This window comes from Tamandua tetradactyla, chromosome 25 (genome assembly GCF_023851605.1).
Source record: "Tamandua tetradactyla isolate mTamTet1 chromosome 25, mTamTet1.pri, whole genome shotgun sequence".
In the NCBI taxonomy this organism is placed as follows: Eukaryota; Metazoa; Chordata; class Mammalia; order Pilosa; family Myrmecophagidae; genus Tamandua; species Tamandua tetradactyla.
This window is the reverse complement of record NC_135351.1, coordinates 38,248,518-38,507,519: the sequence shown is the minus strand read 5'-3', so window position 1 is coordinate 38,507,519 and position 259,002 is coordinate 38,248,518. Positions and strand designations below refer to the sequence as shown.

The 259,002-nt window shown below is 44.8% G+C and overlaps 2 protein-coding genes, 1 long non-coding RNA gene and 1 pseudogene across 3 annotated transcripts; 3 read left to right on the top strand and 1 right to left on the bottom strand.

The window, feature by feature from the left end:
* Positions 1–37,280: 37,280 nt before the first annotated feature.
* On the bottom strand, positions 37,281–196,440 carry ARFGEF3 (ARFGEF family member 3). The gene is made up of 34 exons (XM_077143279.1): positions 196,310–196,440; positions 191,558–191,609; positions 156,466–156,547; positions 154,039–154,170; positions 139,430–139,498; positions 127,085–127,207; positions 123,962–124,004; positions 121,707–121,785; positions 107,201–107,305; positions 106,151–106,484; positions 101,935–102,047; positions 100,256–101,166; positions 93,006–93,172; positions 91,871–92,036; positions 90,252–90,359; positions 89,708–89,923; positions 89,451–89,561; positions 86,711–86,861; positions 84,962–85,279; positions 84,323–84,456; positions 80,420–80,565; positions 78,349–78,528; positions 75,983–76,127; positions 74,695–74,817; positions 71,910–72,013; positions 69,255–69,399; positions 66,767–66,895; positions 62,814–62,990; positions 61,184–61,298; positions 60,324–60,426; positions 59,950–60,081; positions 53,591–53,712; positions 45,208–46,396; positions 37,281–43,917 (listed from the first exon to the last, which is right to left on the bottom strand). The coding sequence occupies exons 1-34, from the start codon at positions 196,392–196,394 to the stop codon at positions 43,726–43,728; spliced, it is 6,501 nt and encodes a 2,166-aa protein (XP_076999394.1). The 5' UTR covers positions 196,395–196,440; the 3' UTR covers positions 37,281–43,725.
* Positions 43,772–45,148, top strand: LOC143668724 (uncharacterized). Its single transcript, XR_013168537.1, has 3 exons — positions 43,772–43,894; positions 44,874–44,936; positions 45,029–45,148. It is a non-coding gene; the product is annotated as an uncharacterized LOC143668724 (long non-coding RNA).
* LOC143668722 (small ribosomal subunit protein eS4, X isoform-like) lies at positions 133,298–134,092 on the top strand (annotated as a pseudogene).
* Positions 196,441–238,323: 41,883 nt separating the features above from the next.
* PERP (p53 apoptosis effector related to PMP22) lies at positions 238,324–251,270 on the top strand. The gene is made up of 3 exons (XM_077143276.1): positions 238,324–238,655; positions 247,020–247,160; positions 249,792–251,270. Exons 1-3 carry the CDS (start codon positions 238,442–238,444, stop codon positions 250,016–250,018), a joined length of 582 nt encoding a protein of 193 aa, XP_076999391.1. The 5' UTR covers positions 238,324–238,441; the 3' UTR covers positions 250,019–251,270.
* The last annotated feature ends 7,732 nt before the right edge of the window (positions 251,271–259,002 follow it).

Genomic DNA, 259,002 nt, shown 5'->3' with positions numbered 1-259,002 from the left:
CATACTGTTGAGCATTGTTTAAGGCACGGCAATTGAATTCTCTTTTAATGGAGTAAACTTCAGCCTCAAAGACTTACTCAAAATGTTAGAACCCAAAGTTACACCTACCCACATCTTAATCTGAGTTACCATTTGTGTTTGAATGATTGTCAGTGATGCTGAAACAAGATTTCTTAAGTAGGATCCTTCTCTCTCACTCTCTCTCTCTCTCTCTTTTTTTTTTTGTTAAACCGGAATTCTTACCACTAAGCCGTGATGGTTTTTGGATGGGTTTCAGGGTGTGGTGGACTCTTAAAATTAAGTGCAACGTTGTAGATACATATGAGCATTTTTCTTGGGAGGAGCCATAGCTTTCATTACTTTTCAATGATGGCCCCTTCCCCATAGAATTTAAATATCAAGAAGGAGGAATTGGGCAGATTGTCAAAATGGTTGTTCGTGGTTCGAGTTTTCAGGATGTTTCTCAAGGCTGGTGTCAGTATCCCAGGGCGGATCTCCTTTGCCCTTACATCCTTTTATTTCTTAGTGTGGAGTGAGCTGAGTTTATACTTCTGTTACAGTGTTCTCTTGTCTGCTGACAGGCTCCTGTGTTAGGTAAACCCCGCATGCACACATGAGCAGCATCCGGCCGCTGGGCATGAATCTGCTTTCCAGCCTGGTCATTAATGTCGCCAGGGTGGGGGCCTCAGCACGGACCACCCTGCTCCCCCTTGACTGTTCATTTAAATGCATTCATTTAGGGAGAGGCAAACTGGAAGTCTGGATCAAGAAGTCTGCATGAGAGGATGCATCTGTAATCTTCCCCTCATCCAGCAGAGAATAAATAAGCGGAGATTCCTGTTTTGATTGATATATTTTTTGGGGACCAAGATAAATAATCAATTACACACACAAAAAATAGATAATAGATCAGAAGGTGATAAATGCTATGGAGAAAAATAAAGCAGGAAGGGGCAGTGGCTATGTGGAGGGCATTTTTAAAAGAGGAAGTTAATTAGGACCACACCACACAGTGAAAGTGATATTTGGGCAAACACCTGAAGGAGGGGAGGAAAGAATATTCCAGGTCATGGGAGCAGCCAATGCAAAGGCCCTGAGGCAGCCACATGACCAGTGAGTTCAAGGAATGGTTGGTAGGTCAGTGTGGCCGGAGCAGTGAGCCAGTAGAAAAATAGGAGGTGAGGTCAGAGAGGGTATGGGGACTGAGGGCTGAGAGGACAGCATGGAGGGCAGTCTTCACAGGGCACAAGATGGATTCTGGCTTTTCCTCTAAGCAAAGTAGAGAAACCATTCCAGAGTTTGTGCAGAAAGGTGACAAAGCCTGACTTCTATTTTAAATGCATTGCTCAGGATGCTATATTGGAAATAGATAGAGGGGTTAGGGGCAAAAACAGAGAGAACAGTTAGGGGCTCTTTTAATAATTCAAGGGAGAAATAATGGACCAGAGTAGTGGCAGAGAGGCACTGAGATTCCACATTCTAAATATGTTTAAGGGCCCGAGCCAAGATTTTTTTAAGACTTGAAGGTGGTATCAGAGGAAGAAAAGCCAAGAATGACTTTTAAGGTGTTGGGCTTGAGCGGCAGGAAGAGTGGCCGTTGTCATTTACAAAGTGTTGGTGGGGAGGGGAAGGAATTGGGGGCAGGTGGTTTTTACTTGTTTGTTTGCTTTTTAAGGAGGAGAAGTTGAGACCTGGAGTCAAGTTTTGGATATGGTACGTTTGTGATGTGCGTGAGTCTGGATACTTGGGTTTGGAGTTTAGGAGAGACGTCTAGACTAGAGATTCCAGTTGGGGATCACAGGCAGGGAGATGGTGTTCAGAGCTAGAAGACAAGGAGATCATCAAGTAAATGAGAGTCGACGGGAAGAGTTGAGAGTGAGGGGCCAGGGAAGAAGGAGAGAAAAGAAGAGACGAGGAGGTCCTGAGAGCCAAGAGAAGATATTTCTAGGAACAGGAAAGCATCATCTACCTCAAAAGCTACTGTTGGGTTGAGTAAGGTCAAGACTGAGATTTAACATCAGATTAAACAAAATGGAGGGGGCATCATTGGTTATTTGAACAGGAGGGGTTTTAGTGGGTGGCTGGGAAAAAGTCTGGCTGAAATGGTTTTAAATGTAAAGGGAGGAGAAGGATTGGAGAGAGTGAGTATAAACAACTTGGTTATTTTGTTTGAAAGGGGAGCAGAGAATTGGCTAGGAGCTAGACCAAGAAGTAGAGTCAAGCTGGTATACGCTCAAATGGAGCAAGTTGATAGATTGCAGAGAAAAGAAACGATAGTATACATCAACCCTCAGAAATTCCACTTCTAGGAATTTCTCCTAAAGAAAGAATTGGATGGGTACTTAAAAATATCGTACAATAAGTATTCAAAGATACATATTGCTGAAGGATGTTTTAACACAACATTGTCTAACATAATGAATAATTGGAAATAAAATCTGTTCTCAAAATGAGAATTGGTTAATAAATCAAGCTATACACAATATAAAATATTATCATCCGATAAATACTAGAAAATGTAGATGCATTCACAAGCTATTAGGAGGAACCAATCAGAAAATATCATGTTTGTTACAAATTTACATGCCTCTGCATGAGGGAGAAAAGTTAGTGTTTGCTGGGGTATATTTTACAAGTGGTGGGATTGTGGGTTGTTTTTAATAGGACTATGAGGTCTTCTTTTCGCTGACCTACCTTTTGTGAGTTTTCTATAACATGTTAAATGAATGAGACATAATGGTTTCCACAGTCTGCCTGTTCCTGAAGCTGCACATCAACCCACGTGTCTCCAATACTCTGGCATTTCCTGCTCTCCACCCAAATTAGAATGAATCACTATTTGCTCCTGAATTCCCATAGCATATTGTTTGTTCCTCTATTATAGCATTTATTTAAGTCTGCTTTGTATTATTTCAAAAATAAATAGGGGGTTATATTGAATAATGATCAACTGCTGTGTCTTACAACTTACTGAGATTTACTGCAGATACGAGCCAGAATTTGTTTAACTACTTAGAAAAATGTAATGTTTCAACTCTAAAAGTGATATCCATATGGATTTTAATGATCTAAGACTTATTTTATGCCTCACAGTATATGTGTATATATATATATATATTCATTGTTTAATTTTTTCACACTTAAAGATGGATAGCTTCTTTTTATTTCCATGGACTTTTTAGCTGTCTCACATTGTCCTGTTTCAGACTTTTATAGTTTGATGTTAATTAACAATAGGCTGAAAATCTGATCAGTTCCCTCTAAAACATCTCTAAATATTTCAGAACTGACAGTAGAGCAGTATTTCCATGTTCTACATTATTATTTTTTTTTTATTTCTCTCTCTCTCTTTTTTTAATTGAGGTCTTCATCCATTTGGCTGCTTGTTTTTCCCTTAATTCCCTGATGTCAACAGAGTTAATTTGCTATTATATCCTTTAGGAAGTACCGAGACTTTGAGTTTTCTGGTTCTACCCGTTTGTGGATCAACTGAGCATAGAGGAGTTTGTTTTAATTTTGGGGGTCACTTTGGGTCAGAAAAACATCCCTGAAAACTAACAGTCAGAGAAGATTCAAATAAACCAAGATGCCCATAAAGTGGTAGCATTTTTTTCACATTCAATTTCTAAAGTAGTAGATACATTTGACTTTTTCTAAGCTAGTGAATGTACTGCCTCATGATCCTATTTTAAGAGTTAAATCAAATAAGCTTAGATTTGATTAGGGTGACTGAGAACTAATTGGATGATTGCAGGGGCCTGTGACAACTCAGCCTGCCTGCCTAAGATTTCTGTGGAGACCCGTGGGTCATTTACAGGTCAGCAGATATGGTCTTTGTTTTGTCAAACCTGGGCCCTGATAAATACAAGGGAAGAGATAGAAACAGCTTGACTACTAAATACACTAGAACTATGGACAGAAAGAGGAAGATACCCCAGAATGATTTTTTAAAAGCACCGAGAGGAGAAAATAAAAAGGAAAAATAAAATAAATAAATATAGTAACCAAGAATGACAATAATAAAAGAGTAACTGAGTGAAGTTTCCTTTGGAAAAATGTGAGCAAACTGAAGATTTCAACAGCAAATATTTTCAACTTTTAATTGAGGAATAATTAACATAAAATAAAATGCAAAGATCTAATGTGTTAAATTTGATGAGTTTTGACAGTTTTATTCACTCCTGTAGTTACCAACCAAAATAAAATATAGAACATTTCCATCACACCAGAAATTTCTCTCATGTACCTTACTGGTCATTTTCCCCTTCTCCTTAGACAACTATTTTCTGATTTCTATCTACAAATATTGAAGGAATATTGAAGTGGAGGAATATATTTAACAATCTCAGTTCTTCAGAAGAATGAAATGGGCAAAGGATATGAAATTTATAAGGTTACAATACTTTCTGGTTGTGAACTCAAGTGTTTCCAAACACTTATCCTTCAGTTTTCTATACCTGGTATCAAGGAAACTCTAAGCATATTCAAAATAGAATAATGGTCACAAATGTTGCTAAATGTTATATATAAAATGTTATATTAAATTGATATTCTTACATTTAAAACAGGGACTAGTGGGCAGACTCATTTAGATGAAAATGTGTAATTTTTCCATGCATATTTTCTTTATTCATACAGTTGATTCTCATTATTCATCATAGTAATGCTTTATAAAGTTGCTGCCAACACTGAATTAATGATACTGAACCAATGCTCCCAGGGATATACCAGGTTAGGTTCCCACAAGCCTCTCGTCTCAACATATTCATCAAGTGATCAGTATACACTCTTGCTTTATGTGCGTTTCTTCTTGACACCTTACTATATGTATATATCATTAGCTTATTAACATTGTATTCACAGCCAACAGCTCTCTAACGTCTATCTGAATGGGGCTTTGCTAGTGCATGTATTTTCTCCATGAAGCACGTTGCAACCTCCTTGTATTTAGGAACTCTAGACAGCACTTCAGCACTACCCTTCTGGGCCATTATAAACAGCAAATTCACTGCAAAAGGCAAAAAAAAAAAAAAGCAAAAAATGTAGTACTAAATATCCAATGTAAAGAACACTTGTTGACGGTCTGAGAGCTGCAACATGAAGGCGGAGCAGCACCTTGTTTGACCTCAGCTGAGAATGTGTATGTCAGGTGACTCAGATCTGTCACATCTCTGCACATATCCACAAATGACCACCACAGTGTCACAAGTGTTAATTTTAGTTAGTCATTCTTTCCTCAGCTAAGTCTAATCAGCTGTGAAACTCATCCTATCCCTGAGTTTTAAATTTTAACAATGATTTTTAAAATTTCTAGATGTTTTAATTTTTTTCCCTCAAAAGTACTTGGCATTTTTTAATAATCTCTTATTGCTAGAATTATTTTGGTTTTGGATTCTATTATTCATTTATCTAAATATTTCATACAACTTCATTTCATTTTCTTTATCTGATATTTAAAAATCTGAAGTCCTTTAGAGTCAAATATTTTATTTTTGCTTCTTCTCTCTCAGGAGCATGAGGATGCCTTTTCCCTTGTCATTTTAAATCTGGGAGTCTATATCCTATCGAACCTGAGAGATGATATTTCCCTCTAGGGGAAAATTTGCATTCAGCAGTGCTGGGGCCGCCACCCAAACTGGCACCATGTTAGCCCATTTGAGCATCCTAGTTTTGAATATGGCAGTGACTATGGATTCAACTTGTCCAATCCCATGGTGATATCTTAGCTTCAGATTTAATTATTTAGCATAGATACCATATAGCTGAAAATGTTAGAGTTTATCTAGTTCATGGTTGACTCCAAAGGCAATCCACAACTTGTTAATGCTTCGGAGTATTAATAAATATGAGGAAAAAGCTTATGTGGGCAAATAACTGTGGGAAGCACCAGATTATAGTTAGAAAATGTTCTTTACTGAAGAAGCTGTCAGATTCTCAAGTATCCTGCTGTGCATTGCTATGCGTGGTGGTTTGGAGTTGTGTTTACCCCAGAAAAAACGTGTTCTTAAACTTAATCCATTCCTACGCGGGTGAACCCATTGGAAAAAGGAGCTTCTGATGAGGTTACTTTGGGTAAGGTATGACTCACCTCAGTTAGGACGGGTATTAGTCCTGTTATTGGAGTCTGGCATAGGCAGAGTAAAATTCAGGCACAGAGGGAGTAAACCACAGAGGGAATGGCCGAAGCTGAACATCAATGGAACCTGGAAGAGAAGGGAGAGTCCAGGAGACTCTGTCATGTGCCTTGCCATGTGACAAGCTAAGGACCAAGGATCGCCAGCAGTCAGCCCCAGAACGCAAGTCTCCAGAGAGAAAGCATTGCCTTGGTGATGCTTTGATCTGGATTTTTTTCTTAGCCTCAAAGCCATAAGTAAATAATTCCAACTTTTTAACCTGACCCATTTCATGGAATGAGTAGCCAAGGAAACTGAAACAATATGGTATAAGAGCATTTCTTCGTCTTATTTGACCATGAAACTTTTTTTGAGGACACATTTTCAGATCTAGTTTTCCAAAGAACATTCCTTTGGAATGTGCAGTTCTAGCCCACCCTTCATTTTGTAGGTGAGGAAACAGGTGACAGCATTTCACGATGAGTTGGTATCAGAGCCAGGTCTTACCCCCAGTATGCCTTCTAATACTGGAAAGTTCTGTAAGTGGAGCGTCCATTTCTTCCCTGGGGAAAATGTTTCTGCATGTGCTGTGTCTCATTATCAGAGAGGTTTCTAGAAACAGACTAGATTGGGACAGATTCATGGAAACTTGTTCAAGATAGTTAAGTAAAAATCTTCAATATTTGGGAGGACAGTGGGATTACCATTATCGAAATGAAAGCTGTTGGTCTTGGTTAAAGGTACATACTGTGTCATCGTCCAATTGGCAGACTCGGTGGCTTAGAAATAGCTTTGTACACCCTAGGGCACTGCTGTTGAAATAGAGGGCAAGGCATTAATAGCAAGTTCATGGCCCACTTCATCCAGATGAAAGTCTTTGAATTGAGATGTGCATTATTTAACAGCCCTCTTCTTTGACGTATAATTGGGATAGTGGTGATTTGATTTGGGGACAGTGGATTTAAAATGCCAACTTAAACCTGCATTCTCCTTGTAAGCCTCATTCTTTATAAAAATGGTATTTACAACTCAAAATTTTGTTGAATTAAGTTTTTGTTTTTGTATCTTTTGATTATACTTTACAGATATTTTTAAGGCTCTGGTAGTTTTTTCCTGCAGATAGTCATTTGTTATCCCTGTTAGAAAATAATGAGCAGTCTGCATGGAACTGAAATTTGAAGACTGTTTATCTCTCACTCACTGAGTCATGGAGCACTGGTGTTTGGAAGGTTCTTAGGTTATAGATACAAGTTCAGGGCCTCAAAGTCTGAATTAATCAGAAAATTGAGTTAATCTATACCACAAACAGGTGATTCATGGCAATCTTTTTATGTCATTTATTAAGCAAATATTTTTATTGGGTATCTATTTCTAGGCATTATGATAGGCATATATAAAACAGCTGCTGCCCCCAAAACTTATCATCACTTGGGAGAAACACAAACATATGTGTGAGTCAATGTGACTCACACTTGGGCAGCTGAAGTCTCAAAAGTAAGTGGAATCCCGAAGGGGCATCTAAATCAAATAGGAGTGCAAGGCAAGTTCACCTGGAATGCCTATGTAGTCAGCTCTTCTCCAATCCCTTCAAACGTTTGCCTCTCTCTTTAAATCCTTGGCCATTTCCCCTTCTTTTCTTTTTGGCTCAATTTTTCTCTGGTTAACAATTGCTGAGCAAGAACTCTTTCTTTTTTTTTTTGCAATTCTTTTTTTTTTTAATCAAAAAAAAGAAAAGAAATTAACACAACATTTAGAAATCATTCCATTCTACACATGCACTCAGCAATTCTTAGTATCATCACATAGATGTATGATCATCATTTCTTAGTACATTTGTATCGATTTAGGAAAAGAACTAGCAAAACAGCAGAAAAAGATATAGAATGTTAATATAGAGAAGAGAATTAAAATAATAATACTAATATATATATAAAAAGGAAAAAGAAAAAAACAAAAACAAAAGATACAAACAAACAAACAAACAAACAAAAACCTATATTTCAGGTGCAGCTTCATTCAGTGTTCCAACATAGTTACATTACACTTAGGTATCACTGTGCTGTCCATTTTTGAGTTTTTGTATCTAGTCCTGTTGCACAGTCTGTATCCCTTCAGCTCCAATTACCCATTATCTTACCCTGTTTCTAACTCCTGCTGGTCTCTGCCACCAATGATATATTCCAAGCTGATTCTCGAATGTCAGTTCCCATCAGTGGGACCTTACAGTATTTGCCCTTTAGTTCCCGGCTAGACTCACTCAGCATAATGTTCTCTAGGTCCATCCATGTTATTACATGGTTCATAAGTTTAGTCTGTCTTAAAGCTGCATAATATTCCATCATAGGTATACGCCACAGTTTGTTTAGCCACTCGTCTGTTGATGGACGTTTTTTTTCTTTTTTTTTTTTATTAATTAAAAAAATTAACTAACACAACATTAGAAATCAATCCATTCTACATATGCAATCAGTAATTCTTAATATCATCACATAGGTGTATGGTCATCATTTCTCAGTACATATACATCGATTTAGAGAAAGAAATAGCACGACAACAGAAAAAGAAATAAAGTGATAACACAAAGAAAACACAAATAAAAATAAAAAGTACAAAAATATATAAGAGAAAGAAAAAAAAACAAAAAAAACTATAGATCAGATGCAGCTTCATTCAGCGTTCCAACATAATTACATTATAATTAGGCAGTATTGTGCTGACCATTTTTTTAGACATCATACCATTCTACATATGCAATCAGTAATTCTTAACATCATCACATAGATGCATGATCATAGTTTCTTAGTACATTTGCATCGGTTTAGAAGAACTAGCAGTATAACAGAAAAAAATATATAATGTTAATATAGAGAAAAAAAATAAAAGTAATAATAATAAGAACAAAACAAACAAAACAAAACAAAACAAGAACCTATAGCTCGAATGCAGCTTCGTTCAGTATTTTAACATGATTACTTTACAATTAGGTATTATTGTGCTGTCCATTTTTGAGTTTTTGTATCTAGTCCTATTGCACAGTCTGTATTCCATCAGCTCCAATTACCCATTATCTTACCCTGCTTCTAACTCCTGCTGAACTCTGTTACCAATGACATATTCCAAGTTTATTCTCGAGTGTCGATTCACATCATTGGGACCATACAGTATTTGTCTTTTAGCTTTTGGCTAGACTCACTCAGCATAATGTTCTCTAGGTCCATCCATGTTATTACATGCTTCATAAGTTTATCCTGCCTTAAAGCTGCATAATATTCCATCGTATGTATATACCACAGTTTGTTTAGCCACTCGTCTGTTGATGGACATTTTGGCTGTTTCCATCTCTTTGCAATTGTAAATAACGCTGCTATAAACATTGGTGTGCAAATGTCTGTTTGAGTTTTTGCCCTTAATTCCTTTGAGTAGATTCCCAGCAATGGTATTGCTGGGTCGTATGGCAATTCTATATTCAGCTTTTTGAGGAACCGCCAAACTGCTTTCCACAGTGGTTGCACCATTTGACATTCCCACCAACAGTGGATAAGTGTGCCTCTTTCACCGCATCCTCTCCAGCACTTGTCATTTTCTGTTTTGTTGATAATGGCCATTCTGGTGGGTGTGAGATGATATCTCATTGTGGTTTTGATTTGCATTTCTCTAATGGCCAGGGACATTGAGCATCTCTTCATGTGTCTTTTGGCCATTTGTATTTCCTCCTCTGAGAGGTGTCTATTCAAGTCTTTTTCCCATTTTGTAATTGGGTTGGCTATCTTTTTGTTGTTGAGTTGAACAATCTCATTATAAATTCTGGATACTAGACCTTTATCTGATATGTCGTTTCCAAATATTGATTCCCATTGTGTAGGCTGTCTTTCTACTTTCTTGATGAAGTTCTTTGATGCACAAAAGTGTTTAATTTTGAGGAGTTCCCATTTATTTATTTCCTTCTTCAGTGCTCTTGCTTTAGGTGTAAGGTCCATAAAACCGCCTCCAATTGTAAGATTCATAATATATCCCCCTACATTTTCCTCTAACTGTTCTATGGTCTTAGACCTAATGTTTAGATCTTTGATCCATTTTGAGTTAACTTTTGTATAGGGTGTGAGAGATGGGTCTTCTTTCATTCTTTTGCATATGGATATCCAGTTCTCTAGGCAGCATTTATTGAAGAGACTGCTCTGTCCCAGGTGAGTTGGCTTGACTGCCTTATCAAAGATCAAATGTCCATAGATGAGAGGGTCTATATCTGAGCACTCTATTCGATTCCATTGGTCGATATATCTATCTTTATGCCAATACCATGCTGTTTTGACCACTGTGGCTTCATAATATGCCTTAAAGTCAGGCAGCGCGAGACCTCCAGCTTCGTTTTTTTTCCTCAAGATGTTTTTAGCAATTCGGGGCACCCTGCCCTTCCAGATAAATTTGCTTATTGGTTTTTCTATTTCTGAAAAATAAGTTGTTGGGATTTTGATTGGTATTGCATTGAATCTGTAAATCAATTTAGGTAGGATTGACATCTTAACTATATTTAGTCTTCCAATCCATGAACACGGTATGCCCTTCCATCTGTTTAGGTCTTCTGTGATTTCTTTTAGCAGTTTTTTGTAGTTTTCTTTACATAGGTTTTTTGTCTCTTTAGTTAAATTTATTCCTAGGTATTTTATTCTTTTAGTTGCAATTGTAAATGGGATTCGTTTCTTGATTTCCCCCTCCGCTTGTTCATTGCTAGTGTATAGAAATGCTACAGATTTTTGAATGTTGATCTTGTAACCTGCTACTTTGCTGTACTCATTTATTAGCTCTAGTAGTTTTGTTGTGGATTTTTCCGGGTTTTCGACGTATATTATCATATCATCTGCAAACAGTGATAGTTTTACTTCTTCCTTTCCAATTTTGATGCCTTGTATTTCTTTTTCTTGTCTAATTGCTCTGGCTAGAACCTCCAACACAATGTTGAATAATAGTGGTGATAGTGGACATCCTTGTCTTGTTCCTGATCTTAGGGGGAACGTTTTCAATTTTTCCCTATTAAGGATGATATTAGCTGTGGGTTTTTCATATATTCCCTCTATCATTTTAAGGAAGTTCCCTTGTATTCCTATCTTTTGAAGTGTTTTCAACAGGAAAGGATGTTGAATCTTGTCAAATGCCTTCTCTGCATCAATTGAGATGATCATGTGATTTTTCTGCTTTGATTTGTTGATATGGTGTATTACATTAATTGATTTTCTTATGTTGAACCATCCTTGCATACCTGGGATGAATCCTACTTGGTCATGATGAATAATTCTTTTAATGTGTTGTTGGATACGATTTGCTAGAATTTTTTTGAGGATTTTTGCATCTATATTCATTAGAGAGATCAGCCTGTAGTTTTCTTTTCTTGTAATATCTTTGCCTGGTTTTGGTATGAGGGTAATGTTGGCATCATAGAATGAATTAGGTAGTTTTCCCTCCACTTCGATTTTTTTGAAGAGTTTGAGGAGAGTTGGTACTAATTCTTTCTGGAATGTTTGATAGAATTCACATGTGAAGCCGTCTGGTCCTGGACTTTTCTTTTTAGGAAGCTTTTGAATGACTGCTTCAATTTCTTTACTTGTGATTGGTTTGTTGAGGTCATCTATCTCTTCTTGAGTCAAAGTTGGTTGTTCATGTCTTTCCAGGAACCCGTCCATTTCCTCTAAATTGTTGTATTTATTAGCGTAAAGTTGTTCATAATATCCTGTTATTACCTCCTTTATTTCTGTGAGGTCAGTAGTTATGTCTCCTCTTCCATTTCTGATCTTATTTATTTGCATCCTCTCTCTTCTTCTTTTTGTCAATCTTGCTAAGGGCCCATCAATCTTATTGATTTTCTCATAGAACCAACTTCTGGCCTTATTGATTTTCTCTATTGTTTTCATGTTTTCAATTTCATTTATTTGTGCTCTAATCTTTGTTATTTCTTTCCTTTTGCTTGCTTTGGGGTTAGCTTGCTGTTCTTTCTCCAGTTCTTCCAAATGGATAGTTAATTCCTGAATTTTTGCCTTTTCTTCTTTTCTTTTTTTTTTTTTTTTATTAATTAAAAAAAGAATTAACAAAACAATTAGAAATCATTCCAATCTACATGTACAATCAGTAATTCTTAATAACATCACATAGTTGCATATTCATCATTTCTTAGTACATTTGCATCAATTTAGAAAAAGAAATAAAAAGACAACAGAATAAGAATTAAAACAATAATAGAAAGAAAAAAAAACAAAAAAAACAAAAACAAAAAACCTATACCTCACATGCAGCTTCATTCAGTGTTTTAACATAATTGCATTACAATTGGGTAGTATTGTGCTGTCCATTTCTGAGTTTTTATATCCAGTCCCGTTGTACAGTCTGTATCCCTTCAGCTCCAATTATCCCTTCTCTCTTTTTTTTTTTTTAATTAACGGAAAAAAAGAAATTAACCCAACATTTAGAGATCATACCATTCTACACATGCAATCATTAATTCTTAACATCATCACATAGATGCATGATCATCATTTCTTAGTACATTTGCATTGGTTTAGAAGAACTAGCAACATAACCGAAAAAGATATAGAATGTTAATATAGAGAAAAAAATAAAAGTAATAATAGTAAAATCAAAACAAAACAAAACAAAACAAAACAAAAACCTATAGCTCAGATGCAGCTTCATTCAGTGTTTTAACATGATTACTTTACAATTAGGTATTATTGTGCTGTCCATTTTTGAGTTTTTGTATCTAGTCCTGTTGCACAGTCTGTATCCCTTCAGCTTCAATTACCCATTGTCTTACCCTGTTTCTAACTCCTGCTGAACTCTGTTACCAATGACATATTTCAAGTTTATTCTCGAATGTCCGTTCACATCAGTGGGACCATACAGTATTTGTCCTTTAGTTTTTGGCTGGATTCACTCAGCATAATATTCTCTAGGTCCATCCATGTTATTACATGGTTCATAAGTTTATCTTGTCTTAAAGCTGCATAATATTCCATCGTATGTATATACCACAGTTTGTTTAGCCACTCTTCTGTTGATGGACATTTTGGCTGTTTCCATCTCTTTGCAATTGTAAATAATGCTGCTATAAACATTGGTGTGCAAATGTCCGTTTGTGTCTTTGCCCTTAAGTCCTTTGAGTAGATACCTAGCAATGGTATTGCTGGGTCATATGGCAATTCTATATTCAGTTTTTTGAGGAACCGCCAAACTGCCTTCCACAGTGGTTGCACCCTTTGACATTCCCACCAACAGTGGATAAGTGTGCCTCTTTCTCCGCATCCTCTCCAGCACTTGTCATTTTCTGTTTTGTTGATAATGGCCATTCTGGTGGGTGTGAGATGATATCTCATTGTGGTTTTGATTTGCATTTCTCTAATGGCCAGGGACATTGAGCATCTCTTCATGTGCCTCTTGGCCATCCATATTTCCTCTTCTGAGAGGTGTCTGTTCAAGTCTTTTTCCCATTTTGTAATTGGGTTGGCTGTCTTTTTGTTGTTGAGATGAACAATCTCTTTATAAATTCTGGATACTAGACCTTTATCTGATATATCATTTCCAAATATTGTCTCCCATTGTGAAGGCTGTCTTTCTACTTTCTTGATGAAGTTCTTTGATGCACAAAAGTGTTTAATTTTGAGGAGTTCCCATTTATTTATTTCCTTCTTCAGTGCTCTTGCTTTAGGTTTAAGGTCCATAAAACCGCCTCCAGTTGTAAGATCCATAAGATATCTCCCAACATTTTTCTCTAACTGTTTTATGGTCTTAGACCTAATGTTTAGATCTTTGATCCATTTTGAGTTAACTTTTGTATAGGGTGTGAGAGATGGGTCTTCTTTCATTCTTTTGCATATGGATATCCAGTTCTCTAGGCAGCATTTATTGAAGAGACTGCTCTGTCCCAGGTGAGTTGGCTTGACTGCCTTATCAAAGATCAAATGTCCATAGATGAGAGGGTCTATATCTGAGCACTCTATTCGATTCCATTGGTCGATATATCTATCTTTATGCCAATACCATGCTGTTTTGACCACTGTGGCTTCATAATATGCCTTAAAGTCAGGCAGCGCGAGACCTCCAGCTTCGTTTTTTTTCCTCAAGATGTTTTTAGCAATTCGGGGCACCCTGCCCTTCCAGATAAATTTGCTTATTGGTTTTTCTATTTCTGAAAAATAAGTTGTTGGGATTTTGATTGGTATTGCATTGAATCTGTAAATCAATTTAGGTAGGATTGACATCTTAACTATATTTAGTCTTCCAATCCATGAACACGGTATGCCCTTCCATCTATTTAGGTCTTCTGTGATTTCTTTTAGCAGTTTTTTGTAGTTTTCTTTATATAGGTTTTTTGTCTCTTTAGTTAAATTTATTCCTAGGTATTTTATTCTTTTAGTTGCAATTGTAAATGGGATTCGTTTCTTGATTTCCCCCTCAGCTTGTTCCTTACTAGTGTATAGAAATGCTACAGATTTTTGAATGTTGATCTTGTAACCTGCTACTTTGCTGTACTCATTTATTAGCTCTAGTAGTTTTGTTGTGGATTTTTCCGGGTTTTCGACGTATATTATCATATCATCTGCAAACAGTGATAGTTTTACTTCTTCCTTTCCAATTTTGATGCCTTGTATTTCTTTTTCTTGTCTAATTGCTCTGGCTAGAACCTCCAAAACAATGTTGAATAATAGTGGTGATAGTGGACATCCTTGTCTTGTTCCTGATCTTAGGGGGAAAGTTTTCAATTTTTCCCCATTGAGGATGATATTAGCTGTGGGTTTTTCATATATTCCCTCTATCATTTTAAGGAAGTTCCCTTGTATTCCTATCTTTTGAAGTGTTTTCAACAGGAAAGGATGTTGAATCTTGTCGAATGCCTTCTCTGCATCAATTGAGATGATCATGTGATTTTTCTGCTTTGATTTGTTGATATGGTGTATTACATTAATTGATTTTCTTATGTTGAACCATCCTTGCATACCTGGGATGAATCCTACTTGGTCATGATGTATAATTCTTTTAATGTGTTGTTGGATACGATTTGCTAGAATTTTATTGAGGATTTTTGCATCTGTATTCATTAGAGAGATTGGTCTGTAGTTTTCTTTTTTTGTGATATCTTTGCCTGGTTTTGGTATGAGGGTGATGTTGGCTTCATAGAATGAATTAGGTAGTTTTCCCTCCACTTCGATTTTTTTGAAGAGTTTGAAGAGAATTGGTACTAATTCTTTCTGGAACGTTTGGTAGAATTCACATGTGAAGCCATCTGGTCCTGGACTTTTCTTTTTAGGAAGCTTTTGAATGACTAATTCAATTTCTTTACTTGTGATTGGTTTGTTGAGGTCATCTATGTCTTCTTGAGTCAAAGTTGGTTGTTCATGTCTTTCCAGGAACCCGTCCATTTCCTCTAAATTGTTGTATTTATTAGCGTAAAGTTGTTCATAGTATCCTGTTATTACCTCCTTTATTTCTGTGAGGTCAGTAGTTATGTCTCCTCTTCCATTTCTGATCTTATTTATTTGCATCCTCTCTCTTCTTCTTTTTGTCAATCTTGCTAAGGGTCCATCAATCTTATTGATTTTGTCATAGAACCAACTTCTGGCCTTATTGATTTTCTCTATTGTTTTCATGTTTTCAATTTCATTTATTTGTGCTCTAATCTTTGTTATTTCTTTCCTTTTGCTTGCTTTGGGGTTAGCTTGCTGTTCTTTCTCCAGTTCTTCCAAATGGATAGTTAATTCCTGAATTTTTGCCTTTTCTTCTTTTCTGATATAGGCATTTAGAGCAATAAATTTCCCTCTTAGCACTGCCTTTGCTGCATCCCATAAGTTTTGATATGTTGTGTTTTCATTTTCATTCACCTCGAGGTATTTGCTAATTTCTCTTGCAATTTCTTCTTTGACCCAGCCGTTGTTTAGGAGTGTGTTGTTGAGCCTCCACGTATTTGTGAATTTTCTGGCACTCTGCCTATTATTGATTTCCAACATCATTCCTTTATGGTCCGAGAAAGTGTTGTGTAAGATTTCAATCTTTTTAAATTTGTTAAGACTTGCTTTGTGACCCAGCATATGGTCTATCTTTGAGAATGATCCATGAGCACTTGAGAAAAAGGTGTATCCTGCTGTTGTGGGATGTAATGTCCTATAAATGTCTATTAAGTCTAGTTCATTTATAGTAATATTCAGATTCTCTATTTCTTTGTTGATCCTCTGTCTAGATGTTCTGTCCATTGATGAGAGTGGTGAGTTGAAGTCTCCAACTATTATGGTATATGAGTCTATTTCCCTTTTCAGTGTTTGCTGTGTATTCTTCACGTATTTTGGGGCATTCTGGTTCGGTGCGTAAATATTTATGATTGTTATGTCTTCTTGTTTAATTGTTCCTTTTATTAGTATATAGTGTCCTTCTTTGTCTCTTTTAACTGTTTTACATTTGAAGTCTAATTTGTTGGATATTAGTATAGCCACTCCTGCTCTTTTCTGGTTGTTATTTGCATGAAATATCTTTTCCCAACCTTTCACTTTCAACCTATGTTTATCTTTGGGTCTAAGATGTGTTTCCTGTAGACAGCATATAGAAGGATCCTGTTTTTTAATCCATTCTGCCAATCTATGTCTTTTGATTGGGGAATTCAGTCCATTGACATTTAGTGTTATTACTGTTTGGATAATATTTTCCTCTAACATTTTGCCTTTTGTATTATATATATCATATCTGATTTTCCTTCTTTCTACACTCTTTTCCATATCTCTCTCTTCTGTCTTTTTGTATCTGACTCTAGTGCTCCCTTTAGTATTTCTTGCAGAGCTGGTCTCTTGGTCACAAATTCTTTCAGTGACTTTTTGTCTGAGAATATTTTAATTTCTCCCTCATTTTTGAAGGATAATTTTGCTGGATATAGGAGTCTTGGTTGGCAGTTTTTCTCTTTTAGTATTTTAAATATATCATCCCACTGTCTTCTAGCTTCCATGGTTTCTGCTGAGAAATCTACACATAGTCTTATTGGGTTTCCCTTGTATGTAATGGATTGTTTTTCTCTTGCTGCTTTCAAGATCCTCTCTTTCTCTTTGACCTCTGACATTCTAACTAGTAAGTGTCTTGGAGAACGCCTATTTGGGTCTAATCTCTTTGGGGTGCGCTGCACTTCTTGGATCTGTAACTTTAGGTCTTTCATAAGAGTTGGGAAATTTTCAGTGATAATTTCTTCCATTAGTTTTTCTCCTCCTTTTCCCTTCTCTTCTCCTTCTGGGACACCCACAACACGTATATTTGTGTGGGTCATATTGTCCTTGAGTTCCCTGATATCCTGTTCAAATTTTTCCATTCTTTTCCCTATAGTTTCTGTTTCTTTTTGGAGTTCAGATGTTCCATCCTCCAAATCACTAATTCTATCTTCTGTCTCTTTAAATCTATCACTATAGCTATCCATTATTTTTTCTATGTTTGCTACTTTATCCTTCACTTCCATAAGTTCTGCGATTTGTTTTTTCAGTTTTTCTATTTCTTCTTTATGTTCAGCCCATGTCCTCTTCATGTCCTCCCTCAATTTATCGATTTCATTTTTGAAGAGGTTTTCCATTTCTGTTCGTATATTCAGCATTAGTTGTCTCAGGTCTTCTGTCTCATTTGAGCTATTGGTTTGTTCCTTTGACTGAGCCATATTCTCAATCTTTTGAGCGTGGACAGTTATCTTCTGCTGCTGGCGTCTGTGCATTTATTCAGATTTCTCTGGGTGTTGGACCCAGCAAGGCTGTAAGATTTTTCTGTGAAATCTCTGAGATCTGTTTTTCTTATCTTGCCCAGTAGGTGGCGCACGTGGCACACGTTTGTCTCAAGTGTTTGGAATGGGTCTCCCCCAGTCACCGATCTCCGTGGCCTGGGGATTTCGGATCCAATTCTCTCTGTTGGTTCAGGGGCCGCGCGTGGTGGGGGCGTCAGCTGCCGCGGCTTGAGGGGACCCTGTGGCTGGTTGCGGGCCACAGCGGGCCTGGGGGATTCCCCACCGGACCAGGAAGCCTCCCGTGGGGGGGGCTACCGCGGCTTGGATAGCCCTCCTATCCGAGACTCGTATCCGCGGACTCGAAGCAGAGACTCGAAGCCGCCCACAAAAGAGGGGTGCCGCCTGCCTCGGCTTGGGAAACTTGCTTCTCCGATACTCTCAGCCAGCCCGGGAAGGAGGGAGGGATTAGCTCGGACCCCCGCCGCTGCGGCTGCTCGGCAAATCGCGCGCTGCTTGGGGGTCTCGCCGCAGCCAAGAGTCGCAGTCAGACTTGCCAGCCCAGACTTTGGATAGCCCTCTGATCCGAGACTCGTAGCTGCGGACTCGAAGCCGAGACTCGAAGCCGCCCGCAAAAGTGTGGCGCCAGCCGCTTTGGCTGGGAAGCTTGTCTCTCCGAGTCTCTCAGCCAGCCCGGGAAGGAGGGAGGGATTAGCTCGGACCGCCGCAGCTGCGGCCGCTCGGGGGTCTCGCCGCAGCCAAGTCTCGCAATCAGACTTGCCAGCCCAGACTTTGGATAGCCCTCTGATCCGAGACTCGTAGTCGCGGACTCGAAGCCGAGACTCGAAGCCGCCCGCAAAAGTGTGGCGCCGGCCGCCTTGGCTGGGAAGCTTGTCTCTCCGCGTCTCTCAGCCAGCCCGGGAAGGAGGGAGGGATTAGCTCGGACCGCCGCAGCTGCGGCTGCTCGGGAAATCGCCCGCCGCTCAGGGATCTCACTCACCGCAGCCGAGTTTCGCAGTCAGACTAACCAGCCCAGACTGGGTTACGCTGTGTGTCCATTCCCTGCTGTAGCCCCGGGAGCTGTTGTGTACTGTTTCTGTTCACCTATTTGTTGATTTGGAGTCGGAGGAACTGAGACGCATGTACCTTACTAAGACGCCATCTTGGATCCTGTTGATGGACATTTTGACTGTTTCCATCTCTTTGCAATTGTAGATAATGCTGCTATAAACACTGGTGTGCAAATGTCCGTCTGTGTCTTTGCCCTTAAGTCCTTTGAGTAGATACCTAGCAGTGGTATTGCTGGGTCGTAATCCATTCTGCCAGTCTATGTCCCCTGATTGGGAAATTCAGTCCATTAACTTTTAGTGTCATTACTGTTTGGATAATACTTTCCTCCACCATTTTGGCTTTTGTATTATATATATCATATCTGATTTTCTTTCTTTCTACACTTTACTCCATACCTCTCTCTTCTGTCTTTTCGTATCTGACTCTAGTGCTCCCTTTAGTATTTCTTGCAGAGCTGGTCTCTTGGTCACTAAATCTTTCAGTGACTTTTTGTCTATAAATGTTTTAATTTCTCCTTCATTTTTGAAGGACAATTTTGCTGGATATAGAAGTCTTGGTTGGCAGTTTTTCTCTTTTAGTAATTTAAATATATCATCCCACTGTCTTCTAGCTTTCATGGTTTCTGCTTAGAAATCTACACATAGTCTTATTGGGTTTCCCTTGTATGTGACAGATTGTTTTTCTCTTGCTGCTTTCAAGATCCTCTCTTTCTCTTTGACCTCTGACATTCTAACTAGTAAGTGTCTTGGAGAACGCCTTTTTGGGTCTATTCTCTTTGGGGTGCGCTGCACTTCTTGGATCTGTAAATTTAGGTCTTTCATAAGAGTTGGGAAATTTTCAGTGATAATTTCTTCCATTAGTTTTTCTCCTCCTTTTCCCTTCTCTTCTCCTTCTGGGATACCCACAACACGTTTATTTGTGCGCTTCATATTGTCATTCAGTTCCCTGATCCCCTGCTCCAGTTTTTCCATTCTTTTCCCAATGGTATCTGTTTCTTTTTGGAATTCAGATGTTCCATCCTCCAGTTCACTAATTGTAGCTTCTGTCTCTTTAGATCTACCATTGTAGGTATCCATTGTTTTTTCCATTTTTTCTTCTTTGTCCTTCACTCCCATAAGTTCTGTGATTTGTTTTTTCAGATTTTCTATTTCTTCTTTTTGTTCAGCCCATGTCTTCTTCATGTCCTCCCTCAATTTGTTGATTTGGTTTTTGAAGAGTTTTTCCATTTCTGTTCGTATATTCAGCATTAGTTGTCTCAGCTCCTGTATCTCATTTGAACTATTGGTTTGTTCCTTTGACTGGGCCATATCTTCAATTTTCCGAGCGTCATCCATTATTTTCTGCTGGTGTCTGGGCATTTGATCAGATTTCCCTGGGTGTGGGACCCGGCTGGTTGAAAGGTTTTTCTGTGAAATCTCTGGGCTCTGTTTTTCCTCTCCTGCCCACTAGGTGGCACTCATGGCGCTCGTCTGTCTGCGGGTCCCACCAGCAAAAGATGCTGCGGCTCCTTTAACTTGCCAATCCGAATCTCGCAATCGGTCCAGGAAACCGCGCATGGAGGAGGGCGTCGCCGGCTGCCACGGCTTGGGGGAGTGCGGGTCCAAATTGCCCAGCTGGCCCAAAACGCCAAGCGTGACGGGAGGGCCCCGCTATCCAACGTTCCCAGTCAGACCGGGGAGCCACGTGCGTGGAGGGGACCCCAGTTGCCAGCCGCCCCGGCCGGGAAAACGTGTGCCCCTCGGGTATCTCACCGCAGCGGATTCTCCCTGCCCATTCAGCCGTTCCAGAATGGGGTATGCTGTCTTTTTGGTCTCTGTCGTGGCTCCGGGAGCTGTTTCGTACTGTTTCTGTTTCTTTAGTTGCTGTTCTGGAGGAGGAACTAAGACCCGCGCGTCTTACTAAGCCGCCATCTTCTCCGGAAGTCAAGAACTCTTTCTTATTCTCACTTTTGTCACCTACTCATCTTTTCTTCTCCAATGTGGTGGGGTTGTGCTGGGAAAAGAGTTGGTCTTTCTGTCCAAAGCTAACTCTGCTTGCCCGAGACCCACTCCAACCTCCCACCCAACCCAGGATCCCCTTCCTGGGTCCTGTCCCTCTACCCCCAGTATGCACGCATGTAACTTGTTCTTCCCCACCACACTACACTGCCACCCCAAGATCCCATCCTGTTCCCATCTTGCCCACTTCCTATTCTCCTATTCTCCTCCTTTAAATTATTTTCCTTCCACCCGTAGATGGGGGGTTACCTCACATCTCAAAATAAATACCACAAAAGCTTTCACCTTTTCCTGAGACCTTTCTTCCTATGTGTTGGCATTTTCCTCTCTTTCTCTCCACATTTAAAAATGGCCATCCCCGCTGCCTTGCCTTGCCTGGTGGTTGTTCTTCTCCCTCTTGACCTTCACGTCAGCGAACCCCACGGCTATTTCCAGTCTTCATTTTACTTGATGTTCACGTGGCATCGGTCCCTGTGAACCTCCCTTCCTGAGATGCTCATCTACGGTGACCTTTGCAGCACCCTATCTCTGTTCTCCAGTGTTGCTGGTTCATTCTCAGTCTCCTCTGTGAGCTCCTCTTCTTCAGGCCTCTCTCCCTACACCCGTTTCCCCTTCTCTCTCTGAGCCACCCAGTGATTGTCTAGTTTATGAGCTGCTGGAAAGCCTGTAGTGCAGCATTGCCTCTTCTATGGGCTCTACTTATCCTTAGCTCTCTGTCACTGGCTCCCCCTTACTGCCCTTTAGATCCCTCTCTTTTCCATATGCTGTTTCACATTTGAACATTCACTCTTTCCACTAATAAGGCCTAAATGCCCTCTCTGATTGTGTATACCCTGTAAAGAATGACTCAAGTGGAAAATGCAGTTGAAATGTCACCGCTAGGTAAGGCCACAGATGACTCCCATGCTAGGTAGAAGTGTTCATTCCTTCCCCTGTTCACCTACTGAGAATACACATGGTTCACTTTATAGAGAGTTAAATTTAAACACTATGGGAGAGAGGACTTCCACGTATACCTATGAGGGTTAATTGCCATGGAAATTGTTCACCAGCCCCAAATAATACCAACTAGACAATTAGAGAACTATGACTATTTTTGGACATTGGATAGCAGATGACACAAGAATGGGATCCCTACGTGTAGGACGTTGCTGGGGAAGTCACAGATGCATTTAGTGGACATCTCTCAGCCATCATCTGCCCCCTGCCTCCTTTCCTATTTTGTGCAGATATTTCCATTCCTGAGCCTGGGATAAATGTTGGGTCTATTAAAATGCCTACCTTGCCTTCAACCTAGAAACCAGGAGCAGCAACCCTAGCTGCTTATCAGTATGGGAAATCTCAGTGGCAGGGTTCCCTCGCCTGGGGTTATAAATATGCTCGATGCTAAAACACCATAGGGTCCTAGCCCCTGGAACCTGTGAAGGTAACCTTATTTGAGAACAAGCCATATGACTGCTGTCTTTATAAGAAGGTGAGATTTGAATATGCAGACACAGGGGAGAATACCCTGGGACAACTAGGCAGAGATTGAAGCCCAAGAATTGCTGGCAAACCACTAGAAGCTAGGAAGAGGCAAGGACGGATTCTTTCCTACAGATTTTAGACTTATGGTCTCCAGAACTATGAGACAATAACTTTCTCTTGTTTTAAACCCTCCAGTTTGTGGTACTTTGTTATGGCAGCCCTAGAAAATGAGTAGCCTCGAATGGACTATTATCCTACCATAAAAAGGAATGATCACAATACATGATAGGACATAGATGACGCCTAAAAATATTTTCACTTACTGAAAGAAGCCTGTCACAAAAGACCACATGCTATATGATTCTATTTATATGAAACACCCAGAATGGGTCATTCTAAGAGACTGAAAATAAGTCAGTGATTTCTTAGGGCGGGGGGGCTGGGAAGAGAAAGGGGTGATAGCTAAAGTGTATGGGGTTTCTTTTTGAAGGATGAAAATGTTCAAAAATTTACTGTGGTAACAGTAATCACTGCAGAAGACTTAGACAATTAAACATAATAAAATAAAAAAATAGGAAGCTAAACATAGAAGAAAATTTAAAAGACCAGGAATTCTATCAATGATGAAATTTTAGTATGAAATTTGTATGTGTTTGCATGTGTGCATGCTATTGTCTGTGTAGTTTTTTAAAACAAATATGAAGGCTGGATTTTAGAAGTTTTGAAGTTAGAAAACTGCAGTTTTGGGGGCTGTACGTAGTTTCTGTTTTCTAGGCTAGATGCTCTCACTGTGCTTAGAGACACTCTGCCTTTGGAGGAAGATTCTGAACCGCAAGGATTAACCCAAACACAGATTTTTTTCAGACTGAGATGTTGGGTTCTGTTTAGCAAAAAAATTGGGGTAATTGTGGTCATGTAGTTTGTCCCTTTAGACCCCAACATGCTCTTTTACGTAATTAGGAGTTTAATCTCCTTGTGACGGCACATGGCTGGTGCCCATCCCCAGGTCCTGGCACGGGCATTTGCCCAAAGGAACGGGGTGGGTGCAGCGTGGCCCTGGAGGTACCCAGGCCTGGGGCACGTTCTCTGGATCCTGGTGACTGTTTTCACCTGGCCACTGCCAATTTGCTACTCCCCTCCGGTCTTTCCGGGTCTGAAATGAGATGAAGCTTCAAAGAAGGGAGAGAAAGATGACCACACCTGAGGAGCAAGGTGTCCAAGGACATAGTTATCCAGTTGTCCACGGACATGGTTGACAATGAGAGAGTCGGACCATGGCCTGGAGAAAGATGGTGAGCCTGGAGGCTTCCTCTCGCTGTTTTGGCCTGATTCCTAGAGGGTTTTAAGGATCACTGAGCAGGGGTGGATCACGGAGCAGGGGTGGATCATAGAGCAGGGGTGGATCACGGAGCAGGGGTGGATCACAGAGCAGGGGTGGATCACGGAGCAGGGGTGGATCACGGAGCAGGGGTGGATCATAGAGCAGGGGTGGATCACGGAGCAGGGGTGGATCACGGAGCAGGGGTGGATCATGGAGCAGGGGTGGATCACGGAGCAGGGGTGGATCACGGAGCAGGGGTGGATCACGGAGCAGGGGTGGATCACGGAGCAGGGGTGGATCACTACAATGGTAAAGGGACCCCAGCAATGCCAGTACATGGCTACAAGACAACCCAAATCCATGAGCCAGACGTGGGGTCTATGCATATGCAGACAATTTTCTAGAAAACCTGAATCTGTTTCTAGACCAAAAAGTATTTAGACCACCTAATGTCACTAAGAATTAGATAGTCAATTAATATATCATACTGAATTAGCATACACTTTTAAATTAAAAAAATTTAAACTTAAATCTACTTGGGCGCTGTAGCTTGACAAGTTCTATATATTTTGAGGTTACTTTGCCCCGATGGGTTCTGGGCACTGGGCCCAGACTGTCGGGTTCAAATCCTACTTCTACCTCTGAAGGTGAAGGATTTGGAGCGAGCAGTTTCTTTAGTCTTCGGGGTCCAACCAGATCAAGTGGGAGAAGGCGTCCCTCAGAACTGACGACTGTGGAGAGAACCCTGGAAAATGCCTGTGCCTGTCATCGCCCGGTGTCAGCCGCCGTGATGCCAGGAGATGCTCTCTATGCCTTGAGGGGGATGGGACAGCCGCAGACACTTAGCCCTGAGAACTCTTGCATCACAGCCCCTACCCGTGGCTAGTCTCAGCTCTTCCGACAGAACATATTGTCAAGGGAGAGGGTGACCCGCTGCTGCCCCTACACCGCCCTGGGTGCTGACGGACGGCTGCTCAGATCCTGGGGGGCGCGGACTGGGGCACTGGGTGCCTGGTGCGGCCCCCGAGTGAGCCGTTAGAGCATCTGCAGGACCTGGGCTGCTAGCACAGCGGCAGTTACAGCCTACCTTTCTCGAGGAAGAGACATTTCTTTTATTTATATATGATTTATATATTACAGTAAGGCTTGATCATTGATTGATTTTTTTATTTGTTTATTAAAAAAATATGAAAGTAAAACAAAAGAGCAGGGGGCTGGGGGCTCGCAGGGGGCTGGGGTGGAACAATTCTTCCAACATGGTAAAAAGCATGTGAACTTCGATGTAGACCAGGGTTCAGATGCTGAACATTTTCTAGTGGGGAGGGGTTGCTTTGGGGGAGTCCCAGGGATCTCCCCTGTATAAGGTCCGGGAACCCCTCGTGGAAGTGCCGCCTGGGTCGGCCCAGCCTGGGCCCCCACCCCCAAACACCCATCTCTACTTGAGCCTGATCTGAGCTCTAAGTTTCCTGGCAGCTAAAGCAAAACACAAAACCAACGCCAGAAACAAATTACCAAACAAAGCCACCTACTTTTAAAAAGGTCAGTATCCAGTTCAATTTCAAATAATTACTATCCGAAGACTCACGCTTTCCCCGGCTTTGGATTCTGGAAGAATTGATCTCATGGCTCCTTATATAAGGAAAAAATAATATAATGGACACCCACTATCAATATAGATTGATGGAAGACTAGGAAATTTGGTGGTTTCTTACACGGAGCCCCTTTAAAAGTGGAGAGCCTCTCAGCCAATATGGCAAGTGAACTCACTGCCCTCCTGCCTGTAGGTGGGACATGACTCCCAGGGGTGTAAACCTCCCTGGCAACGTGGGACAGAAATCTTAGAATGAGCTGGGACTCAGAGGATTGAGAAACCTTCTTCAACCAAAAGGGGGAAGAGAGAAATAAAGTGTCAGTGGCTGAGAGATTTCAGAGTTGAGAGTTTATCCTGGAGGTTATTCTTACTCATTATATAGATTTCCTTTTTCGGTTTATGGTGTATTTGAGTAGCTAAAGGGAAGTTCATGAAACTGTAGAGCTGAGCTCCAGTAGCCTTGTTTCTTGAAGATGATCGTATAATGATAAAGCTTTCACAATGTGACTGTGTGATTGTGAAAACCTTGTGTCTGATGTTCCCTTTATCTAGGATATGGACAGATGAGTAAAAGATATGAATTAAAAAAATAAACAAATAGGGGAACAAAGGTTAAAATATATTGAGTAGATGGAAATACTAGTAGCCAGTGAGAGGGAGTGGTAAGGGGTATGGTATGTATTTTTTCTTTTTCTTTCTTTTTCTGGAGTGATGCAAATGTTCTGAAAAATGACCATGGTGACGAATACACAACTGTGTGATGATATTGTGAGCCATTGATTGTACACCATGTATGGAATGTTTGTATGTTAAGAATGTTTGTGTTTGTATTTTTTTGTCAATAAAAATATTTTTTAAAAAAGTGGAGAGTATAGCATTCTTAACTCAATGAAAGTATTTCTAAAGGGAGCCGCGATAATTTGGACTGAATATATTGCTTCTCAACAGCATAACTTAATGCAGGAATAGAATTAAAAGCTCAAGAAATTGTTACAATGACTTGGCAAATGCTAAATCATCGGGTTGAATATAATCATCTGTGAATTGAAAGCTGTGGATTCCTAACACAGATGAGCTCATTCCGTATTTTCCATGCTTCTGACACCAGACTTAGTTTCTCATGGTATAAAACAATTATTTGGAGAGTATGGACTAAGAAAAGGTTTGCATTTAGGTTTGTGGATAACCTCGACTGGTTGAGGTTGGGGAGGCTGCCTCTGCCCTGCTGATAGTTTCATGTTTATTTATTATGTTCTAGTGGAGAGAGCAGGTCTTTGCAGTCAGATTGAACTAGGTTTGAGTTCTGGCTTCCACCCTTCTAGCAATGGGGCTTCACAAAGTGGTTTACCTTCATTTCTAGATGGCTTTTCTTCCTCCATCTGCAACACATAGTCTGGAAACCTTACCCTGGGGCAGAAGGAAAGGACAGACTGCTGGGCACTGGCACAGTGAGCGTGTGGACCTGGGGCTTATCTGGGTTCATCTGCAGCTGAGAGCCCCTCCGTGTCGCACAGAGCCATTCTTCCTGTGACATTCAACAGGGAACAGCAGCGAGTCCCATTCCTTTAGGAAGTTCTGGCCTCTCACGCTCAACTTGCTTAAGAAAATGATCACTTCCTACCCATTTGTTTTAAAAATGAAGATAATGAATGAAGAAATGATTATGAATTAGCTAACTCTGTCCCATTGTTGGTGTTAGAGGTAAATTCTCCTAGACTGATTTCAGAGTCTGTTGATTCATAGTCTAAGATGGTGAGGATACATGGGTTTTGCCGTTTATCCATCAGAATTCCTTGGTAGAGTCATTGCCAAAATTAGTTACTGAATAGTTTTAACAGCTTAGTATTAGCAGTCATATTGGTTAATAAGAAGATGAATCTGGATAAGAAATTAAATTAATATGTCTGATTTCTCACCCATTTTCTTTAAAAGTTGTTAGCTCTATTTTTATTTTTGAAATATTCCTAATTTGAAATTATTTTAAAAAACATTTACATGAGATGAGACTTTCTTTTTTATTATAAGAAGCCAATCTTGACTCAGAAGTGTGGCGTTTTCCCATTTTTTAAAAATGGGGGTGGGAGAAAGTTTTAGGACATCCTATTTTTCTTGATGGCTTTTAAAACTCAAACCAAGTGGAATTTTAAAAAGTGGATACGCTTCATGAATACATACATACAGAACTGTATTTTTAGTAAGCTTCACTCTATAGCAAGGAAACATTTCTTCTTACTCGGAACAATCTGGGCCCCACCCCTCCTTAAGCTGCCTCCAAAGAAGTCGCCTCTGGAGCCCCCGTGCCATTAGGGTTGAGGGACTTGGGCAATCGGTCCCTCCCGGTGCCTCTGCATGACAGGGGGGGCCCGAGTGGGGAAGTAATTTTCTCACGACCGCATGGGGCTGAGCGTTAGGGCCTGCCCGAATGCACTTGCCACAAAAATAATGTGATCAGTATACCCTGACTTACAGCCACCCTTCCTTCTGATGACCCCAGGACAGGGTTTTCAGAACCTAATTCTGTGCCAAGGACTCCTTGGTCTGGTGAGTCTATGAATCCCTTTTCAGACTAATGTCTTTTAAATATGTAAAAGAAATTGCATTTTATTTCAGAGGAAACCAGTGCAGTCATGAAAAGGTGCATCTTGCAATGGAGACTTGCACCTTAAGCAGCAAGCTCTAGAGATGGCGCTGAGAGTGACTCCAGTATTTTCCAAGATCAAGACATCTGGGGAGATGGGCAGGACGGGAAGAGCCGCGACTCCTGTCCCTAAGGGGCAGAGGTCCTGCCCAAATCACTGTGGTCTGTGGCCCACATTCAGAATGGAAGGACCCGTCCAATTTCTGTCTGAAGTCGTTAGTCAAACCAAGGCTGGAACTGTTCCCTTTCTTGTTCAGGGGCCCCTTAGTTCTTTCTGCACCCCAAATTACAAAGCTCTACCCTACAGTGATGCTACCTTAGTAGCTGAATGCTTGAACAACTTCCCCCTCTTTCTGAATCTCCACCTAAACACTGTTTAAAGACCAAATCTATGTCCTTTTCCTTTTAGGTAAGGTCATAGACTGTTAGAATCGAAGAATCAGATTCTTAGAATAACTTTCAAAGAGTGATGCTTAGATTCTCTCTCAAAATCCTTTGGAAGGTTTGTCAAATGCAGATGGCCACAGCCTGTGCTATATTAACTGGGTCAGAAGTTCTGGGAAAGACTAGGACACACACAAGAGGCATTCATAAATGCCTCTTACAGATGTTACAACTTGAAGCTGCCCAGGATAGCTGAGCTGGCTTGGTGGCCCAAGGGACTGAACGATGGGCAGAAGGGAGGTGTTTTTTTAATAGAGGTCATCACTTAGGAAGCTGGTTACATTGCCCTGCTCTATTCCTTATAAAGATTAGATAAAGAAGCTGTTTGCAGTACTAAGGCTGACTTTGGCGAGTATCCAGTGGAGTGGGAGGTGTCATTTGCTGGTTGGCCAAAATACGAAGGGGGCTATAGAGGTTCCCGGCAGAAGGGTTGAGAGGGGGTCTCCATGCTCACTGTGAAGCAAGCAGAGAGGAGCCCACGGACCAAGTGGACGCATATTTGAGGTGTGTGTAGCTATGGGGTCCTGCCCACTGGGAGGAACCAGACTCCATGCTGTCAAAATGGCCCTCCAATGCAAGGCGGGAGCATCTGCGGCCCGGATGGAAGATGAAACAATGAGGTGACCTTGCTCTGGAGAGGACAGACAGCTTCCTGAGGCCAGAGGCCATCGACAGTGGACTTGGAAGTCCATCCATTACCACCTCTGTCAGCACTTCCTTGCAAAGTGAGCACAACTTTGCTTTGTGAGCACAACTGTCCTTTTTTGGTTTGGGTTTTTATTTTGTCATTCCAATTGCCTTGCCAAATCAGACATAGGGTTTTACAATGATTTTTAGATCATTTACTACAAACAAGTACTAATCTCAGCCCACAACTTTATGTATCACATTTTAATTTTCTTTACTTTTCTCTCCTTCAACTAGTGTTCTGGGCCTCTGTTCTGCCAGAGTGGTACAAACCTAATATTGTTTTTGTGGGATTTCCACAATACTAGGAGTCTAGGCAGTATAGGCCCTTGTGTCCTCAGTCCATGCACACTTTTGCTGAGATGTCCCTTGACCTGGTCAGCAGCCCTGCAGGTTTAGCTGCTCACTCTGCTGCTTCTATACCAGGCACTGGGATGTAGTAATTGTTCTGCTGCTCTGTGCCATGCCCAGGGATTGAGGTTCTTCTCCAGGCTGTCTGGCCAGCATGTGGCCCAGGAGCACCATGCAGGCTTTCTTCTCCAGAGGCCTACAGGCTCGCCAGTGCAGGGGTCCTCTCTGACCTGCAGCCTTTCTGCTGTTTTACCCTTTCTCTTTCCTACTTCCAGCCAAGGGGATTATTTTTCTGTTCAAGAGGAAAGAATTCTTTTTTCTTCCCATTTCTACCCTAGATAGTTTGTCTATACCTCTTCTTTCAGTTCGCTAAAGCTGCTGCAATGCAATATACCAGAAATGGATTGGCTTTTATGAAGGGGATTTATTCACTTACAAGTTACAATTCTAAGGCCATAAAAATTTCCAAATTAAGGCACCAAGAGTATACCTTTACTCATGAAAGGCTGACCAAGTCCAGGGTGTCTCTGTCACAAGGAAAGGCACATGATGACATCTGCTATCCTTCTCTCCGGGGCTCTCTCAACATCTTCAAGTGTCTGGTCTGAACTTTCTTCAAAATGTTTCCCTTTTAAAGGATTCCCATAAGCGAATTAAGACCTACCTTGAATGGGCAGGGTCACATCTCCATGGAAAGAACCTAATCAAGAGACCCCACACACAACAGATCTGCACCCACAAGATTGGATTAGAAGAACATGGCTTTTCTGGGGTACATAATAGTTTCAAACTAGCACACCCCTCTTCTGTCCCAGCTTTTTCCCAAAACAATGTGTATAATATATACACATACACACACCCATACATATATACAGACACACATATATAACCATATCTATATACACATCTATATATACACACATCACAAAGGGTATACATGCATACACACATATATGAAGGATATGTACACACACTGTTCTAGTTTGCTAGCTGCCAGAATGCAATATACCAGAAACGGAATGGCTTCTAAAAAGGGGAATTTAATAAGTTGCTAGTTTATATAGTTCTAAGGCTGAGAAAAGGTCCCAATTATAACAAGTCTATAGAAATGTCCAATCAAAGGCATCCAGGGAAAGATACCTTGGTTCAAGAAGGCCAATGAAGTTGAGGGTTTCTCTCTCAAGTGGAAGGGCACATGGTGAACACAGTTTCTCTCTCATCTGGAAAGGCATATGGTGAACATGGTCAGGGTTCCTCTCTCAGCTGGAAGGGCACACGGCAAACATGGCATCATCTGCTTGCTTCTTCTCCTGGCTTCCTGATTCATGAAGCTCTCTGGGAGACATTTTCCTTCTTCATCCCCAGAGGTCACCGGCTGGTGGACTCTGCTTCTTGTGGCTATGTCATTCTGCTCTGCTCTCTCTGAATCTCTCTCATTCTCCAAAACGTTTCCACTTTTATAGGACTCCAGTAAACCAATCAAGACCCACCCAAATGGGTGGCAATGCATCTCCCCTAATTCAGTTTAACAACCACTCTTCATTGGGTTACATCTCCAGGGAGATGATCTAATTACATACAGTATTGAATAGGGATTATTCTGCCTCTACGAATTGGGATTTTGATTAAAACATGGGTTTTCTAGGGTACATACATCCTTTCAAACCAGCACACCTCTGAAGTTATTTTTCCTCTAATGTGTTCCTTTTCTGAGACCCCCAGTCCAGACTGGCAGTGGCGCTGTTTATACAGATCCCACAGCACTCACGTTGGCTTTCTATGCAGTAGCCTTGGATTATGCCCATCAGACATAAGGAGTTTCCACAAATCCTTCCTGGATAACTCCATGTCCAATCTTGGCTTTCTCTGAAATAGCTGACTGGTTTCACATTTGGCCAAATCCTCAAATGGAGCACTATTCTCTGGGGTGTCCCTTCCTTGAAGCCCAGAATTTTCCAGAACATCAATTTCTGGTTTCCTTGTACCCAAGAGTTAAGTTCTCAGTTTATCTCTTTCCTGTCGCCTTTCACTATAAACTGTGAGGAGAAACCAGGTTACACTTTCCACATTTAATTTGGAGATCTCTTCTGCCAAATATCCAAGTTTATGGCTTTTAAAATCTGCCTTCCAGACAAAGCCACTAGTCAACTTTGTCAGATTATCTAGCCATTTTAAAACAAGGATCACCTTCTGTGTTAGTTAGATTCAGTTGTCAACTTGGCCAGGTGAGCATACCTAGTCTTGTTGCTGCGGACATAAGCCAGCAGTACGTGAACCTCATCTGTTGCCAATTATATCTGCAGTCAGCTAGGAGGCATGTCTGCTGCAATGAGTGATGTTTGACTTAATTGGCTGGTGCTTAAATGAGAGATTGCAACGTAGCACTGCTAAGCAGCTCGGCATTCCTCATCTCAGCACCTGTAGCTCAGCCCAGGCCTTTGGAGATGCAGAAAGAAGTCACCCCAGGGAAAGTTGTTGGAACCCAGGGGCCTGGAGAGAAGACCAGCAGAGACCGTCCTGTGCCTTCCACGTAAGAAAGAACCTCAGTGGAAAGTTAGCTGCCTTTCCTCTGAAGAACCAACAAAATAAATCCCCTTTTATTAAAAGCCAATCCATCTCTGGTGTGTTGCATTCCGGCAGCTAGCAAGCTAGAACACCTTCCTTCCAGTCTATAATGACACGTCTCATTTCTGTCTAGAGCCTGGTCAGAGGTATCTTTAGAGTCCACATTTCTACCAAGATTCTCTTCAAAATTCTAGGCCTTCTCTATCAAGCTTCTCATAATTCCTCCAGATTCTTCCCCTTATCCATTTAAAAAGCTGTTTCAACATGTTTGGTATTTGCAAACCGCAGCAGCAGCACCCCACTCTCCAGTACCAAAATCTGTACGGTAGACTGTGAAGCCGACGATTCCGATGGAGGGTCTGGATGAACTCCACAGGAGAGGCTCACAGGCCAAAGCAGGAAGAGAGCCTGTCTCTTCTGAATCCTCCTTAAAAGGCTTCCAGTGATTAGATTAAGCATCACTCATTAGAGAAGACACTCGCCTTGGCTGATTGCAAATGGAATCAGCTGTGGATGTAGCTGATGTGATCATGATTTAATTCTATGAAATGTCCTCATAGCAAAAGGCAGGGAGCACATGCCCAACCAGACTAATAGGTACCACCACCTGGCCAAGCTGACACATGAACCTGACCATGACACACACGTAGACACATACACATATATACTTATGGGCACACATACATACACACACATGTATTTTTAGAATATGTATGTATATATATTCATACAAATACATGTATACACAAACATGTATATATTTATATACACATGCAGGCACATATGTAAAGGGTGAAAGGGATACAAGAGCCTGAGAATCTCGTGGGTGATCTCTGGCCTTCTGCCCACCACCTCCCTCCCCTGAACAATGAACCCTTGAGCCAACCACCTACTGAACAGGGAGAAGGAAAGGGGAAAACACTGGGAGAAAGAAAGAACCTAGACTAGTACCTCAAATATACTCCCCAGCCCTAGCGGTCTATGTAATATTTCTGAGGACAAAGTAGTTTTAAAGCCACCAGCATTTGCCTGCAATTGTTGGATCAGTTCTGGTCTGTAAAACCCATCTGCACCCATTTAGGAAGCTTGGCTGGCTGGCAATCTGGGAGAAGCACGGTGCAAGTCATTGTCCTGGTAACTGCAGGGTCCTGTGCTCCCTGCCCATGGTGGCCTTGGCAACGTCTCCCATTCCTGGAGGAGCAGGGACAGTCAAGGAGGCGGAGACAGAGGTGTATTCAGCTGGGTGGGCAAGGGGCAGGTTTAGGACCTGGGCCAGCAGAGCAGGGGCTAATGGGAGACCTGGCCAGGAGAGATGTTTTTATCCCTGGGCCATTCTTTAATTTCCAAGGGTTTTACAGAACTTAAAAAAAAAAGAAGAAACAATCCACAAAAATAAGAGCTAGTTAACATGGACCAATTTTGCAATCTAAACTTTAACCATCTAAAACTACTAATGTATAATTGTCCTTTTAGGGATTCCCATACACTAATGAAGACCCACCTTGAATGGGCGGAGTCACGTCTCCATCTAATCCAAAGGTCCCACCCACAACTGGGTGGGTCACATTTCCATGAAAACAACCTAATCCAAAGATCCCACCCACAATAGCTGTGAACTTACAAGACTGGATTGGAAGAGCATGGCTTTTCTGGGGTACATAACAGTTTCAAACCAGCACAGGCCCATTTCCAGAAGGTCTTGATCTGAGAAAGCTGTAATAATATATTTTCCTTCCATTTGAAAACTGAGTCTATTTTAGGTTTTTAGAAGAGTGTTGGTTTTATTAAACCATCCTTATATCAGAAGATCCATCAAGTACTTACTTATTCCACTTATTCCACAGCCACCACAGGAGCAAATTAAAACACTTGGAATATTAAATTTATGACTATTAAATGACCAGCAGTATCTTTCCCTTTAAAATTGTTAAATTAATACTCATTTTGTCAATTTAGTCGTAATCGAGCCTTCTGAAATGCAACATTTTGCATGTAACTAATTTTGATGAAGGTCATTCTCTCTTAGAGAAACTGATGAAAAAATGCTGTTTTAATTCCTTAAATCATTTGTACTAGTCAAAACAATAGTTCAATTTAGCAAATAACATACTTATATGAGGAAGACTAGAAAACCGTATCAAAGCCAAGTGAAGTCTAATATTTGAATTCTCTGTTCTAAACTGCTGGGTGTTGATCTTTTCCTGTTGAAATAGAAGGCGCACAGTAATTTTTTTAGGATTTAGAAACTGCTTATAAACTTCTTTGGGATTTTTAACTGTGCTTTTGCAATCTCCGAGCTTGCAATCTCCCGAGTTTGAATGAGATGATTACACTAAATAGTGTGTTTCTCTGACAACAAACCATTTTGTGCCAGCAGATTAAGTTAGCAAGGCAGGCCAGGCACCAGCCACTAGGATTCCATAAATAAAAACAAACAAGGAGGAGATAAGAGAAATGCAGAGAAATGTGTCAAGTACCCTTTCAAAGGCTCTAGGCTAGCAGAACTCTGGTCAATATGGGAAAACCATGACACTGCATTATGCTTCCATTTTACCTTTGCTTGCTTATTGAACTTACCTTTAAGCCATATGGGTATTTTTTTACTGAGTGATATAAAATATTTATCAAAGCTAATCATAAGCCAAATAGTTGGCACATATCAAGTTTCTGCTTTAACAAAATATGGATTTATGTACATATTGTATTTACTGCTGGCTGATAATAATTGAAGAATTGGCCACTGACCATGAATTTATTTCCAAAATGCTTGATTAAAGAAATCTGCTTTTGAGTGGCTGATCTCATCTAAAATTGCTGCAAAATGCTCAGCTTTCCATGTCGTAGAGCGTTTGTGGATAGTAATGTCAAGGATACGTACGTATCTGATCTCAAGTATAACTCAGCTTGCAGAACAGCAGGACTGTTTACAAAACGAGTTCTTCTCCTGTAAAGAGCGGTTGGCAGTGATTAGACCATGATGCTTACCGAGTGCAACATCAAGGCTTCATGCTATCTTCAAATAACCTCTGAGGAGAGTTTATTTGTGCTTGGTGGAGCAGGCACTTGAGCTCTGGACAGTCAAGAACTGTCTCTTTCCCCCCTCCCAGGAAGGGCTAAGCTGGGATGTGAGCTCTGCTGTTCTGGCCAAGGTCCAAGGCCCTCTCCCCTGCCACAGCCACCTTCCCCTGCGAACAAGGGGGTTCCTTGTGTGCCAGATCCAAACACGTGTGCTGGGGGCTGTGGGTGTTTTATTTCATCCTTATCATGGAGGTAGTCGAGTTTCAGTGGTGCGGCTGTGAGAGTACAGGCACAAAGATGGAATGGTAGTCTCATGATTTGAGAGCACACACGTAGATTCCATTTCCACTGCATTTTGTACAACTTTTACCCCTCTGTTGGCCAAACGGCTGTATTCTATGATTTGGGCATACTGATTCCAAGGTTAATCCTATTCCAGACTTCTGAAACTCTCACCCTTAAAACCTTTCATCTGATAACATCATGAGTTTAAAGTTCCTTTGTTTTTCTTTTCAATATTATCGTTTAATTTTAACAATATACCTAATTATGGATTAAAAGACATTTTATGGACAAAAAAGGAAACATTCTAATTTTTCAAATGACTACATCAATATCTACTAATAGGAATTTGATATCTATTCTTATGAAGAAGAAATGAAAACAATATTGTAGAATAAGGCTTTTTCTTTTAAAAGTAAACAATAGAATATGTATATTTCTCCAAATTTCTTTCTTGGCATATACCAAATCATCAGTGGTGATTTCATCCATGTTACAGGATAGGAAGGGGGCCTTTTTGTGTCCAGAGTTCTGAAGTGTTGTGGGAAGGGACTTAGCTCTTTCAGCAGAATTCTGTGACTACAGGATAAGTACATAAAGTATTTTATTTATTGAAAAATCGTTTCACATATCAGATCTTTTAATGCATTTGAATCTTTATTCTACAACACAGGCAACATAAATACAATATCTTTTAAAATATTTTCTCTTTAGAATTTTCATTTCACCTCAGATAAAATGTACACAAAGTTTAACATTTACGAGCTTACTTGCAGGGTTCTGTTAATGAATGAACAGATGACACCAAATCAAACAGTTACAGCAACATATAAAGGAAATAATTTTCAGCTTTTTTTTTTTTAAGTAAATGTGATCAAGTTGACTAAATATGAATGCAAAACAAAAATGTACTTCCTCGACAGGGACTGTGGAGTCAAGGAATGCATCAGGCTCCTGGCCAACTGACTGCAGGGATGACCTCTGCATTTCATCGTAAGGGGGACAGAGCCTCAAATTATATGGCCGCGCTGAGCTTCCTTTATTCATAATTTTCAATAAAAAGAAGTTGATTCTTTGGTTTAATACAAGAAAGGATAAAAGGGTGCTTTACCTTCATCTAAAGTGGGAGATGGTGGTAGAGAGCTGCTTAGCATGTAATTTAAGTTTATTCCTCTTAGAAAAGCAGGAATAGGTCATCTTGAACAGTAGTCTTTTGGCATGATTCGGGCAATAAATCTTCTATTCTCAGCCCCTCCCCCAACACAAAGGAAGAAACCAAATGACCTTTTCCACTAGGCACTGCCTCTGCCCGTCAGGCTGAAGCTGGATATTCTACCCCAAGGTTTCAACTAAAGTGGAACCAAAGTACCGGAAGTGAAAGGAACTTTCGTTTGTCCAGTTTTGCTCATCTTGTGGGAAACCACTTTTTATGAGCGAGAACCACTTCTGACCAGAAGCAACCAGAGGACAGCTGCAGAGGGAGGGAGGCCCAGGAGCCCACAAATAGCCATGAGGGAGCCACAGAAGACCACAGCTGATTAGGAATGCCAGGGGCTTGACCACCCTAAATTTCCGAGAAAACATGATTTTTGCCATTTAGTTCAAAAGACTGGCTTTTAGATTCCTCCCTCTCCGTTTTGGCACTGGCTAGTCAAATGAATTGAAAATAAATTAATCCTCGATACTGATTTTTTTTTTTTTTTGCATGGGCAGGCACTGGGGATCGAACCCAGGTCTCCGGCATGGCAGGCAACAACTCTGCCACTGAGCCACTGTCGCACCGCCCTCAATGTTGATATTTTTTTTTTTTTTTTTTTTTTTTTTTTTTTTTTTTTTTTTAAGGAAAGACAGAGAGAAGGAAGGAAGGAAGGAAGAAAGGGAAACATCTTTAAACATTTTCTTGTTTTATTGTATTTTGTTTTTCGGTTTTTTGTTACATGGGCTGGGGCCGGGAATCGAACCGAGGTCCTCCGGCATAGCAGGCAAGCACTTTGCCCGCTGAGCCACCGCGGCCCGCCCTCAATGTTGATTTTTAAATGTAACTTTAAATCAATTATTATAAAAGAACTAAATACATACATAATTTTCGCACCATGATTGTGGGAAACAAAAGTGAAATAAAAACTCTCCAACTGCTTCCATCAACAGAGGCAAGGATTTGAATCGCTGATACTACTGACAGTGCAGTAGGCTCTCTGATCCCACTAACTCTAGTAAATGTAGTTACTACTTTCTCTTTGCACAATGGCCTAAAGTAATTTAAATAATGCCCAGGGTATTTAGTATGCAGAAATCCTCAGAGACACCTTATCAAATTGGTAAGAATTATGTTTAATTAATATAGTCTGTAAATTTGTAATGAGTTTAATGTAATTATTTTTCCCTCTTAAATAATAAAAATCATTATTTAAGTAATTAGGGGACTTAAGCATATTTAAGTTATTATAAATCATTATTTTCTCTTAAATAATACAAATCACTATTTATCATTACGACCTCTATGGCTTTTTTTTTCTTTTTAAATATTAAAAGGATTTCCCAAGATAACTAATAGTATAAAAAGTTAGGAGATAAACTAAGGCTCCATAGCTAATTGAATCAACATGACTTTATTGTAGTCCCAAAGTACACTGATGTACTTTGACATTTTCCCCCTCACTTGGAAGATAAGATAATGAATGTGGTCTCCTGTGAACAGATACGTGCACAAACACAACGTATTTACTGAAAAGTTCTTAAAGCAAGCACGCTGACTGCGAAAGGAGTAGGTTCAGTTTCCACATTTCTGTGAAGCCATTTGGTAGACTCCTTACAGATATACAATAAATTAAATTATTAATTTACACTACACAGTTAAGGGAAAGACAAATTCACATCAAGTTGTGTCATATCATCTCAATGTACTAATATTTTGGTAACCAGTGAGAGATGCAAAGCAACTGGCAAGTGAGTACACGAAGTCTCTGAGAGCCAGGAAGCTCGGCTGTGTGATGGAGACAGCTCGCGAAAACCGCATGGACAGAAGAAACCTGAACACTACACACTGAAATTTAGAAATCATCTTCAGGACAAGTCCAAGGGTCAACACGATACAAATGATTGTATATAGAATCAGTGTTTCCAAATACAAAGACGAGAAGCTTACACTTATTTCACTGTTCCATAGAACATATACATTCATTGTCTTTTTTTCTTACAAAACCCAGTCGTTGGTTTAATTAACCTGGAAACTGGGAGAATGGAGCAGGAAATGCTGTAGGGAACCGAGTCCCAAGTAGCCCGCCCAGGGTTCAGTTCAGTTTTTCTCTAGTGCTTGATAAGTCAGGCTGATTTCAGTTGGAAATTTTCCAAGCAGGGGTTCTCAATCCCAGGCAGTGGTTCTCAAAGTGTGGCCCTCACCTGGGAACCTGTTAGAAATGCAGATTGCCAGCTCTACTGAATCAGAAACTGTGAGCATGGGCCCAGCGAGATGAAGTCCAGCAAGAACTCCACGTGATTCTGATGTATGGTAAAGTTTGAGAACCACCAGATTAAAGGAAAACCACTAGTTAAGCCTTCGGGATGGACACTATCAACTACTCCTGGTGGTTGACAAGGATGGAAGGACCAAAAATGGACGAGAGCCCAGCAGGTGACTGTGTTTTATCACCAGTCTCTTGTCCAAGAACCCTCTTGCCTTATTACCCAAAGCCATAGGAAAAGGACGTGTATGGTGCTAGTGAGTCCCCCCCATCCCCCAATTAATAAGTGATGCCACCATTTATCAGGAGACTCAGTATTGTTTTCAACCGAGGGTTTTTGTTTTTTGGTCTATCTTCCCTGAAATAGATTTTGGAAATCTGAAGTGTTCTAATCCGAAAACTCAAGTTATTTGTTACTTCCATGCCATACAGCCAGAGGAAAGGGAGCTCCAAAATGATGTTTTCTAGATTGCTCCCTTAGTGAATGAGTCTTTACTCATTTCATCAATCTCGCCCAATGACAAGTTTATATTTCCAAAAAGGAGTGTTTAAAACTGCCCTCTTGCTTTTCTCAGGCCGCTAAGCCTCGCAGGCATCACTTGAGTGCTCGCCAAGCAGGCGTAAATTCTGCCACTTGCTGCGATAGGGGGTATTCTCCTGCCTGTTTCTTTGTCTGTGAAGCTAGGAAAGCACCTTTGGTGTACTGGGAAATACTGACCCGGTGCCCTCGGAACCTGGGAAGTTCAACCATGTGCATTTTGGAAAATAGCGTTTCTTTTGCATATTCCCAAACTTTGATGAACACCTACAAATTTAGTATCATGTACTTCCAGGCAAGCAGGTAGAGAGGCACTGTTGGCCACAGGGCACTTTATTCTGAGTATGCAATGGTACTTGACAAGGGTTATAAATCACGCATGGCATTCCAGGGGAAGACTGCCATGTTTTTTTCCTGCATAACTGCTGACTATGAGTAGCCTTAGTCCATCATGTCTACATCATTTGATTAGTTTTCTAAATTAATACTGAATTAAAACTTAAGGCAGGTGCTTTAAGATTAAAGTTTAGTTTTTGGTCTCCTTGACTTTCAAACACTTAGAATATTATGTTATATAAGATCTTTCTGTTTATAAACATCATTTTTTTCTTTTTCTGACGCTATTCTAAAAATCCCCCCAAAATCACAAACTTGACCCCTGAATCAAATATTCTCAACTCATTTCCACTGTGTGATTCCTTTCTCCCTCTCTCTCCCACCTGAGTGTTTAGTCTGGGGACCTGCAGCATGGAGAGAGCCTTTGGATTCAGGAACACTTCTTTAGAAACTGACAGTCTAGAGTTAACTAACCTCTCCGGGTCTGTGTCTTCACCTGAAAAAATAAAGAAGACAACACCTGTCTCATGAGGTTATTGTGAGAATTAAAAGTGATAATCAGGTAAAAGTTCACATGCACAGCTGTTCCCAGTGAATGTCACCTCCTTCTTGCTGTAACCTCCTGCTCCAAAGGTCTTGTTTCTGTTTCCTTTCACGGAACTGACACGGATGGCTCTTCCTTTCTGAAGAAGAGCACGTTCCTCTATGAGCAGTAATGAGATGTATTTGGAGAAGGCAAATATGTATCATATAATTGCATTACATTACTTTCTCACCATTCAAGGCTATTTGACTTTTTAAATTGCCTCTGTATAAGCCTTTTCCTTAAAACAACAAAGGCCTAGTTATCATTGTACCTAGAAGTTTCCATTTAAAGCTACTCGTGAATTATATTAACATTTTTTGTCATCTGCAATTTAAAATATTTTATCTGGGCTACCTATGTGTGTTAGCATCTGCCTTGGTCCTTATCAGTTACTAAATAGTCTAAAAAATGTGCCTGGTGCCCTAGTTTTGCAGAAACAGAGAAGACTGAGAAAGAAGCTTTAAAGGATGGGATTTTTAGATGGTGTGAAGGGGAGGCCTGGACTTATTTAAAAAGCTGAGCAGGAGGTGCAGGAGCCAGGAGAGAGCTTCTCTACACTTGCTGCTCCCATCAGGAAAGCTGTGGCCCCCTGAACAGCAGAGAGAGGCGTGGCCCCCTCACACCTCATGCTTTCCAGTGGCTTGTTTCATGATGCACGATTTATCAATATGTAAGCCAAAGAGAGTCAAGCTCATCCTTCCAGGAGCACACTTTTGGCAGTAGATAGAGACAACTAAAAATGTGCAAAACGTGCTCTGCCGATATCTGTAAACATATAGAGACACTTTTCACCTACAAAAGGTGACTCTGACCTTGGTCTGACTGGTTGCACAGGATGACTGAGGAGAGAGGGGTGGACGCGCTCAGAGAGTGTGGGAGGAAGTGCAGGAAGGGATGGGAGAGGCAGGAAGGGAAGGGCCACGTGGCCAGCAGGGGCTCAGGGTGCCTCCTTTCTTCTCCTCCCACCGAGAGGGCTCTTCACCCACTGGAGTCAGAAGTCCTAGTCTTTGCATTAATCAATGTCCTTTCTGAAAACCACAAATACCTCAAGAAAGTGTTAACTGTGACTTGACTGACTTTTTGCTTGAAAACGAAAGTGGGTGGGGTGGGAGGGTATGTGGAGTCTGGCACCTGTTGGGAATGGAGGTGAGGCTTAAGGGCTGCTGGGGGCCTCTGGGGTGCACTGCAGAAAAGAGGCCAGAAGGAAACCAAAACACTGCTCACAAAATTGATGGAAAGGAGCTATATCAACTTTCTCATCTTTTTATTGTTGGGGCACCTGAATGCGGCAAGTACTGGAGCAGTGTTTGGACACTAAGGGGTAAATTATTTTTAAGAACTAGCCTTAGATCTGTGGGAGACTGAATTCTGATTTCTAAACAACTAACTAATACACTTCTGGAACATGACATTTAAAAATTGAGAGTGGTTTCCTTTGAATTTGTAAACTTTATAAACATTCACTTTATACTCATTTTTAAGTACTCAATTCGTACTGAAGTTTGTTTTTCAGTAAACTGGCATCTTCACAAGCTTACAAAGAAGAATAAACCACAGAAAGGATGCAAAAAGTCACGTTTAAAACAACATGGTACTGTTTCTGTTTAAAAAATGTATCTACCTGATTTCTAATTTCATTTACAAAGTATGACAACTCAAAAGTCTAAAAAACAGCTCATTGCCATCCTAACAATTTCTTGTCTGCTAAGACCAGAGAGTTGACAACCTATTTCTAATGTTCAATTATTTTCTAATAAGTAAGAACTGAAGGCAAAGAGAAAGCTTTGTGGAATTGGGCAAATTTCTAGATTCTGTGATTGCTAGATAGTAGCAATGCCCCAATGAACTGGAGAAACTTGCCTTTCTTTTACCCTTGCAGATAGTTACTGTTCCTCAAGAAAGACAAGTTTTACAAATTCCAGCACTGAATAATGCTCAATCAGCTAAATCCTTAATTTAATACTGCAGAGTTGATGTTTTATTTTTAAAGTATTATGTATTAAATTATGAAGACTTTTTGGAGTCCAGAGGAAATCATAATGCATATTTTAGCAAACAATTCTACTATCTAGAATGCATATAAGTGGGCATGATTCAGGAAATTCAGTCATTATTATTAGAGTTTAAAAAATCTAAAATATACTGTAAATAATAAGATAGAAGTTCTGGATTCATTTTCTAGTAATACTTAGGAAAATAAATATTTTAACAGCCTTATACGCACTTAAAATATTGGTCTGACTAACATAGGATAAAAGAAAGATCTTAAATAAAACATAGGATAAAAGAAAGATCTTAAATAAAAAAAAACTCTTTATTTCATTCTCTATCCTCTTCTCCTTTAGTTTTATTTTCTTCTGAGACTAGGCATGTATAACTGACATTATAATTTCATATAATTGTTTTTTTATATTTTAGAATTAAATTGTCCAGTTTCTTAAATCAAGATGTAAAATGATTTCACCATCATCTTCTTCCCCACTCTTTCCAGCCGCCTCCCTAATCAATATTTCCTGGCCCTTCCCTGAGAAGTCTGCTTACTGGATGGGGGACTCTGAGTTCCTTTCCTCTAAGAATGTTTGATGCATTCTAAGTGAGCGTGAGTTGTATAAATGTTTTGCTTTCTTAACACCCAAATGTACCTTGTGTTCAGATAACTACGGGGCATAGAAACATCTGTGCCACAAGGGACTAAGGCACCATTTTTTCTTTCCTTTCCTTGGGAGCAGAAGCAAAGGTTAAAGGGACAGGCTGTGGGCTGGCCAGTCTTACATTTCTTGGCAATCCCAGTAGCAGCCACTATCACGGGGTACTGTGCATCAAAGCTGCCACGCCACAACTTAAAATCCTGCCAGGGAAGAGTGCTCATCCTCCAGAAATAGGGAAATAAAGGCACACGGTACCTTACACAGGGAAGCTGGTGAATACCAACCTGAAAAGTTTCACAACCTAGGAGCAATTCTGAAATGTTCTGGAATATTTTGCAGCAGAAGCCAGTCCTTTCTGCACTATTACACTCAAGGATATATTGTTGCAGCAGCTTCCTTCCCCACCAAACCTATAATCCTAATCGAAATCTTCCTCCCGATTAATTAATAATGTCTGGTACTGGATGTCTGAGTGGCTATACATCAGCTTGACTTACCAGCAGGTGTTTCCAAAGCAAACTGCATTTATTTTTAAAACGATGAACTCAAATGGGCCAATGCAGCGTCTCCAAGGAGCGCTCCTTCAAACTGGCCCATGTGAGGACAACACGGCAAGCAAAAGCACTGGGAAATAAACTTCAAGAGTTAGAAAGAGGGGCCAAGGGATGGACACACGTCTGAAGTGCTGTGCAAAATCTGAAGACTGTTCATAATCTCATACCACCAGCGTCCAGTATGGCCCGGATGCGGCTGGTGAGGAAGGGGTTGGAAATGCATTTCGCACTGAGGGGCTGTGCTCTCCGAGACGCTAGCTGAGTGGGACTGGTGGGGACGGGGGGGAGGGCACTGGGACCCTTGTTATCCAGTTGGGGGGGGGGGAAGGGGGTGTCAGTCCCTACACGATGATGTCATAGACGCGGCCCACCCGGCCCAGCCACTCCCTCACCGCCTGGCGGACGCGGATGTCGGTGACGTGGCAGGTCAGCTGGCTGAGGCAGGGGAACACGGCCGGCTGCAGCGCCGTGAAGGTCTGGTCGGGAAGGCTCTGGACCTGCGTCAGGACGGTTAGCACCATGTTGCTCCACGCCTGAGAGAGACAGGGGTTGGGAGCCTGAGCGCCATTCTCCCGTGGGGCCACCCGCGCCCTGAGCGGGGCTAAGCCCTGCCGCCTCCTAACTGGATCCTCACTAATTCAGATATGCCTGTGATAACCTGTCGTTTTAAATTCACACGATCACTTATAACATTAGGAACTCCTTATTTTCAGATTTCACAGCCTGCTGAAATGTTACTGATTCCTTTAAAAAAAAACCACTTCTCTCTCATCTTCTCATTCTGAGCTTTCCACAGGTCATATAGGACAATTTAAACCTGCAGTCTTCCTAATGCCTACATATCTTGTAATAGGCTGCCTTAGTGTAGGCTAAACTTTAAAAATCAGAAGCAAAGCCCCAAGATGTGAAAAAGCAATTCACATACAGGATTTGCAAAGAAGGTTCTCTGTTAAATAAGCATATTTCTCAGTTTAATGGGATACTCTCAAAAGATCAGTGCTCAGATAGTTTTTGTGGATCTCGAATTAAGAAGTTTATCTAAGTTCAAGATCCTTCAGAGGACAACACGGCATCTTTATTAAGACTCCTGTTAATTCCATGTTTGTGTTCATGCTAAGAACATAATCCTGTATAGGGTCAAGATCACCTGACAACTTCTGCTTTAACATAAATATTCAATTTATTTTGAAAGGGCTTTCCACGTCTTTGGATCCCTCTTTTCTTTCTCTTCCCACCTCCTCTCCTCAAACTGAACTTAACAGCACCAACATTGTTTTCTTCTCGAATTCAACCCACTTTTTGAACTGTAGAAAGAAAAACTTTAAATGTAAGAAAGAACAGGCACATGACACCCTTTGAAGAATGGGGGGCGGGGGGTTGTGCGCAGGAGGATGCAGTAGGAAAACATGAGATGAAAACAAGTCATTGGCCTAACCACTCCATCCGACTCACTTTGCCTTTCTGCCTTCTTTGGGATTCCTACCTACAGCATTTCTTCCTAGCTTCAAACGACAAACTCGGGACTCAAATCCAGTTAAAAGCCCATCAACTGGTAAGCTCTGGCCTTATTTATACAGGCTTATTTATATATACAGGCTATAAATAAGGCTCTGGCCTTATTTATATCTGGTCTTATTTATACAGGTGGGGTCCTACGTCTCAATTCGTGTCACAAAACCACAACGGCAGTTCCTTAGAGGGACCGAGAGCACAGTTCCGCCTCCCCGGGCTGCAGCGGGGTCCCCCGCGCCTGGGGTGGCTGGCCCGCAGGCTGCAGGGCGCCCGCAGCGCGGGGTGACGGCGCGGCCCGGGGCCGGCCCTACCTGGATCTGGGCCTCGGCGTCGCGCACCGACACGCTGCGGGAGCTGCCGGTGGAGCCCGAGCGCGGCCTCTGCTCCTGGCGCAGCAGCTCGGGGCCGGCGCTGAAGGAGTGTCGCATCTGGCCCTGCTCCACCAGGCGCTGGGGCCGCTGCGGCAGCGGCGACGCGGAGCCCCGGGAGCCCAGCGGCTCGCTCTTCTCGCCCTTGACCTCCTTGGGGAAGGCGGGCGGGCTCTGCTGCTGCTTCCTCTTCTTGTACTCGGTCATCAGCTTGGAGATGGTTCTGTCGGCCGCCATGGTGTAGATTCTGTTGCCCGCGCTCTCCCACCACTCCTTCCTGCGGCCGGGGTCCTTCCTCTCCACCTGGGGGCTCGGCGGCGGCAGCGGGTCCCCCGCGGCGGCCTCCCGCGTCTGGCTGCGGTCGTCCTCGGAGGGGGTGCCCTTGCCCGAGAAGCCCCCGGTGGAGGGGCTGGAGGACTCGGACTGGAAGGAGGGGAGGCCGAAGGCGGCGTCGGCCCTGGGCGCGGGCGGCTCCTCCCAGCTGCTCTGCAGGTCCAGGTGCACCTGGATGTAGTTGGCGCACAGCTCCAGGCACAGCTTGTGCAGCCGCTTGACCAGCCAGGCCCAGTCGGCGTTGCTGACCGGCTGGGCGCTGAGCGAGGGCAGCCGCGCCCGCCAGCGCCGCTTCTCCTTGCCCCGCGGGGGGCTCACCTGGGCCGTCTCCTCGAAGATGTCCTCGTCCTCTGAGGAGCACGGCTGGGAGGAGTCGGAGCTCCTCTCGTCGTCCTCAAAGAGGACCTTCTTCACCTGCTCGGCCGTGATGGCGTCTTGGTGGGTGAGAAGCGCGCACACCAGCGCGTGGAAGTACAGGTTGAAGCTCATGGCCGACTGGCGGTAGAGGTTGGCTGCGCCCCCGATGCCAGACACCTTTTTCAGCAGGCACTTCAGGCCCGGGCTGGTATCGAACTCGCGGGCGGTCCTGTAGGAGTCCAGCAGCAGGTCGAAGATGACGGCCAAGTTCTGCATAGAGATGTAGCGCAGGAAGCCTCCCAGCCTGGCCTCGGGCACCTGCATGTTCTTCTCCTCGCCAGGAGAGGGGCCTTTGACAAACTCTTCCAGCAAGATGTCATATAAGTTCTGTAGCAGCACTTGATGCGACAGCAGGCTCACCACGATTTCCCTGAAAGAAACACTTCCAGTGCAAAGAAAGGGGATGATTAGGAACTTCTGCTTGACATCATCTGTGGCAAAGCACTTTGGCCTAAGTCAGGTAAAATTACCAACTGGAACCACCTGGGTTCTCTCTGCCTCAACCAAGGGCCAGCTGTCTGGGGGCATGGCATGGTAACCATTTGGACCCTGAATTGAAGAATTCCCAGCACTTTTTAAAATTCTGGAGCTATACAGTTAGTCTGAATTATGATATTGAATTGACACGTCATCAAGTCTTAGGAAACAAGTAGAACAAAGAAAACATTCAAACCAGAAACAGTTACGGGATATGACACAGTTCATTTTTTGTCATAGTTATGAGTAATAAAATCTACCAAATCAAAAGCAACAATTTCTATTGGGTTCTGCTCGTTTTAATTTGCCTTTTTCATTGCCCTTTACTCTTTTTTTATGAATCAAACTTTTTAAACATCGGACTGAAGTTGAGCTTTGTAGGGACCAAACCTGTTATCTAGGATTCATTGTTAAGCCTTTAAGAACTCATAGGTGAAAACTTCAGTGCTTTTGGGTTTTGAGAAACTTTAACGCTGAAGGCTTTATGGGGTGCACCATTGCAAGGTTAGGCGATACAATGAAAATTTAGTTTGCAAAATCAGACCAAGCTAAGAAAGCAGCAGTCAGTCAGTCAGTCAGTCAACAAATTCTAATTCCCTTCCTGTGCCTTCCTGCCAGTGTGGCCCAGGGATTCCTTGATAGGTCTTCAATCTTCAGCTCTTCCATCAAGTTGCCCCCCAAGGCAGATACCTGGGATGGGGGCTGGGAGGTGGCCAGGAGTATGAGGGAGTTACTCATCCTCCTTGGACCTCTGGCTGGGAGCCTTGGCTGAGAAGTGGGTCAACCCCCACCTGTCCTGGCACCTCCTCTTGCTCTTTTGGAGCCTGGATAAGGGAGCTTTAGAAGTGTATGCTCAGATACCTGATGAGTCGGCCCCTTCTGTTTGGTTGGATTCTTGTACAGAAAAACAATTTCAATCCCAGGTACTACATCTACTGAACATTCTAATTCATCAATGCAGTTTGGGGTTTATTTTCATTGCTCTTAGGATCTTGTGAAAATAGCTTATCCATTAAGTTGCAAACTAAATCAATAACTGGATAAGTATAAAATGATGATGTATTTTATTCATGACAGTGATGTCCAAGGTCTAACCATTATGTTAATAATTTTTTGCTTTATTCTCAATGTTTAGTTATGGTCTTAAATTTAAAAATTATTATTTGTTTTAGCTAGCAGGAAAAGTACTTTTTTAAACTAACAGAAAAGAATAAAAGTCCTCCCATAAATTCGAAGACTGATTTTATTTTTTGTGCAGAGAAAACACTGAGCTGTCTGATAAAGAATAAATGAGTAGCAAAATTCTGTCACTTTCTAATACATCATGCAAGTAACTTGAGTAAGTTCTGTGGGGTACTGGGAAACCTGAATATACATTCTTATGAAGAGCAGGGCTTCAAAAGCTAGATGGACACTGTGGCCCCCTGTTCCAGGTACACAACTATATGATACTAACAAAGAAGGTAAATCCATCCAGTATCACACAGGTTTGTTGACTCGTCCATCATCCCCTCTCTGCTTAAAGGTCCTCTGAGGACAGGGCACTCTCTTACCCTGGTGCCTGGGCAAAGGCAGCCCTCAGGAAGCCTCAAAACAAAACAATAACAAAACAGACAGCCTGGCTGCAGGGACCAGAATCTGAGGGTGGGCTTCCCCACCAGGTGGCTGCCTGGGGGAGCTCTGACCTTCAGCATGTGCTCTGGAAGCCTGGACTCCTGAATTCCTGACGTGGCGAGTTGGAATCAGCTTCTGAAAGGTTGGACTCAGTTTCTGAAAAGTCTAAGACCCTTAGCCAAAGGATCCTTTCTCCTTTCCCTGAAATGGAAGGCCATGCCACCCTTTCTTGCAAACACTTAAACAGAAAGTCTGCAAAGCATTCATTTGACTTGGGGAAGATCATAATCTACTAAGATATTTCCCTGGATGTTTTGTGATAAAGCATTGCTAACTGTGCATGGAAAAAAGGGTAGAAAAACCCCCTAACTTCAGGTTCCTGACACAGCAATAAAAAAAAAAAACAACAACAAGAGAGGGGAGGGGGAAGAGAAACTGAAAAGGTCAACATTTCTGAAAGATATGGAAAAAGTAAAATAACTGTTTATAGAAATGCAACTCAATCATCTATGTTGAGAAGAAATAAAATCTGGAACAAATGAAAGCACAAACAATTTTCCTACTGGCACCCATGTGCTTTTTCCTCATCATGCTGTTAAGGGGATATTCCCTTCCTGCTTCTGATGCAAGGTGCAAAGAAAGGCAACCATCCAGAATTCTGATCATTAACTGATAATAAGTGGTAGGCTGAAAATATGCTAAAGTCAGTGTCAGAAATGAAGGGATTTATATAACTACATCTTAAAGCTCTTAGTAAGAATATGTGGATTGTGTAAAGTTAGGGTCTACCAATGTCAAAGTGATTTAAAAACAAAACTCAGATTTCTCTTTTTGTTGTAATCTGTTTTTAGTTTAGTTTTTTTTTTTCCCCTCCATGAGTGATTTGAATGTGGACTTTAAGGATGCACCTGACAAGCATAGAAACAAACTTTTCTCAGCTCTAACTAATCTTCCACAGCATCACACTATAAGTTAAGGATTGCCCCTGCTAATAAAGACTGAAATCCAAGAAAACAAAGCATGCAGCATTTGGATGAGTGCTCTCAAAGCATATTAGGGTATGGAATGTGGCTCAGAGAACTTGACTAAAGAGCTCAATGTACTTGTATGATAGTTTTATTTCACTATATTAAGGGAGCAATCATCTACTAAAAGTGCTAAGTAAATTTATGAGTCATGTTGATATATTTTTAAATCTTAACCTTTTAAAACATTTTACCAATAATATAAGAATGATTTATAATTTAAATGCAGTCTATTATTCCTTCTTCTATTTTTCCTATTTTTACTTAAAAAATATTCCAGTAAGAATAATAGGTTGCATGGCAACTAGAAATATAACGAGATGAGCTGGTTAGAATCTGTTATGTACCCAAGGTAAGACCATGTTCTTTTAATCCAGTCTTGTGGGGGCAGACCTATTGTGTGTGCGACCTTTTGGTTAGGTTGTTTCAATTGAGATGTGACCCAGCCCATTCAAGGTGGGTCTTAATCCTTCACCGGAGTCCTTTGTGAAGTGAATAAAAGAGAGTAAAAGTCCAGAGAGTTTAGAGAGAAAATGCCCTGGGAGAAGCAAGAACTCACAGGAGCTGAGAGAGCCATACTGAAACCAGAACCAGTAGAGAAGGACCAGGAGATGTAACCATGTGCCTTCCTATATGACAGGGGAACGTAGGATGCCAACAACCTTTCCTCAGAGAAGGTATCTCCCTCTTGATGCCTAAATTTGGACATTTTCATGGCCTTAGGGCTGTAAATTTGTGACCTAATATATCTGCATTGAAAAAGCCAACCCATTTCTGGTATATTGCAGTCTAGCAGCTTTAGCAAACCAAAACAGATTTTGGTACCAGAGAAGTGGGGTGCTGTGATTCACAAATACCAAAAATGCAGGAGTGGCTTTATAAATGGATTCTGGAAGAATTCTGAGGAGTTTGAAAAGGTCTGGACTGCTTTGAAGAAACTAATGGTAGAAGTACAGACTCTAAAGATACTTCTGATGAAGCCTTAGACAGAAATGATGAATGTGTCATTAAAAACTGGAAGAGAGGTGACCCTTGTGTTAAAGTGGCAAAACATTGAGTCCTGGTGTTGGACGGAAGGTAGAATTTAAAAGCAATGAGGTCTAACTGAGAAAATTTCCACACTAAATGTGGAAAATGCAGCCTGGCTTCACCTTGAAACTTATAGTAAAATGCACAAGGAAGGGGATAAGCTGAGAACTGAACTGTTGGGTACAAAGAAACCAGAAACTGATAGTGTGGAAAATTCTCAGCTTTTGGAAAATGAGTCCCCAGTGGCTTGTGCTCCATGTGAGGATTTAACCAAACATGGAACCAGTCAGCCATTTCAGTAAAAGCCTGGACTGGAGATAGAGTTATCCAGAAAGGATTTGTGGAAAGTCCTACTGTCTGATGGCTGGGACTCCTGCATGCTGCATGCCAAACTGAAAAGTTTTTTGAAGGATTTATATGAATATAACCATTGCCAACCTAAACTAACAGGAAAGAAAAGGGACAGATTGAAGGAAAAATGACTTCAAAGGCAGAACCATGGAAGCCAAGGTCTAGAGCCAAGAAACTTCAGGCCAGGAAAATGGACTCACTCATGCATGTGGAAAGGGTGAGCTTGCGCAGGAGTTTTTAAGAGGGTGGACCTTCCACCCACTTTTCAGGAAGAGTATTACCGTGCTGAGCTATCAGATGCTTGGGGAATTAAGAATAGCTTGGCCATCCCATTGTTCATGAGGAATGTTGCTGCCTCAGGCCTCAGAGAGAGTGGAGCACATTCCCTGGGGATTAGGGAGAGCCTTGCCACCACTCTGGTGTTCTAAGACCATTGAGAATATTCCTCAAAGAGGAAGAGAGTCTGGCTGCCAGCCAGATGCTTGAGGAGGGTGAGGCCAAGAACAAGGTGGTCTCCTCAATGCTTGGAAATGGTAGAACCCTCACCTCCATGTTTAGAGAGAGCAGGGCTGCTATGTAAGCCCTTAGAGAGGGTGGGTCTGCTGCTTTCTCAAGCTTCAAGGATAAAACATCATTCTATAAATGACTCTTAGACTTTGAAATCCAATGGAGTTTGCTCTGCAGGTTTTTGGAACTGCTTGGGAACACTGACCTGTTTTCCTTGCAATTTCTCCCTATGGAAATGGGAACATTTATCCTATAACTGTCCCTCCTTTATATATTGGAAGCAGATAACTTGTTCTAAGTTTCACAGGTCCACAGCCAGAGGGGAATTTGCCTTAAGACAGACCACACTGTAATGATTTTGTTAAAACTTAATATTGTTACTGAAATGATTTAAGACTTTTGTGATATTGTGATGGAATGAATGCGTCTTGCATATGGAAAGAACTTGTCTTTTGGGGATTCAAAGGGTGGATTGTACTGGTTTGAATCTGTTATGTAACAAAAAGACTATGTTCTTTTACTCCATTCTTGTGGGGACAGACCTCTTGGTTAGTCTATTTCAAATGAGATGTGCCCCAGCCCATTGAAGGTGGGTCTTAAGCCTTCACTGTAGTCCTCTGTAGAGAGGATAAAAGACATTAAAATCCAAGAGAGCTTAGAGAGAAATACCCCAGGAGAAGCAAGAAGGACCCACACGAGCTGAAAGAGCTATTCTGAAACCAGAATCAATAGAGAAGGACCAGCAGCCATTGCCTTGTGCCTTACCATGTGTTTTGGCTTGCTAAAGCTGCAAGAGTGCAATATACCAGAAATGAATTGGCTTTTATAAAGGGGATTTCTTAAGTTCCAAGTATACAGTTCTTAGGCAATGAAAATGTCCAAATTAAGGCATCCAGAGAAAGATACCTACACTCCAAAGAAAGGTTGAATGGTGTCTGAGATTTCTTTGCTATCAGGGAAGGCCTGTGGCTGACATCTGAGGCCCCTGCTCCTGGTTCACTGCTTTCTGCTTCTTATTCCAGTGGTTTCCTCTCCAAGCACCTGTGGCCCTCACTTAGCTTCTCTGGGACAAAACTCTGGGTTCTGACTTCCTTAGCATTTCATGGGAATGCACATGACAATGTCTGCTGGGCTCCTCTCCTGCTTCTGTTTCAAACAGCTCTTGTAGATTCTGTTGGTTCTGCTGGCATTTTCCTCTGCATTTCTAGATGTCTGTGTCTATGTTGGCTCTCTAAATGTCTGCATCTGCACTTTCTCCAAAATGTTTCCCATTGTAAGGGACTCCAGTAAACTAATTAAGACCCCCCTTAAATGGGCGGAGTCACATCTCCATCTAATCAAAAGGTCACACCGCAATTGAGTGTGTCACATCTCCGGGAAACAACCTAATCAAGAGGTCCACCCCTACAATACTGGATCAAGATTAAAAGGACATGGCTTTTCTGGGGTACGTAACAGTTCCATGCTAGCACACCACGTGACACAGAAAGCCGAGATGCCAGCAGCCTTTCCTCAAAGAAGGTATCTTCCTCATGATGCCTTAATGTGGACATTTTCATGGCCTTAGAACTGTAAATCTGTAACCTAATTATACCCATTTCTGGTATAATTGCATTCTGGCAGCTTTAGCAAACCAAAACGTGAGGGAAAACAGAAAATTCTCAAGCCGTGTTTAAAGCTGTGAAAAGGACTGTGCATTCTGGTACCTAAAACATATGAAAATGACCAGCACTTAAAAACCGGCAACTGGAAACTGAACTTCTCAGGAGCAAGGATTTTGGGGGAAACCTGTGGGACATTGAAAAACCTTGATTTCTTAAGTTGGGCGTCAGGTTTGTAGATGTTTTAGCCATTATTCATATCATACCTTTTGCATATTCTATATACTTTTTACTAAAAACATATTTCTTGGAAATTTTACCCAAATTATATTAATCACACTGCAGTATTAATCAGCTAACTTTTGAACGTCACTTGGAGCCCTTAAATGTTACCCCCCAACTTCCTAAAAGCAATAATTGTGATGGGCACAGGCCTGAGTGCAATGGCCCAGTTTGGTCTCGTTCCCCCGCTGGGCAGTGTGCCCCCAGAGAGCTGACCTAGCCTGTCTAAATGCATCCCCATGGAGACAGGGGGAAAGTCTTCATCAGAGTGTACAAACACTTGCCATCATCACTCTTCAAGGGTCAGAGGGTAAAAATTAGGAAAGTTCAGCCACTGCTTCATCGTCAACTCTAGGAAGAATGATTTTCAGGCAGGACGATCCTACCTGAACAGTGTGGGACTGTTGTGGCAGGTACACTTAACCCCTGGTGGCTGAATTGCTCATGAAGGAGTTCACCTGTTTCTCACTGAAACAAACTGAATCAAACCTCAAATTATAAAGATTTTTTTTAAAAGATTACAATCTATATATGTAAAATGTGAACAGTTTCTTTTATGAAAACTTTTGAACATGATAACAAATGTTTTCAGGATTTTGGGCCTAAGCTTGGATTATGATGCCAAAGAACTGGGAGTAAATTAGCTTTCTTATTAATAAGTACCCTGTGCACTGAAGCTGAGCAGCTTACCTTTTCTTGGTGTGTCCATTTGGTTTCTCATCTGGAGGCAGCTCAATGATGAGCTGACAGGACTGAGCGTGATCGAAGGTGTTTGGAGTCTTTGGTGAGCTCTGAGTGTCCAACATAAACACCTGTGACAAATGAACATACATGCTCAGAACTCCACCAGCCTCGACCTGCCTCCACCCAGGAGAAGCTGACTGTGGACAGCTTACTCTTTGACGTGGTTTCCTCACCTATAAAGGGGTGTGATGGTTTCCTACCTGCAGCGTTTGTTTAGAGACTTAAGCGAATCATTATGTGCATTACATGTGCAAAGCATTAGAAAGAGTAAATGTAATTAGTGCTGATAACAGAACTAATTACACAACTCCTGCTCCTTGATGGATCCACAGCACCTGAATAGTAGGTGCTGACGTTGAGTGTCACTGAAGGGTCCCTAAAGAAGTGGGGTGTATGTAAAGGTCGTCCTTGACTTTGACATTTATTTGGTATGATATTTTATCCAATTTAGGAAAAAGAACTTAATTAGGAATTTTGCCATTGGGACTATGATGTGGGTGTGATACTTTGCCAGATGATGGGAGAAGCAAGGTGTCAAGAAAGTGGTTCTGCTCCAGGACTCTGAACTGAGCGACTTCGTTTTATATGCTTCAAGACCTTTACTACTTTCCTTTGGAAACATTAGGGTATTTTAAAAGAACCTTTTTCCTTCAGAATCTTGTAAGAATTATCAGACTACTTAATACTGTGTTAACTTAAGAGTGCATATAGGAGGAGGGTTTGGGACAGAGGAAGAAATAGAGAATTATTTAGAAGAGAAAGTATGATGAAATGGTTTTCTGTGGTTCTTCTCCATTAAGGAGGTATTTCAGAAGGGGGTTCCATTGACATCTGAATCCTTCTTTATGGTGGGATGTGTTTGAAAAGACCACTATATGCACATAGGAAGATTCTTTATCTGGTAGGTGTAATGGCTTCCCATTTAGAGAAGCGTCCACTCTGCAGGCTCGTCCTCATGGTTCTCAGCTTTAGTTCCTGCCCAGACTTTTGGCTCTGGCTGTGTTCAAACACCACACTGCTAGATGTGGCACTTCTTTGCAGCCTTACCACATTGCTTCTGCCCCAACGCCTCCCAACTAGCCATGGATGTTTCAGGGTAGGTGTTCTCTGCATTGAGAACCAGTGGAGTTGCCATGTCATGGGAGGTTATGAACATTTCCAGCAGACAAAGAGAAGCTAGAGATGGTAGGCTCTTACCCGACCACCCGAGGACAGCTGGAGAAAGCCCTGCAGAAGCCAGACCTGGCCGGGTAACCTCTTGTCTGACAACATGAGAGGGAGTGAGTCCTTCAGTTTATAACTGGGGCATCTTGGACAGTGGGGTAAGGGCATGTTTTATTAAGAAGTTAAGCATACTTTATAGGGAGATGGGGCCTTTTGAATATGACTTCCAACTCTCTTCATTTTTCTAAAGTTAATTCAAATCTGACAGTGCATAATTTGCAAAAGTTGCTAAATATTTTACACATAGATCACACATATACAATAGACAGAAGATATTTTCTGCATATGAAGACATAGCCCAAATATGTTTCTTGCTTTTACATTAAAGAGTGTTTTGGGAAAAACTGAAAACTTTTCCCCTAAGATCAGGAACAAGACAAGCATGTCCACTACTATCACCACTGTTATTCAACATTGTGTTGGAAGTTCTAGCCAGAGCAATTAGACAAGAAAAAGAAATACAAGGCATCAAAATTGGAAAGGAAGAAGTAAAACTCTCATTGTTCACAGATGATATGATACTGTATGTTGAAAACCCTGAAAAATCCATAGCAAAACTACTAGAGCTAATAAATGAGTACAGCAAAGTGGCACGTTACAAAATCAACACTCAAAAATCTGTAGTGTTTCTATACACTAGTAATGAACAATCTGAGGGGGAAATCAAGAAAAAAGTTCCATTTACAATTGCAACCAAAAGAATAAAATATTTAGGAATAAATTTAACTAAAGATACAAAAGACCTATACAAAGAGAACTACAAGAAATTGTCAAAAGAAATCATAGAAAACCTAAATAAATGGAAGGGCATACCATGTTCATGGATTGGAAGACTAAATATAGTTAAAATGTCAATTCTACCTAAATTGATTTACAGATTCAATGCAATAGCAATTTAAATCCCAAAACCTTACTTTTCAGAAAAAGAAAAACCAATAACCAAATTTATCTAGAAGGGCAGGGTGCCCCAAATAGCTAAAAATATCCTGAGAAAGAAAAATGAAGTTGGAGGCCTCATGCTACCTGATTTTGAGGTGTATTATGAAGCTATAGTGGTCAAAACAGCATGGTACTGGCATAAAGACAGAAATACTGACCAATGGAATTGAATAGAGTGTTCAGATATAGACCCTCTCATCTATGGACAATTGATCTTTGATAAGGCAGTCAAGCCAACTCACCTGGGACAGAACAGTCTCTTCAATAAATGGTGCCTAGAGAACTGGATATTCACATGCAAAAGAATGGAAGAGGATCCATATCTCACACCCTATACAGAAATTAACTCAAAATGGATCAAAGACCTAAACATTAGATTTAAAACCATAGAACTTTTAGAAGAAAATTCAGGGAAATATCTTATAAATCTTATAATAGGAGGCAGTTTCCTAGCCCTTACACACAAAGTACAAGGATTGAAGAAAGAAAGAAAGAAATGGGAACTCCTCAAAAGTAAACACTTTTGTGCATCAAAGATCTTCATCAAGAAAGTAAAGAGACAGCCTACACAATGGGAGACAATATTTGGAAATGATATATCAGATAAAGGTCTGGTATCCAGCATATATAAAGAGACTGTTCAACTCAACAACAAAAAGACAGATAACCCAATTACAAAGTGGGCAAAAGACATGAATAGACACTTCTTAGAAGAGGAAATACAAATGGCCAAATGGCACATGAAAAGATGCTCAACTTCCCTGGCTATTAGGGAAATGCAAATCAAAACCACAATGAGATATTATCTCACACCCACTAGAATGGCCATTATCAATAAAACAGAAAACAACAAGTGCTGGAGAGGATATGGAGAAGGAGGCACACTTATCCATTGTTGGGAATGTTAAATGGTATAACCGCTGTGGAAGGCAGTGTGGCAGTTCCTTAGGAAGTGAAGTACAGATGTGCCATATGATCCAGCAATACCATTGCTAGATCTCTACTCAGAGAACATGAGGGCAGGAATACAAACGGACATTTGCACACCAAAGTTTATAGCAGCATTATTTACAATTGCCAAGAGATGGAAACAGCCAAAATGTCCATCAACAGAAGAGTGGCTAAGCAAGCTGTGGTACATACATACAATGGAATATTATGCAGCTGCAAGACAGAATAAAGTTATGAAGTATGTAACAACATGGATGGACCTTAAGGACATTATGCTGGGAGTAAGATTAGCCAGAAACAAAAGGACAAATACTGTATGGTCTCACTGATATGAACTGACATTACAAATGAGAATTTCAGTTGGTAACAGAGACTACCAGGAGATAGAAATAGGTTAGATATTAGGTAATTGAAACTGAAGGGATACAGATTGGGCAACAGGACTGATTGTAAAAATTCAGAAATAGATAGCACAATATTACCCAACTGTAATATGATAATGTTAGAACACTGAACGAAGCTGAATGTGAGAATGATAGAGGGAGGAGGCCTGGGGGCACAAATGAAATCAGAAGGAAAGATAGACAATAAAGACTGAGATGGTATAATCTAGGAATGCTTAGAGTGTATAGTGATAGTGACTAAATGTGCAAATTTAAAAATGTTTCTGCATGAGGAAGAACAAAGGAATGTCAATAATGCAGGGTGTTGAAAATAGATGGTAATATTTTAAAACTTTAATGTTATGTGTGAGACAAGCAAAAAATGTTTATTTGGTACAAAATTTATATTTTGGCTAGTGCGTTTCCTAATATAACTTATGTGGATAACTTAATCGAACACCATAGTACTTGAAACCTTGGGTAGGGCATAAGATTTTGTAGATTTGTCCAGAGTGATGCCCAGATAAATCCCACAGCAATTTGAACAGTGAATAGGGAAGTATTTGCAGAGTACCCTAGGGGGAATGGTGAGAAAGGGGGAAAATTCAATTTCCCCAAGTGGAGAATTCTTGATATTCTCACAGACAGTGGAGACAGCCAAAGCAATAGGCTGAGCCTCCAATCTTGGGGTTTGTTCATATGAAACTTAATCCCATAAAGGATAGGCTATGCCTACTTAAAATTAGGCCTAAGAGTCACCCCCAAGAGGACCTCTTCTGTTGCTCAGATGTGGCCTCTCTCGGCCGACAACAGCAAGCAAACTCACTGCCCTCCACCTCTGTAGGGGACATGACTCCCAGGGGTGTGGACCTTCCTGGCAACATGGGACAGAAATCCTAGAATGAGCTGGAATGCACCATCAAGGGATTGAGAAAATCTTGACCAAAAGGGGGAAGAGTGAAATGAGACAAAATAAAGTGTCAATGGCTGAGAGATTCCAAACAGAGTTGAGAGGTTATCCTGGAGGTTATTCTTACACATTAAATAGATATCAGCCTGTTTAGTTAAGGTGTAATGGAGAGGCTGGAGGGAACTGCCTGAAAATGTGGAGCTGTGCTCCAGTGGCCATGTTTCTTGAAGATAACTGTATGATGATATGGCTGTTGCAGTGTCACTGTGTGGTTGTGAGAGCCTTGTGTCTGAGGCTCCTTTTGTCTACCTTATTGACAGACAAGTAAAACATATGGATTAAAAATAAATAAATAATAGGGGGAACAAATGTTAAAATAAATTTAGTATACTGAAATGCTGGTGATAGGTGAAGGGGGCGGGTAAGGGGTATGGTATGTATGAATTTTTTCCTGTTTTCTTTTTACTGCTTTTTCTGAATTGATGCAAATGTTCCAAGAAATGATCATGATGATGAATATACAACTATGTGATGATAGTGTGAGTTATTGATTATATAACAAGAATGGAATGATCATATGATAAGAATGTTTGTGTTTGTATGTGGTTATGTATCATAAATTTAAAAAAAAAAGAGTATTTTACCAGTCAATAATTGTTGGGAATTTAGCCCATTTTCATTTCTTCACTATTACATATAGCATGGCCATGAGTCAGTGTGGCTTCGGGGTCAGTGTGCGGTTGCAGAGCTGATGAGAGCCCCACATGGGATCTCTTAGAGGCAGTGTGAAATGGCACCTAAGTATCTGGGGCATAACTGAAGCTGGTGCTAATGCTCTAAGGCCTTCTGTGGTTCATGTAATTCATTGATTCCACAGGTGCTTACTGAGCCCCTTCTATTTGCCTTGCTGTAGAAATAGGGGGGTAAATACAGGACCTCACAAGCAATTTCTGTGACTTTTTATGCAAGTGTCTCAGGAAGCAAAAGTCACTGGGGCATGGGTATTCCTGCCTGGGTGAATCAAGTTTAATTATCTGTTACTTTCAACTCAAATATATGATGCTCTTTGCTATATCTGGGGGATAAAAGGAAAAATCAAATAAGTTTGCCCTCTGTAGGCACATTTGGTCTAGAAGAAACAATAATATTTAAGCAAATGACTATAACATAAGTAGTATAAGCAGGTGAAGGGCAGAGGACAGCTGCAGAAAGGACTAGGTTTGATCTGGGCACTGGAGGATGCAACAAGCAAGAGGTGGCAGACAGGAGGTGCTTCTGCTGATTGGGCTAAAGTCATTTCTGGGAGACATGGGAGAGCAAGATTCGGCTGCAGGAGGTCTATGGGGAGGAAGGCAGTTTATGGTCAGGAGGGATCACAGCATGTGCTTCAGGCTTCTTGAGTCCCTGAGAGGCTCTGGTACTGGGGAAGAGTGCCCTTACCTGTTGGCTCCCACCCTTACCTGCTGGGCCCACCCTTACTTGTTGGGCCTGCTGTACCTGCTGAGCCCCACCCACCTTACCTGCTAGGCCTGCTTTACTAGCTGAGCCCCACCCTTACCTGCTGGGCCCCACTCTTACCTGCTGAGCCCTACCCTTACCTGCTGAGCCCCACCCTTACCTGCTGGGCCCCACCCTCACCTGCTGGGCCCCGCCCTTACCTGCTGAGCCCCACCCTTACCTGCTGGGCCCTGCTCTTACCTGCTGAGCCCTACCCTTACCTGCTGAGCCCCACCCTTACCTGTTGGGCCCCACCCTTACCTGCTGGGCCCCGCTCTTACCTGCTGAGCCCTACCCTTACCTGCTGAGCCCCACCCTTGCCTGCTGAGCCCCACCCTTGCCTGCTGGGCCCTGCCCTTACCTGCTGGGCCCCACTCTTACCTGCTGAACCCCGCCCTTACCTGCTGGGCCATGGCTCTGATGCGCCAGTACTCGGCCTCGGCGCTGGGGGATGAGGAGGGGGCCGCCACCCTCACCTGGCAGCCTTCCCCGCTGAGGCTCTCCGTCCCACTGCGGAAGCAGCCCAGCAGGTCCTGGGAAGAAACGCAGACGCTCACTGCAGGCGTCCTGGCTCATGGTACCAGCCGTGGCTTGGACCCAAGACGGCCGCTGCCCTGAGAACAAAGGTCCTGACCCCGCAGTGCCATCCTCGCCCTCAGCAGGACTCCCAGGGAGAATGCCTGCTTTGCGGAGGGCAGCATCCAGCGCCCGGCCTGACGACACCCTGGGAGCAGAGGGGCTTAGCCTGCTGTGCGCACTCAGCAGGGCGAGTTACCTTCACGGGCTTGAGTGTGGCTGAGAAGGCGTCCTGCAGCGCGCAGCAGGCCAGTCTCCACATCTCCTCGGTGAACACAGGCCCTGCTGTCACCAGGACATACCTGCCAGGGGAACAGAAAGGGCGAGGCTGAGTCCTCTGCTTTTGTGGTCCCCCAGGCCTGGGCTTCATGCATAGATTTAGCAAGGAGCTTCCTCACAAGTCTTCTAACTCTTTCCACTCTTGCTTTTGGTCCATTTGGAACTGCATTGTCAATATATTTCCGGAACCATTTTAATACAAAGATGTCAATGGACCCCATGACAAGTGAGTCAACAATTAAGTTTAGATGTGTGCTTAAAATAATAAATTGCACACCTTCTGTTCCAATTTTTCTACTTTAACTCCATTTTTCACTACTCACCTACAGCAAAATCCCTATGTTGTCCCTTATCATCACCCCTGTCTCCGTGCACCTATACCTGCTGTCCATGAACTTGCCAAAGCTTATCCATCTGAGGATCTGTCAGCATCACCTCCCCGTGAAGACCCTCCCGGCCACCCACTGCCCAGAACTCCTGGGCTTCCCGGGCATGACCAGCCACCCCTGCCCACGAGGTCGTTCCCGTGGCTCCCTCTCTACTGGATTTCTGAGTAGACTATCAGGGCAGGTGCCTCAGTATACCTCTCTCTGCGCACAGCACACATGCCTTACCAAATCAGTATTTGCTGAATGGACACTGAAATGAAGAGGAGGTTTTGGCACTTGGACATTTTGACTCACAGGAAGGCTAGTTGCTTCCACAAAAGATAATGTCATGCTCCTGGGTTTCATAATAAGGATTCCAGCCTTGTGGAGCGCCAGGGGGCCGTCTCCTCACCTGATACACGAGCAGCCCACTCTGGAGATGGCTTCCGTGGGCTTGGCCACACACGCCACCAGCAACTCAAAGAAGTCCTTCAGCAAGGTGTTGATCAGGCTTTCGTACCGGACATCTGTGGGAAAAGCACACGCGAGCTTCCACCCCTCTCCTCTAAGGGAAGAGATGGAAACAGTTGTTCACAGCAAAGTCTGCCTGATGGAAAAGATATGGAAATACTCGAGGAGGAGAAATAGAACAATGGGCAGATGGTTATACCAAAAAAATTCAGTAAAACAATTTTCTTGGATTTTTATCCAATTTTAGCTTATTTCATCCATTTTCAGGTATATCAAGATGAAATATTTGGCTTACTTTCATGTGATGATGAACAGACTTCAAAGTTAGGTATGTAATTCATCTACTTAAGCAGAATAGAATATGTAATGTTAGTTAGCCTGCATATTAGCTGATAAAAAATTTGAAATTTTTTTAAAGGGAAAAAATAAAGTGTTTATACTTCCTTACTGTTGATAGCTGAATTAAATGCTCCTGGAAAACAAAACTAGACTCTATTTAGTGCTACCATCTCTTGAAATTCCTCACTCTGGCTTCAGTCTGCATGCTGCCCCAGACTAAAGAAAGCAAGTCTTCCAAAGACTGCATTTTCTTTGCTCAACTCCAGAGATAGTTTTGCACTCATTTTCTCAAACTTCTTATGACATCACTGAATCATTTTCAGCAGAATCCTCCAGGTGTCATGATGTTCAAACCAATGAGCTGGAAAAGAACATCTACCCCTCAGGTATACTTACCACCTCCATCTGGAAACACCCACTGGCTTTCTTTCTCAATGAGTTTTCCTTTTGGCAGGGCAAACTGCCCTTTCTCATCTTTTTTTTTCTGTGACCCTCCTTTAGTTTCACGCACCCAGGGCACCTTTCTCCTTTTATTTCTGTGTGCCTTTTCCCTTGGTGTATTAGCTCTGGGGCTGGAAGCCATGGTTCTTCTGCTCCAAAGCCCCCAGATGTCCCCGTGGCAGGTCATGAGCAAGAATCTTTATTTTACAAGTGCCACTGCCTTGGTGCCTCAGTTGACCCATTTGTCCTGCCGTCAACTCCCTCTCCACCCACTCACTTCAAACCTTCTATGAATTTTCTTTCCAATTTTTCCCAAAGTGCCCCAGTGCTATGAATCTTCTCCTCATCCCCAACCGGTTAAGCAATCTTTTGCCCATAACTGAAGTCTTTCCTAAGACCCTATGTCCTCCATTTAACCTCCTTGGATGCAGGACAATAAGATGTACCTCCTGTCCTCCAGCCTAGAGGGTTATTTCTTATTGCTCTATCACACACTTGAACTTGCTTCCCCCCTCTCCCAATGCAGATACCCTAGGCTTGCTTGTTATGTATTTTATTTTGAATCACACTTGTATTTTGAATATTCTGTTTGACAGTTTTGCAGAGGACACACAGGTATCGAATTTCTTTGATGGTCTATCCCTAGAAGGCTGGCACTGGACATGCAATTCTATTTTAGTAATTCCCAGGACAAAGATCATACACCAGTGGGCACTTCATGAGGGGCTTTCCATCCATATGTGGCTTACTAAAGAAATCCTCACAAGGAAAGGCCCGGATACCAGACATACCTGAGTGTATAAAGCTCTGGACGTGCTCCACCACCAGCTCGCAGGACAGGCCGATGGCGTGTTTAAAATTAGCAGAGGCCACATCCCAGTAAGAATGGTCTTTATGACTGCGAAGGAGCCAAAGGGACATCACTGGGAGCAGAAGGCGGACCACCGCGTAGATGCCAAACCCTGGTCCTGGGACAGAGAAGCGGAGTCGGGACTGGCTCTCAGCCCCAGCCCAGGAGGAAAGGGAGCCAGCTCCAGGCCAGCGTTGGGCACTGCCAATCTCTTTCAAAGGCTCTCCCCATTCTCCAAGAAGGTGCAAGGAAAAACAATTCACCACCGATTGGAGAGTATGTGGTCTTTGGTGGCATTTCTTTTTCTTCTTTGTTTCCACCTGACTTTAGTTATGCAATTAATACATGCATGCATTTGTCTAAAAAAATAAAATAATTCCGAGAAAGCTACAGTATCACTCGACCAATTTATGAGTACACATACATATGTATGTGAGAAAACCATCTATAAGATGTAAAAGTGTATATCTTTGTGAAACAGAGAGAAATAGTTAAATGTGTTTTTTTAATGACTTTTATATAAACAAGGTAATATAAACACTGGTTTGCAGCCTGATTTTTCTCACCTAATATGTGTTAGCAATGACTCTGTGTCAGCAAATTCAGATATTCCTTATTTGTATTGCCACACATTATTTGCACTGCCACACATTAGAAGTACATTGCAGCAGTTTATTCATTTTCTTACTGATGGACATTTAAGATGCTTCTAGTGTTTTGCTTTGTAGAAAGTGCTATAATGAAAATGTTGGTTTTTGTGAAAATGCTGATAGATTTTTCTAATTCTGATTAGAATTAGAAAAGCAAAGCATGTTTTTTTATAATAAACATGGAAAATATATGAAAATACAAAGGGAAAAAACCACCCACAATTATTACCCAGAGATAATCCCACTTTGATGTATTTCCTTCAAGTACTTTTTGAATGTACATGTGTGTGTATATTTTATAAATGCATAAATTTCATATAGTTCAGATTGTACTCCACAGTACATACATTTCAATATAATGCCTTGTAAACAATTATTCGTGTCATTAAATATTATTTACAAATATTAATTTTAATGCCTGCAGAATACTTACATGGTTTTATCCCAGTTCACTTAACTGTTTCATATTTTGGAGATTGAAAAGGGTTTTGGTAATTGTCATGGTTAGGGACACGTGTCAACTAAGTTGTGGTACCTGCTTATCTGATTGGGCAAGTGCTGGCCTGTCCGTTGCAATGAGGACATTTCATAGGATTAGGTCATGATCAGGTCAGCTCCATCCACAGATGATTCCATTTGTAATCAGCCAAAGGGGAGTGTCTTCTGCAATTAGTGATGCTAAATGCAATCATGGGAAGCCTTTTAAGGAGGACTCAGAGGAGACAGGTCCCATTCCTGCTTTGGCTGGTGACCCCCTCCTGTGGAGTTCATCCAGGCCATCCATCGGAGTCGTCAGCTTCGCAGCCTGCCCTGTGGATTTTGGACTCTGCATTCCTGCGGTCACGTGAGACACTTTTATAAATTTTATATTTGCAAGTGTTCCCTGTTGATTCTGTTTCTCTAGAGAACCCTAACTAATACATCTTGGTACCAGGAGTGGAGTGCTGCTGCGGTTTGCAAATACCAGATATGTTGGAACGTTTTTTGGATGGCTAAGGGGAAGATTTTGGAGGAACTGTGAAGAGAATGATGGAGAAGTTCTGGAGTGTTTGAAGAGACTTGGTGTAAATGGAACTACTACCAATCTTGACAAAGGAGGGCATAAAAGGGAAAAATTGGAGTTTGCAGAGTAAGAACCATGGAAGCTCGGGTCTGAAGCCAAGAAACCTTGGCCAGGAGAGTGGACCCACCCATATACATGGAGAGGGTGAGTTTACCCTGAAGGGCGAGGATGAGTCTCTCCTCTCATTGCAGTGGAAGAGTTGTGCAGCCTCGGGCCTTGGAAAAGGTGTAGCATGCACCTTGGGGGACTGGGAGAGCCTGGCTACCACCACATGGAGGGGTTGAGCATGCGCCCCAGAAATGGCAGGGAGCCCAGGGGTGGCCCTGATGCCTGGAGAGAGTGGAGCTGAGAAAAGGGTGGTCTCCTCAATGTTCCCCAAGGTTGATTTGGAAAGAGGCCGGCCACTGCATAGGCCCTTGGAAGGGGTGGGACTGCCACTTTCTAAAGCCAAAGGATAAATGACTTTCAGACTTTGAGATCCCACAGGGCTTGCCCTGCAGGTTTTACATCTGTGTTTCTTCCAATTTCTCCCTATGGAAATGACAATCTATATCCTGTGAATATCCTCCTTTGCATCCTGGCACCAGACAACTTGTTTTGAGATTCACAGGTCCACAGCAAGAACAGAATTTTTTGCATCTGTTTAAGGTGATGCTTGAAGTTGCCAAGTTGACAAAGGGTGGACATGTGTTAGTTAGATTCAGTTGTCAACTTGGCCAGGTGAGCATACCTAGTCTTGTTGCTGTGGACATAAGCCAATGGTACGTGAATCTCATCTGTTGCCAATTACATCTGCAGTCAGCTAGGAGGCGTGTCTGCTGCAATGAGTGATGTTTGACTTAATTGGCTGGTGCTTAAATGAGAGATCGCAACGTAGCACAGCTAAGCAGCTCAGCATTCCTCATCTCAGCACTTGCAGCTCAGCCCAGGCCTTTGGCGATGCAGAAAGAAGTCACCCCGGGGAAAGTTGTTGGAACCCAGGGGCCTGGAGAGAAGATCAGCAGAGACCATCTTGTGCCTTCCATGTAAGAAAGAACCTCAGTGGAAAGTTAGCTGCCTTTCCTCTGAAGAACCAACCAAATAAATCCCCTTTTATTAAAAGCCAATCCGTCTCTGGCGTGTTGCATTCTGGCAGCTAGCAAACTAGAACAGTAATCAAGATGTTTCAGCCAACATCCTTATATATGCATTTTTGTCTGCATTACTGTCCATTTACTTAGATGACAGACTCCAGGAATAGAATTACTGGGTTAAATATTCTTCACATAGATTTAGTGGCAATGAATGTAAAAGGAGAAAATGGTATTGGTCAATAAAACTGACTTAGGGGCTTATAATTAATGCTATAAGAATACCTGCTTATTTTTAGATAGAAGGCTTTACTTTTTAACTTGCAGGAGAAGCTATGGTGGTTTTTCTGAAAAAAAATTCTGATTTAACCTTTGCTATGGATTTTAAAACAGTATGAATCATTGAGTCTGCCTGAGTTTATGAAGACTGCAGAACTCCTTTTCTTAGAACAGAATTACCTAGTGGTTTCATTTAGGGTTCTGATTCTGTTCGTAAAACTGAAGATTTCTGTAAAACTGTCTCTTTGATTTGAGGGAAACTGGAATAAAGATGTGTGCATGGTAAACCTGATGATTCAGAACAACAAATAAATTCCTACGGGTCATCCCTTTTCCTGCACCATGGTGATGGCTAAAGGTCTTTTTTCCAATGTAATCGCCCTTGACCTTTGTACAAATGAGATGCTGCTGCCCCACGCTGCCTGTGCTCCCATGTGGTTTCCTTAGGTTAGGAGTAAAACTGGGTGGTGGTGGGAAGGGGTGGGCCCTAATGACGTCCCTGGGGCTGAAAGCAGGTGATGAGAGATGTGGCCAAGGAAGAAGAGAAGGAAGCACTCATGGAGCAGAGGGAGGTCAGTGGGCCCATGGGGACACTGACGGTGGATGGACGTGGGGTTCCAACACACCCAACTTACCCACCACCCACAGTGAACTGGCAGGAAGACACAAAGACTTGTGTCCATCACAACACTCAACAAATATTTATTGAGCATCTAAAATGTGAAGCACGGCGCTACGTTCAGTTACTGCAGGGAAACAGGTGACACCCACAGAAAAACCTCCCCAAAGAAATGTGGTATGTTCACCAAAAGACAGGTGTAGAAAGAATTACCGGGAACTTTGGTGACATCCCTCAACAGCTCAAAGAGTAAGTCCAAGGTGGGTGGTTGGTGCTGGCGTGGACAGTTGGACACGGCCGCTGTGAGCTGCTCGAGCAGGATGATCCAGACCTCGATGAGACCTGGAAACCAGAACGGGAAGAATGAGGAATCTCACACGATGGAGTTAAGCGGGAAATGTGGAAGGTCCACATACTGTCCAGCATGGGGCAGTACTTGTGGTCTGTCCACAAAGGCAGATGATGATTTCCACGTGCCAACAAAGCCAGGTGGAAGACGCTCAGGTTTCTTTATTCCATTTCAAGAAGACAATGTGGGTGGTAAATTCTACGATGTTGAAATGATTGTCAGATTTCTTGGGAGCTGATGAGAGCAAAATAGTAAAATATGCTTTGCCTTCCTCTGCCTTCTTTTCTTCCTAGGGTCCCTTTTTTTTTTTTATTAATTAAAAAAAACTAACTAACACAACATTTTTTTTATGGGTCCATCATTCAAGTCCAATTTATTTTCTCACAATCTACAAATCATTTGCAATTTACTGGTCCATGTTTCTGTTTGAAACTCTGGTGCCCTCAATCCTGCACACGCCCCAAGTACTGAACCCTGTGCTCACAGGGGGTGAAATGTGCTTAGAGTTTCAGAAAGGGGTCCACCCAGAGAAGTAAACCCTCTCTTCTTTCTCCACTTCTGAGAGACCTATTTTTTTCCTGAATTTTTTTAACTTTTTTTTCATTGTATAGTATAATATATATACAAAGCAAAGAAATAAAGCAATAGTTTTGAACACACTCTTCAACAAGTGGTTACAGGACAGATTCCAGAGTTTGTCATGGGCTACCATACGATCCTCTCATATTTTTCCTTCTAGCTGCTCCAGAACATAGGAGGCTAGGGGGCTTAAGTATTTTTTTTATCATCACAATCGACTTTTTTTTCCTTCTTCTTTTGTGAAAAATAACATATATACAAAAAAGCTACAAATTTCAAAGCACAGCACCACAGTTAGCTGTAGAACATATTTCAGAGTTTGACATAGGTTACAATTTCACAATTTTAGGTTTTTACTTCTAGCTCCTCTAAGATAATGGAGACTAAAAGAGATATTAATTTAATGATTCAGCATTCATACTCATTTGTTAAACCCTATCATCTCTATATAATTCCACCATTACCTTTGATCTTTCCATCCCTCTCTTTAGGGGTGTTTGGGCTATGGCCATTCTAAATTCTTCATATTGGTAAGGTCTGCCACTAATATGGGTTAGGGTGATGGAACCTACTTGTAGGTTTCTGGAAAGTTACTCTAGTGCATGGAACCCTTGTAGAATCTTATATATTGCCCTAGGTGTTCTTTAGGATTGGCTGGAATGGTCCTGATTGGGGGTTGGCAGGTTATGGTAGGTAGCAAAGTCTACCTGAAGCTTGTTTAACAGTAACCTCCAGAGTAGCTTCTCGACTCTGTTTGAACTCTCTCTGCCACTGATATTTTATTAGTTACTCTCCTTTTCCCCCTTTTGGTCAGGATGGAATGAGAGACCTATTTTTAAAATAAGATGTTAACTTTGAGTGCTGCTCATAATTGGATGAGGGAAAAGGCCTGGGATTCCTCTTTTTTGGTCCAAACAATTCTATTTTTGTTATTTACTCATGTATTATGTGAACCAACATGTCTGCTCAATGCAGCTTTTTGAAATATGTGAGCCTACATCTCCAATAACTGATATAGAAAAGGGAATCAATGTTTCTAGCTTTATACCAAAGGACTTGGAGGTAAATGGAATAAAAAATAGTTCACCCTACATTTTTTGGGAGGGTGGGGCGCATGGTCCGGGAATCGAACCTGGATCTCCCACATGGAAGGTGAGCATTCTACCACTGAACCACGGGTGCACCCTTGTGAGTTAAATCAGCTGAAAATTATCAATGAGAAAACCAAAGCTGCTAGACTGAACCCTAATTAAAAGGAGATTACAGGGCACCTAACTAGAAAAAACATCTTTGAAATGTATTCTTTTAATGAGACTTCAGCTTCATAGTCACAAGTAGAGTCTCTCTTCCATAATTAATTTCCCCAGTCTCTAACCAAATAGTCCTCCAGTAGGAAGCTGTATGATGACTGCGTTTCCTGAAAGGTATTAAAGACAATTGCTTGCCAATTTAAGTACCAATGCACCTATGCAATCCTATTGCAGTTTACTGAATTTCAGCAAACTCAGAAACTACTTTTAGTGGAATCTGCAAACCACACTAGGTTTAAATGGAGGCAATCATCTAATTCTGGGCTTGGAGCCATCAACTATAAATTGATGGTTTTGGAGAGTCTATGGAAATGCAAAGTTGACTTGTTCTGATAGAATAATACGCAACAATAAGATAAATGCATGATCATTCTGACGATGGAAAAGTTACTTAACTCATGGTTGATGCTTCTGGGAGTATGAACACAGCAACAACTTGGTTTAGTCCAATGGATTAACTTACCTGTGTCATCATCAAAATCAGACAGGACCGACTCAATTCCGTCTTCACTGCTCGCTGACTGCTCCTGAAGCCTCCGTGGCAAGCTGGCCAGCCTTCCGCTGAGAAAGATGGGCTTCGAGGACATTTTGTAGATTTTGGCTAATAACTAAATTAAAAAAAAAGAAAAAACCAAACTGCAATAACATATTGGACAAAGCTGCACTCTGGGTTTTAGAACAACACAACTATGCAACATTAATAGAAGAGGGACAGGAAACCAGCAAAGCTCATGATCTATGGAAGCTTTGAAGTTTGGCATATCTGACGTGGATCTGCAGGTGCTCACAGGAGGTATTCAGCTCTGAAGCAGATGAAGTGACATTGAACGGGCAGCACAGGGGGAGAGGGAAAAGCTCTTATGGATAGTTCTTCTGTGTCTCAACTGAGGATTTTTCCAGACTTTATAAGCCAACTGATGGAACAAGAAACTCGTCAAGAATGCCTGCCCATGGGGAAGAGAGTTCCATGGCAATCATGGAGAAGAGAGTCTGTGGACAAATGGACACCGCCCTCTGATTTTCATTCCCTGACTCAGTCTCTAAAAAAACATTGTAGCAGACCTGACCTGTTTCTCATATCATCCCCCACCCCACCACCTTCCAAAGCCAGGCCTCTCTGACTAGGTTGCAAATTTTCCACTTCTCTTTTCTCCGATCTCTGAAATCCTCACCTACACACCTCATAAATAAGTGCTTATTTTTAACAGCTCCAGCTACATCAGCCTACAATGGCTTAAACCACCAAGGTATGCACAATTAGAAAGAAAGTTAACCTAAAGGAAAACTTTGCCTACTTATAATAGCAAAAGTCACACTCACTGAACTGTAACCCAAGTGTTTTGTTTTGCTGATGCAAGGTTTTGAAACTGCACCCTGTAAACCGGCTAAATTGCACACCACTCAACGACTGGCCTGGTCTGTCTCCCCGATCTTGTTTCCAACCCTGAAGTTGGATGTTCTTGCACGGAGTGCCCTGAAGTTGCGTCCCCTTGCACAGAGTCCCTTCTTGATTAATATAAGTCAGCAGAGAACACGTGAACTCTTTAACTCTTTTTCTGAACCAAGCCAGTTCTAACCCAGGTTAGCCCATTTGACACGCACAGTAGCCTAAGCACATCATCACTTTGTGCATACTCAGGAATTAGACTATCTCAGACCTTGTTATCTAAAACTGCCTTGCTCATTATCCTAAGCCTGCCTGCCTTTGTTTGAATGCTATAAAACACTGAAGTTTTCTCCAGTTCAGGAGACAGATTTGAGGAATCTGCCCCTTTCATGAGGCTAGCCTTTGCTAAAATCTTCTCAAAATCCCAGCCTCTTCTGGTTGACTCTGTGCCTGGGGTGAGGTCTCGCTTTTGAGCCGTGACAAAGTGAGCCAGTAGGGAGATGACGGCTGCTGCGGGGAGGGGGAGAAGTGTGGGGTCAGAGCACAGCTAAGGAGCCCCAGGCTCTTGGTTTCCAGGCTGCAGGCCCTGTCCCCAGGGGCTGCAGTGGCTGGGCAGGTCTCCCACCCATCCTCAGCCTCCTGGATCGGGGCTGTGCCTGCCACGCCCATAGTGCACAGATATCCGGGAAGCGGGGTGAGTGGGCTGGCCACGACGCTGCCCCCATGGGCCATGCGGGCGGGGATGCTTTCACTAATGGGGAATGGCACTTCCAACCTAAACGCTCTGGGAAGCAGCTCGCAGGCCACCCCGACAGGCTGAGTTGTATGTGTGTGTATGTGTGTGTGTGTGTGTGTGTGTGTGTGTGTGTGTATGTGTGTGAGGGGGGGTCAGCAGGGAGGGGGCAGGGCCTGCACCCTGGTCTCTCTAAGGACAGGGTGTTTCAGGTGAGTCCTCGGTGACAAGGAACACCACCCTAAGACCTGGGAAGAGGTGTCCTGGGCAGAGAGGACAGCAATGGCCCCAGGGTGAAACGAATACCGAGGAGCTGAAGGACAGAAAGCCAGTGAGGCTGGGACCCAGGGAGGAGGTGAGTGCAGGGGGAGGCTGGAGGAAGAAGGCAGCACCTGAGGCAGGACTGCGGAGGGAGACGAGAGAGACCTGGGGGTGGCGGGGCACAGGCACTGGGGGAGAGCTGGCCAGGGAAGGGGGCAGCGGGACGGGGGCACGCTGAGATGGTGGAGGAGACACGGGGGCAGCACTGCAGGGCCACGAGGAGAAGGAGCTTGAGGAGGGGGTGGCCTGTCGGCAGCATCTGACAAGGAGGGGAGACTGACAGGACTGGGCACAGAGGGCACTGGTTCACCAGCTCTCTCTTCTGCAGCGTGACAGAACACACCCCGTTCATCCCTGCAGGTTCCTTGCCACCATTCACCCCGGCCCCTCCACGGTTGGGTGCCATCTCAGAACACTCCCATGCCCTCGCTAACCCCCACCCTCACCCCACTGCCCCACGCAAATACAGGATTAAGGTGGTGCTCGCCTGGGGGTGAGGTGGGGGGCTTCGGGGGCTGCAGGATTGCAGGGTGCATTCAGCTCATTTTCAACAGTTATACCCCAAACCTCAGCCCCATGTCCTCAGCGACAGCAGAAAGTGTTTCTCTTGGACTCCAGCTACACGTGCCCCTGATGTCTTGCAGATACCCCCGGAGGCAGGTGTGGGGTCCCCTCACCTGAGAGCAGCGCCGGAGGTAGCCCAGGGCGGGTCGGCACAGGTCGGTGGCCGCAGCGCCGGGCCCGGGGATGCAGTCTCCAATCTCCTTGCAGTCCGCCTCCCCTGGGGCGGCATGAGGAGGGGACAAGCACAGTTAGCCTCTTACCTGCCCCGCGGGCCTCCTACTTATTCGGTCAGCGGTAGCTCTCCAGAGAGCTACTAAAATAGAGGGAAAAAATCAAAAGGCCCCCAGTTTCCACAAACGACATTGTGCATATCCCTCCAAGAGGTTCCCCTGCATGTACACAGGTCAGGGACAGCCAGGGCCACTCTGTGCCCGTCACTTCCTGGGTGACCATCGGTGCTGCCTCATGCTGCCCAGCACATCCGGACGCAGCCCGCCGGCACCCCAGCACAGCGCTCTGGGCGCTGAAGGGTGCTGCTAAATGAGGCAGAGGGACGATTCCACCCAACTGGGTGTGGGGCAGACACTGTTCAATTGGATTTAAATGATGCTTTTTTGCTTCCTTCTTTTTTTTTTTTTGCATATCTAGAGGTTGAACATGTCTGTAGAGGGGCCTCTAGGTTTTCTGGAGGTAAACTGTGGTTGAGATTTATAATTTTTCTTCTCTTATAATGAATGTGTTTCTATACTTCTAATAAAAACATTTTCACAGTACTGTAATTATTTTTTATTATCTCCAGTTGTAGCAACTAGCACCCTTCTCTGTGGGTAAACAGGCATAATTACTAGGTATGAGTTAAAATTCAGAAACAAAGAGGCATATTTTTCCTTAAAAAAAAAGAAATGCAAAACTATTTCTTATGCTTTAGATCAGTGGCTGGCAAACACTCTTTGATAAAGGCCAGAGACTAATACTTCAGGCTTTGCGGGACATACTTTGTAGCAAACACTCACCTCTGCCTTTGCAGCACGAAAGCTGCCGAACAAATGCTCAGGGCTGTGTTCCAATAAAACTTTATTTATAAAAACAGTTGGTGGGTGGATTTGGCCTGTAGTCCGTGGTATGCTGGCCCCTAGTTTACACTTATAATACAAAGACATCTGCTAAGAGCCAAGACTTTATTTCCAAATAAGGACACACCAACACACGCACAGGTGCCTAGGGGCAGGATCTCAACCTCTTGTCTTATTACAGTGTGCGCTCCCAGCACCAAGTGAGCAAAGCTGTACTGGTTCTGGCGTCCCCACTGCCCCAAGCCCCATGCACACAGCTCCACCTTATTTACAGAAAACAGTAGAACTTCTTTGCTTTAAATAGCCTCCATGTGCATGCTGATAATTCTGCCTATAGATTTCCAGGTCCCCACAAACGCCCTAAGAGGAAATCTCAGTTTCACATATGCAGCCAGGCACCCACGCCTGGATGTGTCACAGACATGTGACTATTCAAACGTCCGAAGGAGAACTTGTTGCTTCTCGCTCTCTTCCTCACCTAACCTGCTCTCCTGGATTTCCTAACTCTGGAGGACATCTGTCCTGGTGGGGGCAGGGGAGGGGGAGGGGTCTCGTAGCCCCATGCGGGGGTAGCCCGGGCAGTGCAGCTTTTGTGTTTACAGTGCTGCAGAACCCATGCATTTTAGAAAGTGAACCTCCTCCTCCAGGAAGCCCAAAGCCACGTCTGTGAGGCCTGCAGGCTCCTCCCACTGCTTGTTTATTTCCAGCTTAATTGGTCTTTATTTAACCAACTCTATTGGTGTCCACCTTACTGAGCTGTGGCCGTAGATTTATGTGTCTCTTTCCAGGAGGCTGGGCGCAGGCACCAATTTTGTTCATCACTGGAGCCCCCAGCATGTGCAGCCCTGCACCCCACCCCCCACCGCCCACCCCGTCCTGGCAGGGCAAGTAAACTCTTCATCATCAAATGATGATGGCTCTTAAATGAAACCCGGGTCTGCATTTTCTCCTGTCAGACACTAAGATTCACACCTAAAAAGCCTCCTTATGAAGGCTGAATCATCTGGCTTCTTTGAGTCTACTTTTCCTTTGCAAAATAAATGCCTGTTATTTAGCAAGACATAAAAGAATCTTATTGACTTTGTCTTTTCACGATCAGAGAGGTTCTCAGGTTCTAGGTCTAAGAAGATTCCAAGGTGAACCTCTCAAGTTACCTCTTAGCTTTTGGTTTAACTAGCTGCCCTTCTGGTCCATTTCATCCAGGTATACCTGTGTTGCATAAGCCTCTGCTGCAGCGGGTCACGCTGTTTATCAAGACTTCGCTTTGTTTAAAGTATTCCTAAATTAAGCCTAACATTGGCTAGGTAGTTCATGAAATACACGAGGCCTGAAAGAAGTGGGGCTTCTACTCTTCCAAAATATATTTTATATTTCAACAGGCCTAGGGGAGGCGTTCTTGATATTTACTTAGGAGCTGGGAAATTAAACTGAGGCTCCTAATTAGGTGACACGGAAGAAGTAGTTTCTTGCATTGTGTCATCAAAACTACAATTGAAAATATTAATAAATTAAACATCAATGCCATTATTGAATATAATTTCAATATTTTAGGATTCGAAGAGAACTTGGAGTAAATTCATAGGGAGACTGAAGACATGTTAAATGACAAGATTATTCCGTGGACATAATGAAAAATATCAACCCTGGATATTTCTTTCACAGAACGCTTTCTGCTCCGTGCACACAACACGTGCCATGAGCACCAGCTTTTGAATCACTCCATCCCCCAGGGGGCCACTGAGGGCTCTGCCACCAGGGCTTTCACACAAGCCCCCCCGAGAGAGCCCCCAGGGGTCCCGCGCGTGGGGGTGGGGCGCCCACTCACCCAGGCCTTTGACGAACTTCATGAGGCACATGATGTAGCTGGTGGCCGCGTTAGCAAAAACCTGGATGTTTTCCGTGCTGAGAAAAGCTTCGAACACATCAAACACCGGGGCCTGGCCTCTCCCTGGTGGAAGGAGAGTGCGGGGTTTTCAGAAAGTTAAGTTTTAGTCGTCAGTAAAAGCCCAATACCCCCAGCACCTCCCGCAAGGCCTGGGGAAAGATCCCCTGGAGAAGGCGGGGTCTTTGGCCTGGGCCACTGGGTCAGGGGGCCAGCTCTTTAGGTTTTGCTGGCAGGGAGCTGCTGGGAGGCTCATGGGGGAGAGCTGGGTGGGGAGCTGAGGGCGTGCTGGCCGGGGGCAGGGTGGAGGGCAGGGTGGAGGGCAGGGCCGGGGTCCTTGGCCACACTCCCACAGAAAGCTGCACGCCCCCTGTGGAGGCGAAACTGCCACCATCCTGAGGCCTGCTGGCAAGGTTAGCCCTTGGCTGGTACCCAGAGCACCTGGTGCCCATGTCCCCGTCAGCGGCCAATTGGTAAGGTGCTTCCCTCGTGTCTGGACTGTGTGTACAAACCACCTGGTTTACGCTGACCTCCTATTTTCCTTCCGGGGAGTCTGGGATTTTGGTGGGAGCCAGGCAGATCTTTCTCCGGGCCTGTCCCTGGCAGAAGCATCATATGCATGTATCTTGGGGAAGAGGGAGCTCTACATGACTCCTCATGGGAGGGGCAGGGTGTAGGAAGCCATGGGAATTCCTGCCGATTTCACCTGTGCCTTTCCCCTTGCTGTCCAATGTTGAGTCCTTCCACCTTGCCGCAGTAAATCTTAACTGGGAAGGCAGCTATACGACAAGTCCCATGCGGCCTTCTGGTAACTCTCTGATTGGGAGTGGGGGGCTGGGGAGCCCCCCGACACAGTGTCCCTGTTCACTATCCATTTCCAGCCACCCTGGTCTCCCTAATTCCGATTCCCCAGTGTCATGCTATGCCCCTGCTGCTTACTAGCAAACAAATAGCATTTTTCTTTTTGGCTTTAGGAATGCACTTAACACAGGTGAGTATGAACGCAACAGCAGAGCTCTCTCAGCCTTCTGTCTAATGTGTCGGAAGAGTAGGACATGGCAAGACTCGGGGCTTAGCCTCCTGGAGGGACTCAGGACACAGATCCTGCTGGTAAGTCAGGGCTGGACATCCGTCTGCCCCAACGTTCCACTGCTCTTCGCATTCTTTTGACAGCGTGGAATCTGCATAAAGAACTGACCTTCTACAGCAAGGACCATCCAGGCTCCCTTACCCATGGAGTAGTCACCGACCAGATAGTCCTTCAGCTCAGACTTGTTCCCGCTGTGCACGGTCTCCAGGGCACTGAACAGGGGCCTCCAGCCCGACTGGATCTGGGTGGAGCACACCTCCACCAGCTCACCAATGGACGTGACCACCTGCGGAGGCAAAGGAGCCCGACAGGCAGAAGCTCACTGGGCTTTTGGTTCACATTTCCAGGATGGCTAATGATGTTGAGCAGCCTTTCATCAATTCATAATTACACCATTTACAGTTGTCCTGGTGTTACCTGTTTTCTGTATATCTCATGTCTTTTCTAGTCCTCTGTTCCTCCTTTACCACCTTCTTGCTTCCTTTTTTAAAGTGTATCACTTTAATTCCTACTTATTTTTGTAACTTTTTGTGTTTATGATTTTCTTGCTTGTTTTGCTATGTGTGTCTAACTTATCACCATCTACTTTAAACTAATACAGAGTTGATTCCAGCATGATATAGCAATGCTGCTTCTATATAGTTCCATTTCCTCTCCCTTTTTTTGTGATACTGTCTTTATATTTAATAAGCCCAATACTACAGTTAGTGTTATTGCTTTAAACGTGTTTAACTCAAGGCGTGTCCAGCTTTTTCTAATTTTTGTCTATGGGAAGGTAGACCTGAATTGCCTAGTCCACTGTTATTAGAAGACACCAGCCTAATCTTTTGGGATTAAATAATGTTTTCATTTCTTTCTTTTGATTCTTTAAACTTATTAGACTTTTTTTTTCTAATCCATCAAATGAAGTGTACTAAAGGCCGGTTCTGTGTCAGACACCCCAGGGTAAGCTCTAAGTACTTTAACTTAGTCACAGTCTTTCAAGTGGGTGACATTCTTCCCATTTCACAGATGAGGATATAGAGCTTCAGAAAAGGCAAGTAGAAATTAGCACGTGCATATGCCAGGCACTGCCCTGCGGAATATGGAGATGAATAAAACCCACTCCTCTCCCTAAAAACCCTACTTGTATAGAGTTGTTAGCCCTGAAAGCAAATGATTTTAAACATTTTTAATCATTTTTAACAATGGGGTAACTGCAGTGTTTGTAATGTGCGCAGAGTATTACCAGAATACTAAACAGGGGGACCTAACTACACATGGGGGTTGGTGAAAGGGTAGACTGAGCAATCCAGGAAGGCTTCCAGGAGGAGATGGATGCCCAAGCAAGGGCTGAGTATGAGTGTGGGGACTGGAGGGAAAGGCATCTGAGGCTGAAAGGGTGAGCTGTGCAGATACGTGTCCTTGCATCAGAATGGAGAATGAGTCTGAGCTGGGGAGGGGCAGGGGCAGGGTGAGGGTGAGGAGGTGGGGTCTTTACTAGGATGCAGGTGAGAGATGAGGTCTGACCCAGCACAGGGCTGGGAGTGCAGGGAAGGAGGGGGCATTCTGATTTAATATTGTTTGGAAAACACCAATATTTCAATCCTCTCTAAGTCTGACTATGCCATCTTTTGTCTTAGCAGCAATCTCTGTTGCCTTGCATCCCTGTACGTTTTGTGATTTTTTTTTTTAATACTGTGAGCTCACATATCTTGGAACTTTATTAGTGAGAATCTTTCATGCCTGAGTTGAAATGAGTTTTTCCAAGGGAGAGTTCTGTTGCTTCTGTATAGTTTTCTGGACCACTGAGGTGGTAAAATTTCACACACTGACTACATGAAAGGCCCAGCTTGTGGTGTCCAGCCCCAAGAGGTATTTTTCTCTCCATGAAGAATACGTATTAGAAGCAGGGGTGTCACATCCTCAGGTAGGTGGTAGGTGGGTTCATTTTTAAGTCACCTACACCTCAGGGAACTCCCTCCTTTAAAAGGTTCGCCTTGCGATCTGGCTTCTATTCCTGTGCCCTGAGAACATGATAAGCAGAAAGCAAAACTCAGCTGTGGGTTTTGATGGCAAATGCCCACCAGCTTTGGGGCTCTGCTAACTTCTCTGACTTCCCATTGATAGCCAATTCCAGCATCTCATTAGTCTTTACTTTCCTGGCCAGTTTGCCAATGCATCTGGAAGCAGTCTTGAATCTTTCAACATGTGTTGTGGATTTCACTGAGAGAGCACATACGTGCCACTAGCTCACCTCCGAGCTAGACACGCACAGGCCTCCAGTGAGCCTCTCTTTCATTTGCCGCCCGGTGGGGCCCGTGGTGCTGGGGCCAGCCTGCCCAGGTTCAAATCACAGTGCCACCCATGGCAGTAAGGCAGCCTGAGCTGAATTGCCTACCCTCCCTGTCACCCACTGCACACGGGGTTGTCGTAAAGGTGAAGCCAGGCACGCGCACAGAAGGACCAGTGCTGGCCGCTCCACGAGGCCACCTTGGAGGGGTGGCATTGGGGTCCGGCACGCTCACCTGGTCCTGGACGTCCTCGTCGCACAGCTCCAGCTGCATGATGCGCTCAAAAGGCCGGAAGAGTGCCTCGTTGAAGTGGAAGTGGGGCGGCTCGCTCCAGTCCGTGAGAACCTCCGTCAGGATGTCGTGGATGAAGGCCACGGCCTTCTGGGAAACGTGCCTCTCCTTATGGCAGGCAGCCTGCAGGATTCGTGGGGAGAGGGGACAGTGTCAGGGCTCGAGGCAAAGGGACTCGTTTCTGGAGGATCTCCCAGCCCACCTGAGGACCGTCGGAGGAGGGGGAGGTGGCAACTCTAAGAGTAGAAAATGCGTGAGGGACAGGTGTAGAAAAGCTACACACTAAGGTGCATTTTAAACACATTTAACACACTGATCAGGCCCACCCTCAATTTCCCTTCAACGTTTCTGGAAAAATAAGTCCTTCCAGCAATTTCTTTCTTTTTTTCTGTAACAGGACAGGTTTACAGGAGTGGGAACCCCACACAGTATTATCCTTAGCCCTGCCCCAAACATCTGAAGAACAGATGAGGCATTTGTCCCTCAGTGAGGGCAGTTAATGGGTTCACACCTCCCTGTGCCATGCCTTTGTCTCCTTCATAACTAAAGCAGTACGAACTGCTTTAGCTAAAAAAAAAAACCCACAGAAAAACATTATACAAGCAGAAACTTATAAAGTACTTATAATTAGGAGTATGCCCTCTTCCTGTTCTTTGGAATCCTAAGAATGCATGCAGACAAGCCCAGGTGAATGTGCTGGAGAGTGAGAGACCATGTAGAGAGGTCCATTTGTCCTGCATCCCAGGCCAGGCCATCACAAACCAGCCAGCTCCAGTCTGTAAACCAGTTGACCACACACGTATGACTGAGGCCAGCCAAGATCAACCGTGTCTGGCCCAGACCACAGGAACCACCCAGCTGAGCCCGGCACAAGTTCCCGACCCACAGAACCATGAGCTAAACAAACGATGATAGTTTAAGGCAATAAGTCTTGGGGGTAATTTGCTTCACTGCAATATATAACACATATACTATGTCTCATATACTCTGTCTCCCCATAAACTGGGCTGCTATCTTCTACCATATTTTCTTCCTACAATGTTCTCAGGTTAGTAAATGGAGCTCTTAAGACTTTGCTTATGTTATGCCATATCTCTACCTGATAAGTGTAAAGGGCTCTGTGTAAATAGTTATCACTGCGAAACTGGGAAAAAATATTCCTTCTCACTGGAGAATTAGCTGTCATCATTTATTAAGAGGCTTAGATGTTAAATTACCATAAAGTTATCATACCAACTGTTTTCCTTTGGGAGTCGAAGGGGGCATGGGTATTCACTGTGTTGGGGGAGCCAGGACAGATGGTCCTTCCTTGAGGACACTATCCTGAGCATATTGGCCTTTTAAAAAAGGGAGATGACTTTGGATGATTACATGGTATGTGAATATATAATATATATCAATAAAAGATAAATAATTTAAAAAAGCGAGATGGTGGGAAGAAAGGCATTGTTATATTCATGTATGAACACAAAGGTATCGGGAGCTCTCTACTTGGCCTTGGGCTGAGTGGTTCAGGTCATGAAGAATGAGACATGGGCATATATGGGGCCCAACTGAGCCATGTCATTGTGGAGAGAGAGGACCAGAGTGAGGCCAGGGTGGCATGCCCTTTGGGTGATTTCCTAAGTGCCATGATGCAGAATCAGGGAGCAATGATGTTTGTGACCAGATGACATGCTCATTGCTGTGTAGCTGCAGACTCTGCACCAATTACAAAACCCTGTGTGGGGCGGGCCGCGGTGGCTCAGCGGGCAAGAGTGCTTGCCTGCCGTGCCGGAGGACCCCGGTTCGATTCCCGGCCCCAGCCCATGTAAAAAACAAACAAACAAACAAAATATAATAAAAACAAGAAAATGTTTAAAAATGTTTCCCTTTCTTCCTCCTTTCCTTCCTTCCATCCTTCCTTCCTTCTCTGTCTTTCCTTCCTTTAAAAAAAAAAAAAAAAACCCTGTGTGGTCTCGGTGGCAGGTGCTCACTTCCATCAGGTGTGCTCACCTCCGTTAGGTGTGCTCACCTCCACCAGGTGTGGGGCCACTATGCTCCAGCAGCGCATCACGTGCAGCAAGGGCCGTGCTTTGCTCCTGACGACCCTCAGCATGGCATCTCCCAGGCGGAACAGGTGGAGTGCACTTTTTCGGTCATGGGTAGATTTCACTTCCCCTACAGGAAGGCAAGACCAGAAAAGCCATACAAGTCTAGTTGAGAAATCACCTGACTTGTTCATATTTAGCGAGAGGATGAAAACCTGGGTACTGCACAGCAACAGCAAAATTATTTGTGGTGTGGGGCCCAGAGAGGATGGAACTCTGCAGCCAATAAGACGGGGCAGCCCACCCAGCAAGGGCAGGGACAGCACCATGTTCCCCAGTCTGCCCAGTGCTGGGATACGGCACGTGTGGGCAATGTTTGATGCATTTGTAGTTGTTGATCAGAAGGAACAAGAGTTGTGGTTAAGTATGAGGCTGGGGAGTCAGACTGCTGGGCTCTGGTCTTGGTCCCCCACTTCCCAGCTATGTGATGTTGGACCAGGAATGACCTTTTTCTCCACAGTCCTCACATCTGTGATGCTGGGAACAATGATGCCTGATTCCTACAACCTACAGTTGCTTCGACGGGCACCCGTGATGATGCACACAGAATGCTAGCATGGAGCCGGGCACAGAGCACCTGGTCAGCTCCCGAGCCATTGATCTCACTGCTGTTATTATTCTCTATCTTGACCACAGTAACTGTCAGCTCCTCAGAAGTTCTGGCCACATGGACCTTGCCCCTCTGCTGTTAGCCCACGCCCACTGTACCTCAGCACCACCCTGGCCTGCTCTCTGCAGGGGGACAGACACCACCTGTATCTCCAGCCAGCTGGAGATGGTCCTTGTCAAGGACCAGTTTTGCAGGCCAGCATTGCAGCTCACGGTGAGCACACACCCATACTCACACACATTGGGGCACATACTCCCACTCACAGAGGTGCATACACTCACAGGCACATGCTCAGTCTCTCCAAAAATGCTCACAAAAAAGAATACTGCAGCTGCTATGTTTGTGCTCTCTGAAAAGTTAGGTGCCTTTTCCATCATCTGGCCCTTGGCTAAGGTAAGTTTTACGGGGTGAACTGTGCTCCCTGAAAAGATACGTTCAAGTTCTACACCGAGTACCTGTGAGAGGGACCTTATTTGGAAACAGGGGCTTTTCAGGTGCAGTTGAGTTAAGGTAAGGTCACACTGGAGTGGGATGGGCACTCATCCAACTTGACGGGTGTCCTTATAAGAAGAGGACATGTGGACAGAGACAGAGGGACACGAGAGAGAAGGAGGCCATGATCAGAAGCAGAGGTTGGAGAGCTACAGCTACAAGCCAAGGACATCCAGCCACCACCGGAAGCTGGAAGAGGCAGCGAAGGATCCTGTCCTATAGGGTTTGGGAGTATATGGCCCTGCAGACACCTCGATTTCGGACCTCTGACCTCCAGAACTGTGAGAGATGAATTTCTTCAGTACTTAGAGCCTTTCTAGGAAAGCGAGGCAATGTAGGTTTACTGTTAAATATGAAGGACTCAGAGCAGATGATGCTGAGACATGGCCATACAATTTCCTTTGAAGCCCTGGGGCAGCCAATGGCTTCTGCAGCAGAGGTGGCCCCCCCTCCCCGGACCTGCCTCCCTATCAGCGTCAGGGCAGGAGACCGCCCAGCTGAACAGGATGATCCTTAGTCAACAGGCTCAAAAGGGACTGGGACCATTTCTGAACAGTCCTCAAGACACCCACACCTGAGACGGTGGTAAAATCTTTGTGTTGGTTCGAAAGTGTTGTGTACCCCAGGAAAGTCATGTCTTTTAATCCTCATTCAATATCGTAGGGTAGAAAATCTTTGATTAGATTATTTCCATGGAGACTGACCCACTGAACTGTGGGTTTGACTTTTAATTATATTACTTCCACAGAGGTGCGACACACCCGATTGTGGGTGTGGCCCGTTGATTAGATGGAGATGTGACTCCTCCCATTTAAGGGAGGCCTTTTGATACAGCAATGTCTTCTCAACTTGCTCTTTATTTGCCATGAGGCCCTAGATCACCGAGGATAATGTCTAACCCCTGGGCTAGGGAGCTCGGCTTTTCAACCCGGCACTCACTTCTCGAACTGTCTCATGGTTTTTTAAGACTGCCTTCTAAGACTGACGTGAGGTCGAGGCTGTTCACCTTCCTTCCTCGTAGTGGTGCTGAGAAAGCTCGGGAAGTGTTTGCTAATCCTGTTTCTTCTGCCTTTGCCCTGGGGCATCACACAGGAAGGCGAGGTTGAATTCTGGGCCCCCAGAAAGCAATAGAGAAAGCACTCCCTTACTTTAAGTGGAATTGCAAAACAACGGGAAGAGAGCGCTTCCCCTTTCCCTGGCTGGCAAGGTGAGAGAGGAGGTGCATGGTGGGGGTCCCTAGACCCCTAGCTGGGGCCAGGCCAGGGTCCTCTCTCCATGTCCCCAGCTAAATGGGCAGGTGGGGTCACTGTCCCTCTGTCCTGGGGCACTGTGCCCCCACTGTGCAGGCCACTGCACCTCCCAGGACAGGCGGACAGGGTAGGGCCGACAGCTGGCAGGCCCCGGGCTCTACAGAGCTGAGTGAAAGAAAAGGTCTGAGTTGGGGTCCCAGCAGCAACACCCAAGGACCCAGCCCATGGCCAAGTGTGAGGAAGCCCGGCCTCCAGCGATGGGGCACCTTGGGACACTTGGAGATTTGGACGATGAATGTGTCAAGTTTGAGAACTCCATTCTAACCATCTGGGAGCAGAAATTCATTGGGGGATACTCCAACACCCCTAGACTGCTCTTCTTAGGCTTTTCCAATTTATCTTGCTGCATCAAAGAAATGTCCTGCCAGCAGCCTCCATAACTCCTGACATCCAATGGATGCTCACTGCACACAGCAGGGTGATGGCACTTGGCAGCTCTGATCAAGCAACCTTAGTGGGTTAATTTACTTATTGCCATTTTACAGACTAGAAAAGCAGACATCAGAAAGGTGGGCAATTTGCCAGAGATGGTGCATGGGGAGCGGTGAGGCCAGCGTTACTGACCCCAGAGCCCCTGTAACTCTCCGGCCCCTACTGGTGGGCTTTCCGGAAGCTTAGGGGCTGCAGAGGACTCTGAGGCTCAGAGGTGCTCAGGGCGCCAGGGAAGCCTGAGACAGTGGTTTCACCATCTGTTAAAACCTAGTGGGGAAAGGAGTGTGGTTCCCAAACTGGAATCTGTGACAAAGACCCAGGGCCACTGCTCAGCACTGAGAACTTCTGGTTTCTGGAGGTGGGAGGGAAGGGGAGGCAGGACTGTGTACAGTCCAGCCCGCCCTGGGTGAGGCTCCAGCCCACTGCTCATGGCTAGGCTTGAGCCTCTGGGACAGGCTGACCAGCTTCAGGGATGCCATGCTGGGGGTGGACAGTGGCATTTGTGGGCCACCTACATCCACTGGGGACCCTCTCCCAAGGTGAGCCTCTTTGCCCGGCCACACCCAGGAAGACAGACCGACAGCAGCATTCCCAGGCATGAGATGAGGCTGTGGGTCTTCTCACATCCCTTTCCTTCCAGTCCCCGGGGTATCAGTGGTTCCCTGCAGGTGGTGGGACTGGGTGGGGGTACAGTGTTTGTCACATGGAAGGGCCCCCACACTGAGGCCCTCTGCACCCTGAAAAGGAGCCACGTCGACAGTACAAAACAGGACAAAGCCACCGTGCCCAGCTCAGGGCACAGCACAGCAGGGGCAGCAGCAGCTTCCAGATAGCAAGGCTTCTGCAGCTGGGCTGGCCCCCGGTCACGGAGCTGGATGACCATGCGGACCAAGGGTGGCAGAGTCGCCTCTGCAGGCAGGCACCAGCGGCCCAGGCTCTTCCCTGCTAACACCAGGGCCCCGTTTCTTCAGGGAGAGAGTTACCTGGCATTGCCAGCGAGTAATCTACTGTATCGGTAACGGAATGGAAAAGCTGCGACTGCGAGGCCTTCTTCAGCTGGCACAGGAAACCTCCCAGGGCCACCAGGTTCAGCTTATCAGTAGCATCTTCGAAGAGCCTGGTTGCAAACAGAAAGAGATCTGCTACCGGGGAGCAGCTCACCTGGTCCCCATGGCAACTGACTGCGGTGGTTTGGTTGGATGTGAGCAATGCAAAGGCTGGGAAAACCCTGATAGTGAAGAGAGGGGAGGGCGGTGTCTAGGATGACCGCATGCAGGTCTGCTCCAAATGCTGGACTTCAATCCAAAGGGCACAAACCATATTAAATTTTTTTCCCAGGGGAGGCACTCATAAAACACTTGGCAAAAACTTGAAAAATGGCATAGCATCCTTCCCAGAGGCTGGATAACTGGAAATGAAACCTCAGAATTAGCTCCAATTTTGTAAAGCATTTTTTTAGAAGCTAAACCCAGTTCATCAGGAGGCTTCTGTTTGCAACAATCGACGAGTCCAAAGTTGGGTTTGGCTCAGAGGAAGCACAGCCCTTCCTAGCCAGAGGCAGCGACGGGACAAGGGCCAGCCACCACCTGGTCGGGGGTGGGGGCCTTGGGAGGGGTACCCACCTGTCGGCCTGTGTGGACAGGGTGAGAACCGCCGCAGCGGCCCGGGCCCCGCTCAGGAGGCTGCCCCCACGCAGCTCGCCGGCCCGGCCCCGGCTGCCATCCCGGATGAGCTCCTGGACTGAGAGCGGCTGGAGGGCGGGGGCTGCGCTTGGGCCACGTGTGGGCCCCAGGCCTGGCTCCGGGCTGGTGTCCTCGGCCTCAGGGACCCCCAGCAGGCCGCAGCCCCCCGCCTTCGGGGGCTGGCTGACAGTCAGGGCAGGCCGGGAGGCCCCGTCGCGGAAGTGGGTGTGCTCCAGCGTGGCCACGTACTCGCAGACCCTGCAACAATAACAGCAGGCCATCCATCCGTCTGTCGCGGCCTCAATGACCAGAGGCGCCCAGCCTGCCCCCACCACCTCCTTAGTGCCGCCAGCCCTCCTCCTGCTCCCAGGTACACCTGACTTTATGCTGATTCCTTGAATCAGACCCGGCAGCCTGGAAACACGGGCAGATCCTGCACACCGGGAGAAGGGAGGAGCGGGGCAGCCTGGCCCCCCAGCGCCCGCCTGCCCCAGCTCCCCCTCAGGCCTCCTCCCTCCAGCACCTTCTCTGCCAGGACCGGGAAGCCCTGCCTTGGCTCTTGGATCCCAGAATGAGGACCAATGGCCTGTAGGCCCTCTGGGCACAGGGGGCATCTCTCGGGGGACCTGCCCCACCACACCGTGCCTGGGGACAGCTCCAGAGGGCCAAAGGGGAGGGAGTTTTCCAAACTCTGGCACACAGAAAAGACTCAACAGCTAGTGCGACCTCTCACTTCCACATTATTTGCTCCGTCTTTCCAGGGAAAGTCTGGTGGTGGACAAAGAGCACCCCTGATGATTCCCTGTGGTCAGGGAATTTTGGGCCCTGTGTGAGCTGCTTGGTGATGATCTAAGCCCTTGTCTTTTTCCCTCCTTTCTTGGGGGAAAACAAGGACCAGCCAGTCCCCAGCCTCTGCCCTAGAGCCCCTCTCGGCCAGGTCCATTCTTTATGCTTCTTTCCAAGGTTCCCCTCTGGATTGGGAAAACCTGTGTCCCTCCCTTGAAACTCAACAACTTACTTTTGGCCTTATTTGCATTGGGACAACAAATCGAGCCCAGACCTGCTGGTGCCAGGAGGGGGTCCAGGTGGCCTGGAAACCGGGGGCCATTGTCCAGCATCCACCATGGACCACGACAGCTCAGCTGAAACGAGCTTGGTGCCAGCCTGGGCACAGCCTATCCCCTCCCTCCTGAGAGTGCTGTGGCACTCGTGCACCCCGTGCAGCACTGATGGGGGTTTCTTTTCACCATAAGGCCTAGAGCCACATTTGTGGTCTATCTTTTGCAAGAATGCACTGTTTTTTTTTTTTTTTTTGCAAGCTAATTAAAAGGAGGCATTTTGTGCTTTATGTATTCATGTAAACGACCCCAAATCCTTCTTGAAACAAGACATTAATACTCGTAAGGCAATGTTGCAGTGCTGCCATGTGCCCGGCTTTGGGCCACATGGCACCCACTCGCTGCTGTGAGGGGGCTGGCCTTTTTTCCTTGGTGTGACACATCTGCCTCTTATAGGAAATGCCCAGAGACCCAACTGTCTGCCCCAGTCCGGCTCTGTCCCTCTGGCCCCCGGGGTCTGTTCCCTCCCCTCTCCTAGTCTCCTATTTGGGTCTTGGCCAGGACCTGTGGCTTGGGGACCCCCAGTCCCCCTGAGGTGGGGTGCCTTCAGGGTGGGGAGCCTGCAGTGCACCTGAACACGTGCGGCCAGCAGTCGGGGTTGTGGCTTCCCATCTCCAGGCCCACGCTGAGGATGGCGTCCATGCACAGCAGGTGTGCCGTGTGCAGCGACACCCCCGGCGCCTTCCCCATCTGCTCCAGTTTCTGCTCCACCTTGAGCTTCACTGTGCGGGAAAGACACCGATTACAACAACAACGAGGAGTGCCTGGGTGGTTCAATGGTTAGAATGCCCGCCATCCATGTGGGAGACCCGGGTTCAATTCCCAGACCATGCAACCCCCCTTAAAAAAAAAACAACACTGAGCGGGGCGGGCAACGGTGGCTCAGTGGCAGAGCTCTTGCCTGCTGAGCCGGAGACCTGGGTTCGATTCTCGGAGCCTGTTCATGTCAAAAACAAAAAACCCCAAAACACTGAGGGAGGGAGAGGGGCAGGGTGGGGGTCAGGAGAGAAATGCAGTCTGCCCTGTTGTGTGAGGGCAAAGGGGGAACGACAGAGCATGCTGTCGGGGTCCTGCAGTCCGTGGTGCCCTCCCCCACCCTGGGTGCCGGGGATGCAGCTCTGCGGTTTTGGAGCTGGTGGGTCAGAGCTGTGGGGGGGCTGCTGCTCCCAGGCCATGAGGGATCCGGGGCGGGCATGGCAGCTCAGATGGACTCCTCTGCCAGGTCCAGCCGAAGTCTTCTGGAGTTAGCCCCTGCCCTCCCAAACTGGTACTCAAATTGGTGAAATGGGAGGATGATTGGCAATGTGCCAAGAATTGCTGTTTTTTTTTTTTTTTTAATGTTTTGCTTTCCTTATGAAGATCATCTAAAACACATTCTGAGCACTCTGTGAGTCCTTTATAACTGAAGATGATCATACCGTTTGTATTTGTCATTTCCTCATAACGCTTCTTTATCGGGGTTGACTATTGAGAAAGGGCACAGAAGGTGACTGAAGGTGTAAATTGTGCCAAGTGCCAAGTCGAGGGCAGATGCCACAACATCCCCCATGAATGGACAGTCTGGCGGGAAAACCGAGGGTGACCCCAGAACCCAGAAACCCAGTGAGCGGATGTCAAAGGGACTGCTCCACACTGCGGTGGTTGCAGGCAAACTGATTTTTAGCAAAACATCATTTGCCTCATGAAAGTGATAATGGCTTTATCTATTATTTGTGTGTAATTTGAGTATTCAAACTATAAGTGATTCTGTACTTCCTGGTTGCACATGCTAAAGTAGAATTGCAGCAGCTGTAGCTGTTTTTCAGTTAACTCGGGCAATGTGGGAGGACAGCTTTACTCTGAAATGGGCCTCTGTGTAGTGCTCAGCTCTGAGGACCACTGACCTGACTGGCTTTTCTTCTAACAGTGGCCCCACTGTCCCTGTGATGACCACCTGAAACACCTGATGTACAGGATCAATATAAGTCCCATTATGCTTCCCATCTCTCCTCCTGCCCGCCACCTGCCTTCTATCATCCACTTCCTGCCCGCCGCCTGCCTTCTATCATCCACTTCCTGCCCGCCGCCTGCCTTCTATCATCCACTGCGATTAGGATTAGGAAAGCTGTTCTCTGTCCTTCCATCTAGACACTCGCCAGCTTCACTGACCAATCGATTTTAACGAGTTAAAAATCAACCCTTTCCTCTAAGTCGGCAAAGCCTGGGTTTTTCTCTGATAAGAGTGATGTGTTGAATTCCTCTCGCTGACTTTCTCTATCCGTGTGGCTTCCCCCTTCAGAAGGCTGGCCTTTCTGCCTGCCCCGCCATAACCCGTGGGTTCTCCCGATCTGTGCTCCCACTAAGCACAGAGCTGGCAGACAGATGGCGATGCAGGTGTGACTCATCAGCTGGCTGGGCCTCTGGTGGCAAGCATGCCTGTGGGTGTGGTGGGTGCAAGAGTATGCACCCTGGTATGTGTGTGCGTGGGTGTGGATGTGCTCAGGAGTATCCATACTATGTGTGCCTGCGGGTGTGTGCAGAAGTGTACACACAGATGTGCATGTGGCATGCATGCCTGTGGGTATGGGTGTGTGCAGGAGTGTGCATATTGGCTTGCATGCCCGCAGGTGTGGGTGTGCACAGGAGTGTACACACCAGTGTGCATGTAGGTGTGCATATGAGTGTGCACATCAGCATGTGTGCCCATAGGTGTAGGTGTGTGCAGGAGTGTACACACTGGTGTGCTGTATGCCTGCTGTATGCCTACGGGAGTGGTATTGCAGAGGTGTGCACACCAGCTTGCCTACACATAGATGTGGGTGTGTATGGGAGTGTGCTCATTGGTATGTGTGCCTAAGTATGTGCAGGAGTGTCAAACCAGTGCCCATGAGTATGGGTATGGGAGGGCATGCACACTGGCATGTGTACCCATGGGGTGTATGTGTATAGGAGGGTGCACACTGGCTTGCGCGACTGCGGGTATGTGTGTACATGCCTGTGGGTGTGGGTATGCATGGAAGTGTGCACGCCAGCATGTGTGCCCATGGGTGAGGGTGTGTGAGGGAGCGTGTACACCGCCTTATGTGCCTGTGGGTGTGGGTGTGTGCAGCAGTGTACACACCAGTATATGGGTATGCACAGGAGCATGCACACTGGCTTGCATGCCTGTGGGAGTGGCTGTGCGTGGGAGTATGCATAGTGGTGTGTGTGCCTCTGGATGTGCGCAGGAGTGTACACGCTGTGTGTGGCTTGCATGCCTGCAGGTGTAAGCGTGTGTGGGAGAGTGCACACCAAGTGCCAGGCCCCAGGCCATCCCGCCCTCCAGCTGCTACCTTGAGCGATGGCGTCGCTGGGTTCCTGGACGTCCCTGTCCTCTCTCTCTTCCTGGACACAGGAAGCAGCGGCCATCTGGGCAAGGGCCGAGGCACAGTTGGCAGCAACGCCTTTAGAGGAAGCACATGGCATCCGTTATGTCTTCCCTGACCACACTCCCTAGCCGTTCACCTCGCAGCACCGAGGCGTCCCTCTGGGTGATCTCCCCGTGCTTTGGGGGCCGCCGTGCCCTGTGCCCGCAGACACCACCCAGTACCTAGCGCACAGCTCAGCCGCGCGGCTTTCCGCAGCCCGTCGAGGCTCATGCAGATGGCGTCACGCTCCTTCTGGGTCTGTTCTCTGGCGCCTTCGGCTCCCAGGATGAAGGCCAGCCCTCTGGAGCTCCCCGCCATCCGGCCGGTCAGCGGAGTGGACAATGTGTCGATGAGGTTCTTCCAGCAGCCAACGAGAATGTAGCGTGCAAATGCAACGCCTGCAACACGAAGGGGCGTGGGCTGCTGGGCAGGGACAGAGGCTGCGTGGCCTCTGCACCATGCGGGGGGCAACCCTGAGTCACACCCACAGGAAACATCTATTACGGAGGGGACAGGATTGTGTTTCACTTTGTGCCCCTCAATCATGCATGTCGCCTCCCCAGCCGGAAGAGACTAAGTAACCTTCTGCAGTTACTTTTTCTACCAATGCAGAGTCTTAATTCATTTCTATCATCATGGGAAGTGGCTACATAATAATTTAATTCCTGGTAGGTGCACTTATCGGATGTGTCCTGGCAAACCGGAGACCCAAGCCTCGGCACATACCTGCCACCGTGGCATCATCGATTCTCCTGCTCTGTGTGAAAGGAGATTCTGCGGACGCTGAGGCCATCAGCTGGCCCCCGATGGCGCTGCTCTCTAAGCCGTCAATGTCTGTGGGGGGATAGCAGGGGCCTGAGCAGGACTGAAGCCAGATGGACAGGTGGCCAGCACCATGTCCATTCTGCTAACAAATACTCATCGTACCTAATGTGTAAGAGGATGCAGCAATTTTTTTATCAGAATAGTATAAACATTTTAATCCACTCAGCCCATTTTCAGGGGATTATTCTATTATGCTGATGTCTGCTGTTTATCTGAAAAGGTAGATAAATTGTTACCTCTGTTGTTAGAAAAATCAACTGACTTTGAATAGTTTGATCTTTAAATAATCCTTTCATTAAAAAACATGGCATTATCCCCAATATTTATTTCTTATAATTCTATACTGCACACCTATGTATTTCTAGACAGAAAGAATTTCCATGGGTACAGATTACCTAACATGGGTTTTCTCTTTGAGAGCTTGCTCATAAGAATGAAGAAGAGAATAAGTCTCTTTGGACAAATAATCCTAAATTCTGATTCCAAACTACAATAATAATGCCTTATGATTTTCAAAGTGTCTTCACATACTTTCTTTTCATCGGATCTTCCAAATGACAGGGCAGGTGTTATATTTCCCTTTTCACAGAGGAGGAAATAAATATTCAAACAAATTAGGTAAGTGGCTCAGGGCCAGGAGGCTGCACGGGAATAGCTGAGTGGGCATTCCTGCTTCCTGCCTCCCAGGCCAGGCTGCTCTCCACTGTCCAGCTCAATTCATCATGCTTACATTTTTGTTAAAACAAACTTTTGTCTAAGAACTTAGCTTAATGAACCACTTCCTAGCATTCTGGAGAACAGTAGGTCAGGGATTGAGGAGAATGAACTGAACCTTGGCTCTGAAACTGAGGGGCCACAAGGTCCTGGGTCCAGCCTTTCGTTTGCTGGACCTCCACCTCCTCAGGCTAAAGGACACTGCTTACCATGGAGACATGACCCTGGGCTGAGGGTTAGACACAAGGAATGCACTTGAATCCTGCATAGGGAGGGGACGGAGGGGCCAAGGCTGTGGCTTTATGACTTCACCCCCACCCCAAGAGGCTGCTATTTCTCTGCACAGTGTTTGAAAATTATTTCACTATATCTTTGAATTTTACAGAAATTCCTAGGAGCCTGGAGCCTCTGTGCAGCACATGAAAACAAAAAGCAGGGAGAATGGGTACCAGCATTACCAGTAAAGCTTCAGGAGCAGTGAATACAGCAGGGAACCATCAGCACGAGAGAGCACCCATCAGCACGGACCTTGGGCTCTGTGCTCAGAAAGGGCCTGAGCTCCACAGAAGGGGCCTAGAGTTTTACACTGACAGACAAAGGTGCCAGTCCAAGGGGGCCCCATGAGCCCGGCAGACTCCCAAAGCCAAAGTGGGCAGAAAGATCTGGCATGATGAATTCATGACACCTCCCTGGCACTGCCTGGGAGCTGCTTCAAAGTCTGCCCAGAACACAGCTGCTCCTTGGAAAGGGGTTTGAGTGTGAGCCCCCTACCCCCCAACCCAGGGCCATGACCGTGGGGCACTGACCAGTGAGCATGGTGATGAGGGGGAGGCTGACGTCCTCCAGGCTGCCCCAGTAGCCGGCATCTCCCAGCATGTTTCTGTCAAGCACCTGGTGGTAGAGCTCCTCTAGCCAGGCCTGGGACAGGACCATCAGTGCCCCGGTGCTCTGTACCTGCTTCATGAACTCTTTCTACGGAGACAGAGCCAATTTGAGGGTGGCCAGACACAACCCTGAGCTCGCTTGCTTCTCTCGGCTTCACTCACCCTCAAATGAATCAGCACTTTGAGGAAAACAAAACCTTAGTTATCTGGGGTAGGGAGGCTGCAGGGTCGTGGGAAGCTGAGACGGAGAAGTTTCCAAACTTCGTGAAGTTTTTTTCACCTATGATGTCTTTAAAATGCCCTGTAGGAAGGTTAAAGATATTGCATTTTATATGGTTACCATTCAACCTAGTGGGAAGGTTAGAAATGGCCTTGATATCTGGAGCAGTTTTCCCTTCTCACTCCCCAGACAGGGGCAGAGGTGGAATGTGTGTCCTGAATGAACAGGTGCACTTCACGAGACACCTGTGCTCAATGGTACTGAGGACGCAAACACTCACCTGGGAATTGACTCTTTCTATCAAGGAAAGAAAGAATTGCTGACTTACTTCCTGCAGATCTGTGGACTCAGTCCAACCCTGGAGGCCTTGGACTGGTCAGGGGACCAACCACCACATAACTGACCTCCTTCTGCTCACTCCACATCAATCAGGGAGTGGAGGTTCAGGGATGTTTTGGAATCAAAGGACAAGGTTTTGTAACAGTATGCCTTCATTTTCAGCAAAGGGGGTTATTCTCTGTTTACTCTCCGACCCCAAGTTTCTGGATGTGTCTTGCACATGTGTGCTTAATGAGATGAAATGTGAGGTTTGCCCACAGGGAGCCACTTTGTCACTCGCTGGGGCAAGGGGGCAGGTCTGTGGCTCGCTGTGCCCTGCATACTGCACCTCTGTGCCCTTCTTTTGTGGTCTCCTTCCATTCTCTGAAGTGTCATGAGGCACTACCCACGCAAGCACCATGTGGAACAGAACGCATCTGACCCAGGTGCATGGCTGCCCAGCCCTGAGGCCTCCCCCTGCTAGAGTGTACAGCTCCCTGCATACACTCAGTCACTCACCATCACACCAGGCACAAGGGCTGGCCTCTTCCTGTAGTAGTCACCATGGGAGAGCTTCAGGTTGAGGAGGAGGGCGCAGAGAGAGGCTGTGTACAGGCTGTCTGCATTCATGAGCATCTGGAAGCTGAGACTGCTGTTCCCATCACAGCCAGGAGAGTGCATCATGCCTGAGTAGAGAAGTGAGGGCAGGTTGGGAGACTGGCCAATGGAGAGAGGGAGCCAGCTCAAGGAGAGGATGTCCTGAGAAGCAAGGATGTTCACCAGCAGCATCCTACCACCAGATATTCCCTATTGCATGGTGTGAAGAGTACACATCTCCTGGGTTTGGGTCTTGATATGTTACTTATCATCCATGACCTTGTTAGTGTCATTTAAGCCCTCTACATCTCAGCTTCCTTACCTACAAATAAGAAGGAAAGTCAACTGCATTCTGTCCCCTGCTAAACACCTCAGTGGATGCCCACAACAATATACTAAAACCCTGGCCTCACCACCCTCCTCCTCCTCATGCCCTCCAGCCACCCTGACATGCCTGCTGTCCTGGACCTTCCAAGCCCAGGGCCTGCCTCAGGACCTTTGCACTTGCCTTGGTCTCTCTGCAGGATGGTCTTCCCCTGGTGGACTAGATTGTGGACCCCAGTTGGGACATGCTCTGGGTCTTGGGTCACATTCTGGTGATTGTGGACCCATTGCAAATAAAATCTCTTCAAATGTCACTTCATTTAAGGTGTGGACCCACTGAATCAGGTCCAGCTTTAATCCAGATTACTGGAGTGTTTAACAAGCAGAGTGAAAGTCAGACAGAGAGAGATGTTGCAGGGAGCAACCAGAAGCTGGAAGTCAATGGAACCCCAAAGAGAAAGAGAAGAGCATTTCCAACTGATGGAAAATCCAAGGAACCCCCAAAACTGCTGGCCTCCAGCCCCAGAATATCAGTCTTTGGAATAAAGCATTGCCTTGCTGGCACCTCAATTTTGGAATTCTCCTAGCCTTGCAACTGTGAGCAAATAAATTTCCATTGTTGAAGCCAACCCATTAGGTGCTATTTGCTTTAGCAGCTGGGAAACTAAAACACTCCCCATTTGGATGACTTGTTTCCTCCATTCTTCCAGGACTCTGCTCAAATGCTGCCTCTAAAAACAGACCTTCTCCTTCAAGTCTGTCTGAAACAGCATCCCTACTTGCTATAAGGCTCTGTCTCTCACCCTGAAATTTTCCCCTTTGATGTCACATTTTTCTTCCAAGCATTATATTAAAATATATTTGTGTATTATCTGCTATAACTGCTAAGATGTAAGGTCTATAAGAGGGGGCAGATTTGTTAGTTTTTTTCGCTGTAGAAGATCCCCAGTGGCCTAGAATAGTACCCAACACACATAAGACCCTTAGTAAACACATGCTGAATAAATGAAAAAACAAGGATTGTTACATCAAGGGTGATTAGAAGTCACGCGAAGGTAAGAAGCTTGCAGCAGGATCTCGTAAACACAAACTTTCGAAGAATTAAGAGTGTTTGTTATTTCTCCCATTATTTTCAAACATTCTTTTCTACTTGAGAGTGCTCTTATTTGGAAAGGCTTCTGGTGCTTTATACAAATAAACTGAAAACAAACTACACACCCTGTTCTAAAAACGGGACCACCCTTCGGTGCTCTCCTGCAGGGAACATGGGGTGGCAAGACCCTTGAGTTCGTTTGCCCCTGTGAGTGCTCTGAGGTGGGTGGACAGCTTTGGAGGAAAAGCCCCATCCTAAACACACTCTTCAGACCAATTCTAACTTTATCCTTTTATCAAAAATGTACCTCTTGTGAAATGTGAACGTTTTCAAGAATCAACAAAATAAATTAGAAAGACAACTTGGTAACTAGAAAGTTTCCCTCTATCCCTGTGATTTTTTTAATGAACTTGCTAGTTAGAGGACACAGAGCAGAAAAAGCTTTTGAAGATAAAAAAGATTCAAGACCTTTGCTGTATTTGAGACATGTATACACATTTTGATGGGAATAAGTGTATGCAATTTAACATTAGTTCTCTCATTTCACTAATAAAAGAATAAAAACCACCTTAAGCAATCAAAGGTTAGACCATAACTTTGTCTTGCCTTCTGCAGATCCATAAGAACTATCCAGATTTTTCACTGGGATTTCCACTGTGGGGATTTTGTGATCCTGGTCCCAGGTACATTTATAAAAGGAAGATCGGGTTGAGAGTGGGATTTGTTAATGATGTGTGGAGTGAGTTGGGTGGTGACCCTGGAAAAGATTTGTCCCAGTCCTAACCCCTGGGACCTGTGAATGTGAACAAATTCAGAAACAGGGTTGCAGATGGAATTAAGAGACTCGACACAAGCTCATCCTGGGTTAGGGTGGGCCTAAATCCAATGTCCACTGACCTTGGAAAAAGAAAGGCAGAGAGAGATAACGGCACAGAAACACAGCAGAGAAGGTCATGTGAAGATAGAGGCAAAGACTGGAGCTGGTGCAGCCACAGAGCCCCAAGGATTGCTGGTCTCTGCCAGAAGTCCAGAGAGAGAGGCCCAGAACACATTCTCTCTTAGAGCCTTCAGAAGGAACCAACACTGCTGACACCTGGATTTTGGGCTTCTGGCCCCCCAAAGTGTGAGAGAATAGTTTCTGTTGCTGTAAGCTGCCCCGCTGGTGGCAATGTGCCATGGTGGTCTTGGGAAGCCAACACGACATCCCTCCATCAGAGTGTGAGCAGTGAGCCTCAGCCCCGATGGCCCAGATGCCCCAGCACCCCTAAATCCTGCTGGGGTGCTTGCAATCACTGGAGGAGAAAAAGGGCATGGGATCCTTCTCCTTTGCTAGCAAAAGGGGGTGGGAATTTATCTATTCCTGATCATTGATGAAAGGTACACTTGAGTCTGTGAACCAGGGAGAAAAATAAAATAAACAAAAAAAATCCTACGAGTATCTTTGACCTTAGAGATACGTAATCTTTTAAATTTTAGAAAGAACTACCAATTCCTTAGAACATAATTCCAAAATCTGAGCACATGTCCAGTTGCAGAAAGTGAAAAAGGCATCTATTGGAGACGCAAATCATTAGGTCTAACGACCTCCCCAGAAAGCACTTCTCATGGGTGTACCTGGCTCTGACATAATTCATCAAACTTGTTAGCAACAAGCTGTTGTTTCTGGACTAGAGCTGGATGCAGATTAATTTATTAAATTGCAAATTTTGAGAATACAATGAAATGAGGTATAATCTACCATTTTAAGGAAGACAAGCATTTTTTTTTTTTTGGCTGTACCAGCTATAGCTCCCTGGAAATAATATTAGTAATAAAAAATAACACAACAGCTATAAATTACTAACTTTCTAGAATAAGTCTCTTTTCACACAGTATTTCATTTGATCCTGCCGAAATTCCTGTTGCACTGGTAAGGAAAGCAGTTTGAAGAAGATAAGTAATTTGCCAACTTGAACAACTAGAAATTGGCAAAGGTCTTAGGGGCCCAAACTCCAGGACTTTGCACAATGCCATGCTGTCCTTACTTTTAATTTCAGGACGAGATTCCATTATAGAGTGTCCCTCTCTAATAGATGTTGTTTCCCACTCATCCTTCTGACTTCTCATGGAAGTATTAGCAAATTTGGAGTGAGAACTTATAGGACTCCCTACTTTCAACATACTCTGGCTCTTTGTTCTTCCCAGTTTTCAGTAACGAAAGTTCCTTCTCTCCCTCTATAGTCCAGATGTGCTCTGTTGTCAGGAGCTGGAAGAAGGCTTGCCTGTCTGGTCACCCATGAAGGATGGGGCATGAGATTAGGATAAATGGTGTCTTCCATGTCTGAGGCTATATAGCAGTTTTTCTTTTGTTTTAGTAAAAGTAATCACTACTTGATGTTGAACATCTAACTGTTCTGAAGAGTATAAAAAAATAAGACCAATAGCCCCTGCTTCTCCCAAGCCCCTTCTCAGCAGACACCCTGGTGCATGGGGAAATAACATTTACCACAGAAAGGGGTCATAATACCTACACTGCATTGCAGCTTGAGTTTTTCTAGACCATACATCTCAGACCTCTCTTGATCTTGGCACGTTGTGTTTTCCCCCCTTTTTAATGAGGGTGTGAATCCAGCTGCACAGCCATGTGGCACATTTGATTACTGCTCTACTGATGGGCATTGAGGTAGCTTCGATTGTTATAAAAGCGGAAATGATGAAATAACTTTTGTTCTTCTGTAAGCACCTAAGGGATAAATCTCTAAAAGCAGAATTAATACATACTCTAAGTTCAATAGCTATAGCCCAAGTATCTTTGCATTATTCTATAATCATTTTCTTCCACCAACGGTGAACACCATAAGCCCCCTCTCACCCATACTGAGTATGATCAATTTTCTAGATCTTCGTAATAAGATTATATGATTTTGCTTATTAACGGATGTCTTCAATTCAAGTCTACGGTTCTAGTTTTTAGATAAGTTTATGCAATGGTTTGGAGGTGGATGTACCCCAGAAAAACATGTTCTTAAATCTAATCCATTCCCGTAGGTGTGATCCCACTGTACCAAGGATCTTTTGATGAGGTGACTTCAGTTAAGGCATGGCCCACCTCAATTGGGATGGTCTTAATCCTATTACTATAGCCCTTTATAAGCCGAATGAAATTCAGAGAGAAAAAACCATGGAAAACAAAAGCAAAGGTCAGTGGAATTCAGAAGAGAATGAGGAGGCCAGGACGGAGGTCGCCAGCAGCCAGCCCAGAATGCCACAAAGGAAGAACTTTTATGATGCCTTGATTTGGACTTTCTTTTAGTTCACTGCCCTCCCTGCTACATGGGACATGATGCCAGGGGATGAGCCTGGGGGAAAGTGCACTGAGGGAGTGGGAAAGTTTTCCTGACCAAATGGGTAAGAGAATTGAAACTAAATAAAGTTTCCGTGGCTGAGAGATTTCAAATAGGGCCGAGAAGTCATTCTGAACGTTATTCTTACGCAGTATATAGATAAGACTTTTCAGTTTTCGGTGTGTTGGAGTAGTAGAGAAAAACACCTGAAACTGTTGAACTGTGTTCCAGGAGCCTTGATTCTTGAAGATGATGAATAACTATAGAACTTTTAAGGTGTAATCGTGAAAATCTGCGTCTGACACTCCCTTTATCCAATGGATGGACAGATGAGTAAGAAAAAAAAAACAAAAACAAATAAATAATAGGGGATGAGGGAGTTATGGGATGTTTTGGGTTTTCTATTTCACTTTTATTTTTGCTTTTCTAATTTGCATTTTTTTTGGAGTAATGAAAATGTTCAAAGATCGATAGTGATGAATGCACAGCTATATGATGATACTGTGAACCACTGACTGTACAATTTGGATGATTATATGGTATGTGAATATATATAATATATCTCAATAAAATTGCTTTGCAAAAACATGTGAGAATAAATTCCAATTGTCTAACCCAATGCACTTCATAGTATTTTCTTGAGAAACCAAAGAAACTCAACTACACTACTACCCTATTTTCTGATAGAAGTTATTAGAATTTTTTTAGAAGTTTGGAGAAAGGTACAAAGAAGAAAATGATATTAATTTGCAATTGTTCAATCCTAAGATAAAAACTATTAGCATTTTAATGCCAATTTTGAATTCTTTTAAAAATTACGGTATGACCATTTTCCACATCATTAATATTATTTGAGAATAAAATTTTAGATAGCTACATAATTTCATAAATGGATGAATTATAACTCATTTAGCCTTTCCCTTAGTTTGGGACATTTAGGTCATTTCTAATATCTTTGCTGTTAAATGATGCTACATATACATTTCTATCTATAAATCTCTGTTTGGATATCTGTGTCCTTAGTACCAATTTTAGGAACCAACAAGATGCCAGGTTTCCACTGGTGTCTGTCCACCATGACTGGGAAAACAAACGCCCATTTGCTGGGCTAGTTTTTTAGCCATCATGGTCTGCTCTTTCCAGGGAAACTCAGCTCCAGGGGCTTTTGCATTCTTGCATAGCATCTTCTAAATGATGACTAAAAGTTCTTTAGCAAGAGCAGGTACAGAACACTGCAAATGTCCAACAAACGGGGAAATCAAGTATAGCATGGTAAGTTAATAAAAATGAGTTTCCTATAGACATCATAAATCAATACGTGTGAGAACATTTCTGCATGCCTGTGTGCAATATTTTCCTTGCTGGAAGATAAGAAATGAGTTTGACAAGGTCCCAACTCTCAAGGAGGTGAGACTATGGAGAGAGGAAGGTGGAGGTGTGAACAAACAAGTTAGCAATAAACACAGCCTGACAGATAACCATGATAAATGCAGCGAGTGAAATGACAAACATTCGTTCACATCTCTGTGTAGGATAGGCAAAATCAGTGAATGTGGCTTAGACTGACTGTTGGTCCCCAAGGCTATTTTCTATTCCTGAGCACAGAGCCAGGCATGCAGGGGCCACCACCTCACAATTCTGGGCTCAGAAGACCCCTTCACTTGAGGGGAAGGCACAGTTGACCTTCCTGATGCCAAGCCACCACTTACTCCACCATAAATGTTATGCATTTATTCACTGCCTTCTCCCTGAATTATCTTTCAAGAAAACTATCTTTATATTCCTTGCTCACTGTGTGAAGTGCTACTTCCCATTATTCTGGTTTGCCTTCCTACCAAAATTCTGGGCGATTATCTCCCACCCTTCAGTAAGACTGGCATGGCCTTCAGGTGGCTCTGGCCAAGATGACCAAAGCCTTTCTTTAGATGTGGTCTGGTCTGGGTCACAGAGCCGACATCCCATAGATGGGAAGGGTGTGATGCTGCCAAACGACATGGACTATGGCCATGCCCTGTGGTACCCAGTGGAATGCAGCATCTACCCAGCCCACATCTGATCCAATACCTCAATCAAAAGAGTCTGCATATTAATATGCCAAAGTGCAACGCTCTTTGATTTCAAGATGCCAAGAAGCAGCAGTACATTGAGAATCACGGATTGCCATCTTGTCTCAGCAGCAGCAGCCTTCTAGAACACAGCTGCACACCACATACATTTATCAATCTCATGGTATATTCCAGCCACCAACTGCTGTAGAATCCAAGCAACCCACCACCCTAAGTCTGTTACATTGCTCTCTATAAGGTCAGGAATCCAAAGATTCACGAAGATACCTGGATCACTGCAAACCACAAGCATTCCACGAACCGCCCACAGAGGTGAAACGCTCTGCATATTTTTGCCAACCGCACAGCAACAGATGGTGTACACACCTGAGCAGAAGGTGGAGGCCAGGTTCTGGAGGGCGCAGTCCACCTCCTCCACGCTGGGGAGAGCCAGTAGCCGGGGGAGGAGGGTCTCCAGGGCCTGCACGAAGAGCCTGGCGCTGTGCTGGTCAGCCTCCTGGTTCTTGAGCAGCTTCAGGGACAGGGCGGCCGTGCGCAGGGACCTGTGGCCCAGGCAGTCCTGCGGGGTCTGCTCCTCGTCGGCCAGGGAGCAGTTGTCAGACCCGATGTCCGACACGTCGGAGCGGCCCGAGTCCTTCTCTGCCGCCATCGAGTACTGGTCGCAGGAGTCGAACTCGGTCCTGGAGAGGTCCTGGTCGTCGACGCTGAAATTGCTCTCGCTGTACCTGGAGCCGTAGGACCTGGTCCTGCAGTCAACCGAGAGGAAGTTGGTAATGTCGGGGTAGACGACCGTGTGGCTTCTTTGGACCACATCCGGCTGGTCGGCCGCCTCGGGTTCCGACACTCTGACCAGGGCCTCTTTGCCCTCCTGGACGGCGGGCGACTTGAGGCTGCTCTTGACATCGGCGGGAGGCTCCTCGGGCATCGTCCGGCCCAGCGCGCCCTCCAGGGTGGTCTGGCCCGTGTCGGTGGTGACGCTGATGCTGATGTCGGGGCTCCTCTCCGCGCCCAGCTCCCACGGCGTGTGCTCCGAGGACAGCACCCTGCGCTGCCATCGGAAGTCTGCCTCGTTGATCTCCATGGAGTCTCGGCTCGACTCGGCCCCGTCCCTCAGCTCCTCCAGGCGCAGCAGCAGCAGCCGGACCTGACCCTCACTCAAGCCCCGGCCCTGGCTGAGCTCGTCCAAGGCGCCGAGCAAGGAGCACACACAGGAGACAGCGGCGTAGCAGGCTTCCAGGCCGCCCTTGACACATGCTTCTGTCGTTCCATCCATGATGCTGGGCAGCGTGCAGGGGAGAAAACGGCACACGTGAAACAGAGAGGGACGTGCTCGGAGGAATGAGAATGGCTTGACTGGCAAAGAGTACAAGGGTCAGAATAGCCGCGCAGAGACACACACACCCCGAAATGGTTTGCGAGGCAACTGGGTTACGCTCAGGCTAGCAGAGGGCAGCTCCAGGCAGAGGGCCCGCCTGCCGTCCCACACCCTCCTGCTCGGCTGGCTTATTTATTTGGGTCCAGAAATACTTCTGATGGGAATTTATAATCTTCCCTAGGACAGGCACTTGGGTAATTTCACGCTTGCATCATGCCCAGGTTTTCATCCATAAGAGAATTATATGAGCTTCACAAACACATGGACCTTTCTCTAGAAAACAAACCTATTCCTGAAAAGAAGCACATGACTATGACTACTTCAAATTGATAATATTTCCATTTTCCAGGGGGCTACATATAAAGGATTCCTGTAGTTTCAGACTTGTAAATCAAAAAAGCTCTTCCCTACTATAACTTCAATGAATAATTGCTGCAAAATTCATTTGGCTCCTTTCTATTTCTTAAAGTTAATACAAAAATATACCAATTCATACTATTATAAGAAACTGAGATGTTAATCACATACTGCTTACTGGCACATTATTAAATAGTCTCATTTCATGTAAGGCATATTCATCAAAATTTTAGGGATTTGAAAACCAGATTAAAAGCGGTCAGAGAAGCAGCAATCACCAAGCAATATTGACCTACAAGGAAATATATCTTACAGTTTGAGAAGATCCAGATGTGACTTTCTTTTGGAAACTGATCTCTTTCTAGATTCTGTCTCAGTGGCGCTGGGTCCTGCCAAATCACAGAGACGCTGAGGGCTCCCGAGTATCTTTAAGAAAAAGGGAAGAAACAATAACAGAAGAGTGAATATCATTAAAAAGCAAAAGGTTTTAAAAGTATGCAATCAAGTTTGCTATGGAATGATGAAATCTAAAGAGAAACTCAATTATTTGAAACTATAATTCTTAATAAAATGGCTCAAAGTTTCCTTCTGACATATAGTGTGTACTGCATTCCTAGCTCCTTAGCTCAGGGCTGGTTTAGACAAAGAAAATGCTCCAAGAGATGACGTGCTTCAACGAAATGTTGTTGCATGATATTACAGAGCACGTGCATTTATGTCCTGTAGTGAGACTGGCCTACAACTTTCCTCTTCTGTACTCTTTGTCTTACTTTGTTATCAAGTTGGCTAGGCTCAAATACTGTCAATCCAGTTGACACGTTTTTCTGCTTTCTGTTCTCTAGAAAGTTTACATAAGAATGGGCTTATCTGTTCCTTCAGTATTTGATATAACTTGCTTTTAAAGCTGTATGGAGCAGTGTGTTTGTTTTTTTTAAAGAGAAAATTTTTTAACTACTGATTCAATTTCTTTCACAATTATAGGCCTATTTAGGTGCTCAATTTCTTCTTGAGTCAACTTTCTAAAAGTTGTATTATTTATTAGGGATTTTTCCATTTTACTTAGTTTTTGAATTTAAAGCCTAAGGTTGTTCTCTACCCTCACCCCCACCCCCCATATATAAATTATTGTGGTAACATATATATATATAACTAAAAATTTCCATTTTAATCATTGTTAAGTGTATAATTCAGTGGCATTAATTTCATTTATAATGTTGTGCTACTGACACACCATCCACTGCCAAAACATTTTCATCACCCCAAACAAAAAGTTAGAAGCCACTGAGACATGCTTCTCCATTAGCCCTCCTTCCAGCCCCTGGTAACCTCTAATCTATTTCTCTCTCTATGAATTTGCTTATTCTAGATTTTATTATCTCTATTCTAGATGTAAGTAGAATCGTCCAGTATTTGTCCCCTTGAGCCTGGCTTATTTCACTCAATATAATGTTTTCAAGATTCATCCACATTATAGCATGTATCAGAATTTCAATCTGTTTTAAGGCTGAATAACATTCAATTGTATGGCTATACCCTATATTTTGTTTATCCATTCATCTGTTGTTGGGTACTTGGGTTGTTTTCACGTTTTTTGACTTATTTGGAATAATGCTGTTATGAACCTTGGTGTACAAGTATCTGTTTGAGTCCCTGTTTTCAATTCTTTTGGGTACACTTAGAAGTGGAATTGCTGGGTCATATGGCAATTTTATATTTAACTCTTTGAGGAACAGCCAAACTGTTTTCCACAGCAGCTGTACAAGTTTACATTTCCACCAACAATGCACAAGAGTTCTAATTTCTCTGCAACCTTACCAACACTTGTTATTTTCCATCTTAAAAAACAAAAGCCATGCTGGTGGGCATGAAGTGGTATCTCATAGAAGTTTTGATTTGCATTTCCCTGCTCTCAGCTTCCTGGGTGGGAATGAATCACTGATGTGGAGTCAGTGGTTGGGGGTGTCCCAGGTCTGCTGAAGAGTGGGGAGCCCCTTCTAAAGCTGGACGTTGGGAGGGAAAAAGGAAGTGAGGTGTGCTCTTTGATTACTGTGCGCCTTCTGGGAAGGCGAACAGATAGTGAATGCGCTTTGTCCAACACAGTGTGCTGCACGCCTCTGATTAACAAGCACACGGTGCATTTGGCAGGGCGACAGACCAGAATGAGAACTGGGAGGTAACATGCCAAGTGATCAAGCTCCCCAAGGCTGAGCAAACATCCGGCCTGGCAGTGGACTCTCTGAGAGCCCAAGCCCTGCCCGTTTCAGTATCTAGGTTACCAGCATTCCCAGGGATTGGTTTTGTCCTATAAGACAGAGATGCTGCCTTCAAAACAGCCTGGCCTGAGTCAGTTCGCTGGGCTCCCGGGGGCTGCAACCTGGACAGGCAATGCAGGGGCTCTTGCTTCAAAAGCTAGGAAAATCCAGGAAGAAGGGAGAAGACACAGTTAGCTATGTCTGCAGTAGCAGAGAGGTTATTATTTAAAATCCGTGCAGCCACCTACACTGCCCGTAGGCACAGCACACATTCAGCGTTCAGGGGACAGGTGGCCCTGCTGCAGGCACCATGGTGCCAGAGCCTGTCAATTCCAAGGGTAAAGAAAGGCTGCTGCTTCTTACAAAATACCCTTTTTTCAGACATTCTGGCTCTGGGTCCATCTGTCAGTCGGCCCAAATTTACTAGACTCTTATTCTGACTGAAGTACTGGAATGTTAAATACCTACTGGGGTGAGTGGGAAGCATGCAAAAGCAAGGTCTACAAAAATAATCGGAGAAGGTAAGATGCTGGTTCGACACTGGGCAGTGAGACAGTCAGTCAACTGCTGAATGGTGCAGAGAGTGGCCACAAGTGCACCAGGTATTTGTTCAGCACTTTAGGACTTACGCAAACAATGCTGCATTTTAAACTTGCAACCTCTGGAATATTTATTCCCACTTACAGATGAGAACACTGTAAATTCGGAGTTAAATGACTTACCCACCGTGACGTAGCTGGTTAGGTTGTACCCCCCACCCTCGACCCCCAACCCGGGAAAGGGGCCGCTGGAATCATCTGATAAGAGTCAAGTTCAGGAACGCCCATGGCTTAGGAAAAGACCTGAGACTCAGGAGCTGGCAGAGCAGAGAGCAGAGCTTTTCTCTCGTCAGCTATGTTCTTGGGCAATTCATTGGATCTCTTTAAGTCTTAGTTTCTTTGGTGGAGGGGAAATTCCCTTTCCCAGGCTTCAAGTTTCCATGCAGAAGAATCTCCAGTAGACACAGTTCTGGGCCTCTCCTCTCCTCTTTCTCTGCCTGGTCCCCTGGAGGGGCCCTAATCTGACTGGTGAATTCAGTCATCAACTTGTCGCTGTCAACCCCTCTGCATCTCTTCCTGGGGCCCTGGCTACCTGGAGGGAGTGCCAGGCGGGGGCCGTGCCAGGCGGGGGCCGTGGCAGGGGGCAACAGCCGTGTGGGTGGTGCCAAGCTGTCTGGCCTCTGGCCGCCAACGCTAGTCACATCTGTCAGCCTGGGGCTGGGAAGTGGTCAGAGCTGACACCTGGTTTCCCATCTGCCTGACTTTCTCTTAGGTGAAAAGGCAGTAGCCCTCATCGGCTACAAATGAGGGAAAAGGCAGCAGTTCTTATTGGTTAAAAATTAAACTATGTACAACCTCACAGAAGTACCAGGAAGACTTAAGATAATAAATGTGAAAAAGGGTTCGGCATACAGTAGTCAAGAAAGCTCTCACTGCGTGCTCAGGGATTCTTTTAAACAGCAACTGAACATGGATCGCTCTTTCCTTTCTAGAAACCAGAGTCAAAATTTCCCATTATTTATTACAGCCAAATCCCATTAAAATAACCAGGTAGCGATTCAAATTAAGTTGTTTTAGAAATGGGCTGATACATAGTGTTTACAATAAATGACCCGTCACAGAGGGTTTGTCACTCTGACTTTTTGGCTTTTAGTGCCAAAGGCAAATGCAATTTGCCCATTCTGAACAAGGGCGCTGGTACAAAAACGCTGAACCCTTTCTTTTGGACTCTTTGGCAGAACGGTAGAGGAAAGCCTGCTGGAGGTAGCTTTAGCATAATTCCCCCCAAGAAAGGCAGGTTGGACTGGGCAGCTGGTATGTGCTCCCTGGCGTGGAGACATTTGGGAAAAGTGCGGCTTAAGGAGTGGCCATAAGGGTAGACTTTTAGCAATCAGAGATGGGAAACGCTCATTTGTGGATAATGTTGAAGCTGAATATAAAATATTTTGCAATCTAATTTTGAAAAGGCAAATGTATATACATCTGTGCTAACACTGTCCAGCATGGCAGGATGAAATCTCAGTCTGGGGCCCAGGAGGGCTCCTGGATCAAGGAGTTTAACAAGGAGGGGTGGGGGACTGGGGGAGGGGGGGGGGGAGGGGAACTAAACTGTCAAAGGGCTTAGACTCAGCTAGCACTTATGCGCTCACCGGTGCGCCCTAGCGCACCGACACGGAGAGGAGACCCTGAGCTCTGCACGCCCCCTCTGCACGCCCGGGGGCGCTCTGCGGCACCCTACCTCTCTCATGATCTTGATGGCCTCCACGCGGTGCTGGGGCGGCGGGTAGAGCAGCACGCGGTGGTAGAGCGACTGCAGCACGGGCTTCACGCAGTCGGCGGCGCCCACCAGCCGCACCAGCTCGGCCGCCACGTAGTAGACGGTGCGCGCCACGGGCCCGCTGAGCGCGGGTGCCGCCGCCGAGCAGCCCGAGCCCCTGCCGTGGTCGGAGACGCCCGGGGATGCCGAGTCGGACTCCACGCTGGGGCTGGCGCTGCTCCCGTGGGCGGAGGTGATGGTCTTGTCGTGCACCGGGTTTCCCAGGATGGCAATGAGGGCGGGACACAGGCTTTTCCTGGGAGGGGCGGGGGGGGAGAAAGGAGGGTCTCCCAAGTGCTAGGAGCTATAGACAGGGCTGGGAGGAGGAGGCGGGTCCCTTAGGCTCCTTCTTTTGGCGACTTAGTGCCCCAATACCCCTGCCTCTCCATGGGCGTGTCCCCAGCTGGGGTTAACTCAACACGGTATCAAGTAACGGAGGAGCCATCCTGTGTGTGCAGAGTGCTCAAGGGCTTAGATTCAAAGTGTCATTTCACTATAAGGAACAAGACTATTCATACTTCTCATTTGAGAAGTTAATTTCCAATTCCAGACATCATCCGACTGCATCCCTGGGTGTCAGCGTCCAGACCTCGAGCTGCCCACTGGCAGCCTGTGGCTGGGGGGTCTGAAAGCAGGACGAATTGAGGGGTGCGCAGATGGAGATGCAGAAACGGGCCAAGGCAGTGCCCAGAACAAGGGTCGGTAGCTCTCGTCCCCCTGCACAAGCTTCCAGGGCCTTCCATGCATGCCTTTAGAACCCACTGGCAGGTAACCCAGGAGAGCTTCTTGTTTTGGTCCCTTGTTCCTACGATGTTGAGAAATGTAGGAGGGCCTGGGGGGCGGGAGCATATTATAGAACAATAGGTAGCTGCTTCCCTCTGAGGTTTGGTCTGATACAGGGACCCACCGACCCCAGCGGCAGGTGTGCCCGCGGCTGGCCCAGGTGGGGGGTGCTAAGGGCTGGGTGCTCACCAGATCAGGTCCGTGAAGCCTCGGTGCAGGCGCATGGAGCACGAGGAGCTGCTGAGCATGGAGAGAATGCACTCCGAGTACAGAAGCTGCAGCTGCTGGTTCTCACTGCGGGGAAGCCACACACATACCCAAGAGGCACAATTAAACACGGATGTGGGGAGACACACTTGGAAAACATCAGGCATTGCAGAAACCTCACATTTTAATACTTTTAATGGTCTAACCCCCTTGGGACACCACTCACCACTCTGAATTGGTCAGCACTTTTCTATGCAGTGTTTGGCTTTGACTCTTCTCTGACCACGTGGGTTCCCAAGGGACATATTCTCCTGCCACCCCCACGAAATTATTCTTAGAGATAGCACATGGCTCTTTACAAAAAACAGTTGCCGGCCCATCCCTTTACAATGCTCTCCCTTGTTTGAAGACAACTACACCAGGATTAAATCAATGCTGTGCTTGTTGGGGAAAGGAAAATCCACTTGGATATGGACTTTCCCCTGCACTGCCTGAGGGTGGAAGGAGAGAGGGGTGAGAGCTGCACCTCTACCAGGAGGGCACCATTTGCCCGGGTGGTGGTTGGAGTCAGAGAAAGAAGGCAGATCACTAGACTTGCCATCTCTAGGCTCATGCTTCTAGAAGCTTCCCTATACCACTGAGCATGATGGAGTAGCTGGCCTGGAGCAGCACCTTTCGAGGGGCTAGCAAGTAGAAAAAGCACTGCATGGGAAGGGCTACAGAGCACCATTTAGCCCAGGGTTCCAGGGGAGCATGCTGGCGGGCACCCGCCCTGCGTGGAAACACCGAGGAAGGACTTCCAGAGGAAGCAGTAGTTTAGTGGCATCAGCCACGGGGAGGGGCTGGGCAGAGAGAGTGTGCGAAGGGTGGAGGAAGTTCCGGTGGAGAGGGTGTGGCTGGAGCAGCAGTGGGGGCTGGCCGGCCAGGAAGGGTCAATGCTAAGACCCCAGGCTCTATTCTGCAAATGGAACAACGACACCATCCCACGATGTTTTAGAAAGATCGTTCTGGAAACCGGACACAGAACAGACTGGAGGGGCAAAAGAGGAGGCCCACAGCATCCATTAAAGCCACATTTTAAAAATTTTATTCTGGAAGGCTATTTCAGGATGGGCTTTGCTATAAAGTTCAGGTGAACCCCTCTGACCAAGCATTTGAGCCGTTATTAAGAAAAATAAGTATGAAATGCTCCAATTAAAAGACTTCTCTTTCTCAAACTGTCCATCTAGAATTAAAAAAACAAAAATAAAAACAAAAATAATTATAAGCAGTAACACTTCTCAACTGAAATCCCTCCAAATGTATGCCAAGTGTGCCCGGCCAACACAGGCTCCAGGCGTCAGACCGCTGATGGCGGCACTGCGGGGGGCTGGCCCGAGGGGCTCACTGAGTCACAGCTGTCCTGGGGGCTGCAGCAGCCTGGGAAGCAGATGCCCATGGCCTGTGTGAGTTAGGCGATGGGGGGAGCTGTTTGGGTTGTAGGCGCCTCCCTGCCCCTCTCTATACACACACACACACACACAGGCACAGCACGCACATGCTTAATACTTGTCTGCGGACAGGCAAACACGCGGAGCACACAGCACAGACAGGAGCCTGCACCCCAGCCAACTCTCAAGACGCACCAGGGAAAACCTGCCCCCTTGGCAGGGCCTGCACCTCTTTCCTGGGCTCTCTTTGAGCTCTTCGAGCCTGGCAGGGTAAGAATCTGCCAGTCTCACGCGCAGCTGCCCTCTGACCTTCTCTGCAGGCCCAGTCCCCGGGGAACAGCAACTGCGTGGGGACCAGTGGGCCCTGGAGGCCGAGCCGCCCCTGCCTGGCAGGGGGCTGTGGGCAGTGTGGAGGCCTGGGCCACAGCACTAGGTTTCTCAGCGGTTTCACAGACTTGTTTTTAAACCGTTTTAACTTTGCATCCCTTAAAAACAGATTTAAACGTGCTGTCATGGTTAGGGACAGGTGTCAACTTGGCCATGTTGTGGTACCTGTTCGTCTGATTGGGTAAGCACTGGCCTGTCTGTTGCAATGAGGACATTTCATAGGATTAGGTTATGATCACGTTAGCTACATCCACAGCTGATTCCATTTGTGATCAGCCAAAGGGGAGTGTCTTCTGCAATTAGTGATGCTAAATGCAATCATGGGAAGCCTTTTAAGGAGGACTCAGAGGAGATAAGTTGCATTCCTGCTTTGGCTGGCGAGCCTCTCCTGTGGAGTTCATCCAGGCCATCCATTGGAGTCGTCGGCTTCGCAGCCTGCCCTGTGGATTTTGGACTCTGCGTTCCTGCGGTCACGTGAGACACTTTTATAAATTTTATATTTGCAAGTGTTCCCTGTTGATTCTGTTTCTCTAGAGAACCCTAACTAATACATCTTGGTACCGGGAGTGGTTCTTAAGGAACAGAATCTTAAAAATGGGTTTTTATGAATGGTTTTCTACTCTGACTGGGCTCAGAGACACTAAGGACTCTGATTCCCATAATCAGAATGACACTCCCAATCCATGGACTGAGTTGGCAAAGGAGATAGTCAAAATATCATCATTCGATTCTCCTAATGCTTCGCTTGTACGAAGCCAGACTCTGGGGGATAATGTTCTTGACACCTTTACAGAGTTTTGTAGAAATAAGAGTTATAGAGATGTTGGTTGGTTGTTGTTAGATACACTGTCTGCATTAAAGGGTGAAAGGGATGGGCTTAAGGCTTCAAACAAGAAGCTTAAGTGCCGTCTGAAAGATGTAGAGGTTTCTATGAGTATCCTCAAGGAAAATTTTATTTCCTGTAGCCGTAGACTTGAGATCTCTGAAAATCAGACTCAGAATCTTATTGTTAGAGTAGCAACTTTACAACGTAAACTGAAATCTCAGTCTTGCATGGTGTCTGCCGTTAAAGTGAGGGCATTGATTGGAAAGGAGTGGGACCCTGAAAAATGGGATGGTGACATATGGATTGATAATGATGTTGGGGGTGAGGTTGAAACCCTAGACCATGCTGAGCCTTCTTTAGATAACCCTGTAATAGTCTGCCCTGAGGACATAGCCGCCCCACCTTCAGCCTGCCTTGAGGAATTGGCCACCCAACCTCCTCCTGAAGGGATTAGCCCTAGAGTTATTAATCCTGTTTCACCAGATGAAACTGCAAATGAAAGCCCTGAAGCAAATGGCTTGGAAGATATTTCTAATTCTTTTCATGACCCACCCCCACCACCCCTCATTTCTTCTAGACCTATAACTAGACTAAAGTCCCAACAGGCCCCTAAAGGTGAGGTACAAAGTATCACACATGAGGAGGTACGTTATACTCCAAAAGAACTGTGTGAGTTTTCCAATTTATATAGACAGAAATCAGGGGAATATGTGTGGCAATGGATTTTAAGAGTGTGGGATAATGGTGGGAGGAATATAAGGCTGGATCAGGCTGAATTTATTGATATGGGCCCACTAAGCAGAGATTCTGCATTCAATGTTATAGCTAGAGCAGTTAGAAAAGGTGTTAACAGCTTGTTTGGGTGGTTGGTTGAAACATGGATCAAAAGGTGGCCAACATTACCTGAGGTTGAAATGCCAGAACTGCCCTGGTATAATGTAGATGAGGGGATCCAGAGGCTTAGAGAGATTGGGATGTTAGAGTGGATTTATCATGCAAAGCCTGCTCTTACACCCCAGGAATGTCCAGAAGATGCACCTTTTACCAGAACAGTGAGAAATAAGTTTGTGAGACTAGCACCATCATCCCTCAAGAGCTCTGTGGTTGCAATTCTCTGTAGGTCAGATATTACTGTAGGAACTGCTGTCACTGAGCTGGAATCCTTAAACACAATGGGGATGACAGGATCCCGAGTTGGCAGAAGCCAGGTGGCAGCACTTAATCACCAAAGACAGGGTAGACGTGGGTATTATAATAGACAACAAACTCAAAGGAGGCATCAAAATTATATGACACGCAGAGATTTGTGGCATTGGCTAGTAAATCATGGGGTGCCTAGAAATACAATAGAAGGGCAGTCTACTAAATTCTTGTTGGAGCTGTATAAACAAAAGAGTTCTAGGTCAAGGGAACAGAAGTCTAACCTGAATTACAAAAACACAGAATCACGGCCCCTTAATCAATTTCCAGACTTGAAACAGTTTACAGACCCTGAGCCCCTTGAATGAAGGGGAGGCCAGGTCCCTATGGGGAAGAAACCTGTTACACTGCCACAAATTTATACTGTTGACCTTCCTCTAAGTCTTCCTCAAGGAGACCGACGGCCTTTTACCAGGGTAACTGTGCATTGGGGAAAAGGAAATGATCAGATATTTCGGGGATTATTAGACACTGGTTCAGAAGTGACATTAATTCCAGGGGACCCAAAACGTCACTCTGGACCACCAGTCAGAGTGGGGGCTTATGGAGGCCAGGTGATCAATGGAGTTTTAGCTCAGGTCCGTCTCACAGTGGGTCCAGTGGGCCCCCGGACCCATCCTGTAGTTATTTCCCCAGTTCCGGAATGTATAATTGGCATAGACATACTGAGCAACTGGCAGAATCCCCACGTTGGTTCTCTAACTCGTGCAGTGAGGGCTATTATGGTGGGAAAGGCCAAGTGGAAGCCACTAGAACTGCCCCTACCAAGCAAAATAGTAAATCAAAAGCAATACCGTATTCCTGGAGGGATTGCAGAGATTACTGCCACTCTTAAGGACTTGAAAGATGCAGGGGTGGTGATTCCCACCACATCCCCATTCAACTCTCCTATTTGGCCTGTGCAGAAAACAGATGGGTCTTGGAGAATGACAGTGGATTATCGTAAACTCAACCAGGTGGTAACTCCAATTGCAGCTGCTGTTCCAGATGTAGTATCATTGCTTGAGCAAATCAATACATCCCCTGGTACCTGGTATGCAGCTATTGATCTAGCAAATGCTTTTTTCTCAATAGCTATTAGTAAGGACCACCAGAAACAGTTTGCTTTCAGCTGGCAAGGTCAGCAATATACTTTCACTGTCCTACCTCAGGGGTATATCAACTCTCCAGCCCTATGTCATAATCTTGTTCACAGAGACCTTGATCGTTTCTCCCTCCCACAAGACATCACACTGGTCCATTATATTGATGATATCATGTTGATTGGACCTAGTGAACAAGAAGTAGCAACTACTCTAGATTTACTGGTAAGGCATTTGCGTGTCAGAGGATGGGAGATAAATCCAACAAAAATACAGGGGCCTTCCACCTCAGTAAAATTTCTAGGTGTCCAGTGGTGTGGGGCTTGTCGAGATATCCCTTCTAAGGTGAAGGATAAATTGCTGCATCTGGCCCCTCCCACTACCAAAAAAGAGGCACAACGCCTAGTTGGTCTTTTTGGATTTTGGCGACAACATATTCCTCATTTGGGTGTGCTACTCCGGCCCATTTATCGAGTGACCAGAAAAGCTGCCAATTTTGAGTGGGGACCTAAACAAGAGGAGGCTCTGCGACAGGTCCAGGCTGCTGTGCAAGCTGCTCTGCCACTTGGGCCATATGATCCAGCAGATCCAATGGTGCTGGAAGTGTCAGTGGCAAATAGAGATGCTGTCTGGAGCCTTTGGCAGGCCCCAGTAGGAGAATCACAACGCAGACCCTTAGGATTTTGGAGCAAAGCCTTACCATCTGCTGCAGATAACTACTCTCCTTTTGAGAAACAGCTTTTGGCCTGCTACTGGGCCTTAGTAGAGACTGAACGCTTAACCATGGGCCACCAAGTTACCATGAGACCTGAGTTGCCTATCATGAGTTGGGTGTTGTCTGACCCACCAAGCCATAAAGTTGGGCGTGCACAGCAGCACTCTATTGTAAAGTGGAAATGGTATATACGAGATAGAGCCAGAGCAGGTCCTGAAGGCACAAGTAAGTTACATGAAGAAGTGGCACAGATGCCCATGGTTTCCACTCCTGCTGCCACATTACCTTCTCTTTCCCAGACCAGAGCTATGGCCTCTTGGGGAGTTCCTTACAGTGAATTGACTGAGGAAGAGAAAACTCGGGCCTGGTTTACAGATGGTTCAGCACGATATGCAGGTACCACCCGAAAGTGGACAGCTGCAGCATTGCAACCCCTTTCTGGGGTGTCTTTAAAGGACAGTGGTGAGGGGAAATCCTCCCAGTGGGCAGAACTTCGAGCAGTGCACCTGGTTGTTCATTTTGCTTGGAAGGAAAACTGGCCAGAGGTGCGTTTGTATACTGACTCATGGGCTGTTGCTAATGGTTTGGCTGGATGGTCAGGGACTTGGAAAGACCATAATTGGAAAATTGGTGACAAAGAGGTCTGGGGAAGAAGTATGTGGATAGACCTTTCTGAGTGGGCTAAAAACATGAAGATATTTGTGTCCCATGTGAATGCACACCAGAGGGTGACTTCAGCAGAGGAAGATTTTAATAATCAAGTGGATAAGATGACCCGTTCTATGGATACCAGTCAGCCTGTTTCCCCAGCAACTCCTGTTATTGCCCAATGGGCTCATGAACAAAGTGGTCATGGTGGTAGGGATGGAGGTTATGCATGGGCTCAGCAGCATGGACTTCCACTCACCAAGGCTGACCTGGCTACAGCCACTGCTGAGTGCCCAATCTGCCAGCAGCAGAGACCCACACTCAGCCCCCGATATGGCACCATTCCCCGAGGTGACCAGCCAGCTACATGGTGGCAGGTTGATTACATTGGACCACTCCCTTCATGGAAGGGGCAGCGATTTGTTCTAACTGGAATAGACACATACTCTGGATATGGTTTTGCTTTCCCTGCACGCAATGCTTCTGCCAAAACTACTATCCGTGGGCTTACAGAATGCCTTATCCATCGCCATGGTATTCCACATAGCATTGCTTCGGATCAAGGAACACACTTCACAGCAAATGAAGTGCGGGAATGGGCACATGCTCATGGAATTCTCTGGTCTTACCATGTTCCCCATCATCCAGAAGCAGCTGGATTGATAGAACGGTGGAATGGCCTTTTGAAAACTCAATTACGGTGCCAACTAGGTGGCAAAAACTTGAAAGGCTGGGGTAATGTTCTCCAGGAAGCTGTGTATGCTCTGAATCAGCGTCCACTGTATGGTGCTGTTTCTCCCATAGCCAGGATCCATGGGTCCAGGAACCAAGGGGTGGAAATGGGTGTGGTGCCACTCACTATTACTCCTAGTGATCCACTGGGAAAATTTTTGCTTCCTGTCCCTGCTACCCTGAGTTCTGCTGGTCTACAGGTTTTAGTTCCAAAACGGGGTGTGCTTTCTCCAGGAGAAACAACAGTGATACCACTGAACTGGAAGTTAAGATTGCCACCTGGCCACTTTGGGCTACTTATGCCTCTGGATCAACACACCAAGAAGGGAATTACATTATTGTCTGGGGTAATTGACCCTGACTATCAGAAGGAAGTAGGACTGCAACTACATAATGGAGGTAAAGAAGAGTTTTCTTGGAATATAGGAGATCCCCTGGGGCGTCTATTAGTACTACCATGCCCTGTGATTAAAATCAATGGAAAACTGCAACAACACAATCCAGGCAGGACCACTAATGGCTCTGAGACTTCAGGAATGAAGGTTTGGGTCACCCCACCAGGCAAAGAACCACGGCCAGCTGAAGTGCTTGCTGAGGGGAAAGGGAACATGGAATGGGTAGTGGAAGAAGGTAGTGATAAATATGAACTTCGACCACGTGATCAGTTACAGAAACGAGGACTGTAATGCTGTTTTGTTTGTGTTATACTATTTAAGTTGTAAGATATCAAGTTTAAGAATGAATGTTGTCCAAGGATTTGCACCCTATTCTGGAGAGATTTAATGTGTTTCCAGTTATATGCAGGACAGTTGAGTATTGTCAGGTAAAAGAAAAAATGTGTGCTTATTTTTGTTTTCATTTGGAAATCTAAGGTATAGGTGCCAAGTTGACAAGGGGTGGACTGTCATGGTTAGGGACAGGTGTCAACTTGGCCATGTTGTGGTACCTGTTCGTCTGATTGGGTAAGCACTGGCCTGTCTGTTGCAATGAGGACATTTCATAGGATTAGGTTATGATCACGTTAGCTACATCCACAGCTGATTCCATTTGTGATCAGCCAAAGGGGAGTGTCTTCTGCAATTAGTGATGCTAAATGCAATCATGGGAAGCCTTTTAAGGAGGACTCAGAGGAGATAAGTTGCATTCCTGCTTTGGCTGGCGAGCCTCTCCTGTGGAGTTCATCCAGGCCATCCATTGGAGTCGTCGGCTTCGCAGCCTGCCCTGTGGATTTTGGACTCTGCGTTCCTGCGGTCACGTGAGACACTTTTATAAATTTTATATTTGCAAGTGTTCCCTGTTGATTCTGTTTCTCTAGAGAACCCTAACTAATACACGTGCCTAGATGAGGAGAAAGAGAGGTAAGTAATATGTCAGAAGCAGAATGGAATTAGCCCTGAGCCTGCCTCACTGCCGACAAGGCTACTTCAGTGCAGGTTCCTCTCTCACGTCTGTCCTGGGATGACGGGGAGTGGGGAGAGCATGGGGGAGACAGCCAGGCAGAGATGGTACAAAGATCCCTCTAAGCCCAATTATCCTTCCAAAAATCCTTGAATTTCAGCAGCCTCTGGTATCTCCACTTACCTAATATAGAACTCTATAAATACCACAGCTCCAAGGCCTGTGAGCACATGGGACCTGAGTGCATTTTCCAAATCCTTCCGAGAGACCAAACATGTCAGAGGCACACACCCCTATGGAGCGAACAGCCCTGATTTTGGAAATAGCTATCAGGGGAAGGATTGACCACAGTGCAATTTCAGAGGAAGAACCCATTCAGAGGGCAGGAGAGGCGTGACATTTAGTTAGTAGAAATAAAAGGAGCTAAGGGAGTGAAATCCAAAGAAAGTGTACAGGTTGCAAAAATTTAAGGGATAGGCCTAACAATTACCCCCAGAGAACCTCTTTTGTTGCCCAAAAGTGGCCTCTTTCTCTAAACCAACTCAGCAGGTGAACTCACTGCCCTCCCCCCTACATGGGTCATGGTTCCCAGGGGTGTGAATCTCTCTGGCAATGTGGGACAGTACTCCTGGGATGAGCCAGGATCCAGCATCAAGGGACTGAGAGAGCCTTCTTGACCAAAAATGGGAAGAAAGAAATCAAATAAAGTTTCAATGGCTCAGAGATTTCAAACAGAGTTGAGAGGTTATCCTGGAGGTTATTCTTATGCATTATATAGATATCCCTTTTTAGTTTATAGTGTATTGGAGAGGCTAGAGGGAAGTACCTGCAATTGTTGAGCTGAGTTCCAATAGCCTTGATTCTTCAAGACGATAGTATAAAGATATAACTTTTACAGTGTGACTGTGTGGCTGTGAAAACCTTGTGTTTGATGCTTCTTTTATCCAGGGTATGGATAATGAGTAAAAAAAATATGGAGGTATAAACAAATAAATAATAGGGGCGACAAAGGTCCAAATAAATTGGGTAGATGGAAATACTAGTAGTCAATGAGAGGGAGAGGTAAGGGGTATTGGATGTATGAGTTTTTCTTTTTTTCTTTTTATTTCTTTTTCTGGAGTGATACAAATGTTCTAAAAAATGATCATGGTGATGAATACACGGGTGATGATACCGTGAGCCACTGATTGTACACTATGTATAGAATGTATGTGTGTGACAATTTCTCATTTAAAAAAAAAAAACTCTAAGGGAAGGAAGAGAGAGACACACAAGGAGACTTTGCAGGACAGTGGAGCAGGCTGCACTGTTTTCACCATGGGAGCCTGGGCAGCTCGTGGCAGGAGGCAGTGAAGAAGTCCTGCAAAGGTGCACGGAGCATCCTGCACCCCGGTGTCTTTGGAAAGAGGACCCTAGAAAGCCCACAATCCACAAAGCAAACAGTCTCTAGAGGCAGAATTCGGACCAGGAGAATTGCATTGGAAACCCAGTCATGACCACGAGAATCCTATAAAAGCCAAGAAGCTCTGTAAAAATATGCCTTAAGCCACCTTCCACCAATGTCCCATGAGAAATCCTAGGAAAACACTTCAGTGTCACATGAATGCAATCCCCCTTTAAAGCCTGTTCCTAGATCACGTTGCTCAGAAATGTCTTCTTTATTGTTCAATGACTGATAGAAATAGATGATGTAAAGTTTCTAATATTTGTGTGTGCACGTGTAGGCATTTGCAGTGTATGTGCAACATATTTCCTAACAATCTATAGCGTAGTTTTTGATGTAAACAGCTCAATTCCTAACTACATTATAAATAAGAATTAGCACAAACAATTCTGAAAGCCAACAAACCATTTCTGAGCTAATATTTACCAAGCATTTATTCACTGGAGGGTGCTGGGGAGGCAGGGAAAGTTGGCGACATGGGGAGGTATGGAATTTAGTTAGTTCTCTAGGGCAGCTAGGAAATAGCAAGGAACTGTCTGGAACAACTCTCTGGGAGTCTTCCGTGACCAGAAACGTATCATAAACCATTCTGGAACAGGCGGAAGGGCTGAGATCACAGCACAGAACTGTAAGTAAAGTCCTCCAAACTGCGGAGACTGGTGCCCCTCCCCCGCCATCATGGCAGGCTGTTTTGGAGAAACTTCCCCGTGGGAAAAAGAAGCAGTCTCTACTAGGAGTACGGCCAGGAGTGCTCAAGTACGCTCCCACTGCAGACGTTAACTAACAAATTCAGACTGCTGAACACTAGCTCTGAGCAGACAGACCCACAGTAAACACACAAGGAACCCTGAGGGCTCTCCTGGCAGAGAAGAAGTGGGGCTGGTGAGGAAAAAACAAAACAAAACGAAGTCTTGGAGTCGTCTGGGATCAGAATACTGGAAAAGAGTTGTGTCCCAAGAAAAGCGGCATATGGAGCCAGGTAGTTTGTCTGGCTCTTATTTGACAAACTCAGGTGGCTAGGGACCAGCTCTGAAAAAGAGTTTTTTTTTCTTTTTTTTTTTTTTTTCTTATCTAGCAGTCCATTAAACAAAACAAAAAAGCCTCAGGCATTTCCATTGGCAGCACTGACCAAGGCAAGGGCAGAGTTAAGATAGGGCTGAGACACAAAGCAACTAGTCAAGTGAAGGAGATAATTCCCTAAAGGGTGTATCTTCCCCAAGAAAAGGGGAGCAGGGCCCAGCTCAAGTGGTGGCCCTTTTTCAGAGGACTCAGGCCCCAGGGGCTGGAAAATAGAAACAGCCCAGGTTTGCCTTCTACCTCAGCCTCTGTCTCAGCCCCAACCCTGGAAGGGACACGGGCTGCTGAGAATTCAAGGCTCCCTACCACTTTACACCAGTGGGGAGCTGTGGGCTGACAAGCGCCACCTGCTGGGCAGGACAGGAAAAGCAGAGTCTGGAAGCTCTGCTGCAAAGTCTGACAACCTGGCTGGGTCTCACCTTCAGGGAAACTTGACACTGATCACACCCTCCTCCTGAGACCTGGGCCTGCCTGGTCTGGGACAATCCGACTGGAGTGGATCAGATCTTGGGAGACCCTCCTCCAAAACAGTCCCATGTAGGCAGAGCAAGAACCAGAAAAACAAGAGCTGAAAAGTTCTGATCAAACAAAAGCTATGCTAGAGGTCCAGAATAAGTTGAACTGAATGTCAAAGAACAAATAGATAACAAAGCCAACCAATGAGAAAACCCTAGGGAAAAGAGTGGAAATGACCTTGAGAATAAACTAACCAAGGAAATCAGATACCTAGACACCAGGAAAAATCACGAGCCATACTAGGAAGCACGAAAATATGGCCCAGTCAAGGGAACAAACTAACACTTAAAAATGAGATATAGGAGTTGAAACAACTAGTTAAAGATGTTCAAGCATTTATTTACAACATGTCAGGCACTGTTCTGTAAAAACAGTGTCAACAAAACCCAGCAATAGCAGGACTTCTGCGAAGATAGCAAAACGGATTGCCAAAAACAAGCCCACAATAGGCTGACCTGGGACTGTCAGGTAAACCAGGTGAACAATCTCCTTACAGATGGAACCCTGATAGCTGATCTAAGAGCCATCAGGTTTTTTTTTTTGGTCGGGGGGTGCATGGTCTGGGAATCAAACCCAGGTCTCCTGCATGAAAGGCGGGCATTCTAACCACTGAACTACCCGTGCACCCCTGATCCATCAGCTTTTAAAGAACATGAACTTTAAACCTGGAATGCAAAGCTCTCACTGGGCTGAGCTGAAGACTTTTCCAACCAACGAACAGTGGTACTTTTTGGCCAGCCCTTACAGACCTCTATACTCACGGTGACTTGTCTAGATGCTAGTTTTTAATTAACTCGTAAAACACCCTGAGCTCCCCATACTTCTTTCACTCTTAGCAAAGTACTCAGAAAAGTTTTAGCTCATTCATTTCCCTTGCCTGCTAAGACATGAACACAGCCTTTGCACGTTTCAAAGTTCTGGTGGTGGTGTTTGACTCCCTGCCAATGCTGAGCCCTGAGGGGCAGCAAAACAGACTCCTTGAGGGCTGGTGGCACCTGGTTGCCAGGTGCCAGGCCAGAGTGCTCCCCTGGCAGACATCAAGGATTTCACAGAATATTAAGGACTGCGATGGAATAAGATGAAAGCTAATCCACAATCACACCTGCACAGAGATTAAAAAATAATATCCCCAAGAATGGCCCAAAGCCTCCCTCCCCTACCAGGGACTCCTACTGTTCTTCCCAGGAGCTGGTGCCCACCTGCTTCTCCCACCTGCTAGATGAGAATGGAGATACCCTATGGCAGAACCACTCCCACTTCTCACAGCCCCCAGTCCTTGAAAAGAAACCCCCCTCCCTTCATCTTACTCGCCAATCCCCTAACTCAAGTGAAGATCATATAACTATCCCTCATCACACCTTCTAGTGGGGTTCCCAGGTGTACAGGCCCCTTGTGAGTCAATGAACCTAACTCTGTTGGCCCCAGGTGTTCCTGGTGGCCTTTGACTGGTGGGCACCAGCAGCCAAAACCCTAATAGAGATTCTTATATTATAGATGAGGAAAGAGCTTTACAGTGGCTGAGATCTTTGCCCAAAGTCAGGGCTAGCAAGTGGCAAGACTTGGATTTTAACCTAAGAAAAACAACCTAGATAATGCAGCAGAGCTAACAGTAACAAAACAAGACTCTTGACTGGGTCTCAGGAGAAGCTATGCCAAGGGGAGATGCGTCCTCACTGTGACCTGAGAGCTGGCTCTGCTGGTGTGGGCAGGACCTGGGCAGGGTGGGGAGGTGTGAGCACTAGATGAGATTAGACCCTGGTCATGCATGAGTTGGGTGAATCGGTCATTTATACAAACTTTGGAGAGTGAAAAAGGTGACGATGATTATCACAGAACAGGCTAGGACTCTCCCAGGTAAACCAGGTGCAGGCACCCTAGAGAGGGGCTCCTGGAGATGGTGCTGGCCCTACAAGGTAGGGTAGGTCTCTGAGTCCCAACCTCTTGCTCACTCTCCATGCTCGGCCAGGTGGGCACCTGAGCAGGGCACAGGACGGGCCACCTCCCATCTTCTGTTGGCAAGTCCCTCCCCAGGGCGCCTGCCCGGTGGCCAGGAGTGGAGCAGAAATGAGTGCAGTTTCGTTGTGCTTTACAGTGTCCCCACATTGAATCGGGCTCTTCCTATTCCAAGTGCCTGGCGTAAAGAGAGCTTAACCTGGGTGGGGCATGCAGGTGACCTGGAAGGACAAGGGCTGATTGATGGAGAAACCATTTGTCAACAACACTTAAGCATAATACTAAACTTAGCTTAAAAATAACCCCAGGTTTCTGCAAAAACAAAAACAAAGCCAACAACAACAAAACCAAGTTCCTGCCACATTTTTGGCAAAGCGCAAGTCCTAGCTCATGCCTTCAACCAGCCCCTTTCTCCCAGCTCACTGCTGTAGATGAAGTCCTGTGAGTAACGACACTCTGAATTATCCAGTTCTAGCTATGCGTAAACAGTAGTTCAATGTGTGTTTTATAACTCAAAGGGCACCTCAGAATTTGTGCTGTGGAATGTTGCAATTAACTCTATATGTCGCTGCCCAAGACTTCACATCCTACCCTGGGAAGTCTGGCTTGTCTATGGTTTGGCTGGAAGACAGATGTGTCAGCTGTCTCATCCACAGGCTACATGGAGAGCTGGGGCAGTAGACGGCACTTCAATGAACTAATATCATCGATTAAGCTAATATCACGGGTGAAGGGCCCCTGGCTGAGGTTTCCGGGACAGAAGCCACCCTAATGGGCTTTCCCCTCGGCGCCACACCGGAGGGATTAACTTTTCTCTGCAAGGGAGTGTTTTTCCATTTCACACCTCAGAGCCCTGCGTTGGAAATGGCATTCAGCAACTAAGGCTCGTCCAGAGTTTCTGAAAATCCTTCCCCTGAGTGACAGGTGAGTCCCGGTGCGGGGGTGGGGGGTGGGGGCGGGGACACAATGGCTCTCACCACCTGCCGATGCCACGGAGGATGCTTTAAATCATGCTGTGGACAGCGACCACTGCAGAAACAGCCGCTGGCTGGTAGGGGCAGCAGCACTGGGGGCACTTACTTGACAGCAGCTTGAAGCTTTTCACACAGGACAGTGAGTACGGAGACCACGTCATCGCAGAGCGTCTCCACTGTGCAGCCTTCAAACAAAGGGGGAGCAGGCGTCAGCCCAGTCCGGGCACTGCGCTGTCTCCCGCCACCACCGCGGACGCGTCCGAGCGAGGGAAAACCAAACGCTGTTGGGACACAGCGCTGCCCCGGGCTACCAAAACCACAGGAGAAAGGGACGGCAGATCATCTTTCCTTCCTACAGTGAAACCCTCAAAAGCCAGCCCAGACACAAAACAAGGGGTGGCTTCTAATTATAAAAAATTTCATTCACATTTAACTAAAGGAGATTTGGCCAATTTAAACAACACCATTGACCACAATTTCCTCATTTTCTTTTTAGTCAGGAGACTAAAGACTTATTCCTTATTCTGAGCCCCTAAGCTTCTGGGTCTTCTGAATAGTTCTGAGTTGTGTCCTAGAGGGATAAAATTTGGCAGAAAGATGGGCTTTTGGAACTAGAAAGGTTTTTGCTTTGTTTTGTTTTTTTGGAAGTAGCAAAACAGGAAAAAGGGGCAAAATAACCGAGTCACTATCTTCACCTATTTTCTTTGCCCAGCATCCTCAGGGCCCATGGTCTTTGTTTTTAAGGGAGAAATGACCATTGTCAGAAAAATAAGTTTTCTCTCCAAGCGGGTCCTGGGGTCCAGCAAGTAGCTTCCACTGACGCAGTGGCGGATACTGGGGAAGGACTGGATTCGGATGTGTTCAAGTACTGGTCTACAACTTAGCGGTCTTTGGCAAAGATGGAATAAATAATACCAACTTCACAGACTTGCTGGGCCAGGCGAAATAACATTTAATACAACAAAAAACCTGTAAAGATCTACACAAATGTTAGACATCACCAGGGCTAGGTATTTGCTGGAGTAAATGAATGGATAACTACGAGGACAAGGAAGATGAAGAAAACACAGCAAGCACGTGAGTAAATCAAAGTAAAGTTCGAGGAGAACAGGGGAAGATAAATCAATCACTGGCCATCAGAATTTAAGATCTTAAATGCAGGGAAAAATTGAGAAATGATAAGGTAAAATGATAAAACATAATTTGAAATGAGCAAAACCCAGGAATAATCCCTTAGGTTCAGTTTTAGATGAATTTCAAATGCATCCCCCATCATTTTTTTTTATTAGCATATTTTCAAATTATTTATTCTGGACCAAGAGGACTTGGGCCCTTTTTTTAGTTTATAAAATCGTTCTACATTAAAGTGAAGATTTAATGAGAACTGCAATAGACAAAAGAGAGGAAAAGACAGGAGAAAATCTTGGAACATATAATTGAGAGCCTCAAAAGATGAAAGCATGGTGTACCAATTGAGGCCCAGCCCAAGAACATAGCAAAATTCAACGAAGACCACACACTCAATCAATGCTTTAGAAACAATTTAATGTATCTCGTTCTCATTTCTTTGATTTTTCTCGACTTTTCCTAATTATGGTTTTTATCTGTTTCTGTCTCTCCCATTCCTTTTGCACCTTCTGTCACCCTCAGTGTCGTCTCCCTATTAACTGCTAAAATGCCAAAGAAAAGCAGATTTTTAAATGTAACTGTCATTACTGAATAAAATCTGAAGTAAAGCCTATATGTTAATTTTTAATCAGATGATCTGAATTTTTCATCTCTTTTAGAAAATAATACTACCAAATATATATTTCTAAACAACCTAATTGTTCGTAATGATTGTGGATCTCTATTTTTCCTTTTCCTGTGGGTCAGAATGGAGGTCCTTTACCTTGATTTCATCTGCTCTCTAATTTGAGCTGTCTCTTCTGCAAAACCCCTTGTGAGCAGATGACTTATTTTATGTCAAAAAATTGATATTTCATGAGCTTTCTTCTGGTGCAAGAGCACTTGACACCAATGAGGGTTCTACAACCTTCTATCCAATTCTCACTTTAGCAACTAATAAACCTGACTTAATGGAGAAAGTACTAAAAGCAAACAAACAAAAAACATCTCCCCACCATGAAGACATCAAAGGGTCCATCTGAAGAGGAACAGGTGTAGCTGACATCAGGGACCAAAAGGAGGCCAGCAGCTCACTCAATAGGAACGTGCCAGGCAAAGTTAAACAAAAGCTCTAGGAAAAGGGAAAACCAACCCAAGAGCTCCCAGCTACCCTTACATGCCCGGCACCGAGTTCATCGTTGGCATTCTTATACCTGCATTTTAAATTCTATTGGTAAGCATCAAATCCAATACCTTGATTCCCGAATTCTTGCGGGACATCCGGGTTTTCAATTATCTAGTAAGGGAGACACACAGAACAATTAGGAGAGTCAGGCAAGAATAATTCTGACTCTTAGACAATGGAAACATCTAGAAAACAAAATGGCATCCTGAGAGCTCTTGGCCCTGCTAAGCAATACCCTCCAGCTTTTCCTAGCTCTTCATTACTCGTGCTATTTCTGAGAAAGACTACGACCTCTGAAACTGAGCTGACCAGTTCCAAAAAACAGTTTACTCAAGAGTCCACAAACTTCATGGAACTCCAGCCCCGTGGCTCACCTGAGGATTCCAGGGTGCTGGGTTAACTATGCCTTGGAGTAATACCTGCCCGACAGGTGAGCTCCCTCGACACAGCCCTGTGATTGGCACCTAGTAAATACGGACTCAGTCCCAGGAAGGATCAGGTTCCTGGACACCCAAAGATGTCCACTGACCAGAGGTATCACCTTACTGTGGGATGGGGGAGCATGTTCACTTCCCACTGACCAGAACAGCCACTCCAGGCTGGGGCTTGGTAGATTCTGAAGTATTGGGGCAGAGCGGACCTTGGGGAAAGGAAACGTAGGGAGGGACATTAAAAAGGAGGAAGACTTACTGCCCATGCAGGGACAAATCAGTAGCTCTAAGTTGCGCATAGGAAGGAGGCTCTTGTCTCCCTGTTTCATTGTACTGGGAGATAAGAGAGTATTTCCATGCTAACTATCTACCAGACATATAAATCACCCCTTGGCTCTGACATTACTTTTTTAAGCTTGTTAAAGGCACATATTTCTCCTATTCTCTGTTCATTAATTTGCCAGTTCAGCTGCTTCCACAGCACTTTTTGTGAAATGTTATTCCAGTGTTGAGAGCTTAGCCTGTGGCCAAACACACATTTAGATCAATATTTTCTAGAGGAAACCCATCTGAATCATATTAAGGGCAGGAGACTCCCTCCTGTCCCCCCCCCCCCCCAATATTTAAACATAGCCTTGTTGCTGTTTGAAATTAGTAACTTAAAATTTAACCTTGGATTTTTTGTTCATCTTAATAATGCAATAGCTAATCTTGATTATGACCCAGGTTTCTGGGGACACGAGATTTGTGTTATCTGGGGGGGGGGGACGGGGGGGATGCGGGCATTAGGCTGAGGGTACACTTTGTGCAAAGGCTTTGACAGTCTAGGTTTTATTTTCTGTCCACGGTCCTTAACTCTTCCTCCTTGCGATGCCTTCCCGGGGCTGAGTGCTGCTCCTTCCTCCCGCAAAACTCCCCACTCCACGGACCACATGCGCTGGCAGCTTTGCAAAAATAGTCACTCAGCAGGCAAAGGGCTTCACAAGGGCTTTAAATAGTAGCATCCTGAGAACTGGGTTTTTCTGGGACCCAGAATCCTACCTCCAGGGACTACCAGCGAGCCATAGAGAGGACATGGCAGGAAACGATTTTCCACCTAATTTGGGATCTTGCCTTGGTTTGGGGCTGAGTCCAGACGGGCAGTGATGGGCGGCCCCACACGGGTAAGCTCGCCGGGCCCCAGGGCAGGGAGCCTGCAGTGCAGCCGAAACTAGACCTGCCACCTTTTCTTATGAAACAGGAAATCCAGAGTGAGCTGAAGGCCCAGTGATTTCACCTGAAACCTGATGCTCTCCTACAAAGTTTTCTAAAGCTTAAACTTAAAAAAAAAATTAAATGAACCAATATAAACGAATGCTTGAAACGATAAAACATAAGATACTATGACTATTTAGTTGGTGACCATATGGCCATTTGGCAAGCATGAGTTATGACTCTATATTAATGTGAGAATTTTCAACTTCTTAGACTTACTTCCACGAAAGTTACTTTTTTCTCTCAATATTTTCTATGTATAGATTTGAATTTCTTTTAAACTGGCATTTCTTCCACATGATATTCAAAATCCCACTATAAATAGAATAGTTTTTAACAAAGGGTCAGCTAAAGTAATAAAAATATCTCAAGCTAAAAAATATTTTTTTTTATAATAGAAACTCGGGCTTTGGTTGTAGTAGACACAAAGAAAAAAAGGGTGATGCTTGTTTTTTTTCAGATCGTAATGCTGTTTGTTTGAGCAGAAATGCATATTAATTGAGAACATGGACCGAGAAACAGGAGACTGGGGGTTTATTTCTGGAGCTTTCACCAAGAAGCTCATTAATTTTAGATGAGAAAAGTTCCTTTCCCTGGGCTTCAGCTTTCTCATCTGTAAGATCCAGAATAAAAAAGTTTGATTTCTAAGCTTCCACCTCAATTCCATGCTTCTCTAAAAATTAGAGGGAAACAATATGACAATGAAGTTAAATACGAGCATTTAAGTTTCTGAAAAAAAATGTTTGACTCCAACTGAGATTTCCTATTTTAAAAAATAATTACTTTCTTTTCAGAATCCTCCCTGCAAATTTTAAATGAATTTTAATCTGAATTAATACAGAGGCAGATTTAAAAGCACCATCAACATTAAAGAGGAATCATTTTCTCGTTAACATTCCCAGAAGATAATATATACAAGAGGCCAATTACATTTACATTTTCCCAGGAACACTCATTTTAGACAAACTGAGTTTAGATCAGAAAGCTCTAGTGGGCCTTAATGGAAGAGTGAAGACAAACTCAGTCTTTCCTTTTTGGTACCAGCAGGCGAAGGAGACCTTCTGTCCATTCCTTTAGCTGAAAGGAAACTCAGGTAACAAACCTCAGGACGGCTGGTTAACTGCTCTTCCTTTTTCTTAATTTTGAATTCACTTCCGGTATTTGCGACTATCTCAGTGGCAGCATGATATTTTAATATTAAAAACATTCAACATGACAAGTTTTAAAACTGATTTTTTTTTTTAAAAGTAAAATTTAAAACAATGACTAAAATAAAAATTGCGGAAACTGTATGGAAAAAAAAAACTCTCGAGGTCTGGGGGTAGAAGAAGCAAAAATCTATTGGAAGAGCTTAAATTCCAGAAATGCATGTTAGGTAGCGAGGAAGCTCCTTCATTCTGTCCATTGTTATGGGTCAGCTGGGGTGGGGGGTGCAGGTGGCGCCGGGGAGCGGGACACACAGCATGCAGCGACACGCGACGGGTGGGCGGACGTTGCAAGGCTCACCGTGTTCTCCTGCCTTTGCCGTAACTGTAAAGTCAGGTCGCTGAGCATTTGACTGAGAGTTGCCCGCACAGCTGTGTTTATACTACGCTGGTGGCAGCTACTCACGTATGTCTCAATGCACACCTGGTGAAGAGATAAGATAGCGACACACGTCCTGTAGGCATCAGTGCATTCCCGACGTTCCTTGGAAATAAGCAGAGGGGAACTCAAACCCCTCTTGAATAGAAACTCAGCCTGACTTAGGACCAGTTATTAATCTGTCCTAAAAGTATGAAAAAAAAATCCCTGGGAATTTGTTTTTCAGTATATTGTAAAAGGAATACTTTCCTAGGAATGGAAAAAATAAAAGGAACGGAAAAAAAAGGTTTCCATTCTTAGATGCTCACCCTTCTGTATATCACTAAAAATAGTGATTTTTAGATATGCCAAATAATTCTATCCAGAACAAATTCAGATGGCTTGTGATGCATTGGGAAAAGCTCCCTCCGCTGAAAACGGGAAGAGGGAGTCGTCTGGCTGCGCGCACCTGGAAATGTGACCAGGCGGAAGGGCAGCCGTGTCGGTGGACAGCATGGCTCATGGCAAAAATGAGCCCTGTTCCCGAGCTGCCTCCAGATTGGGAAAAGCTGTGTGGACCACAGAAGTCTCATGGGAATTCCCAGGTCTGGGCAACACCTCCTGCCATTCATTGGTTCGCAGCATCTCTGGGACCTGGGGCTCCTCCACCCGCTTCCACTTGGAAGGCAGAGTTCAGCCTCTTGATCGCCATGAGGACCCCTTGAAGGAGAAATGCTTACTGTCCCCCACCGCGCTGGGGGTCCTGTATCGTGTCCTGCTAAAGGGAACCTAAGACCACGGTGGCCTCTGGACCTTGCACATCTGAATGCTAAGTTTGGAAGATACCCCAGGGGCATGCATAGAGAATTCCAATTTGACAAAATCATTTGATGATGATGATGATGATGCTAAATGGGATGACTGATTTCATCACCTCAAATTCTTCTGGAAGCGATAGGGAGTGACATTAACACATGCTTTAAATTTGCTCACCTTCCACTCTGTGTAAAGGTATGTTATACTTTCAATTTTACAAAGCATATTCAGACATACAAAAACAAAGAGAAGGGATTCAATGTCCCCACATTATGTTTCTAATAATGGCTCCAAGATTGTCTATCATGAAAGTACAGGGCTCTTACTTAAACTGGCAAGTTTAATTTGATGATTGACAACTGAGATGGGAGAGAGATGAAGAGCTGGCCTTGGCTCATACTGCTTAAAGCTAGGGTTTTTTCTGCCAGAGCTCATTATAACTGCCTTTTTGTAAAGTTAACTAGGTTAAATCAATGTTTCTTTAAAAATTTGATCTATCTCCTATTGAATGCTTACTATTCCCAACGAGCGTTTAAACTTACAAGTGTACTTGGAAGGTGGCCTAGATTATTTTATGGTTAAAACATGAGAACAAGTTTCAACATATTTATTTTTCACAACACTATTTTAGGATATGTCAATTTTAAATTCATTTTCTCAGGTGATCATGGATTATAATGTATTTGAAGACAAAATTTATGCATACTCAGAAAAAAAACATGTTTTAATCCTGGAAGGCTTTTATTTCTGCATGTGATAAAATGGTTAATAAACCTAGAAAACAGATCTAAATAAGTGAAGAGTTTTAGTTTGATGAAACCAAATTCTCCATAGTGTAAGCATGCTCACTAGTACTGTCTGTATTTAATAATTTTTCTTTAAATCTTACATTTCCCTAGGAGATCTTTATAACTATTGAATACTGAGACCCAGGCCCGTGTACGATTCCTGCTTAACAAATTTCATCAAGCTGCTTCTGGACACATGAAAGAGAGCACACATGAGGGACCTGGTGGCATAGAACCCAAACAGCACTGTGAATAGCAGAATTCCCCAATTACAACTAAATTTCTCTGAGTTTGAAGGTTGTCACTATTTTTTGTGTTTCATTGCTAATCCTTCAGGTTCAACACTGAAAATGACTTACTGCAGGAAGAAGTTTATCAAGGAGAAAAGGGAGCATGTTTACTGTGCTTAAATATTTCATTAATCTAAAAACCTTCTTCTGCTAAAGTAAGGCATATAAATACTGAATATGACAAAAGGGAATCCTGTTAAATATAAAAAGGGCCATGTATGTATTTGTTAATATCGCTGTTGTTAGGTACCTAGAAAGGAAATGCTTCATTAGCTACACTGATACCTTCTGGTCCCAGGGCTAGGGGTCCATTTATAAAGGACTGTGTGCCAGGCCAGTGGCTTTGGCTGTGGGAACGCTACGGCCCTCATTCCAGGGCAGTGCTAGGCTGAACACATTGAGTCAGAGAAGCATACCAAGTCCAAAGGCAGGCTGGGTTTCTGGAAAAGAGCTCGTCAGCTTCTTCTTTTAGTCTCCCCAGGATTGGTCCTACCCCCGCCCCCAACCCCTGTGCCCTTTGCTTTCATCGTGCATATCTAACACTTAAAAAGCCTCTGTCCTGCACCTGAGCCAGAGGCTCCGCGGGCCAAGCCAAGTACCTTGTGGGAAGCCCCAGACCCCCGGTCGCCCGGGAACGCTTGAAGACAAAGGGCACTGAGGAGTTTCGTAAGGGATATTTTGATCATTTCATGCATTTGAGGACTTCCAGCTTTATGGCATGCTAAACAAAACTTGAGAACAAAAACACAAATGGTTAGTGAAGCCAAATAAACCCCAAAGCAGAAGGAAAAAGAACAAGAAAACACAAGCCCGCCAGTCATACATAAGCAGTACTAGTTTTACATCATTGCTACATAGACCCATAAATAACAGTACCAAGTTAAAGCTGGGGCGAAATCACTGGGTCACTGAATATGAAGTAGCACAGTGGAATGGAGTAGACAGTCTGTACTGGCCGCTGTGATCTCAAACTTTTTTTTTTTTTTTTACATGGGCAGGCACTGGGAATCAAACCTGGGTCCTCTGGCATGGCAGGCAAGCACTCTGCCTGCTGAGCCACCATGGCCTGCCCATGATCTCAAATTTTGAAGATGGTGCTGCAATAGAGCTCTGCTTAGCTCTGAATGGGGTTAGTGGCACTTGATTTGATAAAATATTGCATTATATTGAGCAATAAGTTCCAGAAAGAGAAGAACTAGTATGTTTCCAATTAGAAAATTTTATGGAACTGAAAAATAATTTATGGTCATAAAAAGTTAAAAAAATCAGAGATTAGGAGAGGAATGCAGAAGAAATGTCTTCTACATAAGGGAGACTATAATTGCTTGGTGAGCACATTAGAACCAAAGGAGTTTTAGTAATCACTACAGGCCCAAACTCTACGAAGAATCATGGTGACAGGTCCGCAGCGAGACTGCTTTTTATTCTTTCTGAAAGAGTTTCTTTCTTTCCTAAAGCAAGTGAAGGGCTGTGGCAGGGGCTATGTGGCAGGGGGCACCTCATCACATGGGCTCTGCTGATGCAAACACACAGAGCAAATCAAAATTGTTTTGTCATTCCTAGGAGATCTGTGGATAAGCAAGTTCAAACTCTATGCACAGTTAGGGAAAAGTACTTGATTTTCCTTTCAGATCTCAACTCAGAAGGAAATTCTTATATATATGTTACCACAACAACAACAAAAAAACAAATAAAAATAAAATTCTTAGAGAGCCTGTGGAGAACGCAGAAAACTCTGGCTGCAATTTCCATCTTCCCCTTCCATGTTCATATTAAAATGACTTAAGCCATCTCAACTCGTCAGTTCCTCCCCAGAGAGAACCTTCTGCTGGTCCACAGAGGGTCTATGTGAGCCCACGAACCAGCCCCAAATGAAGCCACGAATAAGCTGCTCTGCCTTATGTGTCCTCTAACTCCACAGCTGTGAGCCTCAGAGGTAAAGGCTGGTGTGGAAATTCCTCAGAAAAGGAGGACAGGCTTGCTCAAGGCATGTCTGACAGTAAGTAACCTCAGAGGAGACAAATCATAGTCAGCAACAGGACTGGTGCACGAGGAAGAAAAGGAAAGGCACAGGAAAGAAAGCTGGGGACAGTCCTGAGGACAGGGCTTCCTCACTCAGGGGCTTCAGCTAGTTGGAGACCGAGGTACTGTGCCTTCAACCAGTTTCCTCGCCGGGTGGTGGGTCCACTCCCCAGCTTCACAGAGGATGTAAGGAATAAACTGCCCCCCAATTAAAGGATGGGATCATCCATGTGTGTTTCTTCTGGATCCTCTTTAGAGACCATCTTCTCTTTAATTGTAGAATATTGTATTTAAGGCATGTGTCATGGTCAGGTTGGCCAGGTGGTGGTGCCCACTTGCCTGGTTGGACAAGTGCTGGCCTGTCTGTTGCTATGAGGACATTTTGCAGAATTAAATCATGATCACATCAGCTGCATCCACAGATGATTCCATTTGTAACCAGCCAAGGGCTGCAATGAGTGATGTTTAATCTAATCAATGGAAGGCTTTTAAGGAAGATTCAGAAGAGACTGTTTCTCTTCTTCCTGCTTTGGCTAGTGAACCTCTCCTATGGAGTTCATCCAGACCCTCCATTGGAGCCACTGGCTTCACAGCCCACCCTATGGATTTTGGACTCTATGTTCCCACAGTTACATAGGACACTTTTATAAATTTTATATTTACAGATATTTCCTGTTGACTCTGTTTCTCTAGAGAACCCCATCTAATACAGCATGTCTCAGAAATAATGCTCCCACATCAGCATAAAAAACCAAAAGTACTACTGATCATTTCAAAAGTGATAAATTGGATTGATTTAAAAAATAATCCAATTGGTGGATTATTGTTGGTGGCTAGTGGGACTGTTAAATCATAACCCTTGGTGGTAGGTCTTGAGTGTCAACATTCTTGAAGCTCCCCAAGGAACAGGTAGGACTATCACTGAGCTCTAGACTTTCTGATGGTGTGCCAGTTTGAAAGGATTTATGTACCTAGAAAAGCCATGTTTTAGTTCTGATCCAATCTAGTGGGAGCAACAGCTTCTTTTAATCCCTATTCAATCATCTAGGTTGAAATCTCTTGATTAGATTGTCTCCATGGAGGTATGGCTCACCCAGCTGTGAGTATAATCTTTGATTACATGGAGATGTGACTCCATCCATTCCAGGTAGGCCATGATGAGTTTACTGTAATCCTTAAAAGAGGAAGAATTTTTGGAAAAAGCTAGAGATCCATGACAGATGAGAGAACCCAGGAAGCCAGAGACTTTTGGAGATGAATGCCCCTGGGGGAGTTCCATGAAACAAGAAGCCTGGAGAGAAAGCTAGCAGACGTCGCCATGTTCCCTGTGTGCCTTTCTAGGTGAAAGAGACACCCTGAACTTCATCGGCCTTTCTTGAGTGAACGTAACCTCTTGTTGATGTCTTAATTTGGACATTTTTAGAGACTTATTTTAATTTGGACATTTCCTCAGCCTTAGAACTATAAGCTACAACTTATTAAATTCCCCTCTTTAAAAGCCATTCTATTTCTGGTATTTTGCATTCTGGCAGCTAATAAATAAGAATAGATGGTATTATGAGAATCTTCTGAAAATGGAATCTGAGTATCAAGACCTAAACATCCTGATACAGTGGCCTATTTCTGAAGGTCTCTCGGATCTAAGGTCAGAGAAAAGTGAAAAACACAAATACTTCTGCCTCATATGTAAAAATACCATTTAGCAAATATCTAACTAAATGCTTTACTAAGTGCCCAAGATGGAAAAGACTCTTACAAATTTCACTTGATTGCCAATATTATTATGGCAAGATTCTACAAACATTTTTTAAGTTTGAACATAGCCAGGAAGCAATGTAGCTGTTACTGGATAACAGCACATGTCGAAATAAAAGAAGTCTGGGTCTGAATATCCAGCTGCAGAAAAAGGAGCAAGAAAATCAACTTCACCTTGCCTGGGTCTCCTCATCTAACTTGCTTGTGGTAAAGACTAAAGACAGAAAAGGCTATTTATGGACATGCTCTAGGTACTCAACAATTGTAGCTATTATTATTAACCAATGATCTGGAATGGAGGGATGGATGGATGAAGTGAAAAGGGGAAGCCCTTCAAAATGCAAATCTTAAAAAAATAACGATCTTTAAGACAGTCTTTGCTGGAACCTGACAACATGCTATTGGATCCAAGATGGGCAGTTTCGATAAGTCAAGAAGATCAAATTACTCTTTCCATGCCTAGCGCAGCCACGGCTCATGGTCCAAAGAAGCATTTGTAAAGTGTGGCAGCTCCAAAGCATTGGATGCTGGACAAACTGATGGGTGTGTTTGCTCCTCGACCATCCATTGGCCCCCATAAGCTGAAAGAGTGTCTCCCTCTCATCATTTTCTTAAGAAATAGACTTAAGTATGCCCTAACAGGAGATGAAGTAAAGAAAATCTGTATGCAGCGGTTCAAAAAGATGAATGGCAAGGTCCGAACTGATATAACTTATCCTACTGGCTTTATGGATGTCATTAGCATTGACAAGACAGGAGAGAATTTCCGTCTGATCTATGATACCAAGGGTCGTTTTGCTGTTCATCGTATTACACCTAAGGAGGCCAAGTATAAGTTGTGCAAAGTGAGGAAGATCTTTGTAGGCACAAAAGGAATCCCACATCTGGTGACCCATGATGCTTGTACTATCCGCTACCCTGATCCCCACATCAAGGTGAATGACACCATTCAAATTGATTTGGAGACAGGCAAGATTACCGATTTCATAAAGTTTGATACTGGTAACCTGTGTATGGTTACTGGAGGTGCTAATCTGGGAAGAACTGGTGTGATCACCAACAGAGACAGACATCCTGGTTCTCTTGATGTGGTTCATGTGAAAGATGCCAACAGCAACAGCTTTGCCACCCGGCTTTCCAACATTTTTGTTATTGGCAAAGGCAACAAGCCGTGGATTTCTCTTCCCCGAGGAAAAGGTATCTGCCTCACAATTGCTGAAGAGAGACAAGAGGCTGGCAGCAAAACAGAGCAGTGGGTGAAGTGATCTTTAGGTGACATGGATGGAGAGAGAGCTCTTTGTGTGGCTAATTAAAAACAATAAATATGAAAAAAAAAAAGAAGATCAAATTAGCAATCCACCTTGAAGAACTCGATTTTCCCATTGTGAAATACCACAATGGAATCTCAACAGACCTGGGAATATACTCCAAATCTCCCATGGGACCAGCACCAATAAGCAGCTTCAAATGAGTTTCAGAGAGCTTTGAGCTATGGCTCCACTTCTTCCTTCACCCTAAGACTCGGGCCATTTCTAGCCCTACAGCTTTTACCTATACTAAGGTAACTGTCCTTGGAAAACACAACATGTTTTAAACTGGGCATAATACTAAGCTAAATCTTGGGTCCAGCTTTCATCCAATGAAGTAAAGCACTATGTCTACACAAGGGGTTTCACTGTTGTTCATGAAAATTAACAAGGTGCATGTGTTGGGCAATTCAAATTGTCCATTTTTTTACTTATTGGTGAAAGTTCTTATTCCTTTTGCTTTATGAAAACTCTGCTCTGAAAAACTTTCATTACTGTTTAATTAGGTAAGATAAAGTTGGACGAACAGGTAGGAAAGCTGTCCTCTCATGTACGTTTTGAGAACTTAATGAGCCTTTTGGTTTCAGCAATACCTTGAGGACACAGCCTCCTTTTCCTTATTGAGGTACACATCCCACTTCCTGATGAACAGGTTTCAGGGTAAACACAGTTATTGAATAAAACTCCCTATGTGCCAGAGGTAGAGGGCGAGAATGACTGGATTCTTTCCCAACATTTCCACAGGAGTTTTAAAAAATTTAAATTGTTTACTTGGCCATTGCAAAAGTGACAATGGGAGAAAAGAGGATTTCTTTCTTTAAGTTGGGGACATATTTTTATGAAAAGTTCAGATACAACCCAGAAGGCTTCCAGGAGCTAAGTGATGATTTTCGACTGAAATGTCCCACTTTAAAAATAGAGACACAGATTTTCAAAGGCTAAATTAGCAGGTGAAAAGCACCTGAGGACCTGCAAAATCACTGCCTTCAGCAAGTCTACAGATTACTATTATTTCTCACGTAGTGTAATTCTCTTTCGTAGGTAGTACTTTCTGTTGATGAAAAAGGCATTTCTTAAGAGATTTCTACGGTAAAACCTTAAAAGGCTTTCAGCTACGTTGCAAATTTAGGTATATATGAAATAGTGGCCAGTAAGAGAAATGTTTCTTTCCATCTTGTGCATCTGAAGGAAACAATGACTTGGAATGGTTTAAAATCTATTGTGAGTCTAAACTACCCGTACATTATTTATCTCACGACCTGGCACCTGAAACTACTGACGTAGTTTATGTGTTTGATATTTATCAAGCAATGACAAATGGGAAGGGGAAGGTGAGAGGGTGACTGAGCAGGAAAAGGTAAATGAGAAACTGAGGAGGATGATAAAAACAAAAGCTTTTACTAACTCGGAGATCACCTGGGGAGACCGATGTCACCAGTGGGGTGCCCTATGGTACACAGGGGGTTGGCGATGGCAGAGAGGAAGGGCCACGGGCAGCTCTCGCCCGGGATTACATCAGTAGGGTTTTAGGACAAAGCTCAGTTTGGACAACAATGGCCATCCGAATGGTCTTTCTCAATGTCTCCAGTAGAATGAATTGCCCGGAGAGAGTTTACAAAATTTAGATGCCCAGATTCCACCCAAGATCAAAAAGCTCAGTTTGTGGGGCAAGGCGAGGCATCCTTTGTTTTTTATACCCCCACATGTGATTGTACGGTGCAGCCTGAAAGGAAGGCCCCCCCATACATGAAAGCGTCAGCTGGGGGTTGGGGGCAGGAGGAAGAGCCAAGGCTTAATGAAATAATGACCAAGAAGCCAAGGCTCGCCCAGGCCCCTGCCAACCATCTACTGCGCCGACGCCCGTCTCACTGTCCGCAGGGTATCCATGCCCACCTCCTAGAAAGGTCTCCCTTGACTGTGCCGGGCGAGGTGGCTCAGCTTTGACCTGGGGCCTGCAGGGAACTCGTGCCTGAATGTGGTTTGGGATGACAGAAGCGGCACCTGGCCTGGCCCTGGGAGGCTGGCGCCATATACACAGGGGCAGGGAAGGGCCCCGGCAACGTGGGTTCCCACAGCAAGCTCAGGGCTGCTGACACTGCCCGGAGGGCGACTGCAGGCAGCCGCTAGCCTGCTCTGAGTGGTCTCCTGTTCTGCCACATAGGGTGGCCTCCCTGCTTCACAGTATCGCTGCACAGATGACGTGCGCTGGTAGCATGAAGCTTTCAGATGAGGTGTGAGTGGGGTCTGGCATGGTAACAGTGCCTGGGTGAGCGCCAGTGAGTGACACCAAGCGGCGTGGTGCCTCCTGGTCAACCCTGGCTCTGCCAGCCCAGGCGAGAGCTATGTGCCCCAGGCATCTCGTCCCCTCACCCTGTCCATCTGTGCAGCGGGCCAGCCAGGCCTAGTGCTGGCAGCCTCTTGTGCGGGGACAGCTGTCCTCTTCGTGGCAGACCGCAGGCTGGACTGAATGGGGTCCCCCCAGATTCAGGTCCACCAGGAACCTCAGGATGTGACCTTATTTGGAAACAGGTGATGGGCTGAGCTAAGTCAGACGTGGTCCCACTGGATTATGTTGGATCCTAAATCCAATGACTGGTGGATTTGCCTTATTCTAAGAGGCAAATTTGGACAGAGAAACACAGACTCAAAGGGAAGAAGGCCCAGCGAAGTCGGAGAGAGACTGGGAGTGATGCTTCCTCCAGCCAAGGATCCCTGGAGCCTCCGAAGCCAGGAGAGAACAAGGACGGCTCCCGTCGACCGGTTTTGGATGTTCCCTGCCAACACCGTGGCCTGGAGGCCCAGCCTCAGGAGAGAGAATGCACTTCGGGTGTTGTGCTCAGGAGGCCCTGGAAAGCGCAGACAGGGCCTCTGCTCAATTTTCTTCACGGCCCTTCACTGTCATCACTGTGATACCAATCAGTTGACCTGCGGGTGGTCTGCTCCCCCCACTAAGTTATGAAATGCCGAGTCTTCCCTCTGGCCCTCAGACTCCCTCGGGGCAGGCCCTGGGCGTGTGTCCAGCACAGCAGTGCCTGCCGCTGACCAGGAACCATATCTTGCACAGCTCAGATTCCTTCATTCGAAACCAGCTCCTGGAAGGACTAGAGGACCACCCAGCTTCGCTGGCAGCCCCTAACCCCACTGCTGCCCCCTCCCCTATTCCCCTCCACTGATTGCTTGGCATTAAAGAATGATAAATAAGTGAGATGATTTATGAGAAGGCAGAACACTGTAAGTGCCTAACCTAAAGAGAAAGAAGCAGCCAATCAGCGACCTCTCACTATGATGTGAATCCTGAACTTTCTTCCTACCTTTGACACTGCCTCGCCCCACCATGCTTCCTTCTCAAGGCAAAGTGCCCTCCATGCCGTTCTATTTCTTGCTATGACCAGAAATGACTTCTGTCACTTTAAAAGTGAACTGCAGATGCCCGCCCCCCTACGTGGGACATGACATCTGGGGGTGAAAGTCTCCCTGGTAACGTGGGAGATGACTCCCAGGGATGAATCTGGCCCTAACACCATGGGATCAACAATTCCATCTGACCAAAAGGGGGAAAAGAAGTGTAACTAATAGGGGGAAAAGAAGTGTAACTAATAAAGTATCAGTGGCAGAGAGAGTTCAAACAGAGTCAAGATGCTACTCTGCAGGTTGCTCTTACACAAGCCTCAGGTAGACCTTGCTATCTATCATAACCTGCCAACCCCCAACCAGGACCATTCCAGCCAATCCTAAAGAACACACAGGGCAATATATGATTTCACAAGGGTTCCATGCACTGGAGCAACTTTCCAGAAACCTACAACCTCCAGATGGGTCCCTGGACCAGATAAGTTCTGAAACCTACAGAGCCCAGCGTCTCCAGAACATCAGATAGTTCCATCTCCCTCCCCATATTATTGACAGACCCTTCCAATATGAAAAATTTAGAATGGCCATAACCCAAACACCCCTAAAAAGAGGGATGGAAAGATCAAACGTAATGGTGGAGTTATACAGTGAAGATAGGATTTAACAAATGAATATGAATGTTGAATCATTAAATTGATATCTCTTTTAGTCTCCAGTATCTTAGAGCAGCCAGAAAGAAAAACCTAAAATTATGGGATTGTAATCCATGTCAAACTCTGAAATATGTTCTACAATTAATTGTGGTGCTATGCTTTGAAATTTATAGCTTTTTTGTACATATGTTATTTTTAACAAAAAAAGAAAGAAAAAAAGTCAATTGTGGTGATTTAAAAAAAAAAAGTGAACCTGCAGAGAACCAGCGCATTCACTCACAGGTATCTCTTAAAATTCAGTTAAAACCAAACATCGATAACCATTCTATTTCTTCTTATGTTGCAAAATACTTAAATGGGATAAAGCTACCCCTTCTCTACATAAACATATACCTGAAAATATGCATTTGAAAGTCCTAATCCTAAATACAGGATGAAAGAGTTTATGATTCCTATTATGGCAAAAGGTCAGCTAAGCATCCACTTGCTTCTCTTTTGATAGACTGCTTTCTATGTATGCAAAAATAATTTTCTCTTAATAATTGGAAATTAAGAGCTGACAGCTGAGCGCTAGGCTCTTCTTTCTCCGTAATTGCAGAATTTTGAAAATCCTTGCCTTTTGGTGGTCTGAATGTGTACTCTTGTTGGAAAGTACTAATCCTGACAGCATTCTTTTCAAGAAATGGAAGGAGAATTATTTAAAGCGTATTAAAGGACAGCTTTGGAATGATCATGTTTCCCAAAGCCAGAGGCATGTGCCAGGCATGCAAGAAGCCAAGCTTTCTGCTGGCCACACTCTGCAGTGTGCTGGGAGGCACCTGCTGCCACAGCCCACCTCGGAAAGAGAAGGTTCCTGATCATCAAATCGAAATGCGCTCATCAGAGTCCAGGAGAAAGGATGGATGTCATTAGGAAACATCTCTTCACATCTCACACTCGATTTCTTAAAAAACATTTTTTAAAATCCAGTGCTTTCAAATGACTCTCTTGGGACGCATAGTGGGAGGGCACCACCCTGCATCCAGGGTGGGGTGGAGTGGACGGGGAACCTGGTACTGTTATTTCCACGGGCCACGCCTCCAGGTAAGCAGGCATCCAGCATGCAGAGCTCTCGGGCAGGCGGCTCCGGGGCCAATGGGGGCCTGCGTGCCACCACCCCAGTTCTTCTGGAGCTTCTCTCTCCGTGGTGGCCTCTCCCTCCCCCAGACCCCCAGCACCTGTCTCAGACCCAGGTGAAGCATGCAGGGGCAGGCAGCACAAACGTGGGGGGTGGGGGTGGGGGAAGGGGTATTGCGCACTCACTCACCTCCGCGATCTTCAGCACGGCACTCCCGTTCAGGTCAAAGGTGGGTGTGTAGGTCACACAGAGCAGGACCTTTAGCCATCGGGGGGTGGGGGAGGAAGAGAAAGCGGTGAGACATTGAGACATGATGCTTCCTTCCACGCACGCTGCTGTTTGCTTATCTAATACGTTTCTTACCACTCCAACAGTCGCCTAATAAAACAGAGCAGACACTTGACAAGGCAGAGGCTGCTGGGCTCACCTCCCCACAAGAGAAGGGTCCTCTAGGCAGACCGGCGAGCCTTCCTCCGCAGCTCCAGGGGGACTGGATGTAATGCAAGCCCAAAAGTGAAAGTATTGGTTTAAAAACTACCAGGCTTAATGATAAACACATCAGCTGACTGGCCTGGCTTGACATTTTTAATTAAGAGCCATTAACGTGGTTCCCATTTACTGATAAGGAAACTGAAACTCAAAAAGATTAAAGAGATGAGCTGTCCAAAGTCACGGAGCTGAGATGTGAACACACAATGTGACTCCACATTGCATCCCCTCTCCATGTCTTTCCAGACCCCAAACGTCACTGTAATTTTCTGTCCCTGGCTCCCTGCCAAAACTAAATAGGATTAAAATCCTTGTGGGGACCCTCTGCCCTCCCTCATACAATTCCCCCCAGGATAATGTCTGTACTAACTTGGCTTTCAGCTGCAGGATTTCCCTATTCCCCAAGCTATATAGAAAATGAGCCAAGGGCATTTGCAACATCTTTAAGGACCATTAAAATGCTCTTTCCCTGCTTGTGGGGCCAGTGGGGAGGGAATCTGCAGACGCCCACGGTACTTGAAGAGTTGCTCCTAATTTGCAGACAAGCACAGGTCACTCTGCATTGTGCCTGCCCCGCTGGCAGTCCCAGGCTCCGCAGGGCTGGGGGTCCACTCCCGGGTCCCAGACGCGGCCGCCCTGCCCCCTGCCCCTGCCCCCTGGGCTGCCCCGCTGCCTGCATCCAGCGTACTCTCTTATCTCAGGGCCCAGGCTGGGTGTCCGCCCGGCCGGCGCTCCCCCAGGCTCAGCAGAGAGGGGGGAGACCGACTCAATCTCAGCCATCAGTACAAGCCCTAGGGACAGTGGCACCTTCAGGGAAAGCAACTTCAAAAGGGGAAGGAGGCGTTCGCCAATTTCCATCACAAGGTTAGATGGGTTAACTGGTCCGCATGGTGTCCCATACACAGGCGTCCACTCCAGATAAAGACCCCCAACACAGACGGCTGGGAGGGGGCCTCCTGGGAGCCACCACCCCCTGGCACCCAGGGCATGGCCACGTGGCTCAAGAAGGGACGAAGGTGGGGGTCACCAGGACTAACCCGGCCTGGGGAGGTGCAAACCATCTGACTTGCTGGCCCCTGGGCCTGCACCCCTCTGCGGCCCTCTGTGCCCGGCCCCCGGCTCATCTGTTCAGGGTCTGGTGTCTTGGCTCCAACGTGCCCTCGCTCACCTGCGCCCCTCGTGGGGCTGCGTTTCACTCATTCACAAGTCACCTGTCCGCTTATTTTCTTATTCATCATCTCCCCTTTAGACAGAAGATCCACTGGCCTCAGCAGGGCCCTGGGGCTTCCTTAGCTGATGCTTTGGTCCTTGTCATTGTCACCATATCATACAGGCTCCCCTGGAGTAACTATATCCTGGGGGGGTGGGAGGGAGCTGCACCGCTCCCCACCCCTGCTGTTTTAAGTAGTCACAGCAAAGACGGACAGCACTCCACAACTTTAAAATAATGATGCGGTATTTGTCTAGAACGAGTTAATTTTGAGCATGATTTGTGGCCTGACCACAGGCTTCCTGCCCTCCGCTGCTGCGTGCATTCTTACAGGGAGGGGCAGAAGGAATGGTTTAAAACCCAGCCTGGTTCTCTGGGAGGAAGAGCTACATTCCACAGCCGTGGATGGCAGGAGTGGGACTGGGGGCTGCAGGGAGCCCTTTGCGGGGGGGCCCAGCCATGGAGGGGGAGGCCCTGCGGCAACAGTGGGCAGGAAGCTGAGGGTTCCTGCAGCCCCCAGCCAAGGCTGAGCAGGCTGGAAAGAACCTTGAAGGAAGGCTCCACGCACCCCAGCATTCACGGATGCACTGCACTTCCTGAGAAAAACACAACCAGGGCAGGAGGGGGGTCCTGGCAGAGCTGCTTTCCGCTCGGGCTGGCCTGTGGGTGTAAGCGCCTGGGACACAGCCTGCTCACAGGGCCACGCCCAGTGGGACGCGGCCTCACCCAGAACATTCATCAAAGCTGATCAGGGGAGGGACTGTGAATGATGCTGATGTCCAGCGAGCATTAATTCACCGGATTAATGCACAGACTGGTACGGGAAACTCAGGGCAAATTAATTTAAAACGCCTGACTTCTATTGCATAATGAGAGGGTAGAAGGTTTAGATTAACATACTGAGCACATCTGTCTTGAGGATGCTGTAAGCATGTAAGGCAATTTCTAATCACAGGGTCCTTAAAGCATATTGACCAAATTATCACTGAGAAGGAGGAGGCTGAGTGAAGGGCATGATTTCCCCTGCAGCTGGCTGGCACTGCCTCTACAGGCGAGCAACGTGGGGCATGGAGAAAAGCAGGGCAACGCCTTCCATGAAAAGGGAAAAGTCATTACAGTGGCTAATAAAAATGCCAATAATCAAAAAAACAGCCACGACACCCAGGAAGCAGCCATCAACGTAAAATGTATAGCGAAACCGTGAGTAAAAAAGTGAGTAGCCTGGGAGGAGACAGTGAGGTGGAGTGGGCTGTTTATTGCCAGAACAGGCACAAATGAAAAGAACCCTGAAAACCTGTTATTAGCAATAAAGAGGTATAGCAGGGGCTGGAAGAGGGGGCTTGGGTTCCCATATGAGTCTCTGGGAGCACCTGGGTTACCCCCTCCCCAGGGCATAGGTGTGTGGGGGGGCCCTCCCTCCACCAGGACTGTGCTGCCCCCCCCACACACACCCTGGGCACAGGGGACCTGAGGCCAGCCCACCAAGGCTCGGACGCTGCAGCATCACAGCGAGAAGCAAGCGCAGTCCCGCTGCGGCCGAGGGGTCACCAGCCTCACGGGAAACACATGCCACGCTGCGGCTGCAGCGCTACATTCACTCTTCTGTGGATTTCACAACTGAACACGGTGTAACATATGTAATTTATACAGTAAAGAAGGCAGAATCTTTCTTATATTCAAAACAATGTGCAAACTAAAAACAAAAACAAACAAACATAAACAAACAGGAAAGAAGGCAAGGAGGAGGCTGGCGCACCTCTCAGGCACCTGGCGGCATATTCCAGCCATCACAGAATTGTTCTCTCCTTTCCTACACTGTTGAAAACAGCTTAAATTTCCACATTAAAGGGCTTCCTGAGGGGACCGTGGTTCCATTCTTCCAAACTTCGGCTGTTATTTCTAAATCAAATCAAACAGCACCAACTGCTGGGGCTCCACAGAGTGAGTCTGCAGTGTGGGTGCAGCCCACAGAGGCCCTGGCAGCACTTTCCTGGTCAGCTCCTGCCCCACACCAGCTGAGAACTCAGCTTGGCTCTCCTAACTCACCTTTCCTTCAGGCCTGTCATGTATATCAGCTTGAAATTCCATGTTTCAAGGAAATTGCAAAAACCCTTCTCTCAAGAAACATTCCAGTTCCTTTTAGACTCGCCAAATTTAGCCTTGTGCACGGGACGACAGCGGCACTGAGCGCCCTCCCGCGGGGTGGGGCCGGGCTGGGCTGCCCTGGGCTCAGCCACGAAATGCAAACACGGGCACTGCTTCCCAGGGGCACATTGCCAGCAGCTGCAGAGCAGAGACCCTTTAGGGTGAGGGGCTTATAAAGTATAGACACAGCATCCAAAGGGCATTTTCATATTGAAATGTAAGATGCGAGTGCTGACACTGCATCTTGTTCTTACCTCTCAGCCTCGCTGCTGCTGACATTTGGGATGGAATAATGAGCGTGCACTGAGGGGTGCTCAGTGGCATCCCAACCCCTTCCCTCTACACACCAAGGGCACCCCCACCCCAGTGGTGACCACCAAAAATGTCTCCAGATATTGCCAAATGTCCCCTGGGGGCAAATTCACCCCCGTTAGAGCCACCGTCTCAAGGCATCTATACGCCATATGCCTTGCGGACACAAGTGAGAACTTCTGCAGTGTCTGTACATCCAGAAGCTCAGAGCTCGAACCCAGGACTCCAGGGCAGCTGGAGTCGCTGACGCTCACATGGCTTGAGGATCTGGGGCCGCGGGTAACAAAGGGTAGTTGAGCTACGAGCCCATCTCTATTTTGACCAAAAGGAAACGAATCAAAATGCTTTGTGAAGCTTCCACCACTGACGACTAAAATTGACCTACCTTCGGCCAAAGTGGCAGGTCATCAGAGAAAGCGCTTTCTGCCTCAACTGGCTCAAATTCTGGGAAAGGGCTATTCTGAGAGACTTGTTACTCAAGAGAAGATTTTGCCACAGTTCCTGAGCACACGGTGTGGGAAACACCTCAAATAACTCATTGGTCGGTGGCCATGTCTCATTCTTTTTCTGGACCTTATTTCTTACTGATATTTATCCAGTGTGCCCTCAGGCATGAATTCTAGGAGGCGCTGTACCAGTACCATCCACGGGAAAAAATATAAAAGGTAAATTATAATGAGCTTAGCTAATTCACTTGGACAAAGAAATAAACCCATTCTATTTTAACTCATGCTCCCTCTAACCTCTCTCGGCAAACTCTCACCAGAGGTCTCACGAATCTATTTCTAGAGCTAACACTCCTCTCAAGTTTTGAACCTTAGTTTCAGCTTCTACACATCATAATTGAATATCTGCAACTTCATGAAAAGCACAGCGACCTCACTGAGCCTATAATACAGTAAACAGCTAACACTTCTTCCTGCCCTAAAATTCCAATACTTAATTATGCAACACTAAAACTGTCCTTAAAATAAACAAAGCCATGTGGAAAATGCTTATGCTCTAGAGTGAAATGAAATAAAATCCTAAACGCACAGTGAATATAATGGTAAACACATAAAAAGGATTAGAAATGAGCATACAAAAATCAGTCATGGTCAGACTTTTCCAACATGAAAACCTTAGAATGGCCATAGCCCAAACACTCTTAAAGAGAGGGACAGAAAGATCAAAGGCATTGATGGTGGAGTTAAACAATGAAGATAGGATTTAACAAATGAATACGAATGCTGAAGCATTAAACTGATACCTTTGTAGTCTCCAGTGTCTTTGAGCTGCTAGAAGTAAAAACCTAAAATCATCGAATTGAAACCCACACCAAATTTTGAAATCTGTTCTACAACTAATCGTGCTGCTGTGTTTTGAAAATTATTGCTTTCTTCTAGATATGTTATTTTTCACAAAAAAAAGAAGGAAAAAAGTCAATTGTCACGATAAAAAATATTTACGCCTTTTAGCCTCCTATATTCTGAAGCAGCTAGATGGAAAAATCTGAGAGGATCATATGGTAGCCCATGACAAACTCTGGGATCTGTCCTGTAACTACTTGTCGAAGAGTGCTTTGAAAACTATTGCTATTTTGAAAACTATTGCTATTTTATTTCTTCGCCTTGTACATATGTTATACTATACAATAAGAAAGTTAAAAAAAATCAGTCATGATGATGGGAGTTACGATCAATCTTTCCTATTTTGAAATATCACAGAATTGTCAACACTTGTGTTTCTTTAAATAATTCTTTTAAAATATTATAAGTCTTTGAGATCTGGCAGCTCAAGCTCAGTATCACTTTTCTAAAGCAGCTTTTTCACTTAAATTAGGATTCAGCTAGAAGCTCTGGCAGCAGTTCCTGAAACCACGCTGGAGTTTTCCTTTCTCCCCTACTTACTTGCTTACTCTACAGCCCGCATCCGGCTGCATCTGATTCTCTGTCTCCAGTGCAGGCTGTGAGGTGACCAAGCCAGTGTCAGTCCCTGGGACCCCTTGCTTGGACTCTTCCAATAAGTCATTTCCCCAGTGCTGCTGATAGTGTCTGTGATTCCCAGTCCCCCTGCTGTAGCTCCGCCCACACCCTTGCAACTTCCAACACCTGCTCTGGGCATGTCGCACCCCTGGTGACTTTAAATGCCCCCCGTGCTCACGGGCCCAGGATGCCCAAGCTGACTCGGCCACCAAGAATTTGACCAATGGCCCCTCCAGGCTCATCGCCACTATCCCTCCCCAACTCTGGTTCAAACCCTGTGCTTTTGCCATCCTCACGATTTTTCTTCTCCACAAGAATGCTCTCCCTTCCAATGTAATTACTCACCCACCTTTCAAAGTCCAACTCAAATCATATCTCCATCTTAACGTGTCGTTATCCCAGAGAAGGTTTCTCCTTCTGAATTTTCCCATTTGATCTTTCTTCTGATACCATATACAACCCAGCTTCCTTGAATTATAGTGTTTGTGTGTGTCTTCATCCATTTCCTACTAGATTACAAACCCTTGTCTTTGGATGTTTTGCTTTTTATCCTGTATGGAGTTTTATATATTGTTGGTAATCAAAATGCATTGCACTGATTGAACAGACCAATGGAAATATCAAAGTGAGGTCTAAAAGAAAAATTGAAAAGATCAGTGAATTATCTTTTCTAGTTCAATCTGTCACAAATTTATTTTTACCTCATTTTCAGCCTTTCAAAGCTGTAATTTTAAGAAGACAAATTTCAGCAATATGTCCCGTACTCTTTCCTTTCCTCTTTCCATCTCAGACTCCCCAGAGTGGGGTCTCTCTCTGAGATGGTCTCTGCCCATACACAAAGGAAGCCTTTGATAATATTACAATTGGTGCCTGCAGACAGGGCCAATTAAGCCCGTCAAGATGAACTAGACCTTTTAAAGGGCTCAGACAACTGGGCTCTCAATATATTAAATATTTAGTCTTTATAAAGCTCTTCTAGGAATACTCAAATCACAAAAACTGCCTAGTAGGACAGAACAGAAGTTTAACATGTTACTCAAAAGAACTACCACAGCTAAACAGCATGTTTCCTGCTGATGCAGGATCACGGGACATGGCTGGGACACTGAATATACCTACTTGGAAAACTGGAAGGTAATCACATACAATAATTCACAAAGTTCTCTTCAAAGCTAGAACAGTAGCAAATACAACGAGATTCTTCTTTAGGGGTAGCAATATACCATTTATCAGAAATATATAAAGTGGTACATACTCTTCCATCAATATAGAAGAAAATAGCCCTGCTTTAGGCTGTGTGGAGGAGCATTATAAGGGAAAAAAGAGATTAGAAGAAGAAACACATAAAGGATGGCATTTCTAACACTCTAGGTCATAGTTTGAGTTCATATTATTATTACACTACATGTATTTTTTAATATATATCTTTAATAAAAACGAAAACCAGCACTGGCCTGGGCCATGCATGGCTCTAAGCACTTCTTTTATATGAACTCACTCAAGTGAGTTCATATAACCTCTACATATATGAGTTATATGAGTTCATATAACCGCTACAACCCTCTGAGGTCTTTACTGCTATTTTCACATTTTACAGATCAGAAAACGGAGGCACAGATAAATACATGAACTCTCCCTAAGTCACCAGGCTTTCCAGCTCCAGAAGCTGGACTCTCACCACTCTGCTATCACATAGTTCTTTTGGAAATCCTTGTAAAAAAGAAAAAGTAAAAAGGGATATAAAGATGACAGAGTTCAATGACTGTGTCCTAGGATAGCCACCTCCTGTCTTTCACATACTCTTATAGGAAGATACACTCAGCCCCCTTCAGGTTTCTTGGTGAAGCCCTATGGAATGTAAAAGATTTCTAGTCTTTCATTATGTTTCATTATTGCCAGAAGCCAAGGGATTCCCTGTACTTAACTTCCCTATCTATCCAAATACTATGCATCCAAAGATCAGGTCAACTCCTAGTCCTGCGTCAAAGCCCTTGCAGGAAAGCACATAGCTAAAAGCAGTTTTGCTACCAATACTGTGTGAGCCTGGCCAAGGACCTGAACCACTCCAACCTCAAGTTCCCTATGAAAAGTTGGAACTGATGGAACATGAGGCTACTTTAATTCTCCAGTTGACCTTTCCCACTTCTGAACCCACAAGATTAATATGTATAATCACAATTTAGTTTCCCGTGTTTGCTGTTTATGCTGGTGAGCCACTGAATAGCATCATGCTTCCCTCCCCTTTTCCGAGGCCAAAAACTAAGTGGACAAGCCACGTGCCAGATGTGTCACTGGGCATCAAAGGGGGTAAAACGACAGTAATAATAGGTCTTTGCTGGTACTTACTAACTAGTGGTATGTCCCTGTCATGCCCAAGTAGAGCTTGGACTAACTAGTTTGCAGAGATTACAATGTAAAGTAATCCATCTCCCTCAGAACGCAGCCCGTCCCACCACCCTAGAAAGTGCAGGGGAAATAGAGGTGGAGGAGGGGGAGACTGCCAGCCTGGGAAATAAGCCAGGCTGCTGTTCTCAGGTGAGATGTGATTGTGGCAGGCTGCAATTCTCCCTCAGTACTGCCCCACGTGAAGACGGCACTTCCCAGCCTTTCTCACGGCTGAGCGCTGCCACACGACTGAGTTCTGGCATAAGAGTCCTGCTGTCTACAACTGACAAGAAGTGCCTCCTTCCTCTCCTGCAGGAGCCCCGGCTGGGGAGGGGTGGCCACCGTGGGCCATAGGGGAGCAACCAAATCTGATGATGTGGTCTGGCCAATACTGGCCTGAGTTGATGTGAAGGAAAAATACAAATACCTAAGGCACAGGGCAAGCCCCTCTCCCCCTTTCCCAATGCTATCCCTCCTCACGTACTGGCTGCTTACTGAGGCTTTAGCTCTTAGCACTCTAAACACCCCTTCCTTAGAGTGGCCTCCTCTGTCCTCTCCCCACCTGCCCTCTGCCAGGCCCTATTAGAAAGAGTCCTTCAGCTCTCCGAGCTTTCCCTTTCATAGCAGCTGATAATTGTGTATACTTAATGCATTTTACTAATTCTGCATCCATCACTGCCCTCCAAACAGACAAAGATTCTGTCTGTTTACATGTGATTTTGGCTTTGTTTTCTTCACCACAGCATCTCTACTGATTGGAATGCAGGAAGCAATCAAATAGTTAAGGAATAAACGACTGAAAAAATTGGAGGCTCTCCCCAGGATCTACTAGGAACTCTAGAACATTCAAGGGAAATTCGGAGGCTCTCTGTATTTACACTTGCTCCACTAAGGTCATGGAAGAAAAGGTTTAAAACACATAACAGAGCTATTCTCAAATTCATTTAAATGCCACTGTGCTGGGAACAGTGGTACTTAAAAAAAAAAATCACAGAACCCTGATACACTTAACCGAGTAACACAAATTAGGAATATGCAAATTTAGAGTATGAAGATCTCTTCAGCTCAAAATGTAATATATATCCTATTTGAAGAAAACTCACATTTCTAGGTTTCCAACTTTTCATGTATTTTACCATCTGCCCAAAGCAGTCATGCCAAAGGGAGAGAAACATTTATGGGAGAAAAACTCAACAGTTAGTATTTTATCAATGTGGGCACAAATTAGCAAATGTGTCCTCACTTGATCCTGGTAGCAGGAAGGAGGGGGCTGTTTGAAAAACATTTGGTTAGCAGAACTATAAATTTTTTGACACACCTGCCTTCACCACACAATAGGTTTGCAAGCATGTCAGATCAACCAATTCTGGACCTTAAACATTTTCTCATCAACTGTTGCATTTTTCCTTAACACTAGAGATTGCTTCAAATCTTTCAGTGGGTCTCCGCAGTTTAAGGCACAAAGGAATTTCTTTCTGTATGAGGAGGCAAGACAATATAGCTATTTCACTCTCCTTCACAAATGATCAATCTATACCACAATTTAGAAGACCAAATTCCCAGGGTGAATAAGATTAAACTAAGCACTTGGATAAGCTGCCCAAATTCGAGACTCTGCCACAAGTACACTGCTCAGAGAGGATTTTGAAATGGCCCTTCCATTTGGCCTGTTTCTTAGTCCCAGGTCAAGGTGCAATCTGCAGTGCTGACACACAGTTCAAAAGTACTCTACCCTTTGCTGGAATGCTAGAGATCTAAGTGGAAGCCCTGAAGCTGAGTTCTACCAGCTCTACAGACAGTAAGCTCTTGGGCCATACATCACCTGCCTTTGGATTTTCTGTAGTCTTCTGCTGCCATCTCATTAGAAAATAAAAAAGTACTTTAATAATTAATGATATTCTCTTTCCTTCCTCCAACTCTATCACATACACCAGAGCCGTAAGCTGATTTCGTGAGAAAGAAGCTGCTTCTTTCTTCATCCTTGAATCTAGCTCATGGCAGTATGAGAGCATCCCGTTAGTCATGGGAGACTATGAAAAACACACAGCCCCCTTAGACACCCCAAGCTCTGCTCCTCGCTAGCCTGTGTCGTTTACTAAGTCATGCCCCCCTACTCCCCACCCCACCCCCTGAAAGACGTGCAAATCCAACTCCAGACCCAATGGCTGTGAACTCATTTGTAAATGGGCTCTTTGGAGATCCTATTACAGTAAGGCCAAACTCAATCAGGGTGGCCCTTAACCCAATATGACTGGAGTCCTTATAAACAGAGAAAATTGGATATGGAGTGTGTAGGAGACAAAGGAGAGAGACTAGCCACGTGATGGAGGCAGAGATTGATGGCTGGCAAGCCACCTCCCAAAAGCCACAGGCTATGGAGACAATGTGGCCTACAGATGTCTTGATACTTCTGGCCTCCAAAACGGTAAGGTAATAAATTGTTGAAGCCAGTCAGTCTGTGGTATCTGCTGCAGCAGCCCTGGCAAACTAAGACAGCCTTGGTATGGTAACAGCTGCCACATGTGGGGTGTTTTGGCAAAGGCAAAGACAGTCCCCTGGTTAAGGCAGGCTTTGGCAATGGGCTGGGTTATAGTTCAAAAGCTGGCCCTGCCTCTCCACTAGATGTAAGTGCATGAATGTACCACACATCTGTTGTATAATAGATATTAAATAATCAACCCCATCTGTCATTTTGACTTAGGAAATTGGAATGCACTCCACATTCCCCATTATTCATTTCTATTATCTGAAGATACATGTAGGATAAGACACCCGGTAATAGAGCAGACATCAATACTTCATATCTGCTAGCATTACTACTCCTTGTGGACAAAGCCAGCCCGCCCTCCCTGGACAGGATGCTGATGTCCCTGACATGTCTACATGGTAGAGCCAGCTATCAGTCCTCCCAACCTCTGACTCAGCCAGCTGTATCGGTTAAGACTTTAGGAAAGGTTATTCACCAGAAAGAAAGAAATAGTCCTAATTGCCTTGGTGAGAGTTGGCATCAGTTACGAATGTGGCTCCTGCCAAGTTCTCTCCAGCATTTATGGAAGTGGGGTACACTGTGGGAAAATGTCATCAACGTGAACAAGCGTTTCACCTAGACCTTAAACTAAGTCGTTCCTGTCCACTCTGAACTCATTTAAAAGGTAATCTATCTTCAGAGAAACCTTCTTTCTGATTCTCCCCAGTTCTGATGCTTTACTTGCTCAAGCTATAAAACTTTAATTCTGATTCCATGGTCATTTTAATAAATCAAAGTTGCATTTTTTTCCTCCTCCTGTTAGATTGTAAACTCAGCTAAAGCAAGTTCCCAGACAAAGCAATTTAACCTCATTCCCTATTTAATTCTTCAGAAGCAAGCATCAGTGCTTCTTTTGTTTTTAACTCTCCAACGAGAAGTACAGGGCCTTCTTTCTAAATGAGAACACCACCCTTGGAATCTTGAGTTTTATTTTAAGCTAGTTTCTGTTTAACTTCAGGGAAATCACTACAAGGGGAAACCTTATTATTTTCTCTCCAGGAATTTCATACAATTTGCTACTTACTCTTAACAGTGTGACATGGCTCATTCCTGGTGTTTACAAACACTAGCAGATAGCAAGATGTGAGTAAAATACATGATATGGCTTTTTGAAAAACAGCTCCTAGGGATTTGTTATAAAAATGTACTGTGCCTTGTTTGGACAGACATAAATAAAAACCACATGGTCTGAAGCATTTTATTTCTCCTCAATTGAATCTCTAGATCAACATCTGAAACCGCCTTCCATAGCTAAAACATTTTCTGACCTACAAGGTATTTATACAAAGCAACCAGAGGATTGTTAGAGGAAATATCTAGTTTAGATAATATATGATCAGAACAAATTCTATAGAAGCACCAGGAATAAATTAACATCCTCTTCATATGTAATGGGAATCCAGTTTTTCCCGCAAGGACTCATGCGATTTTTCTTTTCAATGGAATTTTTGGGAGAACGGGTGGTAAAAGTATTTCAATTTAGTAACGATGTCAGCAAAATGAAGACTAACAGTTTTTACTTGGGCCATTGCAAGTACTTAGAATTATAAGACAAAGGGGCGTGGGGTTCTGGGCAGAACTAAAAAGCTGCTGTAGAATTTCTTATACGTAGAAAACAGCGATAAAATATGTTATTTCCAAACCAGAAATTCTATGATTTTAATATTCCTTTATACTTAATAAAGAGTAATTTCAAACTCAGATATAGGAAATGATCATCCTGTGAGCTTTCAGGACCACCTTTCCCATCTTCTGAGTTTTATCTGCTGCTAAATAATAATACCACATTAAAGTAGAGGTGCCTCTTTGTTTGCTGTCTAGCTGCCTGGCCAGAAAGGTTCGTCCAAAATAAAAGGTACTAAAAAAATTAGCCTAAGGCTAGGTCTGTTGTAAATTGAAATATCTATTCCCAATGTCAGTGTTGAGATACTTAAAAATAAAGGTGGGTAGCAAAGCCCTCATTTCTCAAAAAGCATTTGAGAAATGCTTTGAGAAATGCCTGCCGGACCAGGCTGGCAGAAGGCACAGCGGGCGGCGCTGGGCAGACAAGCACACGAGACAGGGTGGGCAGGGCTGGCCCTCCCCAGCTCCCACAGGACGGGGCACCTTCCCATTTCAATTTTTAATACAAATTCTTGTATTCCACCAAAACTTGTATTTTGGGGAGAATTTCCAGAAAAATATGAAATCCTTGTGATGCGTCATGTAGTACGACCGCTTACCCTCCCGCATCTGCAGACGGAAAACCAGAAGAAAAATTCAGATGATTGGACTTGGGCGTCCCCACGGTGGGAACGAGGCAGCTGGCCTCGCCTCTCCTCTAAGAGGGGCCCGAGGCAGAAAAACACATCTAGAGGCAGCTGCTCTTTGGCCGCTGTGTATTCACTGCTGCCAAACACATGCCTAAGGGAAGGGTGAAGCTGTTGTTCCAGGCGCAGAGAGGGCTCACGGTGGAGGAGCCTTCCGGGATTAGCCCAGAGGTCTCGGTGCAGAGGGTTTTCAGATGCTGGTGATGAAGTGCGAGTCCCCAGGCCCACCCACGGAGGAGCTGATGGGCAGCAGCAGTGGGGGCAGGGATGGGGGAGTGAGGGTGGGCGGGGTGTGGGTGGGGAGGTGGGAGGGTGGCGGTGTTGGGGGTGGCAATGGGGGGGCGATACCTGTGGCAGCCACAGCCAACATTTCTAAAGCAGTGCCTCTGTGCCAGATGCCGTGCCAATTTCCTACAAATATCCCCTTATTTAATCCTTGCAACAATCCTATTAGGCCAGCAACACTGTTTCCCCACATCCCAGGTGAGGCACCGAGGCACGGGGCAGCTAAGGTGTGAGTCTGAACGCTAGACCAGGCAGCGAGGGTGAGACCGAAACCCGGGCAGGCGGCGCCTGGGTCCCAGCCGGTGGCCTCTGCGCCTGCTGCCCGCCCCCCGGGGCAAGCATGAGGCCCAGGCGGGAGCACGGTCATACGGAGTGTGACGACACACCGGGGGCGGCTGCGGTCACGCTCTTCTCATCCGAGTGGACTCACTGAGCCCAGAGGACTGAAGGCTATCACCAAGGCAAGCGTATTTCTGGGCTTCTCCAGGAAGAAATGAGCCATTCTGCTCCTGACTGCTCCGTCCTCTCCCTTTGGGGAGGGCAAGGACAGCTGGCGACGCCCTGAGGCCCCCTGACCGTGGGCTGTCTTGGGCAAAGGGTTTCCGCCTTTTCTGCCCCAACTTATCGTTGGCTTATAGGACGGGCCATGCTCCAGCCGGCACAAGGGGCTCCCAACTGTGGGGTTCCCCAGGGAGGAGAAGGAGGGAAGGGGGGGACAGATGCTTCCTTTAAAGGGAGGAAGCTAATTAGACTGAGGGAGACAGGGATCCTGTAATTTGAGGAAGGGAAAAAAGAGATGTGCTTCCGATAAGCCCTGTGGACGGCGCCGCTCTGCTGAGAGTCACTGGCCTGCCGGCTGCGCCTGTGGAAGTGGCAGTGGCCTTTGCTTTGTCTGGTCACAGCCCACCCCCAGGGAGGCCACCCTGACACCCGCCCCAGGCGCATCGTCTCATACATGGGGCCAAGCCCATCTCCTGACAGCATTTGGCATGCAGTAGAGCTTACAGGTTTACTAAAATTGGACTTCTTTTCAAGCTTCGCTGCCATTTCTGTCACCAACAGCCAAGGTAATTTTCTGGGGACACGATCAAGGATAATTACCACCCCCCACCCCCGGCGGGACGCCGCGCGCGGGCATTGGCCGCCTCCCGCCGGGGCCCCGCCTCACCCACCTTCATCACCTCCACCTGCAGGTCCTCGTGCAGGGACGGCGTCACCCTCACCGCGTTCAGGATCTGATTCAGCAGCTGCTTCTCGTCCGAGTCCGTCGCCATGGAGACAAACCTCTCCTCCGACAGCAGCTTCTGCGGAGAGGCAGAGGCAGCGGTCACGGAGGGGCCCCCCGCTTTTCCTCACTCGGGGGCCTGGGTCCGAGGCCGTCCAGGAAGCGGCCGCGCTACGTTCCACAAAAGAGAACCATGCGCCGCATCTCGGCCCCGTGGGTTTTCGCAAAGATCTCTTTTCCTGACGCGAGCCGGTTCCTTCTTGCACTTTATCAAACAAAATCCTAACGTGGGGGCCACACGGGCTATTTGAGGGTATGGATGGGGATGGACATGCTGGGGACAGCTGCACAGGCGACCCGGCTTGGTCACAGGAGGGGAGAGGAGAAAGACACATTCGTTCTCAGACTGCTACCCTTTGGCCGGCCAATGTGGGCCATCATTTATCCAGGAAACTTTCATGAAGGCGCAGAGCTCAGTGTATTTCCCCATCAGGAAATGAGCCCCCAACCCCCGCCCCCCCCAAAAAAGGCATTCCATTGTACATGGCTTACAACTCACAGGATAGCCCATTACTATTTCAGAACAACTCATGTTTTTTTAACAAAATTCTCCGGCGGATTGTACCCCCAACTGCGCACCTACAACTCCCCCCCGCCCCTCACCTTTTCTTGGAGCCACAAGGAAGAGAATCAGCTGTCAGGGGCACCCCGTTCTCCTTCGCAGACTAAACCTCCCCAGGCTTTTGCTAATGTTCTCGGAGTGGCGTGACCTGGTCTCCCATGCGTGGCCCCCGGAGCGGCCACCATAGCCGTAGGGTCGCCTGACACTTAGGCTGCCAAGGAGTCACGCGTGGCTTCCGTCCCAGCCTGGGGGCAGATCGGCTGTGCGGCCAGGTGTGCTCTGCTGGCCCACCCCGACACCCCCACTCTCACTCACTGAGTGCTGCGGAGAAGCTGCTCTTCCCTGTTCTGTCCCAGCACCACTGACTGTCGCCACTCAAGTACAGGACTTTATATTTACCCCAGGTAAATTTTTTTCTTGTCGGATTCAGCTTCTACTGCAGCTTGAGAAGAACTTTGGGAAATTCTGATTCATTAAACATCATGATGCTATCTTTTAGCTTTAAACTAAAACTCATGAAAATGAGTATTTCAAATCCTCTCACTGAGGACTCCCTGATGTTTTGATGTTTTGGCTCTATTCTTCAAAAGAGTTCTTTCCTGTCCCATAGTGCACCCAGGCCAGCCCAGAGTTAAAGTTCACGTGCAAATCGGTTTTTACTTGGTGTGAGCCCTAGAAAATGCCCGAGGCCCACAGGAGGCAGCAGGGGTGGGCAAAGGAAGACTCCCAGCTCAGGAAGACAAAGGGATTAAGTAAGCTCCTGAAAACACGGACCTGCTACCTAGAAAGTTCCAGAGGTTTAAACACAAGCAGACAACTGAACAGAAAATTTATGCAATACTAAAAGAAAAAGGAACATAAGGAAAAGGTCAAAACAAATTTCCATTCGTTATTATGGTTGGCCCCTTACCCTGGAGAAAAGCAAAGGATTTTCAAAACATCACTGACGACATACCGAAATCTTGAATGCTACTGCACGGTAAAATATGTTATCCAATTCCAATCGACTGGGGAGAAGAATCATTATTTTCTCACTCTTTCATATGCACTGACTCTTAAAAGGTATTAAGAGACCTCTCTGAACTTAAAGAACAAACTACAAAGTACTGCATGCCCATGTGAAAAGGCAGCTAGCAAAGGCCACCCACCCATGGCCTTCCTTTAACTGCACAGTGCTAGTCTCTTAAAATCCAAACCATTTAAAAGTGAATAGATTTATACAGCCATCACCTTTTCACTGCAGAAATTATTATGTCTGGAGTGAAAGCAAATGAAAAATATTCAGAAAAAGAAATATGTTCAAGCAGTCGGTTTTATTAGATCCACTTTTTTTCTTTCCAATCTTACTATGGAAACAAAATATATTAATCGATTCACCACCCTAAATGTAGAATTCTTTCAAAAACTCTTTCCAACTTCCCATCAGTTCTTGTGATCCAGAACCACAAATGATGAATGTGTACAAGAATTGAACTGGTATAACCTTGATTCCCATTTTTGGGATTCCCTTACATCCACAAAAGTTGAATGCCACAAAAAATATTACAGATCTTTCTTCACTTTGTGGGGGCCCCATGAGTCAGTGTGTGACTACCAAGCTTCAACAAAATGGTGCAAAAACTCTGAAGACTTTAAGAAAATCCTGTTATCCTCTATGGTTCGTGCCTAGTTCAATCAAATTTCTATTTGCCCTTGCAATGCTGAACGGGCCTATTGATTTCCATCACCCACTGCCCTCAGTAAAAACCTTACCTGCATCCCCGCCAAGGCATGCTGGGCCAGCTTCACGTTTTTGGATTCCAAAGCCAGCTGGAGAGGCAGCAGGCACTTCTCCCTGGCAAACACATCAATAAGGACAGCATGTTAGTTCAGCCCAGCTGGCAGCCAAGAGGTGCAAGCCTTATGGGCGCCCCTGCCCAATACCACCGGCACACCCACATGCAAACATTGTATCCAGAAATGAAAGGGAACGTGGACTTAACAAAACAGCGAAAAAGGTGTGCTGAAATGAGAGCCTATCAGGCTACAAAAAAGCAAACACTCGGGCTCTCGAGTAATTGTTTTGGGGTGTGGTGGGACCCCAGTGAAAGGGTCCATGCTGCTTGAGCTTTGCTCATACCCATACTCCAGAGTTAAACAACTCTGGGATGCACCACGGACATGGTTTTGATTTAGCCTCCATCAAGAGGCAGACCTGAATTTTAGGTTCTCATTAAATACGTTTTTTAAGACAGAAATGCAAACGAATCGTTGATAGCTGGCTGATGCAACAACATTACTTGGAAGCATAGGTGAGACAAAAATAAATAAATAATTGGAGAGCTGCATGAAGATTTTGAAGTATTTCTTTAAAGGCACTAAAATATGTTAGGAATTAAACCAAAAGAGCTACAGAGGCAAACATATCTTTCTGCGGATATACTGGCTCTAAATAATTAAACAATAGACCAAGAATTTTAATCAACCCATTATTTCCCCATGGACTCACACTGGTACAACAAATGAAATGTTACTTAATATTCCCAGTTTCCCTACCCCTGCTTTAACCAGAATGGTCCCATTTTTATCTATTTTATATTTTCAGCATAAGCTGAGCAACCCAATGACGTGAGAAAGGGTGAACGTCAGAGGGCTGGAATACAGGGTTTTGTCTTTGGAGAACAAAAGGTCACTGTTGTATGAAGCATGGAATGGGAAGCTAATTATGGCTCTGATTCCTTCCTGTCCACCTGCAACTCTGCAGCTTTTGCTGGAATGCTCCGGAACATGTGTGAGAGTCACAGACACTGGGCAGTATCGGCCACCTAGATGGCCATTTGTCTTCCTTGACCTTCTCGCCTCTCCCATCACCGTCCCAATGTTACAGTGTCCACTTACACCACAACTGATTAACACTGCAGCCCTCTGCTATAGGTCCTTCCTTTGATGGCAGGTGAGTCACCTCACTGTCCTACTTCCAGGTGGGTGGCTGCCACCTGTCAACTTGTCACAGTTACAAGGCAAACTTATGCAGTCAATTAAGGCAGGATTAGTTGATTTTTCCAACTTTTGCTCCTTTTGGTCAATTCTTCACTGGTTTCTAAGCTTGGGAAAATTAATTGGGAGGGTAGAAGTAGAGCAAGAAGTAGGGATAATGGACAGATGGAGGATTCTCTGAACTATAGAACTTCATCTGTGCACACTGAAACCATCAGATTTCCATAAGAATTATTCCACGGAGAGAGAAGCGTCCTCTTGGATTTGGGGTTGGATCTGCCAATGAGGATGTGGCACCCACGAGTCCTCGTGAGAAGCAGCCCTCACGGCCTGGGCTATGATCCCATAAAACTTCACTTATGGAAACAGCCAGCGGGTCTGGATTTGGCTTGAGGCCATTTGCCCATCTGTGTACACACAACATGCCCAGCGCTAACCATGATTTCCAGCTCACCATAAGCAGATCAAATCTCATCACGGTATCAGAGAGATTAGCCACCTCAGCAGAATCAAGTGCAGCACCAAGTTCTCTCTTAGAAAATATGGGCATTGGGCAAGTCACACTATAGACAGAAAGATTTCATTTGGGCCTGAAACCAAACTATGCCGTCTGTTCACCCAATGCTGAGCGCCTGCTGTGTACCTAGCACCTCCTTGGATGCTGGGGAAGATACAGGCACCTGCTCCCTTTGTATTATTCATGGGGTGGAAGAGGAAAAAAGGGCAGTCGGCAATCAGCAGTTCCTACTTCTCTCTTTTCTTTCTCTATTTGGCATTTGTTCAGAGGGGTTCTGAGGTCTGCCCCAAACCACACAGATGAACATGTCTGAGACAATACCAGCCCAAACCCTTTGGAGGCCCAGGACCAAGTCCCTTGCAGGACCCTTTGGTTTTAAAGGGCAGAGTGAAGCTAAAAGAGACCTGTTCCTCAACCTTTTTGGATGGCAGATGCAAAATTTGGCAAAAAACCCTCTTTCTAGAGGCGTGAGCATACTCATAATTCTGCTTATCACTTCAGAGGGTCCACAGTCCCCCAAAGCCCATTCCTGTGGACCCCTAGCTAGGAGTCCCACCCTTTGGGGAAAGACCTGATGACCCTCGGGTTTTGTTGGAGAAGAGGCCTGTCCATGCTGGCTGGCTGGGCAGGGGGCCCCTAGGGTGGGCTCGGATCGAGGCTGCACTGAGCCCTGGGCAGGGAGGCAGCATCCTGTGGCCCATGTCTGTGTGGGTGTGTCTGTTTGTCTGTGTTTGGGCTGGCCTCAGTGTGGGTGTGGGGAGGACCTAAGGGGGACAGCTAAGTCTCCTCAGCATCCAAAGCCTCTCACATTTTTGTGCCCAGCAGGCTTGCTAGAGCTTGTCACAGACCTTAGTTCCTGCCTTCGATGGAAAAGGAATAAATGCAGAAATGAAGGAAACTCATGGGACCAGCCGATTTCATCAGTTGCCCTATGATCTCATAAATGCTTCCTGTCTCTTTTATTTTAGTGATTTTAATGGCAGAGACTAGCAGGCCAGTTAGTAAGACACGAGGCACACCCAGTCCCCCTCGTGCATGCTGCATTGTACTCAACCCTCTTCGCTCCTTCACAGAAGCCACTGCATGGAGGAAAGGGCAAATCCAAAACCCACACTTAATCACACTAAGCAATGACTTTTTATGCATAGACATGTACAGATTCACTCCTGCCTAGTTAAACAAAGCAGTGGTCCCAGAACTCACGTCCTGACGTGGCATTATTTTTAAAGAATAATTGGCAATGCTGCATATGCATGATGCAGTGACACGTGTCTGGTCATACCAAGGAGATAGAGACTGTTTCCTTCACTGCTTCGTCACAGTTCACAGACCAGCTTCCCAGGGGTGGACGAGAACAACAGACAAAGGGAAATTAAAAGAGGTGAATCGGAGAAGTTGGGATTTAGCAATAATTTCCTTTCAATATGGGTACATACATGATCTTCAAACAAAACAAAAATATCCCTGAACAAAATCTATTCCCGAAACATGTGCCTTATTCCTCTTTGGTGCTTTGCGTAGACTGAATACAAAGAATCCTTCTATTTCTAAGGTCTGTTCATTAGTCTATGGTTCAGGACTCTAGGCGCTAAGCCAGCTATTAAATGTTAAACTGTTGGAAATTCCTCATATAATAAGCATCATAAACTGTTAACAAATGCATTCTGACAACCAGGAAAAGAGATTTTAGTACGTTACTTATTCCAAAGTAGTTTTTTTTTTCAGTCATCTTTCTCTTCCAAAGTAACTCTATGCTGAGTCAAACTACAGATAAACTCTGCCTGTTTTTGAGCTTCAAAAATAGCAAGGGCTTTTTCATGTCTGGCTTCTTATTTGTGCCATTCCCATCACATGGTTTAATTAGAAAAAGGTTATTTTTCATTGTTATGTAGCGCTCCATTGTTTGAATATGGATGATTTAGTTTCCTGGGCTTATGACGCAAACACCATGAAATGGTTTGCTTTAAACAATGGGAATTTATTTTCTCATAGTTTTGAGACTAAAACAAAGTCCAAATCATCAAGGCACCATCAAGGCCAGACTTTCTCTCCAAAGACTGTGGCATTCTAGGGCTGGCTGCTGGTGATCTTTGGTCCTTGGCATGTCACATGGCAAGACACACGGCAGCATCTGGTCTCTCTGTTCTATTATGGGTTCCACTGATCTCAGCTTCGGGCTGTTCCCTCTGTGTCTGAATTTCACTCATCTTATAGAGCACTCCGGTCATTGAATCAGGACCCATCCTGATAGAGGTGGGCCACACCTTCACTGTAGTAACCCTACTGAAAGGTGCTCCTTTCAATGGGTTCACACCCACAGGAATGGATTACCTTTCAGAACGCGTTTTTCTAGGGTACATAACAGCTCCAAACCACCACAATGCATGGCTTATTTTTTCATTCTCTTGTTTGGGGAAATTTGGGGACTTTCTCTTTGGAGGTGATTACAAATAATGAACACTTCTGCATGTATCTTTTGATGTGTATGTGCACGCTGTCCTAATAGGCTTATTTGTGGGTCACAGAGAATGCATACGTTAACCTGAGTAGGGGTCTCAATTAGTGGAACCAACATATACTCCTGTCACCAGTGCATGAGTTCCAGTTGCTCCACAACCTCCCCAGGAAATTTTTTTTCATCCACTTTTCTTCATTTCATTCATCTTGATGGGTATGTTAAGATTTTTAAAAAGCATTTCTATCTTTTATTTCCTGGACAAATTTTTCCAGTGGCTGGAGAGGCCAAGAAGCCTCCACTCTCCCATTAAGGAAAGTGCTAATGACAAACTTCCATCCTCCACCTGCAGCCAACAGCAGAGAGTTGTATTTAATAGAAAGGGGGTGATTGTTGGCCTTTTGTCGTGGCTTTTAAGGACAGTCCTGGTGATTGATCACCTATAACAAATGGCTGATGATTATAAACCCACAGATGCAGTCTAGAAAAGGAGAAAGGGACAGAAACTTACATCAGAGGCCCTGGACTTTTATACCCACATGTTATGCCCACATGCTCACACTCATTGGCAGTGGTGTCTGTCAATGACAACACTCCTAGACCTGACGAGGACAAGGGAAACACTACATAGTGGAGGGTTTGACGAGAAGAGCGGGATTGGTGACTACACACCCCATTTTATCAGCCCCTGTCAGCTCTGGCTGGAAATCCCTCATTCGTATGTGCATGGTTTCCTGTTAACCATGTTCATGTCATTATCTCACTTAATATAAGCTTTGGAGGTAACAATTTAACTGTCAACAAATCTCAAGTTACTTGTGCAAGGTCACAGCTTGTGACAGGGCTGTGATTTAAACGTTGACCATCTGTTTTCAAAATCCACATCCTCCACCTACACACAACAGCCACCCTCCAGGCAGCTCCCTGACAACTACAACACACACCACACTGCTCTAAAAACAGCAGTCCAATGTCCTCGACACACAAGGTACATGACCTGGCGTGAGTGGTAACCCAGGAAACAATGTGTGATACTTGCTGGCAGTGTATGTGTAGCTACAGGAAGAGGCAGGCAGTTTTGTTGAGCGGAAAGAATATGGCTTTGGGGGCAGCTGTGGGATTCAACTACAAGCCACTGCCTTTCCAGTTCAAGTAAAGAGTTTTTTTACCCCCTGTTGTGACACTCAGGATATCTTTATTCCTGGTTTACAAATACAGATGCTTTAAATCATTTATACCAACACTGATGGATTTTCATTGATTAAGCTTTTCTCAGAGCTAATTCTGTTGAGCCAATGGAACTAAATTGGTTCCTTAATCGATTTTCTCTACAGTGAAGTTAAATTGTTTGCATATTATTTCTATTTTCATCTATTTTAATGATCTTATTTGATGACGTCATCAGAATTAATTCTTTCCTTTTTACATTTCACAACAAAGATTAGCATCACCAGCCAGGAACTGTTTTATGCCTTTGGGATAAACCCCAGGGACCAGCATAAAATCTCTGTAGGTCAGGAAAAGTTGAGTATTGGCAGTTTTATATGATTCAATCTATTAAAAGGAATCCTAAGCAGTATAATGTGGTTATACTTATGTCTTATCCCAGGGTATAAATTTTTAATATCTCTTATTCTATTGTAAAAGGCATAGATATGCATAAACAATTTCAAACAGTACAAAGTCCTAAACCAAGGACAATTGAGAGGGGACTCGCTAAAAGAGAGGCTGGCCGAATGTTACAATGGGTATTTGCAGAGTGGCATGAGCGATCTTGGCCTTTCTTTCTAAAATGCTTTCTATTTGTATCAATTTTTATGTAATAACTCTAGTATATACTTGATCAGAAGAAAATATTTTCTTAAGCCACAAAGCAGTTGGCTCCTTGCAAAGGCATGTAATATAGTGTTTCTTCTGTTCATCTCAGAAAGGTGAGTGAATTTGCATATATACAAAGTATTCAACGTGGAACTCAATTTTTTCCATTTTTCCTGATGCTGATATCATTTCTCCAAGTATTCTTTATAACAGTTATACTGGCTGCTCTGGTCTATAAAGGAAATTTCCATTTAAACCCTGGGCCTCACTATGCTAAAGCTTTGTCTTTGTAATAAAAGGACAACTACAGACAATTTGGCCATATTCATTATTAACATTAAGTACATATGTTCCTTGGACTCCTTGATCAAGAAATTCTACTTGTAGACATTTATCCTATTTATTTACTGACATATGTGGGCAAAGATGTAAATATGGATATTCCCTGGAGCAGAGTTTATGATGGCAGAAGAGGGGATGAAATGTAAACGTCCATCACTAGGGAACCAGCTGGATAAGACATAGTCATACAATGGAGAATGAATAACAGGGCAATTTATATATTTAGACTACAATGTGTAACAGGATATGTTGCTAACAAGTAAAAGCAAATTCAGAATTGCCTGTGTGGTTTACTTCTCCTTTGATTAAAAAAAAAAACTGTGATATGGATAAATATTTGAAATATTTGAATATATCTAAATATTTCTAGAACAATGAATAAGAAACTGTTAACACTGGTTGCCTCTTAGGAGAAGGACCAGCTGTGGGAATGGAAGGGAAGAATTTTTATCATATATACTTTTATGGTGTATGTATTTTTTTAAACCAAATTATGTATTTCCTTTCTGTTACATTTTTTTGTAGCTCTTACAAAAAATTGAAAACCCATGAAAAAAGCAAGCAGGGTAGGAGGCGGGAGGGTAGGAGAGAAACATAATTGTCCCCATGACCAAAGACTGCGGATGCAGAGCTGGCAGGCTGATGGACCCAGGGACTCGCCAGGAATCACACAGTCAGTGAGGCAGGGCTCTGTCACCTGCTATTGCTCAGGCTTCTATTTTCTCCTGCCACAGAGTTTTATCAATACAGTGAAAAAACAGGGCCTCTGGAAGCCATGGGTCTATGCATTCCAGTTCATCAACATGAGAGGAACGAGAGCTGTTCTCTCTCCAAGAGCCAGCACAAAAGCCCAGGGCAGGGCTTTGAGTGACCTGCTTTGGGTCACTGTGGCCAGGGTGATGGAGTGCCAGAGCGGATCCTCCAGCTCCAGGCCCACCCCCGCAGAGGGAGCCCCTGGGTCTGCTCCCAGAAAGCAGAGGAGGAAGTGAGAGGGGAGGAGAGGGCTGAAATGAATAAGAACCTCCACAAAATACACACAAACACACCCACACTGAAGTAAACTTATCAACTGTTTCAGTTTGCTAAAACTGCAGGAATGCAATATACCAGAAATAGGTTTGCTGGAATGGGAACGTATTAGCTTAGAAGTTAGCATTCCAAGGCTGTGAAAACGTCCAAATTAAGGTATCAACAGGAGGACACCTTCTCTAAAGAAAGGCTGCTGGCATCTGGGACACATTTGTCACATGGAAAGGCACATGGCTGGCATCTGCTGTCCTCCTTTCCTCTCGTTGCTTTCAGCTTCTGGCTTCAGTGGTTCTCTTTCTCAGCTCTTCTGGGGGCTGTTTCTCTATGAGCCTCTGGGCTTTTTCCATCTTTTAACCTCTCATAAAGGACTCCAGTAAAAGTATTAAGACCCACTTCGAATGGGGTAGGTCACATCTCAATTGAAATAACTTAACCAAAAGGTCCCATCCACAAAAGGTCCACACCCATAGGAATGGATTGAAAGGACATGGCTTTTGGGGTACATAGCAGGTCCAAGCTATCATACTCCACCCTCTGGACCCTAAAAAGACATGTTCTTTCCATGTGCAAAATACATTCATTCCATCACAATATCACAAAAGGCTTAAATCATTTCAGTAGCAGTATTAAATAAAAAGTCTCATCAAAGTCAGTTACAGGCATGGTGTGCCCTAATGCAAAATACCCCTCTGGCTATTGACTTGTGAAACTTAGGATAAGTTATCTGCTTCCAATACACAGAGAAGGGACAGTCATAGAATGAACATTATTGTTTCCACAGGGAGAAACTGGAAGGAAAACAGGGAACAGGGATCACTGGACCCAAACAGTTATAAAAACCTGTAGGACATACTTCATTAGATTTCTAGACCTGAAAGTCACCTACAGAATGGTGTTTTACCCTGGGGCTTGAGAGAATGGCAGCCCCACCCTTTCCAAGGGCTTACACAGTAGCCCTGTTCTCTCCAAACACTGAGATGGAGTTTCCAACATCTCTGAACATTGGGGAGACAGTCATGCTCTCTGCTCTACCCTCCTCAAACTTTGAGGTGGTGGCCAGACTCTAGGCCAAGGCTCAACTCCCTCAGAACAGTGGGTTGGCAGCCAGACTCTCCCCAATTTCCAGGGAATGTGCTCTGCCCTATCTAAAGCCTGGGACAGTAGCACTCTTCTGAACAATGGAGCAGAAGGCCTGCCCTTGGCAAACTCCAGGGCAAACTTTCCACATACAATGGGTGGGTCTGCTCTCCTGGTCCAAGGCATTTTTGCTCCAGATCTTGGCTTCCATGGTTTTGCCTTTGAAATCTATTTTCCTTCAATCTGGCCCATTTCTGTTCCTTTTCGACCAGGATGGCAGTGGTTCCATTCATACAGATCTTGGAAAAAGTTGGTTTTGCATGCAGCATACAGGTGTCCCAACCATCAGACTAAAGGACCTTACACCAATTCTTTCAGGACAGCTGCATTTCCAAGCCTGACTTGTCCTGAAATGGTTGGCTGGTTTGTTTGGTTAAATCCTCACATGGGGCACTATTCTCTGGGGACTCACCTTCCAAAAGCTCGGAATTTTCCAGACTATCAATTTCTAGTTTCTCTGTACCCAAGAATTCAGTTCTCAGTTAATCCCTTTCCTGTCTCATTTCACTATAAGTTGTAGAGAGTAGCCAGGCTGCATTTTCCACTTTTAGTTTGGAAATTTCCTTAGCTAAATATCCAAAGTCATTGCTTTCAAATTCTGCCTTCCATCTGACATCAGGACTTAATTTCTCTGCCACTTTAAAACAAGGGTCACCTTTCTTCCAGTTGGCAATGACACATTCACCATTTCTGTCTAAGGCCTCATCAGAAGTATATTCAGCATTCATATCTCTATCAACTGTCTCTTCAAAGCAGTCTAGGCCTTGCCTATCAAGCTCCTGAAAATTCTGCCAGAATCTTCCCCTGATTCATTTATAAAGTCATTCCAGCATTTTTGGTATTTATTTGCAAATCACAACACCCCACTCTTGGTACCAAAATCTCTTTCAATTTATAAAAGCTGCCATAATGCAATACACCAGAATGGGTTGGCTTTTATAATGGGGATTTATTAGCTTACAAGTTACAATTCTGAGGCCATGAAAATGTTCAAATTAAGGCATCAAGGGTGGGGCCACAGTGGCTCAGCAGGCAGAGTTCTCACCTGTCATGCCAGAGACCTGGGTTCAATTCCTAGTGCCTGCCCATGCGAAAAAACCAAACCAAAAACAAAGTAAGGCTTCAAGAGAAGGATACCTTCTCTGAAGAAAGGCTGCCATGTGGGAAGGCACATGACTGGTGTCTGCCATCCTCGCTCCTGGGTTTCATTGCTTTCACTTTCTGGATACACTGGCTCTCTCTCTCAGCTACTCCAAGGGTTTTTTCTCTAAGCTCTCTGAGCATTTTTGCCTTTTATCCCCTTATAAAGGACTCCAGAAAAAGTATTAAGACCCACTTTGAAAGGGCTGGGTCATATCTCAGTTGAAGTAACCTAACCAAAAGTTCCCACCCACGATAGGTACTGTACCCACAGGAAGGGATTAAAAGAACATGGCCTTTACTGGGGTGCAGCACAGCTCCAAACCACCACATCTAACATCTTCAAAACTTCAAATGCTATTTAGACTTGATCTTCACTATACAATACGTCTAATTTTAAAAATAAGTCACAAAAAATTGAAAGCAAAATAACGATTAAAACATTTTTTTACATTAATGTGATAGGACAATGTTCTTCTCTTTTCCATACTTTGATCTTTTTAAATTCTTCATCATATACTCTTTAAATATTGGAAATATTAAAATACTATATGTAGGTAAAATAATTTGTAAAGAGAAAGTATATTTCTATCCATTTAGACTAAAGTAAAGCTGGATTGTGGTTTAGTACATCCACCTACAATGTAGGATTATCAATATTAATATCTCTACCTTAAGACATGAATTCCATGTAATCAGGAGAACAAAATACTAACATTTTTATTTTGAGTAGGGGGAAGAGCCATAAATTCCATATTAATCATAAGGGAGGTTGTTCTGGAATTCACTTATTCTACAAATACTGAGCATACATTAAGCTTGGGGTACTGAAGCTGGTGCTGTGTGTAGAACAGGGGGAGGGGAGAAGGTGACGTTTTCCTCTCCTAGATGTGGGCAGGTGTGAACTCACCTCCTCCGATGACCCAGTTATCCAAGCCCGATGCCTGGGAAGGGCCAACCCTGGGGCCAGGGGCAGGTGGGCTGAGCCCATGCAGATGACCCAGTAGGTAGGAAGGCAGCAGCTGGATGCGATGCCCTGTGTTGGGCACACATGGGCCTTGTTCTTTGGGTCGAGAGCTCTGTCATCTTTCACTGCCCCTCCTGACGGACACCACAGAGAGGGTCAGCTGTGGCCAGGAGAGCCACTTCCTACAGCCTTCCTTCGGTGCGCCAGGCCCTCGGCTCTGGGAATCCTCCGGCGCCCCCCTGAGGAGGGCAGTGTGGCATGACCAAAGGGGAAGCGAGTCTCATCCAGGCCTGGACCCCGAGCAGGACCTCAGGTCTGAGGACAGGGTAAAGCCTCAGGCCTGAGGCCGGCCGGCCAAGGACCTTTCATGGAGAGACGGCTGCCTTCCTTTCAGGCCATCATCTTTCCTTCCACAATCTCCATGCCCCTCATCTGGCCCCGGACTTCCACTCTGCGGGACACCACCTGCTGTGTCCACCAATGCGTCCTGACCCCCCCCCCGTGGCCACTTCCCGGGCACTAGGGCAAGTCCCGCACTCCAGCACCCCCGGGAAAAGGCGTTCAGCAATATTTCTCAAAAGCCTTAAAGATATTAAACTCTGACACAATTGTCAGCACTAAAACTAAAACCCAGGATTTCCTCTTATGGGAACCTTTTCTAGGGAAATCATCAGGGACATGGCAAAGTTTTATGCACAAAGATTTTTGCTGAAGTTTTATTTATAATATCAATATGACTAAGTAAATCATGGTGCATCCGTACAACAGAATAATATACCACAATTTGTAGTATTCTGAATTTTTTTTATTAACAGAAAATGTTTTGAAAATGTTAATGAAAAAATTTAGCATACAAAGTAGAATATACAACATGATCTCACTTTTGAATTAAAAAATTAGAGCTGGTGGGAGAATGAGGGAGGGGGCTGAAGAGAAATTGTCCAAAACACCTCCAAGGGCATATCTCTGCCTTTTGGGAATATGGATGATTTACTTTCATATATATTTCTCTATTCTAAAAATATTTAACAAGAAAATAAATTGCTGTTAGAATCAGGTAAAAAGTGTAGCTTGTCTAGCCCACATTTGCATAAAAATGCTCTCCCTTTCCTTCAAAGCTTTGGGTTTGGAACCGTGAATAGTTGTGTTTCCAGGAAAGGTTTTCATCTAATCCTCTTTCAACTTCCCCTGTGCTGACTCATCTATTCATTTCATCACATCAGCATCCCTCCCTACTGTATCAAAAACTGGGCCTCAGTCATGGAACAATTTCCCTTTCCTCTAAAGAAATCTTCCCACCTTCTTTCAAACACTTACTGAATTCTTTCTTCCCCTTAGAACTTTCTTAACTGAAAGCAGGTTTGCCCCGATCCTAAAATGCCTTTCCTGCAGCTGTGCACATAATTTGAAGTCAGTACACTCAAGTGTATTTTGTATCTTTCTCTGACAGTCATGAGGCTTTTAGGCTTAGTGTGTGATCCTCCTAGCAGCAAGAAACACGCCTGTGCACGCTGTGCGGTAGTCCTGCCCCGCAACACAGAGGCTCCCTCATTATGCGATTTAATGGTTTTTCCATCTGGTGACCCAGAGGTGGGACCCAGCTCAGGCCCCCCCCATCCCCCATCCCCAGAATAGCGTCCCTCTGCCAAGGAATGGCAAGGAGACACAGATGACCACACATTTCCTAACGAAATATTGAAATTTTAGGAAGGACAGATAATTAGCTGACTGATAGCAGAACACTTTTTGAGATGCTGCTAACTTTATGGAACTATGTAGCTATTTCTTGAAAAATGGCAACACTATAGCATAGTTATCTTTCAGAAAAGCCTATATAGCCAAGGACAGGTAATATAACTAAACAAAACAAACTGATGATTACCTTGAGAACAAACTGATTTCTTTTTGTTTTATTCAGGATTCACTGCCCTATAACGTTCACAAATAATATTCGTTTACATTTATAATAATAACTTCTTACAGTTTAAAAAAGCTAGGATTAACTGTAAAGTCACATTTTTCTATAGATTAGAAATTTGCAGTTACAATGTCAAAATACCTCATCAAAGTAGACCATTACCAGATCTGCACAGTCAACAGAACTAAAGTTGGTATTCTGAAATGACTGGTAATTCTTAAGATTGTTTAACTAAGGTTGTAATAAATAGATCCTTTCTTTCTTTATTTCCTTAATATGTATTTAACCTACTCCATGTCCAGACACTGCATGAAATGTTAAGCATTTAGTGACGTATAAGATACACAGTTCCTGGAACTCGCAGTCTAAGGAAGGTAACAGAGAAGGCATACTAAATAAGCACTAAGCACAAGACAATAAGCACTTGAATTAAGGCGTAACAACCAGCTACAAACGTACAACAATGGAGAGGGCATTCTGTCATCTAGAAAACTGGAACTATCTGCAGAGACCAAGTGTGATGGTTAAGCTCCTGCGTCATTTTAGTCAAGTTACGGTGTCCCGTTGTTTGGTCAAGTGATTGTTACCATGAGGATATTTCAGGGACTTAGATCATCAGTAGGCTGATTGACTCTATGGCTGATTACATCTATAATCAACCAAGGAAACTGCCTTCATTGATGAAAGACTCTCATCCAATCAAGCTGAAGTGATCATTCCAGCTGTCAGAAGGGAGAATTTCTATCTCTACTTAAGCCCCCAGCCACCTTCCAGAGAATTCACTGAAAACCATCATTGGAATTCCCAGCTTGCAGTCTGCTCTGTGGAATTTGGATTTGCCCATCACCACAAAAACCTGAGCCAATTCCTAAAAGAAATTATAACATTTCTATTATATGTATATATATCTCCAGCCAGTTCGGTTTCCCTAAAAAACCTTGAATAATATGCAAGGTGATATTCACTTGGCCTGAAAATGGAGGGGACAGAATAGGGCTTCGTCAGCCAGCTGGGCAGGGGGAAAAGACAGTCCTAGGTGAGGCTGTGACCAAAAAGGCACAGAATAGTTCATGGAACAGCCAGGAGTCCCATTGTGATGAGGGGTGTGTGCTGGTTTGAAAGGAAGTATGCCCCCTAAGAAAAGTCATGTTTTAATATAAATCCCATTTCTTAAAGGTAGAATAGTCTCTATTCAATGCTGTGTATTTGGGACTGTGATGGGATCATCTCCCTGGTTGATGAGATTTAGTTAAGAACGGTTGTTAAACTGGATTAGGGGATGACATGTCTCCACCCATCTGAGTGGGTTTTGATTAGTTTCTGAAGTCCTATAAAAGAGGAAACATTTTGGAGAATGAGAGATTCAGAGAGAGCAGAGAATGCTGCAGCACCACGAAGCAGAGAGTCCACCAGCCAGCGACCTTTGGAGATGAAGAAGGAAAACGCCTCCCGGGGAGCTTCATGAAACAGGAAGCCAGGAGACAAAGCTAGCAGATGACACGGTATTCGCCATGTGCCCTTCCAGCCGAGAGAGAAACCCTGAACTTCATCGGCCTTCTTGAACCAAGGTATCTTTCCCCGGATGCCTTTGATTGGACATTTCTATAGACTTGTTTTAATTGGGACATTTTCTCGGCCTTAGATCTGTAAACTAGCAACTCATTAAATTTCCCTTTTTTAAAAGCCATTCCGTTTCTGGTATATTGCATTCCAGCAGCTAGCAAACTAGAACAGGGTGACATGTCTCACCACGACCAGTCATGGTGGAAAGACAGGTGAGGAACAAGTTTGAAAAGGTAGATTTGAGCCAGGTTTTGAAGGGTCTTACATGCCATGCCTGGGAGTCTGGTCTGTAGCCAGTTGAAAACAAAGAGCAATGAAAGATTTTTAAACAAGGGAATAATGTGATCTGGGACATTTTCCAGAAAATATAACTCTGGTTACAACATAGAGAATAGATAGAAAGTAGACTATTAAGAAAAAAAAGTTTTGGCATCAAATTAATCTGGGGTGAAATTCAAGCTCGGCTAAATTACAAACTACACATTCTAAATATTTAACCTATTCAGGCTCCATTTCATCTGAACAAAAAAATGAGACGAATATCATCTACCACAAGAAGTGCTATAATGAGTAGATAAACACCAGCATTAATCAAATTCCTAATTGCTTACCAGGGCCATCCAAACACAGCACCCCTGGGCCCCTGTCAATCACCTTCTGTCCTGGCTCTGTCCCTGCCTCACAGGGGCCTTACGTGAATACCTGTGGACTTTCCACTTCTGCAAAGCCCCTGTGCTGGTTTGAAGATGTTTTGTACCCCAGAAAATGCCATGTTCTTTTGATTCATTCTTGTGGGTGCAGACCTTTTATAGGTGGGACCTTTTGATTAGGTTGTTTCAATTAAGATGTAACCCGCCCAATTCAAGGTGGGTCTTAATCCTTTACTGGAGTCCTCCGTGAGAGGATAAAAGACAGTAAAAGCCCAGAGAGTACACAGAGAGAAATGCCCCAGAGATGCCAAGAGAAAACCAAGTGCTCAGAGAGAAAGCCACTGGAATCAGAAGCTGAAAGCAATGGAACCCCGGAGTGAAGGGCCAGTAGAAGCTGGTCATGCGCCTTCCCATGTGGCAGAGTTGTCCCAAATGCCAGAGACCTTTCTTCAGAGAAGGCATCTTCCTCTTAATGTCTTAATTAGGACATTTCCATGGCCGAAGAACTGTAAATGTGTAAACAAATAAATCCCCATTGTGAAAGCCAATACATTTTTTTCTGGTATATTGCATTCCAGCAGCTTTAACAAACCCGAACAGCCCTGTAGCCCACAACCCCTACAGGGACTGGTCCCTTAGCCAGCCCTCAGATGTAGAGGTGCACACAACTGGTGGGTCTATCTGACCTTTGCAGAACAGAACTGAGCAGAGGCCCACATATGATTTCAATATAGTCTGGGCAAGGAAATCTGAAGTCCCAAGTAGCAGAGTGTGACCTGAGTGGGCAGGATGCATTCAGGCGGCGCATTCCCTTGGATCTGAGAAGAACCCAGGACTAAAGCTGGAATGGCTAATACCTAGCACACTGAATATACCCAACACATACAGTTATTGTCATGGTGTGTTTTTAAGGACACCACTGTTTTGTTATTACTGTTTTGTTGTTGTCATTATTAACTGGAGAAAGGAAAGACTGGAGGAAGGGACTCAACTCTGCTAAAAAGATTCAGAGCTGATGCAAGAATAATGCAACCAGGAATAGAAAGGAGGAAACAAAATCTAGAGACAGCATAGGAGCAGAGGAGTGAGGGAAAGCAATTTTGAGCAAATTAGCAGGAAGAATGATAACTAAGATTTCTTATATTTTGAATTTGAGGTGCTTTTGGATATCTAAGCTTTGGCAGGTGGCTGGTTGAAAGCACTGGTCTGGAGCTCAGGAAAAACTCTGAGGTTATCAATCTAAAGGTGGTAGTTGAAGCCTGGTAAGCAGATAACAATTTCCAAGGAAAAGTACAAAATACAAAACAGAAGGACAGGGCTCTAAGAAATGCCTTTATCCATGGAGTGGACAGAGGAAGGTAAGCCAGGTAAGGAGGAGCAATCAGAGGGAGGTGTGATGTACCTGAAAGTGATAGAAGGAAGGTTGGCTTTTAACAATGTGCTATTTAGTATTAATACGCCCCAGTTATTGAGTGCCCACTCTGTGCAAAGCAGTGTTACTTGGCATATTTCATCTCATTTAATTTAACATAAAACTAAGAGACAGTTAATGGCTTCCATTTTATTAATAAGATAACAGCCTCAGAGATAGTAACTTGATATAGGTCACCTAACTAATAGTAGCCATCTGATCCCACCGTCAAAAGTTAGGAAAGCTTTGTTCACTCCTCCAGAGAAGGAGACATGGAAAGGAAGAGGGGTAATTGAGCCCATGTATCCAAGGAGGCCCTGAGCTAGGAACTTCTCATGATGTTAGCTCACAAGATCTTCACAAGCCCTAGGGTGGCAGGCATGACCACGTTCATCCTACAGTTCAAGACGGAATCATGCACCCACGAACAGAGCTGGTAAATGGATGAGTCTAGATGCAAACCTATGGAATGAATGTCACATCCTTTCCACAGCAAACCTGTCCACCATGAGGGAACAGTAGCTACAGGGGGATGGGAAAGGTACACACAGCATGGAAAGAAGCAGTGGTGTCCCTGGAAATTAGCCAAAGTAATGAAAAATGTTCATCTTTCAGCTGCCAGCTCCCAGCACCCAGTCCAGGAATCTCTACATCTTCTAGGACAAAGACAACCAAGAACTGTTTCAGTCTGAATGGTGTGCTCAGATATAAACTGCGGAGGCCCAAAGACTCCAGGAAATAGAACATCTGTATCCTCTACTCTGGTATTGACTTTTTATCTCTGGCAATAAAACTTCCAGCTTTAAATCATTGAATTTAGTTAAGATATAAAAGCCATGCTCAGGCCAGTTTGAATACATGGCCAGGCTAAGGCTACTGCCTGGGAGCTTCATCCTGGTGCAGAGAGAGTGTGTGTGCCTGTTCATGCTAGAGTAACTCATCAAACAGTTTCTCAGCCTCCCTCCTCTCTGTTTAACACATCCATCCTTCCTTCCAAATGCTTTCCTCCTTCACGCTTCGGAATGGCCCTACAGGCATCCCCAGAGGTCCTCTCGGCAGGACTGGTGCCTCCCCCACCCCATGAGCCAGGACCTGCGGGTCCCTTCTACAGGGGGTTAGGAATGTTGTTGAGTGACCATCAACTCCCCTGTGGCTCACGGTCAACTGGTAAGGAGCATCCTGGAGAAATCCTCCCCTCAGCACTACAACGACAAGCTGGAGCTTAAACCTGAGACCCTGCCTTCAAAGGGCAGGGGGTACCCAGTATTTTATGCCAATCTTTGCCCAACTGTTAGAATCAATATCACAATGAGGGAAATGTTAACATCCCCACCACCACCACCACGGAAAATCAATTTAGTGGCATTTTAATGGCCCTTAACATGTTTTCAAAGAATCCTTAGCGACATTGGGGAAATGTTTTCAAAATAGTATTAAGTGCATGCAGTGAGTTACAAAACATTACATGCATATGACCTAATTTTCATCATAAATACTCAAAAGACAATAAACCACATTTTAATATTTGTTATCTCTAGGCAGCCTGAGTTTTACATCTTGTGGTCAGAGTTCAGACTTCACCACTTTCCACCAGGTGACCAAGCAAACAGACTTTACCACTTCCCACCACGTGACCTGGCAAACCACGTCCTCTTTAAGCCTCATCTCTTCTGTGGGATGCAGGAAACCTGCCACGTGGCGCAGGTCAGGGCTGCTATGCAGCAGTAATTACATTTCCTGCACTTTCGCGTTTTCTATAATGAGGCCATATTCAGTTCACAACCAGAAAGCAATACTCCTTGTCTTCTTTTTTCTTCCCTACAAGTGTTGTCATTTGTGCATCTCTTGCTTTCTAAAGTAAAACAAGTGTATTTCATTGTTGGGGGGCAAACTGAAATCTGTTTGTATTTTGAAGTTCTGGCTGGTGTTCCCCGTTAAAACCTCTGCATCAGGAATTACTTTCAGCATCCACCTATGGAGAAAACTCCCCTCAAGTGTTTCATTTTGGCAATAAGCATCAGAGCAGAGAACAACGTAGAGTTTTATTTTCTCTTAAACAGCAATTTCTCCAGCAGCCCGTGGTATTTCAACTGCTGAAATCCCAATCGATTCTGCATTGCAAGCATTTTTTAAAAATAGGCCTTGGGTGAGAGCCAAAAAGGCTGGTTTGGTTCCTGATTAGCTGTCTGCTTTAAACGTCTTCCAGCTTGTCGTTCCCTCGGGTCTGACACTCTCTGAGGTGGTGTCAAGGCTGTTTCTCGGGATGGACTGAGTTCTAAGGGCTGGGTTGGCATTGAGCCCTCCACTCGCCCTTCAGTCTGTCAGAACCGCGTGGAACCCGCCCCTGGAAAGCAGCAGCATTTTTAGCAATCCCCAGCAGTGTGTGGCATCATCCATGTCGGGTAAATCAAGTCTACCACCTAACTGCATGGCCTTTCCAAACAAGGCATAGGTGGGGAAAAGCTAACATGTCAGCATTGTTTTATGCACAGAAGAGAAATGAGAAAAGCAGACTGTCCTCTTGGGGGAAATGACCAAACGATCATAAAACTGCCAGCCTGGCATTAAAAAGGGATGGCGAAGCGCATGCGTGGTCAGCAGGCTGTGACCCCTTCTCACCATGTGTGTGTGGGGGGTGACCTCCCACCACCTGCCTCAGCCGTTATCCTCAGGCCTGCCCATCCTGGGCATGAAGAGCTAACCCAACACGGCCATTTGCAACAGGTGTGGCTGCAAATGCCCTAAATCCACATGGAGCATTAGTGGGTTTCCGAAAGTATGTTATTTGTACGACCCCACCTCAATGAAAACAAGCTAAGATCCTGACGCCTGATAGAGATCTCCAGATAGAGGAAAGGGGGAAGTCCTCAATAAATTCATCAAATATCCAGAGAGCCAAAATTTAAAATATTAGAATTATTACTCTGCCCAGATTGCTATTTATAATGACAAGATCTTATGTTTAGATGCCTCTAGGAAAGGAAAGGTCCCTTCTACAAGCTATAAAGTACCCTCCACTCATTTTTCCAACCTAATAGCTATGGAGAAGTCCCTCAAATGGAGAAAATGGAATGAGTATTGGAGTCTACCCCCGGCGTGCCTCACGGATGCCTCGTTACCAGGGCAACTCAAAGTGTCCTTTCCGTCAGAGAAAAGCTAAGCTAGGATGCTCTATGCTGCTTTTCCCAACATTAGAAAGTACCAGGCACTCTCTGTTCCACCTATGTCCCTACATAGGCTGGGCTCCATCTAGGAACCCTGGGGAGCCAGAGCCCTCCTTGCTGGGGTACCCAGGCAGCTGGATGCCCAGGGGTCTGAGCCAGGGCCCTCCTGCCTGGGTCATGGGTGAAGCTCTAAGTGGGGCCCAACCATGGTGGAAGGCAGCGGAGTGTGTTCAAGAGGACTGCCCAGCTCTGGACTCCATCATATTGGTGTGGGTCCCACCTCATTGTAACTAACAACATCTTCAAAGACCCTATTTCTAAATAGGATCATCTTCATGGGGTTAGGACTTGAACATGTCTTTTGGGGGGACACCATTCAACCCATGACACATGGGACAGATAAACTGAGCAGGAGACATGCAGGAGCTGTGGAAGCAATCCACTGTGGAAATACCAGAGAAGTAGCAGTGAGCAGGTCAGCAGGCCCAGTCTGAGGGAATGAGTCCTCCTCTACTGCCCTGGCACAGATGCCTGGTTCTCTATAAGTCACGGGTGTCTCATCTACAGGACAGGGATCTCTCTCTCTTCTCTTCAAATTCTAACAGCCTCTACTTTGAAGAGTGTAGTTGGCAGTGTTAGCACCCTAACCCTTTCTCTTTAGCAAAGAGATTCCAACTTTGTCTTGACTGGCAGTGTGGTCAGCCCCAAGTGATGGATCAGGCTCAGTCGAAGCCTTTCCCAACAATCCTGTTTCCTACTTTCTAGCCTTCACTGCAGCTCTAAAAAATGTTTGCTTTCCTAATAAAAAGGACGAGACCTAACCATTTAGTTTTCACAGTCCTCCTGCCTTGTGACTTTTCACCTTCTTCCTGTCTGGGATAGGGATGTGATGTGTGGAGCTGTGACAGTCATTTTGTAGGCATGAAGAGTCAAATATAGTGGAAGACCAAAAGAACCCCAGGGGTGTAAGTGCTGACAGCCTACCCCTAAGCTGCCTATTACATGAGCAAAATAAGCCTCATCTCATTTAAGCCACAGTTAGGTTTCCCGTTACTTACAGCCAAATTCATTCATAACTGATATAATCTGTTAAGGTCTATTTCTAGACAAGAGTCTAGAAATTCAAGTTATCACCATAATGCCTTCTGTCCTGATACATCCTCTAAAGGTATAAACTGGGCAGGTGAACAGATAGTGAAGGAATGGAAAGGGCAATAGTAGTTCATATTTTATCTCATCTAAGTGCCAGATAATGGACAAATATGCAGTGAGCAAGGACAGTATCAGAGTTAAATGCACAATTTTCAAGTCAGCCCTGTTTTTGAACTTCCACTGATTGTGAATTAATTGTGAGGTTTCAAGCAAATATTTGTCACTCCAGCCTCAATTTTCTTATCATTAAAATGGAAATAATGTTGGTACCTAAAATACTTAGTGAGTTCAGTAAGACAGTGCCTGTGGAGTCTTTAGTGCAAGTCCTGGCATGGAACAATGCCCCGTAAATGGCAGTGGTCAATATTTTGGGACAGACACACTGCCCTGGGAGCCACGGGTGTGAGGACGATGGAGTTTAGAGTCCAGCTGGAGATGCACACAAGTGAATCAGTTATTCAGGATGGAGGGACACGAGTGCCAAGGCCCCCCTGACAGCCCCACCTTGGAAATGCTCTCTTCTCTCCCTATTTGACCTGAGTTACCAAACACTTAATTCAGCATTTCAACTCTGCACCCTGCAAAAGAAATAAAAAGGTAGCAAAATGGCCCACAGGTAACCAGACAAGAGGAAAAAGATCTGACTGATGGATCTCCAGGGATTCCCTGGCACTTCCCTCTGGGACCCTGAGAGTAGAGTCCTGTAGACTCCTTCAGGGAGAGCAGCTCCATTGGGGAGCTTTAGCTGCAGGTAACAGAAAATCCAACTCCACTGCCACTTAAAGAAGTCGGCTGGCCCCAGGTTTGGGAAACTCGGCACTTCAGGTTCTTTCCATCTTCTATGTGTCCTCCTTGTCCCCAGGCTGGTTCTGCTCCTGCTGCAAAACTGCCGAGCAGCTCCAAGCACCATCTGACTGTGATGAACTTTGGAGGAAGACAGAATATGCAAATGCCCAGAGGCAGACTGCATATCAGTGGTTCCCAGGATAGGGCTGTGGCTGCTGAATGGGTAAAAGGGTTTCCTTTTGGGGTGATGAAAATGTTCTGGAGTCGCACAACCTTGGTAATGTGCTGGAAGTCACTAAATCATGCACTTAAAAAAAGGTGAATTGTACGTGAGTGTTACCTCAATTAAAAAAGAGAGAGAGAAAGGAAGAAAGAACTTGACTTTCACAAGACTGAGCGAGCAGACCCTCGAGTTGCCTCTGGGTGCAGCCAATGCAGGAGAGCTGAGGCCCAGCAGCCTTCTGAAAGCACTGGACTGCAGGGAAGGTGGGTTTGAAACACCAGCAGGCTCTGTTGCCAGAGAGGAAGCTGCAAGTAGGGATGGCTTGTGCTTTAGGAGGGCAGGAGTAGAAGACGTCTACCCTCACCTTAGTGGACAGTGCGCCTGTTCCTGTCCCTTACTGCACCCTCAATGGGCAGCACAGAAGGTCTGTAGCACCCCCTGCCCACTGCCTCTCCCCCAGATCCTGCCCCACACCCCACTGCCTCCCCACTACTCCTCATGCTCTCCAGACACCTCCAACAGAGACGCCACCATTGAGAATGAGAGCTGCACGGCAATCACCTTGGGCAAACATTTAAAAGGCATGACTGTACCTGATGCTTCCACACACACCTTATATACTAACAATCGTGGTTTTCCCCTATTCAAATATCCTGTTGACCTGCACCTACATTTTTACTCTCTCCGAAGCACATGAACGTTTCTCTACCCATTTCCAGGAAATTTCACGTGTCTGTCTTGTCTTCTACATCAGGCTCTACTTCAGAGCTGAAGTTAGAATTGCCCCCACCCCCAGCCCAGCCCTGGGAGACTCTGCACTCACCACCCCCCACCCTTCCCCCACCTCCCAAGCACAGCTGGACACCGTCCCACAGCTGCTTCTCCACCCACAGGCTCAGAAACAAGCACACAAAGCCCCTTTTGTTTTTGTTACCAACTGATATATACAGAAAAACAAAAAAAAGGACAAAATAAAGCACACAAGTAATAGGGAAGTTACCATGTCCGGGGAGTGGGGGGAGACTTCTCTTTGGATTGAAAACTAGCCCAGATCTTCTCCCATTCAAAACACAGTCAATTCAAGTTGCACTCCTTCAGTTTGGGCCTAAAAACTGCCTGCAGTCTCCTGTCTGTGATTCTGCAGTTTCGCCCATCCTAACCTTCCCTACAGAAACCACCTGCATCACTCCCCTAACCCCTGTCCCCCCATCAAGCCCCCAGAACCTGGGGAAGGTCAGGTTTGCTGACTTAATTACTTATCACTCAGACTTCTGCAGGGGGCATTCCCATCAACTCCAGCCCGAGTTCCTTTCATCTCAAGATCTCCTGCCTCACAGAGGGAAAGTCCATTTCAGTCATCTCCTGGCAAAGCCATATGCACACACTAACCTCCAAAGCTCTGATAGCTCATGGCTCTCCCTGCAGCCTCACTCCCAGACACTCCTCTTCTGAAATATCTGGTTCCCTAGAAATAGCATTTAAAGTCTTTTCAATATAAGGTGACTTTACCTGTGTACCAAGTGAATGAGCAAGGTCTGAATACAGCAGATTTTCTGAGTTTTTTCTTACTGGATCATCATCAAATAAGATGCCACATGAAATTTAATTTTATATAACCCCCATTTATTCCCACAAACAAATTACAAATGAGAAAACAAATGTGGGTTTTAAATCAAGTAACATTAGAGGTAATCATGTGGAATGGTGAGGAAGCTGAACACTGGAGTCTCAGAGTTGGCCAGCTAGGACCCACTTTTCCTCTACCTCCCAGAGCTGCTGCCGGGAGGAAATGAGACCAGCAAACACAGCACGTAGGGCAGTCCCTGCTGCAGAGTGAGGCTCCGAAACTGCTAAATTGGTTGAGGAAAATGTGAATCCTAAAGATATTAAGCCTATTAGGAAGCATCAGATTAACACAGTACTGGACTATAAAAAAAGGCAAAAAAAAAAAAAAAAACGAAGCTGGAGGTCTCGCGCTGCCAGACTTTAAGGCATATTATGAAGCCACAGTGGTCAAAACAGCATGGTATTGGCATAAAGATAGATATATCGACCAATGGAATCGAATAGAGTGCTCAGATATAGAACCTCTCATCTATGGACATTTGATCTTTGATAAGGCAGTCAAGCCAACTCACCTGGGACAGAACAGTCTCTTCAATAAATGGTGCCTAGAGAACTGGATATCCATATGCAAAAGAATGAAAGAAGACCCATCTCTCACACCCTATACAAAAGTTAACTCAAAATGGATCAGATCTAAACATTAGGCCTAAGACCATAAAACAGTTAGAGGAAAATGTAGGGAGATATCTTATGAAACTTACAATTGGAAGCAGTTTTATGGACCTTAAACCTAAAGCAAGAGCACTGAAGAAAGAAATAAATAAATGGGAGCTCCTCAAAATTAAACACTTTTGTGCATCAAAGAACTTCATCAAGAAAGTAGAAAGACAGCCTACACAATGGGAGACAATATTTGGAAACGACATATCAGATAAAGGTCTAGTATCCAGAATTTATAAACAACAAAAAGACAGCCAATCCAATTACAAAATGGGAAAAAGACTTGAACAGACACCTCTCAGAAGAGGAACTACAAATGGCCAAAAGGCACATGAAGAGATGCTCAATGTCCCTGGCCATTAGAGAAATGCAAATCAAAACCACAATGAGATATCATCTCACACCCACCAGAATGGCCATTATCAACAAAACAGAAAATGACAAGTGCTGGAGAGGATGCGGAGAAAGAGGCACACTTATCCACTGTTGGTGGGAATGTCAAATGGTGCAACCACTGTGGAAGGCAGTTTGGCGGTTCCTCAAAAAACGGAATATAGAATTGCCATACGACCCAGCAATACCATTGCTAGGTATCTACTCAAAGGACTTAAGGGCAAAGACACAAACGGACATTTGCACACCAATGTTTATAGCAGCATTATTTACAATTGCAAAGAGATGGAAACAGCCAAAATGTCCATCAACAGACGAGTGGCTAAACAAACTGTGGTATATACATACGATGGAATATTATGCAGCTTTAAGACAGAATAAACTTATGAAGCATATAATAACATGGATGGACCTAGAGAACATTATGCTGAGTGAGACTAGCCAAAAACTAAAGGGCAAATACTGTATGGTCCCACTGATGTGAACTGACATTAGAGAATAAACTTGGAATTTGTCATTGCTAACAGAGACCATCAGGAGTTAGAAACAGGGTAAGATAATGGGTAATTGGAGCTGAAGGGATACAGACTGTGCAACAGGACTAGATACAAAAACTCAAAAATGGACAGCACAATACTACCTAATTGTAATGTGATTATGTTAAAACACTGAATGAAGCTGCATCTGAGCTATAGTTTTTTGTTTGTTTGTTTTTTTACACATATTTTTTGTATTTTTTATTTTTATTCTCTAATTATCATTTTATTTCTTTTTCTGTTGTCTTGCTATTTCTTTCTCTAAATCAATGCAAATGTACTAAGAAATGATGATCATACATCTATGTGATGCTATTAAGAACTACTGATTGCATATGTAGAATGGAATGATTTCTAAATGTTGTGTTAGTTAATTTTTTTAATTAATAAAAAAAAGGAAGATTAAAAAAAAAAGGCAAAATGACGTCCTCCTATCTCAAGTGTATTGAACTTACCTTGAAAAAGATACAGTAAGACATGGTGCATCTGACTCAGTGCATGGTCCTACTGACTCAATTAAGCAAAAAATAAGCAATAAAGTAAAAAGAATATAGTAAATAAAATGTAAAATGCAGTAAAATAAAATGTAAAATACTTAAGAAAGATTTCTGAGGAAACTACGTATGATTCTAGTCTTTGCAGCATGTATCCCCTAGAGGAAAGTCTTAAAGGGTGACAAAGAGCAGGGCACACACCTCCCTGAGCCTCGTACATCCCTGAATCAATGGGCTCTGCTCCCCCGCTCCCACCCCCCTCCTTGGGATCCACTCTAGAACCCATCAGAATAAACATCTCTCAGGGGCATACTTTGAAAGTCAAGCAGGAAATCTGGACCTAAATTGCCTGTAAGGTACAGTCCAATTATGAAACTCATATATAGAAAAACCTGCACAGCAAAAATCCTGCCTTCACTCCATTCAAAAGGAATAAAGAAGCCTATGAAGAAAAAGTCATGTTTCCTTCCAACACCTTTCTTTCAAGCCCAGTGCTACAAAATAATGACGTCAGTTATATGTCATAAAGGGAGGGCCACTGCAAGTACCTCATGGCTATTGTTTAAACATTAATGTCTTTTAAAATAATATTGTCGTAACAGTAATAACATGAAATTTCCCATTTTAACCACTTCTAAGTGTACAATTCGGTGGTATTAATTACATACGCAATATTACACTCTCACCACCCTTGTCCATTATCAAAACTCTATCATCACCTCAAACAGAAATTTTTCCCCATCAAGCCACACCCCCCCCCTTCCCTCCACCCCAGCCCCTGGAAACTTCTCATCAACTTTCTGCTTCTAGGAAATTGCTGATTCTAATACACATGAAGATCTTGCCTACATCGCAAAGTATGGCTCAAGCCCAGCTCCCACCCCTCCTAGCTTGGGTAGGGGAAGTGCTTCTGTAATTGCCTACATCATTTCAAAATGCTTTTAGATCCGGAGTTATTGACAAGAAGCAGCGTGATCACAGAGACCTAATTTCAGGTCTTCCTTACCAAAGAGAAGAGAACCTGTAGACAAGTAGGGATGGCTTAGAGTTGAGCAGATAACATGCAGGGGAAGTGGTCTGCAAGTCAGGAAGAGTACGGTATTAGCACCCGTACTAAGGGAAAGGGTGACAGGAAGAGTTTTTGTCTTACAGCAGCAGGGAAAGGAAAAAGAGAAACTCCATCTTCGGGTCACCTTGATTTCAAAGTGGATGTCAGCACCCAAGCAGCTGAAGGCTACCCCTCCTCAGGCCACCTTCTCCTCGCAGGTGGATTTTTGTGGCCAATACTGACGAGGTGCCATTCGGCTCCAGACCTAGTGAGAGATCCACAGGGCTAAAGTTCATGTACATCTGTGTGACTCTGGAAAGAGAAGGCAGCTCGGGTAGGGAGGAAAGGAAGACCGAGATGAGACCTCGAGATGAGAGTGCTGGTTTGAAACTGCTGTGTACCCCAGAAAAGCCATTTTCTTTTAATCCTGATTCAATACTATAGGGTGGGACCTCTTGATTGGGTTGTTTCCATGGAGATGTGACACATTCAATTGTGGGTGTGACCTTTTGATTAGAGGGAGATGTGACCCCACCCATTTAAGGTGTGTCTTACTTAGTTTAATAGAGTCCTTAAAAAAGCGGACACAGAGACACATTTTGGAGAAAGCTCAGATGCAGACATTTGGAAACACTTGGAGAACCAATATAAACATAGACATTTGGCAATGCAGAGGAAAGCTCCAGAAGGACCCATGTGATCTGCAAGAGCTGTTTGAAACCAGAAGCTGGGACAGGAGCCCAGCAGATGTCACCATATGCCTTCCCATGAGATGCTAAGCAAGGACACACAGTACTGAAAATCCATAACGTGAGAGAGTCGAGGGAAACTGAGACTAGAAACCCAGAGAAGCTAAGAAAGGGGTAGCAGATGCCGGCCACATGCCTTCCATGTGACAGAGGACACCCGGATGCCATCTGACCCTTTCTTTGGAGTTCTTCTCTAGATGCCTTAGTTTGGACATTTTTATGGGCCTAGAACTGTAAACCTGTAACTTAATGAATCCCCTTCATAAAGCTAATCCATTTCTGGCATATTGTACTCGAGCAGCAACAGCAAGCTAAAGCAATGAGTGTAAATCCACGTGAAGTACAAATGCTGGACTCCACCTGGAATAAGGCGGAGCCCTCATGAGAAGCACCTGTCCTGCACTGAGGCTTCACTCTTCCACCCAGTGGGTATAAGCTGCAAACAAGAATTAGGAGTTCTCGGCCAGCAGTGTTGGTTTCCTCTTGGCAGTGGGAGGTAGCAAGAGGAGCCCAACACTTCCCCAGGACATAAGAAAGGCAAAGAAAGCACTGCTGAGACCAAAAACTGCCTTCCCCCAAAACAGCTACTAAGGTATTAAGGTGCCCCCATCGTTTTAAATCACACTCAATTCACCCCCGCTGACTTGAATATGTTTATTTCTTCAACCAAAAAACAAACAAACAAAAAACCCTCATATATCCTGCAGGAGTTGCTCCAGGGTTCAAAGTGCCAAACTAAAGCACTAAAATAGATAAAAGCAACATCAAGTGCAATTCAAATTAAATCATTTAAAGAATGGGAAGCTATTATGGATCTTCACCAAGCATACGGGCTGATGAACGTGCCCCCACCTAGTGTGACCGGCCAGGAGGTCCCCAAATCAAGGCAAGAGAAGTGGGTCAGGGTCTTGCCAGGACCAGGCAGGCAGAACGGGCAGGGGCTGGGCAGAGGACCAGCCAGGGGAGGACAGAGGGCAGTGGCGGAGATGCACGTTAGGGCCTCTCCTGGAAGGGCCGATGGCAAGGGAAGAGAAATGAGGCTGAGGTGGGTGTGAGAGAATCACAGAGAAGGGAAACAAAAGGGCAGCTGGTCCAGAGCTGGAGGAATGGCTGGGGCTGCTCCTAAAGGGGCACCCAGTAAAGCCAACAAGAGATCCGCTGCCACTGGCTCTGGTTTAGCAGGGCAGTCGAGGAGTTTCCTGACGGCTACATCTCATCTAACCAGCCCTCTTGTATCCTAGGCTTGCAGGAAGGAAAAAGCTGGGATTGGGGCCAGAGGAGGGTGAAGGTTCTTTCATTCTTTAGAGCAGGAATATCCCAAGTCAATTCATGTGGGAGTGGGGGCAGCACAGGCCTCCCCCAGGTGGGTCATGGACTCTTCATGGGAACCCTGCACGTCCAGTGTCCTGGGGCATGCGACACGATGATAGCGCCATAACTCTCAAGCTCTCCACCCCACCCTCGTCCTAATACATGATAAGCGAGGCAGGGCTTTGGCTGAGAGACTGGCGAGGGGTTGCAGTGTACACTGGACTGAGGTCAATGTTTTGGCTGGTGGGCTTCCGGGACTGTTCTCTGGGACCTGTCCTTTAGTGAATAAGATGGTGGAAATTCTACTGCCAAATCCATGCTGGATTCCCAGCATGGAGGCTTCCAGATACCATGGAAGCCTAGGAGGGGTGGGCACAGGGCCCCCTTGTGCAATGGAAACTTTGGGAAGGAGCTTGCAGCTTCAACATTTGCAGGGCATTGAGCTAGGGAATGCAAAAAGGAGTAATTCCTGTGGGGGACTCCTTGAGGACAGGGTCTAGGAACAGACCCTTAAACAGCTACCAGCCTGGTTGGCAGCACTGGGAGAGGATAACGGGAGGAGTGTAGTGAGGGCAGAAGGAGAGAAGGATCACTGCTTCCTGGGAAGGTGAGGAAGCTCCAGGCAAGGTCAGCTCAGTCTTAAAGGACTGGGAGGATGAGGAAGTGAGAAAGGTGGCATGTTAGGTGGCACAGTGGACAATCTTGACAAAAGGAGAGGCTCAGAAGATGCCTGCCCCACATTTTAGTGCACCAAATAAAAGAGGACATTGGGTTGCTGAGCAAACATCCCCAGTCCTGTTTTATTGGGCTAAGCTTTGGCTTGTGGAAGGAAAAGGACCCCTGGCAAAGATGCTGCATCTCAATTTATGGCATGGCTCCCTGTGGTAATGGTGGGAGTGGGGCTGGGAAGTGCCTTCAATGAAGCCCCCGTACTCACAGAAGGGGTGTTGTGGGAGAACTTACTAACACAGCCATGGATGTGCCAATGGCAAGTACTGCTGAGGCCCTGCTCAAAGCAGCACAGAAGCTAAGACCCTTAATAGCAAATGGTCTGTGAATCCCGAGCAGGCAAAATCGAGCCTAGCTGGGAAAGAAGGTGGCCTCGGCAGCTGTGGGAACTTCCTGATGGGATGGGGAAGGCAAGGCCAGAACTAGGGTGAGGAGAGTGAGGCACTAGGCTTGGGCACAAAATTAAAGGGGGTGCCACAAACTCAACAGTCAAGATAAAGAATATTTTAATGCTGTCTTTCAAAAAATAAAAATTAATGCAAAACAAAAATCCATGATGAGCAAAATATCAACTTGTTAAATGAAGACAGAGCCTGAACCTGCTTTTCCATGCCACAGCCTCACTCACTTCACCCTGGCCCAGCCCTGAGGAATGAGCCTGGAAATCTTTTAGGGGAGACCAAGTTATACTTCAGAAAGTCAGAGAGCTCAGCTCTGGCACTCTACCAGATGTCATCCAAATCAGCAGCAAGCGTCACTCAGAAAGTCTAACACAGAATTACCACATGGCAATGGTTTATCACACTTCAGGGTATATACCCCAAAGAATTGGAAGTAGAGACTCAAACCAGTGTTCACGGCAGGGTTATTGCCAAGAGCGAAAAGGCAGAAACAACCTAAGTGCCCACTGACAGATGAATGGATAAACAAAATGTGCTCTAGCCACAAAAAGGAATAATATTCAGCCATAAAAAGGAACACTGTTCTGACACATGCAACAACATGGATGCCTTGAAGACACTGTGGTAAGAGAAATAAGCCAGACACAACAGGACAAATAATGTATAATCTCACATATAAGAAAGAGTGATGGAAAAGTTTTAGTAATGGCTGGTGGTGAGTGTGATGATTAGAAATGTAATTATCACTGAATTGTGCAACATGAAAGAGGTTAAAATGGGAAATTTTGTGTTGTATATGTGTTACCATAATAAAAATTATGTATATTAGTCTCTGGACATTCCATAAAATGGTTTTGAGTCCAAAAACCACAGGGAAAAGCAGGAGGTGCCGGGATGAGGGAGGGAGAAGGTGGAGGGCTCTCAGAGAGCAGGTGAGGTTATTTTCAACTAACCATTTGGTCAGCACCTCCAGGTCCTACTTACCCTACTTATGGAACCCTGAGGCCAGCCAGGACAGAGTCAGTGACCTTGTGGGGAGCAGTCGCAGCTGGAGATGCTACATCAAGCCCGTGTCATTTGGAGAAGGCCCGAACCGACATTCTCTTTTAAACCAAAGAGGATGTAGAGATGGCAACACTCACCTAGCATGGCCTGAGCCACCAATGGCTTCAAGTGTGGATGCCACGGTGGCCCACCAAGTCACAGGTTTTCTTCAATCCTATGCAGATGTGCTTAAGGCCTTCAAGGTTAAGAAGAAGGAGGAAAGGAGGCGCAAAGGCACCAAGGTGCAGGCTCCTCGTGGGGGCGGATAAGGATTCTCCGACTCATCCCCAAGTTCAAAGGCACAACCAAGGGCAGGAAGGAGGGGAGACTTTCACACGACTCAGGAAGATTCCCCAACAGGCTCTCGGCTGGAGCCCTTCCCTGACACCAAGCCTTACTGGGCACTTGGCGTGAACTCCTGCCCCCGCGGCCAAAGCCACTCACCTTGACCACCGGGCAGAAATGATCAGTGTTTCCACATGCCTTAATTCCATCAAAAACATTTTATCAAGGATTTCTCCCTAGATGGCCCCAGGCATGGCTGAATCTCAACTAAAATCACTCAAGTGACCTTGGAATTAAGTTTGTATGAGAAATCAGAGCAATCAACAAAGGAAGCAAAGGAAAATCCAACCAGGGGCCTCTAAAGGGCTCCGTCTCTCCCGATAGGACCCGACATTATAATGCACACAGGTGATCAAACAAGCGCAGGAAGGATGTATCAGAATGTGAACAGGCTTCACGTGAAACGCAATCAACCAATGGCAATATGAAAATGCAAAAGAAAACTACCTAAGGTTTTTAATTTTCCCCCAAACAACAATAAAATCTTTAGCAAATAATCCCTCCCAGATGGTGACGTAACAGAAATGGAAACTGAACCTGAATATAAACTCAGAGAATACAAGAGACAGGTTATAAGCTTGGCTTCTTTCCCATAGGATAAATATAAATACAATTGGAGAAAAAAATTAATTAACATCTGAATTCTCTGCTGTGAGCAGACAAATATTTACAGGGACTAGGCTTTGTTGAACAGATGCTCAAACAACAGAAAGAGGCCAATTTAAAATTAATGACTGAATACAGCAAGCGCATTTCGGGTTTAGGGACTGGAAGATGAATCAAAGATTAGAGTAAGACTGGTTCACTTCTAAGGGAAAAAACTTTTCATTGCCTATCTTTTCCACATATTACTCCTCTAACAATAAAACAAAATAATATATCAGACCATTACTAATTCAGCAGCTTGTTTGCTCTAATAATTATTCTGGATCATTTCTATATCCAGAAGAGGCCTGATAAAGACTCCCCACCATCGCAAATCACAGTCACGCTAAAACCTCTTCACACGTATAAAATTCTACAATAAATTTACACTTGCTGCCACATAGCAATGTTTTCCAGCCACGTCTGTCTTTGTTCTCCTCCCTCAGGTTAGCAATCCTTTGCAGGCAGGTGGAGTGGGCTGTGTCTGGTTTTACTTGGTTCAGCTCTCGGCTAAGAACGTGCAGCAGAATTCATTGTGCATGTGAAATACAAAAACGTGCATTCCTCTCCGCGTACAAGGGTGAAGGTCTGGCTCTTTACCATTAGGGCACAGCCCACTTTGAATGACTGTTCGCATGATGGTGGAGAGATGCAAAATCACGAGTGGATATTCATCCACAGTCCCTCAGCCAGGTCCCTGGCCGCTGACTCTGTGGCCCTGGGTTGTACAGGATGGTGAGTTGGCTCTCAGGGGGAAGGTGGAGTCCAGGGAATAAAGTAAAGCTAAATGGCTCAAAAGGGGGCCCAGTGGGTTTTAGCGAGCACCTGACACTGCATGTTCACAACGCACCTGAACACATACATTCAAGTATTGGAAAACACCAGCTGCCTTTTGATAAATGTACCCAACCAGGGGGTGGGAACCCCTTCCCGGACCTAACACTGAAGAAACCTTTTCTCTCAGGCCTGGAACCACAGCAAGTCTGGTTGTCAGCCTAAACCACCCCTCCGAGTGGGGAAACCCTACCTTCCTACCCTCAGAGCAGGGGTCTTCAAACTTTTGGTCACACAGCCACTTCTTGGTGAAATATGAAATTTCTATTTTTCACACACCCTAAGTTGACATTTGAATTTTTCATCATAATTTTAATTAGTAGCAAAGGTGGTAATTCTTGCATACTAGAAACATCGAAATTTTAAAATTAAAACATATCACTCATTTACATGCATCTTTCGAAATCTAAATACCAAAGCAGTTTGGAAACCACCTTCATGTACCAAAAATACATAGACTCTTCTTGAACAGTGAAAAATGCTGCATTATTCACTTTTCTCCTTGAACATGTATTTCATTCCACTTCCCCCACAGAATTTTCTCTCAAAATATATTTTAACACTTGAAAGACTTTTACTAATCTCCTTATTATATAGCTCTGTAATAAAAATGTATATACATTGTTTTTAAATTTTTTTTTAATTTCCTGTGAGTACAAAAGATTCTATTTTCTTCCAGCCTGAGGAATTGTTACCTATACACACAATGGGACCCAACAACATTAACAGTTATTTCCCACAGTGTTAATATATTTAACATGAAAAGTGCAATTTTCTTGGAAATATATTTCTGAAGAAATGGATAAGGGTTGTTTATGTTTACCCCAATTTGTTCAAGTATCTGTGTATGGATATTACTTCTTGTTATAGTAGGGCAGGCCTTACTTTAATTCCATATTTTTTCACTTTTATATATGTAAGGATTATGAAACCTTGTTCCTATAAATAATGAGATTTATCATCAAAAATATTTTTATTATCTATCATCTGTTAACTAGAATAGGTTCTCCTTCCATGTTCATAAAAGTCAAAAAGTGAAAACTAACCGACTTACACAAGAATTTGTGTGCTGGTTGCTACAAATAATCACTTTATCAACAAAGATACTAATATTTTCATAGTCCTTTGTTGAGGCAAAGAGATTTTCACACCCCAGGGCAATGTAAGGCTGGGGTGGAGAAGAGCTGTGCTTTCTTCAAGCCTGAGAAGGGTGACTGTGAAGGTGAAGGTGAAAACGGAGATGTGGTGATGGCAGTTCTGGAGCAGGCCGGTTTTAGGAAAAGGTACCTCCGAAAGCTGGGGCGCAGGAAAGTGACTCCCCATGCACAGACACCCCCTCTGGAATAAATCTCCCCAGACGAGGATATTACCGCCAGATACCCCATCCATTTGCAAGCTTCACACAAGCTTTACACACGCTGAAGTATATTAGGTTAATTAGCCCGTGAATTCCCCGACGATGCATAAAGCCTACGGCAGATATTATAGGGGAAGAAGCACTGGGTTTAAAAAATGAGAACCATAACTCTTGTTCAATCTACTTCAACAAACAAAAAGTGAGAGGAAACATGGATAAATCACAGTGCTCTGACAATACAGAAACAACATTCAACAAAGGACTGCACGTTCAATAATGTTTATAACCCCAAAGAAGAATGTGGAAACAACCCAAATGTTTAATAATAGGAAAGCTACTAAATCAATTATGCTCTGGCCAGGCAGTGGGGTAATATGCATGTTTTGTTTCTTCTCTTTTAATTTGAAGTATCTATAATGACATCAGAAAATTTTCTTCATATGGTATGAACAACAACAACAACAACAAAAAACAGGAAACAAACTTGCAAATAAAACTTCATGCTCATTTGTAAAAATATGTGTCTGGAAAAAAGACGAAAATCTTTAAACTCTCTTCAGTGGTTATCTTTAAGTGGTGTAATTATGGTTGACTTTCTTTTTTCTTTCTTTTGTTCCTTCCAAAGTTTCTACATAAGGCACATATTTCTCTCACAGTGGGGGGAGTACAGGGCAAGGGGACCGGGAAGAAGTTCACTGTCCCAGGTTTCCTGCCTGGGGCTGCAGAATTTAAGGTGCCCGGCTCCCACGCCCGCCCACACGAGTGCCCCACCCCATGGCGCCCCACCCCATGTGCGCCCCGCCCCAGGATGCCCCACCACACGTGCGCCCCGCCCCATGGCGCCCCACCTCACGCGCACCCCGCCCCATGGCACCCCACCTCACGCACGCCCCGCCCCACGGCGCCCCACCTCACGCACGCCCCGCCCCACGGCGCCCCACCTCACGCGCACCCCGCCCCACGGCGCCCCACCTCACGCACGCCCCGCCCCACGGCGCCCCACCTCACGCACGCCCCGCCCCACGGCGCCCCACCTCACGCACGCCCCGCCCCACGGCGCCCCACCTCACGCGCGCCCCGCCCCACGGCGCCCCACTTCATGCGTACCCCGCCCCACGGCGCCCCACCTCGCCACTTTCGCAGGGCAGACCCACGCTCCCTATTTCCTCCCGTGGGATTCCGTCCTGCTGCTCCTTGTCCATTTTTGTCCCTTCCCCTCTGACCGCTGCAGCCTGGTGGGTCACCAACCTCTCACCCCCGCATCCAGTTCACCCGGGACAATCTCAGGGTGTGTCACAGCTCCAGACACAAAGCAGACACCGGCCAGCAAGCCAAAGGCCAGACACCAAGGAGGTGACCCGGGCCTTCCGCAGACGCCGCGGGCTTCTTCCCGTCCCCTCTTTAGTCCGCCTCGGCCTCCTTACCTCAGCAAGTGCGGGGGGATCTTGACAATGGTGTCGAGGCCATCCAGGGTTTCTGCAGAGAGAAAACGATGGGGTTAGACATGCACATGGCAAGGCTGAGCATCTACATGCAGGTGAGGTTCACTGTTAGTTTTTTTTTTTCCCCAGAAATTCCCACAGGCACAGACTAGTCCATTCTCTTCTGCAGGCAAGTCACGGGCATTGAAAATCCCCTCTCCTCTAGGAGCCCTGGATAAGTTTAACAATTAGGATGCATTCCCCCCTACAGAAAAATAAGGAGGAGTTGCCTTCCTAACCTCAATCAGAATGACAATTTAATCTAGTTAAATTTGGCTAAAACACTACCCTACCCACTTGCAATAAAAAGAGAGGGAAAAGCTGTTTCCTTGGAAATACTGTTTCCAAGGGCTCCAATTCACAGAGCAGGTGGTACATCTCCTTACACTCACACTCATATAGATTATGGTAGAGCATACACTGTTTTATAACCAAGCTGGAGTTCCTGATTTGGAGGCTGACCCCCAATCGCGTCGCTCCAATGAAGATGTCAGTACTTAACCCCTGAGTGTGGGTAACTGACACAACTACAGCCTCCAATTGTACAGATCATGAGAAGTTCACTCTTCTCTCCCCAAACACACACACACACACACACACACAGAGTTCTATTTCAATAATTCCTTCGTGTCTCCAGGTTCTCAGCTCAAATTTGGGATGATTTTTTTCTTCTCTTTACTTCTTCGAGTCCACAAGTCCTGAAATTTGGACTATTTTTCTTGGGGAAAGAGAAAAATCTCTTTCCACCTTGCTGAGAGATCAGACCAGATGTACATCTTTGCAAATCAGGTGTAACCCTGAGACTGCAGGAAGAACAGGTGGGAGATGATCAGATCTGGGCCGTGGGTCAAAACAGTGGGCGTCAGTGAGACACTGTCTCACTGTTTTGAGACAACTGATCACCAAAAAGGAGATGAGACCACTGGGGCCAGCAGAGCTATGGCCACAGGCCTAGGGAGGAGGAGAACGCATAGAGTCTAGTATTTCAGGAGAGACAAGACGACCAGACAACAAAGTCCTGAGCTGCATGTACCAGGAGCAGCTCAGAGGATGCACAGGTCACTATGACCCAGCTGTCGGCACAGCAGGGACTGGGTAGTGCCCAGGACAAATTGAGTCTGGTCCTTAAGGACGAGTCTTGACACAAAAAAAACAAAATCATTGTGGTTTTCCTCACCAGACAGAGGGGCTTCTATTCAACTCGGGATGTGTGCTAGTGCCCAAGTCTACAAGTGCTAAAAAGAGCAAGAAGAAAGGAAAAGGGAAAGGGCAGTCCGAGAGCACCCACATGGAACCAGGCCAACAGTACAAGGAGACCAGTCCTCAGAGGGCCACTCCGAAGGAGAAGGGCACCCAAGGACAAGGAGGGATGAGCTCGCATCTTTCCAGGAGGGAACAAGAACTGGGTGAGAGAGTGTACCCCAGAAGCACCAAGAGAGAAGCAGACAGATGGGGGTGAGAAAGGTCTGTGTTTCTGTCCTGTATAGTCACGGGGTAAAGGTAGAAGCATAAAGGAGAGTCCCGGCACTCAAGGAGCTCATGTCTACACTTCTGACATTTGTTAGTTTAGTTGACCTGCGTCTACTCCTCTACCCTCTGAAGCAGTGTCCTCAGTTTGCTTTGAGGAAACCATCCTTCTTTGACTCTGGGATTCCAGTGGGCTCATGGCTAAGGCCTTAGACAGTTAACGCATTCTATTCCCTGGATAAAGGGCTGGACTGGTTAAGGCCCAGGCACATAACCCATCAGCACAAAGAGATAACAAGTGAAACCAAATATTGGGCAGGAGTAACTGGAAGAGCCCCACATCTGAGGTGATCTAAGTGTGCAGATAACTCCTCTCTCCATGATGGTCTAAGTGTGCTCATAATGTCTCTCTCCCAGAATGGTCTAAGGGTACAGATGACCCCTCTCTCCTGCAATAGTCTAAGTATGCAGACAACCCCTGTCTCCCCAGATGCTCTTAATGTGCAGATGGCTCCTCTTTCCATCATGCTCCAAGTATGAAGGTAGCCCCTCTCTTCATCATGTTCTAAGTGTGAAAAGGACCCCCTCTCTCCCGGGATGGTCTAATGTGCAGATGGCCACTGAATCCATGATGATCTAAATGTGCAGATGACCCTTTTCTCCATGATGGTCTCATTAGGCAGATGACCACTCTCTCTGTGACAGCCTAAGTGTGTATGATATCCCCATCTCCAGGAATGGTCTAAGTGGGCAGATAATCTCTCTCTCTCCATGACAGTCAAATGTGGAGATGACCCCTATCTCCACAATGGTCTAAGTGTGATGATGCTTGAGCCCAAAGCTGGGGAGACTCATGCAAAGACTGTTGGTCACTTTGAAAGCTGAGCAAGGTCCTTGGAGCAGTGTATAAGTTCTGAACCCAACTGCAGCTAGCCCTTGCAAGGAATATTTTAGTCAATGGAGTGAATAAATTCTGTTTTGCTTAAGTTCACTGGAATTAGTATTTTTGGTCTCTTTTACCCACCACACTCCTCAACAATCCTGGGAGAGCAGTTGTACCCTACCCATCTGTAATCCCCAGTAGGAAGTGCCATCAGCACATCACAAGTGCAGAGCTCTGAACCCAGTGGTCCTACTGAGGGATCCAGGGAATGCTCCCAGCACGATCTGGGCCTGGCAGTCACAGGCATGGCTGCAAAGTGTGCTGGGCACAGCATGTTCCAGAACGGGCTGCAGCTGACTGCCAGTGGGGGTGAGTCCAGGTGGGGGACGACAGGAAAGCAGGCTGGGGTAAGATTCTGCAGTGCATTCTAAGGAATTCACACTTGAATCTATAAGGAAATTATGGGGGTTGACGAGTAATGCATGTTTTGTCATGAAAAGACTGATGGGACTGTGGGAAACAGACTGGCGTGGAAAGACAACGGGAAACTATAATCCAAGCCTTTGTTTATGCTGCGTTCTCCCTCCCACGCGCCCTGCTACCAAACCCCTTACAGAAAGGAGGCATTTTATTTCTCCTTATGTCCCCGTTACTCAGTGCAGCAGAGGCCTCATAAATGTTTGCTGAAGGGAGGGAGGCAGGCATCCACAGCTTACATTCTTCAAACAGAATCTACTTCAAAAGCCCCACCAGATCACACCAATCCCCCCCACCCTTGACCTCACAGCCGGGATCTCTTCTTTGACTTGGTTTCCTGGTTTGCTCATTCCAATCCACATAATAAATGCCCTGCAATTATTTAACTGTTGCGTGCACTTCTGTCTCTTCTTGTCAGCTAGAGAACAATTGCAGGAAAAAGCAGCCCTTGTGTTAAAATCCGGCTGGTGGACTCCAGGCTCTACTCAGAGAATCCAACTGCCTTAGGTCTGGGCTACCAGGAACGATTCAAGGACCTAAACTCACCAACACTGTAGTTTGCCTTCAAAAGATGCTGAGTGTCACAATTCTAACTTATTAAAAATACCAGATTACTCTGCTCTTCCCTGTTCAACTAAAATTGTTCAGCTTACAGCAAAATAAGAATTGTGTAGTAGCCCATAAGAAATGACATGTGTAGTAGCTCGGCCCTGCTTTGTCCTGTACGCAGCCATCTGTGACCAGTCATTAGCATTATTGGGAGCCAGCTCTGAATCACTGGGCCGAATGACAATGGCAATTCAAAAATAGTACTGTAGCTTTAAGAGCTCTGCTGCTCACTTGGAGGTCTGGTCAGTTTTGCTTTAACAGGAAACTAAAATGGTGAAGTTCTGGTTCTATCTAGGAGCTAAACATCTTCAACAATATGCATATCTTGTGGTCATATACACAGGTTTAAAACAAATGATGTTGCTGTGAATGTCTGTGCAGTCCCCCCAAACATATGCGGATTCTGACCTTTTAATATGAACTGAGTTGCCTAAAATGCTCTCATCAGTCTACATTTAGTGGGAAGCCGGCTGAGGGCACTTCCCAGCCTCCTCTCCGGCTGCACCATCGCACACCTCCATGCCAAGCGCTGGTGGCTTATGGTGAAGGCATAAGGAGACTCAATTTTAGTTTTAACCGAGTGGCAATGGGGGATCCCAGGACTCGGGCAGGGCCGCCACCCACAGAGCTGCCTGGTCCTTCCTCGCCTTTTCTTTTCTTCAGTATTACCATCATCCCCACAAGGTGGGCTCTTCTCCATTTCCTTCCGGATTATCTTGATTACCCAAACTGTCGCCTAATTGAAATTTTTTTTTTCCATTTTGACTGCTGTGGAGTTGTGAAAACTGAGTCTGCTGGGAACCATGAATTTGCTACCTGGAACTTATACCCATGCTTGCCCAGCTCACAAATCTAAAATGCCACCTGTCTGAAGGGTAGACCCCGACAGAATCGCGGGGGGCGACACAATCCCGCCCGTATGTTGTTTTTCATTAACCCTTAGACCTGATATTAAGTAGGACTGGCCTCTATGCGGAAAATCAAATTAAAGAGACCATCCCTCTGCAGTTACACTGGCCAGCGTGTGGAGATGAGATCGGGGTTGCTGGTCAACGTCCCTCTTGCCCACAGGCTCCCACCGCCGCCCCCCCCCCCCCCGAAGCTGTGGGGAAAGGGAAAAGGGCCGGAGCCAGGTTCTCCGCCCGCACCTCGGTTCCCGAGGCCACGCCGGCGGGCTGGCGTGCGCTCCCCGGCGTCCGCCCGGAGCAGCGGGGGGCGGCGGCCTCTCCCCGGGGGTGCCCGGCCGCCGCGGCGCTTACCCAGGGCCCAGGCGCAGCTCTCCTTGATGGCCCGGTGCTTGCTCCCCGACGCTTCCTTATGCAGCCGCCTCAGGACCTCTTCCATCTTGGCCCGCCTGCGCAGCGCCGGGCGGACGCCGGGCAGCGGAGCGCGCGCCTGGCCGCCGGGTGGCCGCCGCCGGGACGGGAATGCGCGCTGTGCCGCCGCCCGGCCCCGCGCCCAGCCGGCCCCCGCGCCGCCGCCGAGCAGCGCCCGCCCCCGCCGCCACGTCAGCCCCGGCCCCCGCCCGCGCGCCCGGCGCAGGTGCGCTCCCCAGGCCGCCGGGCAGGCCCCGGGCGCCGAGGCCCGCCGAGAGGAGCCTGCGCAGGGCAGCGGGCGCCGGAGCCGCGGGGAGGGGCCTCGCCGCTGTCCACCCGCCTGCGCGGCCCGGACGCCCAGCGCCAGCCCGAGCACCCGGCGCCCCCGGGGCACTCGGCTCCTCCCGCCGGAACCCGCAGACACCCGCGTTGGCCCCGAGCGCGGTCATGCACCCGGTGCGATCGGGCACCTGCCCCTCCCCAAAGCCACCTGGAACCCCAGTGGGGACAGGAGACCGCCGCGCTGACAGGCGCCGGCGCAGCGGCGGTGCCCGCGGGGGGAGGTCCGTGCGCTCGGTCCGTGAACCGCTACTCTGGGCCTCTGCGGGTCCGGGCCCCGGGCCAGGCTCGGGCGCTGCGTGGTGCACTGCGACCCTGCCCGCACCGAGCTTCCCGCGCTCGTGTGTGTGTGTGTGTGTGTGTGTGTGTGCGTGTGCGTGTGCGCGCGCGCGCGATGTTGGGGGTAAATCTCCCCATTATACAGAAGTGCAATCCAAGAGTAACAGACTAAACTACGTTCACAAGCCAACAGGAGTTGGACTCAAAACTCCTTCTGAACCCAAAGCCCCAAATTGTTATCCTCTGACAAAAAGAAAGGGAGCCCACGGGCCCACGCGGCAGAGGGCTATCCAACTGGGGGAGGCAGGTGCCAGGAAAGCCAAGGAACCTGGGGCAGAGCCTGGAGGCAGCCTCGGATCCTTCCAGGCATTCACGCTGGAGGCCCGGGTCCTGAAAGCTGTTTGCCTCTGGACTGAGGGACAAGAAAGCGTTCTAAGCAGGGAAAGATGAGACCATGCTCGATTTGCTTTAGACATTTGCGTGGGCTGGTAGTGCGGATGATAGTTTGCGGAGGGCAGAGTGGCAGCTGGAAGAGAAGTAAAGATTCTGCCCTAATCTAGAAATGAGCTAAAATGATGGTAGGTGGCAGTGGATTAGAGGAAAACAGATCGAGAGATACTTAGGGAGTGGAAGCAGTGGGATGTAGTGACTGAGTGGCCTCGGGAGTGGGTGTGTAGGTAGAAGATATCTAGGATTCCTGTTTAGTCAAATGGGAGGATGGTGGCCTGGTTCTCTAAGTTGAGGAAAAGAGAAGGCTTGGGCATAGGAGAAGCATGTGAGTTCAGTTTGGGGCATGTTCAGGTTGACAGAATAATGAGATGTCCACAGTGTGCTTTATTTTAGGGCAGGAACTTGGAATAGGGCTCTGGGATAGAAATGAGGAGTGGAAAGCCTTGAAGTATAGGGTTATCGGTGCCAAGGGTTTGGCAAAGGTTGCCCAGAGGAAGAGATGATGTGAGAAGAGCTGGATGCCTGGGAGGGAGGAGGGGAGTGGGGGGCACCCTGGCGTTCCCGTGATGGGTGGAGCAGAGAGCACCCGTGGAGGAGGCTGGGAAGGAGCCGGGGACCCGAGGTGTGGAAGGACAGCCAGGAAAGGGTGTCACTGGGGAGGGGGGGCTCCAAAAGGGCAGAGGTGTTCAGGCTCTTCCTTAAACCCTCTTGGTGCTGAGGAACCAAAACATGCACAGTCCCAGCCCCCAGGGATCTCTCTCCCCACTCAGCACCCTGCACACCCCATGAGGCCATCACCAGGAGAAAGATTTCCAATGCTAAAAAAACACATCAAATCAAACCATGGCAACAGATAATATAGTTATGTCAGATAACATTGTTAAATATTTAGAACAAAATATATAGCTCTCAATTCTATACTACATGGCAAAATAAATTACAAATGTGTTAAGGAGTTATAAGAATCAAATTATAAAAGGTTTAGAAGAAAATAAAGGAATGCGTTAAGATTGTGCATAGCCAACTAACTATGGCAGAAGCTGAAAATGGAAAGGTCAATAGGTTATGCGAATATTTAGAAGCTTTACGTAAAAAAATCCATACAAAATTAAAAATCGTTCTGAGAAGTCAATTGAAGGAAGGAAAGGGGTAACTCTATTTTTAATTGTATGTAGTCGTATATCTTTGAATCTGTTTTAAGAGTACCCGTTATTTTTATAATTAAAAACAATTAAATTTACTTAATCAAGTTACAAACTAGGAATAATATTTATTATCATTTGGGAGATAGAAAGCTTGAATCATCTTACTCTTAAAAACACTTTTGCAAAATATTAAGAAATGTCACTTCTAGGAATTCATCCTAAGAAAATGATTATGGAAGTGCCTAAAGATATTTCTACAAGAATTTCCACGTGTCTTTCTTTTCATTATATAAAATCGAAAATCATCTAAGTGGCCAAGAATAGGGAATTGGATAATTTGTCTGTAAAATATCCACAAATCAGCATTCTATGGAGTCTCTAAGGATAATGTGGGAGAGAAATATCTAATGACATGAAAAGTGGTTTCTCCTATATTGCTAAATTAAATAAGCAAGTTATAAAGGGCTGTGTATTTGTATACACTGATCCCAGTTTTTTTGTTTAAATATTTATACATGGACATGTATATAAGTTTAAAAATACATATATGTATATACCTATATATGTATGTGTATATAACATTGGAAAATAAACATAAAATATTAATGATGATCTCTGAGGGAATTACAGGTGAATTTATAGTTTCATTAAATATTTGTTTATAGTGGCAAACAGTGCTATTTTTTTAAAAGGTGGTACAAAATACGAAATAAAAATCATCTCCAGGCAGGAAGGTCAAAGGCTACCTCAAGAATGAAGATAAAGAGGAAGAAGATCTAATGGGGATGATGTTCTCCTGCGGGGGGGGGGGGGGGGCGGAGAGCCGGGCCTGGTGAATACAGGAATATAAAAATTCCACCCGAGAATCTGGCTGGAAAGGAAACAGTTAAAACATCCTCTTTTTATTGGAACTCACAGTAAAAGCACACCTTGCATCCCCACCTATTATGTATATAGATTTATGTAGAGATCAGTTGAAAAACTGACCCAAAAGTTGATTTCTAAAACAACCCTGTTAACTATAATGAAGTTACTCCTCTGTATGATTTTATTCACTGCACAGGGGTGACCCCATCTCTTACTTCATTCCCTGAGCTCAGGCCAACTCGCCAGGTGATCGGGGAGGGGCTTTGGGCTTTGGGGTCTGTTTTTTGGTAATGCTGGTCTAAAATACTGGCACATACAAATGATACAGATTACAGCAATACATGCTACTTAGCGGTTGAAATTCTCTAATCTTCTCTGAAATGGCGCTAAACTTACCATTCTTCTATGTATTTGAATAACAAAGCCATGGTCATTTGTTTTCTTCTTTGGGCATCAACTTTAATTCAAATATGGATTCAGGATTTTGAAAAACAAATGGCTGTTTTAGCCAAGTGCTTTTCCTGAATATTGCAAATTTCTTTTTTAGAAAGTAATCATTAAAGTTTAATCCAGAAATTTGCAACCTTATTGATATCTTTAATTTTATTTCATTCAAAGCATCTTCCTCAATAATTGTTCTCTTCATCTGCTGCAAAATGTTGTGGGCACATAGTAAGCACGGTGATTCCTTAAACTGTGTTTGCAACTGTTGATATAATTAACATCTTGAAATACATTGCCGTTTTTTTTCCCTATAGATCTAAATTTAGTTCATTATAAATGCCCCCAAAATATCAGGCATATATGCCTATTCTGTTGTTGAAATTTCATCCTCAAAAATACTAGCCAAAGAAGATTGCCTTTTTTGCAAACAGAAAATGCAAATCCTGTTCCTCAGTTCATATAACTTAATACTCCGCCCATGTGCACATGACGCAATGCATCAATATATGAATTAAAGGAAAGACTAAGGGGCCCTAACAAAGACCCAGCACACAATGGTTTACAGAATGTAGATGATTGTTTCTCACTAAATTAAGTCCTGAGCCAGTGGTCCGAGTTGGCACTTCAGTCCCAGGAAGGACCAGGTCCCTTTCACTGAGCTGCTCCACCATCCCGTGGGAGGCTGTTCTCACCTGTGACGTTGAGGGGGTCCTAGGCACAGTGAGTGCTACCTCATAAGAAGAGGAGCCCAGGGCTTAGACGCAGGAGTTGCACAAATTCCTTCTCCTATGTTCCACTGGTAAAGACAGAGTCAAGACATACCTGGTACAAGGCGGTTTCCTGGGCCTCTACTGTCCGGCCACCGCTCTGCTCCCGTGGCAGTGGGGCTGAGGGCTAGGAGAGCAGCCCCAGCTCAGCCTGGGTCCAATCTCTCAGCAAAACATGTCACCAAGGGAAGGCTCCCTGAATGAAATTAACAACCATCATTACTTTTATTTTTATTTTTTTGCGTGGGCAGGCACTGGGAATTGAATCAGGTCTCTGGCATGGCAGGTGAGAACTCAGCCACTGCGACCCATTGCCTGCCCCATCACTATTTTTATTTTCAAATTCAAGAGATTCAGTAGAACTATTAGGGTGCTAAATTGTTTAAAATGAATAAAACAGTGATTCCAAATAGTAATATAAATAGGAGTTTCTAGCAACATTTTGAATTACTCTATTGTGTTATTTGGTCATACTTCAGCTTTATTCATAAATCCATTACAATTTTCCAGTTTAATTTATATTTTTCAAATAGCATGCTTTTTTAATTTCATTGTTTGTTAATCCAGTTGTTTTAGGTTAAATTTAAACAGCACACTATACCTTTTAAACAAATCATCTTGTCATATATGTTTAGCATAAATGAAAATGCCAGCAACTTAAAATAATTCAAGTTGGATCACAAGAGTGATGCCTGCCCACATCTGTCTAATAAGTGTCAATTCTACTCTGAGTACACATTTGTTAAGAACACGTGTTATCACTTAGAATATACTTTTAAATTGTTCAGCTGGTTTAACATCAAGAACAATATTCACCATATCCACGCATGGCAAGTGTAATTTTTTCAGCAACTATGTGAGTAATTTTCTCTTTAGCCACACATATACAAGTTCATATGATGATAATGCTTTCTCATTAACTGAAACAGTATAACTAAGAAATGGTACTGACAACTTTATGTCTTTATTTTCTGTCTTAGAAAAGTATCTGAGGGTCTAATCAACAAGCTTGACTTGCTTCAAGTGTTTTTTTTTGGATGATTTTAAGCTTCATTTGCAAGAATATCATATTCAAATAATTCAGTTTCAGAGAGTGTTGTGCATTGGAGAAACTATGCTTACATAATCTTTATTAAAAAAGGATTTCACTTATTTTTTTTCTTTTTGGATTATAGCTCAAATAAAGAAATTTGTTGATTAGAAGAAACATTTTCTTCATGTGCTCGTGATTTATCCATCCAGAACTGACAGTTGAATTGGCACATTGCTTCTGTATCTTTCAAATCATGATTCTTATTTCTTCTAATAATAAATGAACTACTTTAAGCATAATATGTTCAAGTTTGATTGAAATGTAAAATTATCACAAACTTTTTAAATGCCTAACAATTTTGATTAATCCAAAAAAGTAAAAAAGACAAAAAACCTGGCTGTTGTTCATTTATAACCAAAATTTTGTGTAAAGTCTTGCTGCTTTTGCCAACATTGGATAAAATTCTTCTAAACTTCACTTCATAACAAAGTGTAAATTTCATTTACACTCAAATTAAACCATACAACACTTACGTTCTGATATCATTATGATCAAATTCAGAAAACCAAATGAGACACCAGTGAGCAGAAGGGCCGATGGCCAGTTCAGCTGGGGCATATGTACACTCCGTGCCCCCTGCTGGCTGCCGCTCAACTTGCCTGTCCATGGTACTTGCTGGAACGTCGACAGTTCTTGTTTAGAATACACGCATTGCATTCTGATAATTTTATTTCTAAAGAGAATTTTTTTTGCATTGCAAGCAGGCTAATTTCATAACCCAGTAATGGATAGAGCCTGAAATTTTACAAACACCAGACCAGAGAGAGATTTGAGATTAAACAAGTCTTTTGGTGGAGAGTATGTTTATTTAGGGAAAGAGAAGATGTTGAAGATGTAGAAAAAAGCAACCCAATGGCTTTTAATATATTTTATATATTCCATTTTGTATATACAAAACCAAAATATATTTTTTAATAATGAAATACGTTTCCCATGAAAGCGGAAAAGGTGGTACTGAAAGTACACATAAAGTTGTTGGTTGAGTGTGGGACAAAGGCCAATCCACAGATAAAGAGGGGAAGATAGAAGGTTGTATATTAATACCATTTTGTTTGTTGATGTGGGGACAGGAATTTATGGGAGCTGTGTCTACTGGCTTCAATTTTCCTTGTGAGACAGGAAGTCATTTGTTGAGTGCAAGAGAAGTGAATAGATAAAGGGCCAAGTTTGAAAATGAGAAGGAGAGGTGACTAAGGATGCACAAAGGTTTCCCTGGAAGCGGTAAGGGTCCAAGAAATTCCCAAATTACGAACATTTAAGAAGCAGTCCCAATCCAGCAAAATTTCTGTATCTTGCAATTTTGAATCTGGTAGATTTGCTATAACTTCAGGTCCTGCCCATCTCGGTTGATGATGCTACTCCATATTTCCAGCTCAAATCTCTCTTTTAAACTCTTTTTACCCGATCTTCAAAGCATTGATCTTTCCACTTCTTCTGATGCTTAATTAACAACATATTAAAGAAAGCTTGTTTGCAATATAATTTAATGAAATTCAACTGAAATATGCACCAGTATAAACAGAACATAAAATAGTATATCTTTGGATTAAGTTCAATTTTGCGTTAAATTCAACCGAGACAAAAAAGATTTAATTTGAAGATGGTTGATAAAATCACTTATAATATTAAACATTTTTTAAAAACCAAATGATTATTTTAAGAAACTTGTGCAAAATATAATGTACTGGGCAGGCCATGATGGCTCAGCAGGCAAAATTCTCGCCTGCCATGCCAGAGACCCAGGTTCAATTCCTGGTGCCTGCCCATGCAAAAAAAAGAGAGAGATTAGATAGATAGATAGATAGATAGATAGATAGATAGATAGATAGATAGATAGATAGATAGATAGACAGATAGAGAGTACCTTTATTTAAGAAAAAAATTTAAATATCCCTCAAATTAGAGAAAATTAAGAACAATTCACATTGAAAAAATGATTTTTATTTGCATAAAAAGATAAAAGGCTGAAAAGACCTTTCAGCAGTAGCATGGAGAGAAACATCGGAGTTCAATGTCTTTGGAGAGAAACAATGGCGTTCGGGGCTCTTAAGAAGGAGGAGCCTGAACAAACATTCCAAGTTTTCAGTCAATAACCCTAAGAAAATGAAACCCAGGCTCAAATGATCTTAGTTCCTGATTGGATCCAGCATTTACTCTGATAGCTAGGAGACAGCGTCACCCAGAGCCTCTCGACATCAAGCCACAGATTCAAGAAGCAGATTGAAATCAAAGAAAATTACACTTAGGCACATCATAATAATAGCTGAAAGCCAACGATTAAAATATAATAAAACACACAAAAACATCAATGTTTGGGCTCTCATTTATTTGTAAAGCAAGTCAAGTAACACCTGCACACATAATGTCTTTCTCTACGTATTTCTAGTATGTTGTCCCTGTCAAGAACTTGTTGTTTAGTTTATTTACCCTTTAGCCAAATCAAAATCCCCCTATTGTACACAGGCTGCTTGCAGTGTGACATAAGAATTATCCAAAAGTGGTCCTGGAGGCTCACATTGTGTTGCTTGGAATGAAAGTGACTTTTTAGAGGTAGAGTTTGCTGCCTTTTCCCAGCAAAAAGATTGCATCCAAATTCAGCTTCCTATAGGAATAATGGTTTTCTTCCCACTATGAAAGGATACAACTGACCAAGGGCTCCAAAGCTGTGTGGAATGGGCGTTTCCAAACAGCTCTTATTAAAAGCTGGCATCTATTCTACAATTCAAAAGCAAAAAGACAATCTGATTTAAACTTGGGCAAAGGATTTGAAAACACCTTTCTCCCAAGAAGATATACAAATGGCCAATAAGCACATGAAAAGATGCTCAAAAAGATGAAGGGTCCAAATGAACTCCACAGGAATCTCTCCTTCCTTAAAAGCCTTCAACTGATAGGATTATCTTGTTGTTGGAGACACGCATTAGCTGATCCCAGGTGTAATCAGCTACTGATGCAATCAACTGACTGATGATTTAATACACCAGCCTTATGGTTTATCAACCAGCCACGAAAAACCCTTGCAGCAATGCTCGGGCCAGTGCTTAGTGAGTAGGGAAGTGCAAATTAAAATCACTTCGTATCCACAAGAATGGCTATTTCTTAAAAGAAAAACAGAAACTAACACATATTGGCAAGGATATATGGAGAAATCAGAACACTTGTGCATTGCTTTATGGGAATGTAAAATAGTGCAGCTGCTATGGAAAAGAGTTTGATGATTCCCTAAAAAAGTTAATTGCAGAATTACCATATGAGCCACCAATCCCCCTTCTAGGTATATACCAAGATTAATTGAAAAGAGGGACTCAAGCAGATACACACACACCAATGTTCATAGCAGCATTATTTACAATAGCCAAAATGTGGAAACAACCCAAGCTTATATCAACAAATAAATGAATAAACAAATCGTGGTGTATACATACTGTACTGGTTCGGTTCTGGTGTCAACTTGGCCGAGTGATGATGCCCAGTTGTCTGGTCAGGCAAGCACTGGCCCGAGCATTGCTGCAAGGATTTTTCGTGGCTGGTTGATAAACCATAAGGCTGGTGTATTAAATCATCAGTCAGTTGATTGCATCAGTAGCTGATTACATCTGGGATCAGCTAATGCGTGTCTCCAACAACAAGATAATCCAATCAGCTGGAGGCTTTTAAGGAAGGAGAGAGATTCCTGTGGAGTTCATCCGGACCCTTCATCTTAGCCGCCAGCCTCACAGCCTGCCCTACAGGTTTAGGACTCTTCCATTCCCACGACTGGGTGAGACACCTTTATAAATCTCTTATTTACAGATCTCTCCTGTTGGCTCTGTTTCTCTAGAGAATCCTGACTAACATGCATACAATGGAATATTATTCAGCTATAAAAGGGAGTGAAGGTCTGATACACACTACAATGTGAATGGGCCTTCAAAACATTAGACTGAGTGAAATAAGCAGGCACAAAAGGAAAGTATCATATGACTCCACTTACATGAAATATACAGAAGAGACACGTCTGTAGAGACAAAAAGTTGATTAATGGCTAAAGGGGGGAAAGGAAGAATGCTTAATGGGCCCAGAGTTTCTGTTTGGGGTGGTAGAAAAGTTCTGGTAATGGGTGGTGGTGATGGTAAACAACACTGTAAATGTAATTAATGCCTTTGTATCGTACACTTAAAAATGGCGAAAATGGCAAATTTTCTTATATAAATGTTATCACAATATGTTTTTTAAAAAAACTTAAAGAAAAAAATTAAAACCTGGCATCTAATCCAGACTAGAGCTCAGAAATCTGCTTGTCTTCCCTCTGATAAGATTGGTCTCATGCTTAAACTTCAAGGAGGTAAGAAGGGACTGTGGTCCCTCCACTGTTGGGTAATCAGCCCAGGGCCCAGCCTGCCTCTCGGGGAGGTGATGAGAGCATGCAGGTTCTGACCTCTTCTTTTCCCAGTAGCTCTTGCTTTTAGGTTTTCCCAGCAGGTCTCAGTTCTTACTCCAAACCATGTGCTTTTGTGGAATTTGTGCCGAGGCATTGCATGTGATGGGTGGTCCACATGGACCACCTGTACCCTGCTTATGAGCCTAGGAACAGGAGTCTTCCAACAGCGATGGATTTCTGGTTTATGTAGGCCCTTATGGAAATAGAAAACGCTTTCATCAACATATTCTAACTGTGATGGAATACGACCCTCAAACCGTCTACACAGTCTGAAAATCCTTGTTAACGAAGACAGTGTGTATTGGAAAGGGCTGGGTTGGGAGCCAGTGGCTGGCCAGACTGTTCAACTGTCACTGCTGAGCCCTTACGAGTCAGTAGCCTCTCCTGGCCTCCTGCACACATTGATACAATGAAGGTGTTAGAATTGCTGGAAGAGGGATTCACCATCTCAGATGGTCAGATGAACCTGGGAACAGCTGCCCCGAATGAGCAGATATCAGACTGCCCTTCCTTCTTGGAATCTTCCCTGTTGTTCTTCTCTTCTTCTGTTCTCCTTTCACACTGCAGGGTCCACTGAGGACTCTCTATCAGGCCTAAGAGGTTTGAGTCTAGCTCCTCTCCTAGCTGTTTGGCCGGCCCAGCAGTTGGGGGGAGGTGGTGAAGTGCAGGGGGGTGACTGCCACCCATCAGCTCCATGCCAGCTCCTGAGAAAAAACACCCACCTGCAATTGTAGAAGTAACTCGAGTGTTCCTCTAAACTTTCTGTAAATCTTTCTCGGGTCTTTGAACCTTCAAAGATTCATAGGTCTGGTATTTTGTCCTTAGTTATATGAGAAAAAGAAAACAGAGAGCTTCTTTTAATCTGCCCATGAAGGCAGCAGTAGTTTTAACCACAAAAATAATGCATGCTTGTTTTAAAAATCCATGCCTGCATTAAATTATCAACAATGAAGTGGAAAACCCCAGAAGGCTTGCCACGCCACACCCCTCAATACAATTTTAATGAGCATGCTCTCTCATAGCCTCAGTACATTTGCACGTGCAGTTGTGTGCACACATATTAGTGTACTCACATCAATGAGATAATAGTGCAAATGTTCGGATAATTCCTGTTTTTTTCCTTAGCTGTTGCCCCAGACAACTTTTCCTTTTTAAAGATGCCTACTATCCTATTGTCCGACTATAGTATATGTCATTTAATCTGTCCATATTGTCAGTTCCAGGTTTTTACTGTTAAAACGAGGCTGCAGGGAACATTCCGGCACTTGTTAGATGACTTCCTTTTTTGAGCATCTTCCCAGAGTAAATCCCTAGGATGGGAATGCCGGGTCAGAGAATGTATATGATTGACAACATGTCGCCAGATTATACTGAAGAAACACTACTGTTTGCTGCCACCAGCAGTGCACCAGAGCTGCCAGCATCACAGCGCATTGAAAATCTTTCCCCCTTTGTCAGTTTATTAGGTGAAAAGAACAATATTAAAATTTTTTTGTTTTAGTTTATAACTAAACCTGAAAAGTGAAATTGACTTTTATTACCTTTATTGGTCATTTGTGTTTTTTTCCTCTGCCTGGTAATGTCCTTTGCTCATTAAAAAAATTAGGTTATCTCTTTCTATCAATTTATAAGAGCTCTTTATGTATTAGGGTAGTAATGTTTTGCCATATACATTGCAAATATTTTTAGGTCTGCCATTTGATTTTTAACTTTGTATTGTGGTTGACTACATAGAATATAAAAAATTGTATTGTCAAAGTATCACTCTTTATCGTGTGTATGGTTTGTTGTTGTTTTTGTTTTTGTATGCTGTATGGCTGGATCACATTTAATTATTTTTCCATGTGAGTATCCCGCTATTGCAAATTTTTTTTTTGTTTGTTTGCTTTGCTTGTTTGTTTGGGGGAAGTGTATGGACCAGGAATTGAACTGGGGTCTCCAGCATGGCAGACAAGAATTCTACCATTGAACTACCCTTGTACCCACTCATGTGTGTGTTTTGATTTGGTGGTAGGATCCTCTTTGTTAAGTCTCTTTTGTGTTGCTGCTGGCTGTAATCCTCTAGAAAACCTACGAGGACATGAAGGTCTCTGCAGACGTAAAAATAAGAATAAAAAACTGTGAGATTGTGTTCTTCTCAGCAAAAGTCCAGGCAGAAGGAAACATGAGGTAGAGCTATCAGCGATTGTGGTGAAAGCAGAAGCAGATAGATTCTTAGAAGAAGTAGAAGAGAACTAGTGAGGATGTATCTTTGAAAAGTCACCTGTGGAGTTTTACATAACAGGAAATTTCAGTCTCTGAGAATACTCCATGCCTTCCCCACTTCTACTTCTTAAGTCTCTCCTTCTTGGAGACCCTGAAACTGACCATAGGATCTTCCATCATCAACTTGAAACTTGGAGAATCCCAATTCTGATGTCATGTGCACAGCAAAGGGAGATGTGTTCCTAAGGTTTCCATTTGATATGAAGAATAAATTTTCCTATTGGTACACTGCTGCACAAGTGAGTAAGTGGGATCTCACTATGGGTAAGACAAATAAACAGGCACTTGCAAGTTACTTTTGGCTATCCGGTATCTGAATAGCCTGCCTACTGGGGAAGAATTCTGAGGAGGTTGGAGAAAAAGCTGTGCTATATTATGTAAGCTGACGTGTGGGTTACATCCTTTCTCCTCATTCTCTGGCATTTAGAAGGGTCTGTGACTTAAGCTTGGCCAATCAAATAATGTCCATTCAGGACTCTGATTCAGCAGGAAGCACAACAAATAGGAAAGGACATAGGTTCAAGTCAAGAATGCCCTTATTACTGCTTCTACCCAACAGCATACTTACGGAAGATCCTAGCAAGTGCAATAAGAAAATAAAATAAAAAAGGTATAAGAGTTAGGAAAGGAAGAAGTGAAACAGTCACTAGTGACAGATGACATAATTGTCCACATGGAAATTCAAAAGAGTCTATGGATAAATTGTAAGAATTAATAAAACTTTAGCAAGATTTCTGGATATAATATCAATGTAAAGAGATAATTGCATTTCAATTCACTAAAAAAAATCAAACCACCCCCAAAATAAAAAATCCTTAAAATAGCACAAAATGGTATAAAGCACCTAGGACTAAATTCAAGAAAAATGTGCACGTATAGAATACTACAAGTCCTGATCAAGGGATTTTAAGAAGATCCAAATAAATAGAGATAATAAATAAATAAATAAATAAATAAATAAATAAATGCCCTATTTTTGTAAAGGAAGATGGAATATTGGATAAAAAGCAATTCAGTGAAATTTCCAATAGAGGTTTTCATGGAATAAGGAAAGCTGAATCTAAAATTCATTTGAAAAAGCAAAGTCATTCCTGAAGAAGAAAGGCCAAGCAAGGGGACATGCCATATCAGAAATCAAGCTACCATGCAGCTGCAGTGATTTAGACAGTGTGGACCAGCACAGGGTAGACAGAAAGACATGGGGGACAGAATCAAAAGCCCATAAATAGACACTCATCTATATAGGGTCTGAGCTGGCATTGTGGATCAGTGGGGAAAGGTGACTGCTCATCTTTTAATCAGTAATGTTGGAATCTGATAAGTACATAGAAAATAAAGGTGGACCCCCACTTCACCCCTAAAAAAACAAAAAGTGAATAAAAAATTCAGAAATATGAAGACTTTAAATACAAAAGGCAGAAATTTAAAGTCTTTAAGTGAAGATAAAACATATCTTTATGATATGTGAGAAGGGAAGCACTTGAACAAGACTCAAAAATCAGACAACATAAGAAAACGTACTCTCTTAAGATTCGGATAGTCTGATCATCAAAATACACCACTAAGAAGTGAAAGGGAAACCCAAGTTGGGAGAAGATATCTGGGCTGCATAAACTGAAGAAGGGCTCATATCCATGATAGATAAAGAAACTCCTACAAATCAATTAGGAAAACCCAGACAGCCCAGTAGAATAAGGATGAAAGAGCTGAGCAGGCGTCTCTCAGAACAGAAATGCCTGCCCAGCGACAGATGTTTAGGAACATCAGGGAAACCTAAATAAAGACCACAGTGCGATACTATGATGTGCCTCTCAGCTTGCCAGAAATGATAAAGTAGGTGCTTCCCAGGGCGGATGTGGGACAGGGGTGAGCTCATCCCTGCTGGTGGGAGTTTAAATGGTCACAGCCATTCTGGAAGGCAACATGGCACTGTCTACTCAAGGCAAATGTGCGCACTCCCAATGACACGGACATTTTACTTTTGATACAGATTCTCAATGATCTCTTAAACATGTGCACCAGGAGGCATGAGTGCAACTAGCAACATTGTTCACTGGGGAAAAACTGTATTTCTGTTAACAGCAGAAAGGAACAATTAGTACAGGTATATTAGTCCAATATAGCAGCAAAAATGAATGACCAAGTCCTAGCATCCACATGGGCAAATCTCAAAAACCTAAATGAGCAAAAAGAATGGGTCATGGAAAGAGGCCGACAGAGGGGTCCCATCATAGGTAGTTCCAAGCCAGGCAAAACTGGCCATGCTGCGCCTGGGGTGAGGACACAAACCTGAAGAAACTGTGCTGGAAAACCCGTCCCAGACCTTATGAGCTGAGATACCAGCAGCCGAGGGGAGCTTAGTGGGAGAAGGGTCTGGGGCTCCCAATTGATGGCAGAGGAGCAAAACTGAGGGGTTCAGGTACTGTTATTCTTTAGTGTGCATCCAAGTTGCACCCCCCTCTTCGATAGAGATGATTCTTTTCACAATTTAGTGCAGCAAAGGGGCAGGTATGGTTTGGAATTCGTTTTGGCAGGGGTGTAATGGCTGCAACACCTTGCATCTGGGGCAACCGTGGGGGCCCCAGGGGGGGCTGATCTGCCGCACACCTGAAGATGGAGCCTTGGCTGCGTTTCCTGTGGTTTGGTCTCCTTCGGTTCTGGTCTGTTTTCCAGGCCTAGGTCTTCAGCCTTCCCATTAGAATTTTGTGAGCTACCAAATACCTCTCCCCAAATTCTTTTCTGTTTCAGTGATCTGAGCTGGTTGCTGCTGCTTGCCATCAGGAAACGAATCACCATCCGCCAAGGGGGACGCAAACAGCACACAGAGCATGCAGGAGGGGCCAAGGGTGGAAACTACCTGAAGGACAGACCGGGGGAGGGGAGCTGAGGTTGTCCTTCTCCCGGTGCCCCCCTGTCCTGTGGCTCCTTTTAGCACCTGTCCCAGCCCTTCCTCTTCTGCCAGGCTGCTTTTCTCTAAGTATCTCAGGCAAGCCTTCCATTTTATTCCATTTATTCCTTCTCCTAGGCAGCATTTGCCTTCCCTGCCCCCCATCCCCTTCCCTTTAAGGCACTTCTCCTTCAGATTCTGTGAAGCCACATTCTCCCTGTTCTCTTCCCATCTTTCTAACTGTACATGGTTAGTCTTTTCTTTCCTAACTCTCTCTCTCTTCTCTGCCCAAAGTCCAAATCCTAGAGTAACCTCAGCCCGCAATCCCTGGCAACCACGTCCATTCTCAGAGAGATCTCCCTGCTTGCCCAGCGCTGACCTTTGCCCCAACTCGGGGACAAGTAGGTGAAGTCCTGAGGAGGTGGGAGCCGGGTTTGCTCCGCTCACTGTCACTTACGCAGCGCGGCTCCTGGCACACAAGACTGAGTGAACATTCTAATTACACCGCCACAGGCATCTGGGTCCTGTTCCACGCTCATCTCTTACTTAAATTGTAACTGTTGATTTATGACAAGGAAAAATAAGTTTTTTAATACTAATGATAAAATGCACAGTGGAGGGTAATTGGAGCTGAAGGGATACAGACTGTGCAACAGGACTAGATACAAAAACTCAAAAATGGACAGCACAATAATACCTAATTGTAAAGTAATCATGTTAAAACACTGAATGAAGCTGCATCTGAGCTATAGGGTTTTTTTGTTGTTTGTCTGTTTGTTTGTTTGTGTCTTTTTTTTTACTATTATTATTATTTTTATTTTTTTCTCTATATTAACATTCTATATCTTTTTCTGTTGTTTTGCTAGTTCTTTTCCTAAATCGATGCAAATGTACTAAGAAATGATGATCATGCATCTATGTGATGATGTTAAGAATTACTGATTGCATATGTAGAATGGAATGATTTCTAAATGTTGTGTTAATTTCTTTTTTTCTTTAATTAATAAAAAAATGCTTATAAAAAAATGCACAGTGGATTTAATATTTTGTCAAATGAAAAGGAAAATCAGATTGCCCTAACTCTTAATGTTTGTGTATGCAGTTGCCCCTTCCTCAAAACTATTTTTGAGAGGAATATTACCCACTGCCACATAGTGGAACCAGAAAAGCCCTCATGAAATTACATGTATATTTCATAGGTATGCTTGAAAATGCCTACGGTAGCTTTTCACAGATTCACTTCTGAAACCGTGACTTAGTTCACATACAGAAAGATGATTGGAAATTCCTCAAACTTGACCTATTTTTCCCATGAGTCACATAAAAAAATGACAGGCTGAGCTGTTAAAATGTCATTATAAGACATTAAATTGGCTGTGATTTCATTCCACACCATGTTAAGGAAAATGCAGGCTGGGATTCCAGGCAGATGAACGGGCTGTCGGGAAGGTTGACATGAAGTAGCCACTGCATGTGGCGCTGCCACGCGCCCCCTGGTGGACAGGTGCTGGTGAGGCCCTTGGTCCCGCCGTGCAGGTACCTGCTGTCCCTGCCACGTGAGTGTAGGGGCGTGGAGACCCTGCTCCTGCTGAGGGTCACGGCTGAGGGATGTACCCCCACCCCACCTCCACCCGCCTCCAAGGGCAGAGGGGCTCTTCCTGACCACCCCTCAGCCACCAGCTGAGCTGGGCGGCCCCCTGCTCCGGAGCTGAGGGGTCTCTGATGGCGCCCCTCCCAGGAGAGAAAAGGAGCCCTGAGCCCTCCCTCCTGAGGCTTGCCCGGGTCGGCCCACATTCCTCTCTCAGTTCCTTGTCCAGGGACCTCTCTGGTCCTGGGCCCTTGCATCCCCTCTTCTCCCCTCTGTGTCACACATTCTGGGCTCCCCCTGCCTGCTCTCTGCATCCACATCAGGGTCCTGGGTATGTCCCACACAGACCCCTGGAGCCCCATCCTCCAGGAGCTCCCTGGGAGAGAGGCTGTTGCTCTGTCTCCCCAAACACAGGCTCCTCGGTGTTGGGGGCTCCGATCCCCCAATTCTCACCGTCTCTGCCGCCCAGGCTTAGATGGTGAGGGTTTGGCCTCGAGCTGTCGGGGAGAGGACTTTCGGTACAGTTCATGGTCACCCCCATGGAAACTGCAGAAAGGAGAGTGAGGTGGGTGGTCTGTGGGGTCTGGTTGACAGACTTCTGGTCGCCAACTTTAGAGAGAATGGGCAGACTCCCCGAGGCTCGGCTGGGTACACAGCTGTTTGAATAAAGAACAGGAGATAGTGAACCAAGACCACAAACTGCGTCAGCTCCTGTGTTTTACCAAATGTTGCCATTCCACAGGAGATAAAGTGAGCCAGCTGATGGGAACCAGTCCCTGGTCTTGGTCAATGAGTTCCTGAGAACCGAGGCCTCTCCTGATACAGTGGCCGTGAGAAGAGGGACGTGGCAAGCTGGGCTAGAGAATGTCCACCTGACACCTTACAGTGACGATTACATGAGTCATGTAGGGGAAGCACGTGGAGTGAATGTATCATAAGTATTGGGGCCATTCTACTTTTACCTCTCAAACTCCAAAAATATGTGTGAAATGACCCACTTGCTTTCCCCATCGAGTTACAAGAACTTGCTATTTTTGAGGATCTACCCTGAGCCACACTCAGCAAGGGCACGACGTGAGAAATGTGGTGTTCCAGGTGATGATCTGACAGCTGCTGGCCCGTCTGTGTGTCTGGGAGGGGTGGAGAGTGGGGGTGATGGCTGCCTGCTCAGAGGCACGGGGATGGCCGACCCGAGCTGCTGGGAAGAGGAGAACATCTCCCCGCGTGGGAACACAAGGTACCAAAACTACCAAACAAAGGAGGCAGTGCAGACCGCCTTTTAAAATGCCCCTTCCCCTTTCACGTGGCTTGGACACTCTGGTAGAAGGGGGTTCACCCAGTCCCTGGGTGCCTGGGGATGGAGAAATATTCCATTCCTGTGAGTTCCTGGTTCTCCTCCAGACTTTTCCTCACCCCGGCTTCTCCCATGCCCAAGTCTCTGGGACAGCCACTGTCTGTTTCCCCTTGATGGGGTGACCAGCTCATCCGGGTTCTCCCAAGACTCCTGGGTTTTAGCGCTGGATGTCCCACATCCCAGGAATCCTCTCACCCCAGGCCACCTCCCATCCCCTCCACAGGCTTTTCTGCTTGCACAGTAGAGGGCTTCCCAGGTGCAAACTCTTCCTACAAGGGCTGTGGGTATGAGGGATGCAGATGGGGTGCAGGAGTCTCAACAGGACCATTGCCTGGCCACAGGAATCACCTGAGGTTCCCAGTAAATATACACCCAGCCTACTGAGGGGGACGGTGAGGGCTGGCTGGCCCCGCCCTCTGTCAGGGCTCTAGGATTGCCCCAAGGAAGATACATTTCATGGATCCCTGTTGCTACAGAACAAAGTATCTAGGCATGGAGCCTGAAGTTTGTGATTTTCATAAGCACCCAAGTGAATCTTATGACAAACCATCAGCATATGAAGTCTCTGTCTCCTCTGTCAAGACCACACAGCAAGACTGGGCCACCAGCAGGGGCCCCCCAGTGACCTCAACAGGGACAGAGGAAATGGGATGAGACCACCGCCTCAGGTGGGGAACCAATTCACTGTCCACACTAGAATCTCTTCTGGCCTGGGCAGGGATGTTAACACAATCACCACAGCGCATCTACGTCCTCAAGCCTCCATCTCTTTCTAACAGTCTTTCATCTCGAAAGGCAGATTCCCACAAACTGAATGCAATTGGATTCCTTTTCTTGGTCTCATCAACTGTGCTCGGCATACCCGTCGACGCCCTGCTTTCTGTAGGGCCCTGACACTGATGTTTCGGGGTGCACAGCGGAGTGGCGTCCGCCTTGGGGAGTCTTCAGCCCCAGGAACAAGTTGCTGTGTCATGCATGACCGGCTCACTTTGTAATTTGTGCCTGAACCATGAATAATAACGTCTTCTTGGAAGCATTTTTAATGAAAGAAACATATACGAGGATTGTAAATCATTTTTATGGGTTATATGTTTGTGAGTTGTCATTTTTAATTGGTGGGCAAAGCAGATGGCAAAAGCTAAGGATCAGGCAATGTAATCATAAAACTGCTCTGTCCCTCCTGCCCTGAGAAAAAAGGAGAAATGTTCTCAACTGGAGACATTTCATTTATTGAGGGCTATTTACTCTGCTGAAAGACATTGCAAGAAATTATGACATTAGATAAAAATGTATATCTGCATCAAGGAGTTCAAAAGATTAAGATGCTGCTGAAATGTAAGTTAAAAGAATTTATAAATATTTCAGAAAACATTATAGTAGAATTATTACTGTAATTTGAGAAAGACAGGCTCTGCAATAAAATGAGATTCATGACAAAGCCAAAATTATCTTTCAAACTTTTGACATATTTAGATAGAATTTTCATACCAAGTCAAATAATTATGAAATTAAAATTTTTTTTGAAGGAATGCTTGGGATTTTATACTGATGAGGGTGTAACTTTAGAGGACTGTTTTTCTCTATTAAAATGTTTTATTTTGTTTTATAACTTTCTTCCAAGTACTCCAGGTACATAAGCATGACAAAATTCCTGTAAGAAGCTGAGGTAAGAGGAACTTAAATATTCTTTAAAATGTTCCATGTACTCATTCATTTGCTCACTCAGCAAATGCCTATTGAGTGTCCCTCTGTGCCAGGCTTGGGGCTAATTTCCGGCTGTGTGGCACTGTAGGGCTCAAGTCTTTTTGACTTTGGGCAGCCACCTCCTAAGCGGGAGGACACTCAGTCAACAAGCAATGGATGAGTCAACAAGGTAATTTCAGATTGTGAGGTAGAGGGGTAACTCAGTGGGTGTGTGCCCAAACTTCTGTGTTCCAAAGAAAGATCTGTCTTCAGAAGGTCTTGCCAGGCTCCTGGAATTTGAGTGCTGAGCCCCTGGGATGCTCTGCTTGAGAAGAGGGAGGTTGAATGCCTGAGGCCTGGGGCCAGGCTGTGACCCCATCTGCTGTTGCATGGCAACCACCTACTGTTGCGTGATGACCACCCACTGTTGCATGGTGACCACCTACTGTTGTGTGGTGACCACCTACTGTTGCATTGGCAACCACTTGCTCTTGCGTGGTGACCACTTGCTGTTGTGTGACGACCAAATTCTCTTGCACAGTGACCACCTGCTGTTGCTTGGTGACCACCTACTGTTGTGTAGCAATCACCTGCTGTTGCATGGTAACCACCTGACCACCTGCTATTATAAGGCAACCACCTTCTATTATGCAGCGACAACCTGGTCTTGTGTGGTGACCTGCTGTTATGTGGCGACCACCTGCTGTTGCATGGTGACCACCTGCTGTCGCATGGTGACCACCTGCTGTCATGTAGGAATTACCTGCTCTTGTGTGGGAACCACCTGCTGTTGTGCAGTGGCTACCTGCTGTTACATGGTGACCACCTACTGTTGCACAGCAGCACCTGCTCTTGCACAATGACACCTGACTACCTGCTGTTGCATGGCAACCACCTGCTGTTGCACAGCGACCACCTGTTCTTGTGCAGTGACCTGCTGTTGCGTGGTGACCACCTGCTATTGTGAGGCAACAACCTGCTGTTGAGTAGAGACCACCTGCTGTTGTACAGCTGAGGGCTGACCCAGATGCAGCAGTTCAGCCTCCAGAGGGCTGGAGACTTAGTAACTGAGACACCCAGGCTCTCAGGAACACCCCTGGATGGTATAGCCTTTCGTGTGTGTTGTTACATAGAATTGTTGGGAGAATTAAGCACATCCTATAGGACTCCATGGGGAGGGGCCACCTGGAAGCTGGTGCCTGGTCTCTCCTGGACTTTGCTCCACGAACCACTTCCCTTTGCTGATTCTGATCTGTATCTTTTTGCTGTAATAGACCATAAATGTGAGGATAACAGCATTTTGGAGTGCTGGGAATCTTTCTCACGAATTATGGGGCCTGGGTATATTTGGGGACCCCTGACACACAAACTGTGTTACCTGAAATAAACAGGGTGGTGCACAGGCCAGTGGGGGCTCTGGTTAGGAGGAGGAATGGATAAAGCCTGAGGGACAACAGTGAGACCACCCAGGAGGGCCTAGGGAGGTGCCTTTTGGGGGGAGGGCAGGGCAGTGGCCTGGAGGCCTCTGTGATAGTGACCAGCTCAAGGAGCTAAAAGAAAGCCAGAGGGAGCCAGGCCAGGGAAGGGCAGACCAGCCTGGGCCAGGTGGCGAGACCCTTGTCTGCTGGGAAAGGAGTTCAGATTTTACTCTAAGCAATTGAGTCTTGCTTGGGTGAGAACATACCCAGTTTTGTTTTTATTGTTTTTTAGCTATGTTTATAAGCTTGAGATATCTGAGGTCATTTGTATGAAGGGGCTTCTGGCCAGCCTGCAGAGTCACGTACCTCTAACAAGAAATAGCCAGTAAATAGCTCTGTTAGGGTTGCAGAATAAGAATCCAGTGAAAGGAGAGCCTCCTCCTTCTCCATATTTTCTTCCCCAAATAGCAATACCCATAAGTTAAATCCTGTATGGAGCCTTAATTTTTAGTTATTAAGAAATGGAAATGCCAAGATACATACATTCTACCTTAATCAAAAAGAGCTGGGAGGGACATTGAGGAAGGTGGCAGAGTGGAGTAGAGTGAGTTCACTCCTGCTCCATGAAACATGATAGGTGACAGGGAAAAAATTACCAGGACTGCAGGTCCTGGGGTGTGAGTAAACAAGGAGGGTCTTTAGGCAGTTTTAGGGAGGGGGCATGGGCAGCTCAAACAGGGAGAGCGAGGGGTCAGGTGACTGGGCTTCCCATCGGGCGAGCTGCGGGGTATGAATTACAATAGCGGGGAGAGGTCAGTCCTCAGCTCCAGCCTGCACAGCTGCAAGCTGGGAAACCTCCCCATGTGGTTGTAGTGGACAGCACCTGCAGGGAGTCCGGCAGCAGGCCAAACATCCACTGCAGGGCCAGGCTTTGGATTGGGGGGGTGAGAGAAATGGTCACCTGGTCAGGTGCAGGAATAGCCAGCTCACAGGCACAGTGTCTGGCAGACCCGCCAGTGCTGCATGTCAACTGATCCCCCAGTGCTGGTCAGTTCCCCAGTCCCCCTGACAGAGACTGGCTAATGGGCCACCCCATACCTGGAGCAGGCCCCCTGCGGAGCACACCAACCTTGGGTCACTTCAGTCAGGAGGGGTGGGGCTGAGGGCGGAGGGGACTCAAGTTTGCCCTCAGCCCCAGGTAAGGGGCTGGCCAGACCCAGTAAGTGCCTCTCTCTGATGACAATGGAATAAAGATGGGAATTAATACTCACCAAAGAACCAGAGCTTTCATAAACATGTGGAGATTAACAACACACTCTTAAGTAATCAGTGGCTCAAGGAAGAAGTTGTTAGAGAAATCAATAAATATCTGGAGATGAATGATAATGAGAATACAACATATCAAAACTTATGGGATACAGCAAAGGCAGTGTTGAGAGAGAAATTTATCTCCTAAATGCCTATATTAAAAAGGCAAGAATGAGCAAAACTTGAGGATTTAACTGCTCACCTGAAGAATTTAGAGAAAGAACAGCAAACTAACCCCAAAACAAATAAAAGGAGAAATAATAAAGGATAAAGCAGAAATAACAAACTGGAGAACAATAAAAAAATAGAAACAAGCAATGAAACTAAAAGTTTTGACAAAATCAATTAAATTGATGGTCTCCTAGCTAAACTAGTGAGGAAAAAAAGAGAGAGGACACAAATAAACAAAATCAGAAATGGGAGGGTGGTTGTTACCACAGATTATGAAGAAATTAAAAAAATCATAAGATAATATCATGAACAACAATATACCAACAAACTAGACAACTTAGATGAAATGGACAAATTCCTAGAAACACCCAAATTACCTAAAGTGATTCGAGAAGAAATAGAAGATCTCAACAAACCAATTACAAATAGAGATCCAATCAGTTGTCAAAAATCTTCATACAAAAAAAAAAAAAAGCCCAGAACCAGATGGCTTCACAGGAGAATTTCATCAAACATTTCAAAAAGATCTAATGCCAATCCTGCTCAAACTATTCCAAAAAACTGAGGAAAAGGGAATGCTACCTAACTCATTTTATGAAGCTAATGTCACTCTAAAACTAAAATTGGATAAAGACAATATAAGAAAAGAAAATTACAGACCAATCTCCTAATGAACATAGGTGCAAAAATTCTTAACAAAATACTAGCAAATCATATCCAATGCCGTATTAAAAGAATTATACATCATGACTAAGTGGGATTCATACCCAGAATGCAAGGGTGGTTCAACATAAGAGAATCAATCAATGTAATACAGCACACAAACAAATTGAAAGAGAAAAATCACATGATCATATTAATTAGTGCTAAAAAAAAAAAAAAAAAAAAGGCTTCGACAAAATCCAGCATCCTTTCCTGATAAAAACACTTTAAAAGTTAGGAACTGAAGAAAACTTATTCAATATCATAAAGGGCATATATGAGAAACCCATAGCCAGCATCATGCTTAATGGTGAGAAATTGAAAGTATTCCCTTTAAGATCGGGAATGAGACAAGGATTTCCATTGTCACCACTATTATTCAACATTGTATTAGAAGTACTAGCTGGAGTGATTAGATAAGCGAAAGAAATAAAAGGCATCCAAATAGGAAAGGAAGAAGTAAAATTTTCATAATTTTCAGATGACATGATCCTATACTTAGAAAACTCTGATAAATCTATACCAAAACTATTTGAGCTAAAAAATAAATTCAGCAAAGTGGCAGGATACAATATTAATGTACAAAAATCAGTAATGTTTCTATACACAAGCAATGACCTATCTGAGATGATCACTAAGGAAAAAATTCCATTCCAGAATAGTGACCAGAAAAACCAGGTATCTAGGAATAAGCCTAATTAGGGTTGCAAAGTACTTATACACAGAAAATTACAAAAAAATTGTTACAAGAAATAAAATATGACCTAAATAGATGGAAAAATATTCCATGTTCATGGATTGGAAGGTTGAATATCATCAAGATGTTAATTCTACCCAGACTGATCTATAGATTCAATGCAATACCAATAAAAATTCCAACAACCTACTTTGAAGACTTGGAAAAGCTGGTTATCAAATCTATATGGAAGGGAAAGAGACCCTGAATAGCTAAAGATATCCTAGGAAAGAAGAGCAAAGTGGGCGGACTATCACTTCCTGACTTTAAAGCTTGCTATAAAGTATAGTCAAAACAGCATGGGACTGGCACAAAGATAGAAAGATTGACCAGTAGAAGAGAATCAAGAGTGCAAAGATGGACCACCAAATTTATGGACATTTGATCTTCAACAAGATCCCCAAATCCCCTGAACTGAGACAGAAAAGTCTTTTCAATAAATCGTCATGGAAGAACTGGATTTCAATAGCCCAAAGAATGAAAAAGACCCCTACCTTATGCCCTATACAAAAATTAACTTAAAATGGATTAAAGACCTAAATGTAAGCACTACTACCATGAAACTTCAAGAAGAAAATGTAGGGAAACATCTTCAAGATCCAGTAATAGGAGGTACTTCTTACACTTTACACCTAAAGCATAAGCTTAGAAAAATAGACAAATGGGAACTCCTTAAGATCAAGAGTTTTTGTGCCTCAAAGGACTTTGTTAAAAAGGGGAAGAGGCAGCCAACTCAATGGGAGAAAATATTTGGAAACCACATATTGTATAAAGGCTTGATATCTTTTATACATAAAGAAATTATATAGCTCAACAACAAAAGAACAAAACCCAATTATAAAATAGGCAGAGGAAATGAATAGGCACTTTTCTGAAGAGTAAATACAGATGGCTAAAAAGCATATGAATAGATGCTTTTATCTTCATTGACTATAAGGGAGATGCAAATTAAGGTGACAGTGAGATGTCAACTCACACCTATAAGAATGGCTGCTATTAAACAAACAGGAATCTATAAATGTTGGAGAGGACATGAAGAAATTGGAACATTATTCACTGCTGGTGGGAATGTATAATGGTGCAGCCATCGTGGAAGTCTGTTTGGTGATTCCTCAGAAAACTAAATTTTGAGTTGCCCTATGACCCGGCAATACCAATACTCAGTATATACCCAGAAGAGTTGAGGGCAGTGACACGAATGGACATTTGCACACCAATGTTCATAGGAGCACTATTCACAATTGCCAAGAGATGGTAACAATTCAGGTGTCCATCAACAGATGAGTGGATGAACAAAATGTCGTATATACATACAGTGGAATATTATGCAGCATTTAAACAAAATAATGTCCTGAAACATATGACAATGTGGACCCATTTGTAGGGTGTAGGTTCCTAGAAAGTAGTCCTAGTGCATGGAACCTTTGTAGAATCTCAGATAAATTTATCATGCCACATTCATATGGACTCACTATAATATAAAAGCTCAGTGAACTGAAGTTGAGAGCATGCGTTATCAGGTTGGGGCCTATTGTAAAGGGCTCTAGATTGTAAGCTCTTACAGCAGTCACATATATTCAGGAGTTGTAACTATCATCTCTAAATTCTGAGATAGTGAAAACTGAACAGAAATAAATAACTATTTATTTATAATAAGCTATTTGTGTATAACCTGGTCTTTCCCAGAAACTTCCAGTATTTATGTGACACCTGAGATTCAGAGTTAGAGTGCTGAAGCTATGAAAGTCAGCAGCATGCCATACAGCAACTGTTTAAAAAGTTGAAAAAAGTGATCAGACTTTGAGTAGAAATATGAATGAAGCTGATCTGGATAGGACTAAGGTAAATCAGAATATAGGGTAAAGGATGACATCGTCCATATTTTAAAACTTCAACTTCTGTGTAAGACCAAAGGAAGAGATGTTTATTTGGTGCAAAACTTGTATTTTCGGTTGTGGATTTCCTAATTTAACTTGTATGGTCAATTTAGTTGAACACCGTAAGTACATGGAATCTTGAATAGGGCATGAGATCTTGTTGGTCTGTCCAGGTTAGTGTGATGCCCTGATGTATCCCAAAGTAATTTGGACAGTGAATGAAGAAGTATTTGCAAGATCCCCTTGGAGGACTGGGGAGAAAAGAGAAAATATTTAGCTTCCCTGTTTGGAGAATTCCTGATATTCTCAGCCAAATCAATAGGCTGAGCCTCAGGCAAGTCTGGCGGTGCATTCTTCTGCTAAGGACCTGTTGTGTGACTCAAGCAAGTTAGTTACCTTCTCTGAGCCTCACTGTCTTCATTTGTGAAATGGGGATATCATAATCAGCGAGTTTCTTGTGTTATTTTATCTTAGATGACTTACAATTTTTGATAGCTTAGATTTTTTCATATGTCACTCCTGTGCATATATAATCACTGTTGTGCATACATAAATGTGAAAACTTAGGGAAAGGATATGTCTGAGATTATAGGACCATTTCAGATGTCAATATGTGAAAAAAAAATTAACACTTTGTACCAATCAGCTTGCTTAATAAATGGAACAATTTGACACTCTTAAAAAAAAAGAGAGCTGGAAATCAAAGAAAAAGGATGCCTTACTTTTCACACCTATCTGACTGGCAAAAGTGACAACATTTATAAAGTGCAACATTGGCAAGCATTTGTCAGTACTCCACATGTAGTGGAAGTGCGAGTGGATGTTGCCTTTTTGTTAAAGCAATTGGTTTTTGAATATATGACGTGTTGTATTATTTCCGTTACTAGAAATTTATCTGAAGGAAATATTTGCAGAAACATGCAGGGAATGTTTGTTGTAGCATTGCCTATAATTGCAAAAAGGTAGCAACAACCTAAATATCCATTAATCAGAGGAGAGCTGAGTTATTGTGGTTATTTCACATCCTGGAATTATGGTAAATGATACAAAGAAAATCAGGCAAAGAAAACAGGGTCTACCAGAATCAAAAATACATTAAGTCATAGAAACAGAGCTTTTTGTACATATCACACCATTTGTGTGTTGAATGTGAACATAATCTCTGAAAGGTACTTTTTACTTCTTTCTCTTAAAAAATGAAACACATTCATTGAAGAAAATACGGATGAATTAAAAAATGAAATAAAAGTCACTTGTAATTTACTACTCATAATCATTGTTAGCATGTAATGTGTTATAGCATAACACATAGTCTTCCAGTCCTTTCTCAGGCAACAAAGATATTGCTTTAAATTAAAATAAAATAAAATTAAATAAACCACCCCAGCAAAGCTCAAAGGCACAGTTGAGTCATGGTGGCAGAAAAGATTGTGTGAAACAAGGTAAGGGCAGGTAGGCCATGCTCCCCCATATATGGGAGCAAAGAAGACGGAGAGAGTTACATGGGCACAGGTCAGGCCCTGGGGTCATAACCCCCTGGTGACCTTCTCTTGAGTGCAGGGGGCTCCAAAGGACACAGTGGACATCCCCAACCTGTCCGCAAGGGAGGCAGGCCCTGCCTGACATTAGGGTCCCCAGCTTGTCATCCCCTGCTCTGTCCTACCTGCGCCCTCACCGACCTCTCCAGACCACACTCTGGACACGTGCCCCTCAATGTCCTGCCTCATCAGCCCAAATCTGCTTCCAGGGCTTGAAATGGCCTCTCGCCTGGCCCATCTCCCCAGAGTCCACAGGCACCACTGGCGTGTGAGCCTGTAAGGGAAACATACATTTATAGAGTCTGTTCTGTTCAGCCGATGTTGCCATTACATGACCGTGGTAAGGAGCAGCTGAAATGTGCACTCCAGCTGGGAGGAGTGGCTATCCTCCTGGAAGGAGGTGCACTTTGATAAAGATATCTGGGTCCCAGGAAACTTCTCTCCGTCCCTGGCCAGTTCCCAGAGGACCAAACTGGGTCTGGTCACGTAAGCTAATTGGAATTTGGCCACTATGGCGTAAAGATATCATAAAAACTGCACGCAAGCAGTTAGAGGAGTAGAAGAAGAAAGAGAGAGGAGAATCTTATGAGAGAGACGAGAATCTTATGAGAAAGAGAACATCTCCTCCAAATCTTATCCGGGAAGAGAATGCTTTGCTGTGGGGTTTTTACTAAGGAGACTTGGAGTGCTGCTTCCGAGACTTCCCAGCACTTCTCTTCAGGTGTTGGTGCCATCTTATCTGGTGATAGAACTATGCCTTATTTTTGAAAGTTCTTTTAATTACTTTCCTAATAAAATCTGTTGTTATACTACTGAAGTCTGTGTTTGTTGTGAATCTAAACCTAAAAATTAAGAGGCCACAAATATCATGCTGCCTTTCGTGCGACAGAGCCCAAAGCCCACGTAGCAGCCAGTGGGCGGCCATTTGTGCAGGATCTGGACGGAGCTGGCGTGTGGGCTGGGGACGGGCTGGGGACGGGCTGGGGACAGGCTGGGGACGGGCTCGGGAGGGGGATCCCACCTGTGGACTGGGAGGGGTGTGAGGCCGTCATGGAACAGAAGGGAGTGGGAGGTAGGTAGGAAAGAAGGGCATGTGGTGGGAGCCAATTTTCAATGATTTCTAAACTCAATCCTGGACTTTCAGATTGTTCTGAAGGTATATTTGTCAAGGTAGGAGGATAGGAAATATTTTATTTCAGAATCTGTTTCCTTGACTCACAGTTTTAAATATTTAGGCACGTGGCAGATGACCACCGTCTTTGTTTCTCCCAGGCTCTCCATATAGTCAGAGAGAGAGAGAAGGAGAAAGAGCACTGCTGGGTGCCATATTTGTTTTTTCCCATCAACAAACATCCTCCTTCATTCATAGCAACTGAATGAAAACACATAAGAGAAGGGGGGAAATTTATGCAATTACCTAGAAAAGCCCCAGGAATCATCTGGCTTTCTTGATATCTCCTGGGAAAGCATTTTTCAGGCTAAGAGAATCTGGACAATTGGTTTCACTTTACACTCCATTTTTATAGCTCTCCATTGCCTGTTCATTATAGCTAGTTAATTCCTTCATCTCACAGATAAGGAAAATGAATTTCAGAAAGAGTTGGTGTCTCTTCCAAAGTCAGATAATTAGTGGCAGAACCAGGATGAAAACGCTAGCTCCTTCCTAGTCTGACTCGTCTTCCACAATGTTGGCTCAGAGATAACCCAATAAGGGCAAAACCTGGGCTATTGCTCAAGCCTGGGGACAGGGAGAAATTGGTGCATACTCTGCCTAGAAGGGGCTTCGTGCCCTCTGGACTGCAGCGGGGCCCTTGGTCCAGTGTCCGTGACTGGCCAGGGATGCTTAGAGGACTGCTTCCTTTGTACTCTGGGGCTTGTCCCCCTCTCTCATCTCCCTGACCCCCCTCCTGCTGCTCCCTTATGTCCCTGCTCTCCCAGCCAGAGAGACGCCCCATAGTGGCAGGGATTGAGGGAAAGCTGCTGGGCAGTTTCTCAGAAGCACTCTTGCCTGACCTGTCCTCATCCTGACATACGGGTTCCAGAATTTTCCACATATTCTGGCTGGGAATGTTCGATTTTGAGCAGGCTGGAAACCCATGGAACTATATCCTAGTTTTCATAAATGGTCCAATGCTTTAGTCCTGGTCTTTGCAAGACACTAGATGGCCTCAAGCCCCAGAATTTCTTCAGTGATATTCTCTCCAAATTTGCTCAAAATTATTTACATTGTGCTCTTAGCAAATTAATTTCAAGCCACAGCATCACAGCAGCTATCCACACAGGTCAGATGCCACTTCATTTGTCTTTGGAAATCCTGAAAAGAAAGAAAGTATGAAAAGTTACATTGCATTTTTTGTAAGGACAAGCTCAAGAGGCCGTGGAGCTCAATGAAAAAAAGCGCAGGGTTTCTTTAAAAGCCCTGTCATGCAGTGCTGGCTATCAACTCTCTGTGGGACCTTGGACAAACTGTTTAACCTCTCAGAGCCTCAGTTTCCTTATCTGCCACGTGGGAGCTGTGGCGTTTGTCTTTTAGGGTAGACGATGTATGGAAGTTGCTTGTCACCACCTCTGACATGATGTGGACATTCAATAGTTGGTAGCTTTTATTAGGGTGGCTCCTCATTTTTTGCATTTATGAGACAAATGCTAAGTGTATTTTGCTTAAGCCTTTATTCCGCTAAAGCTGGAGAAGCGTCACTATCAGCCCGTTGCTGGGAGCTTTAGAGTCTAAGGTGATTCTCTGCCTGTAGCTTCTGAAGCTGGGCTGGACCCTCCCTCTCCAGGCCATCACCCTCTCCTGCAGGTCCCTGCCCAGCCCAGAGCTTCTTCAAGGACAATTCCCCTCTCAACGCCAAGTTCAGCCAAATAAGCTTTGCGCCAAAACCAGCCTGTGCTCCTCACCTCCCAGCTCACCCGCCTCGACCTGGGGTGCTGCCACCCAAGCAGGAGGACACACCAGGATGCGGTCCGAGCTGTCCCATCCCAAGGACTCAGGGTGGGAACCAGCCCTCTGCTGCTGTCTCTTTTGATTTTGGAGTGTTTTATCTTTCAGAGGCTTTGTTGATCTTCCCTGGAGAAGACTGAGGTAGGGCACTCCAGTTCTCCTGGATAGGTTTTAATAACTGAGATCTCTCCCAGAAGGGCTTGGGGTCTCTGGCTCTCCCTTCCAGGGCCCCTGGGCTGCTTATACAAAATGTCCTGCCTCTTCTTAAAGAAATGCCAAGTGCCTCTACATTTCTCCTGTAAACACAGTCCCTGTGTCCACACTCTCCTGCGTGTGAGCTCCTTCCAGAAACTGGTTTCTTACCCCCAGCTGTGAACTGCTCACTGTCCCCGGACCCAACTCACCGGTTCTGTCTGTGCTTGGGCTCTCCTGAAAGCTCAGTGCGTCCTGCCTGTTTTGTTCCTCACGGAGTCCCCATATCCAGATATCAATCTATGCAGATACTGTCTATTGAATGAATGACTCGTTCCTCCAACTGGACGCACAGCTGTGGGTACATCCTTCCTGTCAGAGGCCTTTGGGGCTCCTGCTCATGGGGTCTAAGAACGACCCCAAGCACCCATGCCCTGAATAGTCCCTTCCCCGCTGCGTGTGGGTGACCCTACGACTAGGACGAGAAATCACTCTGTGACCTGGGGTGTGGAAGGCAGAAGGTCAATTAAACCCCATGAGTCCAACCCAGGCAGGAAATGTGCCAGTTCTGGTGGCTGAAGAGGATGTCAGAGTGCCACAGTGTGGAAGGACTGGCCTGCAGTGACCGACCCTGGAGACGGAGGAGAATGTGGGTGGCCTCTCGGGACAGACAGCAGCTCCGACCATCAGCTGGGACGAGGACGGGGCTCCCAGGCACACAGCCGTAAAGTCTGACTTTGCCAACAACCGAATGGGCTCAGAAGTGGATTCACCCCGAACCCTCCAGACAGGAGCCTGGCCTGGCCGGCACCTTGGTTTCGGCCTTGTGGGACTCTACAGAGGATGTGCGAGTTTACATGCAATGCGGGGCTCTATGTAGGATGTGGGATTCTACATAGGATGTGGGGCTCTCTGCAGGACACGGGACTCTCTGAAGTACACGGGGCTCTATGTAGGACAGGTCTGTCTGTGGGACATGGGGCTCTCCACAGGACGCAGTCTGAACAGTCGTCCACGCAGTGGCCCCACCCGTCTGGACTTCAGTTCCATCGCCTGCTGAGCTGATAAGTGGCTGCTGAGCTTGAGGTGATTTCCCCCCAGCAACAGACAACAGACCCCTGCCTGGCCCACAGTTCCTTTCCCACTCTCTGAGTGTCTGTTCACTAGGATACCCCAGGATGAGCTGTCCCCAAAATTAAATTAAAAACTCCTGGAAAACAAAGGTGGATCTTAAACTCCTTTCTAGTTATCGCAAATCCAACCAACAAGGTGCTTGATCAATTCTACAATCTTTCCTTTCAAAAAGTAAAACGCTGATCCTCTTGTAATAAAATAACCATATTTAATTTTATATTTTGTCATTTGAGATTTCAATTTTTTACATGTTTTCTAAGGATAAGTCAGGATCATAGATGGTAAAGAAAGATTTCTATAATTTAATAAATGACATATTCATAAGTGTATTAAATTGGCCAAAGCAGAAATTTATCACTGATTCAGTAAAGCAAAACCATTTTGATTTCATGTAAGGACACTAGGGTGAGAAAAAGACAGAGCTTGTGTTTCACTTTGATAAGAGAAAGCTTCATTTTAGTCCATTTAATGGAAACAGTAAAAATGATACAAAAATGAACAAGAAATGTTATATTCTGATAAGTCCATCTCAAGAAGAATGAAGCAGAAAATTCATCAAAAAGACTTCTATTCAAGATGCTGAGTGAATCCTCAGAGTCCACACAATTCTTCCAGCACTTACTAATTGAATATTGAGAAGTTAATAAGCCCTTGGGCTGCCACCACACCCTTTCGGTGAGGCCACGCCGCCGAGAGGTCGGAGATGCGATGGAGGCAGGCGCCTCTTCAGCGAGCACGGGTGTCCTGACTTGGCGTGGGAGGCCCGGCTTTTTAAGGCCATTTTTCTCTTTTGCATTTCTATCCAAACAGTAAGACAATTTAGGATGCGTGGGTGTATTTCCAGAAATCAAGAGCAATTAAATAGATGCTGTAGGAACGTAAAGAAGAGCAAGACTTCTTCTCGAGGGGTTGGTCTGGGAGAGGGGACAGGGCCCACGCGGAGGCAGGAGACGGGCTGGCAGCCCTGGGAGGTCACTAGGGAGAAGGGGCTTCCCATGGGGGGCAGACGGAAGCAGGAAGAACACGCAGAGGGACCGCCCTCTGTTTGCAAATTTCCATATATGAAGCAAACTGTCACTACAGAATCGGACTGGATTGTGTGAATCCAACTTTCAAAAAAATTACCCCAAATATTGTCAGTTCACTTAATTCGTGAAACAAGTTTTCATGTAATTTTTAAAACAATTCCGCCCAACCCAGGCCTGGGTTTTCTCAGCCCATTCTCTAAGCGGTGGGTGTCTTTTAGAAATATTTGTAAGGACATGTATGGCATGTTCATGTCTTACCTGAATGTTTATTGGAACATCTCCAGGTTGAAATAACCAGAGGTTACACTCGCTGCATTTTGGTGATAGCCCCCGGGGCACAATTTAATCTTTATTCCCTCATGTGGGAGAGAGAAAGAGAGCGAGCACAGGCTCTGGAATTGGGGTAGAGAGATAAGCAAACTCTTAAAATAGACAGCTGGTTCAAGGCCAGCTTTGCCACTTACTGGCTGTGTGAAGTAGGAAAAGGCATCCGGCTTCCCTGGGCCTCAGTTTCCTCATCTGTACATGCCTCACTGGGATGTTGTGGCAATAAGAGGAACCAGCGTGTGCTTAAAATAGGGCTTTCTCAGAGTGCTGTAAGAGGGTTGGCAGCTATTATTATTACTATTTATTATTATTAATATTACCTGTATATCGGCTGGGTGCTGGGACTTTAATTCCAGATGGTTCTCCAGCCCTCGCTCTAACGCCAACATGTTGGGTGACTTAGACAAGTAGTTAAATGATGCATGCCTCAGTCTCCCCATCTGTAAAATGGATAGGATAATTGCACCTATCTCATAGGGCTGTTCTGTGATTAAAGAAATTAATACATATCACATACCTAGAATGGCCCCACACACCTTGAAGCATTCAATAAATGTTAGTGGTTGTTATTTCTAATTAAACTTGGGGGTTCCAGATGATGCTATCTGAGCTCTGTCTTTCGTCCCCCATTTGCCTAGTAACTTGCAAAGCGTGAAATTGATGCTGAAACCGAGCTGTTTCCTGTGCGCGGTGCACGTCCACACCAGCCCTTCACTAGCTCCACCTACCTGTGTGTTCCGAATGTCGAGCTCACCGAAGCGACGGCCTTGGACTCAACTAGGAGAATGACATCAACGTGATGGAGTGGAAATATCCAGCTGAGACCTAAATGGTAAGTCAAGGTTTGAGTGCCTTTATTGACCAAGATAATTTATGAAATTGATCAGTGTCAATGTTTCCCTCTGTAAAATGGGCACAGCAGCATCTGCTCACAGTTAGTGTCAGAGTTTAAAGAGATGCTATTTGTAAAGGGCCAGCAGAGTCACTGGCCATAGAATGTTTGACAAATGCTAGTCACGCCCACCTGGGAGTGGCTGACAGGAATGCTGGCACCTGTTTCAGAGAGGGGCTTAGACTTAGAATTTCACTAGAATTAGACCACGGAGAGTGAATGGGCCTGGACCAGTACTAGCCTCCATTCTCAGTAATGATGATGACAGCCCAGGGCTGAGAGTGGTGCTCCCTGCCCCTCCTCCGGTCCCCCTCTAGCTCCCCACATCAGGCCATGCTACGCTCCTGGGTGACTCAGTTTCTCCTTAGCTCCGAGGCATGGCTACGGGGCTGCTAGACTATCTCCCGACCAGGGCCTGGCATGTATGGAGAATTCAATAAATGCTTCCTGGAGAAATGAATGCTTCAAATAGTATTACACAGAAATATAAAGTTCCAATGGGGATACTCATCAGAAGTAGCAAGGGCAGAACAAGTGAAGTGTGAAACACTGTTAGTGTAAATTGGTGCTGGTGCTAATTGGAAGTTCCTTGGCAAGACATACCAAGAACTTAAAAAATAATCATATCTGTCCTATCACATCTAACAAGTGAGGAAAAAGCAGGCTACAAAATTCTATTTAGAGTTAAATAATAATTTTGTAAAAAAAATGTATAATATATGCATATAGAATTAGGAAGAAATATATAAAAATAATAACGAGTCATATCTCTGGGTAAGTGATGGAATTTTGCAGATTTCTATATTCTTTCTTATGCTTTTCAGTAATTAAACACTATATTGTCAGAGTCCAGCCAGAAGACAAAGCCATGCCAGTTCCTTAAAGGGGAGAGCAGGGGCCCACCAGCTCCTGGGCCTTGCAGCAAGCAGTGTCTAAGTTTTAATCTGGGAACTCGGAGCATTACCAAAAGGTCTTTAGAAGGGAATGGTTTGGATCTTTAAGCATTGCTCTAACTGCTCTAAGAAAGTAACAGCAAAAGTTAGAAAATCAATCAGGAAGCTAATTGAGAGAAGGGCAGGTGGCTTGGATGAGGCCGGCAGCAATGGACTTGGGAAAGCTGCATGGATTTGAGAGACACTGCAGGTTGCAGTTGAAGCATTTCTGCTGGTTTGGGATGTGGGCAGGTGGGGTGAGAATGGCCCTCGGGATGCTGGTGTCATTTCTTAATATAGAAAAGGCAATGAAGAGGGTAGAAGGATACATTTGAGGGTGAAAGGGTGTAGTTTGGCTGCATTAACTTTGAGACATTCGACTTGGTGAAGCTTACAGAGAACTCATGATATCCAGCACCATATTAAAGGACACAGGAATAACCGAGGCCAGTAAGGAGAGAGTGTGGAGGGGGCGGGAGGGTGAGGCCAGCGAACAAGTCCACAGAGGGAGGAGGGGACGGGCTCAACCACAGAAAACAGGCCGGGTGGGCTGAACCCAAATATGACTGGAGTCCTTAAGAGCCGGGGAAGTTGGATGCAGAGCCAGGAGGAGACGCGGGATGGCGGGGCGGTCCTGTGACAGAGGCAGGGACTGGGTTGCACAACGCCAGCAGCCACCACCAGACCAAAGGAAGCGAGGGAGGGAGGGAGGAAGGAAGGAAACAGGCAGAGGAAAATGCCTAAAAGAAACATCAAAATAGTTGTAGTGATTGTTCCTGGATGGCAAATTTTGGGTAATTCTTACGCACTTTCAGTTTTCTGAAGATTTTCTAAAATGAGTGGAATAATACTAACACAGAGGAATAAAATATTTAAATGCTATTTGTTTACCTATTTAATATATACGTATATTATCTATTTCTGGATATCTAAAAACTTGTTCTAAAAATTTTTAGGATTAATTATTGATTTGGGGATTTTCATATTTTTTTGTATGAGAAAATTCTAAACAAAGCAACATAGAGGTGTTTTTAAAATTAAGTTCTATTATTGTTATCAATAGAAAATAGCATTTATTTATTAGAGTTACAGAAAAATTCTGAAGATAGTACTGATTTCCTATATAGCTTGCACCCAGTTTCCACTATTCTTAACATGTCACATTAGTGTGGTACATTTGCTACAATTAATGGACCAATACCAATACGTTCTAATTAATTAAACTATAGAAGCGTTTTTAAATCACTATGTGGCCTGGTCCTATGGGGACTTGGTCAATTTGTCTTGCAAATGCTACAATGAGGAATAATATTCTACTGCCACCTACAGCTCTAAATAGGTATGTAGCCTTTGTAAAATTTTGATTCTGAGAACTTTATTCGTGTTTACTTTCAGAGCATTTTAAACTTCCAAGTTTTTTTTATGGTTCTTGTGCTGGTTTGAAAGGATGTATGTACCCTAGAAAAACCATGTTTTAATCCTAATCCCATTTTATAAAGGCAGCCATTTCTTTTAATCCCTATTCAATACTGTATGTTTGAATTTGTAATTAGATCATCTCCCTGGAGATGTGACTCAATCAAGAGTGTTTGTTAAACTGGATTACCTGGAGACGTGTCTCCACCCATTTGGGTGGGTCTTGATTAGTTTACAGGAATCCTATAAAAGAAGAAACATTTTGGAGAAAGTTGGAGATTCAGAGAGAGCAGAGAATGCTGCAGCATCATGAAGCAGAGAGTCCATGAGCCAGTGACCTTTGGAGATGAAGAAGGAAAACACCTCCTGGGGAGCCTCATTAACAGGAAGCCAGGAGAGAAAGTTAGAGATGATGCTGTGCTCGCCATGTGCCCTTCCAGCCAAGAGAGAAACCCTGACTGTGTTCGCCATGTGCCTTCTCACTTGAGAGAGAAACCCTGAACTTCATTGGCCTTCTTGAACCAAGGTATCTTTCCCTGGATACCTTTGATTGGACATTTCTATAGATTTGCTTTAATTGGGACATTTCCTCGGCTTTAGAACTGTGAACTTGCAATTTATTAAATTCCCCCTTTTTAAAAGCTACTCTGTTTCTGGTATATTGCATTCTGGCAGCTAGCAAACTAGAACAGATTTTGGTACCAAGAGTGGGGTGCTACTGCAGTTTGCAAATACCAAACATGTTGGAATGGCTTTTTAAATGGAAAAAGGGAAGATTCTGGAAGAGTTGTGAGAAGCTTGATAGAGAAGGCCTAGAATGCTTTGAAGAAACTATTGGAAGAAATGTGGACTCTAAAGACCCTTCTGATAAAGCCTTAGACAGAAATGAGGCACATCTTATTATAGACTGGAAGGAAAGCGAGCCTTGTTTTAAAATGGCAGATAATCTGGCAAAGTTGACTGGTGGCTTTGGCTGGAAGGCAGATTTTGAAAGCCATGAACTTGGATATTTAGCAGAAGAGATTTCCAAATTAAATGTGGAAAATGTAGTCTACTTTCTCCTCACAGCTTATAGTAAAATGTGACAGGAAAGAGAGAAACTGAGAACTGAACTCTTGGGTACAAAGAAACTAGAAATTGATATTCTGGAAACTTCTGGGCTTACAGGAAGGGAAATCTCGGAGAATAGTGTCCCACATGAAGTCTTGGCCAAATGTGGAACAAGTCAGTCATTTCAGAGAAAACCAGGATTGGACATGGAATTATCCAGGAAGGATTTGTGGAAACTTCCTATGTCTGATGGGCATGATCCAAGGCTATTGCATAGAAAGCCAACGAGAGTGTTGCAGGATCTGTATAAATAGAGCCACTGCCAGTCTGGATTGGGGGGTTCAGAGAAGGGACACATTAGAGGAAAAATAACTTCAGAGGCAAAGCCATGGAAACTGAGGTCTGAAGTCAAGAAGGCTCGGGCCAGGAGAGTGGACCCACCCAAGCATGTGAGAGGGTGAGTTTGCCCCAAAGACAGACGTTGAGCCTTCCACCTCATTGCAGTGAAAGAGTCATACCACCTCAGGCCTTGGAGAAGGTGAAGCACATTCCTTGGGGTTTGGGGAAAGCCTGGCTGCCACCACATGGAGGGGTTGAGCAAGTGCCCCAGAGATGGCAGAGAGCCCAGGTGCAGCCCTGATCCTTGGAGAGGGGGGAGCCAAGAAAAAGGTGGTCTCCCCAGTGTCCCCCAAGGTTGGGTTCAGAGAGAGGCAAGCCTCTGCTTAGGCCTTTGGGAAGGGTGGACTGCCACTTTCTAAAGCCCCGAGGATAAATGTCTCTTAAACGTTGAAATCTAATGGACTTCGCACTGCAGGTTTTCAAAACTGTATGGGCACCTGCGCTCCCTCCTCCCTATGGAAATAGGTACATGTATCTGATGAATGTTCCTCCCTTGTATGTTGGCAGCAAATAACTCGTTTTGAGTTTTTATAGGTCCAGAGCCAGAGGAGAACTGTGCCTTAGAACAGACCATGCCTGTAACTAACTAATACTGTGTCTAATTTTGTATTTAGTTTGTATTGCTACTGAAATGGTCTACGGTTCTCTGGTATTGTGATGGCATTAATGTATTTTGTATCTTGGAAAAACATGTCTTTTTTTAGGGTCCAGAGGATGGAATGTGCTGATTTGAAAGGATGTATGTACCCTAGAAAAGCCATGTTTTCATCCTAATCCCATTTTATAAATCCAGCCATTACTTCTAATGCCTATTCAGTACTGTATGTTTGAATCTGTAATTAGATCATTTCCCTGGAGATGTGACTCAATCAAGAGTGGTTGTTAAGCTGGATTACATGGAGACGTGTCTCTACCCATTCGGATGGGTCTTGATTAGTTTGCTGGAATCCTATAAAAGAGGAAACATTTTGGAGAAAGCTAGAGATTCTGAGAGAGCAGAGAATGACATAGCCACGAGAAGCAGAGTCCACCAGCTGACAACTGTGGAAATGAAGAAGGAAAACACCTCCCAGGAAGCTTCATGAAAGGAAGCCAGGAGAGGAAGCTAGCAGATGACGCCACGTTTGCCACATGCCTTTCCAGATGAGAGAGAAACCCAGACCCTGTTCGCCATGTGCTTTCTCACTTGAGAGAGAGACCCTGTACTTCATCGGCCTTCTTAAAGTGGCAGTGGCTCTTTATAAACAGGTCCCCCAGCACTCTCATTGGCTTTCCATGCAGTAGCCTTGGATCATGCCCATCAGACATAAGGAGTTTCCACAAATCCTTCCTGGATAACTCCATTTCCAATCCTGGCTTTCTCTGAAATGGTTGACTGGTTCCACATTTGGTCAAGTCCTCATGTGGGGCACTGTTCTCTGGGGTTTCCCTTCCTGTAAGCCCAGAATTCTCCAGAACATCAACATCTGGTTTCTTTGTACCCAAGAGTTCAGCTCTCAGCTTATCTCTTTCCAGTCACATTTCACTATAAACTGTGAGGAGAAACTAGGCTACACTTTCCACATTTATATTGGAAATCTCTTCTGCTAAATATCCAAGTTCATGGCTTTTAAAATCTGCCTTCCAGCCAAAGCCACCAGTCAACTTTGCCAGATTATCTGCCATTTTAAAACAAAGATCGCCTTCCTCCCAGTTTGTAATGACACGTCTCATTTCTGTCCAGAGCTTCGTCAAGAGTATCTTTAGAGTCCACATTTCTACCAAGATTCTATTCAAAGCATTCTAGGCCTTCTCTATCAGGCTCCTCACAGCTCCTCCAGATTCTTCCCCTTATCCATTTAAAAAGCTGTTCCAACATGTTTGGTATTGGCAAACCACAGCAGCACCCTACTTTTGGTTCCAAAATCTGTTCTAGTTTGCTAGCTGCCAGAATGCAATATACCAGAAACAGAATGGCTTTTAAAAAGGGGGATTTAGTTACTTGCTAGTTTACAGTTCTAAGGCCGTGAAAATGTCCCAATTAAAACAAGTCTGCAGAAATGTCCAATCAAAGGCATCCAGGGAAAGATACCTTGGTTCAAGAAGGCCGATGAAGTTCAGGGTCTCTCTCTCAAGTGAGAAGGCACATGGCGAACAGGGTCAGGATTTCTCTCTCATCTGGAAAGGCATGTGGCAAACATGGCATCATCTGCTAGCTTCCTCTCCCGGCTTCCTTTCATGAAGCTCCCCGGGAGGTGTTTTCCTTCTTCATTTCCACAGTTGTCAGCTGGTGGACTGTCTGCTTCTCATGGCTATGTCATTCTCTGCTCTCTCAGAATCTCTAGCTTTCTCCAAAATGTTTCCTCTTTTATAGGATTCCAGCAAACTAATCAAGACCCATCCGAATGGGTAGAGACACGTCTCCACATAATCCAGTTTGACAACCACTCTCGATTGAGTCACATCTCCAGGCAGATGATCTAATTACAGATTCAAACATACAGTACCGAATAGGGATTAGAAGAAACAGCTGGATTTATAAAATGGGATTAGGATGAAAACATGGCTTTTCTAGGGTACATATATTCTTTCAAACCAGCACAGGTGGAGACAGAGTCTGGGTGGCAATTTTAACAATCAGACCTCCCCAGAAAGGAAGCGAGCTCAGGTTCTTCCAGGGATTGTGGACTAGCCCAGATTTTCATGTGCATTTGACTAGTGCTTATCAAAATCCCGTTATGGGCCAGGCACTCAGTGCTGTGGGGCCAATAGTGAGAAAAACCATAGCTTCCCTGTCCAACTGAATTTACAGGGGAGCAGAGGAGATACACATTAAGTTCTGAAAATGCGTAATTAAAATTGAGATCAAAATTATGAAGGAAAGCTGTCCAAGGTCTTGAAGGCATATAGCAGGGACCTTTCCTCCTTGGGGAACTGGAAAGCCTTCCTGAGGAAGTGATGTTCAGGGATCACAGGGTCAAAAGAGCAGGACTGGCAGGCAAAGGCAAGGAGGGAAATCGGGGGTCACACTGCCATTCTCCCCATGGCCTCACGGTGGCGGTATGCAGGATGAACTTGACTTCTTGGTTCTGATTCAGGTCTCATTTGTTATCACAAACCCCTGGCAAGCCACAATAGTCAAGCATGTGACTGATGTTAAATGTACAATAGCGTCCTGCCTCTCTGCAGGAACACTGACTATGCTGACACCAGGGACACGTGCCATGTTCAAGGAGACTCACCTGTCCCTCCTTCCCCAAGGGTCTTTATCCTTGACTCAGCTGGTCAGCCACCCCAGGACCACATCAGAGGCCCACGGGTCAGGCCACACATGCCCAAAGCAGTCACAGCTGGGGAGAGAAGTGGCGAGGGGGGCTGGATGTTTGTGAGGGAAAGGAGAAAGGGAGAAAGAAGCAAACTTTGGGGAAGATCTATCCCAAATTCCTATGAGAAGTTGTTGAGGTGGCATCTCCAGCATCACAGTGCCTTGGTTGGAGTCTGGCTTGCCACCCAGTGACGCTGTGGCCTGGAGCAAGCTACGTACCCTCTCTGTGCCTCAGTCTTCTGACCTGTAAGAAGATGATGGTAACAGTACAGATCTCAGAAGGGGGCACGGTGAGTTCCCAGCAAACGTTAGCTAGTAGCTATCATTATTACTACTTTTACTTTCTCTAAATGTAAGAGTGAAACAACCACACATCTTATTTAAAATATATATACACATATATGTATTGCAATAGTCATTGCTTTATAACCACAAAACAAAATTATAAATAGACTGGCTTTTTCATCAGGTACTCTGCGTCAAGTGCTCGGCCATCCCTGCGTTACCCAGCAGGGGGAGCCACCCCGCCGTCTGCCAGTCCCTGTAACCCGTCGGCCAGCCTAAAATAATTTGGGGAGTTTCGGTCGGTATTCCTACAGCAATCCACACAATGAATGAGACACTTGTCATGATTATCTGTTAACTCTTAATATCTCGGTTAAGAGGGGAGTACACGGCCGTAAACAGAGCAGGAAGGAGTGACGGGGCCGGGCGGGACGGCCGGGAGACCAGCCCAGGGTCCGCGCATTCGAGCCCGGGTCTGCGCGCCTCCACCCTGCGGCCACGTCACGCCCGTCCCCACGAGCTCGAAGCCCCTCCCGCGCCGCGTGAGGTGGCTGCAGAGGTGCGGTTCCCAGGTGCCGGGCCGGGCGGAGCCCTGGGGCGGGGGCCGCCGTCGGGGGAGGGGCCCGGGCGCGTCCCCACCCGCGCTCACCTGGCCGGCCCGGCAGGTCGGGGCGGGCGCTGAGTCACCGGCCTCCGGGTGGGGCCCCCGCGCCCTCCCTCCCGGAGCCGCCTCTTCCCTTTTGTGGCGGCGCCCGCGCTCGCGGCCACTCTCCACCCGCCGGTGGCCCGCGCTCCAGTGCTCCGCTGTCCCGCGCCCCTGCGCCCCGCGCCACCCGCCGACATGCTGCGCTGCGGCCTGGCCTGCGAGCGCTGCCGCTGGATCCTGCCCATGCTGCTGCTCAGCGCCATCCCCTTCGACATCATCGCGCTGGCCGGCCGCGGCTGGCTGCAGTCGAGCAACCACATCGAGACGTCCTCGCTCTGGTGGCGATGTATGCAAGAGGGCGGCGGCAGCGGCTCCTACGAGGAGGGCTGCCTGAGCCTCATGGAGTACGGTGAGTGCGCGCGCGCCGCCGCCTCCGGGAAGCCCTCCGGGCCGTCACTGCCCCGAGGTCTGGGGTTAAGGCGCAGGCAAAAAGGAAAAAAAAGAATAAAAGAATTTTTAGATCTCAGGTCCAGACACCCTCCCTGAACAAGATTAAGCAGCCGCGACTTTAGGTTGCTCCAAACTGGGGGTTGGTGGCGGGGGGGCGGGACCTCGCTCAAACTATATTTCTTCGTGGGGGGTGTGGGCTAAATGCAACAGATTATTTCAGCCATTGAAAAGGTTTGTAGGAGTAAATATGCGTAAACACACCAAAGTATCTTTACCTGGAGCCCCACTGAAATTTCTCTCCGTTCCCCCTTCTTTTCCGGTTTTTACGATTAAAACAGAAGGATCCAAATACGCGCCTTCCCGGATGAAGGCGGACTACCCTCTGTTGAGCTACGTGAGAGCGACTCGTTTTCCCTTTAAAGAAAAAAAAAACAGTTTTGGTGAAAGTTTTAGCAGTTTTGTTTTTTGAGTCCCCTTGAGTCTTTGCCCTGTGTGGTCAGCTCCTGCTGGCTCATGTTTAGGGGATGACCTTTTGGCTTACGCTTAGTTTTGCTGTTGGAAAAAAAGTTGTTCAACTGGATTTGAGTTCTAAAAGGCAGATATCTTCCCTGTTAGCGAAGTGAAGCAGGGTGGGCGCATTTAATGTACCTCAGATGGAACGCTCTGGTTTTCCTGCTTGGAGAGTGTTGAGCTTGCCTAATACTTGTTAATAGACTCTACCCGGGGTGGGGGTTCTTGTCCGAAAAGGCCGTTTTCTTTCCCGGTGGGAAGTCCCCTGCTAGGAGCTGAAATGGAGAATGGCTGTTGTCTCCTGTGATTAGGGGTGTCGGGGTAGGGGAGCATTTAAGTAGGCGCATAATTAAAAAGGTAAAAGCCAGGCCTTGTCAATTGTCGATTGGAGTTAATTGTTTTAAACAGAGTGAGAGTTGACACTGTTTTTCCTTTTCCTGCCATGCTGCTACCCTTGATTTTTTTCTCCCTGGCGCCTGCCCAGCATGTCCGACCTCCACTTTGTTGGCAGTTGTGAGTCTGGCTGTGTCTTATCTTCTCTGGGATTGTGTGAAGGTCCCAGGATGCCATTCCCCCAAAAGGCCCTGATGCTGATTGATGAGCTGGATAATAAAATGAGAAGCGCACAGAATTCCTTCCTTCTTGAAAGCTTGCCATTTTCCTCCCTGAAAACACTGCCTGGGCTTGTGATCACCCGGGTGTTTTAGATTTATAAAGGGAAATTATTTCTTTGAAACAATAAAACGGTGTCTTGTAGCTACAAGAAGGCATCGGAACTCAGGTTCTCCCAGGGAACTCAGGTTGGCCTGGGTGTTTTGAAATAGACTTTTGTAATGACACCTCCCTCCAAAGAGGAATAAGGCAGAGGCACCCGGGAACCCTGTAGGGGGCTGAGGGCGGCGGCTGGCAGGGCGCCCACGGCCCGTGGCTGGGGCATGAGTTGGCCTGGAGGCTCTGGCTGGGAGAGGACAGAACATGAGTGCCGTGCTGTGCCTTGGGAAACAGGCATAGCAAGGCACTCATTTTTCTTGCCACGCCGGTGAGCTCACCTTTGTAGGGTGTGGCGGCTCTGACCTCAGGCTTTGTATATGGAAGGGAGTAAGCAGGCTTTGCTTCTTTGTTTAACTTTTTAATTAGCTAGCAGTCCAAAGCCTTCCCCTTAGTTGTAAAGAAAACTCTGGTCCCATGCAGAATGTATGCTTCAGTTTGACATAGAAATTGGTCCTCAGAAAAGCTTACTTTCCTTATCTGGTCAAATGGGTTTGGAAATCACCTTGATGATGAAGCATGATAGGTTTTCATAAATGGTGGCGGTTTGAAGGTCTCAAGGTTACTTTTCCTGTGACACCTGCAGAGAGAATTAAGCGGCAGTACGTGAGAGGTATGGCCACTGCCTGAAAACTAGACTCAGATCTTGAGCCCTGGATCCCCTCCCTCTTGGGGTGTAGTGAAAGGAAATAGTTGGGAAGTCCCCAGGAAAGGCCGATCCAAAGATGGAGCCAAGTGAGTTATACGTGTGCCTCTTCTCCCGGGCTACGGGCTGTTGGCTAGTTTGCCTTGTAGTATTAAAGACTGAGTAGACTGGAAACAGTGTAGACTATAGACCAGTATTGGCTACCTGCAGGTGGTATAGACTGCAGCCAGTGTAGACAGTAGGCCACTGTGCAAGTGCAAGCATCTAAGCATCTCTGAACTCTTCTGATTTTCAGAGTCAGCAGGACCTTGCCCAAAACAGTATAGTTTCAAAACAGTCTGTATCTAAAAAATGAAGTGAGAAGTTTTGCAGGCACTCCCACATATGCAGAAACACAGAGGATCTTGTTTAGCAAGGAGTGAGGTTGAGGTTTTGATGAACTAAAATGAAATTTCAACACTGAGTGTGGATGCCCATTTTTAAACTTTATGTGTACTAGAAAATAAATTTTGTGATTTTGCCATTCTAGTTGTTAGGGATGTAAGCCTTTTTACTTACAAAGTGTTTGTCTCTTTTGTAAGTTGATGTTCATAGTAATATTTAATATATCATTTTAGTAATAAGATGCAGGTTATTCTTGGCAAGTATTGGCCCTAATACTAAACAGAAGTTTTTATAAAAGTAAATAATTCCTTAGAACTATGTAAAAAGCAGAATCTTGTTTTCCTCCCCCATTATTGACATATTTTTTGAAATTTCATATCACCAATCTCCTGAAACATTTTTTCCTGCTAAGCGAACCAAATATTTTCTTTTACATGATAGGAACAGCTAAGTAAACACCCTGCTTAACAGATTGCTGTTTGATATTTTTTTAAACGTATCATGGTTTATATTTGTCAAAATGGGGAAAGAAAATCTAGATGTAAACAACTAAAATGATCCTTCCCATTTCTGGTAAATTTAATGTGAATGCCTGTCCACAGGCAGAGCTTTGCACTGTGGGCCCCTCCTTTTCCAGTTTTAGGAGAGAACACCTCAGGAGAATACTTTGGGCGTTAAGCTGCTCGGCTTTCAAATGCAAGCTCCAGCTTGTCTGGGTGGAGCAGGGTGGAGGGGAGACTGAAACGCTCCTTCCCTGCGGGAGGGAAAGCGGGGTGGGGGTGGGGGCGCCCGGGGATGGGAGAGCGGTGCATACTGGAGTGGAATCCCAGCTCTGAAGCGCGGACTCATGCTTTTATCAGGCGCCCTGTGGATACACAGAATACACTAAATAGTTGGGGTTTTCTTTTTGTGCATTAAATCAGCCTTGGACAAGACAAAACAAAACACCAGAGCATACCATGAAATATTTTAAGCTCCTTTAACCCCACTGCTCTTAAATGTACAGGAAATAAGAAAAGTAGGTATGAAGTTGTGAGATTTTTATTAGGCCAAATTCTATTTAAAGGCCCCATGTTGAGATTAGGTTCTGGTGGCTTTGGGAAGGGGGCCGAGGTATTCAAATGTTATTTTTGGCATTAGAAGATGGATTACACTGTGTGTGTGTGTGTGTGTGTGTGTGTGTGTGTGTGTGTGTGTGTGTATATCCTTACACAGAAAAATTAAAAGATGGGCACTTGATTTCCATAATTAAAAAGCATATATGTTGAGCTATGAAATCTAAACGTCTAGGAAACAGGGACCTAGCTTAATAGGAAGCACCCCAGGTATCCAGAGCCCCCTTTTAGTGACCTACTTTATCTTCTCCCTGTGAAGGGACCCCTGCTTGGGATCATGAGAAGGAATTCGAGCCCCAGGACTCAGATTCTTCCCTCTTTCTGGCAACTTCGTTCGCACGGGGCTGCAAAGTGCTTCACTGTCACTTCTGACTTCCTGTCTTCTTCCATCCCACACACTTGCAACTATTCCAGGGGTGATCCCGTATTCGCTGTCTGGGACCGTGTCTTTGGCGTAGACAGCCCCTCCCCGCTCCGCTTTCACACCTTCCTTCCCTGCTCCTTGATTTAGAGCACTTGAGAAGACCTAGTTCCCCAAGAGCGCAGCGGGGGCCCGGCACAGAGCTGCCTTATCTTCGGCTTCAGTTGCAGGAGAAAACGCAGGGCAGGCCGAGGCTCTCCCACCGCCCGGCTGTGGAATGCTCTCCCAGCCGCCCGCATTCCTTCCCCGAGGCCCGCCCTCACTGTCCCAAAACGGCTGCAGGAGCCCTTTCCCGTGTGGGGTGTGTGGCTGCCTTCTAGTTATCTGTCGCTCAGCATCAGCGTTCTCTGGGAGCTAATGGGACCTATGAGGTCTCGGGCCCCACCTGCACAATCAGAATCTGTGTTCTCTTCAAATCCCAGCTGGCCGCACACACCGAAGCTTTGTGTGGCTGCAGGAGCCCCTCCCTGAACAGGCAGCCGGCTTTTTGATTAGACCACCCACCCATGCTGACACTTATTTGTAGATAGGATTCCTCTTTATTTGTGAAATTACAGCTTCATTTCCTTTTTGGTTCTGCCTGTGTATGACGCAAAGAGCTCTAGCGAGATAATATGAAGAAATACGACAAAATCTCAGACTCACCGGGAGATTCCTGTGCTCCAGCTGACAGGTGAATCCTTTGCCCTGGAAAGGGACTTCCCTGTAATTGGGAGGCACAGTCAATAAGGTAGTGCTCATCTACATGAATCTTATTTAGAAATGGGCATATAATGCTGCCAGTTTCTTTGATAACAGTAACTTCTTCAAGCGGTACTTAGAAAGTAGATTTAGGACATAATAGATTATATATACAGACCACCAAACCGATCTTCCCTTAAGGAAACAAAGGAAAGCCCTATTTCTATGGAAACAGTGTGTGCTTACTTGGAGCAGTGCATCTGTTTGTGATCTCAATTCAGAGAATGACAACTGACAGTGACAATATTTCCCCTGCCCCTGCTCCTTCTCTCTCTTACACACACAACACACACACATGGATGCACAATTAGGAAAGGAAATACAAATTTATAAAATAGTAATGGACTGATATCTTTGCAATAGAGATGGACAGCCTGTCTTTGAAGAACTAAGGGCTGTCTGTTGAGTGATGAGAGAAGTAGCTTTAGGACAAGTTTTAAAGATTTGTGTTTTCCTCTGGGGTTGGTAAATATGATGCCATTTAGATCATGGTCTAATATAAAAATATAAATAATTCCCAGAAGGGTTGGGGTATATTTGCAGATGTTCAGCTTATCTTTAGTAACTAAAGGGGAACCAAAGATACTTGGGGTACAGACTCATAGCTTATCAAACCGTGGAGACCCCCAAGTCCTCAGCAGACAGAATTTCGGGGATAGCTTGTCTTTGGAAGAAAACAGAGGAGGTGGCCCTCTGGGGAAGGACCTGCCACTCATCCACCAGCCAAAATCTTCAAGGCCACGCCTAAAGGAGGGTAAAATGAGCCGACGTGGGCGTCCCCATGCTGCGGGAGCAGGTTTTGCATGGTCCCTGCTTCTAAGACGGATGGTCAATGTTGCCCAAGTTTTGACTTTCTTTCGGCTCAGCAATTAAAAAAAAAAAGCAAGATGTGAACCGAATTGATGAGACCTCAGTATGAGAAGTGCTTGAAATGGCCTGCCAGTTTATTTTTGGCTATTACTGCTGACGTCATAGCTGAGGAATGATTTGGGCTCAATTTTCAGGTACTGGAAAGGAATTCTTGATGTTTCGCTTTTGCAGGAACATTCTACATAATTTACTTAACTGTACTCTTGAAACCTTGATCAGCGAGAGTGAAAGTTTGGTTTTTTGAAATATGTTCTAACAAGAACATTGTTCCTGTTATTGAAAGCTCGCATTTCATTATGTGATTTTTTTTTCTTTGCTGCATGTGCATTCCCCAGCTTATGGGTATGGATTGTATTGCCTTCCCTCGTACAGTTTCAAGTTTGTGTACTCAATATAAAAGGACAAACAGGTTTCTGCTTATTTGAATTTAAAACAGTAGCCATAATAATTCTATAGAAGCAAGAATAATTGGCAGGGGGTCACACACGGAAATGTTACAGGCTCCTCCTTGGCACTGCTAAGTCTGTCCTATAAAGAGATTTAGCATCCATTTTAGTTGTTCTCAAACCTCAGTGTGGATGTAAGAAATCCTGGGAAAATGCAGATTCCCAGGCACCTGGAGACTGATTTGGTACATGTGGAAGGAAGCACAGGAAACTCTTTTTACTGCACTCCTGAAGGTTTTGGCGGAGCCATCTACAGACCACACTGTGAGAAGTTCTGATTAAAGTTCATTCCCAAGTACAGCCCTCCTTCCCCTTCTCCTGAAAGTTTCCCGACTTGCAAAGCAAAAAGAAAACAAGTAATGTAGGCAATTGCACGTTTTGGTTTCATTCATTTGTTACAAAATGAAGGATTTCCAATTTTCCCTTACCTGTCACATCTCTCACCGATCTGATGGAAGGAACAAGATGTGGGAGAAAGTCATACAAAGCTTAACTATGAAACTGGGCCCCATCATGTACCATCTCAGCCCCTTCCCGAGCTGTGCCACTAAGGGGACACTGTGTGTGTGTGTGGGGGGGGGGGGTGTCACGTGGTATTTCAAAGATATGTAAAAATAACCTTTCTCCTTCGTCACCTACCCTGCCCCAGTCATCATGAATCTAGAGGGTGATGGGAGGCAATGGGGCAGCTAGAGCAGGGAGCAGGGCCCTTGGCTCGGGTCTGCCTCTCGCAGGTGAAGCCAGAAAATTCACTGGAGGGGTGCAGAGTTGTGCCTCTTTGAGACGGTGCAGAACTTGGCGAATATAGAACAAGAATGAGAACTTGAGGTCCTGGAGGGAAATTCCGGGAATACGTGAGGGACTCCTGGAGCAGTGAGGGCTGGGGAATTGCTCACCCTGGTCCTTTTCACATGGGATCTCTCACGGCGACCTTGTAGCCAGGCCTTTCCAGCCTTGGTGGCAGCTGGGATATGAATCGAAGTCTGGCTGGCTCCGAAGCCACGGACTTTCCACTGTCCCACAGCTTTGTTTTGCTTTGACTTGTCAACTGATCTAGAATCAAGTGGGGGTAAATATTGCCTGTGGGCTGCATTACGAGAGTAGGAGTGAAACCAGTGCTGAGGTGTCCCCGAGTCCTCTCCAAACACAGCGAAGAGCAGTAGGTTAGGAGCCCTAGGTTCAGGCTAGCTCACACACGTCCCCGCTGGCTGTGCAACTTTGGGTGGCTGAGTGTATCCTCACTTCTAAAAGAGAGATGCTAATGGTACAGTCCTTACAGGCTTTTTTTGAGGATTAAAGGAGCTAATGCATGTGAAGTTCCTAGCCCTTGCCTGGCACAGAGTCACTACTTAACCAATGTTATTATCTGTAGAAAGAAGGTTGCCTTTGAAAAAATGCGAGAAGTTGGTACAGGTTGAACAGCAGAAATTATTGACAGAATTTGTTAATATGTGCCATGGATCTCCTTTCCCAGGGCCGTGCGTGCCCTGCCAGGCCTTCAAACTCACTTTCGGCCCCATTCTGATTCTTTTTAGGGCCAGTATCAGTAATTAAGACGTCTTGTACAACAGATTCAGAATACTTCAGAAGCCAAAGTATGAGCAAAAATGCAGACTGCATATTTGCTACAAAACTTATTACTTTTTTATAGAACTACAGCTAATTCTTTACAATTAAATGATCTTATATAACATCTTGGCCTAGTGGTAAATGCATTTTCAATGGTTATTTCTGCACCAGTCAAACATTACTGTAATGCAAAGATAACTTTGAACATATGTGACACATTTCTTGTCATTTGCCTAATGAGCCTGTTTATTAAGGTGGCATTCTATCGTGGAAGTTGGGTGAGCCATTTAAATATGTTTTACATGGCCGAGCTATTAAATTGGAGACCCTGTAATGGTTTTCAGCTTTCATTTCAGAGATGCAAACATTTGCCCAAAAGGAGGAGAGCAGTTCATCCCTGAGTATCAGTGTGTGAATGTCCCTGCCTGCTCCGTTCCTGAAATATGGGGAGGTTTAAGTCTTGTTCAAAGAAAAATTGCCCCTCCACCCAAAGAGAGTTAGGAGAAAGAAAAGACAGCAAAACAGCTCTCATTGCACGCTTTAATCCCCACCCTCTGTGAAAGAGTTTGACAAGCAGAATATGAGATGAGATCTATATTCATTCTATATAGATGAATAGACTGTCTAGGTATCTTTACATTTTGATGATAATGTTGGAAAAGGTCTGTTTGATTTTTAAGATTATTTTTCATAGCCACAATTAATTTTAATTGTATATGTTATTGAGTTAAAATCAGAAAAATGGAGCACTCATCCAATTTAGATTTTACAGAAATAGATCCAAGTAATTGCTAAGTAATTTTCAACCCTGCGTGTCCGTCTCAGTGGTGACCTCTCCTGTTGGTTCCCGCAGCCTGGGGCAGAGCGGCGGCCGCCATGCTGTTCTGCGGCTTCATCATCCTGGTCATCTGCTTCATCCTGTCCTTCTTTGCCCTCTGTGGACCCCAGATGCTCGTCTTCCTGAGAGTGATCGGAGGGCTCCTGGCCCTGGCTGGTAAGGCCGCGCATCCGACGGTCCCTGCGCGGGGTGGTGTTTCACGCCATGAGGAGCTCCGTGGCCCTGGCAATTTCTGGCCTGCTGTCCCCCAGGCCAGGAGTGACATGGGGGAGACGCGTGCAGGACCTGGGTCCCTTTCCTCCTAAGCCCCCCTGGTAGGCCCTCCTGTCCGGTGAGGAGGGCGGTCACTTGGGGTGGCCCTTATGCAGTGGCACCTGCCATCATGGTCCATGGTGCTGGCCCCTGGGTGGGCCACCTCCCATGGCCCCATCCCATGCGGTGGCCCCCAACCTTCTTACTTGTTGAAAGGAGTCTGGTGGCTGCTGATGTGGTGGGGCATAAGGGGGCTTTCTGCAGTGGGCAAGGGGCCAGGACTGGGATTGCCCATCCACAAGGTAGACGAAGGAGTTGGGAAGACATTCGGACATGCACGTGGGTGGGACTCCCTTCCGGTTGGCTCAGACTGACTCTGTATTGAAGGGATATGAGAGCTAGGGATCCAGGAGCAAGAAGTAGTTGACATTTTAGGTGGGCCCCTGGCACTGGGGACGGCTCTTGGAGGGGCAAGGGCCCCACTGCAGAGCTGGATTCCTCCAGGAGGGGGAAAACCAGGTTGCTGGTAAGGGCAAAGTGAGGCCAAAGGGTACCGGGTTGCTTCTCAAGACGAACACAAAGCATTGTTGGAAACGGGTCAGCAGTGGTCAGCAATGGTCAGCAGTGTCCAGCAGCGCTGTGGTGAGAAAGGTCCGTGGGGGGCTTAGGCCTTGGTGCTTTGAGCTTAAAGGGTTCCTGCACCTCGGGTAGGACAGTGGGGGGCCAGGGGACCTTGGCTGGGAGGGAAGAGGTAGCCTCCAGCCAGCCAGGCCAGCACAGGCACAATCCCAACCTCCTTGGCTGCATGTTTTTACATTTCTCTTGATTAAAAATAAACCTTACTCCAGAGAACCTCAGGTTTCAAAGTTGGCTTTCGAACAATATTTTAAAATCAGGAATGACTCAGAATCATAAAGGCTATGAAGAACCTTGTTGAATCCCACCTTCACTTCTATTTGATGATCATTCAAATCATCAGATCTCATCAAGCAAACATTTGATATCATCTTCCACCCACCTGTCTTAGAAGACAAGGTGAAGGTCAATAGAAATAACATGCTAAGACCTTAATGTTAGTTGAAAAATCCTGGTAAAATTGTCACACTTTGCTCCCTCTTAGCAGGAAAAGTTAAGGTCCTGTTACAGCCCCCTTAGCTGATAGGGTAGTAGGAACTCAGGCTGTAAAGGAAACGAACTTCAGTGAGCTTCAGCAACTCCCCAGCTTAAAGCTCCTGTTCAACTCTGTGCTCTCATTGCACGGTTTAATCCCCATCCTCTGTGAAAGAGTTTGACAAGCAGAATATGAAATATATATAGATGAATAGACTGTCTAGGTATTTTAATACATTTTGATGATAGTGTTGGAAAAGGTCTGTTTGATTTTTAAGATTATTTTTCATAGCCACAATTAATTTTAATTATATATGTTATTGAGTTAAAATCAGAAAAATGGAGCACTCATCCAATTTAGATTTTACAGAAATAGATCCAAATCATTATATGATGAAACAAAATAAGTAGATAATGTTAACATTTGTTACTAGGAGAATTAAGAGATTCATTTAAAGAAGGATTAATTTTGTCTCTGTATACTATTTAGCAGTAAACAAACTTCACTGGTGAGAACTTGTATTTAAAATATACAAGAAGCTGAGAAACATTTCCAAGCTTGCCCTTTGAAAATTGCCAGAGAGTAGGAAAGTTTTAATTGGGTTGAGAAATAGAAGCAACAGATCAAAATGTGGAAGTCTCTACAGTCTTATGAGCAAATGGAACAAAACAAAATAAAACAACTGTAGTGTGCATCAGTATGTCTAGTGGGAAAAAAATAAGATGATAAAGAAATGCAGATAGGGACTGTACGTTCCCTGATACATTCCTGGAGCATGGCCAGGTGTTCCCTCATTGTTCAGGGTACTGTTTTAATATGTTAAGAGCTAAATTACCCATTGACACAGCAGATGTATGTATGAAATATTAAGTTAAAGAATGCAGAACACGACAGAGTCCCCCCTACAGGTTTTCTGTGATTCTCCTCATTGCTTATTCTCATCATTGCTTCATTGTTCCCTGTAGCCCTTCTTTTATGCCACAGATATGCCAACAGTATATTACTGAATATCACTATTGTCTGTGCATGTGTATAATTTTTACTAACGCTGAATATACCAACTATCTCTTTGGTACAGGAAGTAACAAAGATAAAAAAGCTGACTCTCTTACTGTCTCGTTTTCTAATTTTGCACTTTTTACTGCTTTACTATTAGTAACGCTTACATATCATTGGGAGTGGTGCTCTCGTTTTCTCCATCTGCGTTTCAAGTCTTTCGTCGCCCGCTCCGTGGCATGTGTCTTTGCACTGGCTTTGGTAGATCTTGGCCTGCTCCTGGTTAGTGAGGTTCCCCAGCCACTCTCCCTGGCGTGGCCGAGGTGGACTGACCACCTGTCGGAAGGCAGGACCTCGCAGCAGAGGCTCACTGTGCAGATGCATGCATGCGTCCCTTCACGTGCTCACCCTTCGGCTTTCCCCCTTAGCTGTGTTCCAGATCATCTCGCTGGTCATTTACCCAGTAAAGTACACGCAGACCTTCAGACTCCATGACAACCCCGGTGTCACCTATATCTACAACTGGGCCTACGGCTTTGGGTGGGCGGCCACCATCATCGAGCTCGGCTGCGCCTTCTTCTTCTGCTGCCTCCCCAACTACGAGGACGACCTTCTGGGCAACGCCAAGCCCAGGTACTTCTACACGTCGGCCTGAGCGGCGGCCAGGGGAGGCGTCGCCATGGCCCCTGTGCGCTTGGAGCTGCCGGAGACAGAAGAAGCTGCTTCCTCCAGACGGCCTGGAACCTATGTTTTTCGTAGTGATAAATGTGTCCATGTTATTAAACTAGGCAACCTGCTAACATTAACTTGGGGAAAATAATTCTTAAATGGTGTTACCATTTCGTATTCATCTTTTATATATGTTTGTAGACTTAAACAAGGTTTCCTTCTTCTTACCTATTCCCTGTAATATGCTAACTTGTGCTTCTGTCTAGTCATAACATTTATGCTGCATTTGTAAAAGAATATGGATATGAAACTTACTACTTTGTAAAATGAAAATGGGAAGGCTTCCAAATTTCAAATAACTTTTCAAGTTTCTGTTTTTCCCAGGCTGGCTTTAGCCTATTAAAGGCTAAGGAGAAGAAGGAAACGTGGGTAAAAAGTATCAGGGGCCAAACCTTCTAAAAGAAATGCAAAAAATTAAACACCTTCTCAAGTCTTTTCAGCTATTTAGAGAAACAAAATAGTTTCTAAATGCATGGCATTTATGAACATTTCTGATGAATTTTTTGAATAATTGGCCTTTTGCCAAGCTTCACATTGACCTGATGTGTTATATTTTTCCACAGCCAGAGCCTATTGCAGTAAGGCATCCTTGGTTAAAATAAGCTTTTCTCTTTTAAAGTGGTTTATAGGGTGGGGTGTGGGGAAATGCTATATTAATACACCTGTATTGTTTGGTGTCTGTATGCTCAGGACCAAAGTAGACCAGATAGAAAGATGGACTTGGTCTAATGCATCATGATGGGCAGCTATTATCCAGCTGTGCAGTAGAGCACAGAGGGGCCATTTCCATCACTGAAGTACCATCAGATAGCCTAAGGAGAAGAACTCACTTGGATTTCTCATCTCGGGTTATATTTGGCTCTGATCATGTAGACACAGCTTCTGATAGATAGCATTTGTAGGCGAAAACGAAAATATAGTTTAAAACCTGGTCTTCCTCGGAAAACAGATTTGAAATGTCTGATATAAAACGAGCAACAGGAGAATTCAGGGATGTGTAGTTTCTCTGAATGACAAATATATGGTATATCAAATAGGTTATTTTTTTATCATTTGTACTAACTAGCATAATGAAAACCAATTTATTTATATAACAAATTACTATTTTGTAAGATGAACGATAAGCAATTGTGAACAGTTTTCATTATGAATTTCTCCCAATAAACCAGGTGTTCTGATCTCGTTTCTAGTTTAGTCCCTCATTTGTTAAAATCCGGGAAAGGAAATTTTTAAAGCATGCGCTGAGTAGGTGGCATGAGCATGGGATAAAACAAAAATTGCTTTTTTTCTCAGTTTTAACAATCACACTCATTTTAGGCATCGAATAACAATTTCTGAATGAACATTCATGCATCCTGGTGGTCCACCCCCGGCTGTCCTCTCAATGAACCATGTCCCCATACATTGATAACAAACCATATCTGCCCAGGGCTGCCGCCCTGAGAAACGGACGAAGATCTCTGGTTGGTGCAGATACCCCAGGAAGCATTTGTCGTTTAGCTGAGAGTCGTCCCTCTCTTGTCACAGCCTCATCCTCCTGATGGGATCCTCGGCCGGCTGTTTAGGGGGTGGGCATAGCAGTCTCTTTACTGCTTGCCCTGGTCTGCCTTCCCACTCGATAGTGATTTTCCACCAATGGGCTTGGGTTAATTCTACTACAGTGTATATAAATGTGCAGAAGGTTGCAGGGTGGGATGGTGGGAAAATTTCTCCTCTGTTTCTGATGGTTTTTTACCTGGGAATTTTTCTTATATGCCAGTATGGAATACATGGTGAATACTTCTCATTATAAATTCAGAGGAATGCAGTCTAGATGATGATTTATACTACATTAAAAATACATTATTCTATGACCAGTAAATGATTTGATGTGATAATTAACAATGTGAAAAATTCACATCTTTTGGCATAATCGTGGCTAATTCAAAGCAGAGAATGTTATCTAGAGTTGAAAAGCTTGGTCTCCTTTTATACAAGAAAATACTCTCAGATTACAAGTTTCTCTAAAGCATGCATTTTGAGCTTTGATTCTTTTCTCATCTCTCCAACTTTCCTGTCCTGTCCCCAGTCAAGAACACACTTTATCCTAATGATGCGTGTTTAGGAAAGAACAGTTTCCTGGAAACATTCAACCTGAAACATCTGTGATGAAGATGCACCAAGTGTCATTACATTGGCTAAAATGTTCAGTCTCTTTCAGCCTTGCCCAAATGCAGAGCTCCTCCATCCCTTGTTGATTCTAACTCCCCAGGACAGAAACCATTATGTCACAAACAGCGGAGGAAGATTCCAGAGCATTCTGAAGGGTAGGGGAGAACTTGAGAAGCCATCTGAAGTCAGAGCATGTGGTAGATTTCCCAGGTAAAGCTGAGGTGGCTTTTAGCTCTGTAATTATATTGCGAGTCCCCACCCCTTGCCCTTCCTTTTGAATAAGCAGTTCCAGGTTCCCAAACAATTATCTCATGTTCACACTATGAGTAGCCAGATATTCTAAGTGCCATTTACTGTTGAATGTTACAATGAAGTTATATGTAAGAGTTTGAGGTTGTCACTTCAAGGTAGCTGAGGAAGATAATTACTTTTAGCTTCAAACCATGTACTGCAAGATTGACAATAAAATTCGACAGGCTTCCCTTATTTAAAGGAATGAAAACAACAAGAGGATATAGTCATAATAACTTAATTAGTTTGATTATTGCTATGAACTCCTGCCAAAGATACAGCCCTATTTAAATGATAAACAACGATGCTGAACTAGCATGTTTCCTTGTTTTAGGCATATCTGAAAGGGCATATTTGAGTCTCATCCCAGCTTTGGCTCTTGCTGGGCAGGCTTGGGCAACCCTTTTCTCACTGGCCTCCATATCCTCATCTGTAACATGATTGGCAATGGTCACTTTTCCTTTAAAATTCTCTGATTCAATGTATTTATCTATGTATCTGCTCATTTGCTAATATATTCGAACAGTCTTGGGAAAGAGAAAGGGCAAAGTAAATGCAATTTTTGTTTTTTTTGGTTTTTTTCCCTTTCAAAATGATTTCCAGAAGTAGAGGCAGTCATTACAATCTTCTCAATACTTTGATGGAATTTTTCCTTTAATTAAAAACTAAGGAATATCCCTTTAGATGGAAGAACTGTTAAATATGTGAACACTGACTACCATGAGCAAAAGTAACCATAAAGCCAGGAAGAAAAAAATTACATGTATTCCAGGGAGCTTTTGACTCAAGATGGTGGAATGGACTTTATTAAAAACATCTCTTCTGACCAGTATAGAGAACAGTGTAGAGCAGTAGACACGTACAGGAGGAAAGAGAAGCCATAACAAGAGGGGGTCCACTTTGCTGTCTGGAAATTTTGGCGGATTTCTGGAAAGAGAAGCCACCACCCAAAGCAAACTCAAGAGGAGGTTGTGGAGGAGAGCACGGTAGGGTACTGGACAAGTGCCATCGAGGTGCTACACTTGGGCTACACTTGGGCTGGGCAGGAAAGAGAGCAAGAAGGGGCAGGAGGGCTAGCTAGAAGTCTGGTACCCCCTCCACCCTTCCCACCCCCACTCCAAACTCACAGAGTAGACTAACTGGCCACAAGGTGACGACGGTCATAATGATGGCGGTATTTGGTCAGAGTTGACTAAATGGCGGGCTCAGTTCTAAGGGCTTCACGTGTGTTTTATAAACCTCACCTTGACCCTCTGATAGGGATTCATTATTCTTAGTCCTTCAGAGAAGAAACAGGTGTGGGAATGGAAGTGGCTTCCTGAGGTCACACAGCTGGTCAACGACAGCAGCAGCCAGCCAGCGGGGGGGTGGTTGGGGTCTCCAGGTGTCCAAGTCTCCAGCCTGTCCTGTCCTGCTGGGCGGGGTCCTGCACAGGGTGCTCCAGGGGCTGTGAGGATGGAGGACACGGAGTGACAGAGGAGGCGGAGGGCAAAAACGTGAAGGTTTAGAACTGGCAGAGGTGAGATCTTCAGGGAGTGTTGAGGGTGAGAGAGACAGCTGACGGTAATGAGTGGGAGAAGGGAAAAAGGAGGGTACATCTGACAGCTTGAGAAATGCACTTCCTGTTCCTCTGGAATGAGTTTTCCTGCCTGGGCTGGGTGCTCTCGGAGCCCTTCTCTGCGGTCAGGCCGTGACAGTCACTGCTTTGTAGGTGTCCCAGACATAAGCCATGTGTCCAGCCGTGGCGGGTTGTGGCTGGAATGAGAGGGGCCAGGTGATTTGGGGGCATTACAGAGAGGGCCTCTGTAATAGGCTCCCAGTGCCATCTTCCCAAAGCATTAGTTTGCCAGCCTTTCTCAAATATCCTGCTTTGGAAAGTACAGGTGATCCCAACCCAACTACGTTTTCTTTTATCCTTTCTAGTTAGACATTAGAATAATTTGTACATAATATTGTAGGTTTTATTATTATTTGTAGGATATTTTGAATAAATATTAAGGAAAACAAACACATCTTGAGCATATGACATACAACATATCTAAGCCTTTAGGCTTTTATGATACCTGAGAATATTTCTGAATAGAAATAGAAACACAGGAAAAGAAGCCTCCTTCTCACTTTCCTGTGTCATTTTGTCTAAATCCTTTTCACAAGAGCACCTGAAGCACGGGAAAGTGAATACATAACCCTCACGCTTTATCTTAAAATTTTGACAATTGTTTAATTGGAAATAAAGCTCTGCTTGTTTGAATATAAACATGTTTCAAATTACAGGTTTTAGCGTCTCCCCACCCCTACTGCCCCACCCAAGTCTTCAAATAAAATAGAGCAGATATGAGTGAAGCTTTGCACATTTGGGGAAGGCATGGACTCCTTCGAAGCGATTGTGTGAACTCTACCAAACGCTGTAATATAGATGAAAGATACAAGCAAACATTTCTAGTAATTCTCTAATACTTCATTTTCCTCTGTAGAAAGAAATCCAAAGTATCAATAAAACCAAAATAGAAATCCAATTTGAAATCCAAAGTACCATGAAAAGGGGACAATTTGGAACAAGTGTATTTCATAGCATTATGCACTGTGATTTTAATGGCTCCCAGTTCCTGGGATACAGGGCAGAGGAGATCACTTAGGGAAGTAGGATAAATTAATTTGGTTCCACCTCCCTCTTTGAAACTCCTTCTTCTTGTCCTCACTCTTTTTGCAACAGCTATTTTTGCACTGGAATTCCAAAACAGGTCTATTGGGTGTCCAAAACTAGCTTTGCCTTATCTCTGAAGAGTGGTTCCAGGTTTTAAAAATCCCCAAGACAGACTGGCTTGGGACTCATCGATGAGCAGAGCCCTCTGCTTTTTGCGAAAATTCTTGGGTGAGCTTGGCTTGCCTCGCTACAGTGAACAGTGTGTTGTTTCTGGATTTTACAATTCTAGTAAGTATCTGGGAGCATTTTCCGGGTGTGGCAGGGATGAGTATAACACACCCTCAGGTGGGGAAAAGAAAGCACCTCATTATAGCCTCTCTTTAGCCACAATAATAACTTAAAGGAAAACTCAAAAGCGTATTTGTTTTTTTTAAAGATAATTGTCTGGTGAAGAAGTGGAATCTGTTGATTTAAACAGCATAAGATTGTCTTGGTACTAATGAGTCATCCAATAGTCATAGGAGACAGTTGGATAAGGATTAGCCCAGCCAGTTGAACCAGTGCAAAGATTCCTGGTAATTAACCTGATGTTTTCAACTACTTGGGAATAAATTACTTTTAAGAGGGAACCCACAGACTTGAAATAGAATCCCTGTATTTAATCACTAAAAGTAAATTGCTGAGTAAGACTTTGAAAGTGGGTTCCATGTGTGAAGCCTTTCCTTGTCCCCTCCTTTCTGTCCTCGTTCCTTGGTGGATCCTCTTAAATTGAAACACGTCAGTGAAAATGTGTTTCCAAAAGCCACCCACCCAGTTTCCACAGTCAACCAGCACCTTCATGCCTGACCCTTACTCAAGGAAAAAAATAATAATAATAAAGAAAAACAGGTTTCAGTGCAGAATTGGGAGGTTGGTAAACACCCATGGAGACAGAAGTCACCACTGGCATAGCACCCTCTTCTGAAGATATCCACTGCTTCAGAAGTTGGACACTTCAAGATTGGAGCGATGGCCCTGATAAATGAATTCCTGGCAGATTTTGCTGAGAGGGGACTTCCTGGGACGGCTGCTGTCGCTGAGGAAGTGTCCCTCCCTCTGGGCAGGGGTCTTTCGTGCAGGTCTCAGCACACAGTACCCGGCAACCTGGCTGGGGGATCAGAGCATCCCGACACGGCGGTGGGAGCAGCCCTGCTCCAAAGAGGGTCCAGCAGGAACGAACATTTCTGCCAGAATTGATTAAAGAAGGCAGTCAGTCAAGTCTCCCTCCAGCCGATGTCTGAATCAACATTCAGAAACATTACCAATTAAAGTAGAAACTGAGTCAAATTAGGTTTCTCTTTTTCTACACTTCCTGCACATACACAGCACCTGAAATGAACCTATGCTGCTTTAAAAAAATAAACACACCCAGAAAGGTGGCGTTGAAGATCCTCAAGTCAAAACACTAATCTGTTTCAGCCTGACTGCACAGATTTACGAAAAACTTCCAGTTGTAACAGGCTGATTATTAGTCTCCCTGCCCAAAGAAGGCTCTCTGGGGATCCCGGGATGATTTGTCTCTTCCCCTCTTGTACAGAGGAGTGCTGTCCTGAGTGTGGGAAGCAGAGATGCTAAAGGAAAGCCATTTGGAGCAGGGCCAGCGTCTGAGCTCGCCCCCACCCCCCACGCCCCCACGGGGCCTGGGCTCAGTGTGGCTGCCAGCTGGGGGCTTGTGTGTGAAACATGCCTGGCTGCTCCTGTTCTGTTTTTTTCTTTTGCATGGGCAGGCCCTGGGAATCGAACCTGGAGCTCATGTTCTTTTATATAGCAGTGTTTTTTTCTTCTAAGAAGAGTTTAGAAAAATGTTCAAAATATATAGCTGTGTCCTCCTAGGACTGCTTTTGGAAATACGTGCGGAATGGGATATCGCTGAGCCCAAGGCAGCAATGGAGCTGATTGGGTCACCCTTCCTTGAGCGGGTCCCGAGCAGGTGGGTGTGGTGGGGGCCTGTTTATTCTGGAGACAGAGCAGCCCGATCTTGCCTCTCAACCTGGGGACAGGTGAGTCATCAAAGCGTGGGGTAGGGCTGGCAGACAAAGTACAGACAACTCCCACATTCTGCAGCCAGGGAGTTTTTCCTGAATCACCATTTTCCCTGAACAAAGAAATTTGGAAAACCAGGCGAAAGGAATCAACCGCAAGGAATTCATAAGGCTTATATTCAGTGCCAAGTGGACATAGTAAATATAGGTTTCTTATTTGCAGGAGTTCACTGATACAAACTCTCCTTTGTTACAAATGCCTTTATGAATTTGGTAAAAGAAAAGCTGCCATACAGTATTATGTTCCCAGCACAAGACGGGAGACGAGATTTCATGCAGAAATGTTTACCTAAGGTTCCAAACTCCATCCTTGTTCCAGAAGTTAATAGAAGTTACTCACAAGGATTCTGGGGGCAAATAATTGCAATACTATCTATGATCTCTCACTCACTTACTATAAGTAGGTTTTTTCATTTAACATCAATCCCAGTAGGTAATTAAGTTTTATCCCTGTTTTAGGGTTAGCAATACCGAGGCTTGGAAAGGTATGTTAAAGTCCTAGCACCGTCCTAACAAAATGCCACAAACTGGATGGCTTCAAACAACAGACCTTTATTCTCTCACTGTTCCAGAGGCTACAAGTTCAAATTCAGTGGGGCCACTGCCCCTGGAGGCCCTAAGGGAGGATCCTTTTTTTGCCTCTTCTAGATACTTATGATTGTCGGCAATATGTGGGTTCCTTGGTTTGTAGGTGCCCCACTTCAACTCTGTCTTGGTTTTCACCTGGCCTCCCCTCTGTGTGTCTTTGTGGGTTCACTCCTCTTCATATAGGGACACAAGTCATATAGGATTTAGGGAGCAACCTTCTCCAGTGTGACCTCATCTTGACTTAACTAATTGCATTTGTAAAGACCCTATTTCCAAATAAGCTCACATTCTGAGGTTCCAGTTGCACATGGAGTTTTGAGGGACACTATTCAACCCAGTGCAAGAGGTTAGTAACCTTCAAAGTAAAGTGGAGCCGCCACTCAAAGCCGGGTTGGTTTGATACTAAAGTCCATTCTCTTAACCATTACATGGATTACATTTGAGAAACATCAAGGAAAACAGGGTTGAAAGGTTTCTGGTTGGGTTGTCTTTTATTACTATAAAATTTTCCAAACCATTAATGTGATAATATGAATTATAAGCCATTGAGAAGAGGATATCAGGACACTTCCTTTTTTCTAATGGCATACCACTTCAATTTCGACCCTTGGGACAAGTATGTGGGGGTGGGTAGTTTATTTGGGGGATGCCCCAGGAAGCACAAATGGAGGGATGAGAAAAGTAGGGCAGCTTAGGAAAAGAGACAACAAATTTTTACAGGGTAAGAGAGACCACTGTGGGCAGCTGGAGCTCAGCTCTGCTGGGGCCCTCTGAAGACCATGTAGAACGCGCCACAGAGTTGCTCTCCTGAAGGACAGGTGGCTGGTATTTGCCCAGTGACTTCTGTCCTTCGCTGTTGAGATTTGTTCCTGGGGATTTCAGTCCCTAGCATATTTGGTCTGTCCTGTGTGCAGACTGAGCAAGCCCCTCTGGTGCCAGGTAATGCTGTCAGACCATGAGACAGAGTGAGGGGCACTTGGTGGGCAGCTGCCGGTGTGCCTGGGAAGCACCCTCTGCAGGTTAAGTCAGAGATGGGCCCCCGAGACCTGGGCAGGGAGAGTGACAACGTCTGCTGTCGTCCACCACCAATGGCTTTGCCTTCATCCTTGACCCTGCCTGGGCAGCCTCTGATATGGGTGCTTCTATGTAGTTGTG

Bases quoted from the DNA above. Each gene is read 5' to 3' on its own strand.
- PERP (XM_077143276.1), top strand. From the start codon at position 238,442: ATGCTGCGCTGCGGCCTGGCCTGCGAGCGCTGCCGCTGGATCCTGCCC. The intron at 238,656-247,019 runs GTGAGTGCGCGC...TGGTTCCCGCAG, and splicing joins CCTGAGCCTCATGGAGTACG to CCTGGGGCAGAGCGGCGGCC. The intron at 247,161-249,791 runs GTAAGGCCGCGC...TTTCCCCCTTAG, and splicing joins AGGGCTCCTGGCCCTGGCTG to CTGTGTTCCAGATCATCTCG.
- ARFGEF3 (XM_077143279.1), bottom strand. From the start codon at position 196,394: ATGGAAGAGGTCCTGAGGCGGCTGCATAAGGAAGCGTCGGGGAGCAAG. The intron at 72,014-74,694 runs GTGAGTGGGCGC...ATGCCGCCCCAG, and splicing joins GAAGTTCGTCAAAGGCCTGG to GGGAGGCGGACTGCAAGGAG. The intron at 60,082-60,323 runs GTAACTCGCCCT...GTTTCTTCCCAG, and splicing joins CCACACTCAAGCCCGTGAAG to GACCTGCTGGGCTGCTTCCG.